This window comes from Melospiza georgiana, chromosome 2 (genome assembly GCF_028018845.1).
Source record: "Melospiza georgiana isolate bMelGeo1 chromosome 2, bMelGeo1.pri, whole genome shotgun sequence".
Lineage (NCBI taxonomy): Eukaryota > Metazoa > Chordata > Aves > Passeriformes > Passerellidae > Melospiza > Melospiza georgiana.
The window spans coordinates 16,887,504-17,175,861 of record NC_080431.1 but is presented as its reverse complement, the minus strand read 5'-3'; the positions used below and the strand labels follow the sequence as shown (position 1 = coordinate 17,175,861).

Here is a 288,358-nt window from a genome sequence, read left to right as displayed (position 1 = left end):
AGGGGTAACATGACTTATTCATGGACTACTCCCCAGCTGCATTACAGGCTGTGAGGCAGCTGGGGATCCTCAGGTAGTGTGGCATGGACATCACAGGAAGGATAATTCAAAGCAATGGGCTGTCTGCATTTCTCAGTGCCAAGGGAAATGGCCTAGCTGCAGGCAGCAGGTCACCACACAATTATTAAATCAACAGCTGATTTCTAGTAAAGCAGAGTATTTACTAGAGATAAGTCCTGATGTTAAAGTCCCAGTGCAAGGAACTGTTTGATGTGTTTCATGGAACACTAAGGTATAGTACAGACTCTTTTCCTGACAGATTTGCTATACTTATCTATGTCTTACATTTACAGCTTTTCAAAGCTCACACATGTAGGATCTAAAATGTTTGAATTTTACTTCCTTGCTATGGAAATAGTCTGTATTTAAACCTACTAATTCCTAGTGTCACTGGAAAATATGCACTCAGTTTATCTGCTTAGACACAGCTTGAAGCAACTCAGCAATAAAAGATTACTTTAAACACCTGAAATAGGATTTTCTGAGGTGCTGAGTGCCCAAACATCCAAATGTCCAATAGTAGCTGCAGAAGTTCAAAGCTACAGAAAAACCACCTCCTTATTTTCCTGTCTGATGTGTGTTAACAGATTTAATGAAGGAAGGAGGAGGGAATAAGAAGTTTGCAATTAGTTTACAATTAGTTCACTGTTTCAGGGCAGATAGTGCTCTTGGAGGTTGAAAAAAGGCTGGAAAACAGTGGCTGATGGAAGAATAAACAAGAGCAGACGTCACGAGCAAACATTTAAGAAAAAAATGCCACCTGCATATTTTCTCTGTCTGGGACAGTGGCACGTCTCTCTCCATATACACACATCACTTTATAAACGTGCTGACCGTGTCACCAAAGCATCTCAGGTACAGGTGAGAAACAGACAGAGCTTTACCTGTGTGGAAGGATTCATAAAACGAGCAAATCCTTCCAATATTTCAGAAGGCATCCAGGAACAAACTGTTTACTAGTCCTTGTGCTCACTACCTGGAATAAGTTCTTTGTTACCAGAAGGTGTGTGGACACTGCTTTCAGCAGTGCTGCTTCCACTCTCTCTAAGTTTTTCCACAGAGATATCTTTTGACTTGTTTCAGTGCAGGACAATGCAGGCAACTGCACTGGTCTTCTCTATCAAATTAAATATTTATGTATGCTTATGTCTAATGAAGAGCACCATTATGCTGACAGGTTAATCAAAAGAAAGAGCAAAGTATAGGGGAAGTACGTTCTGTGAACATCAAACTTGAATGAAAAATTAAGAATGATAAGTAAAACAGGGATGAATTTATCATCCTATTTTAGTCTCTGACTCTCTCTCCTCCACTTCTTTGTTTGCCTTGTCTTTAAAAGATGAACAACCATAATTTAATAGAGACTTACAGTAGACACATCAGTACAAGGTTTCAAATGACAATTCTGAAAAACACTCCTAGAGTATTTTTAAAGTTTTAATGAAAAACCAGTTGCAAAAAAATAATGGCACAAGCCTACTGATTTTTTTTACATAAAGTACTGAACTGGATATACTCAAACAGGTTGTCAGGGTGCTGCCAGCCACAGGCAAAGTACTCTGACCCTGCCTTTGTCTGGCCAGACCTCTCATTAAATTTCATTACTTGACACTTGTGCTTCTTCAGACTATAGTAGGTAAGCTTACAGACCTGAGGTCCACCTATTTCCTGAAGTGTCCTCTTCCATATCAGTCGCATGTTTTTCTTAGACCATTTTTCCCTCTCTCTTGAAAATTTCCAGGCCAGAGAATGAAAAGCACAACTTTGTGTAAAAATATAATTATCTTCTTTCAATACCTTTCAGCCATCAGGTCAGTCTGAATTAATATTTGTTACAAATAAGAATCTGTAACACTATGGCATGGAGGGGTAAACTTCTGTCCAATTACCTCACAGTTGTGTCCTCTGTGTTTTTTTGCCCTGAGGTACCACTACAGCTCTTCCTGTAGAGAAGGCCAGGAGAGCATTATCTTACCACCAGTGGTTAGCTCAGTGTCACTGACTGAGAGTCAGCTTCTGCTGACACTTCTGAACAGCTGAGTATTCACCATGATTAAGTGTTTGCACTCATTTATGGCTCAGGTACTTGGTGAGGAAGACAACTTTCCCAGCTGCCTACATTCCAGTTTCTCTTCTACCTGTTAGCCCTATATTGTCATAGGTGCAAAGCAGACCATCAACAAAGGAAGTAAGCAAACAAAAGGTCCTGTCATTCACCCAAGGAGCAAACATCTGTTAAACAACTGATCCAAAAGGTAAAGCACTCCTAATTTTGTAACATTCAAGACAATAGAAGAAATCAAAGCAGGTACAGCCCTGTCAACATCCTTTCAAAACAGGATGATACTATGCACATGTTCATCCCTCAGTGGGGTGGCAGCTCACATCAGTGTAACACCAGGTAGGTATGCATACTGCTCAGCCTGCAATCATAGTCTGCTTTCAGCACCTAATTACCTGGCTGAGGCTCTCAGACCTCATTCACAAGTTCCACCAGTCCCTAGCCGAAGCTCCCTTTCTCTGGCAAAAGCAGCTTCTTCAGCCCTCTCCTCCAGACAACTCAGTCTCTTGTTTAGTGCTGAATTGATGCACCACCACCCAAATTGTGCCATGAGCTCATTCACCATGAGCTAACTGCTTGTCTTCAGGAGCACCTCAGCTTTCCCAATGACAATCAGCCATCCCCTGCTGCCAGCCTGAGTCCTGATAATGAACAGTCACAACAAGGAGGTGCCCAGCTCTCCTCTCCTCACAGTGAAAGCAGCACCAGGTTGTGCAAGGAGGGGCACACAATAAGCACAACAGACATTTTGCATAAAATGAGCCATACCTGTGGCATCTGAGAAAATATTTTTGTCTGTACTGCAAGACTAGCTTATAAAGGCAGAATTGAATAATTAACCATTCATGCAAAAACAGCACTGAAATTCTGAGAAGCCAGCAAAACAAAAAATAAGAACAACTAAGAGCTAATTAAGTCATTATTTTACACATAAATCAAATGTACATACTGAAAATGCAGGGAACTGAGACAATAATCTATATCCCTCAACTTAGAAACAAGCAGAAAATTAGACTTTGCCATAGTAATACCATCACAGGCAGGTAGGGAAGACAGGTCCACTTCAAGCTAAACCTGTGCTCACTGGTTTTAGAAGAGATAAGGCAGCAGAATGTACTAAGTCCCGAAATGATGAAAGGGGAAGGTTGGGGGAATGTTCTCATCTGGTTTGTTCAGTGAGTGCGTTGGGCTCTTGGACCAAGTCAAATCAAGCAAGTCTGTTGCACTGGCTCCACTATACTACTACTCCACAACCTAACTGCTCTGCCATTACAGTTTGGAACTGCTTTCACAACAAACACACTTTGCTTTGTCAAAACAGGTTTGAACCAACTGCACTTTCATCCAGAAACCAAAACCCCTTCCTCCAGGCTGCATGGGGCCTGTTACAGCTCCAGCAGTGGGAACCAGGGACCCCTGCACAGCAGCCCCAGCCCTGCAGTGAGACCTGAGGAATAGCAGTGAGTCCTGTGCAGGCAAGGAGCCTCCACTCTGAAAGGCGTAAAAGGCATTCTGGCAGCACCAATGGACTGTGAAGGTGCATTCTTTTTGAAGGTGTATTCCTTTTTCCAGTCCTTCTTAGGGCTTGTCTCTGCTGCTGTCCCCTCAAAGACCCACTTCTGCAAGTGGAGTAGGGATGTGCAGCCCTCCTCAGCAGCACCATGGGAGCTAGCACAGAGCAGCTGATTCACTGCAAACTCATGCTTCTGCATACCACATACAAATATGTGTAAATAAGCAGTTCAAATGTCACCCCTATTTCTTCACCAAGGTGCTTATTGTGGACACAACACTGACAGCAGGAAACCGGTGCACTGAGACTTAATTCTTAGATTTTACACTTGGGAAAAGCTAAAATGGCAGCCATCATACATGGTATTCTGTGTGGGATTGCTGACCTACCTCTCCATGTATCTGCAAAAGATCCTATTTGTAGGTATATGACTCAGAAGCCCTCTTGGGGCTCCAATCTTTCCCAGAATCAGAATGGGTCAGATGGGAAGGCACCACAGGGAGACACCTGGTCCAACCTCCCTGTCCAAGAATGACTCCCTGTCATCCCAGAGCACATGGCACAGGATGGTGTCCAGACAGCTCTTGAATATCTCCAGTGAGGGAGACTCCACAGCCTCTCTGGACAACCTGCTCCAGTGTGTGGTCCCCCACACAATAAAGAATGATTCACATCTTGGAAACCCCCATGCATGGAAGCAAAGAGACTTTGTACATTTTATAAAATTAATCTATATGATTACTTTGAGTTCAGGTACATCCAGAGAATATAAGTTATCTGGGAAACTGATTAAAATGACCAAAAAAAATCAAAAGTGATGTAACTTTTTGCTGTTATCAAGCTTGTGCCCTTGAGCATTAGTGTTGTGAGTTTTGGAGGACTCCATACCAAGAGAATTTAAAGCACTTGTAACATTGTATCAAGGAAATGTTCATACATATACATGTAGAGGAACAAAAGAAAAGATGGGTGGTAAAATCATAAAACAGGTCATAAGGATAAATTAGTGTATTCTTTAGAGACCTTGAAGTAAAGAGAGAGAAAGAAACCAAGCAGCCTCATTGTCAGAAGAGCATTTACACCCTGCAGAAATCCACTCTGTCCTGTGTGGGAAATGCATGTGCACAGCTCTGCACCCCATTGCTGATTGCTGCCCTGTCCATCCCACACACTTCCAGGGCAGCAAAAGTGAACTGACCTCATGTGACAGCCAAGCCAAATGTTAGTGTGACTTGGCTTACTTTACTAAATAAACACATACACTTGCTATGCTCAAAAGCTGATATTGAGGAACACAGAGCTGCATGCACTCTTTGCTTATGCAGTTATGTCGGTTTTTGCCTGAGTTTCTGGAGAAATAAGGGTTTTTTGAGGGGAATGGTTTTTGTCACTGTTGGGTTGGATTTTTTTCTTTTTTTTTTTTTACCTCCAGAGGCTTGATTACAAATTCAAATTCAGGCATCATAGTTGCAATCAGTATTTCATAATACCCCAACTTTGTGGGTAGCTTGGCTGGCCATTTTTCCAGTCCCTATTATCTTTATCTATTTAATGGCCCAGATGTCAGAACAATAGAACATGTTTAATATTGACACTGGGGAAGCATAAAGAAAATTAATATCGCTTTTGTTTATTTTTATTTACTAGTAAATGCTTGTTTGGGTGAGTTACTCTAAATAGTCTGCACGGTTATGGAAGGGTTTTTTCTAAAATTAACTGCTATTCACAGGTTAACCCAAATTCAGATGTCACAGGAATTAACCATTTTGCATTTTAACAGTTGGATTACCTTATTAATCCCATTAATTATGGCTAGTCTCGTGTCAGCTGCATTGTGTGACAGATATTTGCTCAGCTGAACAGCATGCATTGCTTCTGTTTGCAGTGATCCTACCTCCACCAGTCTGTTTTTATTTACAGATACTTCTGTTATCACTTGCCTGGCTTTATCCCCATTGCTAACATCCCAGAAATCATGATACAGCATGTTTAACTACAGCAGCTGCTGCAGATCAAGGCACAGCCCAGTAACTCTTCAAGCGACTCAGTGTCCTTAGAGCATATTTCATTGAACCATTTATTTAGGGGGAAAACCTGCATTTTCATCATCTCATGTCACTATTTACAATCTGAAATTACATTTGAAACTAAGCTTCTTCTTTGGAGAATGCAGTGGACAAAGAATATAAATATTCTGAATAGAGTCTAAGTTATTTCAAGGTTTTGAAATAGCTGGTACAATTCATTCTGGTTTTAAGACACAGTGCAGGACACACAAGGCCATTTTTGCCCTATAATATCCATTCTGCTTCTGTGGGAAAAGCCACCCAACTTTTTTGAATAATTTTCTCATAGGAGCATTTAATAAATATTTATTTAATTCTCTTAGAGCTCCAGAAGACAGAAAATGAAGGTGGACAATGCACTGCTGTTTGCTTTCCATTGATGATTTATAATATTAACACATTCACAGACAATGACTATGTGATGCCCTATTATGAAGGTGTTTGATGACATATTTTCTTTGAGTTTTCTTCAGAAATACAGATAACATTAAAGTAGCTCTTGGCTCATTATGGTTTATTTCAGCTTATCATAAGAAGATATCTTTTGAGTGGTGTCATTGAAAGGAGACCTTTTGGGACAACTACAGCCGACGTTTCTGAGATTCAAGTCTCCCTAACCACAGAATAAATCCAACTCAACCCAGCAGGGCTGAATGAACCTGCTAAACAGTTTTGTTTGCAGAGCATGGGCAGGAGAGAGACACTGCAGGAGGAGGGAGCCTAGCCTGGTGAGAGGATGAGGTGCTTGCAGACCATCACTGCTTCAAGTCTGTATTGCAATAAGGGCATTTTCAGTTCAGGATGGTAAAGCAACATTTTCATTTTAGCCTCAAACCTCCTTATTGCCCTGACTTTGTTTTATCAACCTGACATGTAATCTAAGAAATCCAGCCCAGCTACACAGCCAACCTGTGCTGATTTAGCCACCCTGGAGGTAAGCACTCCCAGGAGGCTCAGGAGGTCTGAGCCTGTCCAAAGGCTGATGGTGACAGTCTCATTGTTTCCCTGCTGAGCCTGAAAGACTTCCCAGCACCACAGAGCAGTGACCAAAAACTTTGTAACCCTTGTCTATTGGAGCTCTGCATTTTGAACACTGAAACCCTGAGGCCTGCAGGTGCTTCTCACACCAGTTTCTCTTCTAAATAACTTCTCTCAAACCAACCTGTCCCATCAAACATTCTGTTTCAAAGAATAAGGCATTTCCCCCCACCATGTTTTTTGACATGTTATCTCTGCAACACTCAGGAGTGAATATCAAGCTCAGCACCCTCTGGCCTTGAACATCTACCACATCTCTGACATCCAGCAGTATCACTGAACAGGTTCCTGATTGTGCAACAGAAAGGAGATAAAAGGAGCAGCTATAGGTTTCTAGCTCAATAATGGGATTTGGCACAATTTGCAAGGATTGCAAACCACAGAGCACTGCTGTTTGACAGTGCACGTTGCCTAATTTATTTATATACTATTTCAAACAAAGACAAGTAAACAGGCACTGCACACCAGAGCACAGTGGAACTAAAGGCACAATAGATGCAGGAGTGTATAATAAATACTCCATTAGGAGAAAAAACAAAAAAAGCCCCACGTTAAAAAAACATTCAAACAGCCTTCTCAAGCATTCAGAGATCAGGAAATACACACCATGGGGCTGTTTATACAGCCAGCAGAAGGTGCTGTCCAGAAATTCAGCAGCTCCTGCTGCAGCTCCATGGGTTTCCCCAGGCACCTCTCTCTCCTGCCAGGACTGAAGGGTGCAGAAGGAGATGGCTCAGGTGTCCTCCAGCCCAGGGGATGCTCTGTGGGCAGGGACCCCAGTAACTCTGTGCACACTGAGCCCAGCACTGAGCTGCTGTCAGCTGCAGGAGGGCAGTGCATGGTTGTGCTGCATCCAGGTGCAACCAAAGGTTACAGCTGGGGTCCCTAAAACAGAATTAGACACAGTCTTTCCACAGACAGTCTTGCCAGAACTCAATGCCTTCGAGCCCCGTTTTTTCCTTTGCTTCTTTTATTTATTTTTTTCCCTTGAGTTAACCTTTAATGTCAAGGAAATCACATTAAGAAAAAAGACAGTGAACACTTGCATTTGAGGGGAAAGGAAGAGCAAGTTCAAGTGACATGCACTTTGGGATGATGGCTTATATCAGCTCAAAATTAGAACTGTGAGATATTCATCCACTGCATTTTTTCCTGCTTTCAATGTGACTGAGACGGTCATCATTCCAGCTGGAATTATTTAAGCAGAAGTCATATCCTAATGCATCAATAATGAATCATTTATCTAATTATCTGTATTTGTCTCTGTTCCCATCCAGTTTTGCATATTGAAAAAGATAAGCAACAAACATGATCTATTTTTTCTCTCATTTACACTTTTAAATATTAGCTTTTAATAAGAATTCATAGGGAAAAAAAGCATATTATAGCAGCCAAAAATGTTGAGCTTAGTGCTGTTCTTTGCTATTGCACAATTTAAAATAATACGCTGCTTCTGATTTGCATTCTATATCTCATTGCAGCAACTAGATTTTTCTAAAGAGAAAAAAGTTGACACAAAAAACACTGGGGCAAGAGCATCTGGAATTAAACACAGAAAAATCCTCCCTCAGCTAAAGAAAAATGGTCTAACACTAGCTCTGTGCCAAAGTTTAGATCAGAAGAAAAAAAACTAGGCAAGGCTCCTATCTAGAATTCCAGACTAACCCTGATAAGGAAAATAAAAATAAAATTTAAAAAAGTTAAGAAGTAGTGATAAAAGCAGTATGAAGGGATCGGGTGTGATAAAAAGCTAGCTGAGAAATAGGCACTAGAGAAGAAAAAGCCATAAATTGGAGCTTGAGGATACAGAACTTGATTCCAGAATAAGAAATAAGCAATTACAGGGATCTGGGAGATGAACAACATTGACTTAGACACAGGACTGCGGGTCTTGAACGTCCATGACCATCTTCTTTCAGAACAAAAGCAGAGGGAGCAAAAGATCACCCTTTAAAATAGCGTATTGATGCTCAGGGAGCATTTTGATCCTCGGTGGAGGATGGAACAATTTAACAAAGGACCTGGCCTTGGAGGCTTCTGAGGGACAAAGTGCCTTGGGGCCAAGGCCCTCTGGGCTCTCTGTTCTCACCTTCTGTCGCTGTGCCACCCTGGCTGCAGCAGTCCCAGGCTGAGCATAGGTCAGGGTTACGGTAAGCAAAATTATTATTATTTTACTCAAAATTTGCCATACTCGTGTCCTCAGGTGTGGATTTGCACGAGCGAAACCCACTGAAGCCAGCGGCCCCCGCGCTCCCCATCCAGCCGGGCCAGGGGGTTCCGAATTCCCGGCTCGTCCCGGTGCTCCTCCCGTCCTGCCACGGGCGGCAGCGCCGCACGGCCCCGGGCTGCCCCATCCCACATCCCGCATCCCGGCTGCTTTTCCAGAGGGATGATGGCGACATCTGGTGGCGCCGGGAGGGACGCCCGGGCCGGCGGGGACGGGGCCGGAGCCGCTGCTGCCTCAGCCCCACCCCTCAGTGAATCGAGGGGGGACAAGAAACCTCGAGGGCTGAGACAGGAACAGTTTCGGTAACTGAAGCAAAGTAAGATATTTTAATAACAAAAATAACTATTGTAATTAAAAGACAGAGAGGAATAAAACCCAAGACAGACAAGTGATGCACAGTACAATTGCTCACCACCCACTGACTGATGTCCATCCCTGAGCAGCGATCAGCAGCTCTCAACCTGCTCCCTGCTCCATTTAACACTGAGCATGGCAATCTCTGGTATGGAATATCCTTCTGGTCAGTTCAGGTCACGCCCTGGCCACGCTCCCTCAGAGATTCTTGCGCAGATTCTTGGCAGAGCATGAGACACTGAAAAGTCCCTGACTTAGGGAAAGTGCTTCTCAGCAACAACCAAAACATCAGTGGGTTATCTTTACCCTCATACTGAATCCAAAATACAGCACTGCAACACCTCCTGAGGAAAAAATATTTACAGTACGGCAGCCAAAACCATGACAGATGATGAGATGAAAAAATATCCTTGGCCTAATTGTACTAGGTGGCTCCGAGCAAGTTCAGCATCTTAGGGAGCTCTAAAGGTCAGATAACAAGAACAATCTTACTATCAGGGTGATTGGAACTAAACCATCTTTAAGGTAATTTCATTCTATGACTCAATAACTACCCCCTTTGCCGTTCTTGTAATGCAGCCACAGCAAATAAGAGGTGTGAACCCGGGTGTGAGCTCCAAACTCTGTAACAGGCTGTGTCTCATCATGCCAAGATACAGAACATCTTTCAGTGGAGAAAAAACATACCTTAAAAATACTCGTGATTTTACTGGAAATGTAAATCACACACAAACTAGGTGTTTAAGTATATTTCAAACATAGCAAGCTTATAAGAATTTAAGACTTTCATGGGAACATCATTCTGCTCCTGAAACAAAGCAAAAGAGTAAATAATTTGTAAGCATCCTGAAGGAACAACTATTAGTCCATTTCCCAGTTGGAGTTTTCAGCATACTTTTTTACAGTTGCCATGTCTGATTGATTCTCATGCTGCAAAGGAAAGCCCAGAAAAAAATTGATGAGTTTTACAATTTTAACCAATGAAAATAATGGGATTCTGGTACCAGACTCTAGATTACATCTAGTTTTCCCAGAGAAGTTGTGGATACCAAATCCCTGGAAGTGTTCAAGGCCAGGTGGGATAAGGCTCTGAGCAACCTGGTCTAGTGGAAGGTGAAGAGCCCTGGTCATGGCAGGGGGCTGAGAACAAGTTGATCTTTAAGGTCCTTTCAACCCAAACCTTTCCATGATTCCATGGTATCAGTAAATTGAGTGCCATGAAATCATAAATACTTTCTCCCCAAAACTGAGGTCACTAAGAACACCTGTGCACACATCTTTCAAACATGAACTAGGTCTGGTGAATCCTTCCTCATCCAGATTCATAACATGGGCCAGCTGACCTTGCAAGGTCATGTTGAGGAAAATGGAAATTTTAGGCAAACAAGTTTCTCAGTTCTGCCTCCTGTTAGAAGCACTGCTAGAATCCCCACACAGAAAGAGTTAAGAGCCTTTCTACCTTAGAGGAACATTCACAAGAGCTGTAGTTACTTAATAATCAGTCATATACACACATTTCTTAGATTTGAATATCATAATTATTCCACTAAACCTCTAGCCACCTGGATGTTACAACTGAGCCTCATGTCCATGGAACAGCTAAAAATTTTGAGGTTGCCCTTCCTTCAGCATCTCCACTTGAAACCAGAACCATCACATGCAAATATAGAGAAGAAAAAGTACAATTACACACAGAGTTTGAATTTGGTTTGAGAAATGCCCTGAGGAATGGACTATAACATTGTTAAACTCCAGGACAAATTCTTTACCTGAATGTTGTAAAGGTCTTCTAAGCTGGGGGGGAAAAAAAGATCAGTCCCTTTGCTTCTCTGAACTGTAGGAGAGGGATTCTTGTTTGGGGCAGTTTAGGACTTACTTGAAATAGATATTCCCAGAGAATTCTTTTGCTTAAGTTTCCTCCATATACCAATGTACCAATTGCTTTCCAGGAATCACAGACATTACAAAGAGAGGGAAGCATGGTTGGAAACTTGGGAATGAAAGAATTGATGTGTTTTCACTTTCCAAAGAAGGCAACAATGAGTCAGCCCTAGATAATCACTGAAGCCTTGACTCCAGCGTGCTGTGAATAATCCACAGTTAGAAATCAAGGAGTATGGAATGCTTTTCTCTACAGTGGTAGGTGTGTTGCTAAGAGTGGGGGTGAAGGGGAGAACATGACAAGGGCTCTCTTGCATCTCAGTGAGTCTTGACTGTTGGAGTGGCCTATTGACACTGCTGGCAGCTGATACAGATTGAAGTACTTTGTGAGCCACTCTGCCTTGCCTGACGGGGACTTCAGCTCTACTCAGCGCTGCTAAGGCAGCAGCAAGAGTGTGATGTCTGGTTTTGGTCACAGCACTTCAACAAAGATGGGAGCCAAATGGAGAGAGTCCAGAGAGGTAATAAGAATGAAGAGAAGTGTAGAAAACATAACCTGAGGTAACAACTTTCCCTAGAAGAGAGAAAACAGAAAATACAGTCCATGAACTGTCTTCAAAAACGTAAGCAGTTACTGCAAATAGAGAATATATCCTTTGGGGAAGGAAAAGCAGTAGCAGATTTAAACAGAATCAAGGGTACACTACATTTTCCTTAGGGTTCAGAGCAGTTACACCTTCTGGTTTTAGCTGGACATGAATCATTGCACTGCTTAAATATAATCTCAATAGTTTATCCTTAATTATCCTATGTGCATTTTTCTCTGTTGCCTTGGAAAAGTAACACATACAGTCAAAATACTGCTAACAAGTTCAGTGTTTACCAGTACCTTATTTTCTGTATACCTCAGTTTACAGCATTCCTACCTACTTCATACAGTTGTGAGACCTACTGAAACACCTGCTAAGCTATTTGAAAAGTGCAAATGTGAATAGCATAGTTTTATTAATACATAATGATATTGTGTGCATTTATTAATAGCATATCTCAATATATGTTTAATAGTGGTTTTTTATATGTTATTAACAGAACCAACAAAAAATGAGAAAAATGAGGCCCCAAATTGTGACCCTGCTTTCATCAGAAATTTTTCAGTCTGGCATCTTATAGTCATCTATAATTACACAAAGCTGACAAAAAGGTTGTTGGGATTGTATTCTAATAACTGAGGAAAGAGACAGGGTCACTAGAGTCATGCAGTCATCTCAACAGACCAACATCAATAACCTACTTTTCCAAAAGAGAAATGTAGTCAATAAAACATAAAAGAAAAGCATTTAAAAAATTTAAAAGCTTTTCCAAACACAGAAAGTCCATATTATGACAGCAACTGGCCACTCCAGGATGCACATTATCAAAGCATGAAAGCACTGCTGAGGTGACTGAAGTCACTCTGCCTTTAGTCTTGTGTCTCCCAGCACACCCAAGACACACATTAATGGCTTAATGTGTTATTGCCTAATTAAATGATTGAATGCCTTGCATATAAAAGACAATCTGTTAAGTGGTAGGTTCTGGCATGCCTCACCCTGAAAACACATTAAAAGCTCTTGCCATCTGAAAGGGAAAGAGATGAGGGCACAAACATTTGGGTCTACACTATACAAAATAAATCCAATAAAAAGTGTCAAAATTTAATGACAGTGACAGTGAGTACAAAAAATCATGAACTTGCTTTCAATCTATCAGAAGGGAATGAGGAAACAAAAACCAAAAAAGCCTGGATTCATTGTAAACCAGGTGGCAAATGCCTTCTAAATCACTTGCATGCAGTATCTGTGATGTTTTCTGGAAATACATGCCAACCCAGAGGTAAAACCTAACCTTTGTACCAGGAATTTCCACGTGCATGTTCTTACTAATAAAATCAGTGCTGTTTGTGGTTTGACTACATATGCTACACAAAACACCAAAAATACACTATAGCTATACCTTAGTGAAATTGTTTTGCACTTTAAGGGTGGAATAGTATCATATAGAGATTGCTAAGGCTAAGAAAACTGCATTAGCTCCTTTTAAGTACAGAAAACCTAAACTCAGTCCACACCACAAAAGATTACTAGGCGGTATTGCTTAAAACTGGGCCTAATCACAAAGAAAAAAGGGCTAAATGGCCCAGTTCATCACCTGGTTCTCCTAACTTCCACAATTCTTGTGTTTCAGGGGCAAAACTGAAATGGGATTGCTTAAAGCAGAGCACAGCCCTAACTCTTGTCAACTGTACAGAAAACCACTCTGTTGCTGTCTTTGTCCCATTGGAAACTTCAAAAAACTACATGCGGGGCTAAAAGAGAAGTCAGAGGAATCCTTGAACCTGATCCATCAAAAGTTACAGAAGCAGCAGAAACCCAGCCACTAGCAAATATTTTTCTTTGAAGCAAAGCTGAAAGTGCCCAAAGTAACAGCACATGTGTTCAGGTCAGACACTTAAACCATAAGCAAACTTTATTTTAGAGTTTTTTCTAAAGACAAGAGCTTGAGGATGACATTGACTTTAGGCAGAAAATGCTGTAACAACCACCTGAGGACCCTGGAATCCATACAGCTGTGGATGTCCCAGAAGCCAGGGGGCTGACCAGCAGGATCGCTAGGCAGCACTGCAAAGAAAACTGCATTTCTGCCAGCATGAAGCTGAGCTTCACTGCTAAAAATTGCCTTCTGGTCTACTCTGCTTTTAAAGACAGGATCACAAGGCGTTTCTGCCTACCTGGACATAGCAAACTCCCAGTTTGGCTGTAAGAACAGGATGCTTCAGTTCAGCTGCTCCCTCAGGCAGAGGGAGCTCAGTGTGTCATACCCCAAGAGAAGCTCCTGACTGGAGACAGGCCTGGAACAGGAGACCCTTCTCTCTATCTAAGCCACTTCACTAACAAAGCTGACATTGTGGTTGCTTTGCATTCTTGTTTTATTTTGTAGAATAACATGTTACAGTGGATGGATTGCTCAGTGAGCAGAGGAGCATTGCAAACTCCTAAGCCCAAAATGCAGCCACTGCTGCATAGGCACTCACATCCCAGCATCCCAGAACATCACAGAAAGGCTTGGGTTGGAAGGGATCTTAGAAGTCATTGATTTCCAAAGCCCCAGCTTCCACTAGGCCAGGTTACTCAATGCCCCATCTAAACTGGCCTTGAACACCTCCAGGGATGGGGCATCCACAACAGTATCTCAAACGTCAGATTTTGGGTGTTTGATGTGAAGAAACACATCAAAGATTTGTAGCTGTAGATTGTTCTTTAATGCTCTGGGTTTAACATATAGAAGCTCCTTTCCAACAGTTACAATTATGACTGCTATGAATTACAGCCTAAAGTTTCACTCAGATAGTGAAGGCCAGGAATAAGTGCAGTGTTATACTCCTGAAAGGCATGTTATCATCTGAGCATGACAGGAATGCCCTAACATAACTCACCTTCCCCGATTAAGATCATCAGTGAAAGCTGCTAAATTTGGCAAGTGGGAGTCATTTTGGAGGCTATATATATATATAAAGAATTGATTGTCAGTCTTTGTAGTCTCCTTGAGTTTAAAGTATTGAAACAATGGTCTGCTCTCTCAATGAGCTGATGAGTTTACAGGGAAGGTAAAATATATGTGCTTACCTGAGAAGGTCACATTTTCAGGAGGGAAAATAAGAAGGGGAGAAATTTAAAGGAAGTAGAGGTTTTTCCATTTCCCCGATCCCTTTCTTTAAAATCAGATATCCCCATAGCATTCATGATAGACTTTTGTCTCATCTGTTTTCAAAACACTAGACTGCATTATCTTCTCCCAGAACAGTCACATGTGCTCATATTTACTATAAGAAAATATTGGAGTTTGTCTAACTTGGAGTTTGATGCAGTTTAAATTCACAATTTCTTATGTTGTCAGTACAGCATGTAGAAAATAGTTTCTCCTGGTTCTGCAACTTTTTCATCTCTTTGAAGACCAGTTCCCCTTGGCATTTGTTGTAGATTAAATAATTCCAAATTCTTCAATATTTAGTAATAAAAGTTTATTCTGTCATTACCAGACTCATGCTTTTTCAATGAACTTCTTAAGTTTTGATGCCTCCCTAGCAGTTTATCAAGGATTCCAGCACAGCCTTCTTCACACCAAGTAGAGGAAACAACTATTTCACAGTACGAAAATAATTCCCATTGCTTTCTGTTTCCACTAGATCTCTATGCTGTAGTCCAGCAGAATCAGTATTATCTTCCAGTATTTTTTTACTTTGCTTCTCATCCTTACTTAGCCTGTTGTTGCCAAATGTGGGGTTTTATCACTTTCTGTACCCGCCTTCCTCTGGTATCCTGTATTTCATAGTACTGAAGCTCACCCAGTGCATGGTTTCCTTTGTTTTTGGTTTTTTTTTTCCAGAGCAATTTTCCAATTCATTAAAATAATTTTGAATTGACACTGTCCTTCCTTATTTTGAGCATCCTTTCCAGCTTAATACTGCTTAGAAACACTACGACATCACTTCCATCACTCAGTATTTTCACTCACACAGTATTTTCCATTGAAAATACTGAGAAGTGCCAGCCCAGGAGACACTGTGAATACAAAGGTTGCCAGCAAGTCAGTTGCTGGAGAATTAAATGTCCTTATGCTTTCCCACAGACATTAAGAAATGGAGGGCCTTTTGCTTTAGTCATCCAAGGTCGCAATCATGATTCATCAACCCACAGGTTCAACAATGTTCCTATTTGCAATTTGGTGTTTGTTCAGCTTATCAAATCTCAGTTATTCTTGTAAGGCCTGCAGAACTGTGCTGGATGGATTGGCTCCTTTTTCACTGATTAACCCAAAAAGTAGACTATTTTGCAGTATTATTAAAAATATAACCTCCTTAGCTGACCTCCAGCAGAAAACGAAACCAGAGGTCTTTCCATAAAAACAGCTCTGAGACAATACATCATACTCAGGCCTCTCATTGGTTTAGTACCACTTAGCTTTGTCCCTGGCATAATATTATAACTAGATGACTGGGCATGAGGCCCTTTAGAACTGCAAGTCAACCCTAATAAACTTGGACTAGTGATACAAAACAAATTGAGTTTGACTGCTGTAATGCATGCTGTTGGCATAATTTCATTCAGGGAAATCAGAAGTCTAGTGGATTGGTCAAGGTCATTGCTGTGATGATGCTCCCTTCCTTCATGCCCCTGCTGTTTAAGGGATGCGTGCTGAGATAATGAATCAGATTAAGTATCTTGATGACACTTTTGATTATGCTCCTTCCTCAGAAAGGTTATCAGATTTTGGCTGGTGGCTGGTAATCAGCTTTGGAAAGGCAGCAAATTTCAGAGACACAAGCTGTCCCTTTTTGCTAATACAGTGACCTAACAACAGCAACATACACACTTGGGGCCAGAAGGCTTGATTATTGTAATTCTGTCCTAGAAGGACCTTTCCACAGCTTGCAGGGGGTTCAGAAATGTGTACATGAGCTGGAGTAAGCATCACAAGCTTACTCAGAATTTCCTACAGCAATACCTTCACCTCAGTCAATGGAGCTGCTCCCCAGTCACTTCGCAGTGACAGAATTTGGGGAGCAAAATCCTACAGATAGAAAGCTGTCCCTGTTCCCATATATACCTCTGCTCCTTGTCCAGGATCTGACACACACACATGGAGCCAGGATGTGATATACATGTGATATACACGTGGCAGAAGTGCAGCCACTTGGTTCAGGGGGGTCGTGGTGAAAAGGCGCTGCCACCCATTCGTGCAGCTCCTCTGAGCCACCGCAGCTCCACAGCCTCGGCACCCACGGGGGTCACAGGGGTCACAGCGTGCCCAGGTGTGGTACAGGTAATGCTGTGACACAGGGCCCACGATGAAAAACCCCCTGGTTCAGGGTGCAGGCAGTGCGATGAGTGAATGCAGGCACAGCGAGAAAAGCGCCGCGTGTTTGGGCACTGCTCCGCTCAGAGCAACATCTTCAACATCTCAGCACTAGATGGCGGCGACCCTCACAAATTTCTAATCAATGAGAGCTTTATTCTCAAAGTGCGTGCCGAGCCCGTGCTTTCTCTCTTTCAAAACCACTAGAACTGCTTTCTCTTCTACAATAACAATTTCTCTTCTGCATAACAGTTTCTTGCAAAATGCCTCTGCAAACAATGAAATAGGTCTGGTTTTCAGTACAGGTGTTCTGAAAAGTAAAAGTATGTTTCACTAAAACAGCATTATGCCTTTGAAATAAAGCCTATCTGGCTGAACAGAGAACAAACATCCTCGTCTGAACTTACATCCGATTTGTGTTTTTGTACACAAGTCTGTATGGAGAGAATGCTTGTAGTCTTCATATAGACTGATCACTTAAGCAGTTCCCCTATTTTATTTTGATGGGACTATCAGAGAAAACTCTGATGGGACCCATCAGAGAAAACTCTGCAAAGTCTTTCCTTTTCCTTCAAGTTACCATTAATTTTTCTAGATGTTTACAAAAGTCATTTCACTCAATGTATAAGGGGAAAAAAACCCACAAAACACAAAGGAAACGTATCTATGTAATAGGTCTTCCGCAGCTCCTCAGAAAGTCCTTTGGCCCTGTCCAGCAGACCTGCCAAGTGCCACACTTGTGATATTCACTCCCTTGGCCCAGTTACACATTCCCTCCTGCCCTCTCTTGCAAGTCACAGGAGTACTGTAATTTATCCCCTGCATCAAAAGCCTGCACTGCCACTGGCATTTCACTGATCCATCAGTCAGAGGTTTGTCACACAAGGGAACCTGGGGCTAAGGAGCAGCTCTAGTACTGCAGAGGCCCAGAATTTGATGCCCCTCAGCACACATGGCCTGAAGTACCTAACTGGAAGGTGCATGCATCCCAGTTGCCAGCTTGTACCACAATTCCTCCACCCCATCATCTGACCTAGCATAGAAAAGGCACATCCACTTCATGAGGAAGCAGCCATGAGCCTCAGGAAGTGAGTAACAGCTGCTGGGCATTTTGTCTTTTTCCATCCTGTGCTAAAGATGGGGCACAGTGACACAGAACAAATCTCCTTGAGTGACAAAGGGACTGAGCAGACCCCCAGCTTCAACACAGTATTGAGATCACATCAGATCTGGAGCCAATTCAAAGTTTAGCCCTGGATACCAATTAATAACATCAGCAAGGTTTCAAAGGTAGTTTACTCTGGTCCTGAAGCTCAGAGCAGAAAGAAAACCTGCTTAGAAGAAACTCTACCTAACACTGCATGTCAGTTCAGAACACAGCTTACAGCACTGAGCACAAGGTACAAATTGGAAATATATGGTAAGATCTAAAACTAAGATAATAAAGTGAAAGAAATCATGCTTGTTAAAATTAATATCTGTTCTAGTTCTGAGATTTGTTTCATATATAATTATACAAAATATACATAGTAAGACTAAAAATCTAGCTTTTCAAAAATAATTCTTTTCACTGCATAGTCTTGTAATGTCACAGCTATTTAATGCTTACTCAAATTATAATAAAAATGTAAGTAATCCAAGTTCACTATTAAGTTGATCCAATAAAACCATCTTACTATCATATTTTGTAGTTTAAGGATTGATTTCTTTCATTGGTGCTTGTGTCAAAACCAAATGTGAAGCTGAAGACTGAGATTTTTGAGACTTTTCCTCAAAGTTTGTCGCCTAAGAAGCCTCTCCAGCCTGAATGTCTGCATGAGTTGCAAACAATTATATATACCAGAGACCTCTGCAAGTCAGAGGTCAGGCTCAGCCATAGATGGCTGATAACGTGGGCACAGCTCAGGAACACATGGAGTAAAGAGAACATAAGGCAGGGGTGCAGTGATCCTTCTTCCCTAGTGCGCACCAGCTGATCTAACACAGACGTGGCAACTGATGGGCCATGGACACAGCTCACATGGGGTCAGAAGGAAAGATTACCAGTGTCTTCCTAAGAGTTCAGTCTCTGGAATTTTACAAGGTCATGTAATATGATATTCCATATCTCAATTCGTGAGGCTTTCCTCTCTCTCCACTTCACTGTAAACATCTAAGAGACTGTCTCGTCTGGGAATAGAGTCACCTTGTCTGTTGGTGGAATAAATCTTTCTGAGAACCCCCTTTTCTTCTTTTTATTGACTACAGAGACTCTATATGGGCATCTCTCTGAGGAGCCTGGATTTGGAAGAACTTGCTTAAGTCCTTTTTAATAATGCATTTTGCCTTCAATCTCTGCAAATAAGCAGGCAAAATGTATGTATTCCCTTATACTTTAAAGAAAAACCTAATGAATTTCAAGGGAAAATATTTACTTAAGCCAAGCAGGGAAAAAATATGGGAATGATATCTGCAAGCTTCCTGTAGGATATGATGTTGCTCTTCCAGAACTGCAGCAGTGTTCATAATATATTTATCAGGAGCAGCCCAAAGTAAATAGATTTGAGTATATCAGAAGTATTTCAGTTGTTCAAGCTATCATTAAATCAGACAAAACCCTATCAGACAATTGGAGGTCCAAGGTTTGGTCCCAACACTCCTGAACTGACCCCAACTGCCAAGAGTCTCAAAACCAAAATGCCACAAGTTGTGATAGTCTGAAATTGTGAGACACTTATCCTTGCAGCTTGTTCTAACCTGTGTAGCACTTCAGACTGAAGAATTATCTCAAACATAAACACTTTTATAATTGAAAAAAATCTAGTGATTTGTGTTTTAAAGTGCAAAGAAAATTTTCCATCCTAAAAACCTAATATTGCTCAATTATATGTTTTATACTCTATATTTTATACTCTTCAGAGTGAATAGCTTGACTCAAGTCTTGAGTCTATTTATATAAACAGTATATTGGCAATGTTCAGGAGAAGGTAAGATAAGAATCTATCACTCAGCCTGCTGCAGAAGACATGTTTTTGCCACACAGCTGTTTGACCATCCAGTTAGGTACAGATCAGAGTCCTGTAGGACTGACTTGGAAGTCTAGACTCAACCCACAAATGGATTTCTGTGGATCACTTTCACTTTGTTTGGGGCCCAAACCCTAGCAAGATGTGCAGCTTTGGAGGGTCAGCATCCTTAGTCAGGTAAAGTTCTGCTCCCAAACACAACCAGAAAGAAGCACAGCCATGCTGAATATTCATTTCAACACAGCTTATATCCAAGCATAACCTGAGTACTTTTAAAATTAGCATTATAATCTGAACCTCATTATATTTTCAAGAATATATATTAAAATAGGAGCAATACAGAGAATATTAGCAGAATATTAGGATATTTTCTACCTGAAAGGAAGTTGTAGCCAGGTGAGGAGGTAGCCAGCCTCTTCTCCTAGGCAACCAGCGACAAGGTAAGAGAACATAACTTCAAACTGGGCCAGAAGTGGTTCAGGTTGGACATCAGGAAGAATTTGTTCACAGAAAGGGTTGTTAAACATTTAAAGGGATTGTCCAGCGAGGTGATGAAGTTGCCATTCCTGGTGGTGTTTAGGAAACAACTGGAGATGGCACTTAGTGCCATGCTCTAGTTGAAAAGGTATTGGACTCAATGATCCTATAGCTTGTTTCCAACCTAATAATTCTGTGATTCTGTGAAATTATTACACACCCAAAGACAATCTAAAACTACTATTTTTTGGATTAGAGTACAGGCTTCAAAGTTTTTCTGACTTCCTCCTACACTTAAATTCCTAAAGCTCCATTCTGAAGAAGATATTGACATAACCCAGTCAGAAGCACTGCACAGCACAGCCCACAGGTTCACCAAGGTCTGACTGCAATACCAGCCTCAGCCAAGGATGACAATGTTCCAATTTCAAATGCTGTTTTATTTTTTATAAATTATAAATGGATACCATGCCCACAATGATAAAACTGATTACTCAAAGGCTGAGTCAAATACACAGCACATCCATGGCTTTTAAGAAAAGGAAACTCTTCAGTCAAACTCTCCAGAACCAGACGGCAACATGGGAGATAGAAAATTCTTCTGCAAGTGTCAATTCCCATTGCTTTTCAAATCAGCTGTCAAGTGACCTTCTGGTGAAAAAGACTTAACCAGTTCAAATCTCCCTTTTTTGTACCCATACTGTGTCCCACAACATTCCCTGGAAAAACAAAGCAAACCAAATGTATGGTTTTCAAGTAAGACTGTAAAACTCAAAATGTTTGGTAATCTTTTTGTAAAAGCTTCTTCCTTGAGTTTCTCTCACAGAACTTTATTTTCCTTGAGTTAGTCCCAACATCTCAGATTCCAAATACTTTAATATACTTAAAATTCAACTTTTCTCAGTTTAAGTTACAGTATCATCAATATATTTCTCAGTTGTATTTCATAGGAGATTTGCAATACAGTTTCACAAGAGAACATCAGTACTTTTAAGAGTGAAGACTAGGAACTGTTGAAAAAAAAAACCTATCTAAGCTAAGGTAAGTAGGAAAGCAAAACATTGAAAGGAGAAAAGCTTGATTAAATGAATTTTCTTTTCACTTTTTTTTTTTTTTGTAGAAAACTGAAATATTACTCTTTGTATGGATTATTCACTGTCTACTGAAAGTATCTGTGTGGGTTTAGCCTCCCATCTGTAACTGCAACTTAATGTATGCTACAACCTGCCATGATTTGTGGCTCTGGTCTTGAGAAGAAACTCCATGATGTATCAGAATATTATCTCTTAATTGAGAAATCAGCCTGTGTGCCATTCTCATTATTTCCTCCCAGGAAATAATGCAGGATATTTTGGAGCCACTGTGAGTAGCCCCAAAAGGTAAGGCATTTTTCAACACAAATTTTTCAGCATTCAGTTCTAAGTCTTCTCATGGAAGATGTCCTCTTGCTACCTTCACTGTTGCTGTAAGAGACTTAAGGACCACAATTGCTTCAAACACTGCCAAGGCCACAGAAAGAACTTGCTATAAGATAAGCCATCACAGCTGGAACTTGAGATAAGAAATATATGGGATATAAACTTGAGACAAAAAAAAAAATCACTGAGACATGAACTCCTATTTGCTTTGACTACACAGTTTGGGTGCCACTGCAAATTCAAGATGTTTCTTTTCATCTGTTGTCGTCATAACACTTGAAGTTACCAAGAATACCCAGTTTGCATGATGAAGTTAAAATAAAACCAGATCATCTGTTCTTACTATATCAAATCCCAGTCTGAAAGCCTTAAATCCCTCAGTGTAGTTACTTGTTTTGTCCAAATATATGTTGTCATCCCGTATCTTGTAACTGACAACGACTTACTCAAAAATTTTACCAAGTACATGATGTGAATGAAAAAATCCTGTTACTTTAACAGCAAATGGAACCTGTGCTGAAAGGCAGCTTTGGGCAGTAATATGAGATTTTAGTTCAAAATAAAATGTAAAATAAAGAGGGAGGGAAAGGGAGAATTGGGAATAATCCATTGGTAAACACACAGTTTTAAAAAAATATAATAAAATAAGAGGAAGTCTCCAGAACTTTCAACTTCTGATTTGTGTGAAAACTCTTGAAATCTTTTTTTTAATATACACTGAGAGAAAGCTTCTAGAAACACAGTAGCAAATGTGACACTGTATTTCCCATTTCACCCTCCAATTACTTATTTAATATTCAACTTTAAAACAAAGACAAGAAAGAAGTTCAAAAGCCTTATAGTAAATTCCATCTATTCATTTTTTTCCCTTATATTTTTTAAAGTTGTACCTATGCATACAGCTTTTACCATATACTTTTTCCATGCTTTTAAAATGTCATGCTGGTCAAATGCACCGGAAATTAAAACCACATGAATTTGCCTCAGATGTAATTTGAATTCTGTCATGCTGGAGCACTCAAAACTTTGCTAGTGTGGAATTATGTGACTGAATACATAAATGTCATATGTTTTCCCATTACTCTATGAATGCCTACATGGGCATATCAAGACATATCTATCCTCTATAAATACCCATATTGAAGTATTAGAAAAGCAAATGCAGGTTAACAAGTGATCATGCATATGCATGATGCAGGGCACTGAGTTCCTTCAGACTGTTAGGTCATGCAGGAAAACAGATGAGTCAGAAAACTGCATTTCCACAATGCACTTGTCATGTTTCTTCAGGAACATATCCAAAAATCCTTAAAATATACCCAGTCACCCCAAAGCATTTCTAGAGAACACAAACAGTATAAAAAGGGCAATATGTTTTAGCTTTGCATGATTGAAGGCACATTTTTAACCTATCTCCATTATTTACTGTTTCTGCAGTACTGGACTGCATCACTTTCACCCATGTGCCCATGACTGGGAGCTGTTTATCCCCATTTTTGCAAACCTCTTGCACAAAAACTATGTATATCTTCTTCCCCATTCCAATAAAACTGAAACCCAGGGGACTTAGCCTAAATAGCATCTGGAAATCTGGCACTAAGAATCCTAACAAGATCACATTTGATGCTGGGGAAGAACAGAACTCCTAGGTCTAACCACAGGATCTCCCTTCTCTGAGGGATACAGTACAAGCCCTGAATTTGAGTCTGCTCCAGCAAAATGCTGGATAACTGCTCTGTATCAGCAGCTGTCTGGTATGAAGTTCCTGGGAAAGGTAAAGGAGATCCTATTCCCCTCTTGACACTATGTGGGATAGATTCACAAGAACGGCTGTAGCTACTCTAAATGCACTGACACACCATAAAAATTCTTTTGTACATCTGTAACATGAACAATCCATACAAGAGCTCAAAATAAAAGCAAATCTGTTTATTGAAGACACACATAGGAGAGCTTTCAGCCTAACCAATTCTTCTTGTTGCACCATTTTCTTAGACATTTTGAAAACCAGACAGGCAATACAAAGAGTATGCCTTACAGTAAGATTCCTTTGAGTCCTGAACAGCATGAAATGAAAAACAGTTTTATGTATGATTCTAGGATAATACCACTGCAATATTTACTATTCAGATTGCAAACTCCGAGAAGGATTCTCTAGCATGTCCTTGGTTCACACTAAGTGGAAAAAAAACCGCAACCAACATAAACAATTTGAAGTTCCTGGATTTGGAACATGTAATTTCCCATACAGAATAGCTTCTGGTATTCTAAGCACTGCTAGAACCAGTATGTGAGCATCATGACTGACTGTTTAGCTTACATTTTTGCAAATTTCAGGCACAGAAACTGAAATAATGCAAACAAGCTGTATTATCATCGCCTCACATACTTTGCCCATCCCAACTCTCACAGACGGCCCGGTCTACCAGGCTGCCATTTGCTAAAGAGAAAATGCCAATTCCAGATCTAAAAACCTAGCCACCATCCATTCTGTGAGCCTTTATGGATGACCTCCTTTCACTAACAAGGATCAGCTCATCTCTCATTCCCATCATACCAACCTACTGAGAGCCACGAGGGAAGCTGGGAGCTTGCTCTTCTTGGAGTCATTCTCAGCACCAAGCACACTGTCCCTTCCTGCTCCTCACCTTCAGCAGTGCTAAGCGAGAAATAATCTGTCACTTCTAAGACAGATTAGAGAAAAGTATGTGTTTTATGTAAATTGCAGGGGAAAGTCTTCAGAACTAATTGCATGAAGTGATTGGGAACGCTGATGGAATTAGATTGCTGTAGGGATTTTTTTTCTGTTCTACAACAGGGAAAATCTTGAGTACCTGGGCTTAGTACAATATTTTGCATATCAAATAGGTACCAAATTGCTAGCACTAAAACATTTGCAGTCCGGCCAAGCAGACATCTTCCCATGAAATGTGAAATAAGAAACCAACTTAACCTGAGCAAAACGAAGGCTTCTTCTTCATCTTCCTAAAGTCCTTCTTAACAAAAAGTATTGACAACTTTAGGGCATGCAAGTTCCTCTAAACATTTCACTCTGTGTTGTATACTAGATGTCAACTTTCTATAGCACCAAACAGTTATCACATCATTCAGATTTTCAGGAGTGGCAGGAAATGTCACTCCTGTGCCTGGACTAGATGCTGAGTGTGGCCAGATTAAGAGCTCTGGGTTCCCATTGTTTGGTTTGGTCTGACCAGAGTTGACACTTTCAGTAAGGATAAACAAACCAGCTATATAACTTTTCTCACACTTCATTGATCAATAGTTTTCTCTTGCTGCTTTGCCACAGACCAATTATTCTCTTGGTGTCTCTCCGTCACTCCCAGTACATTTTAGATGTCTCTAGCTAGTTACATCTCATTTTGTTCCTTTGACATTTCTGATGTTATCTTCACTTGCTCATCCTATCCTTTCATAACCTTCTTTAAAATGAGACCCAGCCTGGATTGTGTGTTCCCTTCTGTACGTCAGGGCAGAGTTTTCATTGTCTGAGTTTTTAATGCATCTCCTTCTTTTTTGTCTCTCCATCGCTGCCCATCATGACCCCTTCTTTTTTTATTCTTTTGTGAATAGCTATTCAGCTTTATTTGAGTTATTTAGAAATCCTGACTCTGCCACCATGTTCTAACTGCTTCCCTTCTACTCCAACTTTGTCTGTAACACCTTTCCTTTATCTTACTTGCATATTCAAAAAATATTTAGAGTTAACTTGTTTTTTTCTTTGAGCTAATCTTTTAATCATCTAAGTGTATTAAGCTTTTTTTGGAGCTTTTTTCTTTCCCTTTACTGAGCTCATGACGAAACCTGGAGTGTTCATTTGATTTACAGGTAGGAAGTAATTTTTTCCCCCAGCTTGCCTCTCAGTTCACACTACTGGGACAAACCATGCTTCAAAAGCTATTTTTCCAGCCATAGGTATTTAGATATTTCTAAATGCTGAGTGTATTACTTATCATTGCTGGACAAAATACCATATAGACTGTCAGTCCTTTAAGGGCTTACCTTGTTTCTTGATGTTTGTTGTGCAAGGGCTGTAAACGTGCACCCTGGTGGGGTGGTAAGGTCAGAGGGCATTTTTTATGAATCATGCAAGTCATACAGCCTTCAGCCTTCTGTTTGGAGGAAGTGCTCCTAAGAGGAGCCTGTATCTGCTGGACAAAGCTGAGAACAGAGAGACACTAATGTGGTCCAACAAAGACCTGCTCTGTACCATACCTTGGGAAATGAAGGGCAAGCATGCTTCTGGATTGTCATTATCTGGAAAGTATGTGCCACACAGGGAACTCAGACATTCTAAGCTTTCTTCAGGTGTTGACCAGATATAGCACTGGGTGGTTCACTGCTGGATTGATTTATCTGTTTATCCTTGCCTTGGAGTAGACTCACAGCCTCAGTTGTGAACTTCCCATGACCACAGCTTCTAAATCTTCCTGTCCAACTCTGTCCTTGCTTAGTAACCACCTTGTCCTCAAGAACAGCAGAAGCTGAGAGGACAGAGGTAATGCCACTGCTACTGGAAATTATTTTTGCCAAAAAAGTCTCTTCTTGTCTCCTAACTGTTCCTCTACCAAGTATTCATATTCCCATTATTATCTGCTCTGGCACAGAAACGCTCACTTTAGTCCCAAGTTCTTTCTCTTGCAGACTGCTGAAGCTGATTCCAAAGCTGCCAATGGCATAAATAGCATGCTAGTCTATGTCAAAGATGCCTATTATGTTGGAGCTTCTTTTGCATTCAAGAAGTCCTAGATGGTTTTGATTCTGAAAGCATCTTCCTCCAGTAAATAATAATAATAATAACAACTACTACTACTACACAACCCCCCTAAATACAGAGACAAGATATTTTCCTTTTCCTAACAAATTTACTTATAAATTGTGTGACACTTACTGATATGTCATGTCATCTCTGCTGCTTGAGCTTTATTCCTCAGAGCTATCATAACTGGCTTTCCCTGTACACAATATTCCAGTGTCATCATGGGGCACAGTCACAGAAATTGAAGGATGTTATGGCATGGTACAGGGAATAGTTTAAATGGGAATTTCCTCCTCTGGAAGGTCACACTTTTGCACAAAGCCAGTAGAAGTACTCTTTACAGAAACTGCAGAAAACTAATGACAAAATAAAGCCATATGGATCAAGCTTTGAAGAGAATCTTGAAAGGGATGGGTTTTCAGAGAGGAAAGTAAGGTACATGTGATTTGGGAATCAGAAGTTTCAAAAAAATCTTGTAGGAGTCAGGAAACATAATTTCAATGGAAGTCTAAAAAAATCATCCAAAAAAATCCCACAGAGTGAAAGAACAAGGATTTTGAAACACTACTGCAGCTATCTCCACATCCATCTCCCTTTCTAGGAAAACTAGCTAAGTATGAGGCTCTTAAAAGCAAAATAATATTTTTCCCTAGAACTTTTTATTTGCAGATAAGATACACATCTGCAATTTTAGATGGAGCTGTGAATGAAAGTTTCCAACCTAAGTCTCAGCAGTTGTTAAGTGATTGATTTGCACCTGGACAATTTGTTATAAAGAAGCAAATTAAACAAATTCTAAAACAAATACACTTCAGATGTATCACAGCAAATACTTTTACCCAGGTCTCTGTAAGAAGTTTCCTCACAAGTTTCAAAGGACAAAAAAATTGCACCTTAGCAAGATAGGAACATGCTGGTTAGCCTGCCTAAAGTAATCTAACTCAATGTAATTGCAATATGAGAACACAGAAAATTAACACCATGAAAGGTAGTGATGTGAAGTTCCACAGTGAGCTAGACATAGAGATGGAAGCAGAAACAGGAATCCTGGGCTTTTTTCTCAAAATGTAGTCCATGAGAAAAAGCAGACAGCAACTTCACTAAATCTTAAGTGCATCAAGACTTTGAATAAAAGCATCACAACATAAAAGAGGCTTTGATTATAGAGTGACTTAAGAATCTTTGAAAATGTTATAAATGGCTCAAGATATTTTTTCAGGTTAACACTAAGGCACATTCCACTGACTGGTGAAATAACTACAATGCACAGTAATGTTTAATGACCTGTTTGAGGGCATTCATAGAATGCAATATTAATTAACCCTCACTGGATTCTTATTCCTTAATGACTGACCTGTAACATTTTACAGTGATGGGAAAGCTTTAACACTCCTATCATTCAAAGATACAAAGCCTTCCATGTTTTCTGTGGGCTTTAATGAGCAGCCAAACATAATTCTGAAAACAAAGCTAATGACCACTTGAAATTCTCCCTAAAGTTCAGTGCAAGATATCTTGCTTTTGCATTTCAAGCAGGTAGGTATTTAAGTATCTATGCACAGTTGCCCAGCTTCATTTATGCCTACCAGCCTCTGCAATGTTTAAAGGACCACATGTATTCTGGTATTTGAAAGTCAAAGTTTTGAACATCAAATAACTTGCCCTATGTTTTGGTATCTATTTAATCCCACTGTATTTGCAAATTAAGAAAAGCACTCACTGAAAAGCATATGCAAAAAGGAGCCTGAGTGCATAAAGCTAGAGTGAAATACATCCTTAGATTGTCCACCCAAGATCTACTTCCCTGGTTTGAACACCTGCTCTCTGGAGAAGTCTCATTTCTCAAACAGGAAGTTTCACATCTGCCTAAAACTCCACCTCCAGAAGGAAACATGTGTAAAGGGGCTGGGCAAGGCAGTGCTTGCACATCATCAGCTGCTGTGACAAACGTGCCCTCTTTTTGTGTATCTTTGAGGTGGGTATGTCCCTGTCACTCACCCCAGCCTCCTGAAGGTGCCATGACAATGGCAGAGGGGCTGCTCCACTGATAAAAAAAGCACTAACATAACATAGGTGTGGAGAAGACTGAAAACCAGCACAGTTTGTAGCCAGCTGGCAAAGGCACAATGTGACAGGTCAGGAAGAGAGGTGCTAGTTAATTTGGGAAAGGCCAACAGCAGAAACTCCTGCTGAGGAGTACCCTGGCAGTTCTGGGGAAAGATGGTCTCTGAGAGAAGCAGTGTCTAAATGAGGGTACAGAGATAAATGTACTGCCCCGCTTTGCTTTTCCAAACTGCATGGACAGAAGATCTACCACTAAAAAGCTGAATAGCTGCATGAAGGATGATTTGTGGGATACTTGATTTGGAGAGCACTGCTACTGCATGGAGTTACTATGCCCTAAAATATAGGAGGCATACAGAAGATGGGCAATCTCTACGTGATCCCCTTAGCTCCTTCTACAGCTGATGGACAGAGACAGGCATCACTAGAAAATTATTACTTTCATCCCAAAACTAACAGGTGAAGTAAACTACTTTCTTAACATGCCCATTTCTCCACAATAGATGCAAGAAGTTCTGGGCAGTTAGCTCAGAGGCAGATCTTTAAAGTAGAGTGAGATGAACTCCAGACATCATTATCTACAAGAGCAATCCTGCCTGTAGTTATGAATAATCTATCATCACAAATCATAACTATTTTGCTTTTTTTTTTTTCTTAAAAAGAAATGCAGTGTATTTAAAGCCCCAAAGGAAACTAGGCAGCATTTAAATCAGCAGGTCTTCCCCCCAAAACAGGTATTTAATTCTGTCTCTGATGTTCATACATTTCTCTCATGCTGTACTTGCCACAAAACAAATGCAGAAAAAGAGGAGAACAATCTGTGTTACGCAATGCCATCTGAAACCCCTGACCTCACTCCTCTCCCTGTACAATTCAAAAGCCAAAGGGAGAGGAACAAAAAGCTCCCACCAAAGCTCCAGCAAAAAACATTTCCTCATGATGTTGCTATGGCCTTTTATCATTCCCCATAGTGACTGGCACTGCTTTACAGAGCTGTGCAGAGAAGCAAGAACATCTCTGGTCCTGCATCACCTCAGGCTCAGTCCTCTGTTTTCCATTTCAAGTAACTATCAAATTGGGAGTACAGTGCACTTGAACTGATTTCCCCCTTCCAAATATTGGTAATAAAAAGAAACCTACCCTGCCTCATTTTCTACATGCAGAAAATAAAAGAAAAAGAACAATCTTCACAGAAAGGGACAGTGGTGGCAAAGGACTCAGTGTGCTTCCAAATACTTACTAGGTCTCCAATATCAAAAGACATGTTTCACAAGGAAGTGGAAACAGAATTTTGTTCTGTGATGTGGATAAGAGATCAGTCAGACACATAACTTTTACTGGCACTGCACTGAAAGGCAAATTTGACTGTAAAGGCAGATAGGGAAATTTCTGGCAGTGCCATTAGAGTGAATCTTTTTCTCTCTGCCATAAATCAGTAGTAAATAACACACTGTTGTTCTGGAAAGGTAGTTCAGAAAATAATTTCCTTACTAGCATAAGTGAAAGCAACATGAGGCATGTACAGCCTAGTGGAATTGATTAGTTAAATTGTAGTTTGCAGTGCTGATTTCTCAGACAACACTAAGCTACTTCTGAAAGTAAGATCAGAATCTCAACTCTTTTAATTGTCTTTAGTTATTTGGAATGAATAACTGAGCCCTTCTTGAGTTCATATAATCAAAACTGAAGTTCATTTTGGATTCAAAAAGGGAATAGACCCATAAATGCTCCATTACAAAAATACTGTTGACCACAAAGCATACTCAACTAAAAATGAAGCAGCACAAATAGAGGCACAGCAAAATTACCTGGAGGAGAGAGTTTAGAACTGCATTTCTTTTTAAATTTTTGGAAGGATTATGGACCAGAAGTAGCTTAATCAAAAGTTATCCTACTACTGAAAGAGTGAAGATCATTACATGGTCTTATATTGCAGTACTACAGCATGATATTAGTTTTGCATTATAAATTATATACATGTGTTTCTATACAAGTATAGGTGTCCCGTTTTAGATAATATACTCCAAAATACAGTTTGCTTTCCAGAAAATCTGCTAGAAAATTTATTTCTCTGATGTGAAAGGCCAGAATAAAGACAAATTGAAGAAAATGAAGAAACTTTTTTTGATATTACTGAGAACATACGATTCTTTTGTTTATCTAATGTTTTCTAGGTTTGTGGAACCAGAGCAGGAATAACATCTCCCAACAACACTTCTTCATTCAGAGCACACACAAGAAGGTTGAGCAGGAAACATCACCACATTTTGTCACACACTGCCCAATCCTGTGAATGTCAGCTTTCCCTTAAGGCTGCTGTATTGACTAATTAAATATTCAAATTGTTGCCAGTGATGCTTACTTTTCCTCAAGTATGGTAGCAGACAGCTACCACACAAAACCAAATGTTGACATAAATGAAAGCCTTCTAGCACTCTGAAATTAATTTTAGTGAAAAAATTATTCCTTTTTTCATAATGCTTCTAAAGTCATAAATCCCACAAAAGGTAGCCAGGCAAGAGTGACAAGGAAAAGCGCGTTTACAAAAGAGCTTTCTTCTATTTCCCCATCCAACAGGTGGATGTTTCACCAAGATGATGGGGAGAATTGTTATGATGATGACTTGAGAAGTGCCTTTTATTTGTGGGTCTCTCAGATCAGTCCTCTATCCTCAAAAAGTGATCTTGGGAGGCATAAGGTGCATGTCCTAACAGAGTGGGCTGGCTGCAAGGAGCCCTAGAAAAATCTCACCCAACCTTTGTCTCCATCTCTCCCCTAGAGGGATGTACTCTCCCCTCTTGCAACTCCATGAACTTTTTGAGGGGGCATGTGAGGAGCAAGTAGAGACTGCACAAAGGCTGGGTGTATGGGAGGTGCAGGCATGGAACGGAATCATGGGTTTGTTTAGCTTTGAAAAGACCTCTAAGATCATTGAGTTTAACTGTTAACCCAGCACTGCCATGCTTACCACCAAACCTCATCCATGCTTTTCAACATTTCTGGGATGGGGATTCCACCACTTCACTTGGCATCCTGTTCCAATGTCCAATTATTCTTTCAGTGAAGAAAATCTTTCTATTATCTAATCTAAACCTCCACGTGCCATAGAGATGCTCACATTCATTCTGCTGGTCTGCTTCCTGAGTAAGTGGACTGAGCAGAGGACTGCCTGATGTGCTGCAGTGCAGTGTGGGTTGTGGTGCCTTTGCAGGGATGTGAGGAACAATCCATGATCCCTGCTTTCATCAGGAATAACCAGTGACAATAGACAACCACAACTTTCAAACCACCACCCCTTTGAAATGTACAACATGTTTGTCAACTCCTACAGAGCACTGATTTTATTTATTGTCAACTATATGTCTTTGCTAAGTTGAGAGGCCCAAATAAAGCCATAGCTGAATGAAATTGATATACTTAGTGAACCCAAATCAAAGCTGTGATACTTTTGTTCTCTGCCCAATATCCACAATAAAGCAAAGGACTGTTCATTATGAAATATAAGCTCTACTTTAGCAGATTATTTCTTTCCAGTAGTGCTATTGTTTTTTTAAACTTACCCATTATAAGCAAGCAACAGCAGAAAAAATGCTTATACATGATTATGATGGAACTTATTTTCTTACTTCTTAGCTTAAAAGTGGTATTCAAGTGTGGATCATATGTGAATTCTGTTGTAACTGAGTAAACAAAACGTGAATGACTGAAGTTCCTCTGAACCTGCAGCCTTCTCAAGACACAGAGAAATAGGCTGTCATAAATATGCCTGTAGAATAATATGAAAAAGCTTTCTCTAGTCAATGTGCATTCAGCAGGAACAATGCATTCATGTTATTTTCATTTTATTAATTTTAATATGGAAATCAGAGCTTCATTACAGTGCAACAAGAAGTACATGATAATATAAAATTTCAAAGCACACAAATAAAATTATGCCTTACCAGCTTTCATTTCCCCACAGCACTCTGCAAATAATACAGACAGAAGTTTTGTTTCAGGATCGGTGTGGCATAACCAATTTTGCTCAGGCAGAGAGCCAAGAAAACACAAGTTCTAATCCCTACCCTCAGGCTCTCAGTTCAGCAAGGCACTTATGTCCCCATGTAACTTTGAGAAAAAGCAGTGTTGTTGCAGTCAATGAGCCTATTTTACCATTCATGCATTTTCCAAGTACTCAGCTGAGGTGCTAAGCTCCTTTCTGCCATTTTTTTTTTTCACCTATAATGGGAGACATGCTCAACTGTAGCACAGTGCTGCTGTGAGGTTCCTCATCTGTATTTCTGATGAACTGATGCAGCTCAAATACCATGTAACGTCAATGTTTTGATGCCTTTAATATATTTATTTTTCAAAACATAAATTCCATTTTACTAAGATACTGCCTCCTGATTTTAAACAATGCTAAGCACATCTCTTTTTATTACTACAAGAGTATAAGTGAATTTCTCTTGCAGGGAAATTCCCACCAGTCTTTGGTGAACCCACCTGAACACTGCTATAGTCCCTCTACCCCTTTGTATCCTTCATTGCTGCCCTCCTCCTTGGGTTTTGTTTGAGGGGTTGCCTGTCTATGAAGATAAAGCATAGTTTTAAATTTGGATCAAGCTTGCCTTCAGTGTGTCTCTACAGCTTTACATCTGATGACTAGCTGCACCTTCAAGTCTCTGTCTCCTCCTTTGCACTAGTTTTTGTCCGGGTTCTAAGAATTTCCTCCTTTCTGCACTTGATACCACCTCAGGCCTTTTTAAAGCTGTTCACATCTCTACTACAAGGACCAGCCTTCCAATTCATTATCCCAGCTGCTGTGATCCACTCTTCCAGCTCCTTTTCCAGTGTGATGGATCACCTCAGTAACAGGGTCTCACAATAAAACCAGCACCCCATGGAATACCTTAGCACACCTCTGATCCTTGCTTACCCCTGACAGTAATGCCACAGTACACATCATTTTCTTGCTTTGTTCCAAAGTATTCCCCCACTTTTCCAAGCTGTCCTAAATGTCCTTATTGGCTTTTAGTCTCTCAGTACATCTGACATTCTCTTAAAAACCATCAACCTGACATCAACAAGGCAAAATATGAGCTGAAATCTTTGCTTTTCTGTGAAATTCATTATCCTATGCTCTCCTGCACTCCAGTCTAATTTTCCTGTTTCTTCTTGTCTTTCCCTTACACACAGTTCACTTGTTCACTGAGGTAAGGTCTGTCTTCTTGCTTACTTATGACTGCAGCAACATCCACAACATACACCCAATCAGCCATATCTCCAGTTAGCCTTCCTAAAGGCCTGTGAAAAGTCAACCACTATTTTTTGAGTCCAAATCACATGGTCACCCCCTTCTGTTCTTTCCCAAGGGGACATCCTCCATTGGACACTCCCAGGAAATCAGCAGCTATCCACGCTGTGCTTTGCTACTGTCCCACCACCTCACAGTTCGATATTTTACACACAATGAGGAGTATCAGCAGGTTATTTCTTGCTGTCTTTCCAACATTGTTTCGTGTACATGGCTGCTGTGTATATAGTGTTTTGATAAAACACAAAGGTTTTTAAATACTGCAGGTCTATAACAAGAGACTGTAATATTTGAGAAGGAAGGCTGAAACTGATTCAAACACATTCTAATGATGATTTGTTTTCCAAATATTGCTTTTCACCATATGACTGTAAATTATGTAGCTGCATATTCCAATTTTGCACAAGAAGTGGCAAAACACTGTCAGCAGATCCATACCTGCTTCCCATGTAAATACTGGACTCATTTCACAGTGTCCCAGAAGGATAATCTTAGGGAACATCTGCTTGGAGGTCATTTTCTTCCAGACATCTGTCCTCCTTATTGCAGCTAGACCACTATGTGTGTTCTGGTGAATCCAAAACTGGGTTTGAGGCACCTCTGTTCAAGACAGCCTTACATTTAAACACAAGTGCTTAGACTTTATTTAAGAAATTAAGGTACACTGACTATAGCTTCTTAGTCCTACAATGCTGACAGCATGAGGTCTTGGAGGATGCTTTCGGTGGGGTTTTGGAGGCCAGCTGAACATTCTGCTCTATGTAATTCCAATCAATTTTCTGGAAGTTTCACTGATATAAAATCAGCACTGATATATAATCAGGAAAGCAAAAATTAAAATCCCTGGTTTCTGAATCACACAGAAGAGCCTGAGACAACACAGAAGATGCAACTGCTGCGCATAGACATGGCCTGCATTCATGCTTTACTATGTATAAGCAGAGAAAGATAATCAGCTTTCTACTTTTAGCACACTTTTCAGTACAAACTCAGTAGATTTGCTTCATTCCAATACTTCCACCTAACACTAATAAGCATCTGTACATAGGCTTGCATGGGTAATGCACCTGGAGCAGCAACAGAGCACAGGAAATTTTAAAGCATTAATTTCTGAAAATAATTCAGCCACTGGGAGGTAGTGGACCAGTGTTTTGGGATCACTGTTTTTTCTAGAAATAAGACAATATTCCCATCTTGCACAGCATTAGGGCTGCATGTTTGTGGGTAACAGAAGGAGATCCTTCTCCCACAGCTCACACTGGTGAGGTACACGTGATGTGCTGGCTCCAGGGCTGGGCTCCTTGGTGCAGGAGTGACATAGGCTTACTCAGGTGAGCACAGAAAAGGGCCAGAGAAATTATGAAGGCCTTGAATCATCTATTATATGACAAGAGGCTGAGCACAACACTATATGAGCCACTTCAGATCTGTCACAGCATTTCAGCTACAGAAAGATTTCTAAGTTTTCTTATCTCAGACCAACCTTAGTACTGCATTGCTAAGCAAACTCCCCTCAGAAAAACACAAACACAGAAACTGAAAGGACACAAGACTCTGCTAAGCTCTACAGATCTAAATATTCCTTGCAAACTTAACTTTTTCCACTGTGAAGCTGAGCAAGGGACAGAAATGAGCCATAAATATTCAAGTGTTACAATGTCAAGTTGCCTTTCTACTGGTTCTCCATGAGAATGAACTTTATTCCTAGTCTAATAGTCTCTCCTAGTTTATCTGAAGAATAGGTCTGTTGGCCTCATACACACATCAGTCCAACCCTCTCTTGTATATAAAATTTTTAGGTAGCTACATAGGGTTACTGTCCTGGCCCTCTCACATCCTGGATCCCCGTTTTACAACCCACCTGCCATCTCTCTGAGGACCCTGCACAGTGGCCTGATAACCAAACTGGCTTTCAGAGATTCCTCAACAGCAAACATTCAACTCAAACTTACAGAAGCTCACAGAGAGGGACTCATGTCAAGCCTTCAAAGTATATAGGATTTCATGTATTAAATAACATAGCTTCCAAGCACTTCCAATTCTGGAAACAAGGATGGCATCTTAGCATAAACCTCCATCTTTAGGTTTATATTTGATTCCTCAGAAACAGAACAAAACTACTTGTATTTTATTTTTTTCCTGTCTTTCCATACATTTCACTCCTGTGCAGTCAATAACCTCCAAAACAGAATTCTAGCCAACCACTGTCTCTTTGACAGGCCTACCAGAGAAGCAGAGAACAAAGCAGAAAATAAAAAGTGAGCTCATAGACGCCTCTAAAAAGTTCGGCTTGAAAAACTTCAGAGTGGAGAGGACTTTTCATGCTTTGTGAAGGAATAGGGCAGACAATATCACAGACCCTTACTTCAACACAAGAGCAAGTGAAACATTCTTCTGACGCTGTAAAAAGCTAAAAGGAGCAGAAGTTAAGGAAGATTAACACCAGGGGAACACCTTTACTTTAAAATACACTCCATCAAACCTTATTCTCCATCACTATACAGGGGTTTCAAGCTTCTTTTCTTACTGAAACCATCCTATATGACACTGCACAAGCCCTAAAATCAGTTGTCTGACCAGACAAATACAGTACCTGCCTTGCTACAAGCAGCTGGAGACAGCAGAGGGACCTGCAGAGCTCTCTCTTCTCACACACATCAGCCCCTGACTGGATGGCCTCAGCAGCACAGTGGTTCTGATTTTATCAAATCCTTAGGTAAATGCTATTACAACTATTTCACAGTGTTGCACAAAAGCTCTGTACTGGATGCACAAGTTACTATTCATAAATTTTCAAACTTGTTAAACATAAAATGAACGTAAAAACAGTCATAATCCATAAAATAGGAAGTCTTGAATATATTTAAGATTTTTTTTTACTATGTTAATTTAAAATATTTCAGCTAACATCTACCATATTTCATTGAAGTATTTATGGTAATTTACATTCACCAGTTTTAGTCCCAGTTTTCAAGATGTAAAATTGTTGATTGTTTGAAAATATTGCTGCCCAATATCCATTTCCAGGATATTGGAATATCATATGAGCAATATATGCTCATATTGCACTCATGAAAATATTTGCTGAAATACTCAGGCGTAAAAAATTAAATTGCATATAATTTTTTAATTTTGAAATTAAAGGTCTTGCTGTAATCAAATGGAGGCATTTATAAAGGTAGACCAAAATAAACTAAGAGTTTCTCATATTTCTCAAATTGTTTTAGTGTTGTCTTTCAGATAGTGTGGATTTTATCTTTCTACAAGAATTACAACATAAGTATGGGATATCAATATTTCCAAATTACTATCTTTGCAGCTAATATATTGCAATTACTGATTATTTTAATATATTGGCTTCCATTAATTAGATTATAATAATAGTGATATTATTAAACCACCATTGTTGGATCATGTGGCTCATGTTGTTGAATCTTACACTGACTTGATGAAAATCAGACTGTTTCAGGAATATTCCTATTGTCACTTGTAACACACCTTCAGTCACAAGTCACAGGTATTTGTTTCTAACTGCTGCTGGGTTTCATCATGCCTAATTCATTGAGACATGCTTGCAAAGTTAGCACTGCAAACCAATATATGTGAAAACATGGCAATACTACTTAGCTTCAGTGTACAGAGGAAAACAACAGATAGCTAGCTACACCTTGTTAAGCTATGCTGGGAATGAAGATGAGACAAGTCATTTGCCCAAATCTGCTTTTCTCCTGAGTAGAGAGTCAGCACAACATCTAGTCTCAGTCAAGAGCAAGCAAGGATATGCATACATTTATGTCATTTAGCTGTTTTTGTCAAGTTTTTTTGATTGCAGAAATATACAAGATCACTGGAAAAAAAATTTTTATTGACAAATGCACATAATTCAGTTAAGAGAGATGAACAAGTTTTATTCCTCAGTGAAGAAAAATGAAGTTACTGGCATAACATGAAACATCTCCAATGATGTGAGTTCATCCTCATCTGTATTTAATTCTTCACAGATTTTAGGGAATGAAAATACTAAAAGACAAAAATAAGCATGTGGGAAAAACAGAACTTCCCCATTGCTTTTATGGGCCATGTCATGTGCCTGCTGTGCAGTGTGATGGAAGTACAAAGATGTTTCTGATGCTCAGATAGATGTTTTTGGAAAAACCTGATTAAAGAAAGTTTTGAAGGCTAGTAACTTAGAGATTTTTAATTTCTGATGATAATAGTAATAATGTGACATCATATTACAAGCTTTCTATAGATAACCCATTCAGTTGCTTTGTTCACTGGAAAATTATTTAAAGATCACATTCCTTATCTGAACTCACTTCTGTGTGCCAGCAAATCTAGCAGATGCCTCTGTTGAAACATGCACTTAAGAGCTTACTTAAAGTACTAAATTGAACTTCAGCCCTAATAGTGTCTTAATATGAACCCAAAGCAGGCACACTAACTGTGAAACAAGGGCCTTTCTATCAGGTCAGCAAGCAAAACATCCTGCACCTGGTGCCTCACAGACTGACAGCTCTGCACAAGTCAGGAGCCAGCTTTTGCAGAGCCCCATCCTACACCAGAGTATGAGTCAGTAGCATGGGAGAGCTCTCTTCTTGCTATCAATGAACAGCTGAAGGCACTCCAGAAACTCATGCCCACAAACATATCAAAGAAGCTTGAGATGCTCTGCCAATGTCACTGCAGAGCCCCAGATCACAGCATCTTCCCAGCAGGTTAGAGATGGCAGCAGGAATTTAGAATGGCACTAGATTGTCAACAGCTTAATGGCCTAGAAAGACCTAGCGGGATTTAAAGGAAATTAAAACAATGCAGATATTTCTCTTCCTTTGCTAAAAGCAGAGAAGGTAGAAGATCAAAAGAAAGATAATCTCTGTGGAGCTTAAAGGATCCCAACACTTCCTTGCCAACAGGTAACAAAGCCAGCAACAGAAGAGAGAGCAAAGAAAAAAGGGAAGATTGTCCTGATTAAGAGAGGTGATTGTTCCCTTTTCAACCAAGTCCTTTATGCTGTCTGGCTTTCCCTTTCCTCACAGTGGAAGTCAAGCAGAAAAGAGAGACACTCATTGCTTTTTCCTCTTCTTCCTCAACACTAAAATGAGATGAGCCCTGACAGCATTACTGCTCTTCATTTAAGGATCCAGCACAAACTAAAACAAGGAAAGCCCTGAGTGAGGAGGGTGCCAGTGAGGAGGGGAGCCCACAGTAGTGCTCTGCAAGGCTCTGTCTGCATCAGCCTCCCAGGGAGTGCTAATTCCTGTTACATCTGTACCCAGATGATGCAATGCCACTGCTGCACAAGGTCAGCAGCCACATGACAGGCTACCAAAAAGAACTGGTAAGCCCTCATTGCTGCTTCTGACAATCAGCTTCAGTGGAGCATAAGACAGTAGCCCATCATCTCCTGAGAGAAGCATTATTGTATAAAGCTAGTAGATATTTCACTCCCTTGCAGAATGAAAATCATGGGAAGCATTATGTCCCCTGGACATTCAGAAAAGAAACACAGTGGTCAGATACAGAATCCCTACAGCATGTCACTGCTGCTAGAGCTTAGTAACTGAACAAATATCTTTCTATCTTTAGGTTTCTATGTCATATCCAGTCTGGAATGAGAGCAGCTGTAAGTTATGGCCACCTATGATTGTGCCATGGGCTATCCCTTAGGAACAGCTAGTCTCAAAGCATTTCTATTTGTCAACATTAGCCAGGAAAGCAGTCACTTGTGACTTTAAGTTGAAAAAGGAAAAGAACTCATAGGCTTTAAATTCACACATTTTTATAACACAAAAGATACAGTTAGGTCCACCTTTCCAAACAAGTCTAATGTTGTCTTCAGAGGATTTTATACTGTGTCAGTTTTGCACAGCAACAGCCGCCCTCTCCCAGCTACCTGGAAAATGAATACAATTATTCAATCACAGAGTTGACACATCTCCTTCCTGTGTTAACAAGCTCTCTCATGTTCTATTTAGTAGTATTTTGAAAATTCCTTATCCCTTTCAGTGCTGGATCCATGCCACAAACTGTGCAGTGATGTTCCTGATTTCCTGCTCAAGCCTGCACTACCCACCACATCTTGTTTGTGTGATGAATTACATAACAGAGTACTTGTGCTTGAGCACATCTGACCAAGTAGAGAGAGCCTTTAAAAACACACAGTATATCCACAGAATGTGCGTAATGCCCATGAAAAGACACGTCCCCAAAAATGTGGCAGGAAGCTTGCAAAAGTTCACAGAGTGCATATCTTTGCCAGTTTCTACAGTGGCATTTGGATGGGACTGTCAGCAGCCTGTCACCACCATGTGTGTCCTTTGATCCAGGTCCTCTGCACACAACTACACCCCTGCTTTCAGACAGGTCATTGTTTTGAAAACATGGACTCTTGCAGCTTCATGACTCTTTCACTTCTTTGAACAGGACTTTTTCCCTTTGCTGTGCTGCCATCCAAAGCAGCATTTACACACACAAAAGCTTGATCTCTAGGGACAGCAGAAATCCAGTGTTCCAGAAAATGAGATCTCTTATTACATTAAAAACTTTGGTCTTATCATTAAATAATTAAATTTCCATTTTTCTAAGCTTTCATATAATGTTGAGAGGAATACTGAAAGAGGATCAATGCCTTCTTTCCCCTACTCACACAATGTGAAATACAAACACCTAACTGGACAGAACTTCTGTAAGATGATGTACTGGTGTTATTCTGGAGTAGGTTGACATAAAAAAATTGAGTTCCAGATGGTTTTTGAGGAGGATAAAAATTCAGACACTTCCGAAGTTGAATGTTTATCAACCTAGTACCACAAAAAAAATATGTTCTGTTCTGAATTAGACTAGTATTGAGACATTGAGGAAGCATCTTCAGCAAAATGTGCTTTCACTGTCAATAGAAGACAAAAATTGGTCAGCCAGAATTGAACCTGAAATGGGAAGGTTCCCACTAGATCAGAGATCTATATCAACTGGTCTTTTTCTCTATCCATTCAACATAGTACTTTTACACTCCAGCCACAAGACTGATGAGGATGCTGGCCATCAATGTCAAAGTCTCTGATGCATGTCTCAGACTTGAGTAACAACTCACATTTTCCTATTCTGTTGGACTAACCAGAGTATTACCTGATTTTAAGTGCTGAAATACTTTATTAAATTAACAGGCAGTGGTCTCATTTAAAATGCTATTCTGGTTTGAAGACCTATTGAAACTATTCAATTCACTTTAAAAACTCATTACAGTAAATCTTCTTATGAACTGACAAATTATTTTAATGATTTCAGTACAGTTATGTCAGCTTATGAAGTCAAGTGTTAATCAGTAGTCCATTATTCATCTTACATATTTGCAGCTCAGCCTAATAAAACAACTGAAGAGTCCAATGTCATTTTATCCTTTAACATTTATGGGCATGTTTACATTGATTTTGTAAAAAACTGTCAGTTAATGCAACATAATGCCACATTTCCAATATGGTTTAAATGCAACATTTTCACTATTCCAATATGGCTAAAAACTTTCATGAAAGACCTTGATGAAAGATTAAGACCAACTCCAAAGAGATGCTGGAGATGAGCTCTCAAACAGATAAATCAAGACATATTTTGCTAGCTGCTATGAAATATGAAGTATTTGATGTACTTTATAAATGCTTTGCAGCTGGATGTTCCATTTCCTAGGGAGACTGTAATGACATTTTTGTAACACTCTAAGTTTTGGATCTTTGCTGATTGGTAGAAGTATAAACTGTGCTCTTTCTTCAGTGTAAGCAGTGTTTGGGAAAAGGCTGTGTAAATTGTCTGAGGAAGGCTGTTTAATGCTTCAGATGTGCTACAAGCCTAGACCATGAAAATGAGTACCCCTAACAGCTACAGTAATGAGTACCCCTAAATCATTGCTTTTTCTGTGGTACTGTGTAGTGGACACACCAATTACTCCTTGCTCCCATTATTCTGAAATGGTTGCTATCTCTTTGGCTTCAGTGTAGCAGTGAGAACATATTTTTATAGATGACCTTAACACTAGCAAACATGGATGGCTTAAGGAGCAAAAGGGAAAGTCTGTTCAACTTCAATGCTCTTCTATTTGACAAAAAGAGACCTGAAAAACTTTTGCAAAGCTAGCATTTTAGTCTGAGTGCTCACCTGATTTCCCAGTGTTTCCCATCACTTTCACATCTGATTTCAAATTAGTTACAGATATTTAAATGATGGAATGCTCTGGGGAAATTAGAACCAGCTCTTTGAGCAACGAAAAGCTAAAATTAAGAGAAAGTTTTAATTGTTTTCAGAGAGGTGAGAAAACCAGTGGGGGGGAAAAAAAATCCATGTATGGATAAAGAAAAAAATACAGTCATCACAAAGGCCATCACATCATATATTTAAAAAAAAATTGACTGTTTCATGCTTTGTGGTAGTCTTCTCCAGATCCCTAAGCACTGCCAGTTTCTATTTCCTCCTCCATGTACATACTCAATACACCCAATATGCATTGGTCTGATTTTGCAACATGTATTCTCTTTGGCTGGTGGCATCAGAGATGGTGCTAGAAATATTCTGAGAGATCATTTCATCAAGACCTTACTTCCTTAAAAATCTGCTTTTTCACAGCTGTGTAGAGTGACTAAAACTCCCTACAGTTGCAGCGGGTGCTTTTTGCCCATTTATACCACTGTTATTGTGGGGTAGCCTGCAATCCCAGAAACTTGTGCCCAGCCACCATTTCCTTCTCCTCCAACTTCATAATCGAGCCTGGAGGATGCCCAGGCCTTTGAACTGTAACCCAGCTGCCATGCCAGGATCCATTTTTTACCTACTCTCTGAAATCACCAGAGAAACACCAAAGTAGTAGACATGGGAGGGTTAGGATCCTGATTTCCCATTTGTAATAGCAAACTGGAGGAATTCTGCTTCAGCTCACTGTTTAGTGGATTTTCCTCTGCTTACTTCCAGCCCATTTTGAACCTCTAAAAGCTATTAAAGTAGAATACCTCCTTTCTTTCAACTGCTGAAGCCCATTAGGCAGCCCAACTGCCAGCAAAAATTTTACGTTTATTGACTTATTTGTACTGTGTTTCAGAGCCTTAAAGCAAAAAGTTCTGCTCCAACCACTTTTAGAGCAGTTTGGATAAAATGAGCTGAATTATGCTGTAAAATAACACAGCCCTCAGGCTATCACACTAAGATAAGCTGAGGAACCAACCCTCCTCATAAAGCAGAAAATTCCTATTTCAAAGCAGAACGTTGGCTTCAAACAGCTACATTAAGAAGGCACCACACACAGAGATCTGCTCTTTTTTTGGGCCACATTTCATAACGAGGAAGTAAGAGTGTGTTTACAACAGGTGACAATGCAAAACCTGAGCTCTAGAAGGCAAAGCCTTGTTTACAGAGCTCTTGCTGGATGTCTTAATAAAAATACTCAAAGCTTTTCATTGATATGCACCACGTGGATTCAAGTACACAGATAAGGCAGAGTGCATTGAAAGCTGAGAACACAATAAACATTGAAGTCTGCTAACCTTACACCTAACTTGAAAATAAAGACACCCATAAACAAGCTCTCAGATTTCAAGGATTGAAGTAGACAGATGTGAAAGTGTTGAAACTTCAGGCTGCTCTCAAATTTTATCTCTGCAATTTACATAAGGAAGTACAGCATCTTACCAAAATCTACACAGTTTAAGCAAACATAACGATCAGAAGAGCAAAAGCAGGAAGATCTATGAAACAGCACTCTACAGACATTCATCCACAAAATATGGGTTGCACTTTGTCACCTTCATTATCATAATTATTGATGAAAATCCTTTAACATATTTTTCATCTTACATATTATTTTTACACATTTTAAAGCCTACCAGATTAACTGGTGCCAGAGCTATTCTAGCACCAGAGTTCTAATTTGAATAAATTATCCAGATATGCCTTTACTGAAGACTCCTTTTTAATAAACAACTGCATGCAAATCCAGCCAAGGTGACCACAAACTACTTGAAAAACAAGGCTGGAAAATTTAAATACATTTGGTACAGAGACAGTAAATATGCAAAAATATGTTTATACTTAATTCCCTTGGTTTACCTTCTTGTGTAAAAGGTCAGGACTTTTTTTTCCCCAATAGTAGGGTGCATTGATTAGGTAAGATATGCCAAACCTGAGTATATAAATTTTTATTTTACTACAGGGTTTGATGGCCTTTAATTACAATGGTTGGAACCTGCTTTTTATTGTAAAATAATTATCATTTGCTTTGTACCTCTAGGGGAAACCATACTCAAAGAATTTAGATTCCAGCATCAGCAGAAACTTAAAATTTCCAGACAAATGCACAAAGCATCATCCAACCAATTATGTCAACAGGGGACAACTTTGTGTGTTATAAGTGACCTGTAACTTATGGCTGCCTAGACTGCAAATGTGTTCCTTTATAAACTTAGAAATGCTAACTGCAACTGAAAATATCTGCTTTTGTGAGTTACAGCAGTACATAAAGTTAACATTGATAAACATCATATTTTTTTATATTATAGTCTAAAATAGGCATCATGACATTAGTTTGGAGGTCTTACAGTGTTTCTCTGTTAGGTACTTATTCCTAATTCATAACACTGCTAAATAACAGAATAATACTTGGGCATGAGATGCATTAGCAGCTCTCTCATGGGAAGCTTGTACTTTCTTTAGTGTACAGCTGTCCCACTCCGGTGCTGTCAATGCTGGGGAAAATGTCTAATGCTAGTGAAATTTAAAGAAGGGGTTTGTTTTCATGGATGTCTGTGCACATACCAGAGCTTCAAAAGAGCACCTCATACCTAAATGAAGCATCCTTTCTGTGTGAAACCCAGAAAAAACCTGCATTTCCATGACAAAGGGGAATCCAACATCAGAAACATTCGGAAACATACTCCAAACATATTCACTAAATCTTATTCAAATACGGCAAGAGAAGGAAAATTCTTTCTAAAGGTGTAGACAGAGTGGATTCCTTGACAAACTTGTTTTACCTATTGTGTGTATTTGGTGCTAGGACAACAGTACTGTCCAACTACAACTGAAATGTTTCCTCCTAAAGAAAACTGATAATGCTATGTTCCAGAACTTGTAATTAAAAAGCTAATATCACCACCACATGTCAGTTTCCCAATGAAATAAATGCAAAACCACATTGCTAGATAGTTTTTACCAAAACAAAAAGATTGGTTCTGTTGAATAGACTCTCTGTTCTCATATTAGTAAGTACCAACAGATGCTCTTTTATATGCTAACATACATTCCATTCAAATGCACTTGAAAATTTAGTTATATTATCATTCTTTTAAACACAAGCAATATTATTTATCTCAATTCAGCTTTAAATGTAATATAAAGCAAATTTTCCCATTGTGAAGAAAACTGGAATTGAGTGCATGCTACATTTTGTCTAACCAGCATTTACCCATAATTTTTTGATTTTAAAGATTTTTCTCTAGACAGAGTTAACCCAATAAGCAACAACAATATAAATACTTGCAATGTTCACAAATATTATTCCAAATGCAGCAGTGAAACATATACCAGTCTTAAAACACTTTGAGAAATAAAACACTGTATTTCTGGGAGCCAAACACAGAGGTATGTTAAGTGAATAATAAAAACACATTTGTGTGTACTAATTGGATAATGACATATATTGCTTTGACTGTCAGTTACCACTGTGCCTTTAAAAGTTCCTTTTGTTAAGCATGTAATTTCACTGTTAAAAATGAATAAAAACCTCTGCAACTACTTCAAGACAGCCTTGCATACGGTACAGATCTAATGTCAATGTTACTTTGAAAATAATCCCCATTGTAAGACTTTGCAGTTGACAATTCTCATTTACTTTTATCTGCTTTGGATACGTTCTGGACTGGCGAGCGGGGGTAGGGTTTGTTAAACTTTTCTAAACCCTTGGGTAAGTTATAAGGAGAACAATACACCTGGTATTAATCCATTCCTTATTTCAGTTTAAAAGAGCATGGCTTGCAGAGTCTGGGTTACAATCCCTTCCACTGTAAGAAAGCCCTTTGCAAAGCTGCTCCTGACTTGCCACCAAGACACGCTCAGTCCTCCCTGCCACCAAAATCCACAAGTAACGGCACAGTTCTGACCAGCCATCGTGTCTCACCCTGCTTCTCCCTGGGCACTCTGATGAGTGGCTTTAATATCTAATCCAGCCAGGAAGATTAGTCAAAATTCAGCTAAATTTTTAAGCAGTCTCTCACCTCAGCGTTGGTGAGGCTGATCAAGTCTGCATCTTACACATAAACAGACTCCAAATCAGCATTTTTGCATGTCTGCGTCTGCATGCAAATTTGTCACCACTCAGAGCTCAACACTATCAAAGCTATCAACAATTTAAAAGCATAAACTGATGGAGAGGAGCGGGAAGGAGGTAATTTCAGGTACTCAGACTGAAGTTTACCCTCCACTCCCCCCAAGCTGAGGCAAAGAAAAAGAGTCACTCCAGACAGGACATGCTCCCAGAGTTTTCTGCCAGTCTCTTGCCTTTGCTCACACAGCCTATCTGGGGAGCAACCTCCAGCCACACCAAGACCTTTAGCATCGAGTCACAAAACACAGATGTGACAACGAGGTACGCCAGTTCAACCAGAAGCAGTGCCGAATCAAACCTCCAAAGTCTCGCCCGCCTAAGAAGAAAAGAACGCCGAACCCCAAAGCAACATTTCCAAGAGCACCTCACAGAGCACTTGGAAACCCTCACTCCTTGCCCCTCACATCCTCCTCCAGCCCCCGCTCGGCTCCAAAGTGGCTGAGCCCACGCCACCCTCCCAGGGGCTGGGAGCCCGTTCCCCACCAGCGCTTGGAGAATTCCCAGCCAAGTTGTCCCGGCGCACGCCTTTGCTTACCCTGAGGAGAGGGCAGGCAGGCTGCCTCCCCGCGCTCCGCGCTCCGGCTGCGTGCAGGGCGCACAGTGATGGAGAGCAGGCAACTCTTCAGTGATAATCAGCGCTGAGAGGCTGCTCCTGTGAATAGTGTACATCCTGTAGCAGCAGGCTCTGTTTCTAGCAGCTGGCAGCAGCTTTCGCAGGAGCAGTGATGAGCACAGCTTGAGATCTTCCACAATTAACCAAATATTGTATAGCGGCAACAAATCAACAACTAAAACCCTGCTCGCAAATAAAAGCAAAGTACAATTTCAGATGGGAGCTGAAAGCTTAAGTCACCGAATGCTACATCTCTTCTTCAAGATTATTCCAGCAAGCTCCTTCTGCTATTTTTACTGTACCATAATGCACTAGGTCTGGCTTTTACCCTATTGAAAGAACATGAATATATTATTATCCACACAAAAGAGCAGGTTATTGTTTATGAATTACCAGCCTTCCCAGCAACAAAGGCTATTTTCATAAGAAAACTCAATTTCATTTTAGCTCCAATTTGATTACCAGCTGAAGAAAAGCAGCCCTGCGCCTAAACCTCAAAGGATTTTTATTCATACCATTGAATGGGCTTTATTGCTTCCTTTTCAAAACTGATGTAGAAAGCTTTTAGAGTAAAACATTGACAAAAAATTATTGCGCTGCTATTTTGTGCAATAACAGAGCTGAAGAGGGGCAATGATTTCTCAGTCATCCTTCACTGTACTTCAGAACAGTAAAGGCTGGAATTAATGACAGACCATAGAGAGGAGCTAAGCCAAGGTCTCACAATGCATGTCAAATCTAAATGATCACTATACATTGAAAAGACCCAAAAAAGCCTGCAGCTGATTGATTCATGGCTTTCACAAGAAAGACAGGCTTGAAGAGTTTATTGCACCACAATTTACTCTGAATTATCATAAAAATGAATGTAGAGGCTGAATGTCACCCCGGCACACTCCAAAAACACACATCCAGGGACAAAGTTCACCCAGGAATTATAGCAGGGCTGTTCATGCTACTATAGTTAAGGGTCTGTCACTTTTCTCCTATTATAGGGGGTTTTAGCTCAGCTGTAAAGCTGTGCTTCAGAATAAAACTTGGCACAAAGGTCTCATTTTGAGGGAATATAATTTTTTTTAAACAAATGTAAAAAAAACCAAACCTTCCTGGCTGTTTTTAAGTTAAACATTTCTAAAAGCTGCTGGCTAATTTCTGAGGCTTTTAACAAATTGTATAACTCCAAATTGGGTTTAGGAAATGAATAATTTTTCTTTCTTCAAGAAATAAAAATTAAGCTGTCAGACCATAAAGGGCATAAATTGGTTTTGCTGTATTGGACAGAAAGATTTTTAAATTATTTATTTTCTTAAGATGTTCTGTAGGATACATATGATAGAAGAGTGGAATTGAACTGCTAGGGCATAGACTTTGCCAGAGACACCTGGATGCCACATTATGAGAGCAGCCTCTGTACTACTACAATTTGAATTGGCTCAGTCACTAAATTAAGAAGTCTGCACAAAAATTCACATATAACAGATTGGAATTACTCAAATGCAGCAAATTTACAGCTACTAATTCTGAAAATTTCTATTTTCATAGCTACCATAAAAATGCCATGAAATCATTTTCATCTTTCAATTATTGGACATCTACTTTTGAAAAGCTAAAGTGGAAAATAAACTGTAGTTGCTACCATAGGGCCCCATTTGGGACTCTTTGTCTATCACAGAAACTTTGAATTAAACTCCCAAACTGTATTAGTTTTGCAAGTAAACCAACAAGACTTGGCTCATGCTGTGTTTATTCCTTTTACTTCATTGTGCATTTTTTAACATTACCTGTCCTAAGCAGAGATTCACATTTCAGGCTTTCCTCTCAATCTCATATATATTTCAGAGGGAAAGAAAATATTATCTTTAGGTTTTGTTCAAGTCCAAACCTGGAATTTCAGAATAATCTGAACTTCCTTTGTGGTTCTCTTTCAGAATGGGCACAGCTCACACCGAAAAGCTGAAGGGTTTAAGCTCTGGCTAAAGGTAGATGTTACTCCTGAGGTTCATCTCTAGGTCCAAAAGGGTTTGGGTTTGATGCTCATTTCAGTGAGTCAGAGTTTCTGTACTGGGATGGTCTGACTGCAAAAGTCCTTTGTGAATTGCAAATAAGATTAAAAAATAACCTGTTCTTGTACATTTCAGTGAGTATTCTTACTAAAAAATATCTGGTAAGTTTATAAAAGCAAAGAAGCCTGAAAACCCCTCCTTCAATGCCGGAAAGAAAGAGCATGTACATAAAAAGAACTGATTTTTTAGAGAAATAGTGGAGTTTGGATTTTTTACAGCTATTTCTGACAGTCGGGTAGCGCACTACAAAATTCAGTGTACTCACAGACCACTGTCAGTTCACAGGAGCTGAGCACATAGGAGTGTTTCAAAATTCCAACATACAGCTTGCTACACAGTCTCATCTCACATCTTCAAGTGTACTCATTCTTTCATTTTATTTTTTTTTTAACTGTGTTTGAAACTTTTCTAAAGACTTGGTGGCAATGGCTATGCATTCGCTTGAGACACAACCAAACTCTGGCAAACCGATGTGGAAACTGGAAAATTGTGCATCCAAACCAAGGAAAGAAAAAATCCCCAAAAACAGGAAGAAATAAAAGAGAATGAAAATTACTCAGTTTTCAAATTCAAGAAGGTTTAATTCCACAGTAATTTAGCACCTATAAAACATTGAGAATGTTATTCACTAGTGTAGGTATATCCAAGTAAAGACAGGAGGGCTACAACCACTTGCCTTCCGAAAAATAGTATTTTTTAGGGAAGTGTACTGCAACTAGGAAAAGCTATTTGTCTACATAGAGCAATTCCAGTTCCTACTCACAAGGCTTGTTGGCACACGAAGGCACTAAGAGCACCTGGTACAATACCACTGCCCAGGCACTCAGTTTTTGACCACAAATTCAGTTATTTTTGGCACCATGTCTAAGTGAAAAAACTACTGAAGACCAGAAGAGTATTGAGCACCAAAAGAGAACTCCTACTGTTGTGTATTTATATGTGTGTGCACACACATGCAGACTATAAAAGCGGTCTCCATATGTATCTGCACACAAAATCTAGTTGGGTTTGCAGCATTCTCAGAAATTGTGTGCAACCATTATATGCAGCCACACGCACGTTTTTGTTTACAGCAGATGCTTTCTGAAAATATCTATTGTCTCATATCCCACATTTTTTAAACAGAGAGGATCTGACAGACCAGGCAAATCTTACAAATAGACAGCATTTTAATATATTGCTACTCTCTGAAAGGCTGAGCTGACAGTGGGTTTGGACCCTTTTAATAATCCATAGGTGCACTCTGTGTCTCTTCTCACTTGTTAACACTTGCTATCTTCCTTTGGGACAGGTAATGCTCAGGGCAGGTGTAAAAAGTCCCTCACACAAGGCACCATGCAAACCAGCAGCAAACAGCCTGCTGTCTCCTTGGCAAACCCCCACTCAGGAATGCAGGAATGGCTGGCATGGTGCTACACCAGTGGACAGCTCCCGTGTAAGAGACCGGGGTGGAAACCCATAATAGTTTTCCATCCTTCAACACCCACAAGAGGCTGATGTTTTGGAGCTGGGAGATTTGAATGCTATGGTTATGAATGTGCATTAAGTATTCTGCCAGGACAACAGTAACTAGGGAAATAGTCACAGGATTTGTCCATTCTATTTCATTAGAGCATTACACAGGAAAAAACAAGGGAAGCTGCCAAGCCACCAGTTAAATACAAGAGTGTATTTAAAACAAGTGGACTTGCCTGTATCAAGTCTTCATCATTAAGCTTTCCAAAAGAGTGATGATACAGAGTTGTCCCTCCTATGCCTTCATTCTTGGACAAAATATGATCAAGATGCCCTTGGGCACAGAGAAGAACAATACCAGGGTTTCTAGCAGACACTCTGTTGCTCCAAGTGGCTTCCTGATCTTTAATATTTCCACAAATCTTTGCTGTAGGCCCTTTTAGTGTTTCATAGAATCACAGAATTGATTGTGTTGGGAAGGACCTTGGAGATAATCTAGTTCCAACCTCCCTGCTGTGGTCAGAGACACCTTCCACCAGACCAGTGGGCTCCTTGTCACATCTAACTCCAGCAGCAGCCTTAAACTTTGTTCCATCACATCCTCCCTTGCAGGAAAAACCTGTGCTTAGACTCTCCCTGCAAATCTTGATCCTCCTGTTTCTTAAGTGACTGCAGTGAGAGTGCAGGCACAGGAGAGACAGGGAATAAGTCTCTGGGTGCAAAGCTAGGATGTAAAAGCTGCCCTTACCTTGAAAGAAAAAAAACTGGAGAGTCTGACCTGTTAGAACAGGAGTAGTAAATTCACTACTTGGCCAATACTGAGAAACTGTTGCTTTGCAAAAGGAGGTGACACAGTGCATTTTAAACTGTTTGAACCAGCTAGTACTAGGCAAGTGTCAGCATTTTAGAGACAGGCTCACTGTTCCATCATTGCCTTACAAGTGTGGCTCAAAGCCCTGTCAGTCATGCACCTGCTCTCCCAGACCCCAGTTCAGCCTGCACTTCAGCACTTGGATGCTATGTTACACATGGGACACCACAGAGGCTTTTTACAGGAGAAGGGGGAGGGATAGGCACTGCAGAACTTATAACTACAAATTAAATTTCTCTTTTGATATTATCTCCAATTCAGCTAGGATCAGATAAACTTAAGTCAGATTAATTAATTTATTGAATTTTTATTATTCACACTTTTTTATTTTTGCCTGCTCTCTAGGAAATGCATTAGAGTTACTACTAAAGTAAAAGTAAGCATCCTCTCAATTTTCATAATTTTACCATAGGCAAACCTTCCAGCAGCCTTTTCCCTTTTTCCCCCGTTTGGCAATCTCAAGCAGAGATCATGCTTCTATCCAGTCTAAGTCCATGGACAGAGAAGAAGTTGGTACAAACTGGCTAACAGCATTACTATTGTGCACATGAAGAGGTAAATAAGGGTTCACCAGCGCCTTTTTTTGCTGCCCCCTCTCCAAAAGGAGGGGGATTTTGATGGGATCTTTGGAAAAAGAGCCAAGAGGTACCATGTCATTGCAGCTTGCATTATAGCAGGATGTGGGAAAGCTGCTGATGGACTCAGAGCCCATTATATCAAACTGTTCTCTGGCATGGGGAGTGAACAGCCCAAAGCAATACCATGGATGTGGGAGCAAATGAAGATAAGGCTTTATTGTCAGTCAGTCCCATGGACTGTGTTCTCCCTGGACATCAGATCTTTAATCTCATTCATGTTTTCATAAGTTTTCCTGGAGACTCTGATTTTCAGCTGGAAACCAGATCAGAGTTTGTGCCTGGTGGAAATTAACCAGTTTTTCAGTTAGAGTGGCACAGGGAAGTATTGAGCCACTATGCAATTTATTAACACAGAGACAGTCAGAACCTAAACCATGCAAACCTAAGCCCCAGTTTAAGGATTTGTAAGGATGCAGGCAATTGTCTGCTCCATGGCTGAAATCCTTTCTCCCTCACAAGAAAAGTATTTACTTTAGAAAAATAAATAATATTTATCAGAAATGCTATTTCAACTCAGAAAGCAAAACTCTCTTGTAAGAGGTAGCTGGCAGAAAAGCCCACGCAAAGTAATGTAAAAAGAATGTAAAGAAAGAGTAGCTGTCGGTGGGAGGAATATTCAAAGACAGCAAAAGAAAAAAGCAAGCTCAATTCAAAGAGAGGTTGTGATAAATGACTGCCTGAAGTACACCTAAATGGAAAAAGACAACTTAGAGACACCAAAGAGACAAACACTGAGGACAACAATCCCTAAAGTATAGCAAGGAAACACAGCTTGGTAGTTGAGAACAGTTCCAAACAGAAGCAGCTGGTTTAGGGCAGTCCTGAATTTCTAACATAAAAGGAAAAGAAAGATTGTTTTCTTTGCCTAAGAAAACAATTCTCAATAAATAGTCTTATTTGTGACAGAAGGAAATTACATCTTGCTTATCTGGTTCTTTTCTTCACTGTGTATAAACATACTGAGAACAGGTTTGCTTGAAAAAAAAATGTACTCATTGTGGCAGTAGCCCACTCTTTTATCTTTCTTTTTTCTTTCTTACCTCAAGAAGAACAGAACCAGGAATATATTTTCTACCAATATTTCAAAATAAAAGATAGTTCTCTAAACATCACAGATATGGTTTGTGACAGGATGCAGTGATATCTGGTGCAGTGCCACTGGAAGGAATTAAATTTGTTCGCAGTGGAGGGGTCTTTTCTGAAAATGAATAAGAACTAAAAAGAAATGGGGAAGGAGGCTGACAGCAAAGGTTGAGGAAAACACAAAGGATCTATTGGACAGCATTTCTATTCTTCTCTGTATGGTGCATTAAGTGCATTATAGTAAAAATGAAGGAAATTTCTTTCCTTCTCTTTAAAGTCCAACATTATTGAACTTGAAACCTTTAACTGTGAGCAAAGCTGTGGCTTTTCTTTAATACAATTCTGCTATTGATTTCTTCATGCATTTCATTCGAATGATTCTGACAGTTTAAAAAAAATACATTACCTTGATGAAAGATACAATTTTTCTCACGGAGAAAGGCATTCAAGTAGGTATGTATGTGATGTACCAGACATGTGAATCTTAAGAGATGCTCTCAAGCACCCAAAAAAAAAGAAAGAAAAAAAAGAAAGACATTTCAAAGAATGGTGATCCAGTTCTTCTCATTGAATGGGACTCTGCACACACAGGTATCACAGCAGCATCTTCAGCAAACACAATCGCTTCTTTCTACTGCTTTCCACTATCCTAAATCCCTTTTTGGTCTGTTGACACCTGTCTTCTATTGTGTTTCTCTCTTTCATTTGGTATTTGGTCATTACCACATTGCATTAGCTTCCTCTTTATGCAAATTGAGTTGTTTTATCTTTAGTAATGGAGAAAGGTGTATTTTTAATATGTCTTAATATCCTAGCACCAGCTGCTTTTTATCACCCTACAACCAGTCTCCCCATTTCCCATCACAGTCATCCCATTTGCACATGTGCTTATTTTAAAAACATTACACCTTTAGCACATACTAAAAAGGCTTATCTTTTTTGCAGACAGGAACTATATAAAACTCACAGACCTGAAGGAAAAAAAGAAAATCATCTAGTCCAACCTTGTGCATTATGGCACTATAAGATTGTCTTTTGAGCTTGAAATAACACATAGAAAGACATTCTTGTACTGGAATGTATGCCTGAATACTGAGCTAAAATTTGTTCAATGAAGGGCATTGCTGACCTTGATAAATTATAACAATGGTTACTTTTCTGTACTGTTAGAGTTTCCTTCATCATACTCTTACTTTTAGGCTGAATTTGTCTTTCAGCCACTGTAAAGAGAAAGGCTCTATTCAAGCCTCTGCAGCAAGAACGTGTCCTGATTTTGTTCTTATTCTGAGGACAAATACATCTGAACTAGCAGCGCTGCTCACTCTTTTTTCTGTATTACACATATCCCCAGTACACTTGAATTAGCCACTTGTCTTCCCAGCCCACTGGCAGCTGGCCAGTTGAAGGCCTCAAGCAGCACGGTAGAAATGTGGTGTGGCATTGGCAATACCCAATTTTGCAAACAGGTAACTGGAATTTTCATTTTTGCAAAGCTGCCTCCATGAAAATGACACAGCAAAGGATTCCCTTTGCAACCTTACCCAGCTCATTAATTCTCTTTGGTGGAGCAACTTAACAAATCCTACGCGTACAGATTCCAAGAACTCTAAACTGACCATGATGCTCCTAAGAAGAATAAAGTTTCAATACTTATCTAAAATAGTAAATCAAGTTATCAACCTCCTTATCTATATTTGGGTGAAAGAGCAGCTGTTTGGAATGAATAGCACTCTGCTGGGGGCCTAGAGCAAAAATTTCCATTTCTATTCTGAGACATTTACATATTCTGGTGTTAACGTTCTTCATAATTGTATTTCTAGAAAAAACATCTTGGTCCTGTCCCACTCTGCATACAAAGCATGGCCTATGGTACCTAGAGCCTATGTAATGGTTGCATGAGGAGAAACTGGAACATGGCAGATGGACAACAGCCTGGCTAGACAATTGCATAGACCTGGAGTTCCAACTTTCCTAGCTGCGATGCAGAGAGGTAGAAAGAAGACTTTCCACTGCTTCCTGCTGCACAACAAAGTGTTACAAATTAGGGTCCCACAAAGGAACAGAGAGAGACAATGGAAGGCAGGGATCCTGAGTGAAGGACTCCCAAAGCATAGATACCCTATCCTCCCAAGTGGACCCAGCAGAGCCACCAACCCAGGTGCCCAGACATGGAGTCCATGGGAGGAGCCATCAGGAAGAGCCCTCCATGTCACCCTTCTGACTCAGGGGAGGGGTTGCCAGGGGTGGGGTGTATGGGGTGCAGGGAAGAAGTAGTTTGGGATTTTTCATGAGACACTTAGGTCAGAAAACAAAGGTGGAGAAAGAAGGCATCTAGGTGATTTGAGGAAGGAACAAACATGGGAAAATAGAGGGATAGGCAGGTGAAAAGGACTGGATACATGTAAATAGGGAGCTAGTCAGCACACTTGTCCGTCCATGCCTTTTGCCTGATGAATACAGCATGGTTTATTCCCTAATTAAACTCCTTTCCTGGGTGCAGGCTCTCTGCTTTCTGTGCACATGTGTGTTATGGGGTCTGAGTGCAGAAATTTGAGGTGAGCTCAGGTTACAGAGGGTCTGTATGTCCATGGTGAACACTGAGTGTGGGTGTGCTGGTGAGTGTGTGAGCACAGGCAGGGATACCTGTGGGGGATGTGAGAGCACAAGCCAGGAGTCTGTCTGTAAGGGTGAGACCATGAGAGAAGCAGGTTATAGGTGGGACCAGTGGAGCCCTATCAGCTCCCAGAGTTAGTGGGGTCTCTAGGAGCAAGACCCACTTTGTGTGTGTCTCTAAGGGTGTGGTGGGGGCTGTGGGCCCAGAGGAGACCCAGCCAGCTCAGGGTGTGCTGGGGGGGATGAGTGACATGGTCTTTGCTAGCAACTACATAGGGGGTCTCATACATCCAGAGGCCAGCAGCTGGGGGACTGGGACCCAGGGGCCATCCATGAGGCAGACTGAGTGTCTGAGCTGAGCCATTGGAGTGATCCATCCTCTTTAGGAGGTCTCTCTCTAGAGACCTCCCAGTTCTGCTCAGGGATGAGCAGGATGAGGCTGTCATTGTTGCCTGTGTTTGTGTGAGTGCTCTGGGTATCTGTCTGTGACCTTGTGGCCAGCCATGTATATACAGATGTGGTGTATATACATCACATCTGTGTATATGTGTGCTCCATGTGCCTGCACCCTCTGGGAGTGCATTTCCTGCCTCACAACAGGGAGGAGCTGCAGGCACATAGCACAGGATTCTGCAGCTCTGTACCTCCCCTGAGCTGCTGGATATGGCATATTTTGCTCTAATAGCCTGAATTATCAAACCATTCTGGATTTTTCCTTCATACAATTGCAAAGTACATAGCAGGGTAGGACTCTACCCCAAGGTCAGATGTCACAGAAGGACAGTGAAAGTTGTAGGTACAGACTTTGTCAGCAGGTTAGACCAGAGTGACAGTCACAGAGAGAACTACTCAAACTACAGTAGTCAAAGTTCAGCAGATTTTTATCCTGCTATTCTACTATCCCACCCGTTTCTGTGTGAATATTTAGGACCAGGAAAGAAGAATAACCAAAATCTTCAATTCATACCTTGGAATGTCCAGAACAAGATGTGAGTGACTGCTCCATTTCAACACTTCCTATTCCAAGGTGAGAAACCAAGGACTATGCATAGAAAATATCCCTCTTGAAAGCTCTTCTAAAGTCTGTAATACTTTTCCCAACTCATCTCCATATCTTGTTCAAGAGTCAACACTCCAAGTGGAAACATTGTCATCTGCCAGTCAGGCAAACTGCAGTTACAATCAGATGTCCAATGCAGAATTACATATTCCTTTGTATTGAGTTTGTGTGGCCAGGTTTTGGTAGGCAGAGGGCTACAGGGGTGGTTTGTCTGAGAAGGTGCCAGAACTTCCCCCACGTCCAACACAGGCAGTGCCAACTGGCTCCAAGACAGACCTGCCACTGACTAAGGATGAGTCCATTTGTGATGGTGGAAGAACCTTGGGAATAACAGATTTAAGTAGGCAAAAACATTACTGCACAATAGCAGTTATCGACAGAGCAAGGAGTGATAGGTGAGAGCAGCAGCCCTGCAGACACCCAGGTCAGTGGAGGGGGTGGAGGTGCTCCAGGCAGAGCAGAGATTACCCTCAGGCCGTGGTGCAGACCATGGTGAGGCAGCTGTACCCTGCAGGCCATGGAGGGCAGGACACCATGCAATGAACTGACTGCAGCCCCATTTCCCATCTACCCATCTAGACATTGAAGAAGTATGAGGCAGAGAATCAAGAGGAAATTTATGTCCAAGGAGAGAGGGTAACATTTATTGTTTATAAGATTTAGGTTTACTATTCATTATCATACTCTGATTTGATTGGTAATATATTAATTTAAATGTTTTACTCAAAGTCTTGTCTGTTTTACCCATAACAGTGACTGGTAAGTGATCTCTCCCTATCCTTACCTCAACCCACAAACCTTTCATTTTACTTTCTCCTCCCTGTCCAGCTCAGAAAGGACTGATAGAAAGGCTTTGGTGGGAACTTGGCATCAAAACCCACCACATACGTTCATTCCATAAGTCCAGGGTCACTGTGTTTGAGGAAGTCAGCTTTTGCTCTTGCTGTCATGTTCTTCCCCTTGGAGAAACAACCTCAAAACTGCCTTTAGAAATATTACAATAAGTTGTTCTTGTAACATAATGCTTACAAAGATTTTTGCAGTGCTGAGATTACTCAGTATTACTGCAGTGTGATTTCAGTGATACTCTTTTGACCTAAGGAGACAAAGGAACATAAAACCCCAAAACTAATCAGGGCAAAAATCAATTCAGTAAAATATCCTGTTTATGATGCTGGCTAGTAGCTGGAAATATTTGTCCCCAGTATATCCTCCCCATATCATTGAAAAGCACAGGGGTTTTCCAAGGCAAGCATCACAGTCAAATAAGTGCATGCAATAACCCAGCAATGGGCTTATTCTTAAACTTCTCTACAGATCTTAAAATAATTTTTTAAATTATTTTACTGGATCCTGTGACAGATGATTTAATTACACACTATGTTCATTTTAAAGACAGGATGTTGACTTAGCCCCTCTCTTGTGAAAAATAATGAGTAGTAATTGCCTTGTCATCTTCCTAGATCATCTGCAAACTTATAGTCCTCCATTCCAATTCAGTTGGATATGACCATATCTAAACACTTCCTACAGAAAATCTAGAAGGCTTGGAGAAGCCTTGAAGGTGGACTTGGACATCTAATTTAAACTTACTAAAATTAATCCTATCTTTTACTGTCCTGAAAAATATGGTCTGAATATGGCTATTATTTGAACACATTAATTTTTATGATTTTGTTGAATTGCATCCAACTAATGAATCCCCTTGGTTTTTTGAGAGCATTGGAAATTAACATAAAGTCTAATACCTATGAGTTGCTATGCATTGTATTCACCACAAAATTAATATATGGATGTACAAACTTATGTATTCAGTACATAATTATGAGCTTTTTTAAAAACATGACCTTTTTTCACACCCATCATAGCAGAAAATACTGTAGAAAAAACCCTAACACACATACATGCACATAAACGCTCTATTCTGTATTATGGAATCAGAATTGGAGAATGGGTCAGGATGGAAGGGACCCCAGTTGGTCACCTGGTCCAAGCTCCCTGCTCAGGCAGGAGCACATTGCACAGGACAGTGTCCAGTTGGTTCTTGAATATCTCCAATGAGGAACAACAACCAACCTCTCTGGACAATCTATTCCCAGTAAAACCTATTCCTTACGTTCAGGTGGAGCTTCCTGTGCCAAAGTTTCTGCCCATTGCCTCTCTTCCTATTGCTTGGCACACCTGAGCAGAGCCTGGTTCCATCCTCTGACACCCTGCCTTCACATACTGACAGACATTGAAGCCTCACTGCTAGCTTACAATGTAAGTTATCTTTCATGGAAATTCAAAGTAAAGATTAAATTTCCTTTATCATTCATTACAAAAATACAGAAGTTACCATGCTAGAGCTATTGCTGATGAGGACTACTGTGACTATTTAAAAAGAGGAATGTGTAAGCTTCATGTTGGCTTTGTTCAGTATAAGTGTTCCTACAGCTGACAACAATTCATAAATGGATGGATTGCACTGCAGAGATGTGGCACATGTTTTTAGTGGAAGCTTTGTACATAATTTCTGCTTCATTGGAAGGCCCAGTGCAGGGTACCTGGCCCCTGAAGCATCAGCCAGAATGCCTTACTCAGCACCACAGCTGCTTTCAGAGCCATGGGCTGAGCTGGGAGCCCCCAAGCAATGACCTTAACAGCTCCAAACCAGCCTCTCAAGGCAGAATTCCTGTGGATTTTTGCCAGGGGCTGAGTTGTCTGAGTGTGTGTGGCACAGTTCCTGGAAGACCAAGTTCTTCAGAGGCAGGTACAGGTGCTGATAGACCTTCAGCCATATTAGGCATCGTCTAAGCAGCCATCTGCTCAATCTAGGAGCCATCAAAGAACCTTGGAAGTCAAGCTGAAAGCACCATATAAGCCTCCAGGCTGAAGGGGCTACTAGAAGAGGGAGCTGGGGGTGCAGTATTATCCTTCAGCACCTTAAATCTTCCTGTACTTCAGTTTGTCCCCAGGTGCTCTACTTAATCTGGTCCTTAGCTACATGGGTACCCCAGAAAATTCAGGAATTGGGGGGTGTATTTGCACTACAGAAGAAACAGGCCATCACAAACAGTCTACAAGAAATGAGGAGATATTCTGCTGGGTGCAGAAACCCAAACAGATTAAACTGATCTGTGGGGGAAAAAAAAGAGAGTTGTAATAAAAGTATTAAGATTGGTAGGAATGGAGAGTGAATGGGCATATCTGAGAGTGGAAGAAAAGGAGGGAAAAAAAATTAGAAGCAGAACTGTAACAGTGGCAGGTGTCAACAGTACCCAGATAAGCAAGTTCCCAGCACCCTGACATCTCCAAAGAGCACCCAGGCAGAGGAGGTACCTAGACTTAAATAGAAGACAGTGTGCATTATGAGGAGATGCCAGAAGGGTGACAGCAGGGCTGGAATATTAAGACAAACAATCTAAAAGGGAACAAGTACTAAGGAGTTACACAAAGGGGTCAGGATGTCTGAAAAGACCACAGTTGCAGTCAGTTCCTTAAAGGCACATCTTGGTGACCTCAGCTTGTCAATCTCATGCTGAAAAGCCCAGCAGATCCAGGGAGTGGAAGATAACTGGCACCCATTATCCTCCTGCTCTAGCCAGGCCCTCTGGGGATGCAGCTCAGGACTTGTGAATACAGAGGCACGAGTAGAAATCAGCTATTTTTAAAATACATGTTTAAAAAAGTTCACATTGAGCTTTGCTACAGTTTCTCTTGGATTATGGAGACACCAACACAGCCTTTGGATTGGACAGCAGTTGCTTTCTTCCCTGGTAGCTCTGAAAACACTGAAGGCTCTTTAGTGCCTTTGCCTCTGCACATCAGCCCAGAGTCTTCCTAGGCAAATGGTAAAGTGAGGAGTGAAACCACTCACAAAGCCAGTCTGCCTCATGAGGGGAAGCATATATCTCATGGAGGCACAAATCATGGAAACTATTCTTGGCTGACAAATACAGAGCTATCAAGTCTCCCATTTTGGAGATCAATTGCTCACTCTGGTAGTTATTCAGAGTATTCACAGTTGATCTGCCAGCTGCTAATGAATTTAGAGGGGCTGAATACTTGATATTTGGGAGGAGATGAAATGATTCTTGGTCATCAAGGGTTGACTTCCTTCAAGGTTACACTCAGTCACTGTTGCTGTAATGGAGACAGAGCACTGGATCATGGGGAGCAGTGCCACTGCTCTGTAGCTGCTGACAGCATTACACTCACAGTTCCTTCTCTGCAATTCCCCATGAGCAAGTGAAGTGCATTGGTGTACGTAGGCTGTATTTCAGCTGAGCAGTGCTACATGCACAGGCTAACAGGAAAATAGTCCCTGAACCTTGAAGTATATTACCTGTGGTAAATTAATCATTTAATGTAGGTATACATTTATGTAATATTCGCCCAAGAGTTGCTCTGGAATTCTCTTTGAATAATACACAATTAGATTTAAATGTTTTCCTCAATTTTCCTTTCATGGGCATATTTTCCAAATTTTCTCTGATAATTCATTCCATAGCTGCATTTCAAGTGGTTTGTAAAATTTTACTAACTCACAAAGATATAATTTGCATAGAAATGAAATACAGACAGAAATGCTGAAGAAAAAAGGACGTTTAAACTAAGTATAGCATCACAAACAATTTCTTTCATAGGTGCTTTCCAGTGCAGTTGGAAACAGTCATTAAAAGAATACTATCAAAGAACATGCTGTACCAAGAAATGGTATATTATAAATCCAATTCAAACAGCCACATCTAAATTCCACATTCATATGAATTGAATGATTGACTGATTATTGCTGGCATTTATTTCACAGAAAGAGGGCAGCTTAATAAAAGTGTATTATTCAGTCAATGGTGTGCTATGATGGATAAAGAGGTGAAAATCACAAACATTTAAATCCAAAAAAAGGCAGAAGGCAAAGCAAGTACTGAAAAGGAGGGAAGAGAATTCATTGCTAACAAATCATCTTTTAGGCTACCCTATTGACAGTCTACTCTAACAACCAGGCTCAGAAAACATGGAAAACTGTGCCCAGGCTGGAATTTACAGATGACTCTTGGGTAAAGGAGGAGATGCTCATTATTTTTCCTCCTGCTTATTGCATATCTGCTCCCATTGGTCTTTACTCGCTGGCAAGATAAGCAAGTTGATTAAATCTTGTGTGGGCTTCCTAAAAGCAAATCAAATTAGAACAAATGGTGGTCTTATAAGAAGCCAATGTGTGCACTAACACTTGCACCACATCAGCCTAAGGCAACCTTCAAACAGCCTTAAAACCACTTTTCTCTATGTGCAAAAAAAAGAGCCTTAAAACCACTTTTCTCTATGTGCAAAATTGTCTCTCAATTAACAGGTTGAATCCAGAACCTGAGCTGTGCTCCTCCAGTGGCCGCAGAGCACAATCCCTCATTGTCCTGATGATGCACAAAGCGTGTAGGGAGCTAAGTTGTCTCTCACCCAGACTACACCTTCATGTCACCTGGTGTTCACAAAAGAAGGGCCTGACAGTCACAGACAGATATTCTCTTTCTCCCAGAAATTTCAGCTTCTACCCGTGCTCCTGCCCATGCCCCTGTGAGGGCCAGAAATGAAGCACACAGGACTATGAGGGGACAAGATAGGCTAGCAAAGAGTGGCTGGGAGGGCACTTATTTGCTTACAGTCTCCTCACAGAAGTGTTTCACAACAGCCAGAACTGCCTTCTGCAATGGCATTTCAGGAGCTGCTTCTGGGGGCCTCCCATCCTGACATATATGTACATTACCTCTCCTGCAAAAAAAAAAAAATTAAATATTTATCACAAGTCAGCCACAGGGACAAATAGAAGATGCAAAGCATCACATTGACCTTAAAAACACTCCAGTAAAAGTTGAAGATGAGGAACTAAAAGATTTGGGCCACAAGTGCATAGTGTTTCATCATGCCCCAAGGAAGAGACCCAGCTCAATTGCTGAGAAACATCAATGCAGCATCCACTGCTTTGTTTCAGCAGATTCTTCAAGCACAAAGAAAACAACCCACTCCCATCTGGGGAAAAAAGATACATTGACTTCCTATTTTGAACAGAATGAATTTTTATTTTTAACCTGAGTTTTCAGTTATAAAGAAGTCTTTGTATACACAGCAATCACTGATCTCTTCCCAGACCACAAATTACACCTAAACTATGCTGACAGGTCAGAGTAATTAAATAACCTGAAAAATGCAGTTCACATAAGTCCAGGAGTTTGCACAGTTATCAGAATTTTTCTTAAAAAGAGTGGAGAAAACATAGCCCACTTTCTGTTTGTTACTGCAGCGGTTTCTCACACAAAAGAGATTGGAGAGCCATTTACCTGAACAGTGCTTTATAAATCCTTCCTAAAAATGGCATCTTGCAAGTATAACATTCGGTTTCTATTTGGGAGACTTAGTGTAATGTCAAAACAAAAAGAGCTGCTAGAATCACTTAAGTGAGTAAAAACCAGTATTCATCTTTATTTTTGAAATATAAACAACCTTATCAAATGTTTGGATTTTTTTTTTTTTTAAAGCACCTTATAGGACATTTCTTATGACTAATGAATGGAGCTGGGAGAGGTGAGAATGGCAGAAACTGATGTAACTCCTTTGCTCAGATTTGGGCTCTTAGCACTAATAGTCCCCAGTACTAAAAGATAGCCTTCTGTGTCTATTCTTGTAAAAACAAACCCAGCAAAGTCCTGAAACATATTTCTAGGTAAGTGAATCTTTTAAACAGTCCATTCTTTCAACATTTTCTGGATGCATGCCAAGTATTTGGAGTTAAAGAATTTTAATTATGCTATTTTTCCTATCAGCCTTTGCATTAGACCAAAAGGTTAGTCCAAGTGATCTTTTGAGATGCCTTCCAACATAAGCTAGTATATGATTCTGTGAAATTGTCATTGTATACTAGACTCTCTTGCTTAATGGATCTTGATTTGGAAATCGTTTCCCTCTATAAGTCTCCTTTTGGGTGAAAATGAAAATTTAGTCCCCATTTGGTCCTCACTGGAATAGCAGGTGCATGTCTCATCTGCCCATTCTCCCTCTGCAGAGAAGTAGTGTTCAAACTACATGTATTATTCTGATTGAACTACCAGTTAAGTCCAGGATGATATTTTACATTTGCTTCAAAAACAAGAGCAATCCCATGAGGGTTCTTATGAAATATAACTAATGGGTGTGTGAACACAGACATATTATTTCAGTCTCTTGCAAGTTTTCTATGAAAATTCTGATGTTTTATTGTAGAGAAAAAAACACCTCACTCCTCTGTCTCATGGTCACATTGTGAAGCTGTAGTTACCCAAAAATAGCAGTGAAAAAGACTTATCAAAATCTCCTAATTCAGGAAGAACTTAGGATCTCAGATGGACCTGGAACACAGCCACAGGAAGCAAGGTTTGAGCAGAACCTGGACCATGCAGCCTTATTGGGAGAATGATGTCACAACTGCTGTAGATAAAGCACTGATTGACACTGCCCAGGGTTCAAGAGGAATGTTATTGCATACTGTGCTTTCCAATCTACCTTCATTGCCCCTTGTAGCTCACCACACTACTCATACAAGACTCCTTTTGCAAGTAAAAGCCCCTGCAACTGTACTGTTATCACAGAACCTAAAGAAACCATAAAGCAGTTTGCTTCCACAGCTCTAGAAGTACAGCGGCTTCTCAATCATTTCAATCTGCAGCAGCAACTTTGATCAAAAAGGCACAGCCACGGCTATGATATTCCATACAGCATGGTTAAGTGGATGCATTTTTCGCCCAATAAAGATTTTTAAGCCATATGTAGCTTAAAATCATTCAGAATCTCTAAAAGTAGCCTGTCATGTTCATGTTCTTATCACGTGCTTCTTTGTAGCAAAACTTCATCCTATTCAATGGCAGATGAGTGAATACAAAGGAAGAAACACACCTGGCAGCTTCAGAATGATAAATCCCCATCAATATATTTTTCAGATTAGATCACAAGAAATTATTTTTTCTTTTCTAACAGTGACCAACTGGAAAATAGTTATTTAACATAACTTTTAAACTACTCAGGCCTAGGAATTAAAAGCCATATCAGAAATAGGTAATACAGGAATCACTGGCCAACAGTATTTTAGAAAAAGCAGGAAGCACTAGGAATACAGGGAACACCTTAAGCTTTTTCATAGCAGTTGCCAAAACACAAACTCCTTCAGAAAACAATCAAGTAGTGAGAAACCTGTGATAGAGAGGCTGAAGGATACCCACAGGAACTCTTAACAGTAAGGGAAAAACCAGTCCCTCTTCCACATCTAGCTTAAAACTCCAGGACAGAGTGGAAGAAGGCACCTTTGGCTCTGGACTAGTACTGGCCATTGCTGTCACCCCACGTGGAGCTACACAAGCAGCACACTTGTTACAGCATATGACACAGTTGAGACAGCCACAATACACAGATATGACCATACAAGAGCAGAAATCTTTAAGCATTTGCCCAAACAGAGTAACACCATACCTCGTCAGAAGGCTTCAGGCATCCACCCATTCCAAGTAACATCACATCACTACAGAAGACTGCAACCATCTGCCCTTCTTGTCCTTTAGCCCAGCCTTTTATACCCTCATGTTGATGCAGTGCACCTGTGTGCCCTCTGCTCCCTTTGGTGGTTGGTCAGTGCCCCTGGCCCTCCATGGCTCATTGCTGTCAATGCTGCTCACCTGCTGCTCACAGCTGTGGCCCGCTGGGGATGAGGCTCAGCCACAGCCCCACTCCCAATTACCACAAACTGTGTGCCTACATACACTGATAGTGGGTAAGGTAGGAGCACTTTACTTTGAGCTACTGGATTTTGTTGGGCTTTTAGAGCAAAAGGGCAGGAACGAGGGTGAAACAGCTCTTTCCTACTTTGCATTGTGACATATCCCATGAAAGTGAGAAATGCGATAGGACAAAAGAAATGGGAGCATATATACATGGAAAGCAAGGGTAACTCTGAAGATTGGTGATTTGAGACAAGGGTTAAAAGGAGACTATTTTTACCCACTAAACAAAGGAAAGTGGGGAAGAATGAGAATACGAGATCAGGAGAGCCTGGATGGTCAAGGTACAATCAAAGTTGCCACAGAAGAGAGTAAGAGAAGAGCACATGCTGCCCTTGCACGAGGCTGAGGAATCTTACCACACTCTTGTGGCCAGCACCATCTTTCTGATCATCTTAAGACATTGAGAAATTAAATAAGACAAAGAAATTTTTCTAAAATAAAAAGAACAACAGATCAGGAGTAGATGTAGTGTTAACACAATTACTTTAGATAAACTGGAATTTGTATGTTTGTGCAGAGGGAGGCAAGCCTTGCTGCTCACTCATGGTCTAGGAATCACATGATGAAGAGTATTCAGTATACTTTTGCATCTCTTTTTCTTCAAACTTGTTCCAGATTTTACTGAGGTGTTGAGAACTTTGCCAGCTATGAGCCTTTGACTCAGCAGGTTTTTAAGATCTGCACCTCTCTGACTAAAGACAGATCCTGAGAAATGATGCGTAGCCTTCTCTGACCACTCAAACCACCAGGAATAAATGAAACAATATCGGTTTCCAGAAATGAAACCAGAGCATCCTGCTAATGACAAAGCAAGAAGCAACAGCCCCAGATTCCTGAGAGACTGGATGTTTCAGTACATGAAATGGTCCAATTTAAAACATGTGATCCCCTGCACAGCAAAGGGTCTCTTCCCTCCCTCACCCACAGTTTGCAGATAGACAAGTTTGGCATGTTCCACACTGGGGGTTTCTCCCTGGCATCCATTCTATAACACTCCACACCTGGGCTGCCCCTTAATTGATAATGTAATTATCAGCATAGTCATATTACTTCACACTAAGCATTTTCAACCATTTATCACAATGTTGATCTTTATTTTAAATATAAATCAGGCAATCATTTATGTCTTTTATGTTCTTTGTATTTATTCAAGAATATTTAACTGTAGACAAAAGGTTACTTATTCATTATTCATCCTGAACAAGGCAAGTATGGCAATTTGAAAAGCCTGACATTTGAGCTTTTTGCCAACACTAGCAAAATTATATCCTTCCCATTGTAAATCAATGAAGTAGAATCATTGTGCACAAAAGAATTAAATTGCCTTGTCACTTTAATAAGGCCACCTTATATACAACCTTCAGCCAATGCCATTGTGCAGAAAAAGGGTGCATCCTTTGCCTCAGCTGTCTCAGATCTCACTAGGCTTTCCAATTAAATGAACATCCTCTTAGTCTTTCACTCCACTCCACTCTTTCTCTTTTTTGAGAGGCAATGTCAGAATGTCATAGGCATAACTTGCTATCAGTGGCATGCACACATCAATGTGAATTAACTTCCTCCAACTCCTGCTTTCTTTTGGCAGCCTTTTTAACTTGTTTGTCAATTCCAAAATGATGGAACTCCAAGAAAGGGGATTTTTTTGTTGTTGTTGTTTACTGAGCGTAGATAAAAGCTGCAAATAGCTATCGGCAAACCAAAAAACTATACAAATGTGAGGATCCTTTGCAGGCAATGTAGATAATGTGAAATGGCAAAGAAACAACATGTCCAATCAGGCAGAACACAAGTGGCATATGCCAAGAAGAGAACAACTTTGTATGTTCTCACTTCACGGGCTAGGACTCTATTTTACAATCAGACCTGATTTTTCCCATCTAACACCCCTTGGACACATTTTACCCTGAGAGTAGAAACCTTTAACCAGCCATTTCCAGGCTTTTGAACGACTACCCAGAACATCTATTTCATAAATCAACAACAGACAGCTGCCCATAATAGTCACATGCCTGCCTGCCCTTCCTTTCCATCATAGCACACAGAGGTTGAAAGAGCAACTTCAGCCTGCATTTTTCTCAGAATCAGAGAACTGAAAACAATTGAACAAAGCCACACACATCAACAGCATGGTGAGCGAATCTTGATATTTCAAACATACCTAAAAGTCTACACAATTGTTTTGGAGTCTTAATATTATGTCCTGTTTTGATAGTTAACTGATAGGTGCATGGTAAAGAAAAAAACCATGTGAGTATAGAAAGAGTGATAATATTCTTGATGTTGTTAACATTTTGGATTTAGTCAGAAAATGTTAATAACAAATGACCTTTTTCTGAAGGGTATTTTAAGGAGAACAAGCAATTTTCTGTAATGTGGTTACCATAGTGATTTGCCCTCTAAAAAGACCAGAAAAAAAAGATGTACATCTGTAATCAACCAGCTACTGCAACAACAAATGGTCCGACAAAGCAACACTTTAATTCAAGCTGGAAAGACACTTGGTTTGAGGTTAAGTATAAAAGAAACTATTTATGGATGCAAAATAGGTCCTCTAATAACTATTATAGAACATTTGTGATGATTCAGAAGGGATTTTCCTTGAAAACTACATTAGTGCACAATAGATAATTTTTTCTTAGAAATTACTTCATCATCTATACCGTATTGAGCCAGTCAGAAGAAAAACTCAGCAAGCAACTGGGGATGGTAAATAGGGACCTCTGCCTCCTTCACTCTCTTCCTTTCCTGGAGGATACCTGGAAAATAATCAGTTTAAAGAAGTGCTACAGTTTTAAACATTTCTGCAACTAGACGTACAAATTAAAACCACAAACATTTTCAGCCTGCCTGTCCTGGTAATGTTGGTATATTTAAGGACAGGAACTTCAAATCATCCATTAAAAAAACATATAACTTGACATTCAGACTATTAAATTAGAGTACTAAAACTTCAACTGTCTAGTTTTCTTCACTGTTTCTTGACATTGGGAAAAACCATGAACAAGTCCCTTTCCATGCTGAAGTTCTCTGGAAGCCTTATGTGACAAGCCTGCCCTTACTCAGAGAAGATCTAGCCACGGCAAGATGCTGCAGCCTGAAATCATGTAAGGCCCAGAACAATTCCTCCTTCTGTGACCTTCAAGGCTTGGAACATGTCTTACAAACCCCAGCACTGCAGTGCCATATGTCAAGTGACTTTTTCCTTTGTTTTAAGGCATTTTAAACTTATGTTTAAGCTTATCATTTCCTGGGCTCTCCTCCTTGCCCTTCTTGAAGATAGGAGGGACATTTGCTTTCCTCCAGTCCTCAGGCATCTCTCCCAGTCACCATTATCATTCAAAGATAATAAACAGTGATCTCTCAAAAACATCCAGCAGCTTCCCCAGCATTCATGGGTGCATCCTATCAGGCCCCATGGGTTTATGCAGGTCTGGTTTGCTTAAGTATTCTCTAATCTGGTTTTTTTTCTACCAAAGGAAAGTCTTTCTTGCTCCAAACTTTCTTCTGGGTCCCCACATTTCTGAAGGAGGATCTTACTATTAAAAAGTATGCACTTAGTAGTAGTGAATACTAAATAGTCAGAGAGTATTCTTGAACTAGAAGGAAGCAATCCTCCAGTATCAACCAAATCTCCTGAACCCCTTTTATCTCCAGGGCCATCTCCCATAGGATTATTCTAAGCTTATCCCTGAAGAAGCCAAATTCTGCCCTTCTGAAGTCTGAGCTTACTGTCTGGCTTTTTGACTTGTTCCCTCTTCTGAGGATCCCAAAGTCCACTTTTTTCAGTTTTCTGAAAAACTGTTTCATCTACTTCTTCCTGCTCAGGCAGCGTGCAGCAGACACCCACTGCAACACCATCCACTAGCCCTGATCCTGTGAGTGCCAGGCTGGCTCATCATCCTTTCCTAGCAGAGCTCTATGCAGTCCGGCTGTCCTCTCTCACAAATGCTCTCTCTCTCCTTGTCTTCCTTGCCTGCCCCTCTGCAGAGCCTGTATCCCTCCCCTGCAGCACTCCAGGAGCATGAGCTACCCCACCACATCTCTGTGCAAGTGCACACAGACCTCTAAACCTTCAGCTTGTTCCTGAGCTGCATGCCTGTCTGTCATGCCAGGCTCTTCAGAGAGGCACCCAAGTGCACTGACAGCCCAGAGAAGGTAAGAGCTTTGCCCACCATGCTGTCCTGTAGGTATCTCTTCATTTACGTGCATACACTCAGAGGTCCTTTCAAGTCCTCTTTTACTGTTTGCAGGGTCTGTTTGTCTTGACAATATCACCCTGCACCTTTTACTTGCCAACCACCAACAACCAACGACTTCACTTGAGTGTGGTCATCAGCTCTCAATCCTGTTATTCCTTCATAAAGCTCTTCATACCAGCTTGGTCAGCTTGTTGGCTGTGATGCATTTTCCCCCTTGGTCAGATGAATCATCTCTCTTCTCAGACCTCAAATGGATCCAACAGTGATAAAAGCCTCTGTTGTAGGTACCAGCTGCAGAACCAGTTTCAGAATGGCTGGGTCTGAGCTGGCCCTTGCTTTTAGGGAAACAAGGACAACCAGGTGACTCCTCATCTTTATTTTCAAACCTGTTGCTAAAAAAGGCCCTCCTTTTATGGATTTTCTCTACACCAGGGAAATTAAATACATGCTCTTTCTTTCCTTATTTCTGCTGCTTCCATGCTTACAATCTTGAAGAAGTCTGCTTAGGCTTGTTCATAGGGGCGACAAATTACATCATCCAGCTGTGATGTGACTCTACAGATAAGCATTCTGTGCAAATACAGGGCAACACCTAGTTAAGGAACATAAGAAACTGAAAACTCTCTCTGCTTTCTAGTGATAATATATATTTGTGCTTTTGGACCCACAACAAGAGTTTCTATGTTGATATCTCATCATGTCTTTAAAGCATGTGAGTTTTCTAAATATATAAAACAAAAAAACCCTGATATTCACCAGGCAGGCAGTGTGAATGACATGGCCATTATCTCATTAATATAAGCCAGTGTTTTAACAGCAATCACATTGTTTTCTTTTCCAGCTATCATTTAACTGACTTTAAAAACAACAATTTATTTGGATAAATGTTCTAAGTCTCTGTATATCATTTAACCAGCCATTAATGACCACTTTATAATGAGAGTATATCATGCTGCCAATGGTCCCATATTAGTTTGACTTCTATCTGATACTGCTCTAAATTTCTCAGGATAATTTGATTATTTCAACATCAAAATATGTTTGATGAAAGTATATCATTGGAATGATTGTTAAAGCCTGCCTCTATTAAATGAATATTGCTTATGTATTTATGATAAGCCTCAAAACAAGGCCCAGGTGTTTTTCTAAATTCTTGGTCAAAGTATTTTAACCAAAATGACACATTTTTCATAGGACCTCTTCATATAAGATAGCAAACAACATGTTATAGGCATCTTCCTTTGAAAAGAAAGGTGACTTTAAAAACTAAAACCTCTGTCAGGAAGGACAAAGTTAAAATCAATCCTACTGGAGGCCCAAGAAACCCTCTCTAGAAATGCTGGAACTTAGAACATTTGCAAGATCTTACCTTGCACCCACCCCATAGTGACCCTCCATTCCTGCAGTCATTGTAAAGCAATTGTTACTACCCATGGAGCACAGGGAGTTTGATATTAATGAGTGGAAGCCTAAGGCATAGGGTAAAGCAGTGAAAAATATTGCCTTTGGACCTTAGTCACAATGTATAATGCAGCAAAAATAACAATGTGGAGAAGCCAAATATTGTTTCCATTGGTTTAACTTGTGTAACAGGAAGAAAGACTTCAGCCACTGTTGAGCCATAAGCAAACATCACAACACTCAGCCTTTCCACAGCCCCACACCTCACAATCCCCACTATTTCTAAGACCAGGAGAAGATATTACAAACAAGTTCACAACCTCTTTCCCCATTGTCCCATCTAGGAATTCTCAAAAACCTTTGCTAAAACAAATATCCATCTGGCTCCAAATTTTCATAAATAAAAATGTTTACAATCTCTGCATTTTTGAGTACTAAAAGTCCATAAAGAAGTTACGTCTTACCACAGGGCCAAAATCACTAACACAAATCCCAGAGAACATACTGAAATAGGAACCCTTTGAGGTGGTGATCAGTACCTTATAGGCAAATTACTTTTGTGAATGAATGAGGGGGACCAGAATCTTTTCAGTAGGTTTAATTGGTGTCAGGAATATTTCAGGACCTATGCAGATGGCAGTCAGTGTGACTACTATCACTGAGATGAGCTGGGTTTTCTCAGTGGCATCCAGCAGGGCAGAGATTTCCCCCAGGTCCTCTAAGACATCTGCATGAGGCTGAAGCTGTCTTACCTCCCTAGTGCACCAGATTTGTCAGACATGCTTATATTTTATTTAGGTAACTGGAATGAGTTCCACTTTTCAGCAGAGTAATGGGACCCCAGAGCAAGGCTCAGCTCACATCCTAAAGCCCACATCAGATGAATGACTCTCCAGGCTCCACACACTGTAGTGACTTGCTGTCAGGAGAGCTTAGACACCTAGCACACACACAAGGGTGCTCACATTTGGATCTCTTAATTGCAGCTGAACTGCACAGTCAGGGCAGGATCCGGCTGCTTGAGCAGCTCAGCACTGTCCAAAAGGGCACAAATCATTTGTCTCAAACCCTCCCTCAAGTGGGATAAAGTCATAATCCATCCATCATCTTTTTCTTATGGCTGAAGGGAGTGAGTTGCATTAAATCACCACCCAAGCTTATAGGACAGGATATACATAGCCTGGCTGTGCCACAGCACACAGTTAATTCACATACCCTATCTTCATTAGGTATTCCCTGGGCCAGCACCACAGACCTTCCTGGGGATAAAAAAAAGAAAAAGAAAAAGAATTCAATATCTGTGAAAGCCCCTATAAGCTTGAAATCAAGTTATGTATGGTACTAATTCAATTTTGGCAAAGTCAATAGAATTACATTTTCTTCATGGAGTAAAAGCACTCACCTGCTGTATACATAAATATGATGAAGATGCCCAGGACAAGTATTATCAAGTTGGCAAGCACTTTCACAAAGGCTGAAAAACAATTACACTCTGTCATCTACAACTCCTCAACATTATTTCTTCCTCCTCGTTTAAATAACAATGGCAGCAGCCTGCACATTACATATAGGAGTGGCATGGACAGCACACACTTAGGGGTGTGATTAATATTAGGTACCACTGGAACAGTTTTTCTCTTCCAACATGTGACACTTGTTCACAAGTTTGAGACACTTGTAGGGTACTATTGGAATAGATATGGGTGATTTAGGCCCTTAACTGGGACTTCCTTCTCATTTTCCTTAAATGAAGAGTCCGGTCTCCACCTTTGACTTATAAGCAGGGAATTATCTTGATCAGAAGATTACATGACTGATTCATTTGAGATAGACATAAAAAAAATGTTCAAAAAAATAATGATTTGGGATATTACAAGATTTTTCTTTTTTTTTTTTTTTCCTGCAATCTGTAAGATAGTTCTACCAAAGGCACCCTCCACAAAATCATTCTTTTTAGCCTTGTTCATTGAGGAAAAAAATAACCAGCTTATACTAAAAGGTAAGATGCCTCATAAAAGAGCCCCCATATGTATCACTAGAGGTACTGTTAATATTGTTATCATAACTGCCATGACATTTAAAAAACCCAGTTTTTAAAGGCTGGAGTTTGACTGCTGAAACACTGGCAAAGTCACAAAGGCACCTTAAAACACATTTCCTTTTCCATGAAGGAATCAAGTCCCTGAATATCTTTGTACTGGCATGTAAATAAACTTACATAAAATAGGAAGCATTTCACTGTTCTATTTACCCAGCCAAGGCAAAGGATTAAGGGATTTCTATCCCTGCTTTACAGACTCACTGGCATCAGGACAAGGAAGGTTTGAACCTGTGTCCCCACCACCCAGCAGATCCCTGCCAGGGTTACCATTCAGTAAGGGAGAAAAGCAGCATGGCACCCTCCCAGCACAGACCTGCACTGTGAACCCATCCTGAAGCACTGTGATTTTTTTATGGGTCATTTGAATCAAGCCTTGCAAAATGTCACGTATTTTCCCCTCTTTTGGCCAAAACTATTCATGTGATTCAATCAGGATGTGAAACTCTGAGCAGCCACAATGAAGCAGCACTTTTTTGGCAAAGAGATTTGTATGAAAAACAATACCCTTTTCTGTGTACAACAGTTCTTTCAGCAAAGCCTCATACTGAGTCTGAGTTAAAGGTGCCCTATGCCACAAGAAACAATACCACACACCATCTTCCCTGCACTCAGCATGAACCTGCTACTTCAACAGTGAGTCAGTTACAATAAATGGGGAAATGCAGAGAAGAAAATGTTGTAACAAGTGAGATAACCCCGATCTCAGAAATGGGTGCTGAAAGACATGCATACACTTTTGTGATGTTTCACACTTGTTTCACAAAGAGAAAGGAATTAGGAGGAGGAAAAAATAAAATGAGGGGTACGTTGGGTCTTGTAAGCTCGTAATGCTGTGATCATAGAACAGCCTGAGTTGGAAGGGACCATAAAGATCTTTTAGTTCCAATCCTAGTGCTATAGGCAGGGACATTTTTCTGAAAATGAAAACATGCCTGTGCAGCTCAGTTTGGTGTTTCTTGAATACCCTAAATTGTATGTCAGAAACCTTTTTCTTCAGTGGGAAATTAAAATCTGTTGAGCAAAGATGAGTTCCTCACTTGCAAGGCTCTCCAGGATGAAGAGTTATAGGTCAGTAATTTTCTCATTTTTGCATTTCCCTTTATCCCATTACCCACTTTCACACAGATACTGTCTTCATTTTAATATAACTTTTTATAAAAATTCCTTTCCTATCTCTGGCTTTATACCTTTTGTAATTTTATTCTTCATTATTATTTGTCCAAGCTTCTGACAGAATATGCTGAGTTGGAAGGGATTTGTCAGGATCATTGAGCCCAGCTCCCAGCTCTGCACAGCACCATCCCCATGAGTCACACCCTGTGCCTGAAAGCATTGTCCAAACATTTCTTGAATTCTCTCAGGCCTGGTGCTGTGACCACTTCCCTGGGGAGCCTTTCCAGAACACAACCACCCTCTGGGTGAAGAAGCTTTTCCTGATATCCAAACTGAACTTCCCCTGACACAATTTCAGGCCATTCCCCACGATTCTGTCACTGGTCACCACAGAGAACAGATCAGTGCCTGCCCCTCCTCTTCCTCTCACAAGGAAGCTGTAACTGCAATGAGGTCTCCCCTCAGCATCTTCCAGGCTCAACAGACCAAGTGACCTCAGCCCACACAGTTTTCCCTCCAGACCCTTTACCGTCTTTGTGACCTCCTTTGGACACTCTCCAATAGTTCAATGTCTTTCTTTTGTTGTGGCACCCAAAACTGCCCCCAGCACTCGAGGTGAGGTCACCCCAGCTCAGGGCAGAGCAGGACAATCCCCTCCCTTGCCCAGCTGGTCATTCTGTCCCTGATGCCCCCAGACAGGGATGTCCCTCCTGGCTGTCAGGGCACTGCTGGCTCATGTTCAGCTTGCCAATGACCAGGAACCACAGGTCTCTTCCTGTGGCATTGCTCTGGAGCCTCTCATTCCCCAGTCTGTACATCCAGGGTTGCCTCATTCCAAGTGCACAATCCAGCACAAAATCCAGCACTTCCGCTTGTTGAACTTCATGAACAGTTGGTGCTTGCCCAATCCTTTAATTTATTGAGATCTCTCTACTGGGGCTTTAAGGAAGTCAATAGTTCCTCTCAGTTTTTTATCATCTGTGAACTTGCTCAGTACCCTGGAAGTCCTTGGAGGAATTCTTGCACTGATCTAGTTAACTTTCTCCAGTCAGTCCAGGTAGACTTGTTATATGGAAACCAGGTATTTTCAACAATGAGATTTTTTAACAACACACTATTTAAAGAATCACAGAATTGCATAAATACAGATTTAACTTAGATGTGCATAACCGATAAAGGAAAAGGTAAGGGAAAATTGTCTATCCCACTTCCCTCTGAAGGTGCTCTTTTGCAGGTTTCTTTCTCCTTCATGGAGAAAACATGCCTGATCTACATTTTTGCAAACATCTGCAATGATCTTTCTGAGTAAACTTATTTCTGCCCCTTTACTCATAAAGGTTTTGTTCTCTTCTCTCATATGTCTCCTTGTCCCATGGCTCCATGAGAGGAAGCTGAAACCAGCCCTCTGAAATGCAAGTACAAGTCAGCTTATGAACACCAGTTTACAGTTTGGACAGAACTGAAACATTATCAGTTCTTACCTGCCTCCACACAGACTGATTGCTCAATGATTAACATACATAGTCTGTCCTGGACATTTTTATAAGGAACTTCTAAATATTTTTTTATTGGAATCTGGGTATTATTCCTGCAAATTTTCCTCCCACATTAGCCACAGAGTTGATGAATTTCTCTTGGTTACTTTAGTATGAGCAATGTGATGGCAGTCATCAGAGGAGGATGCAGGGGCACAAAGGCATCAATAATTTGAAATAAGAGCAGAAAGACTGTGGTGGGCTTCATGGGCACAGGTCCATCTCCTTCTGCTTGAGAAATGAGCACCACAAAGTTGGTCCATGAAAAGACATTAATCCCAAAATTAGAAGTAAAGTCTGGCATGTGAACAATATAAGTTATTTGATAACCATCTCACCCACAGAAGGAGCAGGTCTGTGGTACATAACACCTCTCCTGGAACTGTTTGGTGATGTATTTCATAAGTATGGTGTTCAAAAAGTACAAAATAGAAAACAAAAAAAGAAGAGAGGAAAAAAAGGCAGTGGATTTAACATTAGCTTTTCATTTAACTTCACTGCAAGTGGCTGCATTATCTTCATAATCACGGAAAGTGAAATCTGTAATGCATATGTAGAATAAATTAAAGTTTGAAGCAAACAAAATAAAGGTAGAATTGACTATTCATAACAACACAGTCTTCAAGTCATAATACACTTCAGTGGAAGACTCTTGCTGATGCCAGTCTGAATAGTCCAGTGGAACACAAGACAGACTGAATACAATAGAAATGTTGAGATTCGATTTGTAATATATAATTATTCCACATTTTACTGTATTGTAAGTTTAAATTATCCACATCAGAGGTTTTAGTATTTCACGTCTGTGTTATAGAATAGAATTTTTACTCCCATTCTGACAGGAAAGGAGGAAGATAATGAATATGTACCGCAGAAAAAGAATAAAGAAAAGTACTGCTCTGTGACTGACCAATTTCAATATATTTACAAGTAGTTCAACATTTTAATCAAGAAATCTTTTTATAATACAAAGTGGAAATGGAATTGAAAAATCAGCACAACCAGGTAAAAGACTAAAACTGGGGGGAAAGCCATGTGCTGACACATTGAAGGGCTCACACAGGACACTGCCTGCAACAGGAAGGGACACACTGAACCCACATCAGGGGACACCTCCCAGATGCAGAGCTAATATTAATGGAGCACGAACATTGATGGATCAAAATTTTAAAAGGGTTTTGTTACAACAGCCCTTTGGATCTGCATTTTTGGAGGTGTCTCTGGTCCAGAACCATAGGCATGACCTGCAAACCTGTCTCCCCATAACCACCAAGAAGAAAGGGAAAGCCCATTCCCAACTAGCTCTGTCCCATTTTAAAAATTAAATGTATATTATGGAAATAGAGGCATTGTAATGCACCATCCCAGGGTATTTAATGCTGCAGTAGACAACATGGCTGTGGTAGAGGGGCACATACCCTGATGCTCAACACGAAGCAGCCAAGAGAGCAGCCCACTGTTGTTTGAGCTAGGACCAGCACCAGCTACACTGCAGCCTCACAGATGTGCCCAGCCTATCTGTACTCCTGCTGTTTTGAGTAAAGTTCCTTCAGCAGCATGAGCAGTTCAAGCCCACTGGCTTCTCTGGTGAGTTTTTCATCCCTGAGGGTTTTTGAGACCTGACTGGACAAAGCTTTGAGCAATCAGACCGGACCTCAGAGTTGTCCCTTCTCTGGGCAGGAGGCTGGACTAAAGACCTTTCAAGGTCTCTTCTAGCCTGCATGTTTTTAGTAATGTGCTTAGCCCATAACAGAACCTGTACTGCTTCAGCTGATCCTACCACCAGTGTTCAGGTGGAGATGAGGAAATTCAGGCCTGTTCCTCTCTGCTACAGTCAAATTTCTAATCCTAATATAGGCCTGGGAGCTCTGAAATGTAGTGACTGTGGCAAATATCAGCAAAGGCCCACAGCTTTTTTTTTTTTTTTTTTTTTTTTTTTTTTTCATAAAGCAAGCACCTGGGAACCCAGCCTAACAGTGGAGCACATTTGGTATGGGTTTAATGCTTGTCTTCCTGGAGTCAAATCTTGACTAAACAGGAAAGCTAAGTTAAAAAAAAAGGATTAAAAGACCAGCTTGACCAGCTTGCTCAGTCTTTCTCTTGGCCAATGGGGAAATTTTCTGAAGAACTAATAGGATTTAGATATTTAAATATCCTTGAGCTAAAACAGGGGACATAGTTTGGAAGGACATTTGTCTTTTCCAATATGGTTCAGGTTTTCTGCACCTCACTATTAACATGAGATAGTGGTTCCAAATCCCAGTTCCAACTAGGAATAAAACTTCCCAGTAGTTCTCAATATCACTTGCTGGGCTGCAGCTATCCTTGATGATAGCTGCAGGAAAAAATTTGGATCATCTTTTTTGGGAAAATGAGAGCTATGGTGATGGAAACCACCCCACAATACCACAGATCTTCCAATTTCATGAGGACCAACAAAAGAATATTCTATTGAAAATGGACAGTAAACATGCAAAATGTTGGATCCAGCCAGATGCAGTCTCTAGAAACCTGTGACGTATCTGAAAGCTGTACTTGGTTTGATCAGAATCTAGTTTTCTTCATAGCAATTTGTATGGTGGTGCTATGTTAGATTTGTGATGAAAGCAGTGTTAACACAGGGCTGTTGCTGAGCAGGGCTCGCACAATGCTAGGGCCTTTTCTGCCCTAACCCACCCCACCAGCAAAGGCGCTGGGGGTGCACAAGGAGCTGGGAGAGGACACAGCCAAAAGAGCTGACCCTAAGTGACCAGAGGGATATCCCACACCACATGGTGCCATGTCCAGCATTTAAAGCTGGGGTAAGAAGGAGGAAGGGGCAGGGGGACATTCAGAGAGATGATCTGTGTCTGCTGAGGTCACCATTAGGGTTGGGCAGGCTGGCTTTACGGAGATGTCTGAACACCAGCCTGCTCACAGAAGTGGTGGATGAATTCCTTGTTCTTCCTGGCTGGTGTGTGCGGATTTTGCTTTGCCTGTTACAAGGTCTTTATCTCAACCCACGAGTCGAGTTTTCTCACTTTTACCCCTCTGATTCTGTCCTCAATCCCAGCGAGGAAGAAGGATGAGCGGCTGCCTGGGGCTGGGCTGCCGCCTGGGGTTTGACCACAGGAAGGCAGACAGAGAGCAATGAAGACAATGCCAGAGCATCAGGAAGAGGTGCTGAGAGAAGGGATCTTTCGGGAGGATTTTAGGCACGGTCCTGTTTAAGCCCTCCTTTCCCTGACGGCCGCTGCGCTCCCTGGGCCTCAGCCCGAGAGCGCGGCGGGGCCGGCAGGGGGCGCCCCTGCCCCGCGCATGGACCCGCGGCTCCTTCCCGGGAAGGCCCGCCCGGAGCGCGGCCCTCCCTCAGCGCGGGCAGGCTGGGCTCTGCTTCGAGCAGGGGTAAAAATGTCCGTACAGAACACCCGTGACAAGAGCAGAGCGCGTTGTTTCCTGAGCACGGGGAGACTGGGCTCTGCTTCAAGGAGGAGTAAAAATGTACACATGGGAAACACCTGTGAAAAAAGCAGAGCGCGGCCGTCCCTCAGCAAGGGCAGGCTGGGCTCCTTCCCTCAGCACGGGAGGCTTTCCCCCTCTCGAGGAGGGGGGAAAATGTACATAGAGAACACCCGTGACAAAAACAGAGCGCGTCCCCCCCTCAGCACGGGCAGGCTGGGCTCTGCTCTCGAGGAGGGGGGAAAATCTACATATAGGAAACACCTATGACAAAAGCAGAGCGCGTTGTTTCCTCAGCCCAGCGTGCCAAGGACACTCGGATGCAGCCCAGCAGGTGGGATTTTGCCAGACTTGCCAGGAGGAAGATGTATGGGAAGGGGTCTTCTGGAGTTCAGAGTTTCTTAGGGCCTTGTGCGTCTAATTTGAAGGCACTGGTACAGTACAGCTCATGATGCTGCTTTGCTGTTCCTGACTGATGTGATTCCTCCAAGTCCCACTGCCCTCACGTTGCACACAGAAAACCTTACAGCAGCTTGTTCTCTGTCCTCTGGGGACTCAGTATGAGTCCACAAGGATGTTTCCTTGTTCTGCCTGTACTCTGTGAATTGTCTTTAATTTACATCTTCATGGGCTTCTTTTCCCGCCACGGCTCCTATGTACCACTGCTCCTGATCCTTGTGTAGTGAAACAAATTCCTGCAGTGGTGGTGAATAGCCATGCTTGGAGTCCCCTCCTCACTGCAGCCATTCCCGGAGCCCCAGGTGAGCTGCCCTTCAGAGGATGCAGGTATCCAGGTAGCGAAGAGCATTATCCACGAGCTCTGGGTAATTCATGCTGGCTCAGTGCTCCCCAAATCAGAATAAAACACGCATTTCATTGTCTACTTCAGACACAAATGGCACAACACTGGGATAAGTGCAAATGAAAGAAGAGGGGCTAGCAGAGCTCCAGCTTCCCCAGCCTGTATCCCTACATCATGGCTTTTGTTAGGATTGTGCTTGTCCCAAAGATAATGCAACATACATGACAAGCTTCTCTGGAGCTGGTTTTCTTTTTCTACAGATTTGTCCACATTGAAAATGTATTCTATAGGATTACTCACTGAACCACACAATCTCCTCATGAAGCAATGTCCCATACAGTGAACAAAGATAAATAAGACTTTGCTGAAATGTTCTCTGAACCTGATCTGTCATGTTTCAAAATCTTGTCAATTGCACCAGATTTCAGAAGCACTCAGCTTTTGCAAAAACTCTCCTTTTTTGTTTTTCTGATGAGTACAGAACTCAACTGCAACATTGCACTTCTGGATCCTGTTTAGTGCTTTACCACAGTTAAGAACAGTGGCATGACTCATTTACAATATGCACCATTTTGTGGTGATGTGCTATAATATTGACTGTTTACCTTTCAGAATTATCTCTCATCCAGTGTGGTTTTTTCTGGCCCTGAAGACAGGTTGTGTATTCTCCTGTGTATTCTCCTCACATAATGGAAGTACAGCATTTGCTTTTGGCACTTTAGGCATGTAAACCCAAAGTAAATATTTTCATCCAAAGCAGTTTGCTTCCTAAGCCTCAACTTATGAAGTAACAACTTGTCCCATCTATCACTATTTCAAAGCCAAATGCTCAGAGATAACTTTGAGTCATTTCCAAAGCCTGGAAGGAAGGGAAACTCACAAGATTGTCAGTCATTGTATTCCAGGTATGTTTTAATACTCCAAATTTGGCAGAGGAGAGGGAAATACTTACCTGCACAACAGTATCAGCTACAGCAAATGGCTGGATTCAGTCCCTCAAATATTCCATTTTTGCAGTTTTCACCTGTACATGTATCACTTCCACAAAACAGGGGCTAAAGAAGACAAGAAGACATCTGTCACACAGGAGGGGTTTTATTTTTTTTTTTTACACAACTTTTCACTTACTTCTCAGCTTAATGTGGACAGTCGTGTTGGTTTCATATCCATTTAATCAGATAAATTTAAAATATTTTTCTGTAAACAACTGTAGAACACATCCAAACAACATCCTACAATTACTGTTCCAGGACAGCAAATCAGCAGCATCTAAGCAGCCAGTTGTGAGTGTTTGGTTCAGACCAGGGGCTTTCATGGAGAGATGAAAAAGAGGCAGATTCAGAAAGAGATATGATCAGGTTGCCTGGAGAACAGACCTTGCAGAGGCCTTGAGCTGGGTGAAAGAGTTTATCCAGGACCATCAGCCAGCACAAAATGCATGGACTCTGCAGTCAAGAGCCAGCAATCAAAGGGAGAGAGAGTTTGATGGAAGGGACAGGCCCTGAGCCACAAGCAGGAGGACAATGCACCAAAGACACAGGAGGTGCAAGTCTGTGACAAGTCCATATAGTGGGATTTATAAGTGTAGTTTTGTTCTAGTCACTTTTGTTCAAACTGCAGATGCTTCCTGTAAGTCAGTGGATTTCCCTCAATCAATATGCCTCAACTTGTTATGTTTTTATTTCCTTCATATTTCCACAGCATTACTTCACTCTGAATAGGGGGACAGAAGACCAGAAACAACATTCCAAAATTGTTGGGCAGCTGTTCTTGTAACAGAACTTGGCAACTAAACAAGCAAAGTGTAACTGGCTTTGGAGAGGGGGTTTTAGCAGAACTGAAAACATCCACAGAACCTTATGGCTGTCCACAGCACGGCCTCCAGCAGCTGGCAGGCTTCAGCTGTGCTGGGCAGCAGCCACTGCCACACAGGCACCCACATCCCAGCATCCCACAGAAACACAGAGAGGCTTAGCTTAGGAGGGATCCTAGGGATCATCTACTTCCAAGCCCTTGCTGTAGACAGGGACACTTTCTGCTGGACCAGGTTGCTCAGAGCCCCATCAAACCTGGCCTTGAATATTTCCAGGGATGGAGTATCCACAGCTTCTCTGGGCATCCTGTGCCAGTGTCTCATTGAGGTGTCTGACACAGCTCCATTGTGTTATTTTCAGTTGTTTCAAGACTGACAAGCAATTACTTGGTTCATTACAAGTCTGTACACAGTTTTTGTCTCACTTTCCTAAGGTACCTACAAACGCCACAAAATCTGGTGAAAATGGCCTGCTCCTCTGCTTTCCACACTCCCTCCAAATCTGAAGGGATTGACAAAGGGAATGAGTTCTTTTAATTTTCCATAAACCAACACTCATTAGACCAAAAAAGCCCTGCAAATTATTCTCCCTAATTCAAAATTAAAGATTTTACTTATTAAGGCTAATCATAGAGCACTTCCAAATGCTGCTAGCTACAGTCAAGGCAGGACACAGAACAGTCTTACAGCAGCATGTTTCTGCCTAGGAACCAAGTAGTAGCTCACTGAGTAGTTTAATGTATTACAATGTGCACAGTAGCTGCCTGCACAATGCATGAATGCACAGAGTAAACTACATCTCTGCTTTCTAATCTTACTGGAAAGGTTCCCAGAGATCCAGATCTCCCCTGTGGAGATCTTGCCTGAACACAGTGAATTCACAGTCAATGATGACCTGAGACTTAGAGGGAAAGTCCAGGCCTAGAAGGTGAAGGGAAGCTGTGAGGAATCACACTAGCAAAAAGTGCTTCTTCATGGCAGTCTGCTGAGTTTGTTTGCAAAGCTATGAAGAGGACTTTCTGGAAAGCCATGGGTTCAGTTAGAAATAAAACAGAAAAAAGGCACAAGGGATTCTGATGTGGTTGATAAAAAAAGAAGTGTTCAGTGCAACCAAAATCAGTAACTTAAAGTTTCAGGGCAGAAGCTTTTCCAGCTGCTCAGGACTGCATCGCACCCTTCTTTCCCCACACTGTGGGCTGATGCTCAGTGAGGTCACATGGTGTTCCACATAGCATCATAGTTGTTGGGAGACATAACATAAAGACAACACTAGTAGAAAAGAGCAGAATAAGGAGCTCATGTTCTGTGGACAAAAGCCCTCAAAAATTCCCACCTCCTCGGGGACAGTGCCTGTGGGTTGCACAGTGTTTTTAGTCCTGCTTCCCCATCAAAGAAAGCCTGTCACTCCAACCTCTTCCAATAGCCAGGGTTTTCAGTAATGCCAGGCAACAACTTGTCTGCCACTTCCCACTCAAGTTTTCACACTCCTGTTCTTCCCAGTGTGCACAGCACACAGGACATGCTGCCTTGCTGGAGGAGCACAGTGCACTTCCCCTGTCAGGATCATGAGACGGCATTTTCACCGTGGTTTTCTTACATCGCAAGGCAGCCCCATGTCACAGCTCCCTGTTTCCTTTGTCATGTCCCCCCCACAGCGCACCTTTGCACAAGGCTGCCTACTTTCCTGTGTGCAAATCCACGTTCCTGTGTGCAAACCCACTTCCATCATGCTTTTGGTTTGGAGTGCAGCTCAAAGCATAGCTGTTGTTTCCACAGGGTGGTTGAACTAGCCTTCAAAAGTCTCTGCCAAGAAGAATCCTCCTGGCACACACCACATTCCAGCCTTACAGATGTGTATAGTGATTAAGGTAAAAAATTACTTTTCTTCCTGCCATGCACCAGTGCCTCTCAACTTACACAGATGCATCTGCGCTCTTTATATACAGACTTGCAGAACACAGAACTCTTCATGTTAAGTGTTTCATGGTGGATGTTGATAAAATCTGATGCTCTTAATGAGCAGAAAATCATTCAGAATAGCCAGAGAATTATATGCCTTTTCTTTCAATCCAGTGCTTCCCTATTAGTGGGAAATACATTGAAATGTTGCATTATTTCTTGCATTGAAGAAATATTGAAGAAATTTCTTGCATTTTACTTCCTAATAGAACCCAGTTCATCTGAATTGTTTTAAAGTCTCATCTAAACAGATTCCAAAATATCAGTACCCTAAATGGAAGAGGGAGATGGGGAGCAGAACGAAGCTCCCATAACCCAAGGAGATCTGCTACATTTAGTCACACAAGCCTATGGAGCTGAATGGGATTCACCTGAGCATACTGGGGGAACTGGTGGAAGTCCTCATTGAGACACTATCCATCATTTCACAGAGTTACAGACAGGCAAGGATTTAAAAGTCCCACCAGTGAGCCATCTAGTCCAACATCCTGCTGTTTACCTGTAAAGCCTTCAAAACTGTCTCCTGCAGCATTTTCCTGGAGAAACTGGCTGCTTATGGCACAGATGGGTGCACTGCTCAAGGGGTGGGAAACTGTCTGGATGGCCAGACCCAGAGAAGGGTGGTGAATGGAGTTGCATCCAGCTGCTGGCTGGTCACAAGTGTTCCCCAGGGCTCAGCACTGGGCTGGTTGTGTTTAATATCTTCAGCAATCTGGATGAGAGGATCAAGTGCATCCTCAGTCAGTTTGCAGACAAGACCAGGTTGGGCAGGATATTGATCTGCTGGAGGGCAGGAAGGCTCTGCAGAGAGATCTGGACAGGTTGGTTTGATGGGCTGAGGCCAAGGGTAGGGGGTCCAACAAGGCCAAGTGTCAGGTCCTGCACTTGGGTCACAACAACCCCAGGCAGCTTTACAGAGCAGAGAGGCTGGAAAGCTGCCTGGAAGAAAAGGACCAGGAGGGGCTGGTCAACAGCAGCTGAACATGAACCAGCAGTGCCCAGGTGCCCAAGAAGGCCAATGGCATCCTGGCTTGCATGAGCAATGGTGTGGCAGCAGGAGCAGGGCAGGGATTGTCTCCTTGTACTCAGCACCAGTGAGGCCACACCTCCAATGCTGTGTTCAGTTCTCAGCCGTCACTGCAAGACATTGAGGCACTGGAATGTGTCCAGAGAAGGGCAATGAACCTGGTGAAGGGTCTGGAGAATGAATCATAGGCTGAGGGAGCTGGAACTGTTTAGCCTGGTAAAGAAGGCTCAGTGGGGACCTGACAAGTAAAGATGGGACAGACAGTAGAACAAGCAGCCAGGTCTGGATGCAGTGGCAGAAATCCTGCTGAAAATCTGGTGGTCATGGCAGGGCAAGGGCACTTTCTTGAACCTGTGTTTTCAAACACTTATCTTCAAGCATAGGGAAGTTACCAAGCTCCCTCAATGCACTGCTCTTTGCCCCTCCCAGCACTGTTAAAAATCCTATATCATAAATTCCCAGCAGTGATGAAACCAAGTGCAGTGGATGGAGTGTGCATTGCATCATACCAGTTTTCTCAATACAATCTCAGAATGGAGATTTCATGTATTACATGTTGTAGCAGTAGATTTTTCTCAGTCCCTGTGAAATTCTGCCTGTTGTAGACCAAGACCAGAGATTTAAATGAGTTAGTGATCACAGAAAATTCCTTGCTTAATTCTGCCTGACAATAAATCTGATCCTGTGTTACCTCCACACTGCATTATGCTGAAAGAGCCCTTGTGATGCTGAATGTACAGATGCTATAACAAGTCATGTGTGCCATGGGGAAGTGCTAAAAACCCCACACAAATCCCATGGGCACAGCCTGGTCAAATGCTACACAAACACTTTCAACTGTGACTGTCTACCTCTGCATTACAGGACAAAAGATATTTAATAGACTGTGCCTACTGCAGCTTGAAATCTGCTCCAAAATATACAAAAAGCTAACTCCATTTGGTTATAAAGCATACAAAAGTAGAAATATTAACAAATTCAGGGAAGGAGTAGTTTCTGATATAGGAGAAGCTAACACAGTCCCCTGCTGGAAAAATATTGCAAAAACATGCTATTTCTGTATTGCTCATCTCTGTCTACTGCAAACACACAGCTATCACAGGCTGCTTGACTGACAAGAGGTGGCCAGCAATACACTAAGAAAAAAATTGACTGTTTGGGGAACCTCACCAGGCCTGCATATGACAACAGTAGAATGGACATTAGGAAAAGCTTTGTCCTGGTTTAGACTGGGACAGTTAATTTTTGTCTTACTAGCTGGTGCAGTGCTAAGTTTTCAATTCAGCAAAATGTGCTTCCTTTCCCAGGCTGGTTAGCACTGCCATGTTATTGGAAAGCCAGCAGATATGCCTGCAGGTGTGCACACCCACACAAATGGGGACAGATTCCAGACAGCAGATACCCCAAGTGGAAAAGAATCCCACAGAAGGGAGCTCTGCCATGCACAAAGGAGAGCCTGTGCACATTCAACAGAGAAACACAGTGAGATCAGTGAGAACGAGCAGGAACTAATGGGAGCACCTGAGCAAATTTTGGACTGTGAAGACCTGCACTAAGTAATTGGTACCAAAGTTGTAACTATTCCTAGTAACTTGCACAACTGTAGCTCTCATGTCTTCCTAAGGACACAAGAGTTAGATTTAGGCCTGGACAGTGGCTTTAAGGCAGCCACACAAGGTATAACATGACAAGCCTCTATCCCTTTCCAGATGATGAAGCAAGTCTTGCAGAGGAAATTCATCTCAAATTTCATATCAGCATTTCTCCAAAGTGCAAACTCCCCTTTTCTGGGACCCTTCAGCATCAGCACTGTGGGACTTATGGAGTATCTACAGATACACACATAGACATATTAACCCACACAACCTCTGCCTATTGTAGGCCCCTCACTCCCACAATCAAGGATTACATGCTCCTTTTCCCTTCTCATGACCTATCACAGCAAATGAAGGTGTGACAGTGGGTAACAGCAAGTTCTGCACCTGAATTTCTGAGCCTGGTAGGTGTAGCAGGTTCAACAGCATGTAACTGAGACATCCCTTGAACAAGCAGGACACAGCTAAACCTCAGACAAAATGGTAGTGCCTTGAGGAACACCCATTTTAGAGTGCAGCAGTGAGGGGGAAGTGCAACAAAAACTCTTGTAAACACCCAGGTTGGAGAAGGAGGGGAACAAGGTGCCAGAGAAGGGTCCCCTGCAGCCTGTGGAGAACACCACAGTGAAGCAGGTTTCCCCTACAGCCCATGGAGGACTCCACACTGCAGCAGAAGCACTGAAGCAATCTGCAGTCCATAGTGAGCCCTCAGTGGGGCAGGACCATTGGCAGGAACTGTGGCCCAGGATGAACCCACCTTGGAGCATATCTACCCTTGAAGGACTGCCAGCTGTGGAGAAGAACAACACTGGAGCAGGGAAAAGCATGAAGGGGGAGCAGGAAGGAGGAATTGTTTTAGACATACCAAAACTCCCATTCCCACCCTCCTGCACTGCTGGTGGGAGGAGAAGGGAAGACAGGGGGAACAGAAATGGAAGAGTCAAGTCCAGCCTAAGTGGGGTAAGGGAAAGGTGGCTTAGTTTTTTTGTTTGTGAACAATAGGAAATCAGTGGTTTTTATCTCAATGCACAAGCTTTTCCATCTTATTCTTTCTCTCATCTCCTGCTGAGGGAGAGGTGTAAGAGTGGCTGTGTGACGGTCTGGCAGCCAGCAATGGTCAACCCGCCTCAATAAAAAGCATTCAAAAAGAAAAATCTCCAAACCACTTCAGGTAACAAGGAAACAACCATTTCAAATTGTGTAAAATATTCATCTTTACAGTGATGAACCCAGAGAAAAGTTGCAAAGTGAGACTTCTGAGAATAATTATAAACTGCTACAAATAAAGTCCTCTGTTCCAAGTATTTCTCCTTGCTGAACTAAGCTGGAATAAATCTATCATTTCACACACACAAGATGTTACTAATCCCTTCAAATGCTTTGTCCAAAGACTGAAACCATCTTTTCAAACAAATGGCTCCCTGCACTTTCCTCAACCCATCCCACCATCTGGCATAAAGCCACACTGATGATTCTGCTGCCATAAAAATCACCCCACTCCTCCCATTTCAGGCAGCACCAACCACGAAAAAATATCTATGGCACACACATCACAAATTTCTGTCCATTCAAATCATGCATGTAGGCATTTTTTGACTCAATTGATGCAGTTTCTACTGTTTCCTGCTTTATTTCCTTTCACTATTTTCTGTCTTTGATCTCCTCCATTTCTTACATTACCTGAGCAGGTCAGGTTGCCAAATAAAGTGAACATTTCTCAATGTAAGACAGTTAAGATCCTCCTCCTCACCCCTCTAAACAACCCTTGCTTTGTGCTTTTTTTTTTCTCCAGGCATCAATTTACTATTATAACAGACCATGAAAAAGCTCTTTCAAGATAGTATAGCAGCTACTAAATTGGAGAGGTGCTTATTTATATGAATGGCAAAAAAAAAAAATAAAGCAATTTCCCTTTATCTCATAGCCCACATATTAGATGAAACATAACACTTCATAGGGTAGGGGAAAAATTCATGGTTTAATTACAATGTAGCATAAAAGCTTTAGTAGTGGATACCAGGATATTATTGTGACATCTAAACTAGAGTTCTTCACAGACACTGTAAACAGATACTCTAAATTCCCTAAATGATTTGCATTAAAAAGGTTTATACAAAAGCAGTCAGTTATTCAATCTTTAGGATGTCATGACATGGTGAGACAAACACACATACATCAGTAAGTACAGAGAAATGTTATGCTACATTTTGGACAGTTCAGAACTGAAAGTGCTTCACATCTATAGGATAAGAAATGGCTTCATCTCCTCATCCCTAAATGATGAGAGCAAACAAACAACCCTTTAATAGGTTAAATAAACAGTGCCCCATTTATCCATGCTTATGTAAAGTTTCCAACAATTCAGAAGGTCCATGGTGACATTTACAATCTATATACACTGTAACAAATTGTCAATGAAAACAAGTTCAGGTACTTCTTGGTTCCCAAAAGCTGGAAGCTGCTCTCTGCACTAGAGACAAAAGCTACCTACAACATTCGGTCAGTTTTCTTTACTGCCTCCTTTTTGTGTGTGTGTGTGTTTGTGTAAAAATTAGTCCTCTCAATCCACCTTGAATAAAATCAGTCCCTAAGTCCTGGTCATATTTAACAACTGCTTCATCCCAGTGTTTAAGGCATGTTCATTAGATGTCAATGTAGGGGTACTGTCAGAAATTAGAATATCACAGGTACTAAGAGTCAGCAGATTTACACAGCAACACCACTCTTTACAATATAATGCAAAACAAATTGTTATGATGGAAATTGTTCCTGAGTTAAAATTTGCTAAATACTGCTAAGCTTAATGTTTTCCTTTTATACCTCTTCCTCTGGAATGTCCTTTCACATCTGCTCGATTGAAAATTAAAAATCACTCTGAAAATACTCTAGATGTCAAAGCGAAAACGTTAGCAAAATTCTAATTGTATTGACTTTCCCATGTCTAAATTTGGCCATGATAGTATGCATTTGCAGGGGTTAAGTATCACTTAGCTTTTAGCAAGGATATTTTCTAAATGTGAAGATAAAACTTCAGTCCACAATTTTGTGCAAATATCAAGGGAAGATTTTGGTAACAATAATTTACAAATTTCAAGTTCTGTGAAGATATAAAACTGGTAATGTAGATATTTTTCATTTTCTCCTCCTTTAGAATTAAAGGAAAACATTTCTAAATTGCAGGAACACAAGACACCTACAAATATATTCAGCTTCCTAAAAGAGACATTTTGTCTATTCAGGTTATGAAGCATCCATTCCCACAGAATTGTTTCTCAAGTATGTAATCATTGACAGAATTTCCTATTTAAAAAAGCTGGTTTTCACTGAAAAAAGTGGGTAGCTTTAAAAGTAGATTTTTCATTAGATTCAAAATGTGCATTACAATTCTTACAACCCAAATCATCCTGGCTCCAACTCACTAAAGTTCGTACAAACATTTGCTGAAGTCTGAGCATTACATTTAGCAGGAGTTAAAAGAGCAGTAGAAAATCAGAATGACAAAAGGTGTGACTCAAGTCTGTGCTATGCCTGCACTTCTGACTCAACTGAACACAAACCCCTCAGAAAGCTGCACTGTCTGGAGTCAAATCCAAAGTTTGATGAAATCCATGAAAACAATGAGCTTTTATGGGATTAGTATTTTAAGTGCTTCATCTGAAGCTCACCGTTTGCAGTGATGTATCATCCATCTCCTATCTTAAATACAAGAAACTGCAGTGATTGCACCTATCAGACTAGGGAATTAATGTTCCTTTATGTATTTTAAAATCTGTCAGCAGTGCAAATTATGAGTTACAGTACGATTAAAAAAAAATCTTCCACATTTCTTTCCATTTAAATCCCAGTAGGACAAAAATCAGCAACAACATGCAAAGAAAAAAGGGTGGGAAAGGAATGACTGCTTCCACAGTATGGGAACTTCAAAAATTATATAGTGGTATAGAAACAAAACTCTGAATGAAGTTTGGCCTAGCCCATGTGTCTTTTGCACAAAGGTTAGCTAAAACTTAATTGCTGTGACAATAAAATATAAATAGCAACAATTTATTCACATAATTCTGGATTAGATTGATTTTTTTCCTTTAAGAAACTGTATGATCTGTTATCAGCCAGCTGCATGTTTAAGCACAACAATAGAAAATGTAGTACATAAACACCTAAAAATCACAGTCATAAAAAGCAGGCAAGTACATCAGTCTTTTGGTGGCCAAAGCACAATGGATTAGTCTGCCAAACAAGTGTATGTGAATGTCAATTGTGGGCATTAGATTTGTTAAAAATTGTTTCTACTGTCAATAAACAATTTCCTGTATTTTAATACTGTCCTTAAGGAACTGTAAACTGTTTAAAGTAACAGGTAACAGTAAAGGATTTAAATATAGTGGTAAATAGAAAAATCAGGGGTTTAAATTTGCATGTGTGGTGAGTGGGTAATTTGGAACTAATTCATAATTATCCACAAAGAACTCTGACCTTTCTTAGGTAAGACAGTACTGCCATCATTTCTAACACTTGTGACCATTATGATAACACAAGAAAAAACCCCAACATATCAGCCCTGATACATCAATCACATATGCATTCTAAATTACAGCTATTTACATGAAAAATATATATTTAATTAAAAAGCCACTGAAAAACATGGACTTTTAGTCAGGTGCTGCACTTTATGCAAAATGAGGTAATTTGGATGCAAACAAATTAAGTGTAGTAGAGTTCAGGATCCACAGTCTCCATGCTTAAAGTACAGATTGCTGCAGTAAATGGCTTGACTCTTTCTGTATGTTCAGAGCAAGAAATCACTAGATCCAGTTAAATCCTGTTTTATAGTGCTCTTGATGCAACACTGACTAATGTCAGAAGGCTTCCCAGCTCAGTTCTACAACTGGTCTTTCAATAGAAAGAAGGGGAAAAGAAAAAGTGGTTATAAGTTGGTTTCATCCCAAGATGGATCATTCATATTCTTTAAAACTTTTCTAACAAGCTTCTCCAAGTCCTTGCGAGCTCTTTGTTCCTCTTCTAATGATTTCTTCATCTTTTTGTTATCCTGTGTAACAGAGACAGAGATATTACTGGTTGGTTTTGGGGGCTTTTAACAGATCTAACTACACATACACTGTCATTTACAAACTCTGAAGACTTTTCCCAATAAAACTGATATTAGCTGTACAAAAGCAAAGCTTCTATTAACTTCACAAGTTACACACAGTTATTTCACACAATGCAACAAAAGCTCCCAAATGGAAACTGAGCTACTTCCTATTTATACTTGGGGAGCCTTTACACAGCAAGTTCTAGTAACAGATGGCCGCTAATCATGAATTCTTCTGCTCAAATCTGATCAATGAGGAGTAGAATATATTTGTTGCTAATGGAGAAGGGAAATGGAGCAGTAAGCAGACTAAATATCCCCTGTAAGAACCTCCTGTGATTTTAACTGGTTTCAATCTCCAAAGAGCTTAAAACTTAATGCAAATCAACTTGCTTCATTAGGAATGTAAATAGTTGAAAGCAGTATCCTGAAAACCCATACATTCTCTGAAAAGTGTTTTGTGACTAGATTTTAAACTAGACTGATGATTTCCAGCAGTCTAAGAGAAGTCTGAATTTCAAGGAACACCATCTTTCCACATGTATATTAACAAGTGAGTTCTCACTGTTTAGTGTCATGAGGCAATACTGAAATAAATGAACAACAGGACCATAAGGATGACAGGGATCAATCCACAGGAATGCTCACATTGTTTAATCCTGTATAGGTCAAGGGAATAGTAGGGAAGCAACCAGAAGGTAAAATCACATGGAAATAAGGCCCCAAGACAAGTCTTAAGGTTTAACAAACACAGGCCTTCAATCCAAGGGTCCAACTGGACTCCCTTTATCTGTCCTTTACAGACATTTTAGAAAAAGGATGAGGATCATAAAACCATAGAATGAGTTGAGTTGGAAGGGACTCATCAAGATCATTAGGTTCATCTCCTGACCTTGCACAGGACACCTCAACAATCACACCATGTGTCTGAAAGCATTGTCCAAATGCTTCCTGAATTCAGACAGGCTTGGTGCTGTGACCTGGGCCTGGGGACCTGGAGAGCCTGTTCCAGTACCCAACAACCCCCTGAGTGAAAAACCTTTTCCTAATATCCAACCTGAACCCCCCCTAACTCATTTCATGCCATTTCCTCAAGTCCTGACACTGGTCACCAGAGGAGATTGGTACCTGCTCCTCCTCTTGCCCTCACAAGGAACTTGTAGACCACAATAAGGCCTCCTCTCAGCCTCCTCCAGGCTGAACAGACCAAGTGACCTCAGCCCATATGGCTTCCCCTGAAGGCCCTTCACCATCCTCATGGCCCTCCTTTGGACATTCTAACAGTTCAATGTCTTTCTTTTATCATGGCACCCAAAACTGCCCCCAGCACTCGAGGTGAGGCTGCCCCAGCTCAGGGCAGAGCAGGACAATCCCCTCCCTTGCCCAGCTGGCCATGCTGTCCCTGATGCCCCCAGGACAGGGTTGGCCCTCCTGGCTGTCAGGGCACTGCTGGCTCATGTTCAACTTGCCATTGACCAGGACCTCCAGATCTCTCCATGGCACTGCTCTGCAGCTTCTTGTTCTCTAGTCTGTACACACAACAATGGTCTGTCACCTCATTAACTGCATTCCCTCCTCAAGTCTGTTAAAAAACTTCATTATTGGGAAAGTTCATTATTTTATGTAGGAACTGATTTAAGTCAAGTCTGCCAATTCAGGACCAGCTCAAGTGTATTGCCTGTGGAACAGCAGCTATGAATAAATGATGGAAGCTGCCCTAGGAAGGATCCCACTGGTGTCTACACCAGCCAGGACACCATGTACTCCCAGAGAGCCTTTATCCAAAAAGCCCCTGCCAGCTCAGAGATTATTTCTGCCCCTTCTTTGGTTGGCAGCATCAGTGCAGTGGACCAATAAATGCTTTTAAGAAGAGATTCCTGAATTCCTGATATGTTAGAAAATTAAATCAGGCTTTAATATGTTTTAGCTTGGAAGATGTAAGATTCTGAAGAACATCTATTTGGAAAGGCACCAGAAAAGAGAGAGCTGTTGCATGAAGCTCAGGAGAAGGTGACTTTTTATTTAAGGGTCATGGAGCTGTGCAGAGCTTCAGTGAGGCTGCACATTTATTCTCTGTACAAAAGCAGGAGGCCAGCAGGACTATTAGTGGGCTCTTATTATTGCTTTTATTATATGAATTGTATTTTTTAAAAGACTGCCAAATTCAGCTCTAACCTGGGATACTCATTCTTTATATGCTGAACCCAGCAAATCTAAGTATGCAACACATCAACTGTCCTGTTTCAAGGAACATGCATGACATCCTTAGAAATACTAGGCATGGTTACAGATGGCAAAAAAAAAAAAAATCACATTTATAGTCCCAGACCTGAAGAAATTTGAACACAAATCCTATTTACATTAACACAAGAAATTTTATCCAACTTCTGGTGTCAGCGTGGTAAGCAAATTCACACCTTGCATAGTGAGGAAAACGCAATGCTTCTTTTCACCTATACATTAAGCCAAGTCTACCTGCAGCACCATTAACATGGTTAAAACAAGCTATGCCCTGATAAAGTGATATTTTTATTTAATCATGGTGGATATTTAGAACAAGTGACAAAAAAAGCACCCAGAGCTATTGTGAAGCTCTCATTAAAAAAAACCAACATGTGACAGGCACTGGAAAGGACTCTTGTCTCTAGAAATGAGCAGTTTTAAGAACTGATCCATAGAGGTGTTCAGGTAACTTTAGGACTGTATAATTTTAGAACTATAAATATCTGCTTCTATTTAGGCCTTTATTAGTGTTCTCGAGCAACTGTGATATCTCAGCCTCTGTAATCTTACTTTGCTGGTGATACAGCACAACTGAATTTGCTTAACACCTTCACCATTTCAGAAACTGCAACATCCAAAACCAGCTTAGTAATTCGCTTCACAGAAGCAATCCTCAATGCTGTTCTCAAAAGACTGATAACAACATCAGGGAGTGCATTTTTGGCAAATGATATTTTACTTTTAAAAGAAAATCTAGTCCAAAATTCAAGCTCATGACTGTCAAAGTGAACTTGCAAGCCATATTTAGTTTTATAACAAGCCTTCCATCTTTTCTTTCTCCATGTTGCTATAAATGTAGCAAGTTACCAACCTGTCTTAACTCCTGTACTTCATCCTTTAATGCATATACTGTGTCAACAAGGCTTCTAAAATGAAAAAAAGAAGATCATCTGTAACAACAGTTTTCAGAAATACACATCTAAATCTATTATTAGACAAAACTGTTTAATGAAATGCAATTAAATAAAAAACACCCCACACCTAATAGGTGATTTCAGACCTGTGTTAAAAAAAAAAAACTGTCTGTGATCCTTATTTATATTCAGTAAGGCAAGGACTTGTTACCAGCTTCTGTGACAAGAAACACCTGTCAAGCATTTATGGACCTCTGCTGGTTTCTGTATTAAAGCTTTCTAGAACAGAAGTTTAGTTTCACTTCCAACATACACTTTACCAAGAAAGTTGAATGACACCACAGGCTAACTAGAAGGATAACACAAATTTAACACTGAAATCTGACAGCACTTGGAAAAACTATTTGTAAGTGAAGCACATCACTTCTTGGCATGGGTGGAATAGCTTGCACAGCATATACAAAGAACCAGACATTTAAATGAAGGCCAGCTGCACTGAGAGGACTGGCAGCATACTCCAAACAGTTCTATTCCAACTGCAAACACACCACACACCCCCTGCTATAATGGGAGACACGAGGAGGAAGAGTGCAAAGTTTACTACTTTAATTCATCATTCATTAAACATTTTCTTACTTCTCTTCTATAACAGTCTGACCATTACTTTTAGTTTCTTCTACAATAATTTTTTCTTCTTCTGGAAGCAGAACTTGAGGAGCTGATTCTTTACGGGAACCTGTTGTAAAAATAAATTACAAAGTGAGCAACTCACAAATATCCCTGAGGCATTTTAAAGATTATTCTTTCATTCACCGCATGATACACGCCCATGACCAAGGTATACCACTTTCCATTTCCCCCTTCCCTCTACACATGAGTTACTAGCACATTTTTTACTTTTGAAACAACAAAAGGTTGTGTGACACCCCTACCCCACTGGTGACGTAACTCCCGAGTCACTGACGGGGATGTTACACTGTTCAAGGAACAGTGCACTATTCAACCATCAGTAAAAGCTGTGCAAATTCCCCACTGCAGACTGAGAAAGACATAGCTGTGTTTAAATAACAGCTTTAAGTGTCAAGGACAGATTCTGATCTCACACTGATACAAATCCAAGATATAATTCTGCTCTAAACCCACGACTCTGTCAGTACGGAGCAGAAGAGTGGTATCAAATGACACAGCAATTAAAGAAAAATAAGTAAAAACTGTTTTCCCCAAAACACTGTAAGCATCCCACTTTGTGTGTGCACACATATACATGCAAACACTGTTACAGAGAACCTTTTAGTCCTACAATACATTCCTACCAAATGACACACACTCTTTGTATTTAATATGTGTTTTAAAAAGCACTTCATGGTTTGATGATAAAAACTCAAACATTCCAACATCTTCAGAACTTTTTCCACATATTACAATTTATAACACCAAGACAAAACATATAGATCATAAAAATGTAGTTCTGACTAGAAGAGCTACAACTCAGAAATGTGCATCCACCCATAATTCTATAAACATTATTCAATTGGGCTGCAACAAATTACAAAGTTTTTTTTAAGAAGGTCTATAAATAAATTGGTGTCTAAGCATTTGTTCAGAATTCAAACACTGCAGATAAAGCACTGAAGTTCTTACATTTTTTAATTAAGACATTGGTTTTAACAAACAAGGTACACCTGTCACAAATTCACTGTAGTGAACTTCCATTAACCAGGAATTTCTCAAGTCTCATACAGTTGAAACTGATAATTTGGTACTACAGAGCACTTGCCTGCCCAGAGAAATCAGTTGCTGAACAGTTGCTTTGTGCTAGCAGCACTTTTCTTTTAAGGTTCATGGTAAAATACAAAATATAAACAAATAAGCAAAAATGTTAAATAAATCACAATCACTGCAAAATATTAACTTCCCAAACAGCTGCAGTCTTGAGTTCTGAACAGTGAGCTTGTAGGGATCCTATCTTAGCTGCACATGTTTAGCTATTTAAATTATTTTAGCAAACAATGACAAATGTCTTTAATGCAGAAAAAAGTTTCCTTAAGCTTACAGTAAAGATCTAATGTATCAGTAATGTGATTGTCAAAATTATATAGACTAAAGAGAACAGCAGATTTGAGAAAGAATCTTGTCCTCAAAAGCTGTAAATTCTTCTTACAGAGCGAAGAAATCTTTTAAGGGTTAATACACTTCCACTTATTTTCCAGGAGGAACAACCTATAAAACAAACACATCCAAATTCTGTAGGGAGCTCAAGGACACTTCCCTGTGTGTGCTGTCAGTCTCTGTAAAAAGCTCTCTTATGTTTATTTCAGTTAATTGCTTACTGCTCTGCTTTATTAGCCTGGCAGCTAACACAGAACTGAATTAAATGTTGTATTAGGAATGAGTTGGCAGCAGCTGCTACCAGATCACTGCATTTTGGGTCTCTGTACTGATGTGGAGCACACCTCAGCCCAGCACAGGCCAAGGGGACACTGACCAAGGGGAGAGAACTGGCACAGGTTTCTCACCCGTGACTCCATCACCCAAATGGAGCACACGTTTTTCCCTTTGTACAGAGCTGCATCCAGCTGCCAGCCTGGGCAGGGCAATGGGTCCTTGCAAAGCACAAATAGCAGAGAGGAGACAGCTTGACAACAACAATGTGCCAGCTGTTCAGTTATACACACACATGCATGTGAAGCAGATGTTACAGCAGCACATCCTGATGGAAGTACAGCAGAGCACAGCACACAACACTGCACAGACACATAAAACACTTCACCAACATTATTATACACAAGGAGACCTCAGGCTACACAAACACACCCAATGGAACACTGCTGCTGCCAACACTGACCTTCCTGTGCCACAGGACACACTGTGGAACACAAGTTCCACACCTGCCTTCACTGCTCCAATACCCTTGGTCATACAAACCCTTATTTGTATGTCAGAACTCTTGCTGCTCTTATGGCTCATACTTTTGTAAAAACCCCCACACTTTCTTTCCCTGATCATGGTTTGGGTTTTGTGAGCTTTGGAGGGTTTTTCTTTATTGTAGATTTTTTTTCCTAAACCCCACAAGCACATGCTGAGTATCAAACGTACAAACACACAACACATTAATCCTGCCACAAAGGACCTAGTCATCAAATGAGTACATGCACAGTAACATCAGACATGAGGTGTCAAGTTCTAAAGGCAAAAAAATGCTATTTCTGAATAATGCTTTTCTGCATCATTTATGCCAGGAGCTTTTTTTTTTTTTTGGAAGTAACTTCAATCTGGAAGTAACTTCAAGCAGAGTCATCACTGTCACTCAGCAATACCCCCTAAATTCCACCTTGTACCATCATGAAGTTCTTCAGGCCTACCCCCTACACAAGCATTTCCCTCTACAAAAGCTACAGCTTTAGACATGAAGAGAGGGTTGTGTTACAGTACAGTGGGCATTTCCCACTGAATTAATACTGACAGGACAGTCTGGGAAGTTCGTACAGCTCAGATAATCCTGAACACCTTTGAGACATACTCCACATTTTCATGAAATAGGGTGGAAGAATCAAGTTACTTAAGTTTGCCATATCTGCTATTCCTCAATTCTAAGCACCCAAGTTTGACACTGAATTTCATTACAAGACACTATTCCAAGTCAAAAAGGCCAAATGACTGTATTTAAATTGACCTCAACTGCCCAATTCAACATGAGACAACATAACCACAAGTTACTAGTCAGTTAGTTTGTAGGGGTTTTTCACGTGAGGATTTGTTGTTGTTTTGGACTAGTTTGGGTTTGGGGGTTGGTTTGTTTAATTTTTTTTGTTTTTTAAAGATGGACACCCTGCACCCCAAGCTACACAAAACAGGGTTTCATTTGATTTGGGTTTTTTTTTTTTTGGAGGGGGTAGGTATTGAAGGAAGTAAGGAGAGGAGAAACTATGTTTGACAAACCCAAACCATTATTTCAAGATTAGCAAGCAAATACCAAGGCCAAGTAAGTTGCCATAACTTCTCGATAGGAAACTCTTAAAACCAGGGTCTTGGAAGAATGACCCCACTGTTCAGAAGTTTGTTGAGTAATTAAAGCAAATAACTGACCACTACAATCATGAGTCAATTAAGTTTCCATAAATTAAATTCCATGACAAAAAATAAAGCTATCTATTCAATATCAATACTTCTCAGCACTAGAGTGGAGAATAAAGAACTACAATGCTTTTTGACAAAACCATACCCTCAATTACAGGTTTAGCAAATTTAGCCTCCAAAGTAAAGCCAGCAACAACACAGCCCACCTGACAATAAGAGCAGGGCTACAGGCCTTGGCAATACCCCCTACATAACGTGGTAGAACAGGTGAAATACAAGAACAGGCCTGTGAGGAACAGCCCCCTGCTTTTGGTTTTCAGTGTCTGATCCCCTTTCCAGCTAAATCAATCAGTCCAAAACAAGCAAGCAGTTCTGAGCATTTCTATAAATAAGGAAAGCTGGAACCTGTTTGGGTATTTCCATGATTGAAAGACTTCATAACAAAAGTTCAGTTTACACCTGCCTAAAACAGGGAGAGTGTTACTGGAGTATGGTCTTAACACCAAACCAGGAAGGGACTACAGCAGAGACTGAATGTCACAGAGGTTCTCACTGATGTCTGTTTGCAATCCTAACTCAGAGCCTCAGCCTTTCATTCACTCTCCCCCTAAAGGAGCATGACATCTTACAAAATGGTTGACACAGAGTCAACCCCCCTGCCATGGGCAGAGACACCTTCCCCTAGACCAGGCTGCCCAAAACCCCATCCAAACAGGCCTGAGCACTCCCAGGGATGGGGCATTCACAATTTCTCTGGGCACCATGCAATTTTTATACAGCACCATCCTGGCTCCTGACAGAAGCCAGGCTTCAGAAAAAGAGCTGTAAACAGCCTGGTCCTTTGTTTTGAATCATTTAGCAGACAAATATGAAGGCAGTTTAGAATTTTGGCAGGAGGGAAGTAAGAAAAGAGTGATGAAATTCAGAAACCTTTCTGCTTTAACTGGATATTAAATCTCTGCCTATGTCCAAAGACCATGTCTGTCAGGAAACATTTAAGCAAAGAGAAAAATGGGGGTGGTTGTTCACATTATCTGCTAAAGCAGCTAATTTCAGGGCATCAGTTAAAAGACAGCTCTCCCCAGTCAACCAAGAACAGCTTCCTCCAGCTGGTGAAAGGGAGGAGAAGGCTCATAGAAGACTATGAGTGTCCTAATTTAAGGTGTGGAAGTGAGATGAGTGGGCATGGTGGTAATTTCAAGAAGTGCACAGCATTATCTGAGGCCATGAGCAAAGGCTCTGTTGCACAGCTTTTAAGTACTGCTGTTTTCTTCACTGCTTCATACCTTTCCTGTGATTAGGAGAGGTAAGTAGGGGAACAAGGCAGGGATAAAGGCCAAAAGTTTGAAACGGTACTTGTGAATATACAATTCTGTTTTTCACCAACTTCACAAGCTAAGAAGCTCTCAGAAACTGAATTTACTTGAGTTTCAATGACAGGAGTGTGACTTGCCACTGAAAACAAGTTTGTGCATACAGAACTGTTTAGATCTACCATTAACACTGGCATGTACAGACACGTACATTTCCTAGTGAAGCAAATGTTAGACAAAAAAATTACTTGTCATTTTTAAATATTCAGTGTGTCACTGCATTTGCTATATTAAATATGTTAAAGCAGATGAGCAGACCTGACAAATTAACCTTCTCTTTCTTAATAAATTTTTCATGAGGTCCTAATACAAACAATTCTAAAAATGCTCCTCCCTAGATTCTGCATGTGTTGAGATTTAAAAATTGGAAAAATCTGTGCTACAGATCTGTCAAAATCAAAAGGGTATCCTTTACTCTCTTTGTAAAGAAAACACAAATCAGAAGTCAAATATCAGCTAAAATTTAGTTCACTGTGTAACATACACCATAGTTTTCAAATTCTTGGGAATTATAAAAAAGGTTTGGGCATGAAGTTGTTTTGTCTTTTTTTAACTAATAGAGATCACAAACAGGAATAAAACCCCACATGACTCAGATGACTGATTCAGGCAATTTACAGCAATATGCTTAGATGAGTATAATGGAAACAATCAAGGTGGACCAAAGTACAACTTCATATGTAAGCGTTACTCATGTAAGAACAGAATGGTTTGAGAAGACAGATACACCATCTGAAGACATGGGAGATCCCTGAGACAACATTTGCAAAGAGCTTCTCCACTAAACTGCCTGTATTTCACTAACCAATGCAAAAACTTCCAAGCCCATGGCTGCAGGACTAGAGCTGCTACAATCATAGCAAAACAAAGTTATGACCTTTTAATAGAGAGGGGCGGTTATTAAATTTGTTCTGATGTAAACATTTTAGCACATATATTACCTTACTGATTTGTTTAAATTCACTCATATGTATGCAACTTTTAAGCAGAAACACTACAAATAACTCTTGCTTTTAAAATAAAAATGTTGTCATATTAAATCATGAAAACACAAAAATGTTGTCATATTAAATCATGAAACCACATTATATACACCCTTAGTATATTAATAACATTTCTTTCTGGCAATAGGACCTGCAGAAGTAGATTTTAGACTGTTCCAACAATTCAGCCCATGCTTCTACTGAGAATATACCAACAAAAAAAGACCCCACAAAAAAAACCAACAACAAAAAACCGCACACCAAAAAAAACCAACCAACCAAACAAAAAAAAAAAAGAAACAAAAACTAAAAGGACCAAAATAAACTCAATTTAACAGGAGAGGAAGGCAACAGAAAAACAATCTATAGATGGCAATGTCTCTGAAATTATTTTTACAAAAAAGGGGATATAGAAGAATACATACTTCCCATTACACTGAATTTCCTGTAGATGCGAACAACATTAAACAAAGATTACACACTTATGTCAAAAAAGGTTTTTCACGTCAGCATTTGATTCCTCTGGGAAGAAGGGAGGAAGAGAAAGCAGGCATAGGGAGAAGAGGATGTGTTAAGTTACAAGTTCTGATGTCCTTTCCCCCTGTGTAATAATTAAATATTAAAGTCACAGTCTAGCAAATGCAAAATTTATTTCAACTGTACATAACAGATGTCCTTTTCATATAAAACAAAACACTTAATTGATATATGCAACCACAAACAATATGCATTACTGTACAGTACAATGAAACATTCAGATATACATCCATTTTGCATTTTCCAAAGGCAGTCACCTACTAAAGATGGCTTCTCTCATTCACAAATGAAGTGCACAATATATATTACTCTTTCTATGTTTTACGTCACTATGTACACATTACTGTGTTTTGGCAAGATTATGCAAAACACCCAATCAATACTGGCTGGCTTCAGCTTATGGTAAGTACTAATTGATATGGGAACACTGCATAAGCCATGAGAAGAGGGCCTGACAATGGCTTGAACCTACCTTCCAATTCAGGTTCTCCATCCTTCCAGTGTATTTGTAACTGTACACATACAATTTACAGAATTGCATAAACATAAGGTACTGTTATTACCATGACTAAAGTTCCACAAAAATAGAAACACTGAACCTTTGGACTGAATACCATCATTTCCACATTTATCCTTTTTTTGTTTCAAACATTTTGAATTAATACTTCTGATCAGTTCACAATAGTTTACAGCCTGTAACATTGAAGATGTAGAATGGTTTTAAATGTGCTGTGATGTTAATATGAGAGTACACAATATGAGAGATCCTAATTATGATAGTACCTAATGACATAAATGCTACAATAATTAAAGGTGGTAAACTGTCAAAGCTTTGGTGCATAAAAAGTCAAAATCTTCAGATCTGGATAACAAAACTTTCTGTGTGATAAGTAAGTTCAAGTGCAACAACTGTATTACAAACTCATATTTACACTACATAACATGAAACAGACATAAAAGAATTATCATTTATCCAGTGCAGAAAACATTATTCAACTAGAACACCACATCATAAGAAACAGGGCAAAAAACAATCCGTACTTTCCATATATGTTAAAAAAACAAAACAAAAAAACTGACTGAAAAGAAGAAAGGAGTGAAGTGGGTTACAAATGTGCTGTGAAATGATATGGAGCAGATATACTTATCTCATTTCTCTAAGCAAGACTCCTCCATTTGCAAAAGGTTCAACATACACAAGTTCCTGGTCATTAGATTAATATATGACCAGCAGTAAAATGCACCCCTGAAAACCCTCCTTGGTAAACACTACTGCTTTTGTTAGTCACATTACAGAATGCCAGCAACAGTGAGAGAGGATAAAGCAGGGGATCAAACAAGACTGAAGGCAAACTGAAGACATGAAATGCCTTGAAACATCTTCTCCACATTGACCACGTTCTGGAATCATGCATGCCTAGCAATTGCCACTTTCTGATCATGTGACCTGCAGAGAGGTATTGATTACCTTTTAAACAGTGTGATCAAGTTGCCAGGCTGCAGGTAAATTTCATCACAATTACTCTGAACTTGTTCATAGAGAAGTACCTGAACACTGGATAGCATGCTTCTGTGAAAAGTGATAAGGGTGTTGCACTTGGGAGCTCTGGCAAAACTGAGAACTGTTTCTGTCCTTTCATCACTTTCACCACACTTTTCCCTAATGCTTACAAAGATTTGGAAAACATGCCATTTTTGTTTTGATGCCAATTACTTTAACAACAAGTCAGAGCACACACACACAGTTCACCCCAGCAGTGCCCCAGGTGCAGGTTTGAGACCTTCAGCTGTGCACAGCATGTCACAGTTCTCTGAAAAAGCCAACGTGACTGTAAGTGAAGAGCTGCTGCTGAAAACAAACCTGCTTATGAGAGAAGTTACAAGACACAATAAAATCTGTCACAGACATGCTCCAAACAGTACAACCCAAAAGCCAAGCATTCTATTATTCAGAACTTCAAGCAAGCCAATTTGATCACAGTTGTACCTAGAGTTTCAGATGCTGAACACTGGAGCCTCCATCAGGGGAATCATTTTCCTCTCGTCTTTTCAAGAAGAATGGTCAATTGAGAGTTGACAGTTGGGTATTTTAACAGGCAAGTAAACATCTAAACCCTGCTTTCTGCCACACTACTGCACACAGTATAGTGACAGTATGACCACAGGTAACATGAGAGTACCAAAACACTGCATGTAATGAGCATGGACTGCCAGGTTTTCATGACAATTGCTGGACTGGGGTGGGGAAAGAGCAGCAAGGTCCTTCATATAAACGTTTTAAGCAATGAGCAAAAGACAGCAGTATAAAACCAGAAATTTTTATGGATTAGCAAATGCTCTTCCAAACAAACAGGCCAGATATGTGAGTATCTGAATGATTTTACAGCTCTTGTACTGCTTATTCTTAAGCTGCATTTCACTTACTCTACCAGCTATGTATTTTGTTAATAATACGTAGAAAATCCAACCACTACCACTAAGGTATTTCCATATAGCTGGCACTCAGCTCTCAAACCAGTATGGCTTCAGTACAAAATATAAAAATGTGCTTATCCAAAATAAAAACAAAACAAAGGACCTGTTACTACACTGACCAAGTCAAAAGAAAAAAAAGACCATTCAGAGCTACAAATTAACATCTGTCAGTTTAAAAAACCCTCAAGAAGTATCATCCTTAACAGGATATACACTTTTTAGAATGACTTTTTTGTACGTGTACTGAATTGACAATAGAGCCTTCCACCAGGTATAACTGAAGTTTCAGGAGCTCCCTCAGAAGTTGTTAAAATATCACATTAAAGAGACAAGGAACAGCAAGAAAACATCTAAGAAAAGCAGGCTGTGATACAACAAGCATTTGTTAAGAAAAAGCTCAGAAGTGCATTAGTTCTGGTGAGAGATATATGAGCAACAGCTCTTACGAGATGTAGACCCCATTCTGTAACTATGGGCTGTCCATATACTGTCATAGTCAGAGTCTTCTGAGAGGTCTGAAGGCTCCAAACGAGAAAGGCTACTGCGACGACCCAAGGAGTCTAGACTTGATTGGTCATCATCAGCCAAGACGTGATTATGCATCAGGTCAGTGCCTTGCCATGCTAAGGATGTATAGGTGAAATGAAATGGTGGATGTGGATAGGCAGAGGTGGGATGAGGAGGAGAACGTAAGGAATAGCCACAACCAAACACATGAAATAAAAGCAAAAAGGTGATGGGAAGAGAAGGAAAAGAGAAAATATTGTTAAAAAGGCACCAAAGTTGGTTTTTTCTTTTTTTTTTTTCAAATTTGTTTGGGGTTTAGGTATAAATTACACTCAGCACATAATGTTTGAACGGTTACAATACAATTTTGAAGTGGTTTTTAAGTTTCTAGGCAGTCTCAGTTGAGAATTTTGAGTAACAAAATATTGTTTGAAAGTAGAATTTTTGAAGAGGAAGTCAGGTTCTTTTGAAATACAGAGTCAGTTCTGGTCTGGGGAGGATTTGACTGGGCACAGAGCAGTAAACAAACACAGTAAGCCAGCATGATCCAGCACCAATGTGAAAAGCAACAGCCCCTTCCCCATCACGTATCTGTACCTCATCCTTTCCCTCCCTTGCAATGACACAGTCTTTTGTACAGCTGCTTCATGAGCCAGGTCAGGAAACAGCTTCAGATGAAAAAATCTTTTGCAGGGTTAGTTTTTTCAAGCAGGTAATTTTCCCACCAGCTCACAACACAGCCAACAGAAGCGCTTGTGTCACCACTGTGAAGAGGAAAATGAAGGGGGAAAAAAGAAAAGCAAAGGTTCTCATGCAGAGCAGGGCTGCTGATTACTAAATCAGCAGCAACACCTTGCACCCATTGAAGGAGACTGTAAAAGCACATTTTTTTCTGTGCCCATACCCCTTGTTATTTGTTAAACCACATGGCAAATTAACTCACAGAAAAACATGGCCAAGAGTCTAACAGTGGCACAGCCTAGCCCATTCTGACCCCTCACACACCTCTTCCTACATGCCTGAGTCCATCCCCCCCAGTTAAATATTTTTAGATTTCTAGGGTCATTGGTCAAACATAGTAAGGACAGGTTTTTCAATTTTTCAAGGCCTGGCAATATCCAAGGATTGAAGCCATCTAAGTGGCCCTGTTATAAGCCCTGTTATATGATATTGCAGAGGATTTTAAGTCTTCATTTGAAGCAGAAATGCAAAATAAGCTCAGTGTACAAAAAGCACGAGAAAGTCAGACTCTGCTCTTTCATTTCCATCTACATACCCAAATTAAATCCCACCTTTTCCCACCTAAAAAAACTGATAAAAAGCTGCTTTGCTACCTCTAATACCACACCTTACCAGTTTGCACTGATGCCATAGCTCTGCTGTACTGACACTGCCAAAAGCAGCAGATTAAGGTGCAGTAGGGGAATTACCCAGTGAGTGCTGTCAGGGACAGGCAGAATATTAAGAATGGAGTATGTAAAAACCAGCATACCTCACAGATGAGAGGCAACTCTCTCATTCTATTATTCTACACTGACTACTGCTCCAACAGAAGCAATTTCAGCTTTATAGGTTCTTCCCCCATTTCCAATTCCAGTTTACAAATGGACCTTCTGAAACCTAGTCTTGGGTGACAACACTATGCTTTCCAAACAGCAGCTGTGTGCCTAATCAATAAAAATTGTTTCTTGCTGCAATTAAGAGCAAATAAAAGAGCTGACTTCTGATGTATGCAATGATACCCACAGCACTATGTATATTTCTTAAATATACATAGACAGGAAAAATAGGCAAGCAAAAAAAAAATCATATCCACTTCATATCTGCACACACACACTACTGTGCAAGTGCAAATGTTTTCCCAACCATTTCTTGTCACGTTATCCTTGGAAATAACAGAACACAGTTGAGGTGTTTAAACAGCAATCATCTCATTTGATTTTGTTTGGAACAACAGCATATCTTCAGAACTTTGAACTCATTCATTCCCTTTATCCAATTAAACAGACTACTGTAATGACTGTAGGACTATAAAGAGATTAGTATTTAAAAAACAGTAGTAGTAGCTGATTTCATGATCTTGGAGATCTACAGTTCATTAAGACCCAAAGATTAAAATTAGGGCTTTTGTTGTTATTTGAGAAGTTTTTACAGTCTAATATAATTACCATATTCCCATAGTAAGTTACATAGGAATACAAAGTAGCTGTATTTTTTTTTCAAGGTGGCAATAGCAAATAAACGTGTATTAGGAAAATTCAATAACTAAGTCTGCAATTGTGTTTCAAGACTTCAACTGTCAGCACGAAGTGCTTTTGCTTGGAAGCAAAACAGGCCTAGAGCACTGTAGGCAGCAGTAAGAGTGATTAATATTGCAAAATTTAAACATCTTTAGTGGACAAGAAGTTATGATGTTCAGCCTTCTAGTTCCAGCAAAACCAGCCAAGTACCTCAAATTCATTATACTGTGTTCCAAGGATCTCCAAATTAAATTTGTATTCAACAGTGCAAAAAGGAACAAAGGCAACAGCATTTTCTCCTTCCTTGTGTAAATGGAACACATGCTGGTGGACTCCCCTGCTTTGAGCAATGTTTTACTTACAATACAGAGGAACTCCACATGGCAACCTTGATTTGGATTAAATGAAGTAGGACCCCAGAGGCACGTTACAGGCTTTCAATATGCTAGGTATTGATCTGAGAAACTAAAAATGGCTTTAAGCAACACACATCTGAGAACAATTTCTCCTGAAATTATGAGACGGGATTAAAATTTGTAGTTAATACTGAAAACAACTAGTGACAATAAAATTAAAGAAGTTTTTATCGGCCTAGGTTACTTTTCCATGGACAAAGCCTTTGCTGAACAGAAGACAACAAAAATACAGTCCTCCAAAATTACAATGACTTCATCATTCCTCCTACTTACCAGCTTCTTGAAATTTATCCAAAAGTATACTGATTAGCTGTTATATTCAGTTCAGACATCTCTTATTCATTGGTAAAGCTTTAGTAAAATTTTAAACCATGACAAGTAGCTACATTTAGGTTTTTGTTGTTTTTGATTGTTTCAAAATACTGAAAAAAATTATAGCCTCTAACCACGGTCCTTGGCATCCAATACATAAACACCTGACATTGATGTTAAACCAGAAACAGGTTATTATTATTTGCAGGTCCAACTTACTATTTGCAAAGGCCTGAGAATATACAGAATTCTCTTTTGCAATCTATTTTATTGATGTTTTAGCTAGAACGTACTGAAATAGGTAGAAATGGCTAACTTACTTGAATTTAATGTCTGACGTGTTTTGGCACTTGTGCAATATGCTTCAATGACTTTAAGAATTTGAGCATCTTCTTCTAAAGCAGCTGTACCTAGAATCAATGGGAAAAAAAGAATTTTAAACATGGGCATGTTTCTTAATATAGAAAAGCCTTTGTAAATAAGTACAGTTCAGTTGAGTCCAAAGTTCAGCCTAATCAACCATTGAAAATTGTTTTAATCATACCATTTTAAAAATCAAACTTCAATGAACAAAAGTAACAGTCTAAAAAGACAAATACTATTATAAAATGCTTAGAAATAACTCAATTCAGAGTAACCACCCACACATTCAAGTAATTTTCTGAGCATCTGATATTGTACAGAATGTGTTTTGAAGTGTGAGGACTCTCATTCTAATCCAGTCATTTTACTGAAAAACCCCTGTATATTGAAGTTTTTATATAAACATACAATTCAATATCCATACTATTCCATTATTTTAATCAAATGATCAAGGAACAGAATACTAATTCACATAAAACATCTTGAAAACTTTTTGCATCTCTGTGTGTATATATATATGTGTGTGTTTGTGTATATATATATATATATATATATATATATATATAAAATCATATTTACCCCCCTAACAGCACACAACTGAAAACAGAACTCATAATTAACAGCATAACTTCAGTGCAGCATGGAGAAGGGAACATGCTGCTATCATGTACATATATCTGTGAAAAGTGACAACTCTAAACTAGTCAGACTTCAACAGAAATAGCACTACTGAACAAATTTAACTATTCAAGCTTAACATGGCAACATTTTCCAAAAGGTAAAGCTCACAGTGAATCTCATTGGGTGACTCAGTAAAAATAGTGTCAAATTGTTCGCTGACAATAGAGTGAACCTCTACCTCTACCATTATTAGTTTAGATTAAAGCAGAAGTCTACATGCAATAAAAGTCAATTTGTTGTTTTAAAAGCATTTTTCCTCTTTTCCCCTGTGAAATAACTAGGTTTGAAGATTTCCTGCTTCATGAATCTGAGGAGCCTTCAACATCAAAATGCAGTTGGATTCTCTGCCAGCCAATGCATCCTGTTGGGTTTTGTGATTTATTATCACCAGAACAAAGCCAACTTTCCAAACATTTGTTGGGACAAGCTAGCTACTGCAGAAATTATCTTGACCCAATATAATTTTCCTACAGCTTAAGAGATGCAAGAACTCTAAAGTATGGGTTATCCCTCTTTCAAGGCAGGAAAAATAATTGGATTTTGTAGTTACAATGCAGCACCATATAATTACAGTAGCAGGGCAAATACTAGACTTCTGAAATAGCATTTTGAGGGCAGTCAGTTGAAACATCTCAGTTCTTTTGTCTGTTGAAATGCTAATTTGACACAGCAGTTCTCAAAACATAGCCCATAAATCCTCTGGATTCCTGACAAGAGAAGTAACAAAACCCAGACCTCTTTACCAATGCTTTAAGTTTGACAGAAATAGGAAACTTTTATAGTTCCACAAAAAAAAGTTGAGAAAGTTGAAGAAACACTAACAGAATCTTCTAATTACTGATTCGGAAAGATGAATACCAAGAATATGTAAGAAACACACCAAAAAACACCTTTCAATAAAAGTTATCAAATCAGGAGTAGAACAGTGTATTTGCAAGCTACAGACTCCTCCTTTCTCCCAAGTAAAAATCCTAAACTCTTCCCATTGTGTTCTTTAACAATTGCTAAACCTGCAAGTTGACAGCTTCTTCATCATCATTACAACTACTGAATCTCCATTCTCCAGCATCTGAAATGATACTGTAATACAGTACTTTCATTTTTCCTAAACAAATACCTTGCTGTAAGGATAAAACATCCTGAACTACAACATCCACTTGCTCATCCGTGAACAGAGAATCATTCTACTCATTACCTTAACCTTTGCCACATGACATTCACAGAACATTCAGAAGGACTAACACCTCAGACAAACCAAGAGCACCCTGAGGAAAAGCTCTTTCTCTCCAGCTCTATATAAGCCTGTGAGAGACAACTGCCACAATAACACTCTTCCTGCACTGAACACTCATGGCACAGACTCTTAAATATAAGTCCATGAGAAAAAGACTCAGAGAAGCAAAGGCTACAGCAAAAATCTCTCCAATAAAACACCCTTTTATTGATACAAGTAATCTGATTATTCATCCACACACATTTCTATGGAAGAATTACAGCAACACTGACAAGTAAGTAAATACTGTGCTTGCTTGATAACATTAATGCTCCCTCCACTTCAAATTATCCCAACATCCAGATTTTGACCTCTCTCTTTCTGTACATTACTAAGTCTCTCTCAGATCAGCATTTTTCTTCAGACTTCAGGCAGCCTAAACAGCCGTAATTTATTTAGTTACAGATATTATTCACAGGAGACAAGAGAAGACTGTTGGATCATAGGAGTAGTGATTATGGAAGCAACTTGTCTTCAAATCAGCACCAATAACCAGCTTTCCAACACCCAGGACAGCAGAAGCTCCTACCAAGACCAACTAAAGAACATAGCTACAAAGTATTCTGCAAGAGTGGTTCAGCATCTTCACCTTGTTGCTCACAGTACTAAAAGACATGTTTAGCTCACTGAACTTCACCTGGCTCTCTAGTGAACCTCCCTTCCTTCTGTAACAAACAGAAATAGGCACTTCACACGTAGACACCCACTGCAGCAACCAGTAAAGCTCTACAGATGCCATCACAGCAGAAGGTGACTAGAAGAAACCATCCCTGGACACACCTACCCTCTCCCCTGACATGAGAGAGGAAACCAGGTGACTTGCTTACACTGTACACCTAACTCTTACAGAAATTAAACTGATGCTAATTCCAGTCTTTGTGTTATGCAGATATTTGCTCAAGTCTCTCTTACTTTTTCTCAGTGCAAACTCTTCATCCGACGGCTTCCTCTCTGGCTTGCGTTTGGGAAGCAGCTTTTTCATGGTTTTAGGGCTTTTACTGAGATCCTGTACAGGAAAAATAAAAAGTAGACCTTCTAGACAGTATTTCAAAAATTTAACTTCTAAGATGCATGCAGGAATTACTATCTAAAAACCTTTTAACAGCACCAAAATTCAGTTGACTAATATTTTTTGCCATGTTCAATTTGCTTGAATGGCTGATTTCCTCTCTACCCTTCCTCCAACTATATACACAGCCAAATATTTCATCTGTTCTATTAAGAGAAATACACATAAAACCTGCTGCAAAGGCATTCAGCCTGTTTGGGAGCTAGAGTGAAGAGAAGAGGCAGGAATATTTCCTGAACAGTTGAAGAAACAACCCATTTCACTTGTCTACTGGGAAGCAAGTAAAAGAGGGACCTAACAAGGAAGCTGGGCAGGTCCTACACTCTTCAAAGCCCAAATCTGTAAAAGTCTAGGTCTATTTTTACAGAGGTCTACAGGAAAAAAAAAAAAACAAAACCAACATAACAAACAAACAAAACCCACAAACAAACAGCAAACCCAGCAGCATTTCTGCTCAAAATGTGGTCATGGTAATTTACAGAAATAATACTAAGTTTCATGAACAAAAGGAAGATTCTGATCTACCCTTTACCTTAAGGATGCAATACATGTTCTGTGGAAACACAGAACAAGAAAGCAAAAAGGTGACAGAGCAGGACCTACCAAAGTTGATCAAGACAAGTTTTGGATGTTATTATAGGCTAAACAGTATAAGGATTATTGAAATTTTAATACATTGGAGAATTTAGTGGCTTACACATGAAAGCATAGAAGGATTTCAAGTTAAATTACAAAATATGCATATAGTACAGCCAAACAGAAGAATCTCTTACAGCAGCAAAGTTTCAATACAAATCGTGCACTGCAGATCAACTCTCACTTATTTCCTTTTGTTTACGAGATTTACAGAATTAAAGGAAAGTCACATACACACAGCCACCACAAAAATTTAAAACTTCCCACTGCAGGCCTGCCACTCTGTGCTGTTCCTGGCTGCTGGCCCTCACTCACCTCTTTGTAGCAGAGAGCAGCTGAAGGGCGCAGCGGAGGGGCCGGCCGCAGGCAGCTCAGGCTCCACGGCTTGGGCGTTTTGGGAGGTTCCAGGGGCCCCCAGTTGATTGTGGTGTGTGGGGTCCCATGATGGGAGGGATGAGGGAGAGTGTGGTAGGCAGGAGTCAGTGGGATTGGCTTGCTGTCTGAATGCTTGCTGGAGGGAGTCACTGGGTGGGAAGGAAGCTGTCAAACATGATGGGAAAGGAAAGGAGGCATATTATCATAATGGAGACATGGTGTCATCAAGGACTGGTGAAATAATCCCATTTGCTATAGAATTCTTGTTTATTACAGCTAGCCTTCAAAAAATTTTACACTAAATTATTTTTTGGAAAAAAGAAGCTGAATTTTTTTTCATTGTCTACCACAGACAGAGCACAAACTAAAGATAGAACAGCTACAAGCAGCCCTGCTCCCACTTCTCTCACCACTAAGGGTGGAGCTAAATTTAGAACCATTCATATCCAACAATTCAAATGCAGAACCCAAAAGAAATTACTGTTTCTCCACAGCCTGTCAAGTACATCACCAATTACAACCTACTGTTCTAAGTATACTTAAAAGATGGTGATGTAGGCACTTGGTCAAAACAGAAAAAGTAATGATAATGAACTTTCTTTCACCCCAGTTAACTGTTACACTGAGTTTTAAGCCTTTTATTCTTTGTTCATACAATTAAAAACAGAATTATCTTTTTACCTATTAAATACAGTGACAAAATTCAGTTCTTGTTACTAATGGCTAAAAGAAAAAAAGGCTTTCCATGGTGTTATATTTGCCAGACAATCTAATTATAACCTATTTCTACTCATTAATTTCTTACCGTGTGAGATGGCACAGAGTGAGGTTTAATGGTGGGATTCCCAACAGTTGTGACTTTGGTTTGCTTCTGCAGGTGATCCACCCATTCATGCAAATCTTGTTGATTGTTACAAGACACTAATATCCTTTCAATCATATTTCCTAGGTGATAGACACCAGAAAGACATAGGAAATGAAAAAAATAACAGTTTAGTCAATCTGACATGATTAAAAAAGATACTTATTTCTTAAAACAATGTCCTCTCAATACTAAGCAAAAATTTGAACCATATTTTCAGTACAAGAGCATCCCACTTTTCCAGGTTGTAACACACATCGCCTCCATGTATTTATTCTTAGCCTAGCACAGGAGTTCTACTTTTTTCCCCTAACTCTAGTAATTAAGCACAACCTTAAATGACAAGAGTAGGACACAGGCTCATTTACTAGCCTTATGCTTCTCCATCCTCCCCAGCAAAGCCAGCACATAGCCTAAAATGTCATTCTTGAGTCTGCACACTACAACACAGGAAAAGTTATAAAATAAGAGTTCACCAATCTTCTCTCAGAAGAAGGCATAAAATTAAAGCTAAGGCAAAAGTCACTTGGAAATGTAATGACAACCAAAGATAACTTTCACTTCTGCACTTGACACCATTTAACCCATTGCATTCCCCTTGAGGTCAGCTTCATAGCTATTATCACAAAAAAGTCATTTTTTCTCAATAGAAACAATTTTTTCCCCTGTGAGTCATGGCATTGATATCATACCTGAGACAGTCAAAATTAGTTTCTTTAAATGCAACCTGCTTGGATGTAGAACTGATCCAGGAAATTAATGAAGATACAAAACTCCACAATGGGGACCTTGCACTGTCCTTTAAATTGTCTCAGAATATACATGATGAAATGAATGACTAAACAGAAATTACCTATAAGCACAATGGCAACAATCATTAACATCAGAGATGCTAAAGAAGCATCTTGTTTTCTCAGAAATAGGTGGGAAATTTCTAGAAGAAAAATCTTGCTCAAAGCTCTTCCAGATCCTCTTGAATTCTTATTCTTTCAGTAAATAGTGTACTTGGAACTGCTTCATCACAAAAAAATCTTCTCCAAGGCTACTGCCTTCATTCATTAAGATACAGAAATTCCAGGATGAATCCCGTGCAAAGAGCTCCTTAACTGCTTAAGAGAAGCAGTAAAAAGCAGCCTTCAGGTGAGGCTCTGGGTAGATGTGTTACAAAGCCTGAAGAACCACAGATGGCTGAGGCTGTAAGGGACCTCTGTAGGTCCCCACTGCTCAAGCACAGACACCTGGAGCTGTTTGCCTGAGATCATGGCCAGGGGACTTTCCAGTACCTCCAAGGACAGCCATCTCCCCAGGCACCCTGTGCCAGTGCTTGGTCACCCTCCCAATAAAAAGTTTTTTCCTCTGCTCAGAGTGAGCATATGATGTTTGAAACACTACATGCTGGAATAACTAGCAAATTAAAACACTAATGGGCAATACCTGATATTTCAAATGCATTTTTATGGTTTTCACTGTCTTCTAGCTTTGTAATAGTCATTCCTGTCATAGGCAGTTTTCCCTTAAAAAGAAAAACATAACATCAACATTAAATACAAAATACATAAAAGCATTACCAATTAAAGAAAATACTAACTTTAAGCTCTAAAAAAAGATACTCCCAGTAAATTGACATACACCCTGATGGGTTTAAAAACATTCAATAATCCATACAAACACCTCACAATGGGAGTTTTTCATATCTCCAGCTTCTGCAAATGACATCTGTGATGTCAGTAAGTCTAGCTGATACCTACTCAGGCTACAAAATCCATACAAACACAACAGTGATCATTCCTCAGTCTCGGGTTCTTGAAACTGAGACCTTCAGGATCATATTACATGACTGGAGGCAACACTGACTCTTCTTTTGGCACATTTGTTTGCAAACTGTCTTATTAGCTCCCAGAGTAAGGTCTGTAGAACAAGTAAATTTATAAAAGAGTATTTCACTAAATAAATGCATCAATTATTTACTGAAGATTTATTTCTCTAATAAAGCCACTACTAAATCCCCTCATGGAAATACTTTGAGGGGAAAAAAAAGCAGTGAACACCTTCAAATTTGTAAGTTTTCTTCAGAAGAACATACTAATTTTTCAGGAGATCCCATTTTAAACCCAGTCAAGCAGGGAAAAATAAGTCAGTTTAGGATAACTTTTTGACCCTTTAGAAACACAGATGAATAAATAAAATTAAGTATTTTTGGGATGAAAGGCTTTACTGAAAATGAAACTTCAAGAAAAGTTCTTTAAGACATCCTGTATTCTCCTGCACAGAAACACTATTCAGCAAATACTGGCAAAAGCACAAATACTATGTACTGTGGAATTTTGGCTCCAACACAGCAGAAAGAATAAAAACCAACTTTACATTTTCCTCTTTTCTAAAGACAGCAGAATGGACAACGATTTCTTAGAAGCTTGAAAATGAAAAATCACTTGGTATTCTGTAGGCACAGAGTATGCTCAGGCCCAAGATACCAAAGAGAAAGGAGGAGTTCTCTTGTGGCAGCTTCCCCCCATGAAGGAAACATGGTGGCCATGTACATTATTAAATGCAGCTAAAATTTGCTCTTTTGCCTTTTTTCCCATGTTTGCTGGTTCATGAATAACACAGCATAAAACCACAACAAGATGATGTGCAAGAACTGCTGACACAGGTGGGGAGGCAATATAGGGGTGCAGTGGTGACAGATCACCTGAACCACAGGGCAAGAACAAGTACAAAGTCATCAAAACAGAAAACTGAAGTGAACTTGTGAATCATTTGTATTTCCCTTCTTTTAACAAACAATTGTGCAGCCCTCCTAAGAAGTATGGTCCTTGCTCCTTGTGGCTTCAGCTTAGCACTGCTAGAAGTTCTTCCCCTTAGCTCCTGTGGTAGATATCAGCACTATCAACCAGAAAATCTTGAAGCCTGACAACAACTGGGCTATTCAGAAATGCAGGGAAGGTGTTATGTAGGATGATGCCTCCAGTGGCATAATTTCCTTGAGAAAGACTGGGAGAACTGCATCATCTTCTGCCCATATCCATTCCAGTTCTGAGATGTAAACCTCAGAAAAAATGTCCAGGAGGCCCCCATTATGCTCTCTAGACACAGGCTCTGATCTCAGACAAACACTGATGAAATAATTTCACCTTGCTGAGAACATGTAGTCATTAAAATCTGAGACATTCTCAGTGCTGGGACTATCACACATAAGGTTGTGAGGAAATTAAGAGTTTTGCTTTCAAGAGATGGTTGGATAGTGAACACCAAGAAAGGGTTGTGGCCTTTCTGAGTAGAAGCTAAAGATATACCACAGAAACTGGCTTATGCTGTACATCTAGGGGACAAAGTGAGTGGGAAGAAGAAAAGCAAGTGATAGGAGAGGAAAAATAAAGCTTGATGGACTGTTAAAATTCATGTTGCTTGTTAATATACTAAATTTCCAGTCAGCTGCTTTGTAATCAGTACAGAAGACTCTAGACTCACCAGAAATTCTGTCTGTACCACTTGGAACACAGAACTAACCTGCCTTTGCTACCATCTTTTTCCATCAACATTGGATAATTAGCAGTGCCACAAACTTAAACTGGACTGCCCACTTGAACCACCTAATGCAGCAGCATTTCAGACAAATCCATCTACAATTGTGGCAGGTAGGGTACAAACCCAAACACAAACTTTGGAATTGAATTGCTCTTAATTGAAAAACAAAAAAAAAATAGTAACATTCTGTGGCTGATCATGTAGGAACACCCAATCACCAACCTTTAGCATTCCTTTGAAGCAGGCAAATTACTGCTCAGGAGAAAGGAATTAACTGTTCAAGTGTCTGTTTTATAGAAGCATTTCTAGTAGGTGAAATCTCTGTCTCCTTTTAGAACTTGGTTGCAGTTTTTTCCTGTCTTTTGGTATTTTACTGTGATGCCCCAAACCCACATGGCATTATTTGAACATTTACAAGACTTGGGAAGTCAGGGTTTGCACATTTGCCTCTCTCAGGAATCTTTGCAACTACATACCCAAGATGCAAGTGTTTTTGTGAAACACAGCCTAGAGCTACAGGGAGCCCAGACAAATGGCACCCCTGCACCTCAGCATTTGTTCCACCTCTGGAACAGGCCTGTGGGACAACAGCCACAAGTGCTCAGCTAGGAAACTTGGGAGACAGCTCAAAGACTCTGTCTGCCAGCTGTGAGCAGAGGATTTGCGAAGTGAAACACCTGGTGCTAAGGTCCCTAGGGCCACCTTGTAGCATTTCAGGTGCTGTTACCCTGGGGAGCCTGAGGCTGGGGCCAGGGACTGAAGGTCGGTCCATGTACTTGGTATTTTCCCATAGTTAGAGCATCTCAAGCATACATTTGGAGCGTGACTTCAACTTCATCCAAATGGAATCTAGTCTGTGAGCCCCAAAGCAACTCCTACTCTGTGACTCAGTGCTCATTAAACAGAAAAAACTATAATTTTGAAAGTGTGCCACCGATTCCAAGATAACACACAAATGTGGATGCATCCAAACAAACTGATGGCAACAGCCCAATTCACACTAATGGAAGGATAAGGGGGCTGTGCAATTTTGTTAAGCCTCAAGCAGCAGCCAAAGAGCACTAACAAACCCATGCAGCAACACTGGTTTCCCAACAGATCTAAAAAGCTCCCAATACTTCCTCTCATCAGCTGCTACTAACAAACTAAAAAGAACAATGTCTCCTTGGTGATAGACACAGCTACAAAGAAAATCAAACCCTGGGCTTCTAGGGTTTTTCATAAGACAGATGATCACTTCTTATTGCAGATATTACCTTCCATCTTTTATAAATGCAAAAGTTTAATAATCCTTCCAAGTTTCTTATAAAATATCATCTGGAAAGAACACAACCCCAAGCACATTTTTACACACGTAAATGTATTACTTTACCTGATAGATAAAGCCACTCATTCTTGGGCTGGCAGACAACATTAGCAAAATGTTAGGGAAGAGAAGAAGATACCTTTCATTCTTTTCCTTGTTAAAAAAAGAAAATGAAAAAGTAAATACAACATCACAAGTCTCCTCTCCCATTTTTCTATTACTAAAAGCTCTCAGCATTATAACTGGGTGATTACTCCACAAATATTTGCTCAGTGCAAAATTATTTCTCCATTGTATTTAGAAAAAGAAAAAAAAAAGGAAAAAAAAGGAAATAAGTAGACAGAATTACTTATTTTCCATTTGAAAACATGCCTATCTTTTTCCAGCAGATTACAGCCTTGTATTTTAAAACAGGAATTTTACATTCTGGGTGAAAGACTGACCTTGCTTAATATGATAACAACTGTGTGGCCAATTTCAGTAAAACCAAAATTACATACTGGATCTATTTCTTCCTATAATTTAGATGGATACTGTTACAGTCATATCAAGACTGTGGTCTCTCAAATTAGAGATCAGATTTTTAAACAGTGGATTATGCCCAGAAGCAGAAAAAGCAAAGGAATAATTAATGTGGTCACAACAAAAGCACTCATTACTTAGTTCTGGTTTTAATTTTCTGGTTTCATGTACAAAGTTATCCATTGTGGTTTTGTTTTAGGGTATTTTTATGGAAGGAGGAATAAGTTTACTCTGAATCTACTGCTATAGACAAGAAAAGGGAGAAGCATTAAAGTGTAATATTGTAATGACAACATAAGTATATCAACTGACAAAGCCACCATCCTAATTTCAAGCATCTTCACAAAATTACAAGTCCTTAGCAGGATTTAATGTTTTTAAGTAAACATTTGCAAATACCTGTATCATTTTTAGAAAGACAAAACCAAACCCAGTTGCTGTTGCACAAATGAAGCTGTCCTGTATCTTGCCAAAAAGCTGTGATGCTAAACAGAAACTTCTAGAAGTTGATTACATTTGACATTTTACCCATGATGACAGTGGGGGATGGTGATTTGTTTTGCTGGCTTAAAAAAGAGACATGACTGCAGAAGATGCACTATCAGCTCTACCGAATCTTATTTGTTTACTTTAACACCTAACAAAATATCTGAGAGAAAAATATCAAGTGACTAACTTCTAAATATTCAGTTGCATAAACACTTTACTTTTTATTCATATTTATGGACTTCTTTGTTCGAAGGGAGGAAATGGACTGAATGAGGTTGCAATTCAAAAGCCCTCATCAGATTCAAAGTCTCATTGATTTTTGAGGAGAACAACAAGCAATAAAAACATGTCAGTAACCTGTATAACATTATTTTTCTGTTAGCACTTGCTTTTAAGAATTTTAACATTAGTTCTGGTAGGAAAAGTTTTTCTTTACATTTTATTTGCTGCTTTGGTTAGAAAAAAAAAAATCACCAGACTTTGTCACTTTTAACCTTCTAATGTATCTCCTTGTTCTATTTCTCAAAGAGCATTTGGTTCTCAAGCTTGTATTTCAAGATTTACTACTTGAGCAATGTGCCCATAACAGCCAAAAAAGTCTCAGACACCTCACAACATAAAGCTTTAAACCTTTTGCTGTTTAAAACACATTCTATGCACAATGAACCTGTAACATAATAACACATGGAAAATCTTGTTCAATTATGCCCTCTGAAAAAAGCCCTGCAAAAATCTTACAATATTTATAACTGCTGTATTTAGTCACTTTTCAGTAAATTTTACAGAAGAGACCATCTATCTTCAAGGAATTTCATTTCAGGTTTTGTTAAAAAATGCCTTAAATCAACACAAAGATTTTAGCTTAGATTACCATCTCTGAATCACCCTCTTTATTTCTGCTGTGTAATGATTACAATGAATTTCATTCAAAATTGGAAGAGTGAGAGTAAAGATGAGAAGGACATTACCTCACTTCCAGCACACTGGATCATGACTTGGGACATGTAAATCACATTGCCAAGTGTTTTGATGTCCTCTCCCTCCCAACAACGAATAGCTTCTGTCAGGATTTGCAGTTCAAGCTCTTTCCGTTTCCGTACTTCTTGACATTGTGCCTAACAAACACAGGGAAAACAATATCTATAAACTCTACCAGTTTGGAATGGGTATCTATAAACTCTACCAGTTTGGAATGGGTTAAGGGTAGAAATACCACTACAGTTGTATTTACTGCTGCTGTGCTTGTAATGCACAGAAGACAGCAGTTTTCATAGCATTTTCATTTAGATGTCTGCTATCAGTATTTTTTATAAACTAGTTTTACTAAATTAAATATTACAGCTTTTCAACACACTGATTTCAATTACCATTCCAAATTCAGTAATAGCTCTGTTACTCAATTTTCTCCTTCCTTTATACTTCAAATTTTGGTATGACTAACCAAAAATGGACATGCTCAGTAGCAAAGAGTAACACAGCTGTCAGAAATACACATCTACACAACAAAGCATCTTTCAGTAAGAAGAGACATGCCACCTGTGTAAACCTGAGTGTTTATAACCTTGTGTTCCTACTTTTATTAAGTAGCTCCAACCTCCTGATGTTATTTGAATTTTTCTCAACAGAAAACTCTGTTGAGAAATTTTCTCAGTTGTTTTCTCTTGCTTTTATAGCACTCAACAGGATGTAATTCACAAACCTCTTCTAAACACTGATAACACTACATTCCTAATTTAAAAAATAAAGATTTTCAGGTTATCATCAGCATACATTCCTAAAAGGAAGCACAACACATTAAGTTTCTTGTAACTGAGACTGCATTAATCATTGCTTGTTGCAGTTGAGGCATAGTTTTTCTTTTTTCTTTTTGTAAAGACAGTAGCAGACAGCATATCTGTTCTTCCTGTTCCAATTATTACTAAAAGTTTGGCATCTTCTGAACTTCACTAGCACTTTTCTCTTCTAACTCTCTCACATTGATAGCCATTTCCTGAGAAGGAAGGCACGTAGAAAAAAAAAATCAGAACATGTACTCATTTATTGTAAAAAAGCCCTTCTTCAGGACAGACAGAGAGGGCAGCCAAAGAGGTGCAGAACACTTTGCACAACTCTTATACCAATAGTCTACTTACTACAGCTCCCCAGCAAATTATCATCCTTAGCTCTGACTACATACAGCATTGATTTCCAGCCTTTAAAATACCTATTACACATTTATGAAAAAGTTTCACTCTTTTAAGCAATAAAGGAAGATGCAATTAGAAAGCATCCTACTTAAAATACATAATCCATTCTTTAATCACTCTTACAGAAAGATTTTTGAAGGCAGTCATGGATTTTTGAATATCTGGACGATCCGGATGATAATCCTAAAAAAAAATGGAGAAAACATATATCAAAGGTTCAGTTCTAGCAAAATTAATTTTGAAAATCAGTAGGGGCTTAACTAAAACTAAATAAACAATTCTGCAAAATTGAAGTTGTAGACTGATCTAGTCTCTTCATGGCCTTCTTATATTAAACACTGGTGGGTCTGGCTTGTAGTAACACTTCAGTTACTTAGCACAATGCTAGCTATACTTAAAATAGAGCCAAAGAAGTTTTACAAGACCTGGTGGATAAGAGATTTTGAAATCTTAAGGGGAAAGTATTAACAGAGTATTGTTTGGCAGGTTAGCTTTGTCACAAAGGTGATTTCCTACAGACTATCTAGCATGTTCTGCTGTCACTGGCTGGCAAATCAATCTGTGTGACAAGACCCCCACACTTTCTATTTCTCTTTTTTCCCCACTCCAAAAATATAACCTATAAAATGAAAAGGTGAAAAGAGTAGGTCCTCAAAGACCTTCTTTTCCTTTAAAGATCACTTTTGGACAGTGCTCACTAGAAGTCAGAGGGACTATTTTGCCAATGTGTTCAGCACACTGAGGTGAAAAGCAGCACCCCCTTTGCAAGATAAAGTGGCCTCAAGTAGAGTGCAGTGGACACATTCAATGTCAAGTCAACTGAAGACCCTGGTAAGACTGTCCTAGGAATGATGATTAGCTTCTCAGGATAGTTTTACTTTAAATATTTATCTTCTACAGGAAGTTTTACTGCACTGACTTTTACATAAACCACTGCAGCCTGTAGTTTAGAAGGCTGACTGAAGAGCAAGCAAATGCAGTTTTGGGTCCCATCATGTTTGACATGTACCTTTAAAATAATTGTTGTCAAATCATCATTAAGCTGGAACATAAATGCTGATAAGATATACCTCCATGTGCCTTTCAAGTTCTTTGAGTAACGTGGGGTATTTATCCAGACGCATAAAAGGTTTGCTGAGGCCCGTGGTCAGCACAAGGATCCCAGGGCTGTTTGCACCTTTCATCTCCATGAATTCTCCTAGTTCCTCACTGTGTACACAAGATATTTAAGCAAATTAAGATGAAATTATCAAAGCAAACAAATTACATAGGATTCACAATTTAATCTTTCACCTGCAATGAAGTATACCAATAAAACAGGAGGCCAAATAAAAAAATAATTTGAGTACAACTTAAGTGTTGCGACCAGTTTGTATATAAAACAAAATACAGGAACAAAGCCATGTGCAGATTTGGGACCTAACCAGGGAAAAACACACATGGGAACAAATCTACTGTTCTAGATAACTAGTGCTCAAAGACAGTTCCTAAATGCTGCACCATTCAAGCAACAATTACAGAATAAAGCTCTATTTTATTACTCAGCTCTTTATTCTAGTAAAATGACATATGACCTTAGAGTCATATGTTTACACAATATACAAATAAGAGTCAAATGTTTCATATACAATTAAAAAAATAGGTATTTTTATGGTGTCAGGCACTAAGAAGACAAATTTCCAGAAGTTTTTTTTCTCTTGCACATACATGTTTAATGACCTCATCTCACATCCAAGATGTTAATGCAAAAAAATTACCAACATTGATACAAATGGTAGAAATAATCACTATGCAGTATATTCTCTAATGAGCTAGAGTTTCATTAAGTGTGGACTCACACAACACATTTCTTTTCACAGCAAAGCCACTGTAAGAAATCCATTCTCTCCATGTATCATAAATTGCTACTTCCCCTCTCCAGATATTTTTTTAATTATTTGAATAATTCAGAACTGGCCCAGCCCCTCAACTTTTACAGCAACTCAGTTAAAACACCAGATCTGAGAATTTCAGCTCCCTTTGCCATCAAGGAAACAAAATAGCTACATCTTCTGCTTACAATGCAGATATTTTAAAGGACTATGGTGGAGGAGGACTAGCTTTTCAAGAGTTTAAATCACCAAGAACAAAATGAGCCCTCTCCATTCATAATGGAAGATACAGCAGCATCTGGGCTGATTGCCAGGCTTCATAAAATACAAGTTTCAAAAAACCACAGAATTCTAAAGGCAAAAATCTATGTAAAAAAATACAGAAAGTAATTTATTAAAAATGTAACATCTTACTGCATTCAAGGCACACACACACACACTCCTTCCCATTGCAGAACAAGTGACACTGATTATTCACGTCATTTGTCCAAGTAGATGTCTTGAAGACAGAACAAGAACACAAATATGGTGCTTAGGGGCGGGTTTAGTGGCAGATTTGGAAGTGCTGGGTTAACAGTTGGATTTTATCTTAAAAGTCTTTTTCAAGCTAAATGATTCCATAGTTCTATGAGCTGTGACCTTCCCATCCCAATCTAAGTGCTCTACCCACCATCCCACCTGATCCTTCACCCCTCGGACACCTAAGTTTCCCCCAGTTCACAGAAAAGGTACTTTTCCATACAGTTTACTCCAAGTTTACTTGTCTTTGGATTAGCTACTTAGAATTTACTTGCACTACACCTTGCTTATGTATAGCCAGCACTGTTTCTGAATTGTCAGGTCCATCATCATTTTACACCACCACTTTCAAGAGCTTTCTGTCCCCACTCTAAGAAGGCCCACGCTCTCCTCAGTGTATGTATTTGTGCCATTTCAGCTGCATTTAACTACAGAGGGCAAAGAGAGGGTGAGGGGATTTCTCAACATCTGCTGTGCATTTTAAAGATGCAAAGAGAAGAGCTGGGCACACTTGGGAAAGACCTTGCATCCCTCTTAAACAGGATATATCAGCAACTCCAGGCCTTCTAAACCAGCTTGTGACATAGACGGGTTTTAGCCAAAATTAAAACACTTCAAAAAACTTCCTACAATACCTTGCATGAAGTGTTATAATAACGCAACACAGATGAACCCGAGTACTTTTGAGCTTAAATTTAAATTTAAGTGAAGCTGGCCAGCTATGAATACCTAGAGGCTGAAGACCTATTTTGCCTAATGCTTCCTTAATCACAGTCCTTGCTTAGCATAAAATCACAACACTTCAGAACTTGACCTAAACAAAACTACAGATTTTGACTTGTAACTGTGTCTTGGGCTTACCACTTCCTGGTCAAGTATTCAGGGTAATTCCCTGAAACATCAGACTTCCTGGCTACAGTGGCGTCACCTGCTCTCCTCCTGACTCAGTTAAAAGAAACTGTTTCCAGAAAGTAATAAAAGTATGACACCCAGTTTACACAGGAAGCTTTACCAAAGTTCACCAGGAAAGCCCTTCTGTCCCACAGCACTCATTGGTTTTAAATTTCAATTCCCTATGTGCGTGACACTGATCATGTGCAAGTCACTGCTTTTCTGTTTTATCCATTCAGTGCACCTGTAATCAGCCCTACCCATTTCCGCATCATAAAGTCAGGTTACACACAGTACTTGATACTTCATCTTCTTAATGTTAAAGATATTTCCTACAAGAACCAAGAGGAAGTAGCTGTTTAAATTCATTCTTTGCATTTTGTTTGCTTCAGTCAGACACAGCCCCTGCTGCCTCATTCTACCAACTCTGCCCTTTTACAATATCTACTACTCTTCCTCATTTCAGGCAGCACAATCCATAAGTGCATTACACAGATGCCCTCACCCCTACAAAGCTGCATTTCCACAAGATGTGCCAATCTCAAATACCACAGGCTACTCAATTTAACAGAGCTCTGAACAGTCTTCATCTTTGCCCTTACACTGCTAAGGGGTAAAACTCCCCATTCCTAGCTTCTTCAGCCATCTCCATACTGTTGAGTGCATATAAATGCATTATACAAATAGTATTTACTGAGCTATCCACTCAGACAATGTAGGCACTTCCTCCTCCCCTCCCCTTTTTTTTAATGCTTTTACTGTAGGAGAAACTTTGGTTACTGTTTCACCCACATTCACATTTCTAGTTTTCATTATCATTGTTCTATTTCTTCAACTTCAGTATTATGGAAGATAAGTGAAAAAGCAGGGGAAAATTTACTGTAACTTGAATTAAAAATGACTTCTTGGAAACCTGAAATAAAAAGCTGACATTATCTTGTTTTCACTGTCTACTCTGCAACCCCTTTAACTAAACAAACTCAGTTACGCCGTTCTCCGCTCAAGTGACACTTGGTGCTGATCATCACCTTTTTTACTTAATCACAATATAGAAATCTATGGAGCAAGTTTAAACCTCACCTCACCTGAAACATACACAAAGTCCTGAAAAACAGGCTTAGCAATGGCATCAACAGGGAGCAGTGTTAATAGGTGTAATTAAAACTGAATGACGAAGTTTTCCTCCCAACATTCCCAAGAGGACAATGTTTTCTTTCATACACTTCTACACTTCCCTCTTACAAGTTTTGACATGTCTGCTTGTTCAAGTTCTAGTCTGAACACAGCACACATTCCTTTAATACAATAGTACCCAAAATTTTGTCTGAGCAGTTCCATCATACAGACCACTCTAGCATTCTACTGATGCTGTACCAACCCAGCATCTCTGCAGCTTTGTGGATATAAAATATCCATCAAAATGCGGATGTTACTTTAGCTCAAAGCTTAAAGTGTGGGTCTTCCATTTAGTCACAAATAGCATACAGGACATAACGGAAGGGTTTACTTTTACTTTCAAAAACATAAGAGGGGGTTAAAAATACTGTTCGAACATGACAACAGCTCACAACCATTTTATAATTAATTGCAACATAAAAAAGTCTGTGTCAGCTGCTTTGCCAAAGACAATGGCTCTTTCATGTTACAATTTCAATTGATGCCTGCAAGTACCACAGTCTCCTAGGCAGTATGTGCTAAATGAAACTGCAGCCCACAGCTAAGAGTATGTTTTAATAAAAAGCTATCATTTAGCTGAACAGGAAGATCTTTTGAACAGTGAAATCATCAACTCAGTCACAACTGCCTAAGCAAGTAGCTTTTCAGAAAGCGGCAGATGAGACTTTAATTCACTGCTCACATCACTTTACACAATAAAATGCAGAGAAGCATACAAAAGTCCTGTGCTTCATTTATTCTGAAATCTCAAGCTGAAGAATTCTCCCCACTCCAGACTGGAGTTGGTTCACAGCTTGAGATATTTTAAAGGTCAGCATGAAAACTGTCTTTAAGCCCTACTAATATATTCAAATCCTTCTCAGAACAGCTGCCTCAAAAGCTACAAATCACACTGGAAGAGGAAAGAAAACAAAGTTCAGATGTGCCTACAAGTAACAGAAGGAAAAAAAAAAAAAAGGTCATTGAACCTTGAGGAAAACAGATCCAGGAACTAAAACTGCAAACATTTAAAATCACAACTTACACTTCTGAAGGAGGTCTCTGTTTGTAATAGATGGAGCATGAGCTATCACTGCTGAGGGGTCTGAGGACTGCACACAGGCACCGCATTTTGAGAGCGTTGTGACACAGCTCAGCTCAGCAACCCCTCAGCTGCAGCTTTTAATTTCCTAGGGCTGCACTTCCCAGCCCAGCTCCTCTCCCAGGGACTGCTGCTCGGCGTATGACATCAGCCTGCACACTTGCAGGCTCAGGGATCCACCAAAGTGGGGGAAGCACAAAGAGTTTTCTGACTCAAGCTGATCTGTATTCCACGCTCCAGTTACTCAGAGTAATTGTCATGCTCCAGCTCCACAAATTTTATCCAGACTGCTAGGTCTGTGATGCAAGTGTAGAATATGTTTGGGACACGTTATCTCAGAGAACAGAAGCATCTAGCAAAATTAATGTTTCAACAAGTAAAGATTTGTGCATAGCTTTCTCACTGCTGAGAATTGGCTCGGTATTTGCAATTTCATAATATAAAAAAAAAGGGCAGGTGTGTGTTAGTAATTTTCAACTGCCTTTTCATCAAATTAAATTTTCTTCAGGTAAGACTTTTCTTCTGTTTTAAAATAAATATACTGCTGTTTAAACAAAGTAAAAAAGTTGAACACCCCACTCTACCCCTCCAAAATTACATACCTGATGCTGGTTATTGAGTCTGTACTGTCCATATTTCCTCAAAAGAATTTTTTGTCCACTGATCAGTGGAGCCCGTTACACTTCTTTTTTAAATTATGTTTTCAAAACTCCAGTTAATCCCCTACTGAAATATCTTTCCTCTTGTCATTTTTGGATATAGTCCATTGGAAGTCCCAGTCCTAGCTTCTGCCTGCTCTCTTTTTCCTTTTTGCTAGACTTTGTTGTTGCACTGAACTTTGTTGCTTGTGATCTTTTCCAGCTAGGTAACATTTCATGTTCCTGACACTCCTCATCCTGCTCCAATTACCCATTTCTGTACTTTGTATCCAACTGGGTACTTTAATCTGCAGGACATTCACTCTTTCACACCTTCAGCTGCTCGTTCTGTTACTTCTCTTACTGGAAGGCAAGCACATGTTTGTGATCAGAAGCACACACAGGAACAGTACTAGTTTGACTAAACTCTACACCCTCAAGGCAGTAACTGGTCTCACCAGCAAGCAAGATTATCTCCTAAAATAATGCCATATATTGGAATACCTACCCTTAGATGTGAACTGGGATCTTCAAGCAAAACTAAACCTGATACCATGGAGCCAAAAAGCTGGGACTGTTGTGGAATAAAGTAAATAAAATAGGGATGGTGTACAGTGGCACCACAGCCACTCTGAGAAGGGAACATGGAAAACTCTGGGCTCTGCCAGAGCACCACCCAACTGTATCTGGCAAACTCCACCTCTTCAGCTCTAGCCAGTGGCTTAAGAGTCAATTACAAGATACAATGACAGATCTGAGGAAAAATTATTTAATCCTTCAAAAACCTTGATTCATTAAGCAGAAGGAATTTAAACTCTGGGAAAAAAGTATGCAATAGCTCCAAAACAATTCCTGAGACAAAAAGGTATCTACCAAATTTGAAGACCGTACAAAATAGGAGAAATTATTTTGTATGCAAACTTTAACACCTGGATAAAACTTATAAAGCTACAACTGGAACCAAGAAAAGAATCTGTTCCCAAACTTAATAGAAAGATTTTGTTGTTGCTGTAATTATCAGAGGCAAATACACCTTCAGAAATACATAGCTCTGGAACCTGAACTCATGTATGGGCTCCATTAGGCTTTATTCCCCTTTCTTTATGTTCACATACACTCAGGTCTCCAATGACTTTAATAGTCTTTTAATAGTCTGACTATTAATAATTTAACTTAATGAAATGAAAGGTGTTTGTGGCTTTGAAGATTTGAACATGATAAATGTCTTATTCTTGAAATAACATGATTGACCCCCTTCAGCCCAGACTGTGTATTTACATAAACATGCACATACATACATGAACATATATGCACACACAAACCCTTATTCTGCATTAACTGAATGAAAGCCCTCATGTTGCTGCTGCATATGATCAAGAAGTGAATGAAAAAAGATAAAGTGGAAACAGATATGCATTCATACTGGATGGCATTTAAAAGAAAGGGAAAAATAAGACAGTCACATTCCAACTTTTACATCCCTTTTACATCTCAAAACCCATCCCTAGGACTGCTATTTAGAACCTAATTCACAAGAATGCTATCCAAAATAAGTCTCTTGAAGTGCACAGTAATTCTGAGCACATTAATATCATGTTTTACCTACACATACACACAGAGACTTTACAAGGTGCCAACACCATTTTAACAGGTCTGTTTGAAGAGCACCATTGATAGCTCAGAAAACGACATGTAAAATCCCCACTACCAAACCAGACAACTGCTTACAATTTTAATGTAAGTTATCCAATCACTCTGAAGAAAGAATATAGTTAATGCTTTAGCCAATTTCCTTAAAGCTTTTTTAGCCAGTGACATGAAAAAAACAATAATAAAAGTAGTATATTTTTTAAATGTAAAAATCTGGACTTAGAGCAATTATCTTGGAATTTTTTTCCTGTTGTTGGTATGGGTTCCCACAAAAACAAGCACTCTAATAAACAGAGAAGAAAATACTAATTTTGTGATATAAGAATTTGACATTTGCCAGGAGTTTTTTGTAAAAAGGCTTTCAGAGGTACAGTAATGTGTTCAGTTTATGAATAGCGCAGAGCTCATGGCAAGAAAGAACCTTCTGTAGACAGTAAGAATTTATGTTCCAAATCAAACTGTTCCAAGTCAGTTCCCTTTTCTTCTCTAAAATGCTACTGAACAGCACAGATGCTACAAACACAATAATAAAGTCCAAGTATTCCACATGCACTTATTTCTTTACCCTATTTTTGCTATTATTAAAACACATGGGTTTGGACTCTCTTCTAAAATTGTACTGACAAAATAGCCAACTAACATTGTTTTTCCTTAAAAGACCTTAAACCTTGGTATTTTACCCAGTATAAACTGCAGTGTGATTGTTTCACCATTACTATAATCGTGGCTGTACTCAAACCTCAGGGCAACTTTAAAATTTAGGTTTATAGGGGATTTTTACACACTAAAATAATTTCAGCTAAATAGACAAAGAGACAGTTCTGAGTATTTTACATTTATTCATGCTTCCAACCAGTTTGTTATTTCTCTGTTTTCTTCTGCTCTGAAACAATGTAACTAAGAAGTTTTCCAGCATTCTGAGAGGCAGAGGTTCAGAACTGCTTAAAGCCACCTTATGATTTCTTCATGGCAGCTGTCTGAAGCAGAATATTTAGACAGGCCACTTGCTACCTACAGCAATGTTGAACAACAAAAATTAAGGTAATAGAATAATAAAAGGTGGGTAATCAGAAAGAATAGGATGCAATTCTGTTGACTCATGCCTAGTAACACAATAGCATTAAATAGAAAATTGTCCATCTCAACTTGTCCTCCCTTGAGCTCTCTCATACAAACAAACTTCCACAACCAAATTACTTAACTCCTCTATCACACTTATATTGTCTCCACCAGGATGTGATGTCAAGCCGACTTTAGAGACCTGAAGCTGAATTTTTCCTAGGACATCTTACACAAAAAGAAAAATGAAAGAGAAGAAATGCTTCTCTTCTCCATTTGCAGAAGAACCAGCTTTCCTCCCTCACATTTCTATCACCGTTTCTCTGAGTTCTGAGATAATCCTTTACAGATATCCCCAAATCTAAAGAAATGCAGATGATAACTTTGCTATCACATGTCATCTTCCATCTATAGGTTAAATCCCAGAGCTCTGGGAAAGAGCATAAAGAATCAAACAAACAAAATTCTAATCCCAAAAGTATTGAAAACCGTTTACAGAAACTGGTAATAAGAGGGTCATTTGAAAGAAAACAAACACATTGGGATTTCATCAGAGGGGTTTAAAAATATTTTTGTCTTGCTGAATTTTAATGACAAAAACTTACCTGCTTTCTGCCTATACTGTAATGTGAATTTGCAGCTTGATTTTTCCAGTGGGGTTGGAATACAGTTACATGTATTATTAACATATATGGAAGTTCATAGTATTTGGTAATTAGAAGGTTTTTTGTCTTCATAACATTATGAGTAAAGCTCACAAACATAACACAATATTGCTGTTAAAACAAAATTTGAGTTCCTAAAAGAAGCTAACACTACAGGAAAAAATCTATTGTGAACCTCTTGGTCTTTAAGTGTTAAGAGTACTCAAAATATCTTTACCTTAGTCCAACACAAGACAAAGAGGAGAGGGTGAAGTAAAAAGAACATATATCCTGTGAGAATTTGTCCTAGAGCTGACCTCCAAGAAGTCATGATTCTGTCCTGTACCAGAAGCAAGCATAAACAACCCCAAACTGACAGCTGCTTCAGCATGAGGGTCATCAGAACACAAGTATATAGCAAAGGCTTGTGAAAGCTGACTATTTTAATCAAATTCTGGCCTCAGTACTTTTCCCCCAACATGATACAGGGCATCTTCCATGCAAATTTAAGGTCTGTCCAAAAGCTGAGCACCCTACATCATGTTAACTAAGCATCCTACTTCTTACAGAAAATAGTAATTTTGTAAACCCCATACTTCTCTCATACCACTCAAAAGCAAAGCTAGGGGTATAACACACTTTAAAGTTAAGTATACACAGGCATTTACAGGGCTAAGTTACAATGCACCAACTGTCTAAGGAGCCAAAGTCATGTCAGTTTTGCGATTATTTCACAAACTTGCTTTTATGGCAACATTTTTAAAACAAAGATGACAATCAGTGAAGATTGTTTTACACATTCAAAGTCCAGCATGCATTCTTTCAATGAAAAAATTCTCTCAAATAGTTGATAATACACTGCCAAAAGTGACAAGCTGTCCTGGCCACATGAAGCAGCTTTGTTTTAGGGGGCATTTAATCTTTTATTTAGAAGTGTAGGGTTTTTTCCCCTCAAACAAGTTCTACAACAACAAACATGTCAAAAGAGATATCATAGCTTTACAATTCAAGTGTATATTTCTATTTTCTCAAGTGCATATTTTGCATTTTTTGCATCAGACTCAGAAGACCACAAAGTTAACATACCTGTGTTCTGTGAGGACATTTACTGCTGATGGGTGGTTGGCACAGTATGTAAGGTATAAGCTTTTCATTTGTGGCATCAGATTTAGAAAACATCCTCCAACCCTCTGCTGAGCTTCAGGCAACCTAAAAACAGAGTAATAAATATAAAAATACTGCAATAGTAACCAGACAGAGAAATAAATTAAAGACCAGAAAAGCAGTGTATATTGTCTGCTGGTTTGGCTGGGGTAGAGTTAATTTTCTTCACAGTGGCTGGTAGGGGTCCATGTTTTGGAATTGTGCAATAGCATAAGGGCAACAGAAGGGATGAAAGTTTTCTTTTCTACAGAGCAGCTCCCACTGCAAGGACTAAGCCTCTTCAGCAGAAGGCTGTGTGGCCAATTGTATAGCCCACACTGAAGTTAACCAGAAGATGGACCACCAGCTTTCATCAGTCCTAGATAACAAACTTATTCCTGACACCTTGTCTAAACCACTGTACAACACGTGCAAGATGAAAAGTTTCAATTTTGCCATGCACTCCTTCCACAAAGGCTGCATAAAATAAATATGCTGAATTTTTGCTTCTTTGCAAGACATGACAGTGGATTTTACTGTTGTTGTTAATCTTTTTAACTGCTCTTAAAACCAGTACTTCACTCTTCACATCAGCTGTAAAGCTAAATGAGCCCTCACTGAGTACTTGACGCAAACACTGCCAACACAGTCAAAGAGCTTCATTCTAAGATTAGCTCCAACAATTCTTTCTGGAATAATATTTTTTTTCCTGGAAAAAAAATTTTACACAAGTCAGTATTTTCTGTTGTTGTCCCGGACATGTACATAAAGTTCCTAAACAGCAATATTAAGCATTTCCCCTTTTAAAAAAAAGTGAGAGATGCCCCAGTGAACTTCAGTAGGAAATAAACCATTCAGCTTTCCAGGACAACCACTCCTGCAGGCAGGGGATGTTCCCCTTCTGCTCAAACACAGTCATCTTGTCCCAGTCCTTAGGTTTGCTCGTAGCAGTCAAAATTCAAAGTTCCCAAGAAATTCTCCCCCAAATTCCAAAACAGTAAGTCTGTCTCCTATTAAGCCGTTCAGTCCCTCTGCACAGTGTGGGAAGACCACCCAAAATGAAGTAAAAATTGACTGTAGAGGTGTTCCAAATGTGAGTCAGAGGAAACATACTCTCTTATTTGAGAGCAACATTCGCTACAGACACCCAAAAAATGACAGTTGAATGCCCAGCTAACACATCACACCAGACACACTCAGGTCACAGTATCAACATTCCTAATATCAAAGACTAGGGCTCATATTTTCAGTCTGTGTCCTTTATTTTTAAGAAGTTTAGATTCTGCAGTCTATAGAGTGGCTGCTTTTGCAGGTGTTTAGGGGAAAACCAAGCATACTGAGGGAATGCTATTCTTACAGCCTTGCCAAGCAGCATTTCCTGCCAAGCAGCTGGTCCCCTTTAATAAATCTAGCATGAGCTAATAATACATTCTTTGAGTAATAGATGCAGCCAAAGTCTCAAACTCTGAAGACATACTCAAGGCATATAACTCAGTATTAAATAGCAAGAGGCTCGAATAAACAGTTGCTAAAAATGGTTAAATTCCTGTTTCATACTGTAGTGATGGGGGTGGAGGGGGAATTATGGCTGTTTGCACCAAGCAGACATCTGTGTCTCCTCAGTCTGCTGTTCTTTTAGCAGAATCAAAGACTAGCATTATTCTCTTTCACATGTTGCACATGCATTGCCACTTTATACAGCACATTCTTTGTTGAATTAAAATAATTAATAGACTTTGTAAGGGGGTGGTAACTCATCGCTTTAACTTTTCTAATCCATGCATTTTAGTTGCAAGTGCTCTACTATTTTCAGCAGATAATTTATCTATATGTCCTTTACCCACTGAAAAAAAATCAACAATTTAATGCCTATCACCACATCATATAAACCTTTTAGTAATTAATGTGCTCCATAAAGACCATATCTATTTTACAGTTTACTCTGAAATTATCATCCCAACCTCATTCTCATATTTAACACTTTTATTAAAAAGGAATCACATATAAATATTTACAGATATATTTAAGTTATATCAACTTCCATTAAAAGAAGACCAGATATATGTTTTAATTCCATTTTCAAATGGAAAGGAACCATAACAAAGCCTCTGCTGTTGTACACTTGCTAGAGGAATCACCATGTGACTACATCTAAATTACCTAACATTGTCTGCTTGCTGGAATTGCATCCAACAGCTATCAGTTCTGTTTCTCCAGATTTCAACAGCCACCCAGTGCATGGTAATTTGTAGAAAGAAATAAAAAACAAGTGTAATTGAGCCCCAAAGGGTGCAGTTTGTGAAGAAACTAAATGTTACTTCCTGAGGCTTCACAGTTAACAAAGTTATGAAATAAGGGGCCACTGCAAATTTCTGAGAGACTCCTTGCACCAATTAGGCACTACTCAACTTATTCACAATCCTTCAGTCTAATTTTCACCCTTTTCACTACCACACCTTTCACTAATTGTCTAATCTCTCAGACATTAGTTACTATGTACGTTTCTCTCAGGATATCCAAAGACACTGCAATCAAATTCCCTTAATATCAATACCCTTATTTCTGTTGATACTCATGATAACCAAAAGTAAAGGATGATACTGGGACTTAGACTTAATTTGTATCTGCAGTTCAAAACAAAACCTGAAATACTAGTGAGTTTGGACTAGATAAATTCCATTCCACTTCAGAATCATCCCCAAACATGAAGTATCTTCTTGCACTTAAACGCAGAACAAGACAACAGTTCCTGTGGCTGCAAGAGCAGGGACATGAGGGAAAGAGAGGACAAACGCCAGCTATGGCTGTAGCAGAGCAAGGAGGTAAGCCTGTGATACTACATAAAGGACTTCCATTTGCTACAGAGATCATACCTAGATCATATCTATCTATCTATGAGCTATGTATCTAATCATATCTATCTATCTTATCATGTCATGTAGGCTGCTGTCACAAGCCAGGGCTCTGTGCCACGTGTCCCTCCTTACTGAGAAATACTGCCATGGACTGACAGCTTCTACTACCAGGTAAATGGAAGAATCTTTTTTGGAGCAGGAGATCAAATCAGGTCCACTCTCCTGCTGCAGAAATACCCAAAGAGCAACACTTCCAATTGAGATCATTTTTATCAGGCCAGAGATCACCTGATGGACACTGATTTTGTTCACAGAGACTCTTCTCCTGTGTGAACTACTGCAGAACTGATCTTTGGCACAGGACTACAGACCTGAAATGAGATCTAGCGCACTGGACACATTTTGTCTTCAAGAGACCAGGGCACAGAGCACTCTTGCTATGTTTCACTGTCAGAAATCTGCTCTTTTACAGCTGAAGGCTCCAACAGTATCTCTCTGCCTTGCCTGTTACAGTTCTTTTCCATCCTGAACCAAGTGCACTGGAAGCTGATCAGCCAAAAGAAAACACCTTTGAAGCCTGTCAGCTAGAAGATTTGCACTCAATGCTAGTTGGATTTATTCCATACACCGCCTTTGTTTGGTAAATTAAGAAGAGAAGTTACAAAGGTGGAAATAACACCAACCTGGAGAAGTTCAAAGAGGACAAACCTTGAACAATGAACCAGGAGACCTTCAAGGCTGTGGGCAGGGTGGGAGGGTGGCACAGAACTAAACTCAAACCATATCCAAACAACATTTCCCCCAAAACACACAAATAATCCACTACAGCATCATATGCACAACCCAATGTTTAACACCAGGAGGATTAAACAAGACAAAGTGGCACAGGCAAAAAGAAGGAAAGCACAGGAAGTTTCTGCCACTGAAGTACATGCCAGGATTTGTTAAAGAGAAAACTCAAATGACAAACTGTCTCAAGGTGGGTGTGGAATTCAAAAAACATTTAACTCTCATGCCCAAGAAAAGGAATTTGTCAAGCCAGGTAGGCTGGCAGCATTAGAATTGGCAGAATAACAGCATTTGGTCATTATGACATGTCAGGTTAGAATAAAACACCACTCCGGATGTTGCAATATGAAGTGCCTCAATGATGGAACTATAAGCTCTCTGCCAAAAATAAAATAAAATGATAAATCTATTTTCAGCCTGGGAGATAGTCTGAGTTTACAGAACAGGTTCACCAGCCAAAAAAACATGGCAAAATGACAAGACAAAAAAAAAAAAGGCAGCAGAGCAAGTATTCTTCTACGTGATGGGAATCATGATGGATTAGTGGATTAGATTCCAAAAAGGAAGATGCTGTATGCTCAAGTTAATGTGCTATGATGAAAATTAAACTGAAAATACAACTCAGCATGATGAGCATATTTATGAAATGAAAATAAAACGTTTGCAATAAAGCTTCAGTAACTCCAGGGCATCACTTTCTCTGCCCACCTACTAGTACCCAGTGTGTTCCTCTAGTTTATTATATAGCAACATTTCACTTAGCAGAAAGAAGAAATAAAGGACATTATGAAAAGATGCTTTAAAACAGTTTAAGCCAAGCAGAGTTATTAATAAAGCTTTCTGAGCTTGAAGCTCCATTATGATATCACTTAAACTTACATTGCAGGTCAAAATGAAGTTTGCAGTAACATTTGTTTAAAAGTATAGTACAAAGGTATATATAAAGGTGTATATATATACTCTTTTCCTCTCATTTTTAAGACTACCTTAAAGTTTTAAAATATTACAGTCTGTTCCATGCAGAGTATTTCATTTCCTTAATTTGTGATACAAAGAAACAAAATCATGGTAAAAAGCAAAGGAGACACCAAAGAGCAGTGACAAGAAACAAAAAGAAACATTTGAGTATGTCAACAAATGGACACTTTCACAGATTTAGACATTTAACTGATCAAGTCAACCTTTCCAGAATTATTATCCTTCTTTCTCACAGCATCAGACAGACTATTTCAAGAACACACACCATCCTCCCTTCCCCTCTCTCTGGTCTAAGTTACCTAGAGGAAGGACAGAGGGACAGAAGGCAGGTGGTGGGAGGACGTGGGACCTCAAGTCAGCAACAGTACCGGGAATATGTCACTGCCTGGTGGAGATGCAGCCTCTCCTTTGTCATGACAAGGCTGCATCTTCGCACAGAGCAGCTCAGGGAAAGGAGGGAGAGGTCAAAACAACACATACTGAGGTGGTGCAAAGCTCAAAAAGGTGTTTTCTTCTCCATCTAAGACATTCACTTGTTCTCACAGCAAACTGAAACTTGTTAAGCCCTCAGTAGCACTTCAAATTACTAACTTGGCAGAAACCAAGAAAACGGATATTAGGAAGTTGCCTTAGCTCCCCATGTGGTCAGACAAAACTAGAACATAGGCAAAGAAAATGACACAACTGAGGTAATGAATGTAAATTACACTTTCAGTGGAGTTTCAGAAAATTGTTAGGACAATCCAAAGGCAGTATGGTCACCTCCTTTCTTACAAGCCCAAGTACTGTGGTAACAAGCTGAAAAATACCACGTTATCACTTCAGCCTAAATTATGGAAGGAGGACCAGTGTCTTCATGCCCTTCTTTCTGGGCTCCATGCTTCCTATATGGCGCAGGACAAGCACTCAGGGGTTTCATTTAATTCAGGTTGCTCTTTCTGCCTATCCTGCACACCTCTCCCAGCACTTTTGCAAGACCACTTTTGCTCAGGCCAGAAGAATACGAAGTACAAGCATTCTCATACAGTGTCCTTCATCCAAGTCACTTACCTCCTTCTCCATTGTTCCACTGTCACATAAGGTTGCTCCATTCTTTCTTCCTCTTACTTTGAAGAAAATAGTTAAAATCCATGCCCCCCAAACCACCACTTTCCTACTGGTATGCACTTGCATCACAAAAATCCAAAGCTTCTTTTAAACTACATCAAAATTTCTATCTTTGCAATTGCAATATGTATCTGTACAAACAATCAACACATTCTCCAAATATCTATCGCTGTGCTGCTCTGGCAACAACTCTTGAAGGAAAAAAAACTATACCAAACAAAACATGCAACAAGTACAGTAATAGAAGAGATTTGCATGTTAGCATTTACTCTGACCAGTATGCATGATACTTACTTGGTGCATTCTTCTAAAGACTGTACAAGCATTTGCTGGAAAGAACTTATTTCTTCCAGGTTTCCCATTAAGTACGAAGTATTTGTCAAGGTTAACCTGGAGCCAAAGCAAATAAAACATGTTTAGGTTTGCAGCTATTGACTAACTGTGCATTAATTCTATCTATTGCATTAAAAGAAAATGTTTACTGGTTCTTAGATTAAGGACCAGACTGTTTCAATCAGCAAGCAAACTGAATAAAAGCAATCCCTGCCTCAAGAATCACAGAGTTCACAGAGGTAAATTCACACTGACATCCACATTTTGACCATGTTAACCCTCCCCAATACCTGAGAGATCTCAATTTAAAACACAGGACAAACTCACATACTTTTCACTGGCTTGTAATGGTCGCAGGTAGTTTGAAAGCATTGTTTGTAGCTCCTTAGCATATTCATTTTCTGTTTCTAATATATTTTGTAGCACCTACAATAAATGACAATTGCTAATTGGTACTTTTTAAGATATATCAATACCAGTTTTAAAGCATACTAAAATTTATTTAGCATGAGAAAAGCTTAAATGAGAGTTCCTATTTTAAAAACGCAAATATCAGCAAATATTGAATACTATACATCTATGAAATTCACAGGAGGAAAAAAACCACACTACACCAGATGAATCAATCTTTAGCTATACACAAAAAATGCTAAGTTTACAAGATTATCACTACATTTTGCTGTAAAAATTTGAGTTACACAGAGCTTTCCTCCAAAGCCAGGGGTAATTATTCCCCCTATGTACCTCAGAACAGTCACAGATCATCAGAGGATGGTAAAGCACAATAGAACTTGCAAGAAAAATCAACAGTGTCAGTTTCTCAGTCTCAATTCCAACACATTGCAACTAATATTGCTAGTGGAGTGTTCAGATGCACTAAATAACCTGCTAGAACACCTGAATATTAACAGATTTACAAAGATCAAGTAATTTCCAACTTCACTTAGCAACACATTTAGCACTATTACATTATTTTTAAATAGTGCTGCCTAACCTTACACTGGGAGTACACTACCATAAGAAAATTGCAATAGACTGATGCAAAGCCAGGTATTTATAAAATACAGCACACACACTTGGGTTTTGGTTGAATATAAATCAAACAAGTAAAATAATCCCAAATGTGTATAGGAAAACATTTTACTGGGCCATTTCTTGGGAGTCTGCTTTAGGATATCCTCCCTTATAATCATATCAGGTTCTACTGTGCTTTTAGAAAGCAACTTATTTTTTGCCTCCAAAAGTTATTTAACAAGAGAATCATCGGAATTAAATGCAGTTTAGTGAACAGAGCTGAACTTCAAAAACTTACTGCTAATCAGTGGTCACAAGCTGCAGCACAAACCTCATTTTGTTACATGCCATATTTGCCAAGCCTACAGTAATATCTCATTTCAGCATTTATAGGAACAACTGTAATTGAGTGCATTATTCACTGTTGTAGTCAATACTCTCTCTTAGGAAATAAAAAAAGCCATTCATTCCTAAATGCAAACCTGATGAAATAACTTTAAATAGTTCAGTATGTCAATGAAGAAATCACTGTTCCTTTCACTGGTGTCACTGATTCTGCTTATTCCTTGAATGCTTCTATTCATTTGGAGAGAGAGAGAGAAACCATTTTTGAGTCCATTCTTTTGTTGCAAGTCTGAATCTTGAACTGAAGATTAAAATGTCTCCATTCTCTGCTAAACACTGTGACAGAAGAATGTCACAGGGAAAGTTATGGCTACTAACTTGGAAATTACAGCATAAGTACAATATGGGCACACAAATTTGTAAAAAGCTAAGAGGATTTTTTAACCCTTTAGACCAGGGAAATAAAATGTCTCTGCCAATCATAGCACTAACTAACTCCATATTCTCTTTTATATACATAAAACAAAAAAGCAAATAGTTCAAATGCAAATATAAAAGTACTTGGCATCCATGAGGTTCAAAACTAAGTGCAAAACCAATATTTTTCAATATGGTTTTTCCCACAAAAATCTCCCAGCCCAAAGTCATTAAACTGGCAGGAAAAATTAGTAGGGAAAAGGAGACTGAAAGCCAGGGACAAAACCACAGTGTCCTGATGAAGATCCAAACAGTATTAAAAGACTCTGAAAGATAAAAATCAACAAATTTGCTAAAGATCTTGAAAGACTGCAGCACTATCCCATTTTCTCAAAGACTACTCCCATTCTGAGCTACAAACAGCTGTCTGAAAAGCTGGAAATAAAACTAGTTTCATGTTGGACACACTTCATTATTTTCCTTGTGCTGGTTTGGATTTTTCTTTGAGGATTTTCTTTGCCATATGGAGAACATGGGATTAAAGGAAAAAGACTTAAGGGCAGGGGAAGGTAATAACAAGAAAGCTTAAAAACTAGAATTAGTAACCTGACAATTAGTGGAAAAAGGAAAATTAATGACACTGTAAATAAAACTATGCTACAAAACCTATGCAGAGTACCAGATGCACTTACACGTTTTTATTCTAGTAATTCACAATGTTACACAATACTTGAGATATACACAGTTTCAACTGTCCCCAGAACATATTAAACATATTAAATCTATCACCCTTTCTTCTAAACAAGTACAGTTTTCACTGCATACAATTTGTTTTTAACTTTGAATACATTTTTTAAAGAATAACCTTGCTTATATAGCTCTAAAACATAATTTCTGTGATATCTTGCATTCTTCCAGCTTGACTTACCTACCTCACTGAGAAGCTGTGAGGATTATTGGACTGTGCTTTGAAGTGATAAGTAGTCATTACTGCAACTCAGTATTTTGGCACCAGGAATCCCCTACATTCCTCACATCCACATCTCTTCCACATGATCTAATAATCACCTTTCTTCCCTTTCCTGCTCTCTGAGCACTCTGGCTGCTGCAGGACCCCATGAGAGCTCCCAGACCTCGTTTCCACAGCTGCACCACAACATTGCAGGATCCGCCCGGGTAGGACAGAGCAGCTCTGCAGCTCTGCAGCCCGTCACTGCTGACTGGCAGGCACACACAGCTGAGCTCACACTGCACCAGCTCCCCCAGGCACATGGCATACAACATTCAACATGGTTAACAGGTCTGTCACACAAAACCTCAGCCTGCTCCCTACCACCCAAAAATGGATTTACAATTACCTACACAAGGATGATTGCATTCCAAACCAGTGGGAGAAAAGGCAGAGTTCAGCGGTGCACTTGGGCATGATCCTGTAGCACACTAACATTTTATCACACTAGTATGGCACTTCACCAAAATATCACAAAGTTGAGCAAAATTGTGATCAGTATGTCATTTTCCTGGTTCACAAGAATTTGCTGAACTCCTTAAAACAGGCTCTTGAGAGGGGCATTGTAAAGCACTGCACAAGTATACCATATGAGGGCCCTCAAAAACTTATATGAACTTCATTAGACAACTTGATTCAACTTTAAAAGTGTGACCTCAAAAGGAGTGTTTATTTTCTACTACTTCTCAAACACTTAAAAGGAAACAAGGTTATCCAAATACTCATAACAGTGGAGAAATTTGCCCATTTCTTCACCGGCTTTTAGAATAGTTACCTAATCTCAAAGCAACTGTAAATGGAGAGAACCTGATTTTATTCTGGATACAGAGTTACAAACTCTCAAGGGATCTGAAGCAAAAATAAAACTCAGAGTAATGCCTGCTCTATCTTCAGGGAATAACATGCAACAATACACCCACTTCTTCAGTAATAGGCTACTAAATTACTTCTACATGGAAAATGCTTCATCACAAGTCTGGTTCATATTACACACTACTATAGACTTGTACCATTTCATGGAGGACAACACCTCAGCATTGTCTACTAACCTGAACTCCTGAGCCAGGCCAAATGTACATGCATAACAAATGTGTCTTCTCAGCAACATGTAGCACAAGGAGCAATAATTAAGCACACTGAGACTAGAAGCATGTGATTTGTCTCACAAACTCCAGACGGAGCTGTGAATCCACAGAAATAAAGAACATGTTTACAAGGGGGTGAAGAGCAGAAGAAAGTGGGGAAAGCAGTCTCCTCTTTACATTAAGTATTTTCCCTTAGCCTATCGCAGTCCTCCTCCCAGAAAGGGAGCCTCTCCTACCACTTTCTGAACAGCCTTTTGATTTTGTCCTCAGTTCAAAAAACGTATCCTCAAGTGCTGCCTGCACAAAACCTTCCCCAGGGTAAACAGCAATAAATAACTGTGGTGACTACAGAGTCTCAGCACATCCACATGTGGGGACAGCCAACAACCCAAAAATAGTACAAAGTCCCAGAGTAGCAGTCTCAACTATAGCTTAGTAGCCAAGAGAACCTTAAACACAGACTGTAACATTTACTCCTTCACTCCAGCTACATCCTTTCAGCTATCAGTTGCCAAAAGCTTTTTTAGAGATCTTCTGCTTTTTCTTAACTTTATTATCAGTACAGACTGATGAAATATAGCACAGGGAAGTCTCCTGTCTGTAGCTTAAGACAGAACAAAAACTCAACTCAGAATTTCACTTCAGTGAATGGGTTTGCTGTTTGTCTTATCTACATGCAAAACATGAAAAAATCTTACATATTTAATTGAAATTGAAAATATTCTATAGATATTTCCAGAAGCCGAAAATGGCATGTTTTTGTGCCATCAGAAGCACAAAATATATTTCAAGAAAATCTAAATGTCAATATGTCTAATTTAGGTTTCAGACACAGCAGTACAGTCTTACTTCTCTGAAACAATGAGCTAGGTACAGCACAGCCTCTCATTTTCTAAACCAGAATAAAATAGTGACTTAAAAAAAAAAAAAAAGTAGGGGTACTTGCCACACTATGGAAAAAAGTGAAAATGACAATTATCCAATTCATTGCTGACAGACTTAAGACCAGCACTCTAGGGTCTGTGGTGTAATTTACAACAATTTTGTGTATTAGTATGAACTGGTCCTTTTCACTCCCTACAATGTCATCAACAGTTATTAAGTAATTAGCAGTCAAAACAGTTGGCATCTCATTACATCAGGTTAATTGTACCAAGAAAGTTGCACCTGAGCAAGATATAAAATAAACTAATCCTAAGAGTAGGTATATGATGGTCACTAGGGTTTGGGGTTTTTTGGGTTTTTGTTTGTTTTTTAATTAAACTACTTTCAAAGCCAGTCACAGCTGTATTTCCAAAAGTAGAGTAGCTTGAGCCTCCACAATTAGAAAGGGTCATTCAGGGAACAATTATAAAAATAACACAACCCAAAGGTGATATTTCAAAATTGTATGCTATAACTTGGGTGCCTGAACAAAATGAACATTTACTTTCTCTTCTTTTCACTTAAGTACACTTTCATTTCCCAAATTTGCATCCACACACTACAATAACATAAAAAGAAAAAACACTATAAAGAGATACAGTGAAAACAAAAATAAATTAAATCAATCCACTATTTTGTCACTGGATATACCACAGCAAGATCTTTACATCCTGCAGTTTGAGAGAAGGGTGTGCCTGCAGATACTTTCCATTGTGACCAGCAGTTATGGGATGCAGTAGCCAAAGAACTGCAGCCCTCCCTTCAGCACAGAATTGCAGCTATGACAGAGGCAGGAGCAGAGCCAGATGGAGGAGCAGGAGGTTGCTTCACAGCTTTCAATTAGGGACTAGAGACAAAACCCCTCTGCTCTTCCAGGTGCTATTCAAGCCAGAACCACACAAGACAAAAACAGAAAATTATGCTTTATGACCCTTCTTAAACACTGACATAGAAATGAAAACCCATGACAGCTGCTGGAAGAAAAGGGAAAGAAAGGTTGTGGTTTGGTTTTATACCAGCAGGGAGCAGTGCTTAACAAAAACAGTAAGATGCTTTTTTGCTTCCCAGTGTATATCTCCTCAATAAATACATGATTCTCATCATGCTTACAACACACTTAAAGACAGAGTTGGGTATGTTTCCTACATGCATCTGTTTCTTACATGCAACCTAGTACCTGAGTACTAGGTTAAGAATTCCTGGGGGTGTGCTAAAGGCTCACTCTGCCTGTACTGCCTTGCTGTGAAATCTATGCACAGTATAAGGGAAGAGGTTCCTTAGGTTAACAACAGAGCTGACACACAAGCATCAATACAAAGGAAGCAAATTGAACATTTTGAAACAGTCTCTTATTCAACAAAAAGGACAAAAGTATACCTAATTAGTTTAACACAGCAGAATTTCAGTAATTCATGGAGATTGGGGAACATTGATGTCACATGTGGGAGATGGAAGAAAAAAGGAAATTAACAACTAGCAAAACATGAGCATAATATTACATTAATGACAATCATTCACTTACTTTAGACTATAATTTTTGCACCATGTTTAAGAATCCACATATGTGATATTCTATTAAACTAATAATGATCTTGTTTATATGAGAATCCACCAATACCTCTATCTAGTTTTGGTACTTCCTAGCAAGACTGCCCTTTTTTCCCAGATAAAAGCATTTTGTTAAATGACATTCTACTGTATATAACAGCTCACATGGAAGTAAAAGTGATCACTCACCACATTGTAGTAACTTTTGTTAATTGCAGATGTATCAAAGCCTTTAGGTGGACTCTTCAATGTACCTGATTTGGGGGAGACTGGTTTTTCTGAAATAAAACATATTTTGGGGTCAATGGGGTGCAATCTCACAGCTCAACACTAGAGGTCAAACAAGCTGCTTTAAAATATTTATCAAGATACAGTAAAAAGGGTGTTTCACTGAGAAACATACATAATTGCACTTGAAATTACTGGCAAAGAATCAGTATGTTCACAATGAATCAAACTCCAGCTCCATTGAAGGCAAGCAGAAAAACTGCCATTCTTTTTCCTGGAACCAGAAAGTCAGTTAATAAAACTTGCACTTCCAAATTTATTTTTAAAAACAAGATGCTGTTATAGACTGCAATTAAAAAAAAAGGCAAAAAAAATCAGTAACAGGCATTTCCAAACCATATACACACTTTCAAACAAAAGTAGCATTAAGTTTCAACATTAATTTAATGACCTCTGTGAAAGCAAGTGACCAATCAAAAACTGAACACTCCAGAAGTGAGACATTACACTCAGTCTCAAAATAAGATTCAAAACACTGTACTAGTGACTTACCTTATGCCCCGAAAATCATCTTTTAAAACAAATTATATTTTGCTATTAATGAAGGATAGAATAAAAATGTTTATGCACTTGAGAACAGGGTTCTTCATAAAAATAAATCCTTCCTATAACCCATACGGAATCTATCCCTCAGTAATGCATGCTCTTCCTAGAAGGACAACATTAATCTGCAAGAACAAAACAGTCCTGAGAGTCACCCTAGTGCTGGCCCAGATCAGAGAGGCAGAGAAAACACACTCCTAAAGCCTTCCCTCCCACCACTACCACTCCTCTAAGTCAATTACAGAGGAGCAAACATGAGGTGAGAGAAAATCAAAAGCAACATGCTGCTTGCTGCAGAAACAGCAAGTAAGATTTGCAGTATCTCTTCTTGACCTCTCACACTTGACTGTGGACTCAACCAACTGAAAATGCTTGTGAGACTCTGTTTATCAGGACATTTTGGTGCTTTGGTTTGTCTATTTCTGTATGTTTTTTAAATAATCAGGCTCCTCTAAGATGCAAATGTCTAATAAGCATTTGAGTAATTTGCATCCAAGCTATAAAACAGCAAATTGTCAACTGAACTTCTCCAAACAAAACCACAGAAGCATCACCAAAACATACATACTGAAGGCTCTACCTTTATTTTAAAAGCAAGCTCCTGTTTCAAACACATTTTAATAAAGACACATGAATAATTCAAGTCTAGTTTACCTGATACCTCAGGCTAAGAATAAATTATGCAAGTCTCAAACACCTCTCCAGGAGAAGCCCAGCCAGCCAAGCTAAGGGCCAGCTATGGAAAATTCCCATGGACATCAGAGCTGACCAGGGAAGCAGCATCACAAGCAGAACACTCCCTGTGGCACCAGCCTCTCCTGAGCCATTTAGGGCTCCTTCAGGCTCCCAGCTGCAGCCCATGGATGACGCCAGCTCAAGCAAGCTGACTCCAGGTGCAGATCACCCTTTCATCTCCAGCACCAGGACAGCCTGGCAGCCCAGAGGCTTTAGCTAACAGCCCACAAAGAGCAGCTCAGTCCCCATAAGCACACAAATGCAAGTATCTTTAAGGGGATTTGCTCTGTATTGCAGTGGAACTCCCCTCAAAGAAGCTAATCTAAAAATAAAATAAAGTCTTAAAACTGCCAAACATGTGCAAAGCAAAAAAAACCACCCCATTCTCCTTGCCACACTGAGGGATGACAGTAAAACCCTTTTGGTTAATATCCCCTGCCTAGCCAGCCCACATCAGATCTAAGCTGACACACAGCACAAAAACTGTTAGAGCCAGCAGTTATCCAGCTGGGAACACTGGTGCTCTCAGCCACCAGCCCTGCAATGCATGTGTGCTCTGCTATACAGCCAAGTAATTCCAAATGACAGGACTCCTCCCACCCCCTCAGAACCAAGCTGTAAACTCCAGCAGATTTGCCATCAAACACTCAGTTTGAAAAGACCTAAAATCACCTCATATGTATGGCTACTCATTTATGTATTCATCTGTAATGCTTCTCTATATGGGACAATTAAATACTTTTCTTTGTACTGAATGATGAAAATGATGTCATTCCCACAAACGTGGTAATTTGCTTTTACTCTCTGTGGAAGCTCTTGAACTTATCCTACAATTTATAGTGACTTTCAGGTTCACTAAATACCTCAAGGTTTATTATCATGTGCCAAAAAGCATGAAAGGAGAAACCAGAGTTATTTCAGAATAAAAGTAAATACTTGTCACAGAATTTATCATAATACAGATGTCTTGAAAGGAGTAACAAGAGTTATTTAAGGATAAAGGTAAATACTTGTCATTGAATTTATCATAATACAGATGGCTGACCATTGTTAAGCTGGCTGATCATGGAATTCTGGTTCTTTGTTATTTTAAAGGGTACAAAAATACCTCTCCACTTAAGCTGCTGAACAAAGTGAGAGGTTTTTTTGCTGAAACATATAGAGTCATTTATATTGCCAGCTGTTCAGCTGATTCAGTTATCCATCAGAGACACTCACATGTCCAAATTCAGATTTAAAGACAGAACAGAAAAAAATAATCACACATTCATATAATTTTGCCTGAACAGTCATAATCAACATTTAGCTTTTGAAATGTAAAGGCCATTTCTATTGCAGAAACACAGAATCAGACACAGCAAATTAGTCCATCTGTCTATCATGTCTGGTATTCTGCCTCCAAGCAGTGCCTTGCTTCATAATGAGGAATAAGAAACAGTCTTGCTGCAATTAGCTTATTGCACAATGCATTACAGAGAAGAAAATCCTGATCTTGAACATAAGAAATCACTTTCCTTGTTTATGCTAAGTTAAGTGTCATTTAGTATCCTTGGTAATAGAACATTAGAGTATTTTGCAAACAGAGCATATTTCATTAAACATTTCAAGGAGGAACCACCCCTATTCAGCACACTACATCTTTATGAAGTCCATGGGTTTTTGAAACATCAGCAAAAGCCTGGCACCTTGCCCACTCCTCAGAGGCTCTATTTCTCAAAGCTCTGGAAGAGAGTGACTTGAGCCAGACACCAGCTTTTCCCACACAGATTTTTGCATCTCCCTATTTTTCTCCAGGCACAATGTGCATGCCTTATATTAACACTGAAAGCACAGTGAAAATGGCTCAGTGTATGATCAAATCCAAAGTTGGCAGGCATCTGCTCAAGTATAGGAAGAGATGGTATCCTGCTGGTGACTGAAACCAAGAGCTGAGTTCCCACTGTCCATCTCTCTTGTGATCTAAGCATCACATTCAAATGCCCTCAGCCACACTTGATAATGCATTGTCTAGTGGTGGCAAACCAGATGGACTTCACTGAACAGATCATCCATGGGTGAGAGAATGAGGGTAGCACAGGCTTTTAACATTACTTTTCCAGGAAATAATTATCCTCAGTGGAACCAACTGCTTTTATAACCTTCCCCTAAGTGGTATAAGATGCCACAAACTCCCTTAAATGAAGTTATTTTATTCTTTACAAATGTCTATTTATTGGCTATAAAAAGAAAATTTACCCAATCCTTCCCAATACTCTGTTTCTTTCTATTTTAACTTATATGCCTTCACATTACCTGATATTCCCACATTCTCTCTCTTCTGAAATGTCTTCAGTTTATGCCATATTCATTTTCATGCAACAGTCTACTTTGTGCTACTCCACAGAGAATTTACTCCCTTCAGAACATACTTGACTAAAGCACTTTGACCCGACTGCTACAGAGCACCCCTGAGTGTTTCTGCGATTCCTGTGCCGTGGGGCATTATCTAGATAAAAACACCTGATTTGGGTTATTTCATCCCACATTAGGGGAGGAAAGGTGTGTCAACAAGAACTCCAAAAGCTGTGTGGTCCCTATCAGTGAAGTGCTACAAGGAAGCTCCATGTTCCTAGACTAATCAGTTCAAGTCCAGCATCAGGAGGGCAGACCTAAACCCATTCCCAGTTCTCAAGAGGGCTCTGGCACTGCTGCAGAGCTCCACTCTGCAATGCAGACAACACCAACACTTCTGCCCCAGCAGCATTCACTGGTGCCAAACTCTATGTTATTGATGTCTGTAGTTACACTTGACAAGAGAACACAATATTCCTCTGAGTGTACATGGTCAGGGAGAGAAAAATTAACATTCTTCATGGGGTTTTAGCTATTTTTTCCTTTGCTTTTTTTTCCCCCAAAGCCAAAAGTGTAATTTCTCTTTCCCTCACACACCACAGGATGGAAGCAGCTGACACTCTACTCCTCCACTGTATTCTGACCTTTTCCCCACACTGATTTTGTTTTTTTTAACATCCAACTAAAAGAAACATTATCACTGTAATTTGCACTGGGCCTGATACCAATAACTGTCAAGAACGAGTAACAGAGGCTAGAGCAGTAATGATACATAAATTTCTGCAAAGAATTAGAATAAACTTTGAGACATATGAATTGCAGTTCGTACAAAGCTGTATTCCCTTCCGTGTAATCTCATGCCATCTAAAGGGATTATACTTGGACACAACTCAGTAATGGACCATGTGTTTTTTGGTTTTTTTGTTGTTTTTTTTTTTTAAATCTGATTAACATCTGACAGTAGCTAAGCAAGTGAATCCCATTCTGGCTAACCATCCTTCTTTCCATTGCAAGAAAACCCTCCAAACTAGGTCTCCAAATCTCTCTAAGTACTGTGTGTGTGAGACAGAAGCAGCACTGTAAGAGACAAGGCTCCACCTACACCTTCACCTCTTCCTGTTCCATTTTATGTAAGCAAAAACAACCTCAATAAGGCCACACTGTCAAGTATCTTAACAAGTTTACACATTATTTTCTATCCTCTGTCACATGTAATAGCAGAGCAGGATAAAACCAAAATCCTTTCAAAGTACTTCCTGTCTAGAGATCAAAGAACATTTAAAAACATAAGATGTTAGAGGGTGTGAAAATGGAAATGAAAACATAGGGAGGAGGGAGAGAGAAATGAACCTTTTTTTCTTAAGTTCACAGTGTAGGCATGTACCTGAATAGAAAAACAGTGTATTTTTTTTTACATATTTGATCATAACTATCACTACTTTAAACAAATTCTCTTTTTCTCCTTGGGTCAGGGAGGGGGACAGAATAAATATACACTCAAAAGCAAAACAAAAAGAGTTTCCCATCTCAATCAAACTTATTTTCCCCCAAAATAGTCATTGTCCAGCATAAGAAAATGAAATGCTGTGCTTTGCTCAACAATCTCAGTATGCGTCCTACAACCATTTGTAGCTCACCTCATTAGCATTGTGTGCTAACTCTAATCAGCCAGGCACAGCTAAATAAACAAGTAACAGCCATGGCACAACCACTGTGAGATACCTTATCATGTGATATGCTCTGCTGGTGCAATTTATGTAATGCAGCTTACTTTTCTTCTAAACACTTGAAGAAATCAATGTGGGTAAAGGCAGTTCCATTGCCACACACATATTCAAGGAAGGGAAGAGAGAGATAACTTCAAAGCAACTGTAAAAGCTAAGATTACATATCTACAGGTCTTTTACACTAGAGGATTTTAATTTAGAACAAAAATCAATTTATCTAAACATCTAATGCCTATGAAGTTTGTGAGAATCAAAACAAAAACACACTTGCATAAAAAACTTCACTCATTTCTTCTTTTACTCAATTTGCAGAAGTCAGGTTACATCAGACTGAGCGGATTTAATTTAGTGAAACCCAGGAGCTTACTTAGTCATGTCCTGGGAGCTCTCCATAGAATGCATCATCCTATACATAATTTCTAAGTATTTACAGTATTTTCAGTTACATTTCAGAGAAGAAAGAAACCTAGAGTTATACTACCAATGCCAGACCATTTTACAGAGTATGTTGAAAACAAATGAAATGTCCAGGATGAACATTTTTTCAGAGAGACCTTAATCAAGAGCATGTATTTCAAAAACCCTATCTGGATCTTTTTTAAAATCAATCCATTGTAACACTGATAGAAAACACATTTTGAATTTGAGCTAGCAAGGCTGCAAGTTCTAACCACTTTTAAAATATGTAAGGCAAAAAAGAGCACTTTTGTATTTCAACCTCATGCTTGAGGCATAAAGGCACTTAAAATACTTCTGAATTGGGGAAATCCTGAAGTGAGGTGTATATAGAGTTACTAGGAAATAAAGGAAAGTGGCCAGTGTAAGATTATCAACTCAAGAAATGCCAACTCTCCTAATGAAGACAAACTAAGAAGAGCAGGGACACAGGAAGGCAACAGAAATTACATTTAACTTAGATGAAGCTTCTCATGAACACCCACCTATTGAAACAACTTCAGAGCTTTGTAACAACAGCATTACATCCTCGTTTCCACAAGGACAGCAGAACAAAGAAAGTCCAGCAGCAGGACAGTGACAATGCATTTGGATACAGAAGGGAGGAGAATTCCAGAAAAGCCCTCTCTCTAGGATCTTCAACAATATCCATAAAGCAAAACTTAGCTGAGAATAGAAATGCTCACAACACGTTTCATGGAAACAAGCAATAAAAGAAACAGTGCAGTAAAATTACAACAACAGACTTGAAGTAAGAAGAAATCAGTGAACTTAAAAATATGGATTAAAAAAGAAGTCCCACTAATAACAACATAAGCAGAATAGGCTCTCGAGAATGATAATTCCTTTAAAAGTTAGTGGCATACCAAAGAAAGATCAGAAAAAGTGGATGCAAACTGACATGGAGCAAATATCACAAATATATACACTGACCAGAATCACACAAAAAGAAGCAAAAGTAAGCAGGAGAAGTCAGGTCACCATTTAAAACACAACTAACATGGTTATGAAGGCAGTAGCAACAAAGCATCCCACAGCATGCATATATACATGAAGGGGTGAAGCTCATCTGCAACTCCACAGCTCCTAACACACTAAAATCTCCTGATATGTCATGTTTCCTTCCACCACCCCCCATCCTCCTCATAAAAAAAATCAATTCCAGAAAAACATATACCTACAAATGCATTAAAGCAGGTTAAAATTACTATTTTGACACATTACACAGTACCTCTTGTGCTGAATTGATAGTAAAAGAACTAGCTATATCCATATCTGAAACCAGAGAGGACAAGTGAAGTTCCATAAAGTACTAGAAAAAGCTAAACAGTAATTTTAAAATGGAGGAGGAAAACAGAGAAAGCTAGTGAGCTACAGCTCAGTCATGTGAACTTGGTAATACTCTATGAACTAAGCTTCCTGAGAAGAGAAAAGCTTGACACAAACAGAAGAAACTTCCATAGAAGAAATTTAACATATGAGACAGCAGTCCAAGAATGCAATAAGTCTTGCAGAAGGCACAAGGGATAAACTGTTGTGGGAGAGAGAATTCACCTATAAAGTGGAAGGAAAAGGATTTGGGAGAATTTTCTTTTGACAGCAAGAAGTGAAACCATGCCAGCCCCAGGGATCAGACAGGGCTGCAAGAAGTCACAAACATCAGACTGCACTTGGCATTACAGCTTGTCCCTTCCTACTTACTTCACCCAACTGCAGCATTCTTAAAACAAGAATCATTTAACTCTGGTTACTGGCAACTTCTGGTTCTTGCATGTTCACTGTTAAAGCATTTCTGTTCTAGACCTTAATTGCCTACCTAGGTTCCAGGAGTTGGAAGAAGTCAAAACTGATGAAATTCAAACAAAACCTCTGCAGCAATGATTTAAATTAATAACAATGAGATAAGATGGTCATCATGGCTGATGCTAAAACACTACAAACCAAAAACAGGCTTCGAGAATTGCTTCTCAGGATAAGTTGCATCTGAGGGATCTCTAAAGAACATTAAAGCCAAGTCTTACATTGTGACTATGTCTAGGAAAAGCTGGTTGGAAAGGACAATGAAGACTAGCATTTTGCAGCAACAGACTGGAGATATTAAACCAAGGAAGAAAACAAGAGGATGCAACCAAAGGAGAAAAGGTAAGTTTTAAAACGGACTTTGCTCCCACAACCTCACTGCAATCAGGCATCTGAATAGCTGCCTCATGATGGGATGGGGAGAAAAAAAAAAGCCATGCCAAAGACTTTAGCACAGCCTCAAAAGACGTGTGTTTTCACTGGAGCTGTAACAAAGGAAACAGTGGTAAAGCCTCCCAGAGACCCTGGGTAATTTTATCCTACCAGGCTTATCCCTAATCTCTGAAAATAAGCCAAGACATGGAGTAAAAAAAGGAAATAAAGGAGACAGAGAAACTATGTCACCCACAGCAATATCCTAGTGGATTAAAAAGGAATGTTACTTCTGATATTCAGATGACATTTACAGAAGGTATTTGACTGTACAAAGTTCAAAATAAAACTTCAGCGGAAGGATGAAGCCTGTGTGAAGAAAAGCTGAAAGCACATGAACAAGAAAGAAAAAGAAAAATCACAAATACATTAGCTTTCAAAAGACGATTTTGATAGAATTGGGTTTCCCTCCTACAGTTGTTTACTTCTAAGTAATGGGATGTATTGAGTAAATTTTTGTCAGGTTTGGAGGTTTTTCTTGTTCATTTTTTTTTTTGTTTTTTTTGTATGAAATCTGTCACTATTTAAACCAAAAGCACCAATTCAAAGTCTGTCAGCATCTGAGTCAAAATCCCATATACTAGGAATTTAGACCAAGGAAGTGAGAGCAGCCCAAACATGACAGACAAGCAAACAGAATGGGGACTTTTCTGCACACTTACTGCTGATTCAGAAGCCACTCTATACAGTGAGCTGGGGTGGGGAAGTGCAAGTTCCCAAGCATTAATCATTGCTGTGAATGACCTTCAGTAAATAAAATCAAGCTTAAACAAAAAGCATTAGAAGTTTTAATGAATCAACCAACCATCAACCTCTACCCAAAGCATGAATTTCTGCAAATATGCTCTCCCCTTCCAAACTCACCATTTGATTTAATTTCTCGTACGTAGTTACTTGGAAACCATCCTGTTTTTCCATTCAAAGTTCCTTCCCACCAGCCTCCTTCTTCCACTCTTGTAACATGAATAATATCACCTTTTGAAAAAGAAAGTTCATCTTCATTTGTCTGTTGAAAATTAAATTTGGCTCTCACCACCAACTGATGGTTGCCGTTATCTGTCATGTCCTAGGAAGAGAAAACAAAGAATAAAATGATCATTAGAGACTTAAACAATATTTCCATGAGCAAAACAGAAATTGCCATAAAATGGAAATAGTCTTTGCTCCACACACAACAGTCCCCACACATTTTTACTCAAAGCCCTTTATAAGGTGCACTTTAGGATTTCTGTGAATTTTAATCTACAGATTTTTATCAATCATGGGAGTATATATTTTACTTATTACAGCCCCTCCAAATCAGAAAGGGTTAACACCTAAAATGAGAATAATTATTGCTCTCACAAAGAAAAAAGAAAACATGCATTTTTCTATAACTAGCAAAGACTGAAACTGCCTTTGACAACTACAAAGAAACAAAGGCCTTAGATTAGAGAGTGTTTTCCTAAAATTCTCTGCGCTGCAAGGAGGGAGAAACTGAGTTGGGTTTAATTTAATTTTAGATATATCAAGAGTTTGCAACACAAAACCTTTTCTGTTTTCCTGTAACAGATCAGGTTAGTGGTTTCCATACTGAAGGTACAAGTCTCCACAGCCTGCCAAAGAAGGAGTGTTCTTTCACAAAACCTACAGAAAGTTACACAACTTACCTTGACTAAGTACTCCCAAATCATTTCTCTGAAGGCTAGCAAAGCTGGAAGCCTGCAGCAGTCAGACTTGCAGCTGTCCACACACACTATGTATGTGTGTATGCTCATCCCTTACCATGGGTGCAAAGGCAGATTATCACTCTGTCCTAACATCTGAATGTTCTTTGAAGTAACTAATTTGTCTTTCAAATTAACAATTTTCAAATTTAGCATTTTGTCCTGGGATGTCACTTTGGGTATCTGCACCATTCAAGCGCTTCATGAGAGTTTGGGCAAACCTTTATGCTGAAAAAGTGCAATACTTGGACAACTTTAAAAACATTGCACTCTAACTGGGAGAACAGCACTACAAATCATGTTTGTCTCTATCATAACCAAGAATCAATCAATACCTGTGCAGCTAAAAACACAGCTTAGTGAGAAAATGACTGTGTAAGCAGTCCTAGTCAGCTCTCCAGGTAGAAGAATTTCCCCTACATGTTGCCTATATAGCTGAGGTGATGAAAAGACTGCATGTTGTCACTGGGATCTTATATGTCAGCTTAATTCATAACCCCAGCAATCATGTTATTGTATCACAACTCAATATGACTTTCATCAGAGTTAGCAGCTGAGAAACTACAGGAAAATGAGGGCAAACACAACTTTGAAAATGTGCAGAAACTCCCAAGACAATGCAAGTCCCAGTGTTTGACAATTAGATTGGCACATTTTCAAGTGCCTCTGCCTTAGTCCTCTGCTGGTACATTTTGTGCTTTCATCCTCTCTGCTCAACAAGAGAATGTTTTGGTTTAGTAAACGGTAAACAGCCACTAAATAAGCAGAAACATTGCACAGCGAGACCAGCTACAAACCCTATGCTCTGCCAGGGTGGCTTTCCAGCAGAGGAAATGAGTACAAACTTGGTGAGAACAGTTCCAAACAGATCATCTACACCAACAAAACCAAACTAGGAATTTCCTGGGTTTGGCCACTAGCTCTCTTTCCCTCCTTCTTGCACCTCTCTCCTCTACCTTTGCACAGAGCAACTCAGATCACCAAAGTGACAGAAACACTGAAAACTCTGATCACTTCAGTGATCCAGCTAACAGCCAGTCCCACCAACTGCTGCATCTGCAAAACTGAGTGGGCTGTGAACAGCAGAACAGGAGCTTGAATTAGTGGCCTTGGGCAAAAACTTCCACAGGCTCTGCTACCTGATAAAACACATTACACACCTAAGAAAGCCACAGATAAAGCAGCTTTCATTAGGGATCTGAATCCTCCTTGCAGGCCTTCAGTGACTAAAAGTACATTTTATCACAATTTCCATGAGGTATGCAACCCTGAATTCAGCTGGACTATAAAACAAAGGCAAGTTGAAGGACCAACCTTGAAATATAACAGAAAACAGGAACAACTACCACTACTGTCAAAATTAGAAGTATCACCTTCACAGAGGTTTGAAAAACATTCAATCATCACCCCTAAACTCAGAGAAAATTAGATTTTTGCCTTTGGAAAAGCAAGTCCTTACACAGAGAAGAAAAACACAAATCCATGAAGATACTGTCTATGCAGACAAAATGGAGCACTAAAGGAGGAAAAAATAGTTTGAAGTTCGCAAAAAGCTGCATGTATTTTGAAGCATCATATAAAAAGCTGCAAAAACAAACTCACAGGCTAAAAATACAGAACTGAAAGAGAAGAAACAGTTACTTTGCTACGCTACAATTTACTTACAAAGCTCATTAAAAAAGAAATGGAGAAAAGAAAGGGGGAAAAAATCACCACACCATGGCATATTTCATTCACACAGAACTTACCAAACTCCGATACTGTCCCTGAAAGAGTTTTGAAGTTCTACTGTGTGAAGACTGGGATCCCAAAGAATCAAAGGATTTTATCCGATGAGATGAGGGACGTGCACATACAGAGTCACTGCCCAGCCCTATGTCTGTAGGAGGGTGGGGAAAAAAAATTAAATATTAGAATTTTAACAATCTGCATCTATAACTTCTGCTTATCTCTGTAAAATTCACATGCTTAAAGCAGATTTGATGTATCTGCAGTTACTCAGTAATTCAAGACTCAAAAATGATAGCAATAAATAATGTAAAATCCTGAGACATGGACAATTTCTTCCCCACACAGACAAGAAAACAACTTGGCCTGTTTAGAGAGAGGAGGGTCAGGGTTGTATTCCTCTATTCCTACTCACTACCAGTCTATTTAAAGGTAATTAACAGCATCATTTTAGCTAGTAGCCAAGAATTTTGACTGCATAAAACTTGCTTGAAGTGAAGCCAGCCACATCTGTTTCTTAGCTCTTCCCACAGCCCCCCATCTCCTTCTCAATTAAAGCATTCCTTCCACTGTCTCTTTTTCTACATTCCTTTGCCTCATCCCATTTTTTTTTTTTTTTTTTGCCAACTAAGCTATTTTTTCTTCTTTGGAGGGAGGACTAGGAATAGAAGAAAGGAAAACGCTGCTTCTCAAGTAAACAACACCATCCCAAAACATTTCCTCTCTTGCATTTGTCTCTCCTCTGAGAAGCACACCCATGTGACACGTTCACCTGAAGGGTTGTGTGCCATCAGGGCTGCTGGGGTCCTCTGTGGACTGAGAGGCACCGAGTGAGCAGCAGGACAGCAGGATCCCACCATCCCGGCCAGGAGTGGGGCAGCTGGGGGCACCAGGGCAGCCCCAGCCCTGGACACTGGGCTGGCACATCCCTGGGATGAGACGTTGCCAGCCAACAAGGGGGGGGGGTGTCCTGTGGCTTAGTGAGCCACAGCCAGCCAGGGGCTGCACCAAAAGCAGCTCCCAAGAGGCAGGTTCAGTGCTGGCTGCAGCCTCCTTCCTTGATGCCACCACTCCAGAGACTGACACTTCAGTGGATTGAAAAGCCACAGAAGTCCTTCATCAGTAATCAAGCCCCTTTCTCACATTCCTCATATTGCAGGAAGGCCTATCTCAGAAGAACCTGTGTATGCCTGAAATTCTTGCAGATCCACATGGGGATCTGAAATCCATCTTGCAATACCAGAGCAGAGATACAGTCTAAAATGCCTCTACACAATTACCCAGTTAATGAAAATTGTTTGGAAGAACAAGAAGGTTTATGCTTGCTCCTAGGAACGAGACAACATCACAGCTTGCATGTGGTTCTGATTTTTGGTTTCCATACCACCACCACATGCCCTCACCATGAAAGGGATCAGCCCAGGTCCCTTCTAACCAGCTGCAGTTGTGGCTCTTTGACATAGGCCTTAATCCATAGACATCTGGACAAAACAGCCACACTTTCTCCACGTTAACAGCAAAGGCAGCAATGGCCAGTTACAGCAGATTTAAAGATGTACTGCCCTGGTTTGCATTTGCACTTACCCTTGAGATGAGAGGCAATATCTCCAACTGATCTAAACAGCTTCAAAGAAGTCAGTGGTATTACTCCAAACCCATTCATTAAAACTAAGATTTGGTTGCAACACTTAATTTTATGGGGTGCTTTCTAACGCAAGGAAAAAACCCACCAAAACCACGAAGTCTCCCATGAAACAGATGAGAGATTATAAATGTGACAAGATACTTATCTCATTAGTATTAAATCAAGCAACACTTCTGCATCACTGACTTTTCTATCACCTTTGCTTCCTTGCACAAAAACTGACACGTATGGTTCAATTTCAGACTCTCTCAGACTCTGACCTGATGACCAGTACTGAAACTTGCTGCTGATGGTGGAACAGGAAGAAACCAAAAGGGCCAATGTCAACATTTCTTGACTGTCCCAGGGTCCAGCTGGCAGAATTTAGCACAGCCTCACCCTACCATGATGGATGGACACCTCTCACGTGTCTGTTATTCCTACAGCTCTCTCCCTTCCTATCAAAGAACTTAAGGTGAGTGGTTCATGACTTCTAGCTGCTAAATGAATGAAATATGTGGCTTAAGGGATCAAAGACATTGGATATCCTTTTGTTATTGGCAAGAAAGGATAGCACTGGGAAATGTAGGCTGGGGAGGGCAAAAATGTTGCAAAGTTGTTCAAATAGGAGAATGACGGAATGGAGCAAAAGTCAATTCCAGTAGTTGAAACTTGGAGGGAAAAAAAGAAAAACAACCTAAAAATCATGCCTTTCTGAAAAACACAATTTTCCTAAATTGCTTGCCAATTTAAAGGCTTAGCCTTAGCTCTACCACAAAGCTTCCTTCTGCAGAAGACACGACTAGAGAACCCAGAGCCACTGCAAAGTTTTAAAAGCATGAACTTCAACAAAAGGTCATTCCAAATACTGCATATGTTCACTTTATCATGGGTACAACACAGATGTAAATATACACTGATGCAAGTGAAAGTAGCAATAAGCCAGCACAAGACAGAGCAGTCTACTCACCTGCAGTCAACTTATTTAAAGCCACAAGAGAGCTAAGAACTTTGCTGAAATTCTGTCCCTGATACAGGTCATTTGCATCAAAAGTCTGAAAAAGAACCAAAAAACAAGTAGTTAAGTAGTTAATAAACAAGCCTTTAAGCTTGTACATACAAACCACAACTGTAGAAGCTATTGCATGATCAAAGTATCAGTCTTTTAGTGGTTGTTATGAACCAGTATGAACCAGTAAAGGGGAGGGCTCTCCTTAAAAAATTTTTAAACCCCAAATTTTAAACTATGACACTTTTAAATGGAAAGATAATATAGCAACAGCTACATTTGAAAAAAACTTAAGAACTGAGAAAGTAAAAATGTCAAGTATCATTTAAGTTACAAGAATGTTGAATAATACAAGTATCAAGTAGTTTTCCTAAGACATTTTGGCCAAAAAAAAGTTATTGTGTACTATTACTCTTGGCATACTCTTCTTTCTCTGTAGCAGTGCACAGGCATTGTACCTGATTTTTCATAATGTACTTTAAAAATAACTACTACAACCTACATGCCATCTCTTTACAAGATGCAGAGGAAAACAGCATTCCTGAACATTAATGAATTTTAAAAGAATTAAATTGCTGGACAGGTTAGATCAAGGATGAGGTTTGGGAAGAGGACAGATGAAAGGAGAGGTTAATTTTATTTTTATTTTTTAACTGTGCTAAGGCAATCCAAACCTTGAATTATCTTGCAGAAAACACTCCAGCAAGTTTCAAGCACTGGGTGATGACATTAAACATCTGGATTTTTGGGGGGAAAGAGGACATTTTTTCAAAAAAGGAAAAAACCCCACAAACCCATATTTGCCTGAGGTAATGGAAACACTCATCCAAAGTCTCATGAAAACAGCTCTTGCAATAGATTCTGCATAGGTTGAAAGAACTCACAGTACTCCTTTGTACAAGACTAAAAAGCTGACAATAAAAGACAGCTGCTGCAGTTCTTCCAACTGATTTAGGAAACAGAAAGATATTTAGTTTTCTGCAATGATGCAGTTTTCATCTAAAAAGTCAACAAAAACCAGTTCACTTTTCTGACAACAGACCCATCCCACAGACACTATCAGAAAGTCCTTACCCAGAAAACAGCCTTCACAGACAGGAGAGGAAAAACTCATAATCCCAGGGGAGAAGCGAGAAAGGAACAAAGAAAGGCCAGTTTAACCCAAGAGAAGCAAAAGTGTTAACAAAAGCCATGAAAGTAACCACAGAAGGGGCTGCCAGACCAGCTCTGACTGGTGATGCAATATCACAGAAAAGGTAGAACAGATTTAGAAAGCATTTAATGACTGTGTTACAGTAAAAAAAAAAAAAAAAAAAAAAAAAAAAAAAGAATTAAAAAAAATCCCAATGCATCCACACTATTTGAGGATTTGAAGTACCTGCATACATTCACATGCTCATTTCCCCCCTCAGACTGAGGATCATCTCTGGCCCCAGAAAGCAGCAGTTCCAGCTGGGCTGTACAGGTGCCAACATCCCTCAAGCTTGAGTAGCATTTACACAGCTCAGAAAAGCAATGCCACACAACACACACAGCATCAAGCAGTCAGAACCACACAACAGTATACTCCAAGCAGTTATTGCTCCCATAAACAAAGTCAAATAACTACTTCAACAAGTTTCACTGGACTACAGATAATTTAAAAATACTTCTCTTAGTTATTTGAAGCTGTAAGTAGTAAGGAGAGGCACCAGGGAATTGCCTAAATGTGAATTTTGTAAGGCTTTTCCTCAAACACAAGGAATATTAAACGATTATGTACACAAAAAAGAGAAAAAATAATCTGATTTAATAAACAGAAATGATAGATTTTATTAACAGCATAATTTGCAAAGTCAAAACTGAGATCAGCTTAACCTCTGCTCAAATTGGGAGGAAAAATTAAGCTGCTATGGAACAAGAAAGTATTAAGAGTGTGAAATTTCTATTATTGCTACACACTTATTGTAGTAGTTTTTAAACAAACTTGAAGTGTAAGTAAACTTGAAGTGTGAACAGAATCACAAAAGACTAGCCCTGATCATAAAAAAATTAAATACACAACACAGGTGCTCATGCAGAAACCAGAACGGGATCAGAAAGGGACAACAAGGGAGAAAGAGAATGACTAAGAAAGGGAACATTTCAAAAAAGGTTACAAATGATAGCTTAAACTTACAGAACCTTAAAACAACCCAATTTAATCTCACCTTCATTCTGGATTCTGATAGAGCCAAGAGCTCCCCACAGTCAGGCTAACTTGAGAACAAAAGGTTGAGAGGAAGCCCCGTTTCCTGCTACACTCAGACTATAGGGGGTACCAAGAACAACTTGATTGGATCATCCCAACACGCAGAGTGCCATAAAAAACCTGTATCCAGGACATGCTCACAGGAAACAGCACAATGGGAGGATGCAAGAAACATTTGCTTCCTTGTGATTTTACATGAAGCAGTTCTGACAGGAAGCCACTCTCAGCAGATCATGGCCAGAACGTTCAGCAGCAGCCTACAATGAGGGGGAGGGGGACACGACACCCTCCAGAGGGGTCTTCTCGTTACATGGCAAATGTGTAAGAAATAAATAACCTAGAGAGGTAAAAGGTAAGGGAAATAACATAAGTGCTCTAAAGTATTAAGGCTAATTCTTGATTATAAACCCCTTATCTCAAAAAACAAAATAAACAGGAAAAAAAAAAAAACCAAAAAATATTTTAAAAATATAAAAAACCAAACCAGAACCCAAGGAAAAAAAGAAAAAAAAAAAAGAAACACACAAAAAACTCTGAAAACCCAAAAGACCCCACCAAAACAAAACAACAAGCAAACAAAAAACCCCCCTAATAACCACTTACACCCTTCTCCCATCTTAGTGGAGGTTTGTTCATTTCACAATACATCTGAAAACTTTGACAGGGTAAGAAAATCCAGTAGCCAGAGAAAACAATCTACTCCAGGTTTTCAAGGGAAGTCTGATTTGCATGTGGTCTGTAATCTTTATACTGGTAATTATGGAAAAATCAACAGTAGAACTGACTCTAAAAATTTACCTTGAAGTTAGAAAGGGTAACTTCTCATTCAGTGACACAGGATGGCAAACAACTCCCCTCCACCAAGCAGCACTCCCAAGTCTTCAATTGCAAAAATCAAAGCTGGATTTTGAGTTCCAAATATCAAGCCAAACTATTTTTATACCACAATATATTACCAAATAATAAGGTCTGCATACTAAATAGCTTCCATAATACTGGCATAACCCACTTTTCTAATCACAGCAGAAGCATAACATGAACTCAAAGCTGCACATCCCTACAGCTCTGTAAACCTAAAAACACAAACACTTAGAAAAGTATTACTTAGCAAATATCAAGATTTGCCTTTTGAACAGTACGCAAACAAAGCTTTATGGAAAAAAATATTTCCAATATGTCCTCAACTTCCAGGCAAACAAATTTTATAACTCTCATGTTATAAATATAAGTCTCTCTCATGAGACTCTACCTGTGATGAAATTCACCCTCTTTGTTCATTCAATCCTTACTTTCCACCTAGAGTCAGATTAAACATTAGTAGAAATACAAGAATAAAATGGTCATAAATCAGATGAGGACCAAGCTAAGCCAAATCTTTTGACTAATTATTTAGCTATACCTTTGTTATTAAATACCACCGAATTGGCCACATGCACATAAGCATTAAGATGAGAGGAGGAGAATGGGTGATGCTCAGAGTGATGGTGTTTGTCTTCCCGAGTCACCACTAGGAGTGATGTAGCCTGGTTTCCTGGAGCTGGCTGAACATCCATCTGCCTGCTCATGGGAATGGATTCACTCCTGGTTCTGCTTTCTGGCACACACAGCTTCAGCTGCACTCGTGACACTGCCTTTACCTCACCTGAGGAGTTTCCTCTCTCCTGTACCCTTCTGAACCTCCCCCCAAACCCCACCAGGGCAGAGTGAGCATGTGGCTGCCTGGGGCTGCACCACAACACCCCCCAATGGATACCATGTTCTGAAGGCAGAGCAGACCAGGCCAGCAGTGACCTACAAACAGCACTGTCCACAACACTCTGGAGCACTCTGGCACTTCTGGTCACTGCCTGCCAATTGCCTACCCCACCCACAGATCCTGGCTTCCCTTTCCACACACCACACTAATCCCAAACACACAAGCCTGGCTTCCCACAATTACATATGCATTTTCTGCCCCCAGATTTCAACTGGCTACCTACTTTATTGATAACAATTCTATGACCTCTTCCAGGTCATTAATGAAATGTTACATAATGTGGTTATGTAGTAACAGCAGCAAAACCCCTACAGCAAGATATACACTGGATGGTCATTCTCCATTTGGAATTTTAATGACGTTTATTAATAAGGCAGATTTTAAACTCTTCATCACAGCCATTTTCACTCTTCCATCACTGACATTTCTTCAACATCAAACAAAATGCCTTAGAGATTCATTTCATCCACATACTGGCTGTTCAACTACCACATTTACCCTCTGATTTTAAACTCTGCATGGATCTGCTTAAACTCCATAGCATTCAAAATTACCTGAATGTATTATTAGGACCATTTTAAGTTATCTAAACCACTAACCCCCAGTGGATGGAGACTTCTGTTCAGTGTTTCTCATCTAATAGGAATAAGGAAATATAACTAACATAACAATGCTTACCCCTCATGTCCCTGCAAGAACCAGTACCTACTGAAAGGAAAAAACACTACAAGAGAGCTTGATGAAAGAAAAAGGAAATGAGAAAATAAAGCTGAAAATATATCTGAGAGCAGACTACAGCATGCAATAAGCCTGCAGCAAGATCCTTTTCTTCAAATCAGTCAGTTTTAAGGCCTCATGTAACCTTCATACTATTTTGTTTCCCCCTTCTAGACCTTAAAGTCAGAATCCCGTTGTGGAGGAAGTATTTTTAAAATAAAGGTACTTCACCTGATAAAGCAAAGTCTACAATTGGAAGCAGGGGAAAAACATTGAGGGTGGTGCAGCCAAGCTTTCTTCTGACAAACACTTTTTTCAAATATGTCTTCTACAAACCTTGACTTGCTTGTATCCTTAAACCAGCAGAGCATCAGTAAGGTTATATCTAACAGTCACAGCAAGAAATGTTCATATTCTGGTTAAGAGTAAAATAGAAAGGTTTTTCTTTGTTAAACTACTGCCCTGAATATACCCAGGTACAGTATTCCCAGTGAGCATTAACACTGAAATCATCTGACAAAAACAGGTGACAGCTTTCTTTGCAGTGCTGCATCACCAGCTGCAGCAGCTGAGGAGCAGCCCAGGCATGTGGCAGCACAGACAGGGCAGCTGCTGCTCACCTCCCCAGCAGCCCCAAAAGAAGCTGGGAGCCCTGGGCTGTGTGTACTAAAGCAGCAGGACGCTTTCCAGCTCGGTTTTGCAGCCTCAGGCCCCCAAAAGCTGAGGAGAGAGAACAGTGGCTCGCTGAGCCGGAGGAAATGAGAGGAAATGAGCAGAGTGGCCTGACAAAGCACAGCGTGACACCACAACGTGTCACTGCACCTGCTCCTGCTGCACTCGCTGCAGGGCTCCTGGCCATGGCAGCATGAATAAAGAAGTGGCAGGGAAAAAAAGCAAGTCATGTAAAGAAACAGGTGATTGCAAAAAGCACTGGGAATCCCAACACCTTTCTTTGCTGGGCCACAATCCTTGGAGCAGCTAACGAGGATGCCACGGAGGCCGTCCACAGTTCACCTTCCAGTGATGACATCTAATAAACCAAGCTGAAAAAAAGATCCTGTAGGTAAGCCCAGAAGCAAATCACAGATTTGTTCATTTATTCTCACATTAGGTCAGTTCTAAGCAGTGCTGCAGCTATTATGCAGCAGCTGCTGCTCGAGCTGTGCATTATCATCTGAAAGCTGCAGCAGTAAAAGGAGAGATAAGAAAAGCAGGGAACTATGACAACTGAGAGGGAAGGAAGGGGTGAGGGGAGAAGAGATGATTACAAATGTTCTGGAAATCTCTATGAAGCATACTGTTGCCCAAATGTAGCACTGTACAGCACAAACGAAAACTAAAAATAAAAAAATAAGTTCTCTTTCAAAAATTAAGACTAAGCTAAAAGGAAAGGTTTGAAAATAACTGGAAGAACAGACCTGCAGTACATGATTTCTGTGCCATTTGGTAACATTTCACAAGAGAAACATCAGTGGTAAAGAATAACTAAAACTTAAGAGGTGGTCTGGAATAAATTTTGCTGCTCATATAAACCTGTTCCTCAAAAGTAAAAACCTAACTGTATTAAAACACCACATAACCTAGAAAGCTTTAATTCCTGCAATTAGTAATGCTTTAATTCCTGAACTAGTAATACCTTTAAGACATAACTTGTTATCTACAAAAACAATCAGAACCAGCTGTAAAAATGTATATGGAAGTTTGTAGTGTCTGTGTGCACATCTGTGTGTGCATACATCCAGAAACACGCTTAAAACACAAATCCAAAGAGGACAAAGGTTAAAAAACCTGTTTTAGAATCCTAAAGCTTTCCAGCTCCAAGAATTTTTGCCCAAACCCAGACACATCAAAGCACTAAGGATTCTACAGAGCAATAATTTCAAATACTAAACGCCTTAACTAAGAAAGTGCTTCAAACTAAACTTCTCACATACACAATCTATTTTTCATCAACACAAGCAAAAATATCATTAAAAAAAAAAAAAAGAAACACAAAGAAATGCTATGTTTGCTTTTGGAGATGAACTCTACACTTTAAGATTTCAAAATCTGTTTTTAGAATGTAACACTGCAAGTTTGTATCCTCAAATGAATTCATTTGTAAGATGTCATAGATTTTTTTATTTTTGAGCATAAAGAACAACTACTTTGCTAGTAGTAGCAAAACAAGATGTAATTTAAAAAGCATAAATAGGAAGATTAGCACTGCCTACACTTCTGTAAGTACGAAAACACAAGAACAAGCCTATTCCAAATTTCTACCTGAACAGCAAAACAAAAACTACATTTATTACACTTTCATCCTAAAACACTTGGAAATTGTTTTGTAGGTTTTGGTTTACAGATGATATCACAAAGTGATAATCTCAGCTGACAGAGAAAGACATTCAGTAGCACACAGTACTAATACACAATTGAGTAACATGGCTTAAGGAAGCTCACACTCCTGGAGCTACAGGCAAAAATAAAAGTTGCTGGAATTAAGTTACCAAAGAAAATTTGATCAGGACACTGAAGCTGAGACAACTCAGTTCTTGCCAATGTAACAGGTTACACCTACATGCTTGGCTGAAACAGCAATTGCATAAGCACCTTCTAGTGCCAATGAAGAGAGGCACCTCAACAGGAAAACTGGCCAGAAACATACCCTGAGAAATTCAGGTTATTCAGCCAGCAAAACCCATCTCATCCTGGTATACACAGACAACTGTGTATGCTAGTCTCCTAAAATAAATCAGGAAACAAAGATGTGGAAATGCAGGCCAAAATGCAAAGGGAATACTGTGTCCAAGTAAGAAGACACATAGCATTGAGGAAAAAAAAAATAACAAGTATACATTTGGAAATACAGACAGCTCTGCTATCAAGCAGAGTAAGCAGCCAGTGATAGAAATAGTGAAACTTAATTTCACTAGTAACTACACAAGGCAGACGCTGCCATTACATCTTATAAACAAGAACCTTGTTAAATAGATATTTTCTTGGGGAAAACCACATAAGCAAGGTAAAGGATTTTCCCAAATGAAACAGACTGTAGAGAAGGAAAGAAGCTTGTAGGCCTTACTACTCTTTCCCCAATCCTACCCATCACAAGAACAAAGCTAACAACTACTCCAGGACTGTGATGCTGATTCTGAGAGCAGACACATCTATTTCATCAAACCAGTGCCTTCTTGTATGAATAGTCCATTAAAGATCAATGTCACATGAGAAAGCCTGTGGAAAGGGCTGCTCACAAGCCAGATGCTGGGAATCTGTTTGAGTACATTTGTCAATAACTTGCAATTACAGAAAACCAGAAGATGTGGCAGATGTTGGTCTTCTAAGTCCATGTGATGTCTGTAACACTATAAACTGATCACCTTCCCAAGACTACAATCCCTCTTAGACATGAACAACTGCAAGTAAGGGCAGTAGCTGATCCCTTGAGTGGCTGCACTGCTTTTTAAATCCTAGTACTAGGTTATGATTTTGGGAAGCTACGTCTCGATTCCACAGCTCCTGCTACTTCAGACTCTGTTGGGCACTTATCCTTTCACCACCCTCATTCAACACTGACATGATGGGGCAGCATGGAGAACATAAACCTTCCTGAGTTCCAGTTTAGAGCATGTCTGTAGTGCCCTGCAGTACTAGTGCTCGCTCACAGATCAGTGTCCCACCTTCTCTTCCAGAATCCATAGATAAATGTCAAACTTTCAAGTAAAGTTACTGCAACAGAATCTGTAAACTGTTCCCATATTAGAGGAGAAACATACATTATGGCATCATCATTTTCATACATTCACAATTTCTTCCTGACTTTTTTTTCCTCAGTAATAAGTGAAAAAGAAATAAGTTATAAAAAGGCCTTAATGAAACAACAATCTAAAAAAAGTCTCTGACACAAACTCCTGACCAAGGCTTCATGCTAACTAAAAGTATCAGAAGCATTGAAAAGGAAAACTGACCTGAAATAGATCAGTCAGTCACAGTGGAAATCAAAATCACACAGGAGCAACAAGGACAGTGATTAAGCTACCAAAACAGGATGCCCAAAGGGCCTGGCCAGGGTCTGGAAGTAGTTAATGACTATAAGCACTCAGAATGAAATCATCTCCTTCCCAATGGCTGAAATGAGTAGTGACACAATAAATGTTTTAAGGCTCACATTAAACCAGTTCCTAGGAAAGAGGAAGTTGATATATTCAGGAAATTTTCAACTAGGTTTCAAATGTTACGAAGGGAGAGTCTACTTCTGGCATACTTGAATTGTAGATTTATTTTCTAAAATTAAAAAAAAGTACACATCAGCTAAACTGTGAACATCTCCATACTCTTACCTAAAAACACAGGAAGGATGGCTTGCCACAACTGATTTCAGATGCCTTCTGTCTAGATGCATGTTCTGCCAACATTTCTCAACTAATTTCTGAAGTATCAGCTTAGTTTCAAATGTATGGAGAGATGAAGAGAGGCCTATACAATGAAGCAAAAAGCTTAATTTATATATTGAAAATTTTTGAGAGAAATAAAAAAACAAACCTAGGAAAACCTGTTTCCATAATAGGGATTGTGACCTGCAATCCAAACCTCCATTTGCAAGTGCAAGTACCACAGGCACACAGCAGGATTGCTGAGGCAGACTTGACTCAGAACAGCGGTGCTCAGAGACACAGGCATGCCCAGAGCAAGAGCTGGAGGGGGGTGAAAGGAGGCATCTTATTGCAAAAGATTTCCTACTACATGAGGTTATCATCGCCCTCCTAAAATAGTCTGCTGGCTGTTTTACTACACTACCACGTGCTCCAACCACAATTTAAATGCCATCACATGCTCACATTTCATCTGGAACAAATGTGTGCAGCCAAGTGATCAGATGATGCAGGGATCCAGCATCAATGGAGAATGAGCCAAGGCAGAGCATGAGCCAGAAGCACAGACCCACTGACCTCAAGTGTGCTTATTTCCCCCACTGCTTATCAGCTGGGGAGTCTCTCTTTGCTGTGTGCACACATACTTTTTAAAATAAACATATTAACAAAAGAAACAGGAAAAACCTTAACATTAAGTATGTACTAGTAGCCAAAGAAAAAAGACTGAGGGAGAATTGATATTCTGATAACAGTCAGAATTTGACTAAGTGTGATTAAACACAGGTTAAAAAAAAAGTGGGAGAGGGGAATAAAGATAAAGAAATGCAAGAATTAAAGGGGAAAAAAACCCACATGTTACACCCTTCTGGTAAGAAGGGATTTAATCAAAAATCTCAATTGCTTCCTTAATACACTGTTGAAAGTGCAAAAAATTAAGAAAAAAGGCTTATTCAATTTTCATATAGCTTGTTGAAACTTTCATTTAATTTAGAATCACAAAACAGAAAAGAAGTAATTCTCAAGCAGTTAGCAGAAATGAACAAGCCCCAAAACCAACACTTCAGGTTTCAACTGCAGTAAATTAATTTCAATACTTCCCTTTTAAAAACTGATTGAAGAACACAGAGCTATAGGCAAATCCCTGAGCTACAGCTCCTCCCCAGCACATCCTTTTCCCTCCCTAGGTTACCATTATGACTCCAGCCAGAACAAATTATTTTTAAAAAGGGGCCTAGGGCTGGATCTCTCCCTCTCTCCCAGGTACCTGCAACAATGCGATCCAGCATCCTTCACCATTTATTGACACCCATTTTGAAGGAGCAGGCACAGGACTTTATGCAGGGAGCAGGGACAAGCCTGACCTCTCCCTGCTGCAGTGACCAGCCCCTGCTGCTGTGGTGGAGCTGTCTGGGCAGCCCTGGGGCCCAGTGTCTTTGGCCAAGGAAGAGAGGAAACTGAAACCAAAGCCAATTTACAGCAACAGCCTGTAAGGTGAGGGCATCCAGCAGCTGCCAGGCCGGCAGACAAGTCATCTCTCTGAAGGACCAGGCAGACACCTCAGGGAGGGACATGCAGCACGTGTCTAGGTAAAACCATTCCTGCTCTGGATCTGCAAGCCCACAGGTCAGTGCAAAATTTCAGGAGTAAAATCTCCCAGACCTTCTCTCACACCGCCTTATATACTTTTCACTCGGGGAGGCCATTAAAGTGGACTCACAGAAAACTAATCCAGCAAGTAGAAAGCTTGCTGCAAATGAGCTAAATCAGTCCAGTATCAGACAAGACCAGCACCTGAGCCATGGGAGAGAAATATCCCATCTGCCAGGGGGACAAAAAAAAAAAAACACACTCCTCCCCCCAAAAAAAAAAATGCACCAAACAGTTAGCTACACTCCAGCCACAGCAAATCATCCATCATTCAGTATTAAGTTTCTGTAATTTACTCTTAACATTTATGGGAATATCTATAAAAATTTAAACTTAACATTTATGGGAATATCTATAAAAATTTCCACATTCCAAACTAATAACAGATGCCCTCTAGCAGGTTACAAGTAACCACAAAAATTCAATCCACACCAATTGTACTTATTCATAGTCATGCCCGGGAATTCAATTGGAAAGAAATAAAGATAACTTCCTTTAAGAAATTAGCTATTGCTAGAATTTGACAGTTCTGATTCATCAGGTGATACACTATGTGATGGGCTTGGGTAGCCAAGCTGACAAGGGCAGCTAGAGGTGACACTGTGAGCAGTCAGGCCCAACAGTTTATCTTAATTCCTCCTTAACAATCTCATCTCCACAGTCCAGGTTCTCCCAGCCTCATCACCTCCCCCACTGCAGATACCTTAACTTCAATGCCCTCTCCAAAACACAGCCACTCCCACTCCACCTTCACAGAACAGAGTCCCCACTTCAGCCTCTCACTGGCAGCACACACTGCCTCACCAGGGCTGCATCCTGACCCAGAAAGCACATCCTGGCTTTCCTATAGCCATCCACTGAACACAGCAAGCCTCAGCCACCATCAGATCAATGGCAACCATACAGAGACATCCTCACCCTATCACCCAAATGCAGGCACCCAATGCTGAGGAGTCCAGGCCAGTGGTGGTTCCTGCCCTGTATGGTCAGGAATGTGTCTGTCCACAGGCACTAGAGCTTGCAATCTGGTGCAAGACTCAGGTATGCTACCTTGTCCTTTTACAAGTTACACCAGTTCAGTGACTGGCCAAGATGGCTTTGGTGTGAGTCCTTTTGGTAATTTAAGTGCTGCTCCTTGACAGCAAGGATTTCTAGCAAAGGGCCACACACTCCTCCAAGCAGCAGCTAGGGATGCCATCTGTGGAACCAGGACAAGCACTGAAGAAAAATCAGTGAGCCTATTCAGGCCCAAAACCTGCATCTCAGATTTGCCAATAAGGAAGAATACAGAAAGGCAAATATGATACAGTAATACTTCATCAAGGTTTTTTCCAACCATTGGTCTCAGGGACTATATGCATCTAAAGGTCTTAAATGGATTTTTTAGATTTCTATAGTCACTTCATAAGTAATGCAACTTCAACTTCTACAAAAACCACAGAAATCATTTGCACAACTTAGTTACAGGGTGAAGAATTGCTTCCTTTCATTTGTTATGACCTTGCAATTGCTTGGTTTTTTCTGAGTAACCCTTAGCTCCTGTGCAAAGAGAAATAGAAAATAACCTTTCTACTTTCTCCATGCTGCCTGCTACCAAGATCCTATTGATCTCACATATTCATCTCTTCTGTTGACAGAAGACTCAATTTATCTGCACCTCACACAGACTCAATTCCTTCATTTTCTTGTAACAAGTTCTGTTAAGTCTTGAAATGGCAGACTATTCCATTTCCTTTAAATATAGCATTTCTCCCAGGCACTGCTGTAAATATAATTCATCTTGATGCTAGAATTCACAGAATAGTGAGTGACCAAGCACAGCATCTTTGTGATTTGCCAGGACTCCATGACACTTGTCAGTAAAAGAACTCAGACACTAAATTGAAATTTTAACTACAGGGAGCAACATAATACTTGGCACAGCCTCAGCAGCAGAGGAATGGAAGGCAGAAAATATGAATCAAGCCTTTAAAGATTAAGGAAGGAAAGAATGGAAGAAGTCCAGAGATCTATAGACCAGTAAAGCATATGCCTAAGCTTAAATGATGTAACAGAAAAAAGAAAACGGAATTGGTGAGGTTGGCATAAATAGAGAAATAGAAAAGAATTAACATGGCCTTGGTAGAAGGAAGGAGCCTTTCCAAAATGCTTCTATGCATCTTAAAGCAATTAGCCAAACATAGGGCAGATAACACATCATATCTGAATATCCTTTGAAAAGACAACACAACAAGGATTGGTTTTATTTTAAACAAAGGTCATTTGAGTTAGGAGATTCTTCTTGAGGATTCAGAAGTGCTACAGAAGAAACAAACAACAGTATGCAAACAACTGGGTTTCACCATGAATGGAGTACCAAAAGTGACCAATACAGATCCAAATTGGGAGCCACATTACTCAACACAATGTACCTGCAATTTCACACATGGCATGGAGAGAGAACTTTAATGGGAATGAAATTATTTGAATTAATCAAAACGTGAACTCACAGAGCAGCCACTGTACAATGTATCAACAGCCAAACATTAAAGTAAAGGGCAAAATCCAGTGTCAACAAATGCAAATCTACCCCAAGGCAAAACAATAGGAAAAAAAAAAACAACAAACAAACAAAAAAAAAAACACCCAAACCCAAGCTCCATCATTATACCTGCACAAAAAATTACACTGACAGGTAAAAGATGACATTAAGGTAACAACCTCAGGTCATTAATCAGCCAAGTCATGGAGTCCAAGAAAAACAATACTGGAAAGTTAAAGGCAACAAACTGACTTTTTACTCTTTCTATAGCCTTAATACAGCTGTGATCCACTGTGATACTACAAAACAAGAAGGGGTACAGAGATGCAAACTGTTTAAACCAACTAAATTACTGCAATGACATTCACATGAGGAAAAAGTGAACCAAATGTGTTCATCTTGGAAAGAGACAGGATGCAGGGCAGTACCCTAATGCCATGAACTCACATATAGCATGGAGAACAACTGACACAAAAAAAAAAGGCACCCACTGCCACCAGCTGCAGCAGCTGAACAAACAAAAGGAAAATATAAAATGCATAATTTAGACATGGAATTTACAGCCACAGGATGCTGTGAAGGTAAAGAGAGCTCAAAGCAGCATTAGAAAGCTATTTAAATAAGCCACAGAAGGAGTTTTACTGTGCTGTTAAATATATTGGGATACATCCCTGACTCCAAAAGGAGCTCCTCTGCTAAGAACTGTCAGAAGCTGGAAAGATTTAACAGCAGCTATCTTGCTCTATTTTTACCAGCTTGTCTGGGGTTTTTAACTTTTCTTCCAGGCAACTACGACAGACCTGCATCTCACAAGATAAGGTAAGCTAGCCTTTGATCTGAACTTGCACAGTTATCCTTAGGTCATTGAAGGCAGTAAGACTATTTCTACATTTTTAATGTCCAAAACCAAGCTAGGTTAAAAGTTTTTTATGCTAGTGTAGTTAAAACAAAAACTCTTCTGTAAAACACTGCTTGAATAACAGCAATTTGCATTTATTTCCCAAATTCTCAAAACCGTGCATCAAATTTTGCTTCACAATTATTACAGGATTTTAAAGTTGAGCCAAGCAATTAAATAGTCATATTGGAAGACACAGAAACATTCTGACAGCAGTTACCCCTGAGAAGACTGAGAGAACATTGTACCCAGCTCAGTCTAACTGTGCCCTGTCACCCCAATGGCCAGTGCTGACTCCACAGGTGTGCCCCCCACACCTCTCCAGTGTGGGATCTAGTCACAGGTCACAGAATCATGGGGTGAGTCACACAAAGTGGCAGGGACTATGTGGTTTACCCAATTTCACAGTAGCAGTCCATGGCCACAGCAAAAGATGTGCAGCAAACCTTGTTCACCACCAAGAGGGGCAAACACTGTAATGCTACTACCACTAAATGCACCCCCTAAACACCAACACAACTTTGCACCACTTCAAAATTAGCTAGCAATCATGTCTAACCTTAAATGACTGCTAGGAGATTAGCAAAAAGAAACAGCTTCAAATATCAGTACAGCAATATGTTAAAATTATGGCACAGAAGTAGCAATTTGTTATAAAAATTTTATGTGATACATTAACACATGAGAGTTTTGTCCCCACTTAATCTTTGCTATTTAAATACCACAAAAACTCAGCCTTAGTCTAGAAGAACAAGTAATGGATTATTATACTGACCCATCTTCACAGCTGATACTGTGGAGTTGAAGTTTATACTAATGGGACTTCTGTGGGAGGCTCACAATTTTCTAATAAGCAAAGTCAAGTTTGCTGAGTTAACAATGAGGCTTCAAGTACAACTGAAACCCCTACAGGGAAGCATTTAAAACTGAAACTATGATTTACATAATGCTTTCAGATAAAAGGATACCAACCAAACCTCATGGATCTACAGCATCCTCAGAAACACAATTCATCACTGTAAAGACATAAATGGCTGTAACACTAGCATTTAGCACAAGTCTCAGAAAAAGCCAAACTAAGAGCATATATAAACCCTTTTTAGATTATTTTTTCCATTACACTCCTCAAAAATCCCATGTAAAATTCCTGCTGAGATCACTAATGTGACTAACATCAGTCTCAAGATGTCAGCCTCTTAGCTGTGACACCAAAGCAGAGATCCAGTTATTTCCAGAGTCATGCAGCACTGGAAATCTAACTTCTACAAGACACGCAGACTGCAAACCATTCTGATTTACTAACACAGAATATGCCAATGCAATGAAATAGAAAAGCAAAAAGTTGTTCATTAAAAGCAGTAACTAGGGTTGTGATCACAAAGATCCAGTCTCAGAGGAGCACCCTCAAAGGTGCTCTGTGTGTGCCAGAAGGAAGCATCACATCCTGTGTGATAACGGAGTACAATGTGCCATTCTAGAAACAGGTTAAAAAGTCAAACAAATCTTTCCAATTGGATGCTCCAGAAGTATTAAGAAATGCAAAGACATGGTTCTAACAAAGTGGAACTGCTTAAAAATCTTCAGCAGTTATCTCAAAATGGTACTGCCAGCAACTTATCTTTATGAATGGCATCATCAAGAAAGTGACTTGTGTTCCAAAAAAAAACACCAAAAAAATCATCTTATGTGGGTGAGAAACCCTTTCATATACACTGCAAGAAACAATGCAAAGCAAACAAAGCACAAGTCAGGACAATACTGAAGTTTTCCAACAGATCACAACTCCTAGTGAACAGTATCAAGAGAACACTCTTTTTAACCCCTAATTAGTAACAGTAGCTCTGGAAATCAACATACATTTTTTTTAAATCTGACACAAAGGATCTATTAAAAGTACTTCTCACTTGTTAAGCACTGATGGAATATGCTTGCTCTGTACTATCAATCAGGCAGAATTTGTTTTGCCAAGCCTTTGCCAGGCTTCTAGAAGAGCCTGCCCTATTTTGCACTGATTGGGCTGTTGCTCAATACAACACACCTGATAAAACAATACACATACATGTACAGGTACAGTACATACTCCTCATATTTGTGCCCTGCAACATAATTCGTTTTAGTGTACTCCAACAATAAATATCCCATCCACCCATGAAGACTGTGCTCAAAGCTTGCAGCAGTGGTTTCCACACTACCTTTTACAAACAATTCCTTTCAGACAGACACTCAAACCATAACCCCAAACTTGATGCCACCTTTTAAAATGGAGTTAAGCCACAATGCAATACTTGGATTTTACCAAAGCAAATCAAGTCCTGCTTCATGGCAATTCACCCCCTAAACTCCATGATTCTAGTGCTTTCTGAACAATTTAATTTACAAGTAGTAAAAGCCACTGGGTCTTCCAACATAAGACTATCTCCTTCCAGTACCACCTGCCACCCCAACTAATGGCCAAGATGTTCTGTCAAAAACTCTTCCAGCCATGAGAGCAGGTGAACAGCCATGCTTTCTTCCAAGTTGCTTGAGAGCAGGTTCTCTGAATGTCAAACAAGCCACAGTTCACTGCCTGTGAGGAGGCTGCATCTGCTTGCATAAATTCCCTCAGAGAGGCTTTTTAAAAGGCAGGAAAACAAAGGAGGAGAGAGTTTCATGCTGTGATTTCACATCCTTCATTAACTCACAAGAAGGGCACCCAAGGCTTCCTCTTCTGGACTACAAAGCCTCCCTATTCTACAGAAGAAAAAGAAATGCAAAATGATGAAAAAGTCACCTGTAATATTAAAACCAGGATTATTTCAAACAAACCTCAGTATATCTCACTTCAAGTCCCACCACAGTTACCTGAGGGTAGACACTGCCATAAAATATAATTATTTCCCTTGGGTCATTTATCTAGTGAAACTATTAGTATTCAGTAGGTAGTGAGGACGCTCCTTGATGAGACCTGCCTTAACTACTACCAAGAACAGACTGAACTTGACAACAATTACAAGCACCAATTAGATAGAACTCTATCCAGCTTCAGCACTTCCAGTAATGAAGTAAAACAAGTAAGACCCTATCTGAAGGGCTGAGCATGGCAGTACATTCCTGCAGTTAAAGCCAGTTAAAATCTCTTATGAGGCACAAGCAGAGGTCTGACAACCTTTACCTCCAAGAGAAAGCAACTGCCCAGTTCACACCATGTAAAACAAAAGCCACATCCAGAAATGAGGAGGGGGAGCATGCCAGACAAAGAATGACACTGCCAGGAATAAGTTTTACCTAAATTTAGGACAGTATTTTTCAGCTGTCTAGGTCAAGGCTGTCTTCTTTTGCATCCCTAAAGACTTGATCTCACCCCCCACAGGTTATCCTCTGGAGAGCCTTCTGTTGTTGACTATAACAGGAAGCCTCTCCATAGCCAGCTCTAGCTGGGATTCCGGAGACGGAGCTGAAGCCGAGGGGAGGAAAGGATAGTGTTACAGACACCTGCAGCCTCTGCAAAACCCACTTGCTTTAACTACACACTCAGCTACAAAGTTGCACTCTCCCTTTCCCACTAGTTTTTGAGCCCATCACCCCCTTTGCTGTAACAAATTGAATTGGCTGAAAACTAAATCCAGTTTTTTTTCCTGGAATAGTTCTCAGCGTTTCAAGCACCTGACCATCACCACAGAGAATCTACAGAAAGCAACAGACAGAAAAATACTTGTCTCTTTGGCCAGAAACAGCACTGTCCTTGGAAACATCAGAAATCAAGGTTAGACAGCTGATGCTAAGCTAGGAATGACAGGAATGAGGAAACAGAGGCAAATCACCTAGGAAAACATTGCAGAAAGGAAGATTAGAACTCAAAACACAAGTGGAAAAACAGAGCCAACAAGAAAGAGAGAATGGGAGAGGAGAAACAAACAGTTGCTAAGAACTTGGTGTAGAAGCCAAGTCATATCATCCCTCTGCTATCAACACTTAGAAAACAGCAGCTGAGAACATGCCAGCTCAACACAAAGCAGAAACCTGAGCTCACCACCACTGGCAGATAAGCTGACAGCTCAGGTGCAGAGGCTGAGATGGAGACACAGAGACACACATCTCCCACACATCACCAAGCTGCCACAGAACTTTCTTTCTCCCTACTTTTTTTCAAGCCTAGGATCACCTAAAGATGATCTACATGTTCACTGCACAATAATCTATCCCCACATTTTGTGCCAGCCCCAGCTCCCTCTTGACCTCCACAAGGTGAGTTTGGTAGGAAAGCAAGCAGGTTAGCAGGGTTATTTCTACCAGCTGACTTCCTGCACCATTTCACCTTGGAGCCTGCCAAGCACCCATGCCAGACAATGGATGGGCAAGAAATAGGTAAGGGATGGCACGTGTCACTGCTGCTCCACTGCCTCAAGGGTTTATCTACCCTAGGAGCACAGCCTGGCTTCAGCCTGCTCTGCACTCACAGCTCCAGCTGAGGCCCAAACCAGAGACACCCAAGGCTGCACCTCGAACACCACAGAACAAGGCTAATACCACTCCTTCAGAAACCAAACCAAATAAAAAGTACTGTGGAAAGCACTACATTCATACAGCACCTACTAATTCTGCCTCCAAACTCATACTTAAATCCAAGTCTGAGACCATCCAATGAATAAAGGAAGAGCAATGAACAGCTTTCCAGCTGGAACCAGGCAAGGTTCCTAGAAAAAAACTGAGCAATTACGTGTTTAGCAAAATGCACATACAGAGAGGGCCCAATAACACTTTATGGGTTTGGTATAGCAATTTATTAAGTAACATCCCCATCAAAAATGGACTTGAGGGTGGTGTGGTGTGCAAAAGTTAAGCATACAGTCGTTCCAGTCTTACAATGCTTTTAAAATACAAGATAAGTATTCCACTTACCTATTTTAAACTGAAATAATACAAAAGCTGATTTATTTACACATGTGCAAAACAACACCAAATTACAGTGTTTTGAGTGTGTCAATTGAAAACAACAAACTGCAGCATTCTAAGTTACAACAGCCTCTCACTTCTGCCTCAAAGTGTACTTTCCCAAGACCTGAGATTGTTTTGAGTGCTCTAAAGGCACATGTATATTCTTCTGCATTTGCTGAAAACAGCTATAAATAAAATGACATTAATTCCCTTAGTTTTGAATGCTATAGTGACATTTGAAATACCTCTAGCAAGAAATATTAACCAAAAAAAAAAATTAAGAGATAAGCCATCTTAATAAGCAAGTACAGGCAGGAAACAACTAGCTGACTGGCATTCTCAAAACTGCTGAGCCCTCCAAGCCAACTAATTAACTTAGGCCATAAATAATACATAGATGTGGTCAATTTAACTATCAGCAGTTTACAATATCAAAGTCAGGTAATTACTACAACTTTTTATTTTAACAATGAAGAATTCTCTTTCAGTTTTACTGCCAAGTACAGAAAATAACTTTAGCTGCATTTATCCATGAAATTTATCTTTTGCAAAATGTTCATGTGACACCAGGATGAAGAACTAGCCTAAGGCAAAGGGTGTGAAAATGCATTTTCTTGTAATTTACTTTATGCTGCTCACAAGCCCACAGGGTGGATGGATTTAAATGGCCTATTCAAATAATGATTAGATTAGTATAGATTTACATCCTGTTCCATGTTTGTAATTCAAACACTTTCCTAAACCTTTGGCATCAATCTTTAGAGAAAAAAAAGTGAGCGATTACCGTATCTCCACACACTTAAATGCTTTAACATACATGATTTAAATGCTTTAGCAACAAAGACTATGATGAACTGTTTCATGATTTCTGCAGAGGCTTGCTTTTAGACAAAACAAGGTAATTATCTAAAATGTACATTGAGGACACTCTATGAAGCTAATAAACTTATAGAACATGCAAAAAAAAAAAAGAGCATTTCAATGTGTTTTGAACAGAAAGCCAGTTAATTTAACAAGTAGGAATATTTGTGCCTGATGATTTAAAACCAAGTGCTTCCAGGCACTTTCTGCTAAGAGACTTAAGAATTCAGAACTGTCTTTTTCTTACTTCATTTCTATTCACTAAGTAAGTGAACACATGGAGGGGGTGTGATAAATTCCACTCCCTCTCCCACTCTCTTTGCTTTGTACTGACTGAATGAACCTCAAAACACTTGAAGACTAGGCTGCTCCAGTTAAAAAGTATGTAAAGGTCTATTTATTTGATATCTATCTTTTGATTTGCTGACAAAAAAGGACATCCCAGACTCCTCCATTCTCCACTCAGTCCTCTGTGCCAACCACTCAACCAATTCAGTTCTGAGGGTCAGTCACAACTGGAAGAAAAATCTAATACACATATTGGCAGGGAAGCAATGAGCAATTTACTGGGAATCTCTCAGATCATCTAAAAACAAAGCAAAATGTATTTCTACTCCAATCTCTTTAGAAATAATCATGAAACACAATGTAAACTCACCCAGATTATGTAAAAATAGTACAAAGACAATACACACTTGCTGACAGAGTTCACAACTCTGTCAGGAAAGTAAAACATGGAACTGACTGATACCTTGCTGGGGTGCTTCCATTGCAGCTCACATTGATCTAAAGCAGTGTGCCCTCCTCTGCCATGCTCAGTCACTGCCAGGCAGGTGGGCAACAAGAAAACAGATATCTAGAGTCCCCATTAATGAAATTTTTCAGAGGGGAACTTAAAGAAGAGGGGAGGGGGAGGAAACAAGAGATAATTTAATTAAAGCTAGGGCAGTGGTTCAGTTTTCAGCAGTACTTGCCTAGGAGAACTGCTTTTGCTGACACTTCCAGCCAACAGTCTCCTAAAAACATCATGCAAAACAGCCCAGGGATTGCTGTGAAGCAAGAGTGGACATCACATGGAGAAGACTTGATCAGGCAGGAATTCTGCAAGTTATTTAACAAGAATATATCTGGCAAAAATTATTAAGCACATTATCACCATATTATCACTAAACATCACTAGGCCTCTCTCTGATAAGTCTTCTATCCTCCTCAGGAAAAACATGTCATGGTAGGGGATAGAAAATAAGAGTGGAGAGCATGGGAATATTTTTAAATCTAGATATTAAAAAAAATATCACTCAGCACCAGCAGGAGAGGATCTGTGAAGATGCCCTTACATCAGCTAGTAATAAATTGCATTTGTTTTGGATTCCCCCACCTCTAGTTTTTCCTTTATCATTTCACAGCCTAAGGCAACTGCACCACTACCTTTTATAGGGCTGCTGAAGCAAGCAGCATTGAGGGTTTGTGTCAAAGGAGCTTGGCTCAGTATTTAATGTTTTATTTGTAAACTGGACTCAAAAGCAACTGCTACTTAACAGTTTCTAAACTCTCCATTCAAAGAAGTGTGGCCAACAACAGTCAAAAAACTGGAAGAAGCCTAGGACTTCAGCTGAAGTTTGGGAAAAAAGAATTAATCAGGGTTTCATCTGCTAAACATGAACCTCCAGCCCAGGGCTGCAGAAAGCAAAGGGTACCCCAAGAATGCTTCACCCTCTCCCTGTTGGCCCCAAAAGTAAGGACACACACAGGCTCCCAGCAGAGCTGCCAGCAGGGCAGAGCCGCCTCCAGCCAGCACTCGAGCAGAAGCCCTGCACCAGAAGGAAAACCCCTCTTCTTTCCAAGGCACAGTGCTCAGGCTCCTGTATCTACACTTGGCCCACAAGATGGCACTGACAGAAAAACTTTGCTCCCTCTTATTCCCTCTGTGCCTGCCTCTGTCACCAGGCTCGCCACTGGCCCTGGACTGACTCAGAGGAGGACTGCCACCTACTGAAAACACCACATCATTTCCCACACAGCTGAGTCTCCCTCCTCACCTGTCCCCCGGCTACCCAACCAGCTGGATCCTGCTGGCTTCATCCCAGAGGAAGAGTAAGAGGCACACAGCTCAAGGCAGCTTTTTATCAGTAAAAAGAGTGTGAGGTTTTCAGCACTACAATTTTCCCCATGACCTAGAGTTTTTCAGTATTTCCTGAAAAACAAAAAGACCTGGGAAAAGCTAGAAGTGTCAAAAAACCATGCTGCTCTTCACACAAACTGCAGCTCTCAGTAATACTGACAGGACCAGCCCAGTATCTGATGAAACATCTAAACACAGTTAACTAGAGAGAAATAGAGGGCTCAAGCTGAAACATGCAAGTGCTAGAGCCATTTGGGTATTCAGCTGAGCACAATAAGATAACTCCCCTTAAGGAAATTGAGAAATCACCATATTCTAATATTTCTTTTCCTTTTAATTAGAGCAAGGTACTTTTCCCTGCTCCTCAACACCATCTTTCAAAATCAAGCCTGTGAAAACTCCTCTCCACTGCAGAATGCATATCACCTTTCCCACAAATGCCAGAATATTTACATGCAAGCAGAAGTCAGGAACAGTTGCAAAGCTAGAAGCACTTAAGAAATCACAGCAACTCACAAAACACCTAGATTTGCTACTCCACAATTTACAGATAACTGAAGTGATTTATATCAACTCTTAAGTTCAAAGAAAAATCAAAATATTCTGGCGAGATGATGGCAAATAAAAGCAACAGCCTGCTTTGCCAGGATGGACTCTTCTGCACAGTCCTTATCTGAGGTAAGGTTCAAAGCAACTGCTCTGCCAGAATTCCTCCCTTGCCAAAATGCTGCAACACAGTCATTGTCACAAGAGGAGAAAGTTTTCCAGGTTCCTGAAGAGACTGAGCACTGTTATCTCACACACTGCAGGATGCACTTCAGCTCTGAGGACCTTCTTAGTCCAAGTGCATACATTAAGAAAACATTTTATGTCATTAAGGTCTGCAGGTAAGAAAACCCAAGTTTTCTTCACACAATATACCACCAACTATAACCTATTTTGTATTCTTTTTCGTTTTCCTCTGTCACACACATGCTTGGGAAATAATCTGACACCTAATAACAATGGAACTGTGATCAGCATACACAATTGTAGTTGTACAGTGCAAGATTTATCTACATTTCTATTTTTAGTATGCTTACCATCTAAAAAAGTCTCCTCAAAACCATTCAAGAGAAAAAGTGTATGTGTAGGGAGGGAGTCTGAGACCTTCTAAGTCCAACCTCACAAGGCACTCATAAAAACCACAACAACAACTAACAAGACCATAGCCATCCTCTGGGAAGTAAAAAGGCAGGCAAGTCCTGACAGGAGCAAGACCTGACTTCTGAAATGCACTTCTCTGCTGAGCACAGCAGGTGCCACACTGTCCCAATGCCATCTCCTACTGCCCCTGCTGCTCCCTTGCTGAGAGGGACAGAGCAGCTCACCTGCTCTCCTCCCAAGAGCTGCCTTCACACCCGGCATCCCCACCACCTCTGCACTGCTTGCTCCCTGCTCAGGGCTAATCAGAAGGGCCCCCCTTCCCTTCCCACAGCTCCCACCCTTCAGAAAACCAGCAGATGAGCCCCTCCTCACTGTGCTTCACAACAAAGGAGGGCACAAGAGGGCTAAAGAAAACAGAGGGCAAGAACTCCTCTGACATCAGGAGAACTGGCTAAAAAAATCACAAAGCACACTCTTCTCCCTTTTTAAGCCTTAAGGACTGTAAAGTTCTGCTCAAAACCCTCCAACTCTCTCTACCCACCCTTTTCTCCCAGCTTTCCTAGTTACCACACCTTCCCTCAGATGATTAACTCCTATCAAAGAAGCAATCAAATCCTCTTGTGAAAACAGTCTGCTATATTTGAGCATAACACTGAAGTCTTCTGTGCATTCTCTATTAATAGTACAATACATTTTAATTGCTAGATGAAGGTTCATTTTATTCTCAAGATCCAAAGAAACACCACAAATGAAGCAGTTACACAGAAGCCTCTCCCAAAGCACAGAGCAACTCATTTGCAAAACTGCTCTGAACAGATCTATCCCAGTGCTGTGGTTTGGCCAGGCAGGCAGCTGAACAGCACTGAGTCATTCACTCACTCACTCATCCCCAGCCCACCCCCCAACAAACGGGATAGGGGACAGAATTGGACAGAAAGGTTAAATTCATAGGTTATGACAAAAGCAGTTTAATATGGCAGAAAAGGAAGAGAAAATAACAATGATAAGGGAGTATAGAAAAAATGTGATGCACAAGCACCTGCTGACCAGGGCCCAGCCAGCAGTCAGGAACAGCAGGTGGACACCCCCCGGTCACCCCCGCCCAGTCTGAGTGCTGAGCATGACACCACACGCTGTGGGATGTCCCTCTGGTCAGCTGGGATCCCCTGTCCTGGCTGGGTCCCCTTCCAACCTCCTGTCCACCAATCTCCTCCCTGGCAGGACAGCACAAAAATCTAAACAGTCCTTGCTTTACTGTAAGCACTGCTCAGAAACAACAAAACAGTGAGTTACTAACATTATTCTCATTCTAAATCCAAAATTCAGCACTATACCAGCTTCTAGGAATAAAATTAACTCAATCTCAGCCTAAACTAGGAGGACTACTTAATGTTTACTGCAACTTGCCTTGTACATGCTGACCACCAAGACATGACTGAAACATTTTGGATGTATTCTGACACGTTAGACTCTCCCTCAAATTTGCTTCATGCAGCAAAGAAAGGAAATCTGCACCCATGATAGATCCATTGTGCCAGTCTCTATATGCACGCTGTCTTACATGTTTGTGTTCACAGTACCACAAATCAGGCAATACAAAAGAACTGGCAGGAATTAAAATATTCATGGTCTAATTCAAAAAAAAACCAAAAAAACAAACATACTAGCACATTAAAAAAAATACTAGCACTATTTGTTACATTATTCATTACAAAGACACCCTTGTAATCCACTTTTGTTACTTGATAGCTTTCTTCTAAGTATCCACTTTTGTTACTTGATAGCTTTCTTCTAAGTCTTTTAAAATTATCGTGTATCAGGTGCCTTTGAACCTGTACCCCAGTAAGGAGCTTCATTCTTCTCTTTAATGAAAGCCACTGGACACACTTTATTCAGCAGGTGATAGCACAATATCATGCTACTGCTGATGCAACAAGCTCACACAAGATTAATTCTCACAGAAGGAGCAGGAAGGTTTAAGTGAAAAGGGAATCATGTAAGGATTTGAAAAGCTACCATGCACATTTGTGTTTCAGACTGGGTTTTACTAAGTAAAACTGTAACAGTTTCTGATACTACCATTCCTCCCTGCCCAATGCCATATGTTCCTGCCTCTGTGTCACCCTCTCAGCTAGCATGACATTATGCACAAATGGTATACAAGATGAGGAACTGGGTTAATATCAGAAAAAAAAAATACTGTTTTTCCACCATTCTATCTGAAAGGCACCCTTAAAGTAGTATTCAAAGACTTCTCTTCCATAGGAATACAAAGGATTGATAAATACACGAAACACAGTCTCAGTCTTAGGCCTGCCACTCTGTCCATCATAAAAATTCTCTCTATCACAAGAAGCCATGCTTATGAAAATAACGTAAATAAGTTAAACAACAGCATCTCCCTGTCTTAAAAACACATTTACACGTGAGAAAAAGGATAGAAACTAAGGATGTGTGAGAGAGAGAGAGAAGCAGTCACATGTCAGAGATCTGTACATACAAGAGAAGTTGCAGAGACACACAGCACTTTGCTGTAAGTGATATCCAAAATATATTCAGAATAGTTTAGTGAACAAGTAGAAATCAGAGTGGGAGTTGGGGGGAAGGAATACAGTAAACACATCTTAATTAAAAGGTACCACTTTTCCCCTTTGAAAAATATACCAATAAAATCTCTGCCTCGAAATAAAACTTCACAATGTGCAGTCCATAAGCAAAGAATGGTAACTCTAAAACATTGAAATTCTGGAAAATGTTTATGACATTTAAGAATTATGAAGGCATTTGGCAGCACACCTTCTGGGATAGAAAGACATTATGTTGGAATAAACCCAGGAGCAAATCTAAGGAATATTGTTCTTGACAAAATAAAGATCATAGTCTGAACAAGGGCTGAAAGGATACGTAGATGATTTAATTTCTGTATCATCATCCTAAGACTGGCATGAAGGTCTTCAGTACTAGAAACCTACTTATTCCTAATTCACCGACAAGTGAATGTCAGCCAAGTCCATCCACATTAGCAGCACTGCTCTACATCTTCCTTATACAAGTAAGTCTTTGAGAGTGAACCAGCAGAACACCTTTCCAAGTCCACACTGGCAGTAGGATTGTAGCCATAATGATCTAAAGAAGTGGTCAAGGCTCAGGGGAAAGAAGCATCACCTAACAGATGAACTGCTGTGTTAGGTGTGGGTGTGAGGGAAGAAGACAGACAGGTTCCCTTGCTCCCCTACATTACCTGCTCTAACAGAGTGACACTGGCACCCCTCACAAACTTTTCCCCAAGGCTGGAGCTCCATTATAGCCATTTACAGGCATTTGTATATCTTGATTAAATCTTGAGTGCTATGAATTTTATTTTACAAATTTGCATGCAGTGTTCTGAACCTTAAGGGCAAATCCCTCTTGTTCAAGAGATTTTATAATACACATGCACAGGATCTCACACTGTGTAAGACTGCCAGGTTTGCTTCATTTCTTCTTTGGTTAGTTTATTATAGAAATAAACTCCTCGGCTTGGCATTGCTGCCTCTGTAATAAAATGACCATCCTTGAATCCTAGAGGCAAGCAGGTCTCTTAGCAGGCAGAGAAAGGGTTCTCAGATCCATGGCTTGCCTTTTTCCATTGAGCAGTTGCTATCTCATCCATCAGTAAAGAAGTCAAAAATACAAAATATTTTTGAGCTAAGAAACCTGTTAACATTCAGATAAGCAAGCATTAATCTTTTATTTTATGAAAGCCAGCAAAAAAAAACCCTGCAAGATGCTACTTATGGAATTTGATCACACAGACTGTGGCATTGTTCACAGGATATGTCAAACATTCTGCCCTTTAAACAGCAGATACTAACATGGTTTTCCATTAACCTATTTTTGTTTATTATTCTACATTCAACTGCTCCCCCAACAAACTTCACTGCTGTTGAACTATACCATGATTTCTCCAGGGCAAATGCAAGCTGTCAAACAGCTCTGGTCATAGAACAAGAAAAGACAGCATTATATTCAGGAAGCTCAAGCTCCTTTGAAAGAAAACAAAACCAGAGTAACATGACACAGGCACAAGATAATCACAATGGCAAAACTTGCTAGGGCTTAGGTAGAAATAAGCCATCACTTTTTCATTTTTCTCTCCTTTGCAAGATTTCTGTGAAAGATATACCTGCAGTGAATTCCTTCTTACCTATACATATCCACCCACATTCTTCTAGAACTGAGCCCCTCAGGTACAATAAGTATCTAGGACCCCGTTTGGAAAAGCAGGTCATGCTCCTCAGAAGGGAGTACAGTTAAATGTCTTCCCACCCAAAGAGACAACTGGGTGAGAAAACAGCCTTTAAAGCAAAAATAGCAAGAACAGTAGCTAACAAATATCCCATTTGCCTAAGGAAAAGGTGCACAGTAAGATGTGAACTGATAACACAAGTGGCTGTTGTACAGTCCCCTCCATCTATACAGACATTCAGCAACAGCACTGAAGGCTCAAAGTAGAATAAACTACTCAACACCACAATTATTCTAAGGATGCACTAATGGCTTTCAGAAGGGAAAAAATATGGAAATTCAGTCCCTGGTGGAGGTCTTAGGAACATTTTTTCATTAATGGGTCTCAGTTCCTTGTATCCGCATACAAGAAAACTGTGTTAAAAATAATTTTTAAAACCCAATATTTGCAGCACATTCCTCTGGTTATTTCTGGAATTATGCTTTGCTGTACAAAGATTGCTGCAAGCTCCAAATTAAGTATTCTCTTTTCTATGGAAAACTTAAATATCAAAAAATACTGGGGGGTGTGGGAAGGGAGCCATTGGTTTCCTCTGAGGAACAGCAATCCTCCTCATTAGAATTTGAAATACCCTTTCTGAATGTTTTATTATCTTTCTAACAACCCAACCTTACTGGGAAGCAAGAGGAAGAAAACAAGAACAACTTTTAGACAGCAGCACTTTTCCAAACCAACAGATTTTCTCATCTCTGCCCCTTATTTTACATGTAGGAAAGCAACCAAAGTTATCACATCCTCTAAAAAAGGGATCTGCAGATGAAAGCATCTCTAAGAAGCCATCTACTGCTGTGCAGCTTTCCATTAACCACAGCAGTTTATCAAATTCTCAACCAGGCTGTAACAAAGTCCCCTAAACTGGAGACCTACAGAGCTCCAGCAAGGCAAGGAGCTCTAAAATGGCTTCATAAAAACACACCACCACTGCTTCCAAGATGAGCTCAGATCTGGGAGCAAAAAGTGCTTGTGCAATGCTGATCTTGGGCTGACCACTACCACGCTTTCAGCAGGCTCACAAAATCACACACAAAGAAATCATCTGATCTAACTACATATAATTCACATTCAATGTAAGGCTCAAGCACAACCCTTATAAGTCAGAAAAATCTCCACATAAGGTGGAATACTTATTAGGAAAAGTACTACATTAGTGCACAGAATAATGTCACATCTCCCCACACCACCCTAGAGCTTCCTCTGATACCCATATTGTCCAAATGTTTCTAGTATTTAAGATACCAGATACACATCTAACCCTTTGTCAAATATTTGTACTCACCACTAACTCCTTGTTAGCTCATCTGCCCTCTCTGACAATATCCCCTAAAGCGGTTGCAGAGATGCTCCTCACACTCTGTGCTCAACACAATCCCTACCCCCTGGCTGAGGCTCAGGAAGCATTACACAGACCCTGCACAGGGAGCTGTGGCATCTCCCCAGTTCCCACGGTGAGGAAGGCTCAGATTCTCCAGGGCTGACTCACACCTTGTTAACAGAGGGAGGGGAAAGAGCCCAGGAGCAGCGGATGGCCAGCAGGCCCTGCCAGCTACTCCCTGGGTGAATCCAGGCTGCCATTGCTCTCATCTTTGGCCACAGTTAGGGGCTTGGAAAAATTAATGAGAAAACAACAGGGAACAGACAACGTACAAACCATAAATACACACACAAGAGCTCCACAAGCCCAAGCATTTGTGCCCCTTCTTGCCAGCTTCTGAACCCTCTGGTAGCTTGGGAGTAATTCCTGTTCCAACATGCTGAGCTGGAAGCCACTGCTGCCAGTTACCTCCACTAAGAAAGGTGTTTCCGGCACTCTTGCTGAGAAGCCCCTGAGGCCAGGTTAACAATTTGACTATTCCCAAAGATACTCAGGCTCTCAGCAAAATTATCTTTTCTTTCAATCATTTTTCTTCGTTTTCTCGGCACCCCAAGGAAAAGAGCTGACAAAAGCTTTTTGCAACTAGAAGAGACAAAACTGTAACACTGTAACTATTCCCAGCCTGTCACAATTGCAATGGCTTCAAGCTTTGTGAGAGACCTGATAAAGGAAATTAGCAAAGGGGAGGAGACTATATTAATGCCATTTTCCCCCTCTTTAACATTTACAACACTCAATGTATTTCTGCATTGAGATCAGAAGTACCTCCTCCCCAGTTCATGAATATCTACCAGCTGAAGTTCGGATCTGCTCACACCCATGAATTTTCAAAGCATGAAAAGCTCAATGTGGCCCTAGAAAAGACAAATGGGCATGACAACTGTTTCAAAGCAAAAAGAATGCTTGACATAATGCACTGTTAACCCCAAAACCTGGTTTCTGAGTATTTCAGAACTTAATTTGGTTTTACTCCCAAGAAATCCTAAGGGATTTTCTATGTATTTGGCAGGGAGAAGGGAAGAAAGGTAAAAATGTAAGGGCTTACTCACAAGAGGAGTGCTAAAAGCAGTCTTAATTTCCATCTTTATCCATGAGGGAACCTAAGATAAAGGGCAAGTCCTGCAAGTATCATGTATTTCACTAATGATACTTCACTGTTTAGAGGCCTCAGGAAGGCAATCAGAGTCTTTTTTTAATGACATTCAGTTACTGCCTGGCAAAATCACAGGCAAGACCAGAGGTACCATAAGACCCTGTAAATTAATTAAGGCAACACTACATTAATTTAAGTCCAGAAGCACAAGAAACCAATTTTTCCACCCAAAAAGAATGTCTCCAAGAACTGATATGACAATACCTCTCACTTCCCAATGCAGAGAAGCTTAAACCTGTTTTTAATCTCATCAGTTTCTTCCCACACGCCAACATCAAGTAAACTCGACAGCAGTATGTACTTGCTATAGCTAAATATACCAGCAATATTCGAGAACCTAATTTGCAACCCTGCTAACACACGTTCGGAAAAGATGGCAGTTTGCAGGGCTTTTATGTAACGCAAATTTAAATAGAAGAAACAGCACCTGCCATTTTCTTCAATTAGCATTTCGCTCGGTTGTAGGCAACTTAATTTCTCTAAGCCGACCGCTGCGCTTCCAAAGCGATTCCACGAATAAAGCGGACACAATGTATACGTACCGAGAATTCACTCGGACGGAGCAGCAGCGGTTTTAAGCGCCCCGGGGCCAGGCAAACCCCGGCTCCGGCACTCGTGGCTGCAGTGACACAGGGACGGGGCGCGCCCTGCCCGAGCAGCGGCGCGGCCCTTCCACGGGCGGCCCTTCCCTTCCCTCCACGGGCGCCCCTTCCCTTCCCTTCCCCGAGCGCTCCTTCCACGCGGTCCCTGCCGGGGCGCGGCCGCCACCGCGCCGCATCGGGCAGCGCCCCGGCAGCCCCGACTTCCCCGCAGCCCCCCGGGCCCGCAGCCAGGGGAGGGGCGGCCGCCACCATCTTGTCAGCCGCGTCCCCGGGCACAAAGGGAGGGCGAGAAACCCCCCGCCCCCGGGACCGAGCCGGGCGCCCCCAGCCCCGACTCACCTCCAGGCGCAGGGAAGCACCGCAGCCCCGCAGGAACTCGCGGATGTTGCTCAGGCACTCGCCCTCCGTCCGCGGCTCCGGGTACACCTGCAAGACAAGAGGCGGGCGGCTCAGCGCGGGGAGGAGACGGGACCGCGCCGCACCGGAGCCGCGTCCCCCACCCGCCGCTCCCCTCACCTCCCGCTCCCTCCGCAGGCAGCGGCGCCGATCGCTCCCACTGGAGGCTGTGAACCGGGAAGTAAACACGGAGCACAGGAAATGGCGTGCGAGGGCGGGGGGCGGCGGGCAGGAGCGCGGGCAGGGGTGCCCCGGCCAGGCGCGGTCGCGGGTTGCTCTGCCCCGGCGGGGCGGGCGGAGGGAGGAAGGGAGGGATGAGGGAGGCGCGGCCCCGCTCGGCCCAGCCCAGCCTCGCTCGGCCCAGCCCAGCCCAGCCCAGCCCCGCCCCGGCTGCGGGCGGGAGCGGCTGTGGGCCTCGCCGCGCCGTGCTCCTGAATTTTTCAAATTGCTGCTGCACAGACCCCGGTGCCGTGGCGGGTTTGGCTGCAGGGCGAGCGCCCAGCGGGCAGCCGGGGACAGCCCCTGCTCGGGACAGGCACAACGCGCCCGCCGCGGGACGCCGGTGCCGCCCCTAGGACTCGGCCGTGCCCTCGTTGTGGCTCCGGTCCACCCTTGGGTGTCGGTTTGCTAAAGGGAAATATATCAGAAATGCTCCGAAGACCTCCGCGGGAAATACCAGCGCCCGGAGTTAATAATCTACCAATTCCAGGGTCTGATATTAACGACCTTTATCTGTGGTGTATTAAACAGCCCCTTCTCACCCCGGAGGAAAAACAGGTTCACATAGAGGAAAACCGTGACTGAATCTAAGACAGTTTTTGGCAAGGCAGCCGTCCGCTCTCTGCAGCCGCACTCACGGTGCCTTCAGCTCAACCTCTGCAGACCCCAAAAGCAAAGTGTAGCCCTTCCACGGAAAAGCAGCCTGCCCCAAGAGCTTCAGGGACGTGGCTTAACTTACCATAGTTTGACTAAATTCTGTGTGCACATAAGCGTCGTTTCACAATACATTCATTGATTTCTGTCACGTAGTTTAGCAAACAAATCATTGCCCAAACTGGACACCTGGCTCTGTCAGAAGGGGGAAGCCTAGCACAGAAGTGCACTGGCAAGCCGCCTGAAACAGAGGTGTTGCAACACACAGTGTCACGGCCTTTGATCATGCCTTACACTCACAGGAGGTTTTGTTACACGCGTGTGTGCCAAGGTTACATAAACTCACAGCACAATCCACTTGCGTAGCACCGGGAACTTCACATAAGGTTGACTCCAAACATTCTGTCAAGCTGAAACCAAGGTAGTGTCTTCTCACAAAGATACCTCTGACCCACAGAGGTACTTTTTGATACAGAATTCTTACCACAGAGGTAATTTTTGATACCAAAAAAATGTGACAGCATGACAGGGTGAGCCTGGCACAAAGAAATTTAAAACACAAGTCACTATCATTTTCTAAACAAAATTCAGGTGAGTCTTAAATGAAAGCCACTAGTCTGTAATACAAGGAATTTGGTAAGGATATGAGTTGAAGAATCTTTCTTTCCTCAAAAAAAGAGCACATACACACACCCCTCCAAACTCCTCAAATTGTTTGGTACTATGATAAATCACTGTAGCTTAAGAATAACCCTTTAATACACTAAAACATAAAGGGACTCCTAAAGAAGACCTATGGAAGGACTACAGGCCAAAAGATAAATTCAGTAAGTTTGAAGGACACAAGAAGTGAGAGAGCCCTCCTGGAAACACAATCTTCATGTCTCTTCCTTGAAACACTTTTTGATTACTCTATTAATTTATTTCTTAATTCTAGTAAGAAATCTAAAGCTATCATGCCAACATCCCTTGTTAGAATAAGATGCTGGGAATTTTTGCCATGTTGATGCTTCTAGTATGCTCTCTCCTATTTGTTCTTAAGATTTACACAACAATGATATAATTACAATTTTTAACTGTTTTATCTTAAACTATTAGCATAATAACTGGGGTTTATCTCCTTTTACATGTGCTACTTCATTGTCTCTTTTTTGTATCCAACATTTCCTTTTTCTCTTCTTTGTTCATCAAGGCCTCTTTTCATTCTGAGAAACCTTAACATTATTCTGCTCTTCAAACATGAATAATGTCTCCCAAGAATTCACAGTAAATCCAGGTTTCTCTTAAAAGAAGCAAATGTCTTGTCTCATAATATAATCCACATTAACACAAAATGTCCCAAAGTCTCCAACACATTAAACTCAGTAATTCTAAGAAACCCAGACATGTACTACCACCTCATAAGAGGCTGCACATAATTCATAAAAAACTGAACAATAACTGGAAAAAAGAGGCCAAAAAAAGGGGGGATTGGGGGGAAGAAAGGGGAGAGGGTAAGGAGAGACATGATTAGAGAAAGGCAAAAATTTTCAATTGAAGATTAAAGAAACAACAAGAAAAGAAAACTCAAACCCATCAAATTGTTCCCTATCAGGTCTAGAAGCTTTAAATACATGCCAAGTACACCACTGAGACCTTAGCCCCACCAGCACTCTAATGCATGTTTTCAGTTAAAAATCAAAACAATAAAATAAGTTACAGTAAATCTTTAGAAATGTCATTTCTTCCTTCAAAACAAGGGAAAACATTTTGGAATTATAAAAGAAGCAGGGTACATTTTCTCAGCTCTGTGGCTGCAAGCATTTTTATACAAGAGAAGACAGAAGCATATGGGTAAAGAATTTAAAAATATCTTTGCATTTGCATTCTGCTAGAAATGTAAAGTATTAATGATCCCATAAAATGAAGCAAACCCGTTATTTACCTGGAAAATCTTAATGTGATTTTGATAACCTTCTCCTACAGCCAGCTGAGAAGCACAGTAAGGGACCTGAGGAACAAAACCAGCCCTGTGACAGAACGTTGAAGTGCAGTTATGTGGGCCAGGGCCGTGATAAAATCACATATATGGTACATGATATCCTTTATAGTTACAGGAAGCTCAGGAGCATGACCTCTCACACAGATCACATTTATAGCCTCAGACTATTCAAAATGCACCAGAACATCATGCAAGCAGACCACAGGCAGGTAAGTCCTAGTCCACCTGAAAGACAGCTAATCTGTAGCGAGACAAAGGACATATAAAAGTAGGGTCATATTCCCAAATTGCTTAGCTTTCACTGGCTTTGTGTACATGCAACCTACTTTTTATTAAAGTAGGTTGCATGTACACAAAGCCAGTGAAATAAAGAGGTTATGTATTTTCCTCTCCAGTATTTGCTTCATCCTTTTCCTATCATAGACCAAGACCATTGGTTCATTAATGGGGGTTGTCTGCTTCTTATATGTATCCACAGCTCTTAGTACAAAGAGGCCTCAGTGTCCAGCTGGAACCTCTGTGTGCTCTAGTAATACAAATAAAAAAGGTTAATAGTAATTAGAAAAGACAGGGATTCCAGAGGGGCATGACAGATTCTTAATTAGGGACCAGAGTGCCACAGTGGAATCCAAAGAGATGAGAGGAAGGTAATATGCAGAGCAGCCACTGTTTAAACCACTTCTTTGTGGTTCAGGGACAGGTTCTGATTAAGATTTAATCTCTTGGGGAGCAGTGCTAGAAACCACAGCTAGTTCAATGAGGACACTTATGTGATGCACTGTAGCTATCAAGGAGCAGAGTACATTTCCCACTGTCCAGAAAAGGTGGGGAGCAATGTGCAATGCAAATAGGTGGTACCTAGCTAAATGTTACACCCCTTTAGATCAGTTTAAATCTATGGTTTTAATCAACATAACAAGTGAATAAAAAAGGGCAATGCAGAGAGGCTGCATCAGGAAAAGTTATGACCGGGGTGGTCTTAGAAAAAATGAAAAAGGCTACTATTATTTCACTTGGACAGGGAAATTATATGAAGAAAAAAAGCAAGGAATGTGTATAATAATTAATAAATTTTTAAAATAACCAAGCAAACCCACAGTTCTTTGATTCTCAAGTAAACATGAGAGATTAATAAAACGTAGGAGACATCTTCAGCTATATGTATGGGAAATCAGCTGTTTACTTGCATTCACTGCTGAACAAGTTGACAAACTGGGTCACAGAATGAGAAGTGTACAAGGCCTTTATATAGAAACTGCAATCTACTAGGTAGAGTGAGTAAGAACACAGTTCCTACCTGCAAGTTAGATCAATCATTTATCTAGCACAACATATAATAAGTACAACAGGGTTTACTATGTAAGAAGACTATCTCAGTAACTAGAAAGCAGAAACCAATAGAAAATGTAAACTAGCTGCAAACTAGTAGCCAAGTTCAGCAGACACTTAAAAACATCCTGTTCAGGTGTATGGCTGCTCGAGCCTGAAGTTCAAAGACTGAGCCCTTAAATAGGGGGAAATCCTTTTCATCCTTCCTGGACCCTTTTATATCAGATTCCCCTTGCAGCACAGAACAGTTCTCTTTCCATGTTTCAGAGCACCTTGTACACACAGAGCATTACCACAATCTAATCAGTAAAAATACCATAATTGCACAATGCAGCAAAGCTAACAAAAGGCTCCTATTGATCACATTCAGTCCCACAGCAGCTGTGTTTCCCTTGCTTCCCACCCCTTTGACTGGTCAAGGGCGACTGACCTTCCAATGGGGCAAACACCTCCTGCACAACCACTACAGGCTGGGATTTGTTGCCAGGGTTTGTGTTCAGGGGGAAAAATGAGATTAAAAGCATCATGAGGAGGAAGCCTGGCCATTCTCACACCAGCCTGGGCGGTGAAGCTGCAGGAGATGAACTGTGCAACACCTCCTGCCGGTTCCTTCCCTGCCAGCTGCTGCCTCCTGCCTGCACCTGCACCCATGCCCAGCAGGGCCCATCCCTTCAGCATTCGGGTGTCCTGCTCTGTCCCAGACCACTGACCCTCACAAATTGCCAATGTGGGGCACAAATTTGTGAGGCACAAATCCCCTGGGGATTGTGGGGATGGAAAAGAAAGAGTGGCTACACAGCTACACAGGAAGACATCCTCTGCTTCTCGAGGAAGCATCCACTGCTGGGGACCAGTGGCAGGTGCAGCACTTCCTGCACAGTCAGTGAGCAGCTGGGCTGACAGGACTGCAGATGGGAGTCCCCTGCTCCTCCCAGGACAGCAGGAGGCACAGCTGCACTTCTAAGGATCACATCTTCCACATCTCCAGTAAGGAGCACTCTGCACTTGCGCCAAATCACTTAAAGAACTGCACATCTTACTGATGGCACATTAGCAGGATGCTATAGCTAAACTAAAAACACAGATCAGGATTCTCAACAAAGTGCAGCTCTGTTTAAAATCAGGTGTCATGACAGAGACCCAGACCTTAGCATGATACAGTTTCTGCAGTACTGTAGCTCTTTAGCACTGACTTTTCCCACCCTATAAAACCTGCAACCCACAAACTTTTCAATAATAACCTGCACAGCAGTCAGCATGGACTACACACCTGTATTTTGGCTTGAGGGAACCCATGCTCTGAAAGCACAGCAAGCAGTCAGATAGACAGACACATAGATAGTAGGAGCTAGATCCAGCAAAAGACTGAAGCTCCTACAGGTCATGCACTAAATTTTTTTTATGTGCTGAAATTTTACCTTTCCACAACTCACCTAGACTCTGCATACAATACAAAGAGGAAGGGAAGTGCCTTATGATATGCCCTAAAATTCTTATTTGCTGAAAAGGATACCCAGACACCAAGACACAGCAGAAGGTAAAAGCAGGAATCTACTTAGTGTCCCAAACTCCAGTCATCTCCTAGACTTACAAGAGTGCTTTGAGTGTCATTTGGAAGAACTCCCTGAAAAGTGGTTAGTGCCCATTTTTTTATTAACAATAGAGCATAAAGGTTCCCAAACCTCTTGCCCTTGGACACCACTACTGGTGACAGCCACAGAAGGAGCTCTTAGATCCCATCACCTCACTCCAAAGCCACCAGCATGACTAGCCCCACATCTGACACTCCTCTGCTTTACATCCTACATCCCCACACCAGTCCCTGTATTCCACCTTTCCATCTCTCCCACCTCAGACCACACACCACCACCTTCCAAACCAGCAAATGCAATCCCACATTTAGCCACACAAACGTAACCCACCACCTCTTCTTTACTGCCCAACAGGCCACATCAAGTCCTCAGCCACCACTCTGTGCTCCCTCAACCTCCACTTTGCTGTGCTATCTAAAGCAAGGAGCACTTTTAGTTGGCTGAAGACTCCTCCAGCTCTTCTGATTTTTTTCCTCTGCACACATTCAGAAATGCTCCTCTGCCTGACTAGCCATCATTAACAGTGACCTACATTCAAACACACAAATGTTCTGCTTTAGCTGCTTCAGTTCTTTAGTGTGATAGCCCTCAAAATGTAAGTTCAGCTAAGTTTGCAAATGAAATGTGTAGTTTGGTTAAAATGGCAGCCAGGTCTTGTGGCAGCCTTTATAAATGGGACCTTATGCAAAAATTAGAGCTGCTTTTTTCCATTAATCTGCCCTCCAAAAATGACTCTGTAAAACTGATTCAGCTGTTTGAGTTCATCTTTTCAGATATGTACCTGAATTAAATAATATTCAGGAAAACAGTACTTCTTTTTCCTTGCAGTAGAAGTAAAGTACTTTTGCCACTTCCCTTCGACCCTGATTAAATTCCCATCAACATACATAGACTCAAGTTGCATCAGGGAAGGTTCAGGTTGGACACTAGGAGGCTTCTCTTCACAGAATGGGTGGTTAAACATTGGAATGGGCTGCCCAGGGAGGTGGTGGAGTCACCTTCCCTAGAGGTGTTTAAGGAAAGACTGGATGGGGTACTTAGTGCCAAGGTCGACATAACAAGGTGGTGTTCCCTCAAAGACTCAGTGATCTCAGAGGTCTTTTCCAACATGACTGATTCTGTGATTTTGTGGAAGTCTATAACTGACTTCCATGAAGCAGGTTTTAACCCAGCCCTAAGATACAAGCCCTGTAGTCTAAGGGCACCAGGGCAATCCATATGGTACTTTTGTTGTCTCAAGTTTCCATCTAATTTTTATATTTCAGACAGCAAACATAGGTTGGCACAGCATTAAGAAAATGAGAATGCCATGCACATAAAACTTACAAGCTGTCTTTGCAACTGCTATTAGGAGCCCTGAAGGCCCCGTGCTGTGGCCTGAGCTAGGCAGGAGTCCTACCAGAACTCATGCACGGGAGTGTGCCTGAAGGATGTGATGCACACACATAAGAGAGCCTGGCTGCAGCTGAAGCTGTAATCTGCTTTCCCTTCCTTCCTAAAAGCTAAAAACTAATATTCCTAATTCCTGTGGCTTTGCTTATTTTCTTGCTATTTCAAAGAAAAAGAGGAAATCAACTAGCATGCAACTGACCCCAATCCCAAGCAGCATCCTCAGCCTCAGGCTGCAGAGCTCCAGGGGTGCCAGCGTTAAGTGTCCACAGGAAGATGTGTATTTCCCTGAAGTCAGCACGTGAAAAAAGCCTGGTGAAGTGCAGCTCCAGGTGTGGGCTTGGCAGGAGCTGAGCCAAAGATTCCCCTGTGAAGGAAGGCAGGTGGGGAAGGGTTTCGCCCCCCTTGTCACGTAAAGCCTGCAGTGTTTGCTGTGGAGCATCGCTGTTCTGGTGCAGCGCAAGCTCAGGCTTCAGGAGTCCAATCACTCAGGGTTTGTTTACACTGGGAGAGCTCTGCTGCTAGATATGCTGGCAAAGCTCCTCAGTGTGGATGTAACATATGCCAGAGAGGGAATTCCTCTGCCAGTCTAACAGTACCGCTTCCCCCAGTGACATTAACAAAGCCAACAAAACCGCTTCTCTGACAGCACAGCTGCACCAGTGGGGGGTATATGATTTTTACTGCTCTCCCCCTCCCCCCACCCCATGAAAATATTCCATAGGACTACCAAAGCCCTACAGAAGGGATGGATTCTCTTCTGGGCAAGCTGCCAACATCATCCAATAGCACTCACTGCAGAGCAGGAAAATGGAGACCTGTATTAAATGCACTTAGACCCAAGCAGTGTTTCATTGGCCAAGAGGGGACAGGGGCCTCTGCCCACGGGGTGTCAGTGATCCGTGATGAGGAGCGGCACCAAGGAAACCTCCTGCAGGTGAAGCTGGCCACCCCTGCTCAACTCCCCACCACAATTACAGTGCTGAGGCACTGAAACAGCTGCCCAGATGAGTCATGGGTGCCCCATCCCTGGAAGTGTTCAAGGCCAGGCTGGATGGGGTTTTGAGCAACCTGGTCCAGTGGAAGGTGTCCCATGGCAGGGCTGTTGGAACTAGATGATCTTTAAGGTCCCTTCCAACTCAATCCATTCTATGGTTCTATAACTCTGGTGGTGGGTAATGGCAGCAATCACATCATACTGAGAGATGTGGAGAGAAAATGGCTTTGCTCTAGGCAGCAAAGTGAGGGAGAGAGCAGAAGTGTCACACTGGCTGAGGATCAGGGAGTAAAGCTCAGCCAGCCAAAGTGCAAGACACTGCTTCATTGATGCCAGCTCACAGTATTTTTGCAAGCCCTGTCATGCTTCAAATGTTTTAAAGTTACAGCTCTTCAAATCACAGCCACTGAATAACAAATAATTTAAATTTTTATTTAAGGAAGATGTATATTGAATTCCCCTCAGTGATTCATAAACAGATTTTAATAATATATATGCGTACTATATATAAATATATAAATATATATATGTGTGTATGTATAAAAGCCATAAAAGCCCTTACATACATACCTAGTCTGCAAACTTCAACTTTAAAGCCAGACTTCCAGTTTTCTAAGGCTGGAATTACAACCTTAAACATTTCCAGCTGAACAGTGTGGTGCCACCAGCCACTAGCATGCAGTGTAACCAGAGGGGAGCGTGCTGGTGGCATCCCCACAGTGCTTCCATTTCTCCACACACACAGCATTTGGAGGATAGCCTGGGTAGTAGGGCACCTGAGGGCTAATGTTTTCCTTGTCCATATTATGTACAGGCATAGAAAGAAAGCATATAAAAACTGTGGAACAGGCATTAATGAGAGTAAGAGCAGCAGAACTACATTATTTTTCCATGTTTTCTCACAAAAAACAATTTAATCGCCAACAGTTTCCTTAATTGCCCCCTCTTCTCAGAATCTGGCACACCCTTATTTAACTGAGTCCAGATCTTTATGCACTGACAGAATCTGGTTTTGAAGGAAGAAAGCAGTGCACATAGATACAAGTCCTCTGCTTCCTCAATGAGCACAGGCAGACCATATTTCTTTGGATAATATCCCAGTTGCCAGAATTCCAGAGCCAGTACACAGACAGGAAAAGCAAGGGCATTCTCCTTCAAAGCATTCCTGAATCCCTGCTCTCACAAGGCAGTAGGAGTAGCACGGCCAATGACAGGTCTGTAACAGGACCAAAGAATCCTACAAAGCTCCCTCACAGTATCCCTGATGGGAACAGCATGTATTCAGGGAAAAAGCACTCCAATGACTTTGTTTGGGATAACTTTTGCCCAGGCTCTCGTCCTTGCAGTGCTTCCCCCCTGGAGCAGCAGCAGTGCTCATACACACACCAGCATTCCCCGAGCACACAGCCATGGCAGGCACACCTGTCCAGCACGGATTATTCTTGCCAGAAGCACAATAATCTACCTGGGAGGACTCTTGCTGAAGGAAGGGAGCATATGCACATTGAAATGCAGATTTTGCTTCCTGTCCTGTGATGACCTTCTGCTGCTGCTGCACACAGCCACCATAATACCTTCCCAACAGATTTCAGTGAGCAAAGGCAGAACAGCCTTTGGGGTCAGCCAGGCAGACCCAAACAGCCTCACCAAGGCTTCAGGATGAGAACATCCTGACAGAAGAACTTCCAAAATGTTGGTTGTCCAGGGCCAAATAGCACCTGGAAATTTCCACCTTAGGAGTAACGTCTGCACTGCTGCTGGGATGTTCTCAAGCTCTGTCTGGGCTCCACATTCAGCTCCCAGCCAGCGAATATACCTTTGCAAATATACTGGGCTACAAAAATCGTCACTTGTTATTAACTCTGGGTCCAAAACACCTTTCCTTTCTTCTTCCTTCTCAATACGTGAAATATCATGTTCAACACTTGAAATATCATGTTCAGGTCACACCTTGTCACAACAGGAGAGAAGTATACTTAGCCCTGATATTTATGAGTGAAATGAGAGATAAGTGAGCATAAATCTCCCTTTGCCTGAGCCTAGGGGCACATGCTCATCATGGGGACAAGGCTGGTGACATGGCTGCTACATGTGGCAGCCCAAACCCTCAGTGCTTGTGCTCATACACAACAATTAATTTGCCTTGTGAATCACAAAGGGTTAATTTATTCCTAAATCACAATTCAGAATGCCTCATTTAGCCAAAGACCTCTCTCATTAAAAAGAGAATCATACAGATGCATGATGTATTTGTACAAAGATCTTAATCTTTGCTGCCATCAGCTCTGGTACTACCCAATTAATAACCAAAATAATGTCAACGCCGGTACCCAATCCCCCACAGGGAATGGGGATGCCGTTTCCTTTCGGCCACGCACCAGGCCTCATCCAGCAGGAGGGAGAGCTGTGTGTGCTTTGCCGGGGCCGTGCCGCCCGTCTCCCACCTCGGGAGCAGCCGGAGGTGTGGGCTCAGCCTCCCCCGCGCAGCCGAGAGCTCCTGCCCTGCTCAGCGCCGTGCTCGCTGCACCGCCTGGGGATGCTCCATCGGACACAGGGGCTCCAGCCGCACACCCCGCTCGCTCCGTGCCCCGCTCCGAGCCCCGAGCCAGCCGCGGCCGAGCCCTCCCGCAGCCCGGGCCGAGCGGGGGCACCGCGGGCTGTCAAATGGCCGCGGCATCGCATTGCCCGACGCGCCTTCTGCGCTCTCCCCAAAAAAAGAACAGAGCCGTCCTCAAAACGACGCTCTCTGTCGAACAGCTGACCAAAAATAAAAACTACAAACAAAACTTAATGGAGCGCGAAGCCTCATATGACAAGGAAAATTCCCGCTCCAGTTCTGATCTCTGTTTACAACGATGAAAGTGGGTCAAACTGGTCTGCGATGGAGGAATCTGTTTGGAAAATGATCTCTGAGAGGAAAAGCATCTAAGCGGCAGACAACTGCACTGCAATGCTTCCACGGGGATCCCTTCCCTGCCATCAAAGTAATTCAGTTTTACCACACAAGGCTGAAACCCTCTAACTTGAAATTATGGCTTTTTTATTCAAATTACTTAAATTCAGCAATTCCCTATCTTTTGGAGCAAATCAACTAACCATGTCTCAGCATAGATCTCCACGCTTTAAAAAACGAAGACAGCTGGGTTTGGACAGGGTGGGGGAAGCTGTTCCCGGTTTTGTTGATTTTGCATTGTTTCTTTTTAATAATTGCCCTCACTTTTGTTCATTTCCTGCGTTCAGGACAAGGTTATTGTGCAGTACCATCACATTGCCTAACCCAACTATTTTGTTTTACCCTGTCATGGTCTCTTTCAAAGTGCAAAGGGATGATTATGACATTAAATGGGAGCCCAAAAAAAGGAACAGTCTGTAACAACATTACTGTTCAAGGTATTTTCATACTGACTTAGAGAAATCTAGTCAATTTAATATCTGTCCTTTCCTGTTCAAGATAGAATATGATTGCAGTGTAAACAAATTCAGCCAAAACTTCCTGGCAAGAAGCTCTGTAGGTTGCTCTGTGCAATGCTGGTATACAAATACACAGCAATCTAAAGAAAGAATATACTAACCAGCCTTGAAACCCACTAATTTGTTTTATCGACTTATGAAAATTCTGTTCTTTGACCTTCAAGCGCTTGATTCCTTTTATGGTTGCACAATCTTTATTTATTAAAAATCTCCTGCTAATTATTCTCAGGGTACCCAGAGGCTTTAAAAAGCACAAAATGCCAAATAATGTATTACTACATTCCTGCATATATTGAATCCTCTTTCTAATCAGTTTTTGAAAAAAAGAAATACATTTATAACATTTTCTGGAAAACATCTTTAAAAGAACCCCAAGCTGATAAACATTCCTTCATATTTATATTCTGTAAATTTTTTTAAATGCTTTCTTTGGTTTTAGTTACTATTTTGTATTTACAGAAAAATGAGCTCTGTAAGTCTTCAAAGTGTCTGCTGATGTCAGATATTTATAGAAAGTTATGATCTCAAATGATTTTAAGGACTGGATCAGTCTACATCTGTGGGACATCCTTGTATCTTTTAAACTTCAAAAATGTCCAGTTTAAACTAGAGACTTTCAGGGCAAATAAGGAATAAAAAGGCTCACATTTTAAATGCACTCAGTATAAAAAAAGTAACAAAAAGTAGTGGCCAAAAAGACTTGGAAAAAATACCATGGCGCAGTACAGGATGTAAATTTTATATCTGTTTACCAACAAACAAAGAAAGAGAATAAAGTAACACGGAAACTGCTCAGACATAACATAGATGAGAACATGAAAGAGGTATGGACTATAACTTCTGAGTCTACAGAAAAAGAATATTTACAAAGTTAGATGGAAAAATGAGTTTGAGAGACATCTATGAATTAGAAAGTGCTTTGTGAATGTCCCATGAAAATAAGAACAGTTACCCTCACAAAACCAAAGATACCCCTAAAAAAATTTTTAAAGCGCTATTTCTCCCCAGACTTACAACTAACAGGGATGGACATCCAGGGCCAGCAGGGATGTCCAGGGCAGCCCCCTGTCCCAGCGCCCTGCAGGATGCGGGGCGAGCTTGGGGCTGGGTGGCTGCGAGGTGCCAGCGTTCCTCCAGCCCTGCTGCCATCCCACACTGCTGCCATCCCAGCCCCGCTGCCATCCCAGCCCACTGCAAACCTCACACTGCTGCCATTCCAGCCTGCTGCCATCCCAGCCCTGCTGCCATCCCAGCCCTGCTGCAAACCCCACACTGCTGCCATCCCAGCCCTGCTGCCATCCCAGCCCTGCTGCCATCCCAGCCCCGCTGCAAACCCCACACTGCTGCCATCCCAGCCCTGCTGCCATCCCAGCCCCGCTGCAAACCCCACTGCTGCCATTCCAGCCCTGCTGCAAACCCCACTGCTGCCATCCCAGCCCCGCTGCCATCCCAGCCCTGCTGCAAAACCCCACACTGTTGCACCGTGAGTCCCACTGACAGCTCCTCACACCCAGGCTGGTGTCCTTGCTGGCTGTGGGCAGCTGTGAGCCTCTGCCAACCCTACTCTGCATATGGGTGCTGTGAAGGGACCCCTGCCTGAGAATGAGGGGTGTTCATCTCAGCTCCTCTGAGATGAAAAGAGAGCCCTTCATTCAATAACCGAGCTGTCCCAAACTGTACTGTAACAGAGAAGCACACTAAGTTGGGAAACACTCTTTTAACACTTACTTCTGTTATGCTCTTTTGTTTGTTTTTTGGTAGAGCCTCTTTCCCAGATTGAGTGCAGGACCCCTTTTTACTAGGCTTGACATCTACACAAAGGGGAAGGACCTTTCCTGCCCTAAAGCTCAGAACCCAAAGCCCAAGAGGTGCTCAGGGAGCGTGCCTGGAGCAGCAGCGTGGGAAAGGCTGCCAAAACCCTCCTCGGGCTTGGTGCCACCAGGCAAAAGAGCCTGGAGACAGGGAGGCACGGGCGGAGCCTGTCAGAGCCAGTGGATAGTTGGGCGGAGGAGCCCCCACTTACCCCCAGCCACACGTCACACGTGTCACCCCGGACGGCAGAACAGGACATTTACCTGCTCTGTAGCCCCACTCCGCAGCCCAGTGCACTGGACAGCAGTTTGCGCCTCATGTACCACCTCCACAAAACTACAGTCCCTTGGGAGCAGCGACATCCTCTTCAGCTGCCTGAACAGCCACTTAGGGGGAAATGGTGGTGGGGAAAGCTGGCAGCAGCAGTGGCAGGGGTTTCAGCTGTCCCAGCTAGCCCCAAGGCCACCACAGTGATCCCTGAGTTACCCACACAGCCACTGACACACTGTGCCCGCTCTCATCCCTTCCATCGCCCGCCAAGAGCACTGCGGGCTCCGGGGAGGTTTCCATATCCCCACACAACCTCCCAATGTACCTGCGGATTTGGGAGGCAGGAATGATCTACTACATCTGCAGAATGGGACTCCAGTCCAGAGCCAAGACCTCCACGCTAAAGCACAACACAAAACAGTAACAACCCCAGTGAGTGGCAAACTGAAGAACCAAGGGGGACAGCCCAGCCCAGTGTCCGGCTGAGCTCAAGGCACTGGTTACAACTTTGTGGGTCTGAGAACTGCTTGAAAGAGAGCCACAAAAGGTAACAAAAGCCCACTGTCAGCAGGCTCCAACGAGTGGAGTGCTCAGCCAGCTGCAAAAGGTGAAAAATACGTTGTTTTTTTTTCAAGCAAGGAGTCATCCCATCATCATAGCAGATGACCTTCATCAATCTTCTCTTCACTACCTTAGACTGGCACAGGAGGAAAGTTTTTTGCCGATACGTGGATCTCCTGTGTGCACTACGTTATTGAACGTCAGGTGAGACAACGGAACTGTCCCAAGTTTGGAGGCACAACCAAACCCCTCTCCCTCTGGCTGAGCTACGACAGGAATTACGTACGTACACAGAACACATAGAAGTTACCTGACAGAGTACATTTTCTTCAAACACAACGCAAACTAGGGCTGTAACCCGTTTTGTCAGCCCCCCCAAAAAAACGATGAGATTTTTTTCCACAGGCTACCGAACAGTAAAAGGACCCAAACAACGCTAAAACAGCCTTCAAGAAAACTAAGCATCAAACGCTAAAATGTCCTTCAGAGGCTGGAAGGGATGAGCTGAATCACCTCCCCAGCGAGGTGAGGCACCGGCTGTTCCAGCAGTTGCGTAGATAACTTTGCAGCCGGCTCGTGGCATGCAAGGAAGGGTCCACAGCGCACCCCCAAAATGAGCGCATCTCCCGTGCACAGCCAGGACTCCGCTTTGGCGAGCGGAGCGTTTGTCCAGCACTCGCACAACAGTGGCCCCTCAGGGGGAAGCCCCTCCAGCCCGGCCGCCGCTCCCCGCTCTCCCCGGCCCGAGGGGGACCGGCCCCGCTCCGCCCCCCGCGCCCCCCGCCGCCCTCTCCGGGCCCGGGGTCCCCCCTCCGGCGCGGGGGGCGGCGCGGGCGGGGCCGGGGGCGGCGGGCCCGGCCGCACAAAGGGCGGCGGGGCGGGGGCCGCCGGGCACTTACTTTGTCTATGGTGCCCGGGAGCAGGCGGTCGAGCAGGCGGCACAGCACCACGCCGTCCTTCAGGGAGGACTGAAGGAAGCCCTCGGGGTCGGAGATGGTCTTTTTGGGCGACTCCAGCACGCCCAGGGCGATCAGCCACGTAACGGTCTGCTCCGCCGAATTCATGGCGATGGCGGCGGCGGGCGGGGGTCGCGGCGCCCCGCGCCTCGCGTGGGTTTTGTGTCTCCCCCGGCGGGGGCTTCAGGCGGAGGCCGGCGGCGCCGCCCCCATGTGAATGCAGATGACGACGCCCCGGCCCCGCCGCTACAGACACATGCAGCTGCAGTGCCGCCTCCTCCCCGCCCCCCCCGCCGCCGCCCCCCCCGCCGCCGCCGCCGCCGCGGCCGCCGCCGCCCCATGACATCACTGGCAGCGGCGGCGGGCGGGGGCCGCGCGCCCGCGGAGACCCGCGCTCCGCTCCGCGCCCGCTGCGCGCTCCCAGGGGCGGCCGGCGCGCGCCCCCTGGCGGGCGGTCCGCGCCTCCGCGGGCGCGCAGCGGGGCGGGAGCGGGAGCCGGAGCCGCGGGCGCCGCCGGCCGCGGGGAAAAGTTGCGGGATGCCCCGGGCCCTCGTTTCCTCCTCGGACGGCGCCGTCACGCAGAGAACGAGCCCCTACAAAGCCTTCGGCGCCAGGCTCGGGCAGACCGGCTTCGGACCATCTACTTCTGCCGGGAGCACCGGCAGCGCGTTCCGGCCCCACCGGCCGCACCAACGCCATCTCTGCCTTTGCCCGCCGTTCCCTTGCGCACGGAAACGCGTTCGGGAACCCCGGCCCAGCGGGCGGATCTCGGGCTCGCCCCGGTGCGCGCCATCCCCGCCGAGCGCCTGCCGGGATGCTCCGTCCCCGGAGCGCCTCCCGCCTGCTCCCACCCCGATGGGCTGCGGCACCGCCTGGAAGCCAGCGCCGATACTCAGTACTGCGAAGGCTAACCTGAAACAGAGCCTTCCTGTGCCTTTTATTCTGACAAAAACCATTCCTCAAGGCTTTCCTTGGACAGAGCACTATGAGCAATCAGTATTTTTTGTTAGGAGCTGGCTGGTGTGGGCTCCGAGCGTCCCTCTGTTGCCATCAGCCTCCCTTGATGCTGCACACACTCCAGAAGAGGCGATACCACCACAGCCCCTGCTCTCCCTTCTCGCCCCATCTGACCCCCTCGAGGGGCAAAATGCTTCCAAGGCAGAGGTAGAGGGAATAATGCCAACCCAAACTCATCTCTGCTGTTCTGCTTCCAGCCTGGTGCACTGCATCCACCACCATCACAGTCCCTGAGCAGCAGCTCTGATAGGTTCTTCTGACCCAGAATCTCCTCCCAAACCACTGGCCAGCCCAAAAAGACAGAAGTGCATTTCAATTTGATACAAGATAATCTAATATCAACACTCAATCTCCTTCTAACCCGAAATAGGTGCAGATTTTCTTAAATTCTAACACTTCAGGTAGATGCCTCTTCCAAAATTTGTTTTTCCTTTTGCTCTTTGTTTTTTGGTCGAGGTGAAAGCAGCACACTGGCCTCTGCCAGTATTAACACCCACTTGGACTCAAGCAGGATGAGAGAAACAAGTACAATGCACATAGCAATGGTCAGAAAGCATTTATTACCTCAGCATCCCCAGTAGCTTCCCAAACAAGGTGAGCAGCAAGTGGGGCCATCCCTGGCACTGGCCCCTGGTAGAAAACAATGGGCACGAGTTTATGAAGCTTTTCATGTGACAGATGTGATGGGTACATGAACAAGGTGAAAAGTGCATGGCTGATTACAGCAGAGAGCATGATGTGGGAAAACCCATCCAAAGGCAATGGAAGTACCAACATACTACAACACAGAACAGTGATTTTAACAAAGCAGAAAGGGTTTCATTATAAGCAATATCTGGGTTATCACTGAATGACATCCATGACCTATCTCCTCACCATTCTTTTGCTCTTAACTGTGCACCCTTCCATATTTATTTTCAGCAACAGCTTCTGATCCAATGATTTGCCAGCTATGAAGAACACAAACATGGCAATTCTTTGCCATTGGAAAGATTGGATGCATTGCCTGGAGACTTCTAACAGAAGCTTGACACAGGTCCGGAAACCATTTCCAGATATTAAAAGGAAAAAAATTGAAGTGCCCAAAAGATTTAGGAGCATGCCGCTCCCTTCTTGGCTTCCTTTCTTGTCAGACTTTCCCCTACAAGGTATTTACTGCAAAGCACCTGAACTCTCTGCACAGCTCCCTTGTTTTATTCTTTCCTCCTGCATGTCCCAGTACTGTCCATTTATACTACAGCCTTGTAGGACAGAGATATTTTGCATCTGCACCATCTGGCAAGTGGAGCCCATGCCATGGTGGGAGTTTTGAAGTAACACACACAATGAAACATACAATTATTGCAAGTCTTGCACTCCTTCTTTGTTTCACAATTAAAGATGTTCTGATTCTCTTATGTCCTGACTCAGGTCCCACTGTTGCTTCTAAATCATAAACTCATGACATCTTTATTCAAGCATCCATTTTGATAGTATTTAAATAATCTAAATTCTTTCTGAAGTTGTCATAGAGGAATGATTTTAACCAGTTTTTTTTCTGCAAAACATTTTAAATTTATGCAGAGCTGAAAAAGTAATTTTGGTACTGGCTCTCATAAACAAAGGACGTATATGAGCATGTATGTAGGTTCAGGTAACTTCCAGGCCTTAAATCTGTTCACACAAGCAAAAAGATTCTTGTATTTTGGGGGGGAGGGGAGAGATGTCTCAGTTTAATAATAATTGGACCTCTTTTGAACAAGAAAGAAATAAATGATCTCTGAAATACATCAGGCAGCTTTGGCAGAGGTCTAGTAAATTTAACAGCACGTAATTTTGTATAAATAAAGATTAGGCACTTGACAATTTATTTGGTCTTTTCCAAGCTTTTGTCATATTCTTATGATAAGTTACTAAGGAAACCAGGTAGGCATGAGGTAGAAGGTAAATTTCTGTCATGGATTAGTGAGTGGTTGAAAGACAAAACAGCAGGAATAAATTGCCAGTTTGCAATTTGACCAAAAAGTGATCAGTAGAGATCTTCCTCTATTCTGTGGTATGAATTAACTGAAAGTCTCCAAAAAACAATTATACTTGTGTGGATTTTATTTATTCTTTTAGCCTGAGCAATTGGTTTTGGAGAAAGGAGAACAGGAGAGGAAGGAAAGAGCAGGTAAAGAGAGCTACTCTTTCATTTTGGCCTTCCATTCGCCATTTTCCATTTTCAGCTTCTTTTGCCTCGTCTACCTGCCCCTGGGCAGCAATGAGGTGCTTTGGCCAGATAGACCTGTTTTCCCTGTGCCAGGCCAAGGTCAGGATTTCAATGTGGAGGTAACTAATTAATTATCAGTCCAGCTTGGACAGAAACTGCCTTGACAATCTGTAATTAGCTATATAGGGGTCATACTGGATCAATTGCTGTGCTGGGCTTCCCACTCTATACGTAATTATCTCTGCAGTTCTAGCCTAGGGAGGTTTACATCTCTCTGTAGTAAAAGCCTCACCCCAACAAAGCACACTTCTGTGTTAAACTCAGAGATGCATTTCCATGCCATTTAAACCTACCTTTCAAAAGAATCTTGAGGCTTATAGAGGAGCTAGTCTTTTGCAGTTCCTGAAAACAGCTATCACAAGTTCAACATCACCAGCTCTCTGCTGTTGATTGACTACCTGTCAGCTGAAGGGGTCAGTTGAAACCCATGCACCAAAGATTGTGTTGGTGAATTTGGGATGGCAGGTCAATGAGCTGTGTGGTACTGGCACAAGCCTCAATGAATTAAAAAAACCCAAAACAACAAAAAACACAATAGAGAGCAAATTAATTATCTTCCAAGTTGCAAAGTACTTTAATAGGCAGATGAAATATTTTTTTGTCCTGAATAAATGAGTACCATACAGAGAGCAGCTAAAGTGCTGATGCAGAAACACAAATCCAGGACTCTGAGAGCAGATGTTTGACCAAGGGTGAGAGCAGCGTGATGCTCAGGACTGCCCTGCTCAGCTCCAGGGCAGCACCATGGGTGCCCAGGCAGGCTTGGGCCTCTCAAACAGGCATCACAGAATGCAGTGTGTTGAATACACCAGCGTCCAAGCCATTCCCCAAAAACAAAACAAAATTTAAAAAAAAAAAAAAAAAAAAAAAAACACACAAAAAAAACCCAAAGAAAAAAGATGCTTTAAAACCACTTTCTTTCATGGAAGCTGCAGGTACCTGTTGCAGAATTTGAGGGAAAACAGGGATGCTTAGCATCATCAGATCTTTTAGCAGGGCGAAAGATGCCCCAGAGATCAAGTCCCTCATTTATTTCCCCCGATTACAGATCTCAAGTCTCTCAAGGATCTAGTGCACTTGCCCTACTGCCTCCTGTGCAAGTGCCTTTAGGGCCTACCCAAAAGCAGAAATACTGTCAGCATGTCTTTATTTTAATCAATGCAGCCTAGTGACACTGTGCTCCGATTGAGCTCAGAGTCCAATCTGCTGACAAGTCTTGGCTATCTTAATCCTATGCAGTCAAATTTTTGTTAGCATTTGCTTGATTTGATGAGGCAATCCTGTGTTACAAGCTTTATCACAGTCACTCGTGCTTTTGTGGATTTTACCCTGGCTATGATCTTTAGGTGGAAAGATACAGGGAGTCCTCTGGCAAACCTGCAGTAGCCCAAAATGCAGCTCTGCTTCTGCACTCCTGAGAGCATCAATTGAAGAGCTGCCTTTGTCTTCTAAGTGCAGTTCAGGATAATGGCATTGATCCACTACATTCTTTATACTTTCAGAAACCAGTAAGTGTCTCTGCTTTCGGCAGAGATGAATATAAAACGAAGGTCTTTGCCATGAAGGGCTTAGTCTAAATCACAGATGATGGAAGATGAAGGATAGACCTGAAAAAGGAAGAAATGAAGCAGGACAATAGGCAGCAGCACAGTCACACTTAGGCTGTCTCCACAGGAAGAAACTTGTTTTAATTGCCATTTCAAAAGATTTATTCGCATTTAATAAGATCTGAGAAAAAAATGAAGGACAAGAATTGAGCAAGTGAGAAATCAAAATTACTAAAATGAATGAAAATGTTTTGAATTTAAACAAACAAAAAAAACGTAGCTGAGATTCTTGGATGTTTTTAAACAAATGCATAATGAATGGACAGTATTTTCCAAATTCTGCCCTGTATTTTGTTAGCATAAGTTGGAATATGTGCTTTTTTAACACTGCAGGCTGGACAGAAGCAAATCAGTGGTTCCCCTGTGGAAGGACTTGGGGGAGGGGAGCTGGCAGTGAGCTCCACCATTTCAGGCCAGACGCAGAGAAAGCTGTGTCCTGCAAGCTGAAATATCAGATGCAGAACCCCAGCTGGTGGAAGTTGTCACAGCTCCCTTAAAGTTGATGAATCTATGACATTTTTAGACAGCGAGCTCAACAATTTGTAAAGAGCTCTGATCACAGGGGACTGACATGACTATCCATAAAAAAAGGCAAATTGGATTCTAAATTGTATCTGATGAAGAATTTTGGGCAGAGTAAATGTAAGAGTGTTACTGAGTCATCAGTAGAAACTCGTTTGAATTATAGCACAGAAACTTGGACACTTGTTCTCTGGAAAAACTAAATCACACAGCAATAGAGTCATTAGAAGACTGACAGTGATCTTCTGGGAACTCGGCTTGTTTGCCCTGGTGAAACAAAGCCTGAGAAAGGGAACAGGAGGGCCAGCTATAAATACACCAGTGGGTAAATATCACAGATAGGCATGCAGCTATCTAAGTTTCAGGACAATGCTAGCACAAGAGCAAATGGATATAAACAGTTCCTGAATAAATTTGTGCTGAAAATCAGTAAAATATATTTGTTTCTTCTAGCCATAAAAATTTTCAATGCTGATAAGAAAGAGCAGGGCAAATAACCCAGCTGTTTTTAGAGGGGTGTATAATGTGCAGGCTAAAGGGATTCTATGGTTTGAGTGCAGTGGCAGGGTCTGGACATAGCCCAGGCTCTGTTCCCCAGCAGACTGTGCATTACTCCTACCAGAATCAAAGTGGGCCAAGCATTCATCATGATGGATAAGTTTAGTGAGAGAAGTCAAATAAGCAGAACCGCAGTCAAAGCCATTCTCTCACTCTGAATGAATGCTAATGACACCCGTTCATTGCTGCTTGGAAAATGCACTTAGTGAACTAGGTTAATGGAAGAAAACCCTCTTCGCTGAGATATAGGCTCACAGAGTTGGAAGCTACACATAGTGACCCTTGGATTTTATTTTAGAGCCCTTTTGTATTCTGATTTTTCAATCCTATAAAAGTTTGCTGTGGATCTATGCCTCTGTTTTTTTAAACACACAGCAATTACCAGAGTGAAGTAGCATCCTGATACTCCACTGCCTGTTCTCCACTTTACTCCAAAATCCTCGGCAGCAGACAGACAGTTTTGAAGACATTTTTGAAGTGTGGGCAGACAGAACGGCAGCAGAGGGAATGAGACAGAGGAAGAGAACACAGGATGATAGAAGCTCTTAGTCAATGCATTGAGCAGGAGCATCAAAATATACAGCTCTTCCATCAGTGTGTTTATGACAAGATTTCCACACTTGGCTCAGGTAAAGAGGAAGGAGAACTGATTTTGATGGGATTGGTTGGCTGGTGAGGTTTGCAAGATGATTCTTATTCACAGTTGTATGAGTGGACAACATAGTGGATACATTTGCTAAAACTGTAAAACTGGATTAGTCCCCATTCACAGGGGAAATTGCTGTCTCCCTGTAGGACAGCAAGTGTCACCATCTGCTGGGTCATCCTTGTGCTTTTCTGGGTGTGGGGGTTGCACTTGCTGCCACGGACGGCAGGGCATGCTCAGGGGAGGGTTTGGGAGCCTGCTCCCCTGGCACAGGGCCAGAGGCTCAGCCTGGCACACAGCAGAGCTCAGCAGAACATCTATGGCTCCATCAGGCTTTCAAGGGCTCTCTGCGCTACCTCTCCAAGAGACCACGGGAGCTGATGGAGCTGTTGTTTTTAGTCCTACAGTACTATTTGTTGACTATGGCTGTTTCCTATGCAGGAGGTACTGAAGGGCTAGAAGCCTTCTAATGATTGACCAATAAATGTTACAGTCAATAAATGTTACAGTCAATAAATTGCACCATCTGCCTTACAGTTAGCATCTGCACTCTTCCAGTCCGTAATGTTATATTATATGATATATCATATATCGTATATCATATATCGTATATATGATGTTATGTTATGTTATGTTATGTTATGTTATGTTATGTTATGTTAATTTAGCTTATAGACCTTTGTATCATCAGCAGTTCAGATTCATTTGTGACACTCTCAATCAGTAATAAGATGGTCTTCTAGTGCTCCTTTCGAAAGAAACCAAATACTAAGTCCTGCTGAAGGCTTACTTAGCTCATGGGAGCCTCACCTCCCAACACTAAAGGGTTTTTAGGGGTGCTGTCACTGGGTACCCAGAAGAAGGTGGAAGCCCAGTTGAGGAAGCTGCTCAGACAGAATATGCAGAGATGGAAACAGCTGAAATCTTGTGCCTTGCCCCAGAATCTCTGGGCACTTCTGACTACTTTCTTTTTTGCTGATTAAAACTACAGCCACCCAGCAAATACGGATTATTTTTATTTGGCTCAGCTCTTTACCATTTTCTCTTTAAGCTCCCAGTATTTAAGGACATTAATGTTGTGTCTTTTTCCTTGGCTTTTATAGTCCTGTTGGCAGCAATTATAACTCTCAATGCTCTTAATTTTGGCCAAATAAAACTAATAAGTATGCTCTGATAAATTAGCATTTACTTTACAAGCATCTTAGCAAACGAAGTCTTTTGGAGGGCTTGAATCCTAAAGATCTACAATGTTATAAAAGCTAAGGTGCACATACAGTTACACCAGAGCTGATTAGAAAGGAGAAATAAGTATCACTGGCATGCTGAATTTCCTAGAGTTCTCAAGCTCGGGTGACACCACCATTTAGCAAACAAACTCTCTGTAAGGTCTGTCCTCATGGGCCATTTTCTCCCCTGCCATATTCTCCTTGCAACCTTTCCTATTTCAATTGGAACAGGCTACCTGGGGAAGTGGTGGAGTCACCATCCCTGGAAGTGTTCAATATACAAGTAGTCGTGGCACTTCACAATACAATTTAGTGGGCATGGTGTATTCAATCCAAGGTTGGACTTGATGATCTTGGAAGTCTTTTCCAACCACAATGATTTTATGATTGTAGGATCCTAGGTATAATCCCACTGAAATTATTATCCCATATAAAAATACCCCTTATAAGGAGAGTATCAGGATTTCATTACTTGTTGGCCTTGTGTTAAATCTTATGTTTCCAACCAAGTAATGGGATATTCCTGGACTATGAAACATTGAAAGAACTTTGAGGTGAAGATTGCCTGAAATTTTTGTCTCCTTTTTCTTTGTCCATGTTTTCTATGCTCCCAGTGGAGAGTTTCTGTATTCATGCAAAGCCTATTTTGAAGACAGCTCTGCAGCCATTGCTGCCACATTTCAGCCAATTTCCAGAAGTTCCAGCTATTTATCAGATATTGCCACAGAAAGAAACAACATTGCATAGGTACGAAAAACTTTTTCTTTTTATTAATGAAGTAAGATTTTCAGTGTTTACCTTGAATTTTCTAGGTAAAATTCAAAGCTGCTTCAAAGCACTGCAGATCTCTGTATTTTCAGCACGTTACATGTAATGTCTTGATGTGATGATATTTATAAACCTGTACTACATTAATCAGTAATCAATTTAATCGATTGACTCTATACCTAGTTATCTTTCAACCTGAAGAGTGTTCAGTCCATCTCTGTCAAGAATCTCTATCTGGTCAGTGAAACAGACCATGATAAATGCTGTGTAAAAAAGCTTCCTTCTTTACTAATTGGACTGGACTTGGAAACCAGAGGTTTCCTGGGAGCATTGCCTATTTTCCTCATAATTATTTGCATATTCAGTTCAACAGCAAAACACTGTAGTGTCTGTAATTGTTCATTTCAGAAATTAAAATCTCCTTATCATGTATGTGAGTCAGAAGAAAATGTGCAAACACTGCATCAGTGCCAAACAGTACTAAATCGGTATTACCTGCACTAATTTAGGATTAGGAAGTGAATTAAACAATAACTTAAGAAGCAAAGGATGTTAAGGGAAGGAAGTTTGCTGGAGACATTGTTTAATGTATCCTTGTTAGTACAAGCAAGAATTTTTCTACTGCTCAACATGTAAATTACATTCACTGTCTAATTACACCAATTGAGGTAATCTGAGGTAGTTTGACATTAAGAAATGTTTTGTAACCAATTTGTATTTTATGTTTAACTCACAACAGTATTGACATAATCTTAAAATTTAATAATATGGGTGGGATCAGATCTAAATGGGAGCCTTCTGCTTTGATGTCTGACATAAGTAATGTACACAAGAGGTGTTCAAATGCTGCTTTGCTGTGCTGCTGTGGCTTGAATGTCACAGCTTAATGCCAGTGGGAAGAAATAGCACCACCAAAATAACTTGAATCCACCTATTTAACCTTCCAAATATATACTAGGAAATGGGATAAAGCCTAAAAAACAAAGTTGGTGTGAATGCAAAAAAAATAAAAGCACCTGAAATAGAGTGTAATTCTCACCATTCAAACCCACATTATTTTCTCATGGTTTTGTTCCACTCAAACTCACAAAACTGTCTCAACTACATTTACACTATTACATTACAATATAAAGATTTGGTCAAGTCTTTCTTGAAAACAGGACTATTTAATTAATTAACACAGAAGTCAAAACACCAAAGTTCACGCTCAAGGAAATTTGCTCAATGTAAATAGGAGTTTTACATGAGGAAGAAGTAACAAAATAATTCAAAGCCAACTTCTGACTTTTTTCTACCCTAAATTTCAAAACAAAGGAAAAATACTGCCCTAAACATGAAGCATAAAATCTCATATTATCATTTATTCAAAAGATGTCGCTGCAGCAGACAAATTTCAACTGTGGCAACTTCAACTGTGGATGAGAATAAACCATTCTATAAAACTTGCAGCTGAATAATATTTAAAAAGTCATTTTCTTGGGTGCGGTTTCCCAGGCTGAGGATTTGATCATATAAACCTGTATGGAATGAGCAGACACAAGAGGCAAACTTTCACCAGCTCTAGTCCACCTTTGATTCCAAGCTCAGACAACATAGCAGATATGGCACAGATGAGGCTGAGGCAGCAGAAAGCAGGTCTTTCACAAATGGGCTCCCTTGTGCAGTTTCAGCATTTTGTTCTTGACAATAAAGCTCTTCCCAAGTTTGTAGTTGTTTTCTAAACCAGCAGGGAGAAAAATGCCTTTGGCTACTGTCACACCTGTACAGCTGTACTATTTTTGCTCAAACGAATATAAAAATAGTCTTTTAAACAAAACTTTCATACATATATGAAATATTTCAAAGGAAAAGGCAAGCCTTGCTGTTTCCTGCCATTCCTGCAGTTCTGAAATGGCAAATGAGAAGTTAGAGACACCTTTCACTGCTGCTGTTGCCTGGGAAGAGGAACAGGGCTGTTTGCCAGTGCCAGTGAGGACACAGCCCTCTGAATCTGCACTGTGTCCTTCCAGGAAGGATGCTCCTCTGCTGCTGCAGAAATCTGCTCATAACTCACCAGACAGCACTGCACTATCCTGAACTGTAGAAGAACTGCACAAGAATGAGAGAAACACTGACACAGGAAGATTGTACATTTCCCAAGCTTCATAGCTCATTATGTTGAATACCAAATTTCACTTTTGCCAAATTAAAAGGCAGTGGAGAGAACTGTGGCAGGACCTTTATAGAGATTCTCCTTCCTTTCTCTCTCCTATTGCCTTTAATGCATGAAGAAATAATTCATGTCCAGGAAAAATTGTTCTGAATTTCTCTGGATTTTGAATACTGGTTGGTCTTTATGCAGAAGTTGCAGCAAATTTTGAATTAATAAATGCAACATTGTTGCATTTGGACCATAGCTAAAGATAATGCATATGTAAAAAAATAAGAAGTGAAAGTAATAAAGTGATGAATTCTACAACAACATGAGGACATTATCTATGCTCTTCCAGCTAGTATCCAAGTTCATTCAAAGGAAAGGTGTTAGCATTTGAAGACTCCAACTGGAAAAAATTATGAATCAAGTAGTTCAACACCATATATACCTATTTAAACATTTCACAAAACCAGACTGTAATGTATTTGATTTAAACAATAGCAGCCACAAAGCGATCCCATATTTTTTATTCAGTCCCAGATAAACACACTGACATCTTTGCCTTAACAACTGTAAGAGCAGATCTTCTGTAGCAGTAATGAAACATAATTGAAAAATGTGTGACAAGGCTGGGATAGTCTTATTCACATGGAGATTGGCTTTACTCTTGAAAGAGACACAGCAGGACTGTTTGAGGAGCAGACACTGTTCCACAAAACAAATAGATCAAAATTTGAGCCCAAGACACTTTTATTTAAGACTTGGTTTGAACTTTTAAATTTGCAAAGCACAAGATAATTTGCTTTATTTTAAAGTACATTTTAGGGGTGTATTTGTTTAACAGTATAGGTTATCTGAAATACACATATTTTTACATTTAATTTACAGCCAAATAACCTAATGAAATGAGAAACTATGGCAGATCATGCCTGCAGGATTATATATATATAGCTGGCTATAATTTAGCTTCCTCTTCCAGAATGAAAATAACAACTAAGCAAACAAACTTTGAAAGATTTCCACTTTTTGTAGTCAAATATTGTTCTTTTACTAGGTTTGTAAACACTAAAATGTCACACAAGCAAATTTAGCTTCCACAAAGGCATTTAATTGTTTACTGCAAATCACAGCTGTATATCTTTTTGATCACCATTCAAGCCAAGAGAAATCCTGTTTCAAGTTCAGACCTAAAAATAAGATGACTGTCACAAAATATTCACTTTTAGAACATGAACTTTGACACTGCCCTTTAGTCATAAGTCTAAAAATAAATTTTAAAACCCCAATGTGCTACAACTGTACTTCCTGTAACAAATGTTCATGATTGAGTTATCTCACACAGGATGTGCTGAGATGAAATGGAAACTGTCCCTCCATGACAGCCAGTTGTGCTCCCAAAATAAGGGTGATAATAATAATTCCAATAAAATACAAAAGCAAGTATTGATGTTTCACTATCAAGAAGTTACTCACTGAAAAGATTCTAACTCCAAGTACTTGAGTCAAAAATTAAAGAACAGTAAGAATAACAATAGATACATGTGCTAATGAGGCTACTGATAATAGCAAGGGGAAAGTGAGAATGCAAGGCAGGAACAACAGCACAACACACAAAATATAAGTCCTATGCAGAAAGATGGAACATATCTTCAGATACGTGGAAGGGCTATTACAAACCATATGGAAATAATGTGTTTTTCATGTCTGTGGTGCATGCAAGGAAAAGGAATTGCAGCAAAGCAAATTCAGATTGGACATGGGGAAATGTCCTTACAGGTTTTCTGGAGAGGTGCCATAACCTTAGCATTGTTAGCAACCTTTAAGAAAACACTAGACCAGTATCTGTCAGAAGGGATATCCACATCTACACATGCCTGGCAAGATGCACTAGATGAACTTTGATGTCATTTCAAGCCAAATTATTTCATACAGAAACTTCTATATATCAAACAATTTAAAAATTCCCTAAATCTAAAATATGATCTAGAATACAATCTGAACCAGAATTACAGCTATAAATTAAAGATCAGTAATTAATGAATTTTAGAGAAAAATAGCCAGTGATAGCCTTGTGATAGTATTTGCTTATGGGAATTCATAGTAATCACCTTTATATTAAAAAGAATGTATAGGAACAAGCTCAAGGCATTTTAATACTCAGTATTGAATAAGCAGATGAGACAGCATCCCCTTATCAAGCAGAACCTCTGTGACTATGACTTGAGATGTGACCTGTGTTGAGGAGAATGTCAGGCTAAATAATCATCATTCTCACTTCTGGTCTTAAAATACAGGCACAAAACAGGATTGCTTTTTGGTCACCAAAGACCAGAAAGACTGAAACAGTTATGGTGATTGCATGTGATTTTCCAGGGCAAGTTGCATTCACAAGAATGTCTCTGATCTACTCTTCAAGAATATGCAAAGAAAAAAAAATAAACAAAAAAATCCCAAAATTTTAACATATCCTTCCTGATAAAGAAAACAGCAACTCAAAATGAACCTCTTGGTGTTAGCAAGACACTATACAATTTCTTTAGCAGGATGATGTTAGGCAACCAGCATCTTTTTTCCTTTCTCTTCTTCTCAGCTATTTCAAGAAGTTACCTCATCCAGATATCTAATAAAATCACAAAAGCTGAAAAGCAAAGTATTCTGAGCTCACTGATGTTCTTAGCAGTGCCTCTTAATAGTTACTCTTACAGTGCCTCCCCTTAGCAGTAAGATGAGCTCAATGGAGGGGAATTAATTTCATCATGTGTCTCTGCCAGAAGTGGCTTCTCCTTCCTGTCACGTTCTGGCAGTGAAAGGCTCTCCCCAACTGGGGAGTTCACACTGCTCAGTACATACAAATTTTGTTCAGGCAGTGTGAATTCTATCCCCACTGATTTTACACATACATGTGTGCAACAGTAACTCAAAATAATACAGCCACGGCATGATTCTCTTAATTCTGTTGTAGTGTAATTGTCCTCCTCTACTTTAGCAGTGGACAAAGGCATTTTTACAAGCAGTTAAAAATAAGTGTATTTGAAGGCTAACCTGTAGCAAATAAATAGTAATTAAACAAAACCTGTTTATGTGAACATCTTTAAAAATATCCAAGCATTACTAACAATCAAATAAACCTACTGATTTTGTAATTGTTAAAATAAGATTGATGAAAAGAATAATCTTTCTCATTAGTTACTGTAAGTGGTATATGAATAAACATTTTAAACTTCCAGATAAGAAACAAGCCCATTCCACACTGACTTTTCCCTAGCCTTTAGCTAAACATATATATATGGCAATACTGTTTGCACACACAAAGTAGTGCAAGAAGAAAACGTTATTTGCATTTGCACAATCAGGAACAATTTTTGAAAATATCAGAGCCATAAAATCATAGCAAACTCACTGAAATAACATGTATGGATGATGTCTTCCTTAAGAATACCCCATCTTATGTATTGCTATGAATTATTTTATTTAGCTGGAAAGTAGCATGGTATATATGGTATATAAGGTATATATGGTATATATGGTATATATGGCATATATGGTATATATGGTATATATGGTATATATAAACTGTCTTGGATGTCTTTCCTGGCATCACTGCTGGACACCAAAATCAGGAACTGAAGAGAAAGCTCAAGCTCAAATTCCAGGCCTGAAGATCAAACCCCCAAAATAGCCATTCCCACTCTGACTCCAGTCACATGATGTATTTCCTGCTCTCATTCTTGGTGTTCTCTCCCTCCTCTATATACACTTTACTTTTCCTCTGTGGGTTTTTTCCCCTTTTTCTGTTGTCATTACTGGTAGTTTTGTTGAAACATAAGCTTTTCTGACTGGAGGAATTTGACTACACATGCACATACAAATAGGTGGTTTGTACTGTCCACACTATTTCTGTAACCAGAGTTCAGATAAACTCAGGATTTTAAGGGATGCAGAACGCTGAAAAGATTCAAAAGCAAATGAATGCCATGGCCACTTAAACAATACTTTAAATTCCTTTTTAGAAAGAAATTGTATGTTTTGGTTGGCAGAAAAACTCATTATTTAGTCTGCTTTTGAAAACTGTCCAGTAAGATTAGTAGAACTATCTTCTGATGGAAAAGTGTGACATTGGCCATGTCCAAATTTGCCTTGAAATCTCCTTTTTAACAAAAAATAATAGCAGTTTTAAAAGTTTTCTTGGGTATTCAAATGAAAATACTTTGGCTTTCTCAAATTGTAAGCCAGAATCCAGGGAATTTTTTGAATAATTTTTTTTTTTTTTTGCAGTGGTCCACACCTTTTAGGAACAAGATTTGCTCAGATGCATTTTCCAGTTTACCCCTGTCCTTTTATCCCTGATTTTCAGCCATGCGGTTTCTGCCAGGGATTGGGAACTACAGTCACAGCAGTTCACAGGCCTGAGCAGTCATGCAGACCATTTCCACAGTGTAAAGGCTCTCTACCAATTAGAGAAAATAACCCCCAGCCACCTGTTCAGAAGGTAAATGTTAGCTCATGGGCTACAGATTGGGAATCCGTGCTCCAGCATGGACATGGTGAATCAGCACATCCCTCAGCTGCCTTGCCCACAGCCCCAGGGCCTGAGTGCTTGCAGAGTCTTCACAGCAAGCGTGTGCCAAGGGGCTCCACGCCAGGCCAGCTCCTCTGCTGCACATCCCTGGAACCTGTGCCCAGGAGGGCTGCCACTGCTTATGCCTGAACCTGCCCCAAATTCTTCAAATAAGCAGCAAGGCCAATGTAGGACAGAGGACTGGAGGGCACATTTTCTGTGTAATGAAGCAATGACCAGCCAGAGAAGTGGGAACAGAGGCAACAACTGCAGGTTAAAAAAAGAAAGGTCTTGTGATTACTGTGTGTGGGCTCCACACCCAGACAGGGATGCCTGAGTTTGATTCACCACTGAGGCTTTAGGGTGTCAGCATAAAATAGTATACAATCAACACAATCCAAGCAGGCAACAGGTATGTTAAACAAATAGCTGGAAATAAAAACAAAAATTTGACAGTGTTCATAGCTGCCTATTTAACAGGTTTGAAATATCATGAATGACTTCACGAATTGCTGCTCAGATATAGTGACAGCATTCAGCTGTCTAGGTCACTCAACTGGACATTTAGCACCATCCTTCAAGAGAGTAACATGAACCTGTTACTAAATATGGTCCTGAAGTGTCAGCAGTCCAAAAAATGCACTAATCCTTTTGCTACACTTCAAGAGCCTCACATTTGATTGGAAATCTTACACAGATAAAAAAATAACTGCAACGTGAAGATGCACAGGCATGTGGATTATTTGAAACAACATTTAAATCAGAACTTTTAGGAAGCTTGCTCTGCCTAGCCTTCATGCAAGCTTTCCAATCATGTAACATGATGTAAAATAGCAAAGAACACAAAGTTTACTGTGTAGGGTAGTGACCCTTTTCAAACGGCGTAATAAATTCTATACAACCTTATTACACCCACAGACCTGTTTAGAATTTTTTAGCTTATGTATACTTGTATCTCAGTCCTCCAAACAATTCTATAAAGTGCAGCATTTTTCCTTTTCAGGACACAATTATTTTTTAAAATCAACCAAGATAAATTTTCCTGGTTTGCAAAATATGACAGAAATAATATCAGCTCCTCTATGAACTGGCAGAATGTCATCCATCTTTGACCTAGATATAAGACTTAGCAGAACATAGAAAACCCAGCTCCCTGTCAGCAGATTAAGAGTAATAAAATATATTTCCCTGGAAGAATGGGAGATAAAGAAATCCATAGTATTCACAAATCTTGCTTCAAATCTTCATTAGAAATGAAAAAAAAGTTTAAAAAAATCATGAGAGTTGCTTCAAAATCATGATATCTGCTATACAAATAAATTTAGGATAATTTATCTGTCATTGAAATTTTGAGCCTCTAGAGTGTGCTCCAGCCATATTTTCAAGCATTTCCTCAGAAACTGAAATGTGTAGGTATTTAATGTCCAATGAAAGCTGAGATGCATTCATAAAGGTAGTAATTCAGAATCAGAACAGAGAAATGTCATTTCTTAAAGAATCTGAACATTAGAAAAATATTTTTTAAAATTAATAAGATTACATAATTAATACTAGAGTAGAATATTAGAAATGTAATAGAGGAGGAGACAAACTGACAGCAGAAGGCTGGAAATGTATAACATTCCTGAAGAAAGGAAGAAAAATTTCTTCTGGTGCCAAGGAACATAAACTCTAGAATTTAGGGGGTAGCTCAGCAAGCCACTTGGGTACCAGTTCAGTTATCCACTCAATAAGCATTAATACCAACTGCACCAAAGAGAGGCTTTTCACAATATTGAATGCTCTATATCTTTACAAATTCTGAACTGATTCCTCAAATATAGAGGGTTGGCTTGCAAAAAGTTTCAGATTTGTTTTACAACAATTCATTTTCAGCTGCTTTTATTTGCTTTCCAAGGCTCTTGCCACATTGTTTTTAACATTTCAAGACACTCCCATATCTAAGACTAAGAAGTTTGCTTTTATTTAAAAGAAAGCAGGCTTTTAAACAATAATAGAATCACAAGAATCCCACATTGGAAGTGACCTCAAAATATTGCCTGACCCAACATCATGATGAAAGGGAGGCTTGATGAGATTATCTAGCACACTGTCCAATGGCATCTTGAAAATCTCCAGTGGTGGGGGTTCCGACACTGAGAAAGTTGTTCCAGTGAATGATTGTTACCACTGCAAAAAATTTCTGTCTTAGGCAGAGGTGAAACCTCTCTTGGAGCAGCTGTTACTGGAATACTGCGATGATGCCCCACAAGCCTTCTTTTCTCCAGGGAGAAGAGGCCTGACTGCTTCAGTCTTTCCTTGCTGTGCAGGTTCTCCAGCCCTTTAATCATCTTTGTGGTCTTCCTTTGGACGCTCTCCAGTCTGTCCGCCACTTTCTGGAATTGTGGGGATGAGAACTGAACAGAGCACTGCAGGTGCAGCCAGACAGGCACTCAGAGGAGTGGGATGAGCACATCTCTGTCTCTGCCAGGCACAGCCCTGCAGATGCAGCCCAGGATGCCTTGGCTGCTGCAGCAGCACACTGCCAAGTCCTGCTCAGCTTGTGTCCACCAGCAGCCCCAGGGGTCTCTCAGCAAGGCTGCTCCCCAGCCACACCTCATTAAACCTCATACCGCTCTTGCTTGCCCACTCTGGCAGCCTGGCCAGGCCCCTGTGTGAGAGGGTTTTCTCTTCTGACATGTCCATCTCAACCACCCAGGTTGGTGTCACCAGCAAACTTGGTGAAGCTGCTTTCAACCCCATCATCCAGATCATTTATGAAGATGTTGAATAGCATGGGGTCCTGTCTTCATCCCTGGGGAATTCTACTTGTGGCAGGCATTCAGCCTGAGTACAAACCATTCACTGCTGCCCTCTGAGTGCCACCTCTCAGCCAATTTCATACCCATCTTGCAGACCACCCATGCAGTCACTTGCCACTTTGTGCAGGAGAAGGCTGAAGGAAACCATGTTGAATGCTTTGCTGAAGTCCAACAAAAGGCTGAAATCTTAAGGAAAACACCAAAAGTTGCCCTAGAACCATGAAGGCTAGCAACCCTGCATCCTCTAACTCAAGCATTTACTGTAGACCAAACCGACATGAGATGGCAGTGCCTCTTGGCTCTATCAAGTCCACGCTAAGTCCCAACTGCTCTGTTCACAAATTAGAAAGCAAGATTCTGTATTACGCATTAGATGTGGAATACAAATCAACCATGCCAATAATCTAATTTTCCCAGCAGTTCTGCAATAAGGATGTAGAATTAACCATGGTAACAAGCATAAATACATTAAATTAATTTTTGTTCACTGACATGACACATTTGCTCACTGAATGCCTGCATGATAATTTGATAAGCTAGAAGCTTTCAAATGGGGAAAAAAGGCAGGGCTCTGCTCCTATATATTTAGACTCAGATGGCCAGTTTATTTTCTATGCAGAAGTCATGTAAATTTGAATCTAATATTCCATTTTTCCTACTGTCTCCAAATTGAACATATAGAACGTGAGAGTCTCCTTAAGTTTCCAATGTCATACATTGGCCAAGCTTCAACTACAGCAATGAATTCTTTTGCCCTCAATTCAAACTATAGTCCAGTGGCTAAAGCACTCCTGCAGGCAATAAATGGACACTGGACTTCTCTGCAGCTTGTGATGAGTGTGTTTTAAGTGCTAAAAATCAATAGAGTCCTTCTATTGACCTGGCAAGAGCATGAAGAGTTATCAGATTAATTTTCCTGTAACTTAAACCTATGAATTTCTCTATTAATGATGGTAGTATTTATGTTAGATTGCTAAATGAGGATCAAAAGCTCTTCCTTTCTGGCATAACAAAAAAAGAAAAAAATTAACACACCTTAAAAGCTCTGTGGATTCAGATCTAGTAGCAGGTAATTGTTGAATTGTGAAATATGGCTCTATAATCATCTGACTTGTTACTCAGCCCTCACTCAGGTAACACACACATAGATTTATTCTGGAGATTTGCTTAAGCTCTCACTTTGGTGCTCATGTGTACACACTTCATTCTGCAAAGCCATGCTTCCAAGCAGGCTGGAACACAGCCAGATTTTCTCATACAGTAGGGAGAGACAGATTTCCTGAGGGAGAAAAACCACTGTCCAGAGTCTGACAAACAGTTCCAGATGCACTAAGCACTTCAAAATCACACAGGTGCAGCATGTGGGCCAGGAGAGGATAATGAACAAAGGATGGTCAAAATATCTTGGCAGAGACACAGCCAGGAAACAAAACCACGTGACAGTAGGACTTCAGGGTGTGTGGCAAATTGCTAATAGATTTTTGTACAGAACAAAAAATTAACAGGAACTGGCATTGGCCTCCATTTTCCTATTCATACCCTGTGCAGGGCTCCATAAGAATAGGAAACACAATGCCCCAACTATAAACCAGTACACAATAGCCCCATGCCAGGCCTGTGGATCACAGAGAGCCTTTAGCTTCTGCAGTCTCTTGATTAGGTCCCTGATTGGGCCTTTTTCACAGTGCTAACACAAAGACACACTTTTCTACCCAGCGAGTTAGGCTTTGTCCTCCCCTCTCTTACACCTGCCACATGTGCTTTAAATATTAGAAAGACAAAAAGCTTGAAAATACTTCTGTAGCAAGCACTGTAATTCAAATTTCATTATTTAAATAAAATGCTATTACTAAGCAAAACTCATGTTGCTCATGAGATTGTGCACCAGCTAGTAATCACAGTGATTTTTAGCTGAGCTAAAAGAATAGAAAACAGGCTGGTAAATACAAGAAAGCTGGTACTGAGTTCATGGGACACTTCACTCCAGTACAATGTACAAAGAGCTGAAAAAACCCCTATGCTTTTATGAGCCAACTAATGAGGAGTGCTACTGAATGCACACTGCCAGTGAGCTCGCTCGGGGATTGACCTTATAATCATCAGCTATAGAAACGTGTATGCAATGAAATAACACATCTATAGAGAATCAAGTTCTTAAAAACCCCAAAGCACATTATTTTGGCCACTCTAAAAATGAAAGAATTTAAAACATCATGAATTATAACAAAAAAATGTAATGGGGAATCAATGTGAAAGCAGGATGCAATTGATCCCGAAAAGTATGGGTAAATGACAATGAGACTTGTTACCCCTCAGTCACCAAAACAGCCTTGACAGTGAGTGAAAATCATTATTACCTAATAGTTGAGTATTTTGACTTTTAAGTGAACAATTCCAACAGTCTCTAGACAAGCCTCCATGGGAACATGCACATATTACCAATTTTTTATTGCATTTGGTCTCATTTCTGCATGAACTCCCTAAAGACAAACTTTTTCTATAACAAAGGCAATCTTCAGAAGCCTGGATGCACTGATGGTGAGGAGTGCAGACTGCCTGTTGCCTCTCTTTGTCCTGGTTCATGCTCCAAGGCATGCGAGCACCTGTAATATTCTTCTCAGGACACAGCAAACAAGAAGCCAGCTCCTTCAGTTTCTCATCTGTGTCCCTCACAATTCTTTAATACCTGCCTCTGTTTTCCTTCAAAGTTAAAGTCAGTTCTTCCCCTACAATCATGCGCAAAACATACAAATTCTGCAGCTGAATTTCTTTGACTCAGGTAAATCTCCATCTCCATATTATCCAGTAAATTTCTTGTGTTTATCACATTTTGCTACTCCTTCATCTAGCATGTCAGGCAGCTGATTTAAACCTTCTCAGTATTTAGGTTCAGATGGGTAGGGATTCAACCCTTATGAGTAAAGACAAATCACATGTACAGTACAGTCTGTATATTAGTGTTTCTAGCCACAGGAAAATGTAAGGCAAAAGCCTTGACCTAATTCTGTATATCTGTATTTGCTGCAATACACATTTCCTGGCCCAGCTACAGTAACGTAGGTCACTGCCTTTCCCCTAAAAACTAAGAACCAGTAAGGTTCCTAAGTGTGACCATAAGAAGCCCCACAAACTTCTCATTGATCCATGTGAAAACTTCTGTATTTTGCAAGATGGTTTTGTGACATCAAAACCATCCCTGATTCTCAGAATTGTTGGCAAACATGTCTAAGCCATAAGAAAACAAGTTAGACTTTCTATTAAAACACATGTGAAATTTTGTTCTAAGGTTACCTACCTTAATTTGAGCAACTATACTACAGGTTTTTCCAACTTCAGAACTAATTCTGTAAAACTCAGTTGAACCAGAAACATTGCATTTTGGTCTCTTACTAGGTATTCCCAATAGAAAGAAGCCATAAATTGAGTCACTCTCCTAATATGCTGATTACTTCACGGTCTCCCTCTCCCAAACCTCCCATAACAATCATCTGCTCTAAACACTGGAGCAGCCATATGTTGATGCAGAATATTCTTTTGTTAAAAAGCTCTCCTTTTCTCCAGACTGGCTGCAGGCACAGAAGTTCAGACTAAAAAAGCTCGTTCAACATTTGTTGAGACATAAACTCTTCAACGTATTCCACGTTCGTAGATGGGCTTTTGGCTCTCCACACTTCTCACCATCTGCTGGAGGGCAGGATGCCCACTGATGTTAGCCAGAATCTGTGCCAGTTGCCAAGAGAAAAGGGATATATAGTCCTTCAAGTGACATCTGTTTCACCAGAAGCCCTTTTCTCCCTGAACAATGTCTCACTTTAATCTCGGGCACACTTGTTAAGAACAGCATTAAAAAGACAAACTAATGAAAAACCCTGGAAGGTATTGAAAGGGAAGGGAAACATAAGATGGTCAGCATAAGGGTACATTTCACAAATCCATGGAGAATTCTGTCAGTATTAAGATGATGGGAATATTGAAAGAAAATTGTAGGTGCTCTGGCTATATGGACAACCTCATGGCAGATGAAGTCACCAAGGGATAAGAGCAACCACAAAGGGCTCACTGTAATTTACCCCAATACAACAGCTGTGCTCCTAAAGAGAACACTGGAGAAAAAGGCACAACTGAAGTTTAATAAGATAATGCCTTTTCACAAGTATGAAAGAGAGAAAAAAGAACAAGCCATTATGTACCCTTAATCGAATCTTACTGATTCAGTGAGACACATGGCAGTTTGTGTGTGAGAGGAGGGACACCAAATGATGCAGGTTGTCTGTCCTCTGCTTGTAGATTTATTGGCACATCTAGAAGTTGAGTCCATAATGCAGAGCAAACACTGTTCAATCTACTAACATTCATGGGCTTTCTGCAAGAGAGCACAAAGTCTCTGGCAGTTACATCCCAACTAGACTTGAGAAGTATTACCAACAAATGGAGCACAGGAAAATTGATGAAGAAAAGAGGGAGATCATCCAGGAGTCATTAACACTTATAGAAGCAGAATGATGAGTATGATACAGTGACTGTTTCTGGAATGGTGAATCAAAGGAGAGGATATAACCCGAAAAGATACAAAACTCATCTCAGAGACCTATTGACTGCATTCACTGAAACTTTGTGCATTAAACACATATATCACATGTAGAAATCTACACCACAGACATCTAAACTGAGTCTGATTCAGGCTCTAGGAGCAGGAACTCCCGTTCTTATTCAAGATCAGTGATGACTTGTCCTGGATGTGTGCTTCATCAGAATATGTGGCTGGGTCAAGGCTAAGGCATGTACCCACACCAAAGCGCCTGGAAATGCTCTTGAGCTTCTCAACGCAGATTTTTGTTCAGTTGCATCTGTGTCTCAGTTGGAAAACTGAACTACTTCTGTTGGCAGAACAGTTTAATTTAGTTTAAGGTAGCCCAAAAATTATTTGGGCTTACCCCAATATGCTTGGCTGCAAATTAAAGAAATTCAGCAGCTGCTGCATTGAACAGCTGCACTATCTTTGCACTGAGGGTGGAAAACCCCATGTCATGGGATGGAAAGGACAGCTGGGAGCAGGAAGTGTCACAGCCATCACTAGATGAGCCTCACCATTCGTGATTCAGCACCCTCACTGCCCCTATTCTTAACACACTGCTCTTACAAATATGTAGTTCTGAGCAACAGGCTTTCCCATTTACATTCTCAGCAGTATGTCATCTGTATAATAGTAACTGTAGAGTCTAGGTGACACTAGAACACCTATATTGTGCAAGAATTACATCAGTATTAGAAAAAACATCATAAAGCATCATAGGAACTCTTGGCAGTTACAGGTTCTTTCCCACAATATAAGACACAGGGGAAAACTGAGTTACTTTCACTTAAACTGCCTGGCAGTAAAAACATGGAAAATATGAATAAAATTGAGGTAATGCCTCTAAGAAATAGCTAAGTATGTCCCAAATCTAAACTGCTGGATTAAACTCAAATAATGGAACTTATTACATAAGACCTACCCTGGCAGAGCTTTTTAGCATTTGGTCAGAATAGTCCAAAGGGGTGGCCAGAGGAGAGAAATATAAAGTCAGGCTGAAAAAAATCATTAGCATTTTCCTTCCTGATTCTCATTTTGAGGAGACATCCTATCAGTTTGAGACTCCAGCATTGTGCCCATTCTCAAACTGTCTGCTAGCTACATCTCCCTTTAAAAGCTCAGCTCCTAAATTCACTATAGGCCTGGTCAGCAACCATCCTTACCATTCCCCAGTGAATTTACAGCCTCATACTCCTATTTTAGTTAGGCTTTTCCCCAAAACTGAAAATTTTAAATATACTTTCTTTTCATCCCAAGCACTACACATTTTGAAAAGTATGCAGACTTCTAGATAAGGTTCCAAATGCACATGGTACATGCATAACTTTAATAAAACTTTAATTTTGAAGGTCACACATCTCAGCATATCTAGTCTAGAATATTTAAAATCATAAACAGTGGCAAGTATTCTCTTTTTTTTTCTTCTTCTTCTAGTCAAAACTGAAGGTAGAACAGACATTGACAATGAATCATAAAGATCTTGGTCATTGGTCAAGGCTGAAACAGACTGGTGATTTTTAACACTGTGATCCTCCTGCTGCCTTTACCATGTCTTGTTCTACACGGGGTGAACTTGATTCCTCAGTCTAGTACCATCAAAAACCTTATACACTTGTTCTACAAAGTGATTGACATGGAGCACTACAACATCTAACCTTGGATGTTTTCATACCCAAACAGGTGCCTTGGCTCCTATATAGTGCAGCTTTGAATGGAGGGCTAACCCAAGTCAGAATGAGCAGCTTAAAACAGCAGATCTGTTCCTTGCCTTCCCCTGAGAATGGGTATGGATCCAGTGTGCTGAATTTGCCTCAATGAGCCAGGGTGATGCTGGGACAAAGGGCATCACATATCTCACAATGTATGTGCCTCTCAAATTGATGGGCCTTAACCTAGGCTGCAGTAATTAGTCACCTACATTGCTCCTTTCCAAAGGCAGCAGAAATACTTTTAGAAGAGGCAAAAACACACCAGTGCTTCCTGTCCTTTGGAAAATAGGTATCACCTGGTGAGACAGCTATTTTTAAAAGTGAGAAATAATCCTGCTTGATTCTGAGGTACAGGTGAACAAATAATTGTTTAGGTTATGATTTATATAACTTGAATGCAAATCATACATTGTATTAAGCTAAGAAAATACATTAATAAATGTGTGAAATGTGTCAAAAATCATGTAATGATACACTCACAGAAAGCAAAGAACTATTGTTCTGCATAACTATGTATCACAACAGCCTGGAATTCTTTCAACACTAATTTGCTTATAGCACCAAATGTTGGGGTTATTTGAGCCAAATGGCTCTTATCCACACAAAGGGCTTTATTTTCCTACAATTTCATTGAGGAAAAAACTCAAAGCATTTCTCAAAAGTTTTATAGCTTGTACTTTTGGGGTTTTGTCTGGTTTGTTTTTTATTCCTGTGGTAATACGCCTTTTGGTATGAATATAGTACAGCTTTAGTACCAAAGATGTTTTCATGGGAGATGTATTATAAAAACTTGTAAGCTTTTGTTTATGTATTTCTATTTCTGTGTCCTTGGCTCAGGACTTTACATAAATTATACTTAGCCTTGCAAATCTTGTGTAACAATGGAGTCCCAGCAGTTCTCCCAGACTATTTTCCCAATGAATATGGACCTAGGTGTAGATCCACAGAAGGTTTTAAGAAGGTAATTGCTTTAAAGAGGGTTTCAGCTGCCACAAATGGGAGCAAGAATCTTTGTAGGTCTGGACCAGTATGTCTGGGACAACATAAGAAACCTCAACAGTGAATGAACCAAACCCATTCTACCAAAATGCAGGCTGGTATCCAAACTTCTTGGATATTCCTCAGCTTCTCAAATGCTTGAAAGTCAAGGTAGATTTGCAAGTTTGGCCATTCATTTCATTACTGTGATTAGCAGACAATTATTCCCCAAGCATGGAGAAAATTACATGAGTTTCAAAAAAGATAACACATTTTAAACGTGGTACTATCCATCATTTTAAAACCTGGTAAGGCCAAAGATCTTCAGCATCAACTGTTATGCCAGTGTGTGATATCAGACAGCCTCTCATGTCCTGTCTGGTTGCTTAAAATAACACATTGCCATTCCTTTGGGGTTACACCACTACTTTATGTTGATATAAATAATGGCTGTGGTTTAAGCTTCCTTGTAAGATGCTCCATACAACTTCCTAGGTCTTATTTCAGAAATATCTTCAGAATGGCAACACCATGACTAAACAAGATATATCTTTTCTCCTTGAAATGTCAGAAAGATTGGTCAATAAAAAGAATATCTGCATGTTAGGATATTCTGATACAAGAATGTTGCCACTACAGCCAGCTAGACAGCATCTGATAGAATAAAAACTACTCCATGCAGAGGCTTCCACGTTGCCATGTTGGTTTGTTCTGCCTAAAGCTTTTGCTTTCAGGCCAGCATTTACTCTAGGTAAATCCTGCTGAGAACTGTGTTGTTTCAGAAAGTATTCTGATACACCCAGCAGCCCGAGGAAAACGTACAGAAGTTGCACATAAGGCAAGGTCTTTGCAGTCACTTTCTACACATCTGCACTTGGTCCATAACCATTTCTTCAGTCCAGCCAAATAGTTATCACTGGCACAGATTTATACAGTAAAATCACCAATCTAATTAACAATGCTAACAGTTCAAAGCTGTTCTGTAATTTGGTGAGCTCAGTGCAAGTTAATGTGATTCCAATCAGATCAGAACCTGGAATTAGATATTGCAGAAGAGATGGCACTGCTGAAAGACAGGCTGGTGTCTGCAAGAACCAAGGGTGTGCAATAGGGCTGTACCAGCATTTAGCTGATTTAAATGAGGTCTGGCATCTACTGGATGTGGTATAAATACAGTATACTAATCAAGACTGAAGTTTTATAAAAAGGACCAAATCTTCAATTGTTATAATATAATACCAAAGTAAATGACAAAAAGAGATGACACTCATCTGAAGGTGAATTCACAAGAAATATCACTGATTAACTTCACTGGACTCTCACACTGGATATTCAGTACCATGTGCACAATATCTGTAAACTTTTGAAAGCACAGATAAAGCTCATTTTCCTCCAAAGATGTTTGAAATGTCTCTCTGTGTCAAAAGTATTTTATTTTTAGCAAATCAGGAGTTTACTATTGAAGCAAAAGATTTCAATCAAGTAAATTACACACTCATTTAATATGTCAAGGTGCAAAGAGAAGGAGAGAGACCGTTTCATTTTTGGATGAATTTCCAGATTGTGGCATTACAACATTCTCTTCCAGATTCTGCCATTTAATTATTTCACCAAACATTTTAAAAAAGTTTTCCTTACTGTTTTGAATAACACAATTTCTGATTGCCAACTTAGCATACACCTAGTTAACAGAAACAAAAAAATCTGGACAAAGGTAACTCTAAGGCTGATCTGCTAAAAGCTTCCATAAACAGTGGATGGCAGTGATTTATTCCTAGGGAAAATCTTACTCGACTTCTTGTTTATTAATATCGAAGTGCTGACCTAGGTAAGAAATGTATCTATGACTACAAATTCACTTAGCAACAAGAAACTTCTGGAAGCTGAATCCAGGTAATTCTAATCGACTCTGATCAGTTCTGTTAAATGAGTATATACTGGTACTTTTCAACAGCTTTCATAGAGTTTAGCACTCTAAACTCTATGAAAGCTGAGTTTAGAGCTTCATTCATTTAAAGTATTGCATTCATCCCTCTGAATGCAATACTTTAAAAAGGTACTCACTTCCAAGCAGTCTATTCTTGCATCTTTTAACTTCTTTACATTCCACATTTCTTAGAATGTGTGCTTATTCTCCTCTGAATATGCTACAATTGCCAAATTTCTGGACTTTTATATGCCTTTTCATAAAAAAGTTCCACAACTACATCTGTCTGGGATCTATGAATCTGTGATTTCAGTTTCACCAAAGTAAATACATGTTTTTGTGGAACATATGAAAAATAAGTTTTGCTTCCAGCACCATTCAAATATGTAGAGACAGAGGTCAAGCTGTGGTTCTAGGTAACCGGTGGATGTCTTGAGAGATGCACAGACTCAGTTTTTGAAAGGAGACTTTGTGTATCCTAACAGCTACAGAAATTAGGCAGGTTAATCAATATTATTTTAAATTGTTATTCTAATCCATTTTCTTCCAGCATCCTGTACATTGAAAGACTTACTTTCCTATATAGCCGCATATTTGTGTGAAAAATAATCCCATATATATATATATATATATATATAGTTTTTCTTATTCCAGCACTCAGAATAATCATCACTGTCATGCCAGCAAAACTTTTGGAGGGAAGATATTTTAACTCATTTGCTTTTAACTTATTTCCAAGAAATAGGTTACAATCCTCTCCTACATCTTTCATTCCAGAGATTGCATCTCCTTTACTAGATGTAAGATAGAGAGAATAAAATTAGAAAGTAAAGATCTGTGATTATGCATGAAAATTATTGTTGCTTACAGCAGAGCAAACACAATCTTACTGATAGATTAAGTCCAAATTCTTCATGGCACGATACCTGTCATTTCCCTGCTTATGTTCTCTAAACTGTGGTGCTTCATTCAATTAAGTAATTTTCTCAAACAGTGAGATGTCATTTGACTGTTAGATCTTATTTAGAGTGACACTGAAAACGGTTTTTCCATCTCAAGAAAAATACAATTTTTTTAAGTCTTCTCTTTAACTGAAAAGAAAAAGTAAAGATATCAGTAAGATATTTAAAAAATGAAAAGAAACTTAAGCATCTCATTTAACAGCTTAAAAACATTCCAATTTTAGTATGAAGTTTTGAACTATTTGTAATTTTTTAAAAATCAGATTTTCATTAAAAAAATATTATACTTTACAGAGAAAATGTGTTCTGAAGGAGCCCACACATATTTTCAGTAAAAAAGCAATCAGTATTCTTTGATTGAAAATTTAATCAGGTCTAATTTTAATCCAATGTCTCAAATACTTTCCCAAAATATATTTTTACAATGTCTTTCCACTTCAGATGTAGTAAAAACTATTACTAATCCTGTCTCTCCTTGATCTCAAAGTCTACCTTCCATTTCAGTTGGGACAAGTATTAGTCTCACTTCAAACCCCAATTCTGGATTTGCATTTTCCTAGAACAGTTTTCTCTTCAACTCTGAGGAACACAATAATCCTCAAATGGCACATTCGAAAGTAAGACGTTTCTGTTTGTTGTCATATGTGCACAAATTTACCAGAAATATAGATTCCATGCATTTTTGCCTTCCAATCAATAGCAATCAAAAAAAAAAAAAAAAAAAAGCAATCAAATAAAATCTGTACCATTTTTCTGTATTTTCAGCAAGTCATGGTGTTCCTTGGCCTGTATACTACATTTAGTTACTAAAAACTGCAGTAGGCAGATGGCTACCCAAGCTGAATCATACATAACCTTACTCAAAGTTATTAGGGAAATTCAACATGAGACATTACGACTGAAGCTTGTGTTTATATGGTTTAACTAAGGTTATTTGGTAGGGATTTTAAAAAACATATTTAAATAAATCAATGCAAGCATCAGTGAGCTAATCTACATAAAATAAATTTGCTTATCTACTCCAGATTTTGTGGATTTATCAAACTCTAAAACTGGTAAGTGCTATTGTGTATCAGCAAAGAGGTGAAGAAATCTGACTGCTGTATCATCTAAATGTTGGCTCCCCAAGACAAGTTAGAAGTCCAGGAGAAAAAGGTAGGGATGCCTTGTACCTGGAATATCCAGAGTTCCTAGTGAGCACATTTCATTGAAGATTATATATCTACAATAGATAGATATAGATATAGATTAGATATAGATATAGATATAGATATAGATGATATAGATAGATATAGATGACAGAGATGATATAGATATAGATATAGATATAGATGATATAGATATAGATGATATAGATATAGATATAGATATAGATATAGATATAGATATAGATATAGATATAGATATAGATGATATAGATATAGATATAGATATAGATATAGATATAGATATAGATATAGATATAGATATATGTTGATCACAGCATCACAAACAGTTCCTCTAAGAGCTATTTCAGAGGACATGATGTTGATTGTTAGTTTAAAGCAAAATTTAGAGGGCAGATTACTGTGTTTGTCTGAACAGAGCTCAGAGGACTAGCAATTACTGGGATGAACTGACTAGCAGTGAAATCAGACTGAACACATCTAGTTTAATCCTGTATGAACAGACAGATGTGCTATTTTAATTCAGAAGATTTGGTAGAATTGGGACCTGATAGAAAAAAAAATTTCTCTGAGTAAAAACATTTGAAAGGTCAAGTGTTATTTGGAAGGTTACATTTCTAAACCACAGAAGAAAAATCATCACAGAAGTGTAGAAGCATGTTTCACTTCAGCTTTTCAAGGCAATCTTACAGCAACATTTTATTTTCAAAGGAGACAACCACAAGATGGCTCCTTTCATATGATGCTAGCTGAAATAGAAACCATTTCTGATAACACAGGCTGGTAAGGTTTTTTTTAAATCCCTCTCCTGAAACACCAGTGAAAATGTGGTGCCACAACTGCTTTGTTAAACCACGGTTTGGGGAGGAGCATAGCCTTTTGAGAAGAACTAAATCCCCCAAATACATCTAATCTCACTGGATGGGGTGCAGGTTTCAAGAAGACTTGTTAAGGTGTTCTGCTCAGAGACACATTTCACACTCTTCACCTTCCTCTGGATTTTTGTTTCTTCTCTTTTTAAATAGAAATGACATTTTCACCTGTATTAAATACTTTCCCATGTGAAGGTTTCTAGATTATTACACAATTAACCCATCCAGTTTTCCAGATAGGAGTTACTTACTGAATCCAAGTAATCAGCAAGTGAGATTTATATTCACCCTAAATGTTAACTTTTTTAAAAAAATTTATTTTTATTTTTACACTCAGGACACAATTTGAAGATGAGGACATAGAAGAACCTTCTCCTTACTGTGGTTCAGGCTCAATATAAATGGAAATGGTTTGGTATTGATTTCTTACAGTACTGTTTTTAACCAGAATACTGGTATTTTGCCACTCAAGAAATGTTAATTTTCAGCTAAAATTGGTAAGGAATGTGGGAAAAAGAAAGGTAATTTGTCAGAAAGCCAAGAACTATAATTAACTTATCTTTTAGTGACCTCCAGACCTTATCATTTAGGAGCTAGACCTCTCAGCTGAGCACAGCCCAGATGATTCACATATATGAAGAAGAGGAGAGCAGAGTTGCACAGAGGCAGAATTGACAAAGCCTTATGATGAAAAAGGTCACTCTTCCCGGGCTCATAAAAGATGGCAGCTTTACAACTGTAGTGCAACAAATCCATTTTTATTTATTACCCACGAAATGGCATCGTTTCCTAAGCAGCAAAGTTTTTAAAAAGGGCTTCTTTACGCATGAGTAAATATTTTCCCAATGAACTCTTGGTTTGTCTTGCAACCCAACCCTAGTTTATTTAACAGTGAGATTGCTTTCTCCAGGGAAGGCAGTCAGAAATGGGGGATGGGAAAGGGAGAAATTGGCTCTGTCTACAGGGCACAGCTGCTCTTTGCTACTAGCCTCCAACAGAGTAATACATCAGTAATTATTTGAAAGTCAGACAGATTCCCTGCTTTTCTTGCCAGACAAAACTCTGAGAACTGAGTGGAAAGGAGGATAAAGGATTTTCAGTTTACTGTTTTTCCACTCATGACTTTTTTTTTCCATGTTAGCAGCTACTGCTGCCATTACTTTTCTGAGCTTTGTCCCTCCAGAGGCCTCACATATTATGCACACTCAGTTTTAGTTCTTGAACACCAATGTATCTAAGTTTATAAAATTAGTTTTACAAAATGTTTTAGCTCTTTCACCCAATAACTTCCATCTGAAAAAAAAAAAGTGTTTATTTCTGACTCTGTTTTAGGAGTGATTTAAATAGAACACTTGGTCTTCACTGAAGAAAGGTGAAGACAGCTAAAAATTGAGATAAAAACAACATACTTCAAGTGGTGCCTCACTCAGCTGCGGTTTAATGTAAGCAAAAATAGGAAGTAAATCTAATCTTTGAACTGCTCCCTGAAAATTATGAGTCAGTCTCTATTTACACTAGGAAAATGATGTAAAGTTCCCACCACTGCTAAAAAAAATCATGGCATCTAAAGAAATGTCACATTTTCATTACAGTTCACTGAGAGTTTTAAGAGAAAAAAAGGGAAAAAAGGAAAAAAAAAAAAGGAAAAAGAAAGAAAAAAAGAAGATTAATAACATCTTAATAAGTTCGTCCTTTGGGAAAATCACCCTCAAAGACAGGAAAATGGAAGGAAACACAAGGAGTAACTACAATGACCCACAGACCCAGAACTACACTCAGGCATAATGTAGGATGCAAACAGCGACTCTGTGACAGCCTCCTTCAAACACTAGAGGTTAATGGGACTCAGGACCAGACAAATTTTGACTCAGGGTTAATGGGAATCAGGACCAGACAAATCCTTATGTGACTGGGCACATGAATTTAAATGACATTTGTGGAGAAGTGTTAGCCTAAGAAGCCTTCAGCCTCCCAAGATATCTATCAGCTCTGTGCAGGCATGGCAGAGAACTTGTGTAAACTTATCCTGCTCTGCAGCAGCTGGCAACAGGAACAAATACTCTTGGGCATCTCAAATGGCACTAGAAATGTATACATGGGCAACTAAATAAAGCTCTAAGTGTTAACTAGTGCAAACTTTCTACAAGAAAGGAGGAAATTGAATGAATTCTCTATTTGATTAAATTCTGGAGTATTTTTACAAAAAAAACCAAAAAAACCAAAAAAGCAACAAAAAACAAAACAACAACAAAAAAACCCAACAAAATCCTGACTTTGTCCAGTACAAGTTATTATAAAATGCTCCATATTCAACCAGTCTGAAAAGAAAATATAATTTATTTGTATCAGAGAAGACAAGTACACTACAGCAAATCCTTTTCCACAAGGCACACATTTAAAATATCCTGTTTACTTTTTAAATATATACTTGTTAGACTAGTGAATATTCAAGAAGCCTTCAATTATAGACCATTTTATTTCTGTGCCATTAGCCAAAAGAGAACATAATAGCAAACTTAGCTAAAATAAAGCCAATCTCTTCTTCCACTCCACTTTGCCTATAAGCTCCTCTGTGTGTTCTGCTGTTTGAAATTTAATTCTGTTAAACGCCCCAACAAAACATGAAGTCTACCTCCTTGGGCTGACAGAAACAGAAACAAAGCTTCTCACTTCCCTTAAAAGACCAAGAATAGAACTGAGGATGAAATTAATGCAAATAGGGCTGCAAATAACTACTTTTTTTCAAATATATAGAAACATGTTCTGCTAAGTTTAGTAGGTGAACTCTCTGAGTAATTTAAAAAACCAAGAATATATCTTTTTGATAAATAATACTGTAATTATTTACAATACTAATTACTGCATTCCAATACAGACTTCAGTTTAACAAACATTAAACATATAAAACACTAAAATATCTTTATGTAAAACAGCAAATGCAAAGAACCTGAAATGCTACATATTACTGTGCCCCTTTTTCATAAAAGTTCATAAATCCCAATTTAACCCATGACTCTCAATTTCTTGAATTATGCCATGTGCAAACAGACCATAATAGCAGGTCAAGGAAACCAGATCTATAATCTAGAAAGAAGTTAGAATCACAAAACAGATTTTTATTTTATGTATCTGATCTTTTGCACAGCAAGACTGTTGAAAATCTCTTTAAGATATGTCTTGCTCTGTACAGAATTAAGCCACAATAATGATAGAGAAGTACAAAAGAATAAATTATAATGTAATTGAAAGAAAATGTTAAAAATCCCAGAATTTCCATGTCCTCAGTTTCACAAGGTATGACAGTAGTTAAAGATTTTACTTCTATTAAATTTAATTAACTTATGAAGTCCATTGCCAAAATATTTTAAGGAAGTCATAGGAAATGCAGAATATCAAAACATACACGTTTTTACATTTATCTGTATAATGATTCACATTTCAAAAAATAGAGAGACAAATGTGATTTCACAAGTCATATGCCAACTACAGACTGATAAGGAATCAGTCTCATATAGAGAGCACTGTGCTCTGCTATTTTGGAACTTTTGGTGTAGATCACGAGCATGGGAATAAAAAAGATTGACCTCATAACAAAGAATTTAGTCACAAAACAAGATATACCAGAGTTCATTTCCACATGCTGAATTCCTGCACAGCATTGTTAAAGCCTTTTCCCCTCTCTGCCTCTTCCCCCTCTCCAAAAGAAATGCAGTGGCAGTTGTCACCCTTGTGGGAATCACTGGCAGGTGAATGAAGTCACTGTCCATAAGGAAACTAGCCTTTGTCTGGTGTGGCAGTGTCTAAATCCCTGTATGAGACAAAAAACACATGCAAATCTTGAATATTAATCTTCTCAAAGCCAGGAATCTTTTTGTTCCTCTTCACTATAACCCATGGTCTTTACATTTATTGCCTTTTATATGTTTACAACATAGTTATAAACAATATGTGAACAACTATGTCAGTGCTTATACACTACACTATAAAAAACATTGCTTTTTCAACCTGGGAAACCATGTCCTTTAATACCAAATATTTTGGTAAGGTCCACTTTTATGGCGTAAGTTTTGGTAAAGGTTGGGGGTTTTGTTTTGGTTTGGCTTTTTCCTTTTTGTTTTTGGGTTTTGTGTAGTTTGGTTCTGGGTTTTGTGTGGTTTGGTTTTTGGTTTTTTTTTTTTTTTTTTTTTTTTTTTTTTTCTTTCAATTGCTCCATCATATAGGATCTGCATTATTAAATCCCCAAACCAGGCATGCAGATATAAAAGTGTTAGCACCTGCCTAGCTACACATGGGAAAAAAATAGGATGATGAACTTTCAGAGCTTTTGAAAACAAAGGCCACGTCCAACATAAAATGGGCCAATAAAATGTTTGGTTTTGTAAGGCTAAGGATAAGGGATTGAACGGAAAGTTGTTGTAGCTGAAAGTACTCCCCCCCCTGGCCAAAGCATTTCGCTTTCCCGTGCTTCAGTGTCACCATCTAAAAAAGGGCTGATGTGTAATCCATCCTCCTTTGCACATTATTCTGAGATCTATATCTTGGCAGCATTCTAGAAGCTGAAGTGATATTTTAATTTGGTGAATATATAATAAAATATAGGGCATGTAAATATTAGCTGCAGTAACACCTCATGTTGAAATGCCTTGTCTGTAAATGCATAGCACAGTGTTCTGTTTTTTACCTCAAAGCACTTTGATTAATTGAGCTTCTTACCACCACTCAGGACAGGATTTTATTATTCCCATTTTGAAGATTAAAAAAATAAATAAGCCTTTACAGTTTAAATAAAAAAGACAGTTAAGGTTAAAACAAAAGCTTCCGAAGGCAAGATTTCCATCTTCATATTCTGACTTGATACAGCTATAAAAATATAGCCTCATTTCAAGTTAATTATTTTTATGAATTTAGAGTTAAATATCTTGATACCAGATTTGTGCTTCTAGTCGTAAATACAGAGAGCTGTATGTTACTACATGCAGATCAAAACAAAACTTTGAGAACACAAAAAAGGTGTTTCATTTTGCTATGATTTTTACAGTCTAAATCCATGGTTTGTAGCTCAGGCCATCCCTGTGATATTTTAAGGAAAATCTTAAGCCAAATCTCCAGTTTGCTGTTGTGACACCTTTCTGGAAAGAGCCTTCTCTACATGAGAGCAGTACAATCCAACCAAACACCCACTCTTTATCAGTGCCTTTCCACAATGAATGAATTCCTTAATCACCTTCTTGGAGGCTAAAAAATGGCCCCATATGCTGATTGTCCAATTCCTTTTCTAAGATTTTACATATGTACCAGAAGAGTATTTGCCATGGGATGCATATGCCAGAGGGGCATTTTGTGCTGGGCTATAAGCCAAGGTGCAGTTCTTTCCGTGTGCAGGTGTTTTTCTTTGTGCTGAAACCTTATCTCTGAGCACTGGATACTGTACACACACAGCTTTATACATGCCAAAACGCAAAGAAGCCAAATAAATGTGAGGAATGCCACAATTTCTGAGCAGTCAGGAGTCCTACATTAAGAAAAAGATATTTCACAGTATCAATGATCAATTAATGATTAATTAATGATCAATTTAACCTGATGTTAAAGACAAGCGTTTTAAATGTCTGGGTCTCTGGACACTTTTAACAGAAATTCATTTGCACCTTCTCTGCCTCAGAATTCCTGGCTTGCATTGCCCAGTAATGTACACTGAAAAAGGAATACTCCTTGACACCCAGAGAAGTTGTGGAAGCCCCTGGAAATGTTTAGGGGTGGTTGGATGGAGATCTCAGCAACCTGGTCTAGTGGAAGGTGTCCCTGACTATGGCAGGGGGGTTGGATTGATCCCTTCCAACTGAAACCATTCTATGCTTCGGTAATTCCACGATTTTCAACGACAGGTGAGCGAACTTATATTTAAACAATTGTACTTCTCATTATCATCAGTTAAATTTTACTGGTGTCAGAAAACGACATTCACAAATACTTCGGACAGAAAACAATTAGGAGCAACCAACAGAAGCTCCTTAAAAATTCTGCGGAGCCATTACCCAGGGACTGATTTCTGGTTCAAACAATCTAAAATCAGGCACTGTCATTTTAACCAGACACTGACAGGGTTATCCTTTGGTTTGTAATCCACTGAGCGGCACAAACCCATAGTGATCTCCGAAACTGGCTTGACAGCACGTCCGTGGTGTGCGGGAACAAACCACGACAGGCGCTGCTCGCGGCTCAGCCCCGTCGTGCTGCCGGCACCTTTTCCCTGCGGACACACGGCCCCGGCGGGGACACACGGCCCGAGGCGGACACACGGACCGGCGAGGACACACGGACCGGCGGGGACACACGGACCGGCGGGGACACACGGCCCGAGGGGGACACACGGCCCCGGCGGGGACACACGGACCGGCGGGGACACACGGACCGGCGGGGACACACGGCCCGAGGCGGACACACGGACCGGCGGGGACACACGGCCCTAGGCGGACACACGGCCCCGGCGGGGACACACGGCCCGAGGCGGACACACGGCCCGAGGCGGACACACGGACCGGCGGGGACACACGGACCGGCGGGGACACACGGACCGGCGGGGACACACGGCCCCGGCGGGGACACACGGCCCCGGCCGCTCCGGCCACAACGGCCCGGGGCGGCGGCGAGAGCGGCTCTGCCGCCTCGGACAAGGGAAAATCCGGGCGTGGGCGAGGAGAGGAAGAGAGAAGAGTGGAGTGGAGAAAGGGGAGGGAGAGAAGGAGGGAGAAAGAGGGAGAGGGAACAAGAAGGAGGGAGAGGATTAAAGGGTGAGAGAAGGGAAGCGGTGGGGAGAGAGAGAGAAGGGAAGGGAGAGCGGGAGGGAAGAAAGGCGGAGAGACGGGGAGAGGGAAGGAGGGACAGGCGAAGCGGGAGCGGGAGGCGTGAGGACGAAGGAGCACGATGGGGAGGGTGAGCAGAGGAGCAGCCGCACGCTCCCCGCTCGCTGCGCCCCACCTCACGCCGCCCCGCCCGCCCCGCTCCGGGCTCCCTGAGGGCCGCGCGGCCCCGCCCTCCTGGGGGCGGAGCGTCGCGGGCGGCCCTGCCCCGCTCCCTTTGTGCCGGGGCCGCGCGCGCCAGCCGCAGTCGCCGCCGCTTCCCGCCAGGGCAGCGCGCGCCCGCCCGCTCCTCTTTCCCCTTCTCCCTCCCCCATTCCTTCCTATTCCCTCTCTCCGCTCTCCCGCTCGCCATGTCGCTGGGAGCCGGCCCCGAGGCGGGCTTCTCCAGCGAGGAGCTGCTGACCCTGCGCTTCCCCCTGCACCGCGCCTGCCGCGATGGGGACCTGCCCGCCCTGTGCGCGCTGCTCCAGAGCTCGCCCCGCTCCGACCTGGCGGCCGAGGATTCCTTCTATGGCTGGACGCCCATCCACTGGGCCGCGCACTTCGGCAAGGTGGGGCCTGGCCGGGCTCAGCCGGCGGCGGGAGCGGGGGTGGGAACGGGAAGGAGAAGGGGAAGGAGGGAGCGATTCCCGCTCGCGCGCAACGCGGCGCCATCTTTGCCCCTAGCGCGCGCTGTGCCGGGAGGCGCCGCCGCCCCCCCCCCCTCACCGCCTCCTGCCGCTCCTCGGGGAATCGGGCGGGACGGCAGCGGACAGCCGTGGCGCTTGGCTCCGCTCCTGTCCCCGCGGTCAGCGAGGCGTGGGTGGCGCAGGTCACGGGGCTGGCGGCACCTGCCGTCTCGGCATCGCTCATCCCACCCCCACTGCCGGCGGCAGCCGCTTCTCTCCCTCCTCGCTGCCTTCCCGGCTGGCAGCGGCGGCCCCGCGCCTCGCCCGGGCCACCGGCACAGGAGCGAATGGCGAGGAGCAGCCGATATCCCCAGACCCCCCCGGGGGACGCCGGCCGTGCGGGCTGGAGGCACCGCCGCGGCGCGACCTCTTCCCCGCGCTGGGCTGGTCCTCCTGCGTGCCGGCCCTGCCCGCCGGGGCGCTTTGTCTGCGCGCTCTGCCCGCGGCCGGGCCCTCCTCGGGCTCCGCGCCTGGAGACCGCTGTGTTGTGCTGCCCGTGTTATGACAACCGGCTCGGAGGAGTTTGGGCAGAAGGTGCTGCTGCTGCCTGTAAGGCGCTCCCCTTTTGCCTTCGGTAGGAAAAATAAATCGCGGTTCATACGTATGGAATTTTCTGCATTGGCGTCGTTGCGTTGCAGAAAAGACCAAAACAGACGAAGTAGCTCCGCTAACTTCACATCTTAGAATAAGTGGTATTCTAATTCCTGGATTTTAATATAGGCGTTTCCTGTTTCTGATGCAGTATCTCAGACTATGCAGGATTCTAGCCTAGAGGATCGGGATCTGTTCTTTTCCTCTCATTGATTTGTCTGAGTTTAGAATTCGAGGGGCTTTTGTTCTTGTTCTCCCTCCCATTTCCCATATACTTCTATTTGCTTATTGGTTGTGCGCCAGAGCAGGAAGATTGATGTACTTAGGCAGTTGTCATGGTTTATAAAAGGACATTAGAAGATGGTTTCTATACCTTATGTGATCTTAGCTGCAGTTGCTTCTTTGAGAAGCTTTTAGAAGCAGCTTTATCTAAGTCGTCTTCCAGTCCTAAAACAAAGGCAAACAAAAAACCCTAAACCCACAAAATCCAAAATGTAGAATAGTCTTTTATCGGTTGAGAAAGAAACTAATAATTTGCACTCTGAAAAAAGGTGGACTGCCTTTTATTTTATTTGTGAAGTACACTCGCAGGAAGTATTAAGGTACTAATTGGCCTTATGGTCTTCTGTTTCTTTTTTCTGTCTTGTAAGAATTTCTTTTCAGTATGAGCTTCTGGCAGTCGTACTGTTGTGAGGTAGTACTTACTTAATTATTGGATGTAGATTTTGGATAGTGTATGTGTTGTTTTGGGTTTTTTTCCTTTAAGCATCTTAAGTGCCTGCTAACCATCCTAGGTTGAGTGACCTTTGTGTACATTGCAGTTTCTGTTGAAGAGACTTTTGCAGGAAGAGCAAACAAAGGGAGCAAGTCGGCCTGCAACACGTTGTATTGTATTTGCTATTTTCATTCTTAGGTATGGGCAGAATTTGGTGGGTGGTGGTGTTGCATATGGGGGGAAATCTGGCAGATGAAATGAGACTTACAGAGTTGACATAGGCTGTAAATGGGTTTTACAGAATTTTGTTCATATGTTTTGTCCTAAAAGCCATCAGATCCAGGCAGCAATTTGTGGAAGTTATCTACATTCTTTATAGTCTAGTTAAATTGTGTTCCTTTCTCAGAGCCAAAGACTGCACAGCACTTTGAAAAAGTTACAGTAGTGTGTTGGATCCCAGATCCGACTGGTTTTGTGCTTGTGTGGCACAGTTACATTTGTACCTTTGTGCAGTTAACAGTGTTGCCAGCAGTGAGACAAGAGCTGCTCAGGTGCATGTCTTACATTCACAGTTATGGTGGTTTTGTCTCCCAAATTCAAAAGGAAATGGAAAATTCTTCTGTTTCTCAAAGTACCACAGTTTTCAAATGTTGATTTTTAACGCATTGGTTAACAGTTATTGAACAGGTCTCTTTCTCTTCACTTCTTTGTTTTTCTAGATTTTGTGGGATTTTCACTTGTTAGGTTTTTTTTCTTTTCCTGGAAAAATTATATATGATGACAGAACTTCATGTCTGTCTGTGATACAGGGCCAATTAGTAACATGGTCCACCAGACCATTGCTTCTCACTGCAGCTCTCTAGGACCCTGAAAAGACAAAATTGGTTTAGTTCTGTTCTGGAACTACTTGCGAGCAATGAAATCTAACCCAGTTCATGCATGCACACACATGTGTGCCTGCACACACAGCAGGAGTCCGGATTTGATGAACTTCAAAGAGTTTTCTTTCCCTCTGCCTGTGGCTCAGGTTGAACATAAGATGGCTCTCCCTGCATCAAAGGGCAGTACAGAAGGATTTTACAGTGAAGCTGTGTAGAGCTAAATTCTTGCATATAGTTGTAGATATGCTTCAGGAAGGAAGTAGCAGCAACAGTCAAGTTGGTTATAAATGATTATGTGAAAGAGAAAAGGTTATGGGGGAGAAAATACTGCTGTAACACCAGTACCAGTAAAAATGGGGTCTCTTACAACTAAAAGTGAGAACAGGGTTCTTGAATAACTTATTCTAAGGCACACTTCTCCAGTTTGCAGGTAATAGTTAAAATACCAGCAAAGTCAATTGGAGGTGATGGATATTGCAGCTTGTGTTTCTAGCTGTAATATCTGGGCATTTAATGACAGTATGGAGCTCCTTTTAGAGAGAGCAGCAAGTGCAGATTTTCTTGCTGTGTGGATTACCTGTGGTGGAGTTTGCATTTCAGGACATTCCCTGACTGCAGAAAAGTGCTTGTCTCTTGAGATGTGAATTAATTCCCATTAGAGTTTCTATATTTTAATTGGAGTTAATTATATGGTGCCCTAAATTACACTGGTATTCCACAGCTTTCTGAGAAGATGGGTCAGAATGTAAAAATGTTAATAGTCTTAAAAAGCTACCAGAGAGGTAGGAAATACAGGGCTTGCATAAAAAATTGATTTTGATATTAATTTTAGTTCATTGTTTTGGACTAACCTTAATTTTCTTTTTAATCACTTGCAATTGAATTTTTATTTTCTCTGACCACATCTCTTTGCTTGTGCTCCTTGCCCACTTTTGTTTTTTGTCATTTGACTGTTCACATTATGGGAAGCAAAATAATAGTAAATATGTTCTGTTTCTTTTGGAACAAAAGTGGTAGAGATAAAAATGCCTGTCTCCTGCTTGGTGTTTTTCCAGTGCTGTGGCCTGTATGGAGGCCTGTCTTTCTTCACTAAATCAGTTTAACCTCTGCTTCAGGTAGGAAGATATCTACTGTATTAAATTTAGGTCATTTAGTGAAAGTGGACTTGTGTGTCCTGATCTCGAGCAGAAATGATCAAGGGAGGTATTGTTTTTTGTCATGATGACTTTTTCTGTTCATGGATGGAATTAATCTCATTCTTCCACAACGTTGGAAGAAGCAGGTTTTTCTGACAGCTATGATACAGCAGATCCATGCTCAAGCTTTTAATGGGATGAAATGTATTCATAGTTAAAGCTCTATGACTCTAAAGTCAGAGTATTAAAAAAAAAAAGGAAAAACAATGTTTAAAAGTGAAGTTGCATGAATAATCATGGTGTGTGGCCCTCTTAGATCCACAGGCAGTGCAGGATAGTGCTGGTGAATCAGTTTGTGTTTTTTCCTTTTCAGTCGATGGGCTGGAATGCCAGTCTACTTAAGGAATTCTTTCAGCCTGGTGCAGGAAATATTATTCTTTCCTGAAGTTGTAATGCATGTCTGGAAGTGTTTTCAAATGAACTCTATTAATAAAGTCTATTGTTTTAAAAACAGGCTGAAATTTATTTTTGCCTTCAGTTACCACAGATGAACCTCTTGGTGTAGCTGGAGGGGTGTTTTCCATCACATGACTTATTAATAATTAAAGTGTTACAATTTAATTAATACCTACTAAAGATTGACAACAATATTATGAGTGCTAACATGTGAAGATCATGGAAAGTCTAATATTGGTAAATGCAAAATGTAGTTCAGTAGTAGTCTAGTGTTGGAGTTATAAATTTCCTTAAGTTATTGGGTTTTTTCCCCAACAAAAGTGCTCATTTTCTTTTGAAAAGGTACTTTCTGTTTGGCAGTGTTGATGTTTATGGAGCTAGATTCATTAATATGCAGTGTTTCAGTTATCCTCACCCTTTCTTCATGCAGTTTGTGAGTTCCTGGTACAGCTGTGTCCAGCCTTAACCCCATTACAGTCCAAAAAAATGACTTCTGTATGTCCAAAGGGATAGGGTTCACATGGTTTTGTTTGAATTGTATGAGGGAAGGAAACAAATGAAGCTGGCAATGTATTTGCAAAACTAATGTAAAATACTTCATTACAGTGTTTGGTACTTTTATCTCATGTGTAGTTCAGCAAGATCAGGATTTTGCAGGTTAAGAGAGGGAGAAAGAAAGGCTGACACACAGCAACAGAGAAGAATGTTATAATCCTGATGTTGATGCTTCTTTCTGAGTCAAGCTGCCAGCCCACATTCAGATGATTTTTAATTGCTCCTTTATGGACAGACTATTCCACAGCTGTGGTGTGGCTGATGTTTTCTTTAATTGTGATACACTGAGACAACCACAGATTTGTTTTATATGAACCAATGCCTGAGCTGGTGTAAGGGTCTTTGTTTTGCTGCTGCATTTGTGTGCAGTGGTATTTGTTTTCTACCCACAGTAAATGGATGCCTAGACTAAACTGTTTATTCCAGGGTCGTGAGTTTCTTTTCCTATCAACAATACAATGTTACTGTGTGACAGGAAAGGAGTGTTGTTTTGACTATTTTTGAAAGTTGAGGTCATCGTAGCTGTGGTTTGCCTAGTTTCTACAAATGAGAAGTTATGAACCTTTAAAAATAGTATCTGGTTATCTGACACTTCTGGTTAGTATGTTAGGAGAAAAGGCAGAATATAACTTGACCATTACTGCAAATTTTTAAAAGAAAAAAAGCATTTATTGTCTTTGTGGTGTCACAAACAAGCAGCCTGTTTTGTTTTAAACAGTTTCTTATCTGAAATAACAAGAAAAGGGTGGAATTGATTCCTTTTATAGATTTACCACATTGTATGTATTCTTAAGTATTATTTTTCTTGACTAATCTTCTGTCATTCCAGGAATACAGTAAAGAAATGAAAAATCTTTTATTTTTCTGATCTAGCTTTATATAAACTCTGCTGGGAGTACGAGTCCATCTATGTATCTCCTAACAACACTTTTGTTTTGGCAAATGTTATCTAATAGTGTCTGGTTAGTATCATGTTTGCTGGATCAGAACTCTCCCCCTTTTCCCCCTCCTTTTCTTTCTTCCCTTTCCACCTTCATAACAAAAGTGAACTGAATATCTCTTGTAATTAGGATTGAAGGGTTTATGTCCTCTTCTTCTCTCTTCTGACATTAAAGATGAAACTGTTTTGGAGGTGAGAATTAAGTACTTCTCAGGTGTGGTCTATGACCAAATGGGGAAGGAGTGAAGGAGAAGGGAGCAAGTCCTAAATTCCATATTCTATCTTATTTTTCATTCATGTAGTCTTACTAGCAAGTCTAGCTCTTCTGGGTTTTATGTATTTATTAGCACATGCTAATTGTCATAGCACATCTGTGTAACATTTTTGGTTTTGTTTTCCCTCATGTCTTTAAAGCTGGAGTGCCTAATGCAGTTAGTAAGAGCTGGAGCTTCTGTAAATGCCAGTACGACACGGTTTGCTCAAACACCAGCCCACATTGCTGCTTTTGGTGGACATCCACAGTGCCTGAATTGGTTGATTCAAGTGGGGGCCAACATAAACAAACAGGTATGGATTAATGTGTATTTCATGTGTGCTTATAGTTCTGCAAGGAGGGTCTTGATCCCTTTTTATGACATGTATGAGCCTTACATTAACATACAGATGCTTCATTTTTGACATCAGCTGAAGTCAAGTGACTTAATTATCAGTTAGAGACATTTTACATTGAGGTAGAGGTAGGACTAATAAATGTCCTTTAAGCCTCTAGGGGTTTGGAGGATATTTGTTTTAGGAGTTGACGTCTTGCTGCTTCTTGAACAAAGTGATAATGTTGCCTTGTATTGGCAGCATTAGCAAATACTCTGATATTGTAGTGCTGCTGTAGGGGCAAGAAAAAGACTAGTGAGGAACATAATACTTTATCAATATGCTAATAATAGAAAAATTGACTATTACTTACAGAACCATGAGACCTTTGTGGTGCTTCATGATTTATCATACATCTAACTAGTAAGAGCTGCCTTGACTTATTTTAAGGTGCATTTGGTTTTATGTTGTTTTACTTTTAGATTATTTCTGAAGCTTTTCTAGTAGCTTTATGAAAATAGATCAGAAACATGTACTTGACTAACAAAGAATGAATAGGTGATTTTTAAAATTTCTTTTGCCCATTTTTTTACTATAAGTGTCATTAGTTTAGGTGAGTATGTAATTTATTTGGTAGCGGGGAGTGCATTAATATAGCAAAATTCCTGCAAAGGAGTGTTGTACTCTCTGGTACAGTAACAGAATCAATACCTAAAAACTGTCATCATGTTTTTAAGAAAATGTTTGAAGCACTGAATGAATCTGTTATGTATGCTGGTCATCCATAACATCCTTTTTAATGGTAATCAAAAGTATTTTTAATAATATTCTGAGAGTAATTAATACTACAGCATATGCTGTTGTTAAAAGCTGTGGTATAGCACAGCATCCATAAAATGTCTGGCCTGTTAAATCTTGCATCATACTTTTCTTAAAATATTTAAGGGCCAGACTATGTTTTATATGCAGTAGAGTTAAGCTAAGTCTGCTGAAGAACTAAAACATTTGCATTTCTAGAGTTTGGTTCTTTTTTTTTTTAAAGCTGTGCAAAAATAAGAAATGGGGAAGTTTGTGTTGAGTTTTCAGAAAAGAAGTCTGGTGCATTGAGAACAGCTGTGAGACATCAGGAGAATTGTAGAAACAATGAAGGTGGCTGGATGCAGAGGCTATAGATGGCATCTTCTCCTTGATACCTGACAAAAATAACTTATGCAAAAAGTTATTGCTGCATAGTGGTAGAATCTTCAGAAGAGAAAATACGAGAACTGTAAATGCATCTGGAGACCAGGTAAGAATGTAAAGAAATGGTGATTAGAGAGGAAACGTGGCATGCACAGAATAAAGATATACAAATAACTGCTAAATGAGAAGAGAAGAATGAATGAAAGTGAATGAATGAGAAGAATGAAAGTTTCCAGCTATGAGGATAAAGAGAAGAACTGACCAGTGAGGTTGAAATGGAGTTGAAGAACAAGCTTGATGTCCTGGAACATGAGGGGGAAAAAATCACATGTAGTGAGTGAGGTTGTAGCAAAGAAGAAAAGTAGCAGCTAGCTCCCAGAAGAAGAGGAGAAGAGTGTGGAGAGATCTCTCCATGGGCTGAGGGCAACATGCAGATGACTGTAAAAGAAAGCAGAAGGCAGTATAATGTGCAGTTAAAAATGGACAGGAGACTCATTCCAGCTTAAAGAAGTTACTAAGGCAGGACAGTGACTCAGAAGTCTGTATGTTGCTGTCTTGTTGCCAGAGCAAGTGATCTTCCACATTGTCAGATAGTGATGATAGCATCTTATAGACTTATGGGGTCAGACTGAGGCAGTGACAGACCATGGACACAACAGAGGTGGATGCTTGGTATGTCACTAATGGTAGGCTCACGTTGCACTTCAGTGTAGTAACTTTTTTTTGCACCCACAAGATACTAATTGAACATATGACCAGAGGTATTTCAGACTCAGTTTAATGACAATATAAGATACCTCTGGATAATTAAATGGTGGTAGAAACAAAAAAGTCTCTGAAGTTTGTAGGGTACAACTGGTCAGTCGCACTGTTTTCTCATGCACAAGCACTGAAAGCTAGGCAGTGTGCCTTGGTGATAACTAAAGCAGAAAGCTCATCCCACAGATAGTTGGAATGTTTCATACATGTCTTTGTAAAGCACAGTGCATGCTTTGCTATCCCCAGTTTCCTCAGCTGTTTATTGAATTGCAGTCAAATTCTACTATTCTTGTTTGGTTTGAACTCCTTAAGTGATCTCTGTTCCTTATTTAATTTGCAAGCACTTTTAGGTGATCATCTAGGGCTTCCACCCACACTTTTGAGCTTTTGGAGCACTATTTCCTGATGTGTATTTTGTTTATTCCTTCCAGCTCGCTGACTGATGCTGTACTCCAAACAGACATAGTCACTGGCTAATGCTTGTGTGAGGACAAGTGTTCCATGGACACTGGATACAAAACACATGCTGAGAAAGATCTGGGAATGCTTGATATTTAAACTAGTAAACTTTTCCTTCCAAACTGACTTCTGGTCATTGGCTACAGACTAACCCTTCACTTCTGGAAAAAGAAAAGGATAGCTTCTGAAAAGGAATCCACTCGAGTCTCTCAGTTTTACCGTAAACCTCCGGAACTCAGTAGAGTTTGCGTGCATGCTTTCATATCTGCCCTGAGGTATTGTATTGTAGCTCATGCTGCCTGCCCTGAAGTTTAGGAAAACTTAAACATGTTTTATCTTGTTGCTGGTGAGAGTTGCCCAGGACACTTCTCAGGCAGCAGCAATGAAGGACGAATGCTGAAAACTGCTTGTCCCAACTTCACTTTGCTCCCCTAATAAATTATGTGAGTATATCCTGTGATGCCCAGCCCTCTTAATGTAACTGTATGTGCTGGCTAGAATCACATCTGTCTCTCATCAGTGGGCAGCTCCTTACCCCCAGGATCACCATATAAAAATACACAGGAAAGCTCAAGTGCCAGGCAATGGTCTGTTTCTACCCCTCAGTGCATTCAAGACAATGTCCTACTGTTTCTGATTTTTCTTCCCCCTCAGTGGGCTGTGCCTGCTAATAGTTGTTAGTAGTGTGACTCAGGACCTGCATTTGGCTGCCTGCCTGCTCTAGTTCACTGTAACAGTGCAAAGCAATTATCCTGCTAGTTTTCCTGAGGATTTTTTTCTGATTTATCATTGTCACAACACAGATTGGTTCTGGGCTGTTGTATATGTTAGATACATCAGATAATAAGTACTTCTGATTTACAAAACATGAACTTCATTTAAATATATTTTCCCTCTAGCCTCAGCCTATTAAACATTTCTTTTGTATGTTACCTTTGTTGATTGGCCAAAAAAAGTGTTGTGTGGCCTGTCATAAAGGGAAGGGAAAAGAAATACTGCACCCTTACAGGGGATGCAACTTACTATTCATGCAGTCAGTTAACATCACATGGCAGTGGTGGCAGATAGTTTTAGGAGGGTTAGACTACCTATAGGAGCAAGAACTGCAAATAGGCTGATATCCTTGGTGGGGAGGAAGAAAACATTCTTTAGGTATATTACAGTTTTTATTTTAAACAACAATTAGGGTCTAAATCCAGATAAAAAGATTTCATAAGTTCTCACTTGTGCACAAAAGCCTTTTTAGCAAAGGAGGAAAGGTACTCAGTGTTCTCTAGTTTCTGCTTCCTAGCTTCAGAAAGGATAAGGATATGGGCTCTAAGAAATGAGTAATGTTTGGAAATGTGATCATCTGAAAGATGGTTGAAATTCAGTCAGTTCAGTTAAGGAAAGGAGTTAGTTTGTATTTCTTTTCAAGTAAGGGCTTCTGTGTCTTAGTCAGGTATCACTACTAGAAATATTTTAGAAGTGCTTGCACAGTGTTGAGGTTTATCCCCAGTGGATATCTAAGCACCACACAGCTGCTTCCTTGTTCCCCCACTTGGTGAGGTGAGGGGGAGGATCAGCAGGGAGGTGTGAGAGCTCATGGGTTGAAATAAAGACAGGTTAACTGGTAAAAAACGGAAACAAAGAAAAAGAAATCCAAGAAAATCAAGTGGTAAAACATTTTTTAAAACCTCACAGCGCAGCACAAAAAGCTTTGTTGCTCGCCACTACCTCAGTGATGCCAGCCAGTGCTGGAGCAATGGCAGCCCCAGTTGTACTTGCTGAGCATGGTGTCACATGGCATGGGATAACCCTCTGGTCCTTTGGGTCAGTGGTCCCAGCTGGGGCACATCCCAGCCTACTCCCAGCTGGAACATTGGTGTACTAAAAACACTTAGCTGCTCACAAACCCAAAACATCTTACCAGGTGCTATGAAGAACATTAACTCTGTTCCATCCAAAAGAGTATTCATAGTTGAAAGTTTTCAGTGTAAATGTGTGTGGGAGCTTTTTACTTTAAAAATAAATTCCTGCAAGTAAGTTGGTTTTCGCTGGGAGGGTTGTTTTGGTTTTGGGGTTTTTTTTATTATTTCCGTGTTGTTTGGTTTTGATTGTTTTGGTGTGGTTTTTTTGTTTGTTTGTTTTGTTTTGGGGTATTTTTTGTTTTGTTTTTTGATAAATGGAAGGAATGTAAAGCTACCAGTGAGTGAAATCAATTGCATCATGTCCAGGGACTTGGAATTTGGAGAACAAAATAGGAAATGTGCTCTGAATTCAACTGGACCATCCTCAAGCCAACAGAATTCAGGTCCCAAAAAGACAGGAGGTAAAAATGGAGTAAAATATGGCTTTAGACTGAATTGAAAAAAATACCCATACATGAAAGAGGCCTGGGAAGAGAGTTTGAGAAAAGTATTTAATCAGTAGAGGAAGTGTCTTTTGAGGTTAAGAGCATAGTGAGGAACTGGAAACTGATTAGTCAGGCTGAGATAGATTTACTGATTAAAGCCAAAAAAAGCAAAAGACTCTTCAGCCACATAAAATAAAAGATAATAAGGAAGGAAGCTAGATGTTTATTCAGTAAAATGAAATAAAAGTCAAAGGTAATCTAGTCATGACCCCAAGATAGAGAAGACTGCCCTTGTCTGTATAAGAGGGTAGCCATTCTTTCCAAGGGCAAGGAGGAAGGCATTCAGCAATGGGTTGCAAAAACTAAATGTATCTGTGATGGTTCATGAATTCTTTTTGTCATTTCTTCAAGAGCACTGTGCACAAAATATTTAGTAACCACAGAACCTATCAAATGTATTATCTTGAATGCTAAATTAATGAAACTTAGTTTGAGTTTCTACTCATTTATTTAGAATGCATCCTCTAGATTGTGAGACATGTTTGGGCTGTTTGTGCAGTGTTGCAACAGAGGGATGAGTTCTGCTCTAGTTGGGAAAGGCCAGTACCAGTCATTGATGGTTCTCTTCCTGAAATATTATTACAAAAGGGATTGTTTCAGACTCAAGCACAGATGGGGAGTGTGACCAGTTTAAAGGATTATGAGGTGTTATCAGGGGCAATGAGGAATTAATAGAGCTTCTCAAAATAAAAGAACTTCTTTGCAAGATAAAAGAGATAGGGAAGAAGTATTTTACACATGAGAATGTGCTGAAAGGCTGTACCCTGAACTGCTCTCAAACTTCTTGGAAAAAAATGTTACTTTGTTTTCCTGTTAGGTCACATCCATTCCAGTTGTTGAATCAAAACAATTGTTCTGAGACTCATACAGAGTACTTTTGTTTTCTTCTCCATGCATTGAAAGATATAAAAGCCATCTTTCAGTGGGATGTATATATTTTCCCATGTGTATTTCTTTTCCATTTAGTCAAACTTAAAATCTAGAGAGAATCTCTGAGGAGAGCTAGGAAAGTGTTTCAGTGGAAATATATTTGGCCCCTTATGAGAATTTCAAAGCCACATAGTAGTAATGACAACTGAAATTTGGGTACAGTAATTAAAATGAATGCCATAAAAACCTAAGTCTGTGTATATTCTTGTTTTTTAAGTATTATTTGAATTCCTTAACTTTAGATACATGGTTTTCTGGGCCAGTGATTAAAAGCAGCCCTTTTCAAGACATATATTCCCTTCTGAAATACTAATCTTTTCTGTTTGGTGATGGAGGTGGTAGCTGCTAAAAGCTTAGCTCATTCTTCTAATGCAATGCTGGGGAGTCCTTCTGCAAAGGTCTTCTCTCATCCTTTTTGTGTGTCCCCACAGCAAGGATGGAATTCAGTTCTCTAGATCTTACTGTGGGCAGTGTGCCAGGTTTTTAGGGCTTGGGGAGATTTTATCTCTGCCGTATGCATGGCCAACTAACCCTAACCTGCATATTGAGTGAATCTCTTGTAACTTAGACTTGGGCTTGCAGATACTAATGCTGACCAAAAGAGGCAAGTCACTCACTTTCTATGTCTTGGCCATTTTAACAAAAGGGAGGAGGGGAGGACACAGTAACAGAATGATGAATTGAAGACAGCTTTTGTGACTGGAAATTTTATTACCCAAAGAAGTTTTTTCTGGATCAATTAGCCTCGAATAAATTTCAGTGTATGATAGTTTAAAAATTGTGTCCTCTCTTAAATTTCTTTCTTTTCCTGTTACTTCAGGGGAAGTTACAAATAGGAAAAATTTGCATAAACTTCATTGGAAAGCAGTCTTCTGTCCATCAGCTGCAGACATCCACTTTGAAAGAAGGGCTTTATAGCCTTTTTCTAATCTCTAAGGCATTGCTGCTCTTTCCTGTGTCCAAACTTTGTCAGCCTCAACAGTTTTCCTTATTTTATAAGAAAGTAAACTTTGGTGCCATTGTTGTTCCCTGCTGGGTGTGCTAAATAGTTCACTGGCTGAATATATGTCTTAAGCACTGGTAAGCTGGCTTACCCTCCATGAATTTGTAACTTGTTGTAAAGATATTTCACCATGAAATAAAATTGTCAAGTAGAAAATTGAGAATACATACCTTATAATCCAAAATTCATTTTCAAGTTATACTTGCATGGCCTAAAAGATGGGATTAAATTTCTCAAAAGCTTGGCAGACAATTTTAGACACTTAGTAGCTTCTAGGTAGTATGATCATATTTTGCATATACATATATTCACATTTCAAGTAGAGCTAAAGTCTAGCCAGTACTGTGGAGTTAGGCATGAACACTTGTGTGTAAACACTGGTGAATCAGTAAAGGTGCTGTGTTAATTTAATAGCTAATGTTGATATTTTTATAAAAGGAACAGGGAAGCTAAACTGAGGCACATACAGTTAGAACATGTTTAATATCTGGAACAGACTAGTGAAGTCTGTCAAAATTTTGGAGACAAAGAGAAGGGGGGAGAAAACAAACAAAAAAAAAAAAACCAACCAAAAACCCCTTGCTACACTGTGGAAGTGCTGATTATGAATCACATTAATAGACCAGTACAAACATTTACTTGCTATTCCAAGGCAATGTTTCATTACAGATTCTTCTCTGTGGTTCTTAATACTGATGGTTAATTGCAAGTTCAGTACATTGCAGTACTCTGCAGCTGTAGATCATGATGCATGAATTTACTTGCTGCTTGCTTGGATTTGTAAAATTGTTGTAGATCCTCCCTGTTACCTGTAAGACAGTTAATGGGGGGAAGTTGCCTGAAAAGCAGTACTCTACCCCCAGTATGTCTGCACATTATGCAAAAGAATTGAATTATTGGATGTGCTGGTTAATACTAATGGAGTATAAATTGACAGAAGATCAAAGACAAATCTGTAGGATGTGAATCAATGTGTATGTGTTGGGGGAGATCTGGCCTGTCCTGTGAACACTGGGCATACCTCTATTGCAGTAAGCTCTGCGTGTGGGCTCCTCTCCTGCCGAGTACTGACGGTGCCAGCCTCAAGGACTGAGTCAGTGTGCCAGCAAGATCTGAAAGCAGCACAGTCCCACAGACTCAGCCTTGCTGCTCCCCAGCTCAAGAGGGCTTGTGCAGCCCAGTGTATTGGGAAAGGAGTGCCAGGAAATGAAGGTGTTAGAATAACGTGTTGCGGTGGTGGATGTTGGGAGGGTTGACCAGTTTTCTGAATCTGAGTCTGCTGATTGTTGAGCTATTGGATAAGGCTTATCTTGTGAGTTAAATGCCTTTAATGTTACTTCTTGCTAAAAGTCTAATGTACTTGACAGCCAACTGCAGACTTTAAAGTAATGATGAAGTACCTGATGTATTTGCTAGCTAATAATAAATGCTGCTTTTATATATCTGCTGTCTTAATTAAAGTAATGAAATGTAATAATAGTATTTTAATTTTTAGAAAGATTATGCTTGACAAAATGTAGTTTGTCTTTACAGGATTATGTTGGTGAAACTCCTATTCATAAAGCAGCACGGTCTGGTAGTATGGATTCCATAAGTGCCCTAGTGGCTCATGGTGCGCAAATAGAGTAAGTGAGGTATTTTTTCTTGTTGTTGATTGTTGTGTGTGTAGCTGACTAACTTAGATTGGTAAACATAGATACTAATTTCAGAAGGAAAAGTCAAAACAGCAGACACATGATCCAAATAACAATGACAGCTAGACATGTCCAACTGTAATGAAGCCTAAGATATTTTGCATGTCTAGTAATAAAGTTAATTTTAATTAAATGATACCATTGTGCTACATTAGTGTTGCACATACATCTGATATAGTAAAATATTTATTGTGCTTCTGTCAGATGACTCCAAACTATACAGTTTATTCAGCATGTAGTTATTTTTTACAAGAAATCTACACTTTGCACTGATGAATAAATATAGAAAACAATGCAAAAGCAGCATTATGTGCAAAACAGCAATTCACACACTTCACCATTAGTTTATTACTGTTTGTTAGTGTATTGTGTATTTGCCCTGTTAACTTTTTTCTTTAAAGGTTTATGTACTGCAAAAACATTCAGAAAAGCTCACAAACTTTTGCAACTTACAGCATGGACAAAATGGATGCAGTTTTCACCTAGAAATGTTGAGTATAAGCTCTATGGCTTATAAATAATATCAATACTTTAGCAATATGTTTTAATTAGAACTAGCTTTATTATCTTAAATGGTAACTAGTTACTGTATTTTAACCTGCACTATGGAACTTTGAAGTTGTAAGTGAATTAAGAATCATGTAGTTAATTTCTTGTTTTACCCTTTGGTTTCCATCTTACTGTTTTTGTAATGCTGCCTTGATAAATCTACCATAAAATTTAACTCTTTTAGCTGTGTCATAGAGTATTCAGGGAAGATATTACCTTTAGGTTAATGGTACTGAACTAATTGCTTTGTATGAAGAGATTTCTTTATAGAAAAACAAAATAAGCTGTCTCAGTTATTGACAAGCACAATAAATCAGTCTTGAATGTATAATTTCCCATTTTTCACTCACTTTTGGATATTTTTAAGATAAACTTGGAATTAAATTTACTGTGGAATTGAGCAAACCTCAATTATCATCATCAATTAGTATGTAATATTGTGGTTTTAACAAAGTAGCCAACCAAAAGAAAAGTTGTGGAACTACATAAACAATGTGAAATGGGTGATACCTGTCTTTGACCAAAACTATTTGCAGCAGAAGCAGTGTAGGTTTATAGCAGTTTTAATGAACAGGAAATAACGTGAATTCACAGTTTCCTAACTTTGAATTCCATCTGTGTTTCAGATAGGTAATTAAACATCAGGTCCTATCATGGGAATGGTAAAATCAGGGATGCAAATGCAAAAGGCTTGTGGAGCAACCCAAGTTTAATCATTTAGAGAATAAGGACTTGGCCCTGTCACCTGAGGGAGTTAGCTATTGACTGATAGCTATTGACTGATAGATATTGACTTAGTTTCCAGGTTCAGTATGTTAAATTAGGCCAAATCCATATGCTTTTGACACTGATTAATTTTGGGTCATCTGGTTTTGAAAGCTGGCCCTGATTAATGGTTATGTAGATTTCCTCATTTTAGTAAAAACATGAAAATGTAAATGCTTTGGATGTTCTGACTCCTTTATTTTATTACTCCAGTTAGAAGAAAAGGAGAGGGATTTTAGCCATATATTTGAGTTTTAATTTGTATATATTAACTGAAATTATAATTGACTGATAAAACTAACTGATAATTGATTGATAAAACCAAGGCAAGAACTTTATGAAATACAGAACTAAGGACGAACTAGAATTAAATCTGTACTGATGATGAATAAGTACTTTCTGTTTTTACTGGGATTAGATCCTCTAATACAGTTTTTTCTTTATTTCTTAGTGTAGTTAACAGTATTGAAGTCCAGTTTCATAAGGATGAGTGGAATACCCCTTGGGATTCCAAATAGTCAAGCACCTTTACACGATATTTATAACCTATGTCCAAAATGCCATCATCCCTAGTTTTTTATGGCAAGTAGAACAGGGATGCTAAGATTTCATTATTACAGAAACACTGGTAACCACTAATGTAATATTGCAAGAAACGTCTTTTTTGTTAATTAGTGATTATTGCTGTTCAAATGAAGTAACTTGGACTAGAGAAATCTTATTATCAGTGTTTACCACATTTCTACTTTATATCCTCCTTTGGTTATATTGGAAGACAAAGAATATTGATAATAGTCAAGGATAAAAGTAAGAATTTTAGTTTTAATAAAATAGCCTCCATTTAATTTTTCTAGTTTACTATATTTCAGGCTTGCTAGTGTATTGCTTTTGCAGAGAAAGACAGGATGTTGCAGTATAAATCTCATTAATCTTGTTGCATTGTTTTCCTAATTGATGAGAGAGAATTTGGGTCTCTATTCCTGTGTAAATTTTTAATAATATTAAAAAATAATAATTGTACCCTAGTGAAAATATTTTGATTTTTTTTGTGGTATTTACCTTCTCATTTTAGCTGAAGCATATTCTGTGCACAGTTTGTCCTACAGCCATAAAAATGGTTGCTCCACTAACTATGGTATTCATGGACCCTTGAAGAGGGGGAAGCAGGTGGTCACAATGTCCTCATATGAGTGAAAAGGTTTGCTGTGTAACTGACTTTTTAATGTGGATAGTACCTTTTAAAGTATCCATAATTACTGCTGGATTTTCACTAAAAGGCATATTGATGCAATTTATGTATGGTTAATTGTGTATTATTTATCATGGTGACAGACAAGTGTCCACAGCTGTTCATAGAGGAAAAGCCTTCTTGGTGCCATGTTTTGTTTTGCTCTTTTGCACTCTTATGTAAATGCTGTGTTTTAATGTAGTTATACAGATTGTATCACAGCATATATAAAAATAGAAAATTCAGCTGTAAACACAGGACACTCTTGAATCAAAAAGAAGCAGATTCAATTATTGATTATCCTGACTTGCTTCATGTCCACTTACATGTGGTGCACTTGTGCATTGTGTCCACTTATCTCTGAATAAAAATTCTTCTGCAGCTGTCATTTAAGCAGTTGTGTATTCCTTAGTGTCTTGATTTAGAACTAAGAGAGAAGTTTCAAACACTATATTATCTTGGGACAGAGAGGGGTGTAACTTGTGGAATGGACTGTGGCTCGGTATGTACCCATCCAATTGAACACAAATTCTTGATTGCTTGAAGGTTTTACTGATCATGATATTTGAATAGTATTATAGAAAAGCTTTTTATTTGCCTGCCAGAAATCTTCAGGTTTGGGTAGATTTGGGTTGTATACCATGATGGCATGTTATGAGACCCTAAAGAGATAGTTTCCCTTCTAGTTTAATATACTCTGGTCTCAAGGTTTGAGTAGAAGTGGTGACATGCTGAGATAAATAAACCAGTACATCTGTTTCCACCAGATGACAAATTCATACTGTGATGTTGATCTGGTTTAGGCAGACACTTCAGCCACTTTCTTGTTAAAGCTGTCTGGCATTCATCTGTGTGTGTGTAAATTTACTGCCAGAAATGTCCTATCACTGATACTAGGTTTTTCAGCAAGACCTTTATTCTCATTCTTTGACAGGGATTTACTTAATTTTATTTCTTCTTGTCAAACTTGTGTGTCACAAACTGCTAAAAAAGGCAATATTAATATCATTTTTCTTCTTTACAACTGCTATCCGTCTTCCATAACAGAAATCTGTCTGCTGTGAATTTTTAGTGCTGCTGGATTAGTCCTTTGTGAAATTCTTGTATTTCTGTTCCACGTGAGCACTCTTGTGATATCTCAGCTTTTATTCTTCTCATTTGTACTTTTGAGATTTCTTGACCTCCTGAAAATCAGTCGCCTCTAGTGAAGAGACAGTGACGTGTTGTTTTCATGACAGCGCAGGAGTCAGCCATTCCTTTCTGATGCAAACCCTCACTTCCTTTCAGTCTGGAGGAGAAGCTTACATGGCCTCTTTTCTTCAAGGGTCCCAGGGTTCAGAAATCTCCTGTCTTAGTTAATGGATAGCTTCTTGATTTCTTAAGATCCTAGGAGCTATTTGCAGGTTTTTACTGTGAGCTTGTTTTTCTTGCCTAGCTAACTTAACTATGAAGCCTTTAATATTGAACTGCAGTCCATTTCTGGTGTTAATGTACTTGTGGAGGGCCAGAGCTATGTCACCTCTTTACTTCAGAAGATCTATTACAGCATAGATTCAGTGTAGAAGAAGCAACATTCTGCTTTCTTACAGTCATTAAATTAACCTCATCTTGAGAGTAATGCTTCAGGATCTTACTGATCATTTGGATTTAGGTGCTTTTTCAACTGAGAGGTTCTTATCTGTTAATTAGTATATTAGTGCTTGTATAATCTGTTTAGTACTTTCCAAACTCAGACCACTTCATACACATTCTTTTTATAAACCTGATTGCCTCCAGATACTAGTTAAACTGCTGGATTAATTGCTGTTGTTGCGTTATTAAACGTTGCTGTATAATTAATGAAGAATATATGGCAATTCTTGTTTAATTGTATGTAACAAGCATTTTAAGGGCCATCACTGTAGTATTCTTGTAGAGACCATTTTTCAGTGTAGAGGATACACATGTTGGAATTTATTCTGCCTTTCCCATTTTATGTAAATTGTTATGGGAAGGCAAATTCAAAGTGGCATGTACATTTCAGTTTTGAAACACTAATTCTCCTTTAAGGAACTGCAAGTAAAGATTGGTAATTTCTTCCATGTTTGGTTTCCTGTTTGGTTGCTATGGTTGTAGCAGTACTTGAGGTGGTTTGTAGGAGCTTGTGATTATGAAGTAGGGCAGTAATTTGGATTTAGTCTGAAGAAAAGATTTGGAAATACCAAAGCAGAATGTATATGCATGGGTGACTGGTAAAAATGAGAGAGGCTCAGTCTTAGAGTAAACCAGTCTGGAAAAATGTAGTTTTCTGAGTTACTGACATTCCTAATAATTGCAGGAAGCTGAGACAAACTCGTACCACTGAATTCCTGTTCAGTTTGAATGCAGATTATTCTTAGTGAGGGTGGAATAACAACAGTGATTACTGGCATCAGCTGGAAAATAGCACAGAATATGAGAGGCTGTGCTTTTTATGAATAAAGTAAAATCCATCATTAAAGCAATGATACTTATGACCTTTCTGAAACACAGAGAGAAAATTCACTAGATACATGTGAGCTTGATAGTTTAGCTTATTCATAAGTGAGAAGCCTTATAGTGCTGGCTTCTTGACTTTTCTTCAGTCCAAGAGAGCTGGGTAAAGAGTATGGAAGTGTCACCAAGACTTTTATGTGCAGATGGCTCAGATTTCTGACAGGAATGTTTGGGATTTTCTGTTGGGATTGATCTACCTTCATGTAAGATACTGTGCTGATGATCACATTAATTGTGCAGTTTCCCTTAAGATAGATTTTTTTTTTTTTCCTTGCAAGATAAGCTATTCTGTTGCTATTCTGGCTACAGAAACCCAGGTACAGTTAAGTCAAGTGGAGAAACCAAAGTGTTAGGAAGTGGAGCTTTGCCAGAGTTAAATACAGCGAAGGAAACAGTTATATCCCAAATATAGTAATCTTACTAGTTCTGATGTTAGTCCAGATGTCTCTGGTGGTGATTTGTAGGGTTGCTATGCTTGATCTGGCAATAGTTTTTTACTAGATACATGGTGAGAGAATTGTTTATTGCAACATCTGCTCTAGCCTGCCGTGTTGATTTGGGTTTTGTTTGTGGATCTGGTTTCTGTTTTTTCAGTAAAGTTGTTCATAGACCAACTAGTACTTAGTAGCCTCTGGACAAAAAAACACAGGGGGTAGATGTGGTGTTGCCCTGAACATGTTCAGGTTGGTCAGAAAAGTTTTCTTATGTGTCATGCACTTCTGATTACCAGCTATATCTCAAGTCATGGAGGCTTAACAAACCATGGAAGAGCTTTGGTAATCATATCCTAAGGAAAAGATTACTCTTCAGCTTCATTCTGTTTTGCTTGATTTGGCTTATATACGATGGATACATTTTCTTATAAAGGGAGAAAAATCTAAGTTTGAGTGGTTTTTTTTTGCGTGAAGCTCATTTAAGCTGGTTTTGTGCACTTCAGCAGTTCCTTAATCCAGAAGATTTTATGTCTGCTTGAGAAAAATAACACAAAGTTATTTTTCACACCAAAAAAAAACCTAACGAGACTATGTAGCTTGATAGTGTCCTTATTATGGGAAAATAATGAAGCCATCTTCCTTTCATTCTTGATTTTTGCTCTGCTTTTGGTACAAAAGTACCTTGACATTAATTTACCTCTTCATTTTTATTTCCAAACTTGTACTGTCCGTGCTGTTTGTACTGAACAGCTTAAACTTTCTTTCAAGTTTGGCACTTTTGAGAGAAGCTTGCTTCCTTCATTTCTCTGATTCTAAGCTACCTTTGGTTTCATTTGCTATGTAGAGGGGAAATAATGTCATTTTATTTGCTACTAAAGTCATCTTGGTGGATATCTGTGTTGTAAGGTTGTTTTATCTTTTCAATTTATAGTTTGCTCTGAACCTCTTCTCAGTAGTTTTCCATTACACTTTCTTCATTGTTCCCAACTTCATTTGCAATTCTTGCTCTCCTTGTAGAAACATGAAGTTAACAGCACTGATGGTTCTCATTGTCATAAAGTTGGCTAAGTAATTCTTACATTCTCTTTAAGTGGCTGTAGTACTATTTGGAATTCCGCTAGTGATCTAGGAAATACTTTCATTTTAGTAGGAAAGGTCTTTTCTGTTATGCTGTATTGCAATCAGACTGTTGTTTCAAGAATTACCATAGTCTTTCCTGTCTTCCCTTTGTGAATTGTTATTAGGATCACTTCTTAAATAATGAGATATGAATTTAAAAATATTGTTGCTAGAACAAGGCCAAGTCAAGCCTATATTGATCATGGGAAGGTTTACTTGGAAATGTGAATATTTTGTACAAAAGGTACTGAAAGTGAAGTGCACTGTTTGAGGTCTTTAGCAAAGCATATAAATGGGAATACAGATTCAACAAAAAATCCTGATGGTGATGTTTGTGGTAACTGCAACATTGCCTACCATGGTTAATGAATTCTTTCCTCTGCCAATGTTTGCTCAGTCAGGAGTTGAAGTTATGTAGGAGCCAATTATAGCTGCATAATTCATAGTGAACTTTGATTTTCCTGTGGAGAAAGTGGCTTCACAAAGCAGAGTCCTTCTGTTCAGTATATTCCTCTTGTTATGATTTTGGATGATGTTCACAGGAACTCTAGCACTGGTTTTTAAAGTGTAAAATAATTTCAGCTGCCAGATGCTTTGTTGTGAAATAAAAACTTGGCACCAACTTGTGCTTTTGTAGATGCCCAGTGTGTAATTCTAGCATGAATTTGTATAGCTGCTCCAGCAGTGACACACATCTGTTTAGTTAAGATTATTTTTCTCTTGGTATTTGGAAAAAAAAAAGTTTGAAACAATTTTATAACTTCTGTATTTGGACACCAAAGGGTTAAAACACTTAAAGTTTAGTATTTTAAAATAATTTTGCTTTAGAAATTTTACACTAGTATACTACTGTTTATATAGGAAACAATTTTTCTCACTGTGGGCGTTTTAGTGTTCTGATCTTTTTTTCTCTTTCTTCTTTTGTTTTGTTTTAATCCTTGTATCTGCTAATTTTTGTATATAGGAATAGCTACTAATTCTTTTGAGATACAGCCTACTAAATTTAAAGTAATTGAAGCCATGAGTTGACCGGTAACTTTAATCCATTCTATATAAATTTCAGTGGAGAACTGAAAAATTGGTTTCAGGATGAAAGTTATAATGCTTTTAAAGGCATAAAAGGCTTAGTATCTTGTTGTTAAGGTGGTCACATGATAATGGCTTACATATTGAATAATGTGCTACAGCACTTTATGTATGTTAATGTACTTTTAATCTTAATGTTGCCTGCAAATATGTGATCCCTTATGATATAAGTTTCCTGTTTATGCACCATTGCCCGTTTAAATCAAACAGAAGATTCTGAAACTGTAAAAACTACACATGTCAATGTTTTACAGCTACGTAATTCGAATTGACTTGATTTTTTCAAGTAATCCTAGAAAGGGGGAGCATTCCATATAGAAACTGCTGAAACTGCCACAGGTGCTTCTCCGAAAACCTTACAGTTGTGGCATTGAATGTTCAGTATCGCTTCCTTTCTGCACACAAGGCATACTGTTGAGGTATTTGTTGCGGTGATTGGTTTTAATGCTAATCTAGGAATTCAGATATAGAATCTATAGATTTGCATGCTTTGCTTACCCTAATTTACAATTATCTACATTTTTATTTGTAAACTAACAATAGATAAGTTGAGATCAGTAATTTTTAACAGATATTACATTGATATACGAAAAGTGTGGTTTATTTTCTTAGATTGTCGCATGGCATTAACAAAAACACAGTAAGCTGTAGGTGCTGTAATCACTATTTCAAATTAAACATTCAGGAGATTTTTTTTACATTAATGATTTTCAAAAATATTTATTGACTTTTTGTGTAGCAAATGTTTGTTTTGTTTTTCAAGGTATGTGACATTATAAGTTGAAGATAGTGTATTTCTAAGATATTTCTGTGTTAAAAAGAAATCTACCTGTTTTTTCTGCCAGTGAATATGAAAAATGAACAGTTGAAGCAACTTAAAAGCAATTTTTGAAGTAAATTGAATAGCATTTATAATTCAATATGAGAAGCACAAGTCTTTGTTTTCTTTCTACAGATCTTTCAAAGAGTAAATTCTGTACGTTACACTGAAGTAAATCTTCGTTGCACCAAGTCATATTTAAACAATTCTAAATTTTGAGTGTTTTCTTGGTTTTGGATTTTTTTTTACTTTCTATTGCTTAGCCATAGTGGAAGCATCTTGACTATTTTTTAAAAGCTTGCCTCATTTTTTTCTTCCTTTAGGAAACTTCTTAAATTAGGTTGATGTAATGAAAATTTCCTCCTAAATAAAGCTAAGCTGAAAGTTAAATTCGTGTTTCTGTACACCAATCCTGTTTGGCCAGAGAATGCACTTGTCTCTTGGTTTAGAGCAACAATTGAATTACACTCGCAGCCAACATTTTTGAAAAGGCATTTCAGAAGAAGGAAATACCTAAAGTCATGCTTTATCAGTGTCCTCTTTATAGCTGCTTTAATTGGGTACCAGGACTCTCATTTAGAATGGGAGTTCAGATGATGTCAACCCAGAGGGAGAAGAATGGATCCTAAAAAAACAGTCCTCTTCATGCCAAGATCAGTCAGTTTTCAAGACTGCCTGTGGACATCACTTGATGGAAGAAGAAAAACATGTTATAAGAGTGTTTTAAGCACTGTAGGTCTGTGAATAAATGCATATGCAAAAGTCATAGCATTAACTCAATATATCAGTGTGTGTTTTGAGTTTATTTATGAAAACACCTGTCACTACAGAGTGTGATAAGCAAGTGTCGTATGTCAAGAAACTTCAAGATCACCTACTCATTCATATTCAGACTTTCATCATCTTTTCTCATGGATTTTTTTTTCTATTTAGTATAGCTTTATAATATGAAAATGTATCCTTCCTTACATTTGGCTTTCTTTTTTTCCGTTGGAATTAGCATCTTATACTTCTGTACTTTGAAGAAAACAAGATGTTCTTATTCCCAGCTCCTGGATTTTAGCCTGCGGGAAGGCTGAGGGTAAATAATAGTGTGCTTCAGGATTTTAATTTGTTTCTAGTAATAAGAATTACATGGAAACAGTGAATAAAGTATATAGCAAAAAAATGCTGCTTGGTGAAAAATCCTGAACAGGACTCAGTAATTTTTCAAATACTTGAATTGCCTTGGAACGGATGCAAGATAAGTGTTTTCTAAACATGGAGTGAATTGACTTTCTGATGGCTGCCTTTAGCCCTGGGCAATGTTAAGTAAGGAATTTTTCTCCTGTTTGTCAGTTTGTGCCTTCATGTATATTTCTGTCTGGAGCAGGTGCCAAAAAAGGAATGACATTTTCAGAGCTTTTGTTTTAGGTGTCCTTTCTTCAGTTTTCCTTTCCACATGTTTGTGTGGCTAGACTGACCTTCAAAGTTGTCTTTAGTTTTTGACTTTTTTACTGGAGAGAGAATGAAGTAAGTTTTTGGAGCAGTGCTCTCTGATTTGATAGTTATTAGACCAACCTTTAGAAAATTATGTATCAAGTCAATGAATACTGCTGACTAAGCATAAAACATATGTCACTTTCCAAGACTTATTCTGAGTTTCTTACTTACGTCTTCCTTCCATCCTTCCACACCTTCCTTGCTGCTGGCTTCTTCCTTTTTAATGGATTCATGTGAAAAATGCAGTGTTTGTGACCTGCTGTTTGTCTTATTTCAGCTAGAAGCCTAGCTGAGAGACAAACCTTGGAAAGGAACATAAGCTTGTCCTGAAGTTTGGCATCTTTGTCACAAAAGAAGTTTTTAAAAAAAGCCAATGACAACAAAAACCCCTACAAAACAAAGTGTATAACCTGCTAGAAGTTTCTGTCCCCATTTTTAATTCTGAGTAGTTCAGTTGCAGAAATAGACCTGTCATTTGCTGTATGGTTAGCAGTAACAACAGGACAGTTTGCCTGAAGATTGAGTATCACTGTGTTTTAAACTTCTTGGAGCTTCCACTATTTCAAGGTGTTTAGGATGAAAGATCAAAGCTGGTACCAGAGAGATTTTTATCTCCAGCTAACTAAAAAAAGCAGAGGATGGGTGGAAAAGAAGATTTTTTTTTTCAAGACCCATGACCTTTAGGTAGTTCTGTCCATGTTGCACACTGTTTCTTCCAGTGTTTTTCTCTTGCAGCCCAGGTCTTGAAGTTACTTTCAGTTATAATATTCTTTACCAATCCTTTTTCTTTATGTCAGCAGCTACAATAAATGAAGTGCCTTTCAAGGGACACCTGATAACTGAAAGAGCTGTAAATTTACTTGAATGTAGTGATTATCTCTGCGTTTCCTGCTTGTTGATTTTTCTTCCCTTTTTTAGCCACGCATTCCATGTCACGTAGTTACTACACTTTGTGGCCGAATGAATCACATACTATTTCTCCTCCTTTTCACTTGATAGTCAGTTCACATATAATTGCAGTTCATAAACAAGGGCTGACAGGGATTGCACATAAGAGTTTGAACTCCTCTTATGTGTGGCTGGGACAGTGAACCATTTCTATTTTCATCTATATAATCTAGTCTGTCTACAGTAATGACACTTAAATTCTTAGCTCCTGGGATAAGCTGAGGCAGATGCTTCCTGCCAGACATGGACAGCAGACTTAGTATTAGATGTGTTCCTAGTTACTTGTAATTACAGCTGTGGTTCCTCTCCAAGTTCAGATTAACACCTATAAAGAATGGTCTAGTAGATATCCTGGCTTTTTAATTCATTCAAGTACTCCAGGCTTACAGGAAGGACTGTATTTTGCACTGTTTTTCTGTTACAGACTCAGAATCCTTACAGTCATTGACAGTATTTCTAAATTATTTTGAAAATAATTACCAGTCTGGTAAAACTCCATGATATCTGTTAAGAGCATTTTCTTTACTATTTTTTTCCTATTTACATTAGGAATTTTTTTTTGATTACTTGCATTTGGTTATGATAGGCTATTATAGCACAGCTACCTCCTGCTGCCTTTTGTGTTCTCATTGACAGATTTTTTTCCTCCTGGAGAATGCTAGAGAAATCAGCTAAAGAAGTAGGTATTGTTTTCATCTTTCTAGCCTGTTTGTGCGAAAGTCACGGAAGGTTTCTGCAACATTTGTCAGTTTTTCCTCTACTGCATCCTGTTAATATTGGAATGCAAGGCAGTCTAACAGAAATTTGAAAGTATATCAAAGTCCAAGAATAATCAGACTTTTATTAAAGTCATGGACAACTGGATATAGAAAAAATATTCGAATTAGTGTTCCCACTGTAAGCAAGCAGAGAGAACATCTGTGTTGTCTTCCATAACATTTGTTCAGACAGTTTTCAGAGTAGTCTAAAACTTACAATCTCCTCTTATTTCATTGAACTTTTTCTTCTTTTCATTACTAACTTGATAGGCTAAATTCAGATTCACACCTTTAAAAGAGGTATTTCTAAACTTCAGAAGCAAGAATGTTTAATCCAGTAGGCTTGAGTCCCTTGAAGTCTATGCAGTGATTCCAGGATATTTCTGTAAAACAAGCACACCTTTGTCTGCCTGTTAAGAGTAGTATTAGTTCAGGAAGAGGTAGGAATGGGACAGATCTTTAAATATCAAAGATCATTGCATTTTAAAGTTTTTCAAAGTTTTTCTCCTGCTTATTTTTTTTCTGGGAAATTTAGTTTTTCTTTCCCAGAGTTTGGTTGTGTAGCTTTACACACTTTGATCTTAGTTTATAAATCTTCATATGCCTCTGGCATCTTACATTGACGATCCTTTGGAAAATGGTGAGTGAACTGTAGTCTCTTACAGTCAGTTTTGAAAAGCAGAGTTAGTGTTCAGTTGTACTTGCTAAGTAATAGAATTACTTAAACGTCTCTTAAATTAGATGGCTATTCAGTACCGATTTGGTTTTGTCATTTTTATCTTTGCGTAACTTTGTTTATTTTGTTCTTGCTTAGATTTCTTTTAGTGTTCTTTTGTGGCTCAAAAATCTAAAAAAGATGTTGGAGAACTGAGCTTTTCTTCTTGAGCAGAACAGATCTGTTAAAACTGTGTCCTAAGCTGTAGTTTCATTGGTCTACATCCTTATGCTGCATAAGTAAATCAGAATTGCTAAAGGAGTGTAAAATATTTGTTGCTTAGCAGCCTTAACAGGTCATCTAGTTCAGCAGGGGAAAGGATTGACAGTACAATTTCTGATACCATAGGCAACTTTTACAATGAGAAGAAGAGACTCTTCTCAAGATTCAGCAACCTTTATACTCTAAAACTTTGTCCTGATGCTAGCATTAATTCTCCTTTGTTCATATTAATCCCATTCATATACTGCCTGCACTGGATGCACAGCACTTTGCAGTTCTTCTGTAGGTATTCAAAACTAATCCCACCTTGAGGTTTCATTTAGACTAACTAGGTTTTTCAGTATTACTTACTTTCTAGAGCACTCTTGACTGCTGTTCTGTGGAATTTCACTTGAAGTCCAAGTAAATAATGACTTAGAATAGTACAGTATGGATGAAATTAATCCTGGATTAGATTACGGGTTTTGTGATTCTGTAATAGTCAGTTTCTAAGGGTTTTCTTATTTATAGCAAGTTAAGTTACAGTGATCTAGGAAGCAGATGTGGGCTTTGTTCTTTGATTTCTTCTCATGAGCTGGAGTTTCAAGAGAATCAAATCTATTAATCTTCTGAATTCTTGTTCTGTTAGCTGGTCTGTTTCTGGATTTCTAAGTAAGGGACTTGTCTAAATGACTGAAGCCAAGAAAAAAAATTCCACTTCTCTGACTAGTTACATCTGTCTGGAAAAATATTAGGAAAGATTAATGGGCATCTTTTGCATCACCATCTAGTTTTGTCATTCCTGGCCTTCTTGTCTCCACTTTTATGCTCTTCCTGAGAAGTTAGCCTGAACTGCTGAGCACAAGGCATCCTGTGTGTTTGTGTAAATGCACATAATTCAACACTTCTTCAAATTAAACCTGCATATCTACATGTCCTTCCTGATGTCATTCCTAACCCCCTTGATGCACTAGAATATGCAAAATCCAGTGCCATTTCTTGTGCACATAAAAGTCTTGATTGAAATTACCAAAGCAAGTCCCAGTACTTATGATGTCACACACTTTGAAATGAGAAACAAACCTGAAACAAAAGTATAAGCAAAGCACAGCTAAGTATAGCATCTTTACCTATCTTTTACTAAATATGTCTGTATTTTGTTGTTAGGAAAAATAGTGATGTTGTTGTTACCTTAGAAACCAGAATGCCATGGACAATTGCCAAGTCGTGTTAAGTTTGTTTTGAGTATTTGATCTTTTGCTCAAGTTAAAACAATAGATTGCAGAATAAACTGCAGAAGATGGTAAAATTCAACCCTTAAGTTAGTCTGAAGTTTATGTAAAGATTAGCTACTTCAGACTATTTTAGAATAAAGCATTTTGAGAAGTTTAAATAGGAAGATGGTTTAAGGCACATAGTATATTGATTTTATTTAAAAGTGTATTGTCTCCCAAATTTTGCTTAGAAGTGAGATATATGTGCAAAAAGTTAAGATAGTTATGAACTAAGATTGATAACTAATTTCTTAATGGAAAATTTGCTAAGTGTATGTTTTCTCTCATCACCAGCAGATAGATAGTCAGTAAGGGCAGCAGCAGCAGCCAGCTAGCCTGATGAATGAGTGTAATCCAGTGTCTTTGTATTGTACAGCTTGAGAAATGCCAGTGGCCTGACAGCAGCAGACCTTGCACATACCCAGGGCTTCCAAGAATGTGCCCAGTTTCTCTTGAACCTCCAGAACTGTCACCTGAATCGTTTCTATAGCAATGGCACCTTAAATGGGGTTCATCAGAATGCAGGTCCCAATCCATTCAGTGGTGGGACAAGTCGAAAGAGATCCTTTGAAGATGCGGAGTCTGCTGGAGTGAAGAAGGCTAGAACAGAAGGTGAGATCCCAGAGGTAAAAGGGATGGGTTGATACTGGTCCTGAGAAAGGAAAATAAAAGTTTTAAAGTCTGTTGGAGTGGATGTTGAGTATTTTTGACAAACTCACATATCTAAATTACATGTTAATACAAGAAGCAGATAATTACAATTACTCCATGCCACAGGATCCCAGTTCTCCCTGTCATCATCTTGGTGTGTTCAGAAATTTCTGTTTCCAGAGAGTGCTAAAGCTGCGTGATGCTGAGAATAATTATGCAGAGGAGTAGGAGCTGAAATTAGTTTCTACTCTTTCTTCAGTTTCTTCAGCTTCAGGAGGGCCAAGTAATGTTCCATTGATTCACAGAGATGCTTGGATGTTCTGATGATAATTTCCCATTCAGGGATTAATTCATAGTTCAGAAACTGCTGCATAAGGTAGATGGAAGAAATTGAATGCACAAGGGTTTCCCAAATCAAGAGGGGTTATATCTGTAAATTAGCATACCCTGAGTTTCCAAGGATTGCTTTCCAAGGGGAGCTGCTGTCTTACACCAAGGTGTAAGAACAGAATGAACCTTAAGGTTTCCTATCCAGCCTTGTATGTTGAGGATACTGCTTTGCCAGCCATGATGAAATAGTACAACCTAAAGATACTTTTTGATAGCTCTGTGTGGAAATCTTTCTAGATTTTAGATGTTTTTAGAAACACCTTGAATAACGTGATAGAGGAGAGTTATCTTCTTCCTTTCTATTGGTCATTCCACTAAATTCTTACTGAAAACAAGGGAGTAATTCTGCACTCAACCCTCATTTTTCCTGATGATGCTAAAGGATGCTGTTCTTTAGCATCAGGAAAGGGACTTCATTGAAGGCACTTTGTTCATTTAAAGTTGACGTTCTAACATTAGCTACTTTGAGTGAACCAAATAGAATGGGCTTAAACAGTGCTTAATTCCAGATAGCAACGGGGGAATTGAGACCTAAACCACATTTCTAAATATGACATAGGCAACATAAATCACATCAATATCAACACTACTGTTTGTTCAGTACTTGCTATCCAAACACCACGTCACCTATACCAGGGTCAGAGGCCTTAACTGGGTACTCCATGGCCGATCATAAACAGGATATGTTGCTTCATGTAGCTGGTCTAAATGATACATTTCATTATGGAGAAGAATCTCTGGGCAATTAAATACAAGACTTCAGGAATAAGTATTTCCTAAGCAGCTACATAGAATAAGAAAACTTGCCCAGTACACAAGTGTCCATAACAACTGCAGTAAGATGTTTTCAGTCCATTGATCTACCAGGAGGCACTGCTTGGAAGTCAAGTTAACTTATCTCGCATTTTGAAGAGCTGCCCCGTCTGAGTGTTCCTGAGCAGCTGTCTCTTTCAGAATGTGCTCCAGGCTAGTCAGTGGGCAGTATTTCCCCACAATCGGGGGAGTGGAGCTGTGTCTGCATTACCTTCACTGTTCAGACTTGGTCCAGCACCTAAGTTAAATTGAGCAAATAGACAGTGCTTGAAGTGAATAAGTGCTGCTGAACAATTAGAGAAATGTTGGAAAAGCAATTGGAGTAGATTACTTTTTAAGACCTTCCCAAACAAATGCAAAAGCTTTGCTGCTTTTGCTTGAAGGTTCTTGGAGTAAGTAAGAGATGCATCCCAGCTGTGGGAGTTTCTAATCTGACGTGTTTGCCCTCAAAGACACCAGCATCAGTAATAACTCTTGAATCGATGTAAAACGTCTTTTGCACTGAGAATGAGTCACTGTTCCTGAGGCATTTTGGTAAACAACAAATAGGTGTAATAATAGAGCTGAGTAATGAGTTATCAGTGCATCTTTGTGCTTAGCTGGCCTTTTTACAGAACAAGCCAAATTTTGTGGTATTTTTAAACCCTTACTAAAACCTCACTGGTCTGTTGTCCTTTAAAGACAATTTGCAGGAGATTCCAGATGTTCAGAGAGTGAAGCCGACCTATATTTGCAGGGAAAAGTCAGGTTTTGATAGCCATACCCCAGATTGGAGCAATCACTGCTTTCGAACGACTTGCTGCAACAGCATAAGTCCCTTACAAGAAGCTGTATGCACTAGAGTTGAGAGAAGATCAATGCTTAAGGTGTGCTTTGCCCTGGAATAACTCAGCTGGGCAGTGTATGGGCATTACTTGTAATTGTTTATATACACACTGGTGTATCTGCTCACGGGTGCATAGTATTAAAAGAAGCCTTAAACCTCAAAATCAGGCAACACTGGTATATAAAACACTGTATCAGAAACTAATCACTCAAGTGTAATTAACAGAAGTAAATTGGTGACCACTTTCAGAATATATGCCAAATAGTTTTTGATTTTTATTTAGGAACATAAACTGAATTTTATGTCCATCTTTCTGAAATCAATTCCAGAAATGTCATCTTGCTTCCTGGGAAGATCAGCAGAGGGTGCGCAGGTTCAATGATGATGATGATGATGCACAGTGGGCCAAGTGGTCACACAGCTGTGTTTGTGTCAGGCATAATCCTGACCCCTCTAGTGCAGCGTTCAGCAGGTTGAGTTGTGCTCTGTGATGTGTGTGCTGCTTACAGCCACTGTCTGGCTGTCACAAGCCTCAGCACAGATGCTTTGGGTGTTCTGTGTGAGGTGTGACGGAGGGCATTCCTGGAACTGAACCTTGGAACTGGCCAACATGAAACTGCACTTACATATTCCTCTAATTAACAAAAAAAGTCTTTCCTGGTTTAGGGTAATTTGAAGCCTGCTGATCCAAGGGCCCTGACGTCATTTAACCCCTCAGTGATCTCTTTGGCCCTGGAACAATTCAGGACTTAGGGTTCTTTAAAAATGAGTAGCTTATGAAAATTTTGGTTGTGCCCAAGATAATAGGAGCTGAATTGCAGTCCACCAAAGCAGGCATTTACAACATAACATTGAGAGTGTGTGCAGTGTATGTGTAGAAAAGTGTGTCAATGTCAGTGTGAGAGCAGGGCAGGGCCTGCTGGGATAGTAGTGGAGCAATTCTCTGGATAGGTACAAGAAGTAGTAGTGAAATCAAGCCCATCTTGCTTATTAAAGCATTCCCCCCAGCAGTCTAACCCCTTGGCAGTTTCTTTCAAAGACAGTTCTGCTTGTTCAGCTCTTGAAGAGATCCCTGGGAGCAGTTTGGTGTGGATAAGGGTGGGGTTTTGGGACCTGGCCCTTGAGAGTGAAAGAGGGAGCAGTCTAAACTGACAGTAGACAAATGTGAGTTGGGCAATGTGCTGGTTTTGCCACAACCCCTGTAAAGCCTGAGTAACTTAAATTTCTCCTTATTCAATCTATTTGTACATCCTGCTAGTAACTTTAATATGTAGGTGCAAAGTCTGATAGGTACCCTGGTAATTTTCTGGTTTGCTTTAATAATGAAAGTGCTCATCTTTTTGTTGGCTGGGTTTTCAAGTGGGCGCTTATGACTAAACATGACTTTTTCTGTCAGCTTACAGCTTTGATGGCTTAATACCAATGGTGAATGGAGGAGCTGAGGACGATGCTGACAATATGCACGTTGATAGAGAGTTTGCTGTTGTATCAGGTGGGAGTGGACAGTTTGCTGTTAACTACAACAACACTCAAATGGTTGAAGACACCAAACAACAGGAGAGTACTTCTGTTGGACCAAAAGAAATTGAAATATACACTGTTTCTGCAATGCAAACTCCTTGTCGTTGCAAGAATCAATATGCGTTTTATTTTTAATTTAAGTAGAAAACTTAGTCCTTTATTTTTGCACATTGTTGTCTGGAGTCTTGAAAACTATTGTATTGCTGTAACACCCATTATATTGGGAGTTTAGTAGGTATCAAAAAATTAGCTGTTTCATGCAATGTATTGTAATGGTGAAAGAGAAGGTTTATTAGTAATTTCTTAACATTTCAAGTAAACAAGTCCACGATGGCTGTTTCACTTTTAACCTGAGGCTTGTATTACATTGTGCCTTGCTTCTAGTTGCTATAATTTTGAGTTAAAGGAAATTCAGAAATAAGTTAAATTATTTGTTTAATTTTGATTGAGTAGATAGTAAGAAGACTTGATAGGGAAGCATATTCTAGCTTTGAAAATAACATTATGACAAAACTATATTCAAAATAGTACAATAAATGCTATAGAGAATAATCTAGACATACATCTTGTCTTCAGAACTTGCTCAGACACAATGACATAAGTGCAGTATCCTGCTGTGGGGTTTTTTATGTAAATAGAAGACCAGACATCACAGTTCTAATCTACTATTTAGAACTAGTGTACCTGGGAAAACAGATTTTGTGTTTTGTACCAATCATAATGAAACGGTCAAAATGTTACTAGGATTGTTCTATATTAATGCTCTAGATTTTTTAAGGGCTGCTTAATCAAGATGCTTTTGGTGATGGGATGTGTATAGAGTTTGATTAAAACTGTCTTGGGTCAGCCTTTTTTGCACTTTGTAGTTTAAGACATGGAGTTACTACAGTCGTGCATTATTACATTCAGAAATTAATTTCTTATTTATCAATTTTTTCTGCCAGAAGTATGTTTATGCTTTATACCACAGATGCAAGTCAACAAAGGGAATGATAATAATAGATATTTTAATATATTAGGAATAAATAGATATACATATATATAATCAATACTTTAAAAGTAGACTATGGTATTTTCCAGTGATAATTACTAAGTGTTCTTATTTATGGAAAAATTATTTTATTTCATAAATATATACTATTGCTGTATTACTACAGGTGCTCGTTTTTAACCAATAATAGCATTCTATAATTATCACTAAAACTATTCATTAGCTACTTTTGCATATTACCTAATAGAAGTGCCAGATTTATTAAATTTGATTTGGCAAAACCAGCCTATAATGGTTTATTTTTAAGCAGTTTGCACTTTTCAGTTAATAAACACTATATGAAACTCCTTCTGTGCGTTTTTATCACTGAAGTATTAACTGTGATGTCGTGATGGGTTTATGGGGGTTTTTTTCCACTTTTAATGAGAATTCATGGTTAGTGAGGTTGGCTGATGTGGTTATTTTAACTGATGTAGGGACTAAATGGGGAACTCCAGTTGGTACATCCAGGGAGTTACAAATTGGACACATTTCTTGTGTAACATACTGGTGTCTGTGAAGTATCAGTGTTGTAATTCGTGCTTCAAATAATAGCCATGCAAAAAACAGAGAGAACCAAACTCCAGATTCTTCCTTGTCAGACAGTGGTACTCATTATGTGTCACTTAAATGGGAACCCAGTGTTATACAAATGTGGGAAGTTGCCCACAGACTAAATTAACTGAATTAATTTGCATACACGCAGTAAATGCAATCCTGTTTTGCACATGGGTTTATGCGTTCATGGAGGCATAAACATATGTGCATGTATCCAAGGATAATCACAGAATGTAAAATCTTAAAATGTCACCACATAGCTCTGTAGTTGCTATGTTTGCCTTGCTCATCTTTAGCAATATAGTCATAAATTATATTTTAAAGGCAGAATGTGTCATGCATTTTTTGTGCTAGTACTTTTGAGTACCACTGCAAAAACATGCAGTTCAGACAGACTGATGAAATCTGTTCATGGAAACAAAACCTACTGTACTAATTACTAACTTCAAAGGGGAAATTGCTTCAAAACAGTCAGTGATTTTTACATGTACATTTTTAGAATTTTGTTTCCTACTAGTATTTTTTAGTCTTCTGTGCACTCTGCTGTTGCTGTTGTATGGCATTTTGCATGTGGATTGTGCACATGCTGTTATAAACATAGCATTAAATACAAACCTTCCCAGTATGTTATTTAGCAAGCTGCTAGGTACATTGAAGTACTTTCTGAATAAAGGAACTTGGAAACATTTTATATTAGCACTCTAATGTAACATTTCTTTATGTGACTTACTTCAGTGCATACTGTACTCTGAGAGTTACAAATAAAAAGAAAAAAAAAGCCACAGTTAAATTACAGCTGAAAAATGGAAAAAAACCCACCCTTCACCATCTCACAGATACTCAGTTCTTGTATGTACATAATCTTCCATCCCAAGAGAGCATTACAATGAAGGTGGAAAGATCACTTTTATTCCTCCTTTGAAAACATTGTCCAGAATGTTGTCAGCTGCACTTCTTACAGTTAAATGAAAAAAAAAATCTGAGAAGTTCACATTGTCTTTGCAAAGATCAATATAGGCATATTTTCAAAACAAATGTGAATATATAGTTGCATTTTCAACGTAAGAATCCATGCCACAAATTTGCTGGTCAGATCTCCTTACTTGGAACTGCCTGCATTGTTATAAAGAAAGGATAGATTTATTTTCAAAGCTGTGTATGGAAACAATTTTAAGTAAGTGAAGTATAGTGGAGACGTTTTGATGTATTTCGATTTACCGTTAATTGTTGGTGACAGGTGTATTTCTTAATGCAGATATGAATAGCAGTAGCTCCATATTGAGTGCACTGACAAATGGATGTGCCATCAATGGACACTTGGATTTCAGCGCCGCGCAGCAGCTCGGGGGGATGGACGCCAGGCGTGAGGAGTGCTTGGCCCTGGCACCCAACGGCGCCGTTCCTGGGGTCACCTCTCCCAGCCGGCACCGGCTGCACGCCGCCAACGGCACCGAGGAGCCCGAGAAAGCCATGAGCAGCTCCACTGACATGTGTGGGTCCCTGCACCTCAATGGGAGCCCCAGTAGCTGTGTTTCCAACCGGCCCTCCTGGGTGGAAGACCCTGGGGACACTTTGCACTATGGACACTATCATGGTTTTGGGGATACTGCTGAAAGCATCCCTGAGCTCAGTAGTGTTGTTGAGCATTCCAATTCTGTCAAGGTCGAACAGAGATATGACAATACTGTCCTAGGCACAATGTATTTGTACCACGGTTCCTAGATGAATGACATTTATATCAAACCATATTGAAATTGTTACCAAATGAAACTGGGGGGACAGAATCCTCACATAGCATTAAATTTGAAGATCGCAACTTGTTGCTATTTTTACACTTTGTTTATATGAAAAGTAAACCTTTAATTTGATGGCCTTATACGATAGTTGTAGTTTGTTGCATGTATGGGGCTTATTTAGTGATAAAATAGGTGCTGTCATGATGGAATGTTTATTTTTATTTTTTTATTATGGAATGTTCTGGTTTTGTATTTTTTTTCTAAGCTTGTGAACACTATCTTTCCCTTTTTAGAGCTGTTTTCCCTTTTATTAAAACAATGTTTAACTGAATTTTGTGAAGAAAATGCTACATATGTGCATCACTTAGAGCTAATTTTTTTTCTTTTCCGTATCTTCTGCTGAAGCTATGGTAGCAATATCAATGCCAGCTCTCACTATGCAAGGTTGAAAGTGGCAATCTTCTGGAGCTTCTCTGACTTTATAGTTTGTACATTTGTTTGGTATAATTAGATGTTCATCTTTAAATTTTTTGAACGAGTTGTTTAAAAAGCGGAGACAAATTTGGAAAGAGTTGCTGTTCACTTTCTGTAGCGTAGAAATGCTTTCTGTTGTTGTTGGGCTCTTTGCATTACAGAGTGGGGGCGTGGGCCGCCTTTGTTGGGTCGCAGTTGGGTGTGCCTCAGGTTAGCTCTGTGGTGGGTTTCTTTGGCTTCTCTCCTTTGTATGTGTGCTTGATGTTTTACCATAGCTCACAGACTGGAGGCATGTTGGCACTGTTCTGCTTTGTACGCAGTTTAAAATTGCTGTTACTTGTTATAGAATTTGCCAAGTCAAAATATTTAAGTTTGACTGTCCTGGATATACATTTATTGTCTTTTTTTTTTAACATATGCTTTGAAAATGTAACGTTGTGTACTCTTTGGGCTATGCTCACGGAAAATACATTGTATTTAATGCTTAATACACAGATCAAAATTCATATAAGTGCACTATATGAGCACTAATACTATAAGTTGCTGTTTGTGTTATAAGTGAAGAGTGGGGAAGAATATGGTAAATGAGATAAGCCCTCTGAATTGTGTTGATTTTTTTGTTCTTGTTTTGTTTAAAAAGGGACCTTTACAAATTGGATTTTAAAAAAATAAAGAAACATATTACATTGTATCTGAATACTTTGTTTAGATGTTATTATTTTACCGGCAAGTTGAGAAAGCATTCAGTAGTTTATAAGTCACAATTCTCATAATCTTGCTCAATGCTGCTGGTGAATTTCTTCTTGTCAGTATATGAAAGCAAATGGGAACAGCCCAACAAGTTCTCCTTGACTGAATTACAGAAACAAACTGGATACCTGGTGTATGACAAGTTGCATTAGCCTTCAGCTTAAAAAATACTAGGTTAAAATACTGCCTGTCTGTAAATAAAAAAAAAGTTATAGTCTCATTCGAACATTTTTAAGCAAAGTGCTACTCATTGCAGAGAATCAGTGTTTGAATAAGCCTTTACACTCTGTATGGGTCACTAGGCCCGAGATGCTCCCCGTGTATTCAGATTGAGAGTAGGACTGACAGGAAAATTCACCAGTTCTTTTGCAGACCAGCAGAACTCCTCGGTGCCTTCTGGAAACAAAAAAAAAAAAAAAAAAAAAAAAAGCTCATCAGTGAAAGCTGAGTGTCACCTGAGATGAGCTGCTCTGGCATGCACATTAACCACTTGCTTGTGCTGTACCTGGGCCCTGGTTTAGATGGTTTAATTTAATTAAAGGAGCCATTGCCCTTGTACTGACAGGAGACAGTGGCTCTCATTTGCTGCAGCATTTGGGCTTGGGGATCTTCTTAGTATTTGCCAGGTTTGCTCCATATGCTTTCTGGTACTTCTTCAAATAAATGAAAGCAGCTCATAATAAGCACTGCCATGTTACCTTACTCCATCTTTCCACGGCTGTAAACTGATCCCTAGAGAGCTTGCTTTGGGTACAGCTTTGGTAAGTTGGCATATGAGAGTATAATGTTAGGGAGATAATTTTAGCAAGATAAGATTTATGCTCTGCTCATAAGGCAAGATTTTTAAAATTTGTGTACATTTGGTTTTCATTCACTTGCTCTTCACACATTTTCACCCAAAAATACCTTGGAAGACATTGTACTTCAAATTATTTTAAAAAGCACTTCTGTGCCTGTGTGTTCAGCCACATGCTGATACAGAGACAGATTTGGAGATCTGTATCTGTTGTCAGGACCCATTGAAGCCAATTGTTAAATTAGGATTACGTGGAGAAGACCAGTGAGGGCCATGTGATGTTGGTGCACTTTGTGTGTCCCCCAGGTTTCTTTGTCTGCAGTTAATGTTGCAAAGGTAGAGCTCTGTGACAGAGGATGACTCAGGCAAGAGCTGAGATGTATAAATTCTAAAACATCAAATCAAGGATGAGAATTCAAAGATGGCATTTTTGCAGGTGCTTTTTGCGATAATACATTTATTTACTGCAAAGGCCATCTAAAGTCTTTTTCCTAAATTATCCCATAAATCTTCAATGAAACATGAAACAGGGAATCACAGAGTCTCGGCGTGGCTGAGGTTGGTGAATACATACCCAAGTGTATGCTGCTGTTGTGAGCCCATATCACACTCACAGGGAAAAAAAAAATTCTCATGCTTCCTTGGAATTTTCTGGATTTCAGTTTGCCTTGTAATTTGAGACACATGTGAGCAATAAGTTATAAAAGTAATGAGCTCAGCAGATCCAGCTGCACTTCTGTGCTGAGCAGGTAGGTAAAGGATTGTCAAGCACAGAATGAGTTGTGCCAGGTGCAGCTGTGTCTTTCCGTACCACAGAATCATGGAATGGCCTGGGTTAGAAATGACCTTAAAAATCATCTACTTCCAAACCTCCTGCAGTGGGCAGGTACATGCAATTATTGATGATGCAGAGGCCTTGTTTTTAAATATCTTGCTGTAAAAATGCAGAAGACTTTGCTGGGGCTGCTGTGCCAGACAGCTGAGGCAGTCTGAGAAGGCTGTCAGCTCCCAAGCCCTCGTCAGGCCTGAGTTGCCGAGTCTCGGATTCTGCTGACAGCAGTGCTGAGCTGTTTGAGTGAAGCTGTGCTTTGCAGTTCTGAAGAGGCTGCTGGGTTAAAAACACCTGGAGCTAAAGTATCACCAGCTCTTTGCCTGGCAAGGGCAGCTGTATTGTAGCACTGTTCACGTTTGAGCCTTGTGTCCAAGTCTCAAATTCTCAATACTTGCATCAAGCAAACATTTTTTTTTCAGGTATTGCTTTGTCTTACTCTTACCTTGGTTCTGGAAATGGCTGTCCAAAAGCAAAGTTTTCTTTCCATCTGCCAGATGTAACTCGATAGCACCACTGCAAATGTCATATGGAGTTCAGTAACTGCTTACTCTCACCATCTTCCTCATAATCTCTTTGACTCTCAATTTTGTGTGAAATTTCAGTTTATTTCTTTCTGGCTGATGCAGATGTTTTTGCCCTAACTCCCCCTAAATGTAGCTCCTTTCCTATTTTGTTTTTCAAAACTGTTTGCAGAATTTTGGCAGAAGTACAAGTCAGTACAGATTCAGGCAGTATTTTTACATACAGAATATTTCTGACTGAGTAGTTAAAATTAGCAGCATTGGAAGAGGGAAGAGGGAAGTGTTACACTACTTCTTACGTAGTTAGAGTCCTTAATATTTTTAACAATCCCCTGATTCCAAATAAAATCTAGTCTAAACTTCTAACAGTGATGAAGAAAGGCTTTCATTTGAGATAGGTATTAGATTAAGATGAGATGCTGCTTGGCCTTAAGAGCAGTTACAAATAACTTTCACACCCTGTGAATTTTCCTGGTTGCTGGTCTGACCAAATCCTGATCCTTGCTCTGGCTCTCATTCTGTAAGCGAGCAAAGGACACTCTGTAATACAGTGTATTTCACTGCTTTAACAAACTATTGTCCTCCTGCAGTCTGAAACTGAACCCCACCTTCCTGTTTATAGCCAAGTTACAAATCACTACCGAGCTTCTGCCATTCCACTTACAGATGTCGTACATCCAAAAGAGCTGCCTCACAACCATGGGAATAAGTCTGAGCAGAAAACACACCTAGACAGAGCAGGATTCCTTGCAGTCCCGCAAGGGACACCTCCGGTACAGCTGCTACGCACACACTTCTCAGCCGCAGCCTTGCTCACATCTCCTGCTCTTGTGTGCACTGCCACTTTCTCCCAGTGGGTACAAGCCACCTTCCCCAGCCCAGAGTGCCCAGGCTGTGTTTCCAGGCTGGCACAGCCAGGGCAGTGCATCCTCTGGGTGCCCTGCTCTGGGAGTGCAGGCCAGCAGCAGCAGAGGCTGAGGGGGCTGGAGCCATTACCTGTGATACCCACTGCAGCTTCCCATGACATATTATAACCCTGAAACATGTTCTCCAGGCTGCTAACTAACCCAGTGAAAGTCTTTTTAATTGTGCCTTTAGGGGCCTCTGTGACAAAACCCCCACACCTTCTCTGGCACTCTAATAAGTGATTTTTTGGGTTTGAGGTGTTTTGTTGTTCTTTTTCTGTTATTTGCCCCTAAATCCAAGTATGGCTTTGTGTCAAGGTACAGCTAAAATTAATTTCTTGATGCTCCAGGGTGGAAGTCCTGGATGCCATGTTTGGGGTCAGGTAACCTGGGGATGGAGCAGTGTTGTGGATGTCCTACAGGGACAAAAAGGAATGGACGTGGCACCTTGCTGTGCTGGACAGTGCTGTGCAGCAATTAGGCTGAAGCATAAGAGGCAGGAGTGGAAAATGGTACCCTGGGAGCATCCCATTCTGCTGCTGCTGCAGGTCTGGGGAACACAGATTCACAGAGCCAAAATCCTTGAGACCTAGCTGAATCAGAGGGAAAAAAAGAGTCTTGTGTAAGCAGGATTTACTATTCCTGGCAACTGGTAACTACATTTCTGCTGCACTGCTTAATGACTCCCAGACATTTCACACCTCTCCTTCCTTTCCCAGAGTTTCCTGTCTCATATTGGTGCCTGGTTGTTCACAGGCAAGGATCAAAAGAACTCTGGTTTAAGGCAGATGGTTTATTTTTAAAGCATATCTGGCTTTAATTTTTTTTTAATACAGTGGAATAATTCATAAAAGAACCATCTACTTCAGTTCTGGGAATGGGAATTATTAATATCCTATTTAAAAGCTCTATCACTCTCAAAATCATACCCCATTCCCCAAAAAGCATAGTGAATGTTACCTGTGATATGAGAATGAAAGCTGGGCATCATCTCCCTCACCAGAAAGCCTAAGTGTTGATGAGTAACTTCTCTTTGCTTCCTTGAGATGGAGCTGCACATCCAGGACTTGATAACCATTCCCAGATCAGCAGGAATTAGGCTTAGCTGGCTGAAGTGCAGTCACTGGAGACAAGTGCCCTGGCTCTATCACTAATCTGAGCAGGGTTCCACCAGGGAAATAACCAAGTACTTGAAGCTGAACACAAAATTAAGTTGCATAGTCTTAATTATATTTCTTGCCAGCTAAAACTGTAAGTTAAAGGAGAAAAATAGGTTTGTCTGAGTTTCTTTTGCTACAAAGGTACAATGTAATCTTACTGCAGAGGAAATGCCACGTATTGGAAGAGTTCTCCTTTTGATGTTACTGAAGGGTCAAGTGCTGTTTGTAAGTGCTGGCTGGCAGCTCAGTGCCACCAAAGACACTTGTGCTTTCCAGCCACAAACTTCATTGTTCCTGCAGGTTTTGTATGGGGGGGAGAAGTTGAGGTTTATTCCCTTTATTCTCATTGTTTCTGAAAGGTGTTGAGAGTTGGATCACGTGTCAGTAACTTTAACTACCTAGCTTAGAACTGAATTTATTCTGTTTCATATTTGACACACAATATAATACAGATATTTTCTAAAAATCCATACCAAAGAGACAAATTATGAAAATCAGGCAAGTATACAATGTAAGAAGAACCAAGCAAAAAGTATATGCATGATGCATTCAGTACTTACTTAAATGGTAGTTCCTGAGATCAAGCAGTGCTTCCTACTATAAGATCTCCAACCAGAAAATCCTGTAAATTCTAGGAAGTGTAAAATCCTTAGGATTTTTTATATACAGTATATCTAATAAAATGCCCAGGGATTTATTTATTGGACTATATTCATAATTAATATTTCAAGTCTGCATTTTCAGCTGAAATTCTAGTATTGATAAATCACAGAGGTGTTTTCCATTAGCTGATGGGCTGGACACTGTTTCACTGAAGCCGTCACCATTTCCTAGATAGATCTTCACTCTTCATCTCAGAGCATCATCCTGCAGGTACAGGCTGGTGTTGATATCAAGTAAAACATCATTGATCATCCCTTTTTGAATGCACAGCAATTCTCTACATGAGCAGTGCTGCCTCCCTCCATCAATAGGGGCAGCTGTCCTGCCACATCTGGTAGATGGCAGTTTCACAGGAGGAAGAGTATTCCATCTGCTCTTCTGGAGCTAAAGAATCACCATTATCCATGCTGGTGTGAAAAGGAGCAAGGATCTGACACAGTGGCAGCACCACCTCCACATTTCCCAGGTGCCTGCAGAGCCAGCTTCTCCTGGCAGGGCAGCCCTCCCATCAGCAGGTGAGGTTGTGCTGGACCTGCTGTGGGGCTTGCAGGGCCAAAGGGCTGCAGGATGGAAGGTTCCAGAGGGAAGGGAAGCAGCAGGGACAGCATGGCCCCACTCCTGGCAGATCCCTTGGCACAGCAGGACCAGCAGCTCCCAGTCCCTGGTGCCAGGCCTCCCCTGCTGGGAGTGGCACAGGCTTGGTGGCTGCAGCAGCCCTGTGTTCCTCCAGCTGTTGATGAGCTGCCCTGAGCAGCCCTGCCCAGCCCCAGCCAGATGTGTGCCAGCTGTGTGCTCTGTAACGAGGTTAGCGTGGCACCAAGCCCAGAATAACAAAACAAGCTCCATTTGTTAGGTCTTTGGTGCTCTGTTTAGGTTAAGCCTGCCATGACCCCAATAGTAAAGGCAGAACAGCTGAGGGAATAATCCTGCTGAATCCAGAGCCTGGAGAACAGGATCATCCCTTGGACTCCATTTGCAGAGTGCAGGAACCAAGTCATGCACAGGGGACCTCTTGGATAGGTCAGCTGGGTACTGTGGGACTAAAGACAGCAAACATGAGCATGATTGCCTCTTTTCATCCTGAAAGGAGTTCAGAAAACAGCAGCTCCAACATGGAGTGGCAGTAACACTGAGATGTTGTCTTTTCTCCTCTTCTCCCATAGAAACCTATCTGAAAATATCAAATACTCTGAATGTTACAGATTGTGTCCCACTGTGATTATATGGAAGAAAAGTTTGATTTATTATACATTTAAGAACAGTCTTCCTCCATATCCTGCTCCTGTAATATGTCAGTCTGAAAAAAAAAATCCTTCCTTTATCTCAGATTTCATTTCAAGACCCCCTTCTGACTTCTCAGGCAACACAAATGTGTAGGATTCCCCATCCATCCTTACACTACTTGTTGTCTGCAGCCCTGAGTGCAGCTCTGCTCTCAGCCCACCCTGGATTCTCTGCTGCTCCCTGAGGACCTGCAGAGCTTGGGCAATGCCCTAAAACTGAAAGTGAAGAGGCACCAGCAAAGTGAGAGAGAAATAAGCCAGAACTGAATATTCCAAATCTGCTAGGAAAAAGAAACCAAAACCAAAACAGGGACAAACAATACTTAGGGTATCAAACTGCAGCAATGGAGGTGCATAGCTCACAGAGGAGGGAGGATGGGAAGGAGGTCCCAGTCCTGGAGAGGGCTTCCTTGCTTTGTGGAAGCCTAAATGATGCAGGAAGACTCTGGAGCAAGAAGAAATTCCACATCCAATTTCCCCCCTGGAACTGATTAACTGGGTCAAACAGGACTGACAGGGAGGACAACGAGCCAAGAGGTTGGAAGAACCCTTCCAGCAGCTACTCTGTCCGTCTGTCCCTTGCCAGGGCCCGAACCCAAGGGTGTGCAGAGCCACTGGCTGTTGCCAGCAGGATGCACAGAGCTCCTCTGTCCCTGGTGCCTGCAGGGAGCAGATGTTCCCCACCCTGCCAGGGGCAGTTCCCCTGCTCAGCACAAGCCACAGCTGCCAGGAGACAGCAGGAGCTTTTGGGGCAGACCACAAGCAAGCTCCAGTCACTCCCAGCATTCCCACTACCAAGGCTTTCAAGGAGGTGTGCTGGTGCAGTGAGAACAAAAATCCCTCTCAGATAGTGAGGGGGGTAAATTGGGAGACAGTTGTGAGAACAGATGTTTGACACATCCCAGGAAAAATGGGAAAGGACAAAAGCAAAGTGGGGAAGGCATTAAATGAAGCCCCAGCAAACATTTTGTGCACTCCCACACAATCCCTTGTCTGCTCCAAATGGCTAGAGGTGGGTTTCAGTGTACTCAGGAACCTCTGAAGGAGTTTAATCGTTGCACACTGCAGGAAGGGGAGCTCAGCCTGTGCCTTGTGTGGCATTTTAGATGTGGGAGGTCTCTGTCTTGCAGATTATTACATGTTGAGCATACTGGCTGAGTTGGTCTCTGGTTGCACCTATATTTCTGCTGTGCACATCAGCTCTGGTGCCCTCTTGAGAACCTTCTCCCTGAGACTGCTTTGTTCTGTAAATGGGAGAGGCACTGTGCCAAGGAGTGTGTTTGGGCTTGCACAGGGGACTGCAGAGCACTCCTTCTAAATAGTGGTTTGCTATGCTTTAGAGCACATGGGCTATGGAAACATGTGGGCCTCTCTGCACAGTTTAGATGTTAGGAAAACAAGCCTTTGTAAGGAAAGAAATGGTATTGTATAGGCAGAGAGACAGTCTGAGTCCTGTGCCAGGTCCTGGGTCACAGTTATAGAACTAGGAAGCAACTGAATGAACTGAAACCACAGTGAAATGGGGAGAGAGAATTATCAATAAAAACCCAAGCAAACAAACAAAAAACAAAACAATAACAAAAAAATAAAGAAAAGGGGGAAAAAAAGGCTCATCAAAACAGATTTAATAAATAAAAACAGTGGGTGTCAGTTGGGGTGCACAATAAAAGGTGAATCCAGAGAGAAATAAACCACTATTAGCTGAGGAGTCTGAAGACAGAAACGTGCTTTCTATTTTAATGTCCAGAATGAGGGCAAGTGTGAGCCTCTGTTTGCCATGGCCCCCAGGAGCTGCTGCTGGCTGCCCACCACAGGCATGAGGTCCATCTGCCCAGGGCCGTGGGAGGAGCCATCCTGCCTGCTTGGTGACCTGCCAGGGGATGGAGCAGGTGGGAACAGGGAAACACCACAGCACCTCGGTCCCTAGGTGCCAGCTGTGGAGGTCACTGGAGCTCAGAGAGCTGACTCAGCAGAGCTGCCCCTCACTCTCATGACCCTCACACAGCCCTAAGGAAAGCCTGACTCATCACTACTTGCTGCTGTGATTAAGCCAACAAGGGCAGCAGAAGCTCCTTGGGGATCTCTGTGGATTACTGACTGCTCTACCCATCCTCTGACAGGTGGCTGTAGTAAAGCATCAGAGAAATGCTCATGCCTGTTCAGTAAGCTACTGACTCAAGTGGCTGAATTAACAAATGTCCCAGAGCCCAACCACCTATCTCTGCTATGCCAAGTGAGAACCATGCACAGCCTCACTCCCTGAACCCCTTACTGACACGTGAACAGTTTAAATTAGGGCTTGTTTTAATGAATTTATGTGCATTTTTAACCACCTTTCCCCTTTTGAATATATAGTGTTGCACATGTGGAACACAAATGGTCACCTCATTCCTGGGTTTATTCTCAGGAGGGATCAAGTGCAGATTCCCTTGTCCTCCAGTCTCTCATGACACCCCTCCTAGGATTGCCTTGTCCTCCAGTTTTCATGACACTCCTCCAAGGATTCCTTTGTCTTCTAGTCTTTCAGGACACCCCTCCCAGAGCAGCCAGACACTGTAGTGTTCATCCCAGCCTCAGCTCCAAGGAAGTCACTGACCTCCAGCTCCTTCACCCTATCCATACCTCATGTGCCTCATAAACCCTGTCCTGGTCCCTCTCCGCATTCTCTTACTCAGTGAAGACCAGGTGGAGATCAACATCAGCCTACAGCAGCTAATGA

General features: G+C 40.2%; 2 protein-coding genes across 6 annotated transcripts; one reads left to right on the top strand and one right to left on the bottom strand.

The window, feature by feature from the left end:
• Positions 1-88,606: 88,606 nt before the first annotated feature.
• Positions 88,607-204,952, bottom strand: ARHGEF7 (Rho guanine nucleotide exchange factor 7). 5 transcript variants are annotated; one of them, XM_058019136.1, is made up of 23 exons: positions 204,694-204,952; positions 189,463-189,549; positions 159,616-159,650; positions 158,503-158,587; positions 155,929-156,059; positions 153,339-153,540; positions 144,352-144,440; positions 138,152-138,246; positions 137,782-137,877; positions 131,702-131,824; positions 122,157-122,295; positions 121,210-121,269; positions 119,869-120,015; positions 117,956-118,042; positions 114,490-114,568; positions 112,999-113,138; positions 112,134-112,358; positions 111,026-111,119; positions 108,117-108,206; positions 104,768-104,944; positions 95,513-95,612; positions 94,834-94,888; positions 88,607-91,694 (listed from the first exon to the last, which is right to left on the bottom strand). In XM_058019136.1, the coding sequence occupies exons 6-23, from the start codon at positions 153,535-153,537 to the stop codon at positions 91,572-91,574; spliced, it is 2,118 nt and encodes a 705-aa protein (XP_057875119.1). In that variant the 5' UTR covers positions 153,538-153,540; positions 155,929-156,059; positions 158,503-158,587; positions 159,616-159,650; positions 189,463-189,549; positions 204,694-204,952; the 3' UTR covers positions 88,607-91,571. The 5 variants fall into 5 exon arrangements, with proteins under 5 accessions (XP_057875119.1, XP_057875120.1, XP_057875117.1 ...); XM_058019137.1 differs by lacking the exon at positions 204,694-204,952 and adding an exon at positions 189,640-189,791; XM_058019134.1 differs by lacking the exon at positions 159,616-159,650 and having other exon boundaries at positions 204,694-204,899.
• Positions 204,953-242,114: 37,162 nt separating this feature from the next.
• On the top strand, positions 242,115-279,426 carry ANKRD10 (ankyrin repeat domain 10). Its single transcript, XM_058018652.1, has 6 exons — positions 242,115-242,436; positions 248,242-248,394; positions 256,677-256,768; positions 271,107-271,342; positions 274,807-274,902; positions 277,775-279,426. Exons 1-6 carry the CDS (start codon positions 242,236-242,238, stop codon positions 278,239-278,241), a joined length of 1,245 nt encoding a protein of 414 aa, XP_057874635.1. The 5' UTR covers positions 242,115-242,235; the 3' UTR covers positions 278,242-279,426.
• Positions 279,427-288,358: the final 8,932 nt, after the last annotated feature.

What these genes read in the sequence shown, in the direction of transcription:
- ARHGEF7 (XM_058019134.1), bottom strand. Translation starts at nt 204,858, where the DNA reads ATGAATTCGGCGGAGCAGACCGTTACGTGGCTGATCGCCCTGGGCGTG. An exon ending in TCCCGGGCACCATAGACAAA is followed by an intron (nt 189,550 to 204,693) that starts GTAAGTGCCCGG and finishes CTTGTCTTGCAG; the next exon opens with GTGTACCCGGAGCCGCGGAC. An exon ending in AACTTGAAAGGCACATGGAG is followed by an intron (nt 121,270 to 122,156) that starts GTATATCTTATC and finishes ATTTTTTTTTAG; the next exon opens with GATTATCATCCGGATCGTCC.
- ANKRD10 (XM_058018652.1), top strand. Translation starts at nt 242,236, where the DNA reads ATGTCGCTGGGAGCCGGCCCCGAGGCGGGCTTCTCCAGCGAGGAGCTG. An exon ending in GCTCATGGTGCGCAAATAGA is followed by an intron (nt 256,769 to 271,106) that starts GTAAGTGAGGTA and finishes TGTATTGTACAG; the next exon opens with CTTGAGAAATGCCAGTGGCC. An exon ending in AGAGTTTGCTGTTGTATCAG is followed by an intron (nt 274,903 to 277,774) that starts GTGGGAGTGGAC and finishes TTCTTAATGCAG; the next exon opens with ATATGAATAGCAGTAGCTCC.